Genomic DNA, 288,358 nt, shown 5'->3' on the forward strand with positions numbered 1-288,358 from the left:
AGGCGTGCGCCACCACCGCCCGGCTATACACTGTGCATTTTATAAAGGATTAAATAAGGTACAGAAATGATATAAGTAACTCTCTCAGTATACCTATTGAGAATATTCATATATTACACTGTGCATTTTATAAAGGATTAAATAAGGTACAGAAATGATATAAGTAACTCTCTCAGTATACCTATTGAGTATATTCATATACCTATTAAGTATCATAACTGACAATGCTTCCTAGCTACAAAGTCTACTGATGTTAACAGAAACACTTAACTATCTGTTGTTAATGAAAAACACAGACACTGTGCTAGACTTTAAATGTAATTTAAAATGGGTATAAAGCAATTTTTTGTATTAGGATCATCCTGAAGTAGAAAGGAAAGAATGAAACATATTGAACTATTGCAGCCTGTTTTTAAAAATGGCAAGGAGATGCCTACAGTGTGCAAAAGCAGCCCAGTGTGGTTGATACATGACTGTATGACACTTAGTTAGACTAGAAGCATATTTCTTGGTTAGTGAGGCTTGATCTCAGTCATAAGACAAACCCTGGTGTTATCCAATTGTATGCATATTTTATGGTCAAAAATATCAGAGGCATCTAGTGCAAATGTGCCCAGTATACTCAAATAGTGCCCTTTTGTGAATTAAACCCAGTTCATCAAACAAGTTTCATGACACTGTAACTACAAATAGCCCAAAAAAATTAATGCCTCATGTGCCCATAGCTATGGTCCAACTAGGCATTTCACTAGATGGATTGTCAATCTCCTGTCATAATCCTTGTAAATTGCAAATGGTATCAATTTTCCCCACCATTGAGGGATAGATGGAGGCTACTATCACAAGTGTAGATTTAGATTGTGGAGAAGATGACTGAGCTCTGAATATGAATCTGAAACACATATATTGGTCATGAAAAGCTACTACTACTACTACAACTTTTCTGTAGAATTTACTGAAACTTTGTAACTACATGCAGGCTAGAGTTTTGTAAATTTCACTGCTATCCATCACATAGACTTTGCCAAAATATTGCCACAGTAAGTAACACAAAGTATGTTAAAGAACTTTGAATAAGTTGAATTTTCTTCATTATTAAGGATGAGAAATGCACTTCCTATTGCCCTCCTCTAACTTTCTATAGTAAAAGGATAAGGCTGTTGAGCAGGAGGTAAATGAGAACAACAAAACCAGGCTGATGTAACCACCTCAGTGTCTGCTTCACTCTTCAATATCTTGTTGACATTGACAACAAGGTCCATAGCCACCCCAATGAGAGATTCGTTCCATTCTGAAAACCTTGCATGCTTGTAGATAGAGGACACTCATCTTTGGGATGCTGCTTTATAACTTTGTTTGGAGACTTTGGAAAAGTATCTACGGCTTGTGCTGGAGTAGTAAATGACCATCTGAAATGATGTCAATAGTTAAGAACACTTCAGCTATTCCAGAGTACCATGACCTGATCCTCAGCACTGACATAGCATCTAACATTTGTCTGTAACTCCAGTTTCATGAGATATGACAACTTTTCCGGGCCTTCTTGAGCCAAGCTTATAGATATACATGCAAAGAAACACATGCACACATATCAAATGAATAATAATAATTCATTTAAGATAAAAATAGTTTGAGTTCATTCTCTTTCATCAAGGTACTTTGGCTCATCCTAACTATTACTTGTGCAGGGTGTGCCTGCTCTAAATAAAACTGACTCTTATGAATCTTCACCTTAGAAAGTCAACAGTGCCTAACTCAAACCTAGGTAGAGTACAGACAGGACTGCAAACAAGAATCATGAAAGTCATGAATTTCAGACACAAAATAAATGTACGATTTTATATGTTGCCATGTTTGGTCACTTGTCATATTCTAAATTCTATAGCGTCTTTCAAATGTCTGTAGGACACACACAACATAATCTATCTTTTTTTATTTTACAATACTATTCAGTTCTACATAACAGCCACAGATTCCCTTGTTCTCTCCCTTCCTGCCCCCTCCCCTTACCCCCAGCCAACCCCCCATTCCCACCACCTCCAGAGCAAGGCCTCCCCCGAGGACTGGGATCCACCTGATAGACTCAGTCCAGGCAGGTCCAGTCCCCTCCTCCCAGATTGAGTCAAGCGTCCCTGCATAAGCCCCAGGTTTCAAACAGCTAACTCATGCAATGAGCCCAGGACCTGGTACCACTGCCTAGATGCCTCCCAAACAGATCAAGCCAATCAACTGTCTCACCTATTCAGAGGGCCTGATCCAGTTGGGGGGCCCTCAGCCTTTGGTTCATAGTTCATATGTTTCCATTCATTTGGCTATTTGTCCCTGTGCTTTATCCAACCTTGGTTTCAACAATTCTCGCTCATATAAACCCTCCTCTTTCTCACTAATTAGACTCGCAGCGCTCCACTCGGGGCCTAGCTGTGGCTGTCTGCCTCCAGATTCCTCAGTCCTTGGATGGGGTTTCTGGCACAACTATTAGGGTGTTTGGCCATCCCATCACCAGAGTAGGTCAGTCCCAGCTGTCTCTCAGACATTGCCAGCAGTCTTTTGTGGGGGTATCTTTGTGGATTTCTGTGGGCCTCTTTAGCACTTTGTTTCTTCCTTTTCTCATATGGTCTTCATTTACCATGGTCTCCTATTCCTTGCTCTCCCTCTCTGTTCTTGATCCAGCTGGGATCTCCCGCTCTCTTTCCCTCGACCCTCGCCATTCATTGCTCCCAATCATGTCCAGGCTGTTCATGTAGATCTCATCCATTTTTCCGTCATTGGGTGATCTCCGTGTCTTTCTTGGGGTCCTGTTTTCCTAGTAGCCTCCCTGGTGATGTGAGTAGCAGTCCAGTCATCCTTGTTCCACATCTAGTATCCTCCGATAAGTGAGTACATACCGTATTTGTCTTTCTGAGTTAGGGTTACTTCACTCAGGATGATTTTTTCTAGATCGATCCATTTGCCTGCAAACATCATGATGTCATTGTTTTTCTCTGCTGAGTAGTATTCCATTGTGTATATGTGCCACAACTTATTTATCCATTTTTCAGTTGAAGGGCATCTGGGTTTTTTCTAGGTTTTGGTTATTACAAACAATGCTGATATAAACATAGCTGAGCAAGTGCTCTTGTGGTATGATTGAGTATTTCTTGGGTATATGCCCAAGAGTGGTATAGCTGGATCTTGGGGGAGATTGATTCCCAATTTTCTAAGAAAGCGCCATATTGATTTCCAAAGTGGTTGTACAAGCTTGCATTCCCACCAGCAGTGGAGGAGAGTTCCCCTAGTTCCACATCCTCTCCAACATAAAGTGTCATCAGTGTTTTTGATCTTAGCCATTCTGACTGGCGTAAGGTGGTATCTCAGAGTTGTTTTGATTTGCATTTCCCTGATGATTAGGGATGTTGAGCAATTCCTTAAATGTCTTTCAGCCATTTGAGTTTCCTCTGTTGAAAATTCTCTGTTGAGTTCTATAGCCCATTTCTCAATTGGACTCTTGGTCGTTTTGATGTCTAATTTCTTGAGTTCCTTATATATTCTGGATATCAGTCCTCTGTCACATGTGGGGTTGGTGAAGATGTTTTCCCATTCTGTAGGCTGTTGCTTTGCCTTGTTGACCATGTCCTTTGCTCTACAAAAGCTTCTCAGTTTCAAGAGGTCCCATTGATTGATTGTTTCTCTCAGTGTCTGTGCTACTGGTGTTATATTTAGGAAGTGATCTCCTATGCCAATGCATTCAAGACTACTTTCTACTTTCTCTTCTAGCAGGTTCAGAGTAGCTGGATTTGTGTTGTGGTCTTTGATCCACTTGGACTTAGGTTTTGTGCACAGTGACAGATATGGATCTATTTGCAGCCTTCTAAACGTTGACATCCAGTTTTGCCTGCACCATTTGTTGAAAATGCTTTCTTTTTTCCATTGTACACTTTTGGCTTCTTTGTCAAAAAATTATATGTTCATATGTGTGTGGATTAATGTCAGGGTCTTCAATTCGATTCCATTGGTCCACATGTCGGTTTTTATGTCAGTACCAAGCTGTTTTTATTACTGTAGCTCTATAGTAGAGCTTGAGGTCAGGGATTGTGATGCCTCCAGAGGTTGTTTTATTGTACAGAAATCTTTTGGCTATCCTGAGCTTTTTGTTTTTCCATATGAAGTTGAATATTATTCTTTCCAGGTCTGTGAAGAATTGTGTTGGTATTTTGATGGGGATTGCATTGAATCTGTAGATTGCTTTTGGTAAGATTGCCATTTTTACTATGTTAATCCTGCCTATCCATGAGCATGGGAGATCTTTCCATTTTCTGACATCTTCTTCAATTTCTTTTTTCAGGGACTTAAAGTTCTTGTCATATAGGTCCTTCACTTGCTTATTTAGAGTTACCCCCAAGGTATTTTGTATCATTTGTGGCTATTGTAAAGGGTGGTGTATCTCTGATTTCCTTCTCAGCCTATTTGTCAATTTTATATAGAAGGGCTACTGATTTTTTTGAGTTAATCTTGTATCCTGCTATGTTGCTGAAGGTGTTTAAAAGCTGTATCAGTTCCTTGGTTGAATCTTTGGGGTCACTCAAGTATACTATCATGTCATCTGCAAATAGGGAAAGCTTAACTTCTTCCTTTCCAATTTGTATCCCCATAATCTCCTTATGTTGTCTTATTGCTCTGGCTAGAACTTCAAGTACTATATTGAATAAGTATGGGGAGAGCGGACAGCCTTGCCTCATTCCTGATTTTAGTGGAATCACTTTGAGTTTCTCTCCATTTAATTTGATGTTGGCTGTTGGCTTGCTGTAAATTGCCTTTATTATGTGTAGGTATGTTCCCTGTATTCCTGATCACTCCAAGACCTATATCATGAAGGGGTGTTGGATTTTGTCAAATGCCTTTTCTACATCTAGTGAGATGATCATGTGGTTTTTTTTCTTTGAGTTTGTTTATATAGTGTATTACATTGACGGACTTTCCTATGTTGAACCACCCTTGCAACCCTAGTATGAAGCCTACTTGATCATGGTGGATAATTGTTCTGATGAGTTCTTGGAGTCTGTTTGCCAGGATTTTATTGAGTATTTTTGCATCAGTGTTCATGAGGGAGATCGGTCTGTAATTCTCTTTCTTTGTTGTTTCCTTGTTTGGCTTAGGAACCAGGGTAAATGTAGCCTCATAAAAGAAGTTTGGTAATGATCCTTTTGTTTCTATTGTGTGGAACAATTGTTTTTCATTCCCAAATAAGATTTATTGTTCAATTTCCCTTATTTTCCATTATATTTTAATGAAAACATGTTTACTACCCCCAAAACAATATTTTAAAAATTTAATGTTTCAACTAATCTGATCTGAGCACCAATGAGACAGCTCTGTTATTATTGTCTGTGTTGTGCAAAGCTTTGACCTTATTGGGATCACCATATGAAGATGGACAAAAGTAGACCCCATAAAGTTGTCCTCTATTCTATACAGTTGTGACTGGCCTAAATCACACACACACACACACACACACACACACACACACACACACACACACAGACACACCAAGAAAAATTATAAAGTAAATCTCACTATTACTACATTATGTGGCATCACTGGATAATTCATTTAGATGTTGCTGTGCCAAATGGATAACAGATGAGGACATGAAGTTAAACTACAAATATATATAGTATCAAATTATATTGTGAAATATATAGTTGATTACTGACTAACTTAAATTAATATCTTTTTCAGATTGATGAAAAGGTTTCTTTCAATACATACATGAAATATTTAATGTTTCTTATATTCTGTATTAAGTATTTTACCATTAACATATTTAAAATATTTTGTCAAAACAATAATATTTGGGAGCACATCATCTACCCTTTAATCCCAGGGTTATGGGTTCGAGCCTCACAGTGAGCTCGAACATTGTATTTTTCCGGGTCCCACCTAGCCCCTACAGTCCTGCAGCTCACTTATAAAATAATCACTCAGATGTTTATATTACTTATAAACTGTATGGCCATGGCAGGCTCCTTGTTATCCATTTCTTATATATTAAATTAACCCATTTTGATTAATCTGTAAGTCACCACATGTTCCATGGCTTCACTTGTTGCCTTTACATGCTATTCCCTGTATGGCAGGCTGGCATCTCTCTCTCAGCCTTCCTCTTCCCAGAATTTTCCTCTCTCTTTATCCTGTCTATTCTTGCTACCTGGACATTGTCCAATCAGCACTTTATTTATTAACCAATCTGAGCGACACATTCAGAGCATAAAGAACATTTCACAGCGCTACTTAGAGTTGTACTCAGGAGACTGACACACAAGAATTGTCACAATTTCTAATGTATTCATGACAAAATACTGACATTCAAGCCAGGCTGGATAACAAACATTTCAAGGGAATTTGTGAAAAATTATGAAAAATAAAACCAGGAATTAAAATCTGCCATCCTTTCCCAGACACCCTTACTTGAAAAGTATTATCACATACTGTGTGACATTTAAAGAAAAATGGAACACTTAGGTGATAGCCATCCTAGTCTATACATTGCAGCAGGTAATTCTCACTAACTGAAGGCAAAACAAATGAACAAAAGCCATAGAAGGAATATAAGGTACACAAAATCAATGTCATTAATTGGATTGTCACACATATCCCACACCTCAATATCTACCTCAAATGTGGCAAAATAGAAGATACAATGTGGTCTTCATGTCAGTCTTTAGTGAATTTGGTTAATAATTTACTTACTTCAAGGCTACAATTAAAAGGACTTGAAATATTTTTTTCCTTGAAACTGAAAACAACTGTTATGTCTAAAGTCTTAATCAAGATGATATGAAAGAGCTTTATAATATTGACAGGGATAGAGACATGGCAAAGCCTCTAATACAAGTTCATTCCCTGGACCAAGGTCTGGTGGTCCAGGTGACTTCCAGTAATTACTGCTACAAAAGCTCCAAGGGTGTTACCTTCTTGGAAACCAGAATGCACCTACACATACACACACAAAGACACACAGACATTGCATAATTAAAATGAAAACAAATCTTTAAACTCATATTCATTCATGAATGTTTTACTATGTAATTCCTGTCACAAGAGTGTTCATGCATCTAAAAAGTTACAGAGATTTTCTCCATCATGAATTGGTTCATGTAACAAAAAGCAAGCATTGAAGTCAGAGAAATCAATCCTTTTCAGTCTATGATACCATTTTGGAAGATTTAGGAAATGCTTCCTTGCTGGATGAAATATGCCACTGGGGTTGGCCTGAGAATCTTCATCTGCACAGCATTTCCAATTTACACTTTCTTCTTATGTTGAAGGTAAAAGATGTGAATTCTTAGCCTCCAACTTTAGCTGCCATGTCTGATACTTGTTTCCATACCACTTTCACAGGGTTCATGTATTGCTCTGGAACCAAGAGCCAAATTAAACTCTTTTTTTAGTTCACGTAGACATGATGTTTCATCAAAGCAGCAGACAAGGCAATGGTACACATCTATGAACTGGATTTTGTATCTGGATTCATTATCTCATGTAATTGAAGAGATGCATAAAATCAAAGAGGGTTACCTTATCATTTAAATTCATAAGCCTTTTGTCCATTTAATTGTCCAGGTGTAAACAAAATAAAGGACATCATAATTATTGATACCATAAATCTTGAACAGATTATTGACATGTGTCAATTTTTGTCTCCAGAATAAATAACCTTTTTAGATAAATTCCCAAAGGTCTTATTAATAAAGACAAACCCAGAGCCAGGTATTGGGGTGAATGTTGAAAGATCAGAGAAACAAAACAAGCCACATCCAACATCACATTGTCAACTTCTCAGCTGATCTTGTTTCCTCCAAATGGAAGCCTCTGAGTCCTTACTCAAATGGATCTCAGCTGAACTGGTTGCTCAAAAGCCTATAAGCTTAAAAACATTCTAGTTCCTGGTGTGTATGCCTTATATGCTATTCAGCTTTTTGACATCACTTCCTGAGATTAACCTATTTAAAACAAGTATTTCCTTTTTAAAAGTATATTTAATAAACTTTTTATTATATAGTATCCATATTCTTTCTTTTTCTTTTTTGAGTAGATTCAAAAATCAACCTTTTATCTTATGATTTCTATATCTTCACTTTTTTTCTTTTCAGAGTAGATTCAACAATCTACCCTTTTCTCTATCCTTTGTTCTTTTTCTTTAATTTTTTTTAAAAACAAGAACCCTGTATCTAATCTCCTTTTTTAACTTTTTGTTTTGACAATTAATGGATCAACATCTTGTAACCAATCATCACAGAAAATGACCATACCCATAAGTCTTTAATTGACCAAAAAACCACCCACCCCACTTCTTGGGAATGTGGGTGTTGTATTCTTAAAAATACTTCCTGCTGTCTAGTGGTGAAGATATCTTTACAGATTTCTGAAATGAAAATATTTGGGTTAATTGTCAAGTCCTGTATTATTTTTCCAGTCTCTGCATAATGGGAATTTGAGAAGTCTGTGAAGCTGAATCATCTCAACTAGCCATCTCAAAATTGTACTGAGAAGTTTGTAGTCCAAAGCATATCATTAGGTGGTGTTAATCAGCTTATTGGCTTTATTATATTCCATTTGTAATCATCATTGTGGGATTCTGTCATCCTTTTGAAGATTTCAAAGTTGCTTTTAGGCATGGTCATGGATCCCTGCAGAATTTTTTTTTGCCTCCTCTGTGGTTTGGAGCAATCATAGTCTGATAAATGTCTGTCTCTCAGAACCACAAATGTTTTTCCTTAGAAGAGAATATCTTCACAGCAATTTCTCCCCTCGACTTGTCTCACCAAATTTCTCCAAACTGACCTTTGTTAATGCTTTCTTGTAACAAGATGGTTGTGGCGATTGTTCTCTGAACAAGCAGCAGTAAAGACTTTGTCTCCAGTAGCAGTGTTGCCATCACCACCAACATGATGAGAAGCAGCTGGCAAATTGAAGCAGAAGCCACCACCTCCATGGTCCCACCAGTACCATTTGTAGCCTGGCCCAGCCACAGCTTCTCCACAACAAGCCTCACTGGCTGGCCTTGAACTTGAGATTTTCCTGCTTCTGCCTCTGTCAGCAAATCCTACCAGCATGCACCACCACAACCAGCCCCATGCACCTCAGGCTTTCACTAGGGCCTGCAAGGCCACAGGAAAGTAGCATTTACTTGAATTTGTACATGATAAGTTGGGCACCAGATATAGACAAATTTCAAAATGTCTTATTAATAAAAACAAACACGGCACCAGTATTTGGAGTAAACACTGAAAGATTATAGAAACAGAACAAGCCACATCCAACCTCAAACCTTATGTTGACTAAAGATCATACCAATTCATATATATTTAGATTTGTTTTACTATGAGATCTTTCAGATCTCCTAAGTCTACTGTTATATTCAAAGGCATTAAAAGACCAATTACACACTAGACATTGTACAGTTATAAGGTTACCATGTATTGTGACTAGTCTTTAAGACATTAATCACATTCATAGGATTTCTTTCTAGTAGGTGTTCTTTTATGTACTTGAAGAGTATGCTCTGTTATACAAAGGTTTCGCCACATTGTTACATTCATAGGGTTTTTCTCCAGTATGACTTCTTTTATGTACTTGAACACTACTATGACATGCAAAGGGTTTGCTACACTATTTACATTCATAAGTTTTCTCTCTAGTATGTGTTCTTTTATGTCCTTGAAGATAACTGTGTTGTACAAAGGCTTTACCACACTAAATACATTCATATGGTTTTTCTCCAGCATGTGTTCTTTTATGTCTTTGAAGAGCAATGTGACATACCAAGGCTTTACCACAATGATTACATTCATAGAGTTTCTTTCCAGTATATATTCTTTTATGCATTTGAAAAGCATTGTGACAAGCAAATGCTTTACCACATTGATTACATTAATAGGGTTTCTTGCCAGTGTGTGTTCTTTTATGCCATTGAAAACTACTATGATATGCAAAGGTTCTACAACACTGATTCCATTCATAGGGTTTCTTTCCAGTATATGTTCGTTTATGCACTTGAAGAGCACCCTGTTGTGCAAAGGCTTTACCACATTGATTACATTCATAGGATTTCTCTCTAGTATGTGTTCTTTTATGAACTTGAAGATTACTGTGATAATGAAAGGCTTTACCACATTCATTACATTCATGAGGTTTCTCTACAGTATGTGTTCTTTTATGTAATTGAAGAGCACAGTGATGTTCCTGTAGGTCTCCAGCATCACATCTTTGCAGAGATTCTTCTGTGAAGGATCCAGCAAAGTCGACTCTTCCCAAGTGAAACCAATATGCACATCATCATAGGTCACTTTAATCCCAGGACTTGAGAACCAGAGATAGGGGAATGTCTGCGTTAGTGGTCAGCCTGGTGTACAGATGTCCTTTCAGGACTACCAAGGTTACACAGAGAAACCTTGTCGAGTCAAGTTTTCCCAGCTTGTCCATGCCCTCGCTCACTGAAGCAGGAGTCACAGCACACCACACAAGTCTGCTGGAACCAGCTCTTCTTCAAAACCAAGTCTCATGTGGAACAATTTAAAGAGTATTGGTATTAACTCTTCTTTGAAGATCTGGTAGAATTCTGTGCTGAAAGCATCTGGTCCTGGGCTTATTTTGGTTGGGAGACTCTTAATGACTGATTCTATTTTCTTAGGGGTTATTGGACTATTTAAATAGTTTATCTGGTCTTAATTTAACTTAGGTATGTGGTACCTATCCAGAAATTATCCATTTCTTTTAGATTTTCCAGTTTTGAGGATTAGAGGTTTTTGAACTATGACCTGATGATTCTCTGGATTTCCTCATTGTCTGTTGTTATATCCCCCTTTTCATTTCTGATTTTGTTCATTTGGATGCTCTCTCTCTGTCTTTTGGTTAGTTTGGATAAGGGCTTGTCTATCTTGTTGATTTTCTCAAGGAACCAAGTCTTTGTTTCATTAATTTTTTGTATTGTTCTCTTTGTTTCTATTTTATTAATTTCAGCTCTCACTTTGATAATTTTCTGGCATCTATTCTTCCTGGGAGACTTTGCTTCTTCGTGTTCTAGAGCTTTCAGGTTTTCTGTTAAGTCACTAGTGTGAGATTTCTCCAACTTCTTTATGTGGGCATTTAGTGCTATGAATTTTCCTCTTAGCACTGCTTTCATAGTGTCCCATAAGTTTGGGTATGTGGTGTCTTCATTTTCATTGATCTCTAGGAAGTCTTTAATTTCTCTCTTTATATCTTCCTTAACCCATTGGTGATTCAGCTGCGCATTATTCAGTTTCCATGAGATTGTAGGTTTTCTGTAGTTTTTGTTGTTGTTGAAATCTAACTTTAAACCATGGTGGTCTGATAGAACACAGGAGGTTATTCCAATTGTTTTGTATCTGTTGAGATTTGCTTGTGGCCAAACAAGTATGTGGTCAACTTTAGAGAAGGTTCCATTGGGTGCTGAGAAGAAGTTATATTCTATTTTGTTAGGATGGAATGTTCTGTAGATATCGATTAAGTCCATTTGAGTCATAACATCAGTTATGTCCTTTATTTCTCTGTTAAGTTTCAATTTGGGAAATCTGTCCAGTGGTGAAAGTGAGGTGTTGAAGTCTCCCACCATTAATGTGTGAGGTTTTATATGTGGTTTAAGCTTTAGTAATGTTTCTTTTACATATGTGGGTGCCCTTGTGTTTGGGTCATAAATGTTGAGAATTGACACTTCATCTTGGTGAATCTTTCCTATGATGAGTATGTAATGTCCTTCTTGATCTCTTTTTATTGATTTTAGTTTGAAGTCTATTTTGCTGGATATCAGGATGGCTACCCCTGCTTGTTTCTTAAGACCATTTGATTGGAAAGTCTTTTCCCAGCCTTTTATTCTTAAGTAGTGTCTATCTTTGAATTCGAGGTGTGTTTCTTGCATGCAGCAGAAAGATGGATCTTGCTTTTGTATCCATTCTGTAAGCCTGTGTCTTTTTATAGGTGAATTAAGTCCATTGATATTAAGGGATATTAATGACCAGTGATTGTTCATTCTTGTTTTATTTTGGTGGTAGTGTGTGTGTACTTCTCTTCTTTGGGGTTTACTGCTGTGGCTTTATCTATTGTCTGTGTTTTCTAGGGTGCATCTGACTTCTTTAGGTTGGAATCACTAGAAGTGATTTCTTTAGGGCTGGGTTTGTGGATAAGTATTGCTTAAATCTGGTTTGTCTTGGAATTCTTGTTCACTCTGCCTATGATGATTGAAAGTTTTGCTGGGTATATTTGTCTAGGTTGGCATCTATGGTCTCTTAGATGCATTACATCTGTCCAGATCCTTCTGGCTTTAAAGTCTCCATTGAGAAATTGGGTGTTATTCTGATGGTTTTGCCGTTATAAGTCACCTGGCTTTTGGCCTTTGCTGCTCTTAATATTCTTTCTTTATTCTGTAGGTTTAGTTGTTTAATTATTATGTGGCAATGGGACTTTTTTGAGGGGTCTAGTCTGTTTGGTGTTCTATAGGCTTCTTGTATCTTCATAGGCATTTCCTTCTTTAAGTTAGGGAAGTTTTCTTCTATGATCTTGTTGGTAATATTTTCTGTGCCTTTAATTTGGTATTCTTCTCCTTCCTCTATCCCTATTATTCTTAGGTTTGGTCTTTTCATGGTGTCCAAAATTTCTTAGACATTTTAGGTCATGACTTTGTTGGCTTTAGTGTTTTCTTTGACTGATGAATCTATTTCTTCTACCATATCTTCAACTCCAGAGATCCTCTCTTCCATCTCTTGCACTCTGTTGGTTATACTTGCATCAGAAGTTCCCGTTTGTTTACTCAGATTTTCTATTTCCAGCATTCCCTCTGTTTGTGTCTTCTTCATTTGTTACTATTTCCCCTTTCAGGTCATGGACTGTTTCCTTCATCTGTTTCATTGCTTTTTCATAATTTTCTTTCAGGGCTTTATTGTTTTCTTCCAGGGCTTTATTGTTTTCTTCTACTTTATTTGTCCTTTCCTCTAGTTTTTTATAGTGTTCTTCCCATTTTTTGTTTGCCTTTTCCTCTATATAAGCCTCTACCTTCTTCATTAGGTTATTCATAAGGCTGTTTCCTTCTGCTTCTTCTAATTTTTGATGTTCAGGTCTAGATTTTGGAGGAGGGCTATGTTCTGGTGATGCTGTATTGCTCATTTTGTTGTATGTACTTCTGCCTTGACGTCTGCCCATCTCCTTGTGGTCCTGACAGAGCTGACAGATTCAGGAAGTCTCTCTGTCTTGTCTAGATGGGAGCTCTCTTGTCTAGATGGGAAGTCCGGGGCAGGATGGGATGTCTTGTCCAGACCGGAAGTCCAGGGCAGGATGGGATCTCTTGTCCTTTTGTCCAAAAGGGAAGTCCGGGGCAGGATGGGAGCTGGGGGCTGGTCTCTAAGTCTCAGGAAGTGGCTGGGGTCTTGGACAGGTGGGAGTGGGGACAGGGCGTAAAGATTGCAGGGTCTGCTGGGTGTCATGGAGAAGGGGAGCCTTCCCAGTGGAGGTAGAAGGGATCCTGCCTGATGGCCAGAACCTGGGGCCAAGTTGGGCAGGTCTTCCCTGGAGTGGCTGGTGCCCAAGGATGGGATCTAGGCTGAGCCCAGGCACTCACCTCTTGTCCAGAAGGGAAGTCCGGAGCAGGATGGGCCAGTGTTACTTTAGAGACTTAAATTTTATCATGTATGTCTCTACTTCAAATAAAATGAAAAGAATAGCCAGGCAGTGGTGGTGCACACCTTTAATCTCAGCACTTGGGAGGCAGAGCCAGGCAGATCTCTGAGAGTTCGAGGCCAGCCTGGTCTACAAAGCGAGTTCTAGGAAAGGCACAAAGCTACACAGAGAAACCCTGTCTCGAAAAACAAATAAACAAACAAATAAAAATAAAAAATACATCAACTTACTTTAATCAACATATACATTCTTTTGGTCATGATGACTATAAAAATAAGTGTAACCCTCTTTCTACATTGTTTTCTGAAAGTACAAAACTAATAATATGGTCATGATATGAATATTGATAAAATAAAAATAGTTAGATTTGAACCTTAGTACCATTTGACTATGGCCAAGGCTCTGAGTTTAATCTGCATCATGACAGTAAGCAATAAGATGTGACAATGTCCAGTGTATGTCAAGAATCCTTTTACAGATTCTATGCTTCACACTCATAAACACAACCTTCATGTGCAGAAGCAAGTAGATCTTTGTTTTGAAGCCTGTTGTATAATACACTGCAATGTTCTCTAAAATATTGATGTTTGATTAAAATTGCATATCTCTTTGTATTATTATTTAAGGTGTTTGAATGTCTTTGCTTCTCAGATATATGCAATTTCACAAATCATGGAGCCATCCAGTCTTGGGTTTCATTCAGGATGTGCCCTGAGCCTATCAGGGTAAAAGTGGGTAAGTTGAGGCATCATCAAGTGGTTGATCCCTTAGAGTCACAACTCTAGCTTTGTGTTACAGGAATCAAATGATTCTGAATTGTCATTTTCTTTAAATCAGTAAGTAAGTAGAATATCTCTGCAGAAGCTGTGATATAGACAATCAAAATTGATGATTTCTCCAGATTTTTCTATCAGCAGCGGAAATCCCATTCTCTTTCTCTGAAGCTACAGCTTATATAACTTAAGTTCTGCCTGGGAAAGCCAAGCGTATGTGGAGGTCACTTTATGGACACAAATGTAGCCAAAAGTCGTACATATATTTCTCTTCTAATTTTTAGCTCCATTATGTGGTGGTATTGTGTTCCCCAAAATATTGAGTACCCTAATAAACTTATCAGGGGTCAGAGAACAGAAAAGTCACTAGATATTTAGAATAGGCAGTGGTAGCACATGCCTTTAATCCTAGCATTACAGAGGCAGAAATCCATCTGTTCAAGGATACCGCCAAGCTTGGTGACTCATGCCTTTAGTCCCAGAAAGGGAGCCTTTAATCCAAGGGAGTGATGGTAGACAGCAGAAAGGTATATAAGGCATGAGGACCAGAAACTAGAAGCATTTGGCCTGGTTAAGCATTTGGCTGGTTAAGCTTTTAGGTTTTGAGCAGCACAGTTCAGCTGAGAACCACTTGGATATGAGGACACTGAGGCTTCCAGTCTGAGGAAACAAGATCAGCTGAGAAGTTGGCCATGTGAGGTTAGCTGTGGCTTGGTCTGTATCTCTGACCATCCAGCATTTCACCACAATAACTGGCCCCAGGTTTGATTTTATTAATAAGAACTTTTAAGATTCATGCTACACCATTACTCAAAGGAACTCTTCCATTTCATCATACTCACCCTGGCCTGTCAAGAGAGCAAAACTTTTTTCCCAGTCCTCCAATTCTGTGCCAGGGCTTTTATACTACAATGGAAAACCAGGTCTACTTTGGTTGTTTTGCATACAGAATGAGATTTCATCTGATGGAAGTAGCATGCTCACACCTAGTATAAAAAAAAATCTGCCGTTATATGGTTGTTTTCTTCAGAATATACTTCAGTTTTCAGTGAGGTTCAACAAGATTCACATGAGAGAGATTCTGCACCTCTAAACAAGGTTCACGCAATGCTGCAACACCCACAGTTGTTCCTTGTGCTGGACTGTATTTAATCCCATGTTCTATGTTATATCAGACATACAATATTGATCACTAAATTCCTGAATGGATTCTAATGACAAAAATACATATTTTGATTTGAAAGTCAGGATGGTTAGATACAATTAATTTTTTAAATATTTTATGCATGGACTTCTCTTCTGATTGCCCCCTCAGGGAAGCACAATCATAGTGCTTTACATTTGTGGAAACCTGCCACTTCCTGAGGCTCTTTACAGATTGTGAGATATCCGTTCAGGACTTCAAGTGAGCACCTGCTCTCATTGGAATTGGGAGTAGATGCAGTGACAATAATTCTGGATCAGAGCACTGTGTGACAGTGCCCACTGAGGAACAGAAGAATGCCTTCTAGCATTTCTTGGAATCACTGCCAGAAGAACACCAATTGTCTTAGTTAGAGTTCCTATTGCTTTGATGAAATACCATGACCAAAGCAACTTAAGGACATAAGGGATTGGTTTATATTTTGATATTATTATTCATTGTCAAAGGAAGCAGGACAGGAAATCAAATGGGGCCAAGAACCTGGAACTAGGTGCTGATGCAGAGGCCATGGAAGGATGCTTACTCCTCATGCCTTGCTCAGTCTGCTTTTTTGTAGAAACTAGAATCACCAGCAGCACAGGGATGACTACACCCATATTCAGAGAGGCCCTCCCTCATCAATCATTAATTAAGAAAATGCTCTATGGTTCTGCCTATAGCCAAAACTTATATAGGCATTTTCTTATTTGAGGTTCCCTGCTCTCAGATGATTTCAGCTTGTGTAAATCAGATAAAAACTTAACCAGAAAATTTGATCCCTTATCATCTTGACAACAAATTCATTAACACTAAGCCACAATTTTCCTTTCTCATTTACCCCCAAGAACTCACATTATAAACATAAATAACTTTAAAATTCCCACAGTATTTGAAACTTTTAACACATTGAAAGTTCAATCCCTATAAAATATACAAACTCTTGTTTAAAACCTTGAAATTTCTGGATTGTGGGCCCTTGAAAAATATCAAAATTTAGCTAAACATTTTCTTACTTCAAGGGGGAATAACCAGGGCACAGTCATGTGGTGGTATTGTGTTCCCCAAAATATTATGCACCCTAATAAACTTATCTGAGGTCAGAGACAGAACAGCCACTAGATACAAAGCCTAAAAAATGGTGGCACTCACACCTTTAATCCTAGCACTCCAGAGGTAGAAATCCCTCTGGATCTCTGTGAGTTCAAGGCCACATTGGAAACGGCCAGGCGTGGTGACACATGCCTTTAATCCCAGAAAGCAAGCCTTCAATCCCAGGGAGTGAGGCAGAAAGCAGAAAGATATATAAGGTGTGAGGACCAGAAACTAGAAGCATTTGCCAGTTGCTGGAGGGCTTCTCTCCAGGTTCCCCAAGCCCCACAGTCCCACAATCCACTTATAAAATAATCACTCAGACACTTATATCACTTATAAACTGTATGGCCGTGGCAGGCTTCTTGCTAACTGTTTTTTTTATCTTAAATTAACCCATTTTTATAAATCTATACCTTGCCACGTGGCTGGTGGCTTACCAGAGTCTTTACATGCTGCTTGTCCTGGCGGTGGCTGCAGTATCTCTCTCCTCAGCCTTCTGCTTCCCAGAATTCTCCTCTCTCCTTGTCCCACCTACTTCCTGCCTGGCAACCTACTTCCTGCCTGGTCACTGGCCATCAGTGTTTTATTTATATAGAGTGATATCCACAGCACTTCCCCTTTTTTTCTTTTTTTAAAAAGGAAGGTTTTAACTTTAACATGGTAAAATTACATATAACAAAACAATTACCAAGCAAGAATTATAGTTACAATATTAAAGAAGATGTCCTATCTATCTTATATTTGTGAGTTTAAGGTTTTATATCTAACTTATCTTTTATCATAACTGAGGAAATTATAACTATCTAGTCTTTAACCACATCAAAGACCTGAGAAGGAACATAACGGTACCTGAGAAATGGTAGATGGATGCAAGGAACTTTCGGGAATCTTGCAAAAATAGACCAAGACAGCTGGCAGCCTGGACAGTCACCTAATGTTTCTCAACATTGTTGGTGCATTTCAATTGGCTGTAGGCCTAGAGTATCTGACAGACCATTTTTAGAAGCAGGAATTCTGAGAGACCATCTTACCCTGTCTTGGCAGAGTACAGTGGTCGCTTTCCTTGTGTCCCACTTGTCCAGAAAGGACAGCATTATATTTGTACTGTCAGCCATCAAGGCAAGGGCAGTTCTTTGCCCAGTAGGCCATTTTGTGCCAAAAAGACAAACTTCCAAATGGAAATGTCTTAGAAGCCCAACATTTTCTCGGGATCAATTGGTGCAGCCAGGAGCAATTGTGTCTCACGTCAACAGAATTCTAAGTTATTTAAATGCCATATTCTCTAGGTCTATGAAGTGTTTGAAGATTACCTATCTATCTGAAATATATCTATGTATACCTAGAAGACTTAACTAACATGGCTACAGATAAGATTATCATAGATGACTAATTATTTATCTATTTTTTAATTATCCATTACAATTTTAAATGAGTTACATAAACATAATACCTCAAACAAGAATAGAAATATATATACAGTATAATGAAATTAACTTCAAGTTTGTATCAATAAGCTAACATTTATACCAATGTAAAACATTTTAAACATAAACTAAAATCTATACCAATGTAAAACATTTTAAACAAGTTGTTCTTTAAAAGTAGGTTCATTAATCTACCCTTTTATCTTACCATCTCCATATTCTCCTATATATCTGTATCATATCCCCTTTTCTTTTTTAGAAAGAGATCACATTTATAATCAACCTGTTTTAAATAAAAATATTGGTTTTTCTCTCCCACACCAGAGGGCTCTTCTGATTTGGGACATAAGAATCTCTTAACCATTTTTTTTAAAAGCAATATGTCTGGGTTTAGAGGGGGAGTGAGCCAATTCCACCTCTAAAGCCAGCTTGGTATATTTGGGAATTTGGGCGTAGCATCTCTTACTACTTCCTGCTGGAGGGGGGCGCTGTATCTTATGGGGACGCAAAGAAAATTTTAGGCCTATGGGGTAGTCCTTGAGGCTGTATTGTGTGAACCAGTTGCCTCGAAACTGTTCTGGATGTTGGGTCATCTGGGCCATGGTGTCATCGGAGACCTTTCAGGGGGTCTTGGCTGGTCAAACCTGATGTATCATAATCTGGAACAAATCCATAGCCTCTGGCTTTCTGTGGAAACAAAAGCAGAACCTCTTTTCCAAAGCAACATATCCTTATATCCAAATTTTGAAGTCAAGGTACCTTTAAAATATACATTTTGGCATAACTGAACAACTTTTACAATCAAATGTTTTTCTTTAGTTACGAATATCAAAGACAACATAATCCAGATTTTATGTGTGATAGCCATCTTTACGTGGCTTATTACCTTCACTGTTTTTTTTAAACACTTTATTTTTAGATACTATTTGTTTATATAACGGTATATATTTTTTCTTTTAAGCCTACGTACATTTTTACATGCATTATAAACTATTTCGTCTGAATCAGTCTTATTGCGAACTTATTGCTTTAAACTGTAGCCTTTTAAGCCTGAAATGGCGCTGTGGCTGCTGGCTCTGCCCACTTCAGCCTCCCAACATGGCGGTGGTACATTTTCCGCCAGCTCTGGGAGTCATCAAGTCTCAGAAATAGTGGGTCTAAGCTTTTATCCAAGCAGCGTGTAGCCCAGAAACCTCTTTTTTTTTTTTTTAATACTAGTAAAGACTAAATCTACCACACAGCGTAATGTGCCGCTGGCAGACGCCTCATTCCTGCCATACTGCCGGTCAAACGCACACACCAGGAACCCGCCAGTGTTCAAACCTGCGTTTTGCAGCGTCTAGCTGCCCATATGAGACAAGAAGCAGAAACCTGGTTTTGGCTCTGTTTAGAATTGGTTATTAAATATTCTCAGGTTTAAGGTGGAAACTCGAGCCGTTGGGCGCCATTTGTAGCTGGAGGGCTTCTCTCCAGGTTCCCCAAGCCCCACAGTCCCACAATCCACTTATAAAATAATCACTCAGACACTTATATCACTTATAAACTGTATGGCCGTGGCAGGCTTCTTGCTAACTGTTTTTTTATCTTAAATTAACCCATTTTTATAAATCTATACCTTGCCACGTGGCTGGTGGCTTACCAGAGTCTTTACATGCTGCTTGTCCTGGCGGTGGCTGCAGTATCTCTCTCCTCAGCCTTCTGCTTCCCAGAATTCTCCTCTCTCCTTGTCCCACCTACTTCCTGCCTGGCAACCTACTTCCTGCCTGGTCACTGGCCATCAGTGTTTTATTTATATAGAGTGATATCCACAGCATTTGCCTGGTTAAGCTTTTAGGTTTTGAGCAGCACAATTCAGCTGAGAGCCATTTGGATATGAGGACACAGAGGCTTCTAGTCTAAGGAAACAAGATCAGCAGAGAAGTTGGCCAGGTGAGGTTAGCTGTGGCTTGTTCTGTCTCTCTGATCTTCCAGTGTTCACCCGAATACTTGGCTCCACATTTGTTTTATTAGTAAAGACTTTAAGATTCCTGCTACACAGTCACACCCATATTAAAGCAAAACCAATATCCCAACAACATATTACACAGTGTTCAATGCCTGGGATCCAATCACAATTTCCCAAGCTCCTCTAAAATGCTTGTGTCACTTTTTCTGGCTCTGCCCTCTGCAGCACACACAGATTCTCTTGTAGGTTCTGCTCCTTCCTCTCCACTGTTGCTGCTCTTCTTTGTGGTCATCTCATTGCACCAGCATCTCCAAAATACAATTAGATGTCAATCTGGGATTTTTTAAAATTTTAGTCTTTAGGCAAAATTCTCTACATGTCAAATGCCAGAGAGACAGAATAGAGGCTCTGAGGAACTGTTACAGTTAGCCCTCCTATAGTCTTTTCTGTCTGCATGACAGTGGACACTGAAGAAGGAATTTATAAGATTTTGGCACATGGAGTAGGATGAGCATTCAGAGGAAAAATGTGTAACCTAGTGGACACTCTATGACTAAAGGTGTGGTGACTTGAAGATTGTAGGACTGGTAGCTCTGCTTTGCTTGCTGAGGAATATAAGTTCAGTACATTCCACAATTTCCTCTGAAGTTCCTAGCTCCTCTATTACCTGCAGTATAGGCAGCTTGGGAATATCTGTACAGTGGACACTTAGGGAGTGCCTATACTGTGCAGAGGTTGACAGGATCTTTTTTTTTCAAGTATACCCTTGGAAACATCACCTTTTTTTCCATTATCTTATCTCATAGCTCACATACTGAGACTATACCATATTTTCTCTTGATATAAGTTCTTCTCACTGCCCATAATGTCTCAGGCCTCGTGTTGTGGCACAATTTATAAAGGGTCAGTCAGTGACGAGTAACTAACTTGGGCTGTGTGAGTTTTAAGTACATAAGTACATATTGACTTTCTCTGGGCTCCATTTTGTCACCTATAAGAAGAAAATAAGAGTAAACTGTCCTTTATTGCCGATGCACATTTCCTTTGCAAACATCCAAGAGAAGACTTGAAAGTCAGAACCTGTTGTTTCTCTGGAGTTGAGAAAAGACCACCCTATAGGATTATTCATTGCCCTCTTTCTTGTTCTCTTATCCTGCTTATTGTCTTCTTTCTTGCCAGACAACTACTTTGAGATACTAGAACATATGCCTCTTATCTCATGCAAAAATATCACCAAATCATAAGGCATCAAATTTTTTATTAAAAGTTTTCACATCACAGTTACAGGAAACCACAAAAGCATTATTTTAAGAAGAAAAGCCTTATTTAATTATGATGAGTGATTTAGGAATATTTTGGCCCCTCATGGATGAAAAGCCATGATAGTCTTTCTCTGGTTCTCCAATGTTCTGACTAAAACAAATTTGTTTCCAGTTTGTCTTCTCACTTGGTGATCTGACCTACTAGAGACAAAAAGCTTTGAAATTTGGGGGTGGGTCTTATTTGGGTAATTTATAGCTTTTGGTGTTTTTATATAACATTCTATATTCAATAAATAAATAGAGTTTTGTTATGTGCCCCCCCCAAAAGAAAAGGCATGTTAGCAAGTTCTACTCTTTTGTTGGTGATTGAGGTGTGGAATAGACACTTCTCATACTCTACAGTTAAGGAAACTACAAGCTATTACAGAACTGGAGGTAGACAGAGCCTCAAGCACCAATAATAGTGACCTACTCTCATCTTTTCCTACAATTTACAAAGTTCTATTACCTCTGAAAATATTTTTTTCATGTGGGACCAAGAGTTCAATCACAATGGACTGTGGGGTCAGTTCTGATTCACAATGCAACAGGTTATCAAGAAGGAAACATTATGTTGTAAGAAGCAAGACCTCAGATCCAGGCTCTGTCTGCATGAATCACAGCTCTACTTCTGAGTTTAACTTTACAATTTATTTGTTTTGCTTTTGTCTCATTCTTCTAACTATTAAAGGCATAACAAATCCAAATCTACATGTAGCGGCTATTTGAGTATGTATGAAGCTTTTAAATGGTAGTAAGCTAGTAATACAGTAAATATATTTGTGAAAATTCTATCTAATATTCATGTTAAGCATGAGCCAAGGTTTGCTTTATTGTTTTTTAGTAAACAATTGTGAATGAACATAAATCCAGTTACAATGAACTTGATAGAAGAGAAAGTAGGCATAGTCTGGAAGGCATTGGCACAGGAGACCACTTCATAAATATAACACCAGTAGCACAGATACTGAGAGCGGCAATTAATAAATGGGACCACCAATCCACCCTCTGAGACTGCAACTGTTCCCTGAGACAGAGCCTGCAAGCACCCAACTGGACTAGGAGGTGAGTCTTTATCCTCATACCCGAACTCCCCAGCACCTAGGCTTCGGGCCCAGGGGCACAACCCTTTGCCCCTACACCACCACCCTTTGCAGTTCTAGTTTCAGGCCAGTTGGCAGGCATACCTCTTGTACACAGGACAATCACCATCTTCCATCAGACTCTATAACCCAAGTCCTACCTCCCCCAAATCCCACCCACCCACCGAAACTGCAACTGTTCCTTGAGACAGAGCCTGCCAGCACCCAACTGGACTAAGAGGCCAGTTAGCAGGCAGACATCCTGTAGATAGGTCAGACTACCACCATCTACCACATGGTAAGACTGCAACTACTCCTTAAGACAGAGCTCACAAGTGCCAGTTGGACTAAGAGCTGCTCCCTAAGGCAAAAAAATCCATCAGTAACAACTAGACCAAGAGCTCCCACTGGATCAAGAGTATCATTCACACCAAGAGAGACCCCCTCAGACACAGACACCACTTGCACCAAGTGGAGAAAGTCATGGGTGGATGCCAGTGCAAAAATACAGTCAACAACATAAAAACCAACATGACTCCATCAGAACCTACATCAGCAAGACCTGAACATACCAACACAGAAGAAACAGAAGATATCTACCATAAAATGACTTTAAGAAGATATTAGAGATTTTAAAAGAGGAAATGAAAAATTCCCTTAAAGAAATTGAGGAAAAGTCAAACAAAAAAGGGGAAGAAATCAGTAAATCCCTTGAAAGTCAAGAGAAAGCAATGAAACAAGTGAGGGAAACAGTTCAAGATTTCAAAACTGAAATGGAGTCAATAAAGAAGACACAAACTGAGGTAATGTTACAAGCAGAAAATCTGAGTAAACAAACAGGAACTACAGATGCAAGTATAACCAACAGAATGCAAGAGGTGGAAGAGCGGATCTCTGGCATTGAAGATATGGTAGAAGAAATAGATTCATCAGTCAAAGAAAACACTAAAGCCAACAAAGTCATGACCTAAAATGTCCAAGAAATTTTGGATACATGAAAAGACCAAACCTAAGAATAATAGGGATAGAGGAGGGAGAAGAATACCAACTCAAGGACACAGAAAATATATTCAACAAAATCATAGAAGAAAACTTTCCCAACCTAAAGAAGGAAATGCCCATAAAAATACAAGACGGTCACACAACACCAAATAGAATGGATCCAAAAAAAAGTCCCTTTGCCACATAATAATCAAACCACTGAACATACAGAATAAAGAAAAATATTAAAAGCTGCAAAGGAAGAAGACCAAGTAACATATAAAGGCAGACCCATAAGAATAACAGCTGACTTCTCAATGGAGACTCTAAAAGCCAGAAGGTCCTGGACAGATGTTATGCAGATAGTGAGAGACCATGGATGCCAACCCAGACTATTATACCCAGCAAAACTCTCAATCAACATAGACAGAGTAAACAAAATATTCCATGATAAAACCAGATTTAAATAATATCTCTCCACAAATCCAGCCCTATAGAAAGCACTCGAAGAAAAAATCCATCCTAAGGAAGTTAGATACACCCATGAAAACACAGGCAAGAGATAGTTCCATACCAACAAATACCAAAGGGAAACATACAACACTACCACCAAAAAATAACAGGAATTAACAGTAACTGGTCATTAATGTCCATCAATATAAATGATCTCAATTCACCTATAAAAAGACACAGTCTAAGAGAATGGATACGAAAACAAGATCCATCCATTTGCTACATACAAGAAACACACCTCAACTTCAAAGACACCACCTCAGAATAAAAGGCTAGGAAAAGACATTCCAATAAAATGGATTTAAGAAACAAGGTGATGTGGCTATCCTAATATCTAATAAAATAGACTTCAAACTAAAATCAACTGAAAGAGATCAGGAAGAATAGTACATATTTATCACAGGGAAAATCGGACAAGATGAAGTCTCAATTCTGAATATTTATGCCCCAAATACAAGGGCACTGACATTCATAAAAGAAATATTACCAAAGCTTAAATTGCACATCAAATCCCATACACTAGTAGTGGGAGACTTCAACACCTGACTCTCACCAATGGACAGGTCTGCCAGACAGAAACTTAACAGAGAAATAAGGGGCTCTGTTGACTCCCCATGGGAGACCTTGATTTGGGGGATGTGGGGATGTGGGGTGGGAGGAGGGAGGAGGGTTGATGTTTGGGTGATATGTGGAATGAGTAGAAATTTTCTTAATGAAGAAATATGAAAAAAAGAAAAATGAAATGAGTTGTACATTTTATACCATCCATAAATTCAGAACAAACCAATTAAATAATGGGTAAATATTCTTGACTCTAGGACCAGATATCTACTTGCTGCCGCAATATATGTGTGTATAATGAAAGACTGTCTACTGAGAATATGGAAGTGCTACATAAACTTTATTATACACATTGATGCTCAGTATAATATCTCATAGAATAAAGAAAGGATAGTGCCTGGTGGCATGTGCCTTGTTTCTAGAACTAATAAGACTGAGACAGGGTGCTCTGAGAATCCTGTGCACATTTAGATCTAGTGTTTTTTTTTTCCCTTTCTTTTATAACCTCCTCTTTACAGGTAAGAAGTAATTTGCATAGAAAGAATCTTCAATGGCTAAGCATACTTGGTTTACTTCTAGAAAACAAAGCTTTAGTTTCTAGCTCTTATGATGGGAATCTTAAGACCTCATGAAATTACAACATAGGAGGATTTGGTGCACTCTTCTGAGCTATTCAGGTACCTCGCATACATGTGTCATACACACAGATAGACAAGTGGGCAGACAAACACACAGCAGCAGTTTCACCCACATAAAACAGATACACACACATACACACACACACACACACACACACACACACACACACACACACACTCACCAAATACATAATAAGGAAAAAGAAGAAATTAAGTCCCAAACATTATGGATCTAAGCAAAGTTAAGAGGAGCTTAGAAGCAGGGCTTATCTTTCTTTTCTTAATAGCTGTGGCATGCAGTATTGTAGCCATGAGTCATGGGATGCTACTAAGCACTGCATAGATGACTAGTTCAATCAGAGATGTGCTGTATATGGGTAATACATGCCTAATTCTGGATACTTTTGTATCAGTTTACTCATCCTATGTAACAAACACCCTCAATATTTTACCAGCAAGTCTCTATGTTACAGTGTGGACAGAACTTCATAATTCATCATGATTGAAATAAGCCACTCAATAAGGACAAATACCCCAGGATCCCACTTGTAGAAAAATGTTCATGCACCTAGCATTCATGGAAACAATAGATGCTGTTACTGTGGGCAAACACTCTGTTTTACTTCATCCCCTGGATACCAATTTTATCTTATTTACATGATTACACCAATTATGGTTGAGAGCTAGATCTTGTTCACAAATCATCCACAGGCAATTGAGATAATGGAGACATTCATTGACTATTAATCCATGTAACACATTCATTAAGGAATTTTTGTATCAACACTCAACCTCCCTTTGTCCATAATCTAGAGTACTACCTGTTAGAGTCTTTGTCTCTGTTTGAGTGGTAGTCTTATGAATATATTGTCAGTGATGTGAGCTCAGAAACCAGATCTCCCTCTTACTTTATTATTTCAAGAGCCATAGGAAAGGACAAATTCTTTCAACCATATATATATTTTCATATTTTTCATCAAAACAAATTTGTTAATATCTTAGACCTAGACATTCAATACTCCTTGTTTTGTGCCTGTGAAAAGTAATGTAAATCCTGTACTTTCATGCATTGTTTCTCATCCTATTCTGACTATTTTTAAATGTGTTTTGATGGTATTAGTCAATTATATAAAGACTTGCAACTGTAGTTTTTCCTTGTTGCTCCTTATTATTGTGATATACCTTCTTTGTCTATGGTGATATTTTATTTGTGCTGAAATGTGATTTTATTTGTATGTTAATAAATAAAAGTGCCTGGGGTCAGAGCTAATAGCAAGCCATTTAGTAGAAGTCTGGCAGTGGTAGCACACGCCCTTAATCCCGATCACATGACAGGCAGATCTCTGTGTGTTCAAGGATACCACCAGCATGGAGACACACGCCTTTAATCTCAATACCAACCATAGAGACCTGGAGGTCTGTATAGGCAGGCAGTGATGAGGAGGTCATGTGGTTGGGTTTACAACCAATGAGAAGGCAGAACAGAAAGTCAATAAAAATACAGACGCACAGGAAGTAGGTCTCTTTCTCAGGGCAAGGACAGTAGTGGCAGCAAGGGGTAAGAAGGTGGTCTTGGTCTCAGCTCTTAGCTACTGCTCTCTGACCTCTGAGGCTTTTAACTCTGCATTTGGCTCTGTGTTTCTTATTTAATAAAACCATTCAGAATTACATCTACGTTTGTCTATAAGAATGATTCAAGAAATTCCTGTGCTTGTGTGTTTTGTCACAAGATTTCTATAAGTAGTTGATAATGGCCATGTAGTCACAATGTTTTTGTACCTCATATTACTGTATGTCACCACATCCAGTTTGAAAATGATCTGTATCCTAAGATATGAGTACATATCCTGGAGTAACTATAAAAATTATCAAAGTAAAATGGGACCATTCTCTGTGTGAAGGTGTGTTAGGGAAGCAATAGAGAGGTGAATAGTCAAGTACAAGAAATGTAACTGTGAAAATAGCAAAGTGGGATGGAGGACACTAAGCATGTGGGGGTTAGGGGAGAGAATCCCAGAAGAACAAAATAGGAAGGTAAAAGAACAGTAAAGGTTTCTAGCAAAGTCATAAGGAATCATAATATCAATTAACTACCTTAAAATATGTAATGTGTTTTGTTGATTAATAAATGCGTATATATACTTTAAATGATATGTCCCTAATTAGGCTGACCATGGTTCCTGTATGAGCCAAAAAACACCTAACAAAAATGCCAATGGCAAGCATAGATGCCCTCTTCTGAATTGTTGCTCATGTGTGTCCAAGAGACTCCCCCATCATTACAGGCTATTGCAGTTGCTATTGATTGTTCCCAAAGGTATAGGGTACATCCCCATTGATGTAGTCATCATGTACTTCAGACACTGGACCCAGAGGCCCCTGTTCTGTTCCTGATCTGAATGACTCTTCACTCAGCATAGACTTTCATGGTAGCAGAAGGAGCCACTGAAACTGGAGCCCCTAAACCAAAATCTTCCTGAGCTGTGCTGCCTGTGAGCCACAGCAGTATGAGCATTGCACAATAACTCCAATGGTACCTGCATACCTTGACTGTAATCAATAGCTTCCTAATTGGATTTATGTACCACTCAACAAGAGGAATTCCTCTTGTTGACTAGTACTGGAAACATAGCCAACTATCCATAGTTTGTGAAGTCATGAATCTTGGGGGATAACTTACATCAACCACATTATTAAAACAATATTGTACCTAAATTAAATCTAAATATTTTTCATTGTATCTACCTATAAATGTAGTTATCATGCCTCACCAAGTAAACTTTTCTTTGCAAGAAACAGAGACCATTTTTTAAAAAAAATATAAATGAAAATGCAGTTGTAGAACCCAGTCTCAATAGATACATCTATTAAACTACACTGGCACCTAATAATCATGGAAGAAGGGACAAAAAGATTGTAAGAGATGGAGTATCAGGGAGTTTGCTATGAGACTGTCTTCTAGTAATGTCAGAAGATACATCCATAAAGTCTCACCAATGACTGTCTAAACAAGGACAACAGCAATGGACACACTAATGTGGACAGAGTAAAGCACAAGAGGCCTCAACCTTATACTAAGAACTACATGAAACCAAGGAATATGGAACATTTGAGGAAAGACTTCCCTAGATAGGAGCATACTAGTTGGCTATTAAATACCAAATAGTCAGCCCTGAAAATGTACACATATACAAGTAACATTAAGTGCAAGCACCAGAATTTACTTATCAAACCAAGATCTCCTGATATATGGTCACTGGGAAAGAATCAGACTGAATTGGAGGGACATCAGCAAGACTAAGGCTGAGACAAGTTTATCACAAGCAATCAAACTTTTTACACACTTAAAATAGGATATAATGATGTTTTGAAAGCCTGAGAGAATATATAAAATTGTCCAGTATTAAATATTCAACCAAGTTCTGCATGTTTCAAGAATCTTTAAGGAAGAGAAACACACAGGTGGTCTGTATGCTTCACTCCCCGAAGGAGTGTCTTGGGTTCTCAGGAACTGAAAGGCACATGAAGTGCCCCAGAAGCCATAAGCTCAAACTCAAAAACACCATGATGTATGACCCTCAATGCAGCTAGATCAGGCCAACTTCATGATCCCCTGTAGTTCTCTTTTTATTTTATTTTATTTTCTTAATTTCAGATCATGCAAGGCAAACTTCAAAGTAGGCATGGAGTATCAAATTTATCTTAAGGCTATTATGCTTCCTAGTTAACAAAATGAATTATGTAGCTAGAGTTTTTTTCTCCGGGTCCCGCCAAGCCCCAGCAGTCCCGTAGCCCTTATAGTATAAACATACAGATGCTTATATTATTTAAACTGCTTGGCCATTAGCTCAGGCCTACCATTGTGTAGCTCTTACTCTTACATTCAGCCCATTTCTGTTAATCTATATGTCTCCATGTGTTCCATGGCTTTACCTGCTGCCTTTACATGATGCTCCCTGGATGGCAGGCTGGTGTCTCTTCCAGACTTCCACCTCCCAGTTTCTCCTCTCTGTTTGTCCTGCCTATCCTATACTTCCTGCCTGGCTCCTGGCCAATCAGTGTTTTATTTATTTACAACATACAGGACATCCCACAGCAGAATTATAAGAGTGTCAGGTACATAAGCTTGATATGTCTCAGCAGTAATAGAGTCATTGAACAGGGACAACATAGCAAGAAACAGCAATTCTGCTGTTATATACTTCACCTGAGATTTCACCAATTATTTTTACTTCAATAACAATGACTTCATCCGAGTCATTGTTGGTAGATGGGAAAGGGGTGTGGATGGGAGGAGAGGTGGAGGGGAAACTGCTTGATATGTAAAATAAATGAAAAATAAATAAATGAAAAAACTGTTATTTAAATTAAAAAACAAAAAAGAAAGCAGAGTGAACAATCCATGAAGATCAAGCAAGTAAACAGCTCTCCTCCATGACCTCTGATTTAGTTCCTGCCTCCATGTCTCTGCCTTGAATTCTTTTGATGATGAACTGCTGTGTGGAAGTGTAAGATAAATAAGCCCAGTCCTCTCCAAGTTGCTTTTGTTCATGGTGTTTTATCACAACAATAGAAATCCTAAAACATGGATCTTGTGGGCCTCCAAAATTGTCCTTTAGCCATCATCCTGTAACAGATAAAGAGAAATTGCTCATCAGACACTAAGTTTAACCTGTAGCTCCAAACTGACTCTGAGAATACACTCAGCTGACAAGAATGCATAGAACTGAAGCATTTATCTAATTATTCTTTTAATAATAAAAACTCAGGAGTCAGATATTGAGGTAAAAACTTGATTCATCTTAGAAGAGGTGGAGAAGTGATCAGTGACCTTTTCTCTCTCTTTCCTGGATCCAAAATGTCCGAATCCTTCTAAGCCCTCCCTACTACTTCCTGTGCCTCTCTATATGTCCTCAGTTCTCCAAAACCTCTATGAATAATTTTGGTCAGCTAGTAGCAGCTCCACCCTCTGGTTCAAAGTAAACATTATTTTCAGTCTTGACAGTGTCAGAATGTGATCAAAATGCTCCACATTTCCCTGTTTTTGTCTAAGTAAAAATATTTTAACTCAAACAGTAAAACTATATACAACATGAACAAGTATAAGGTAAGAATTGTATTGAAAATATCCAGTCCATTTGCATTTGGCAAATTCAGAGAAAAGACTTCATCATCTATGCTATCTTGGTCAGTTAAAAGTTGTGTCCCTAATTTACTTTCCATCCTAATTTGTACTACCAACCCACAACTACCTTTTTAGACCTCAAAACATTTTCTTAGATAAACAATTAAAGCTTATCTCTCAACCTTATACATTTTCATCTCTTTTGTAAATTTTATTTTTTAATTTGGTAACAAAGAAACCTGTAACTATCTAGTCTTCAAACCATCAGAGACCCAAGAGGGTTATAATACTACCTGAGTAAGTAGGAAGAACACAGTAAACAACTTCCAAAACTATAGAAATTACAAAGAAAGCTGGCTCCCTGGACAGTCACCCAAGGTTCATCTGTAATATAGGAACATCCATCTTTAGCCTACAGGCCTAGAATGTCTGACTGACTGTAGCATGAATCTTAAAAGGTCTTAATAAAAACAAATTTGGCTAGGGAAGGCACAAAGCTACACAGAGAAACCCTGTCTCGAAAAACCAAAAAAAAAAAAAAAAAAAAAAAAAAATTGGGGTGAATGCTGAAAGGTCAGAGAAACAGAACAAGCCACAACTTCCTCACCTCGCCAATTTCTCAGTTGATCCTGTTTCCTCAGACTAAAAGTCTCTGAGTCATCATGAAGAATGAATCTCAGCTGAACTGCTGCTAAAAGCCTAAAAGCTTAATCAGCTCTAGTTCCTGGTTTTTATGCCTTATATACCTTTCTGTTTTCTGACATCACTTCCTATTATTAAAGTCTTGAGTCACCATGCCTGGCTGTTTCCAGTGTGGCTTTGAACTCACAGAGATCCAGATGGATCTCTACTTTAGGAATGTTAGGATTAAAGTTGTGTGTGCCAACATTTTCTGGCTTCTGTATCTAGTGGCTGTTCTGTTCTCTGACCCCAGAAAAGTTTATTAGGGTGCACAATATTTTGGGGAACACAATAAGCCACAGACTGACATTCCTGTGAAGCAAGAATTTTGAAGGACTGCCTACCTTGTCTTGGCAAAGTTCAGCAGTCACCTCCTTTGTGTCCTGTTTGTCCAATTTAGACAGTATACTGTCAGCAGTTGAGGCAAGGGAAGTTTCTTTGCCCAGTGTCTAACTTTGCTACAAATAAAACAAACTCCATATGAATTTTCTTCAATGCCTATCATCTTATCTGAAGTAATTGGTATTTCCAGGAACAGATAGGTCTCACTGTCATGAAAAGCCTTATGTTGTTAAAACATATTAAATGTCTTATTTTGTAGATCTCTGAAATGTTTGAAGATCATTTATATAAAATATCTCTGATCTTGAAAACATACCTAACATGACTAAAGTTTGATTGTTATACATGACTAACTGCTAACCTACATTTTTAATTATCCTAAGCAGTTTTTAAGGACTAAACTTCACATTGCATTTTAAAATGAGCTGTATAAATACAATACCTTAAACAAGAGTAGAAACATACATACAGCAAGTTTAAAACAACCTTAAATTTGTATCAATTTATGAAAATATTTTAAGCAAGTGTAGAAATAACCTTAAATTTGTACTGATATACAAAAAATTATACCAATGCAAAATATTTGAGATTAGTAGTTACTTTTTTTAGGTTGAGAGTAGATTCAACAATTTACACTTTTATCTTATCATTTCTACATCCCACACATTTTCTTTTCAGAAAGAAGTACCTGAACCTAACATCCTTTGCTTAGTTTTTTTCTCCTGACCATGACCAGTAACAACTAACAACCAATCCCCTAAATGACAATCAACATCTATAATCCACTGAATAACCAAAAAGCACCAACCCCACCTCTTAGAAATGTGGGCATCATGTTTTCTAGATGAGTTCCTGCTGTCTAGGAGAGATGACATCATTAGGTGACACTGACAAAATTGGGACAATGGTCAAGTCCTTGGAGAATGGGTTCTATTATTTTTTTGTTTAGTCTCTATGTTATGGGAAAGTGTAGAGATTATCTGAAGTCCAGGCTGGAGTAGTCTGTGAGGCTGAACCATCTCAGCTAATCATCTTGAAATTGTCCTGAGCAGTTTGTAGTCCAAAGCTGATCTTTGGATAGTATTTGTCAGCTTAGTGGCATTATTGCAATACAGGTGGATTTGTCATTGTGGGACCCCATCATCTTCTTGGAGACTTCAAAGGTCATTTACAGTAATGGTCACAGGCCACTGCAGAAAACTGAAACAGCTTAAATGTCATATGCAGCATATCTCTTAGAGGTTAAAGGACCACAATTTGTTAAGTGCATCTGGGTTACACAAACTTAATCCCTATTTACCTGCTTCAGACTCAAGCCCAAAACATGTACAGGTAGCTAGATGAAACCTATTTCTAGAATCAGTTACTGCTCTATATGACTATCAATATCATGAGAAAAAGTTTAAATTTATATATAGTATATATTTAATATTTATTAAATATGTAAATATTTAATATAATACATACTAATTTGATAATTTTGTGATAATATTTACACCTTAAGAAATGTTTCCAACAGTCGAAATAAAACCAAAGGATGATATTAGTGGCAATAGGATAGTCCCCTACTTTCAGTTTTTCTTCTGTCCCATACCAGGTGGCTCTTCCTACATTAGACAGATTTTGCATTTTCTTTTAACAAGCATGCTTGAGTTTAGAGAGGGAGAGAGCCATAATCCAATTCCAAAGCCAGTTTTAAATTTTAATTGAATTTGAACTACAAAAAGACAATTTTCTAGTATGTTTGTAGAGAAGAGCAGAAAAAAATTGGGAAGCTTTATGAAATTTTATCTGGTCGGAAATGTGCCATACCATCAGCCAATTAGCTCTATTTTTCCTGAGACATTGTCTCTTGTTGATTCTTCCTTCTTCATATGTCTCGTTTGTCTAGTTGTTTCTGAATTCCTTAGTTGGATGCTTTCATTCTCCTGGAAAACAAAAACAAAACTCTGCTCCAACTCTAAATTTTGAGAGTTCTTTTGGCAAGTTATATATATGTTAAAACAAGATGCTTTTGGCAATAGAAAACTCATCTTTTAATAATAAAAGTTAATTTTTTCACAAGGAAACATGCTCAATGATACATTCATAGCAGCATTCATAGCAGCATTATTTGTAATAGCCAGAACCTGGAAACAACCTAGATGCCCCTCAACTGAAGAATGAATAAAGAAAATGTGATACATATACACAATGGAGTACTACTCAGCAGAGAAAAACAATGACATCATGAGGTTTGCAAGCAAATGGAGGGAACTAGAAAATATCATCCTGAGTGAGGTAATCCAGACTCAGAAAGACAAACATGGTATGTCCTTACTCATAAGTGGATACTAGATGTAATGCAAAGGATAACCAGACTGCAACCCACAGCTGCAGAGAGGCTAAATAGTAAGGAGGACCCTAGAAAGGAAGCATGGATCACCCAGCAATGGAGAAATGGCTGAGATTCATGAACAAAGTGGGGGTGAGGGGGAGTAATGGAGGGCAAGGGATGGGGGATGAGAGCTTAGGGGAGCTGGAGGTTCGAGCTGGAATGGGAACAGAGTGGGAGAGGAAGGAAAGAGATACCATTATAAATGAAGACACCATGGGAATGGGAGAAGCAGAGTGCTAGGAGGTTCCCAGGAATCCACAAGGATGACTCCACCATAGACTGCTTGCAATAGTTGAGGGTGCCTGAGCTGACCTACTCTGGTTTTCCAATTGCTGAATTCCCTAGCTGTCACGATAGAACCCTCATCTAATGACTGATGAAAGCAGATGCAGAGATCCATGGCCGGGTCCCAGGCAGAGCTCCAGGAGTCCAAGCAATGAGAGAGAGGAGGGATTCTAAGAGCCAGAGATATCGAGACTACGATTGGAAAAATTACAGAGACAACTAGCCAAACTAATGGAAACATATGAACTGTGGACCAATAGCTGAGGAGCCCCCACGGTACTGGATCAGGCCCTCTGGATAAGCAAGACAGTTGTTTAGCTTGAACTATTTAGGGGAGCCCCAGGCAGTGGGATCAAGACCTGTTCCTAGTGCATGAGCCGACTTTTTGGAGCCTAGTGCCTATTCTGAGACACTTTGCACAGCCTTGGCACAGGGAGGAGGGGTTTTGATCTGCCTCAATCGAATGTACCAGGCTTTGCTGACTCCCCATGGGAGACCTTGCCTTGGAGGAGGTGGGGATGGGGGGTGGGTTGTGGGGGAAGGTAAGGGGGTGGAAGGAGGGAATGGGGGAATCTGTAGTTGTTAAGTAAAATGAATAGAAAATCTCTTAATTAAAAAAAAAAAACTAGTGTTGGTTGCAACCTTCTGTCCCTTCATACATTGGCTTGATTGGTCATCTGGCATTTACTTGTCAAATAAATGACTTTGTGTGGTTTGGCATATTTTGTTGGTATAGGCTTTACCATGTTTACCCTCTTGGGATGCATTTCTTTCTGTCTTTATTTATTATTATAAATGGCATTTATATTTTTTATCTTAAAACTATTTCATTTATTAACTTTTTTTTTTTTTTTTGGTTTTTCGAGACAGGGTTTCTCTTGTGTAGCTTTGCGCCTTTCCTGGAACTTACTTGGTAGCCCAGGTTGGCCTCGAACTCACAGAGATCCGCCTGTCTCTGCCTCCCGAGTGCTGGGATTAAAGGCATGCGCCACCACTGCCCGGCTCATTTATTAACTTTTTATTAAGAAATTTTCTATTCATTTTACATACCAACCACAGATCCCCCTGTACTCCCTCCTCTTACCCCCAATCCTTTCTCCCCAATCCACCCCCCATTCCTACCCCCTTTAAGGCAAAGTCTCCCATAGGGATTCAGCAGAACCTGGTACATTCCATTGAGGCAGGTCAAATTCCCTCCTCCCTGCACCAAGGCTGCACAAAGTGTCCTACCATAGGCACTGGGCTCCAAAAAGCTGGCTCAGACAACAGGGATGGATCCTCATCCCACTGCCTGGGGGCCCCCTAAACAGTTCAAGCTGAACAACTGTCTTGCCTATCCAGAGGGCCTAGTCCAGTACCATGTGGGCTCCAGAGATATTGGTCAACAGTTCGTGCATTTCTACTAGTTTGCTTGGCAGTCTTTGTATGTTTTTCCATCAGGATCTTTATGTCCCTTGCTTATAGAATCCCTCTTCTCTCTCTCATTGATTGGACTGGAGCTCGGCCTGGCGCCTGGCCATGGATCTCTGCATCTGCTTTCATCAGTCACTGGATGAAGGCTCTGTGATGACAGTTAGGGTATTCACCCATCTGATCTCAGGAGTAGGCCAGTTCAGATGCCCTCTCAACTATTACCAGTAGCCTAAGGTGGGGTCATCCTTGTGGATTCCTGGGAACTTCCCTAGCACTCTGTTTCTCCCTATTCCCATGATGTCTTAATTTATCATGGTATCTCTTTCTTTGCTCTCCCACTATGTCCCTGTTGCAGCTTGAACTTCCTGTTCCCCTCTGTTCTCATCCCCCATTTGGGATGCATTTTTAACAGACATATCCATAATCTTACTTAATGTTATTCAAGCAGTATCAACATACAATTCTGAAATTACTTTTGTATCACAGTGCTGTGGATATCACTCTATATAAATAAAACACTGATGGCCAGTGACCAGGCAGGAAGTATAGGCGGGACAAGGAGAGAGGAGAATTGGGGAAACAGGAAGAAGGAGGGAGAGAGACTACAGCCACCGCCAGGACAAACAGCATGTAAAGAAGGCCTGTAAGCCACCAGCCACATGGCAAGGTATAGATTTATAAAAATGGGTTAATTTAAGATAAAAGAACAGTTAGCAAGAAGCCTGCCATGGCCATACAGTTTATAAGTAATATAAGCATCTGAGTGATTATTTTATACATGGATTGTGGGACTGTGGGGCTTGGTGGAACCTGGAGAGAAGCCCTCCAGCAACAAATGGCACCCAACATTAAACCAATATGTATATTTTAAAGGTACCTTGACTTCAAAATTTGGATTTAAGGATATGTTGCTTTGGAAAAGAAGTTCTGCTTTTGTTTCCACAGAAAGCCAGAGGCTGTGGATTTGTTCCAGATTAAGATACATCAGGTTTCACCAGCCAAGACCCCCTGAAAGGTCTCTGATGACACCATGGCCCAGATGATCTAACATCCAGAGCAGTTTCAAGGCAACTGGTTCACACAATACAGCCTCATGGACTACCCCATAGGCCTAAAATTTTCTTTGCGTCCCCATAAGATACAGCACGCCCCTCTAGCAGGAAGTAGTAAGAGATGCTATGCCCAAATTCCCAAATATACCAAGCTGGCTTTAGAGGTGGAATTGGCTCACTCCCCCTCTAAACCCATACATATTGCTTTAAAAAAAATGGTTAAGAGATTCTTGTGTCCCAAATCAGAAGAGCCCTCTGGTGTGGGACAGAGAAAAACCAATATTTTTATTTAAAACAGGTTGATTATAAATGTGATCTCTTTCTAAAAAAGAAAAGGGGATATGATATAGATATATAGGAGGATATAGAGATGATAAGATAAAAGGGTAGATTAATGAACCTACTTTTAAAGAACAACTTGTTTGAAATGTTTTATATTGGCATAGATTTTAGTTTATGTTTAAAATGTTTTACATTGGTATAAATTTTAGTTTATTGATACAAACTTGAAGTTAATTTTGTTATACTGTGTATATATATATATATATATATATATATAATTTCTATTCTTGTTTGAGGTATGTTTATGTAACTCATTTAAAATTGTAATGGATAATTAAAATAGATTAATAATTAGTCATCTATGATAATCATATTTGTAGCCATGTTAGTTAAGTCTTCTAGGTATACATAGATATATTTCAGATAGATAGGTAATCTTCAAACACTTCATAGACCTAGAGAAGGTGGCATTTAAATAACTTAGAATTCTGTTGATGTGAGACACAATTGCTCCTGGCTGCACCAATTTGATCCGGAGAGAATGTTGGGCTTCTAAGACATTTCCATTTGGAAGTTTGTCTTCTTGGCACAAAATGGCCTACTGGGCAAAGAACTGCCCTTGCCTTGACAGCTGACAGTACGAATACAATGCTGTCCTTTCTGGACAAGCAGGACACAAGGAAAGCAACCATTGTACTCTGCCAAGACAGGGTAAGACGGTCTTTCAGAATTCCTGCTTATGAAAATGGTCTGTCATATACTCTAGGCATGTAGCCAATTTGATTGCACCAACAATGTTGAGAAACATTAGGTGACTGTCCAGGCTGCCAGCTGTCTTGGTCTACTCTTGCAAGATTCCCGAAAGTTGCTTGCATCCATCTACCATTTCTCAGGTACCATTATGTTCCTTCTCAGGTCTTTGATGTGGTTAAAGACTAGATAGTTATAATTTCCTCAGTTATGATAAAAGATAAGTTAGATATAAAACCTTAAACTCACAAATATAAGATAGACAGGGCATCTTCTTTAATATTGTAACTGTAATTCATGCTCGATAATTGTTTTGTTATATGTAATTTTACCATGTTAAAGTTAAAACCTTCCTTTTTAAAAAAAGAAGAAAAGGGGAAGTGGTGTGGATATCTCTCTATATAAATAAAACACTGATGGCCAGTGACCAGGCAGGAAGTATAGGCGGGACAAGGAGAGAGGAGAATTGGGGAAACAGGAAGAAGGAGGGAGAGACACTACAGCCACCACCAGGACAAGCAGCATGTAAAGACGCCTGTAAGCCACCAGCCACATGGCAAGGTATAGATTTATAAAAATGGGTTAATTTAAGATAAAAGAACAGTTAGCAAGAAGCCTGCCACGGCCATACAGTTTATAAGTAATATAAGCATCTGAGTGATTATTTTATACATGGATTGTGGGACTGTGGGGCTTGGTGGAACCTGGAGAGAAGCCCTTCAGCAACATCACAGACCTCAAGCTCTCACTAAAATTAAGTCTCCAAACTTTCATACTAGAGTTATAATAAGCCCCCATTTTATTATGGAGACCTGTGATTTTTATTGTTTTGAGAATCTCATATTGATGGACACATAAAGGAGTTGTCATTCCTGTCTTTTTCCTGCTATGTAACAGGAGTTTACTCAAAAAGACTTGGCTTATGTGTATGTCAGCGTGGAAGTATCATAATTTCTGCTATAAATATGTGCCCCCAGAAGAATTGGGAAATGGTTTTGATAGCAGATTTTTAATATCTGTGAGTGTAAGTGAGTTATTTTCTTTGCATTTTCACAATTCATAGGCAACATAATTCATTCTCCACCAGATAAGTTTCTGGATTAAACTAGGGTGCTGAAATCTGAGGTAAAATTATCATATGAGTGAATATACTTGGCTAATATAGAGAATTATTGCATAGAAATATTAAAGAAAATGCATAGTACATTAATGTATAAAGTGTGTTGTGTGTCAACTAAGTGACACTTAAGTTGTGTTCCTAGAACAAACAGAGATAAGCAGTCACAATGAGAAATTATATAGCTCAATCCTACTTCAACAACAATTTTTACAATGTAATATAAAAACAGATTTTTACATTTATTCCTCATTCCAGCTTTAACACCTAATTACAGAATAAATAGCAAATAATAAATGAATAAATGGCCAGTGGAAGGACTTTGAGCAATCGCAGAACAGCAGTAACTTGTGAGCTGCTTTGCATTTTGTTCTTAGTTTTTCTGGGTTTGATGTAGTCCTGGTTCCATAATTCTTAACATGTGTGACTTCATCAGGAAATCAAATACAGTGAGCTGCAAGCCAGACTCCTGATATAAAGTGAAACCTAGGACTTCTAACAGATGACTGTTTCTTCTGTGGAAGTTCAGCTGACCAATAGACTTCTTATATTTGGGATATTTGTCCAGGAGCCAACCACCTTCTGGCCTGCCTCACAGAGTTTCAGGATATCTCTACTGTCCCTAGCTGGCTTCTTATTCTTTTTTGGAAACATGAAGGAGATGTCATAGACTTAGAAGCATATAGTTTAGATAAAAATAACAACTCCTTGTCCCTGTGAGCATATGTCACTTATAATAATCCTAATGAATAGGGGGCATTCATAAAAGATCACTCTAAAAAGGCAACAGCACTAAATATTGTGTTGAGAAAGAAACAGATTTTCTATGGAGAGTAATAAGGAAGCAAGAAATGACTGGTAGGAGGAATCACAAATTAAATGGATTACAGATAAAGCACATGAAATAGGTACACTTCCATCCCTTTTGTATTTTCCAAGGATAGCTCTCAGCCTGAAAAGCCACGAAATGGCACAAATATAAATATATCCATTTCCCTGCCAGAATTTGAATTCTCTAATTACACAGCCCCAAGTGATATGGAGGACCAACGTATCATCTCTTACTTCTTCCTTTTGCAATTGTTGCCTTATCTATGCTCTATAATCAGTGTTCATCACAGCTGATTAGAGCCTCTTTATCTGTTGTTCCTGAAATCCAACATTCCTAGAGTTCAACTGCAAATTCACTTTAAATATTTCTGAGTAATGGGTGCGGAAATGAAAATTCTAATGTTGTATTATTCCCAAATGGTTTTTTGAAATTGTATTGTACTGCTGTGGGCCACAGGAATATATCATAAGAACTCAACTGGTTATGGCAAAGTCACTACCTGGAGGGATCAAGGATTTTCTCCAGAGGAAGCCAAATTCCAAGAGCTTTTAGTGTTATTCATCTTGTTATATATCAGCTGTCTTCTGTTATGAAAATCATGTGTGCCTTCATAGTTTTCCCAATTGACTTTTCCCTAAGGAGGGCTAACAGTGTGGACTGATTACTCTTTGGGCATACACATTCCAGGTATTTGGAGAACAGCATCAGGAAAGGCTTTCTCTGGAATCAGATATCTCCCTTAGCCACTTTCAAGGACTAGCAGTAACAACAGTCCACATGAAAGTCTCCTGATTTAAGGTAAATTCCACAAGGAGACACTGCCTACGTCAGGTGGATGTTAAGTAATATCTTTACACAATTTAGCCCAGATCCTTCTTTCTTACAGCCTTACTAACTTTATAGACCTTTAACTCCTTACCTAACCACTTCTAGGAGTATTTAGATAACTTTCCGTGCTGACAGCTATGCTCAGCCAGATCCCCAGTTCAGGCCTCCCTGTAATTATCATCATTGGCAGCATCCAGCCAGTTCCATCCCCAGATGGAGGAAAGTACCTTATCAGCGATACCTCTGTACTCTCTAGGAACAGACTTAAGCATCCAGGTTACCTGTTTGAGGAGGCCTGACGGATGTGCCAATTAAGCTTTACTTCCTCCTTTCCCAAACCTTACCTCTAGTTCCAGATCTCCCTTTAACTATCACCAGAGGCCTCTAGCTGTACACAGGTTGCTTAGTGACTGAGCACACTTTCCCCCACCCTGCAGAAAAACGGAAGATAGCTTGGACAGATAGGAGCCACGGGAAAAAAAGAAGGTAGTTTTATTTTCTCCCATTGACCTAGCAACTTATAGATTCTTAACATTTTCTACCAATCATGTTTAAGACTATAATTGAGCACATAAGATTCCTCTTCTTAGATATTACCCAAATTCAGATTTTAGTTAATTCATTTCCTCATTGGTCATGGGGTTGCAAATGATAATTAATGGTTATTGCCACTCTGTGTGATTCTTATCGCCCCTCCATTTGACTCTGGAAGCCTGGCTTTGTACAGCCAAAGAATTTACTGCTTATAAGTGTATATATACCAGCACTTCCAGAGCATGAGGGACAGAGAAGAGAAAAGAGAATGGAAGAACTAGATGGGTAAGAACTTGAGGGGAACAAACTGAGATGGGGAAAAACTAGATTGAAGGGCTAGAAGAGAGTACTAGAGGAATGAGATGGAAGATGAGGAAGAGCCAGATGGGGAAGAACAAGATGAGGAAGAACAAGATGAGAGAGAAGGAGATGGGAGAGGAGCTAATATGAGAAAGAACTAGATGGATGAGAACCTAGAAGGGGCAGAACTAGATGAAGGAATTAAGAAAGAACCTGGAGGGGACAACAGATAAATGTAAAGAGAAATTGGGCAAGAAAGGAGCTAAAACTGGGAGCAGAGTATAAGCGTGTAGAGGGAGAACTGACAGAATAATAAAGTGTATGGACTAAGGAATTTAGTGTACATAGATTCATTTCTTTTCTTCAAAGATTAATTATCAGCTGGTTGTAGATTCTTCCTGGACCCTGGGAGGGGACTATCCAGGGGCTGGACCCCCATAGTCCTCGATATTGTGCTATGATGTTCTTCTTTTTATGGAATTTAAATGACTTAGATCAAGAAAGCAAGTCTTACTTAAAACTTTGCAGGGCTGGACTGTGATTCACAGTCCTAAGAGGAGCCACAGTTTTTCTTATTAATGAGGGCACTGTTCCCTGGAACAGATACTCACTGCATTAGAAAGACACTTGGTGTTGAGCTCTCCTTGAGGAAGAATAGAATATTATGAGTTTTATTCATTTTAAATTTCAAAAGTTTTTTTCTGGCTATTTTTATAAATGTCCCCATTTTAAATTCTATGTTGTGATGGTAGGATCACCAGTTAAACCCATGGCTGTTTATCATATGAATGTAATATGAGAATAGCTTAAGATCTGAGGTTTCCAAACTCAGCTAGGTTTCCTCATCTGGCAATCTGGTCTCATGTTCAAAGGTGACCTTGATCTTTGAAACCTTATTAAAGGGGTAAGCCTAAGTGAGAGTCAGGCACTCAGATACTTGATGTGTTCTAACATGTTGCAATTTTGTAATCTAGGCACAAGAAGATATTCTCTTGACAATACTTATCACAAGTGCTCAACTGGGTTTGTATTGGAAACAACCCACATCTTTTGCATTGCACAGATGTTCTCAATTTCCTTATCCATAAGTAAACTGTCTTAACCTATATTGTCACATCCTCTGCCAACTTTCTCCAGCTTCTGGCCAGCTTGACATCTGCAGTAATAACTGCCACTTGTATTATAGCATTGGTATTGACAGTCACCATTATCAAGAGCATATTCTTTTATATTTACAATTATAGTTATATAGAATCAACCTCTTCGAACTAAACACACAGAAACATCCATACCTCTCCCAAGCCAATCCACCATCTCAACACCATTCTTTTCACTTCAGATTTAAAGGAAGAAATAAAGGAGCATTCCTCTTTTATTTTTAGTTTGTGAGTGTGTGTACATTCAAATGTATAAAAGTATGTGTGTGATTGCAAGTGTGTAAATGTCGCAGCATGCAGATGGATCTCAGAGGACAATCATTGGTGCTCACCTTCAACCCTGTATAATACAGGTGCTTTTGTTGTGTGCTATGATAATTGGCCTGTGAACTTATGAGATCTCCTCTTTCTGTCTCCCATCTTGCCTGAGAAGCACTGAGATTAGAGATGTGGACTGCAACTGGATAGTGTGCTTTAGCCCACTAAAGATAAGCATGATTGCCAACTTTCTACCACAAGGACATGCTAAATGGGCCAAAGAAATTGAGTATTGTTTATATTGTTAAGTCCATGAAGAAAGAAAAGTATATCTTTCCACCTCTCCAGATACACACCTCAGAAGTCTCAGAATGCAGACTGACTAGTATAGAACACAAAAGGCCTGGAGTCACATATGGAGATAGCAACACAATGAGTTCTAGGGGTTCTCCAAATGGATGGTGTGTCTATATGCTGAATATCTAATGATGAACTTTCTAGACAGGGTTTAACTTCTGTATAAGGGTTCATTGCACAATTCTGCAATAGAAAAAGATTAGTTATATAAATGTTTCACATGTAGCTGACAGAATGGTAATTAATTATTAGTTAAGCATCTTTTGACTTAGTTGTGCCTACTAAATGAAGTACCTGCAACATATTCAAGAGTGTATGGGATGACTCTGAAGTTTTATGTCTTAATAATCAAAACTCTTTTAATAGCATGAGTTTTATATATGTCCCTCTGATAAAAAGTATAAAATAGAAAGCCTAGAGCTTTTTCAAGGTTCTTCTAGAGTGTTACATATATTCTAAGATATAAATATCCAAAGCAAAAGGGGAAAAAAAGCAAAGTAAGAAAGAACAGTTTATAGTTTATCCAAAAAGAATCAATAATATCTCATTTTTATTAATAATTAATCCTGGTTATTTGTCTTCTTTTGTGCTATTTAAAGTATTAAGCATAGTGGTGATATATTGAACCTTTTAAAAATAAATATCTAACAAAAATTGAAAGTCTGATTTTCCACTTGAAAAAGTACTTAACTGATGATTACTTTTATTTCTCCAAACTCACAGATGACTTCAATTGTCTCTGGTTTGCATCTCTGTGCAGTCTCACATACTGACAAGGATGTTACAGCTAGTGACCAATAAATATTGGGCTGTTCTTTTAATGTAGACCTCCCAGGAACTATGAAAGCCTTAATTCATGGTATGGGTGTAGTCCAACTAATTGGAGTAGGATATAGGAGTTAACATCATATTATGGACATTTCTCACACCTACACATGCTAAAACCATGCCTTTCAAAGCCTCCAAACAAGGTTCAAAACAGGCAATCAGATTGAAATTAAAATCCTACAAAAAGTACCCATGGTGTACCCATTAAAACTACCACAGAGTAGTTTCAGGACAAGACACCACTATGCCAGTTAGCCTTTGTCAACTTGATGCAACCTAGAGTCATCTGTGAAGAGGAAACCTCGAGAAAATGTCTTCATCACATTACCTGTAGGCAACTCTTTGCAATATTTACTTAATTAATGATTAATGAGGAAGGATCAAGGACACTAGAGGAAGTACTTTCCCTGGGGAGGTGTTCTTGAAGAGTATAAGAAAGCAGGCTGGTCAATCTAGGGAGAGAAATCAGGCCAGCAGTGATCCTCCATGGTCTCTGTTTTGGTGTCTGTTTCCATGTTTCTGCCTTGATTTTACTTGATGATTAATTTTCACCTGTGAAGTGAAATATACATTTTCCCCCCCAAATTGTTTTTGGTAATGGTTTTTAACACAGAGAAATAAAGTAGAACACACCATCCAGTGGCACAGCTGGGTGACCTCCACAAAGAACTGATGCCTGAGATACCAAAACCTACCATGGTGGTAATCACCAGACCAGGCTTGCTGCTCTGCATCACTTCCTACTCAAAGATTTCCTCAATGGGATAACAATCTAAGAATATCAGCTCTATCAATCATGATATTTAATTATTTGATTTAATTATTATTTTTATCTAATATTTATTATTTAAATTACTTAATTATTATTTTCTGCCTTACTTCTTCAGCATCCTTGTTGGAATAGGGCCTCCTGATAATTTGCCTATAGCTGAGACTCTAGCGAGGTAGGTTCTCTGAGTGGCCCCAGACATTTTCTGTAGGAGAGTTAGAAATGCTTTTCAGCTAAAATGACAGAATTTAGCTCATCTGAACCTGGAAAGTCAGGATATTTCAAGTTTTGTGTAGACCTACATGAGGGCTAGAGATATTTCCAGTCCATGTCCAGAAAATCAAACTCCTACTGATGCAGGCATTTGATTACTAAGTTAGGTTGGGTCTTCTGGTGAGAGGTGGACAAACATCTGTTTAGCCCAGGTAAGGTTTTAGTGATATAACAAAGAAACGACTCCAGCCTAGTCTAGCAGGGTAGATGAAGAGCTTTAACTAGGATTATTGACTAAGTGTGGTCAACTTGCAAAGGAACTACATCACCAAATAAAAATCTCTCCTTATCCTTAGAAAACATTAAACAGATACATCCTAGGGGAAGAATAGGGTATCTCAACTGGCCTCTGGAATCTTTGTACACTGTCTCATGATTCTGTCCATTGCAGCCTCCTTAATGTACCTACCCCTCCATGAAGAAGTGTTAGACCCAGTATTTTAATCATCTTGTTTGGGTAACCACAACTGTTCTGATTTTCACACAGAAATGGCCATGTTGTGACAGAGAAGAGTTTTTCCAACACTGAGGCAATGAAAGTCTGGAAGTTTCAACAAGGGAGATGACAATAAAACTGATAAAGCCTGCGAGAAGGGAGGGCAATGTCTTGGTGATCCTGATACTTCAAAAAAAGTCAACTTGGAAAATCATTTTTAAAAGGAACCTTTTAAAGCCTCTTAAATCCATTCTCAACATCTTAAACCATGTATCTTCAAGAGAATTTTCAGCTATTCTTTTTAAGATTTATTTATTCAATTATTGTATTCATGTGGGTGTTTTGTCAGCATGTATGTCTGCACACCAGAAAAAGGCATCAGACCCCACTGAAGTACAGTTATACACAGTTCTGAGCTGTCATGTGGGTGCTGGGAATTGAACCCAGGGTCACAGAGCTATCTCTCCAGTTCCTCAGCTGACTATTTCCAAAGAAACAGTAGGAGAGTGCTGTAGTGTTATATGATAGAACTGGAAATCTATTTTCAACGGTTAGTTGTTCCCATAAGTTCATGCAGACTCTTACCTTGGCTTGTCTCCATTTTCATTCTTAACTGCCACATTGTGAGTAGTTAGACTGTATGGGCCAGTATACTGTTCTTTAATGTTCCTAAAATTCTATGCCCTGGAGTGAGGTTCCTTACTGAAGATATAGAGTAGTTCATGAGTACCAGCCCTGGGCTATGTCTGAGTAGAAAAGAGACTTCTTTTCAATCTATCTGTAGTTAACCTCTATAAATTTGCTTTGACTATTGAACTGTAAATATGTAGGCAGCTACTTCTGTGATGTACTCATTCTCCTTAAGGCTAATGCTATCCCTACAACAGGTACAAGGAAACTGTTTAACTCTGTGATCTGTATGGCTTCTAGGAGGATGATAGAATGCCTTTCCCTAAATGTTCTTAAAGATAAAATGTCTCCCAATTTTCTAAGAAAGTGCCATATTGATTTCCAAAGTGGTTGTACAAGCTTGCATTCCCACCAGCAGTGGAGGAGAGTTCCCCTAGTTCCACATCCTCTCCAGCATAAAGTGTCTTCAGTGTTTTTGATCTTAGCCACTCTGACAGGCGTAAGGTGGTATCTCAGAGTTGTTTTGATTTGCATTTCCCTGATGATTAGGGATGTTGAGCAATTCCTTAAATGTCTTTCAGCCATTTGAGTTTCCTCTGTTGAGAATTCTCTGTTTAGTTCTAAAGCCCATTTCTCAATTGGACTGTTGGTCGTTTTGATGTCTAATTTCTTGAGTTCCTTATATATTCTGGATATCAGTCCTCTGTCACATGTGGGGTTGGTGAAGATCTTTTCCCATTCTGTAGGCTGTCGCTTTGCCTTGTTGACCGTATCCTTTGCTCTACAAAAGCTTCTCAGTTTCAAGAGGTCCCATTGATTGATTGTTTGTCTCAGTGTCTGCACTACTGGTGTTATATTTAGGAAGTGATCTCCTATGCCAATGAGTTCAAGACTACTTCCTACTTTCTCTTCTAGCAGGTTCAGATTAGCTGGATTTATGTTGAGGTCTTTGATCCACTTGGACTTAAGTTTTGTGCATGGTGACAGATATGGATCTATTTGCAGCCTTCTACACATTGATATCCAGTTATGCCAGCACCATTTGTTGAAGATGCTTTCTTTTTTCCATTGTACACTTTTGGCTTCTTTGTGAAAAATTATATGTCCATAGGTGTGTGGGTTAATGTCAGGGTCTTCAATTTGATTCCATTGGTCCACGTGTCGGTTTTTATGCCAATACCAAGCTGTTTTTATTACTGTAACTCTATAGTAGAGCTTGAAGTCAGGGATAGTGATGCCTCCAGAAGTTGTTTTATTGTACAGGTTTCTTTTAGCTATCCTGGGTTTTTTGTTTTTCCATATGAAGTTGAGTATTATTCTTTCCAGGTCTCCCCCAAGATCTAGCTATACCACTCCTGGGCATATACCCAAGAAATGCTCAATCATACCACAAGAGCACTTGCTCAGCTATGTTCATATCAGCATTGTTTGTAATAGCCAAAACCTGGAAACAACCTAGATACCCTTCAACTGAAGAATGGATAAATAAATTGTGGCACATATACACAATGGAATACTACTCAGCAGAGAAAAACAATGACATCATGAGGTTTGCAGGCAAATGGATGGATCTAGAAAAAAATCATCCTGAGTGAGGTAACCCAGACTCAGAAAGACAAATATGGTATGGACTCACTCATAGGAAGATGCTAGATGTGGAACAAGGATGACTGGACTGCTACTCACATCACCAGTGAGGCTACCTGGAAAACGGGACCCCAAAAAAGACACGGAGAAATAGATGAGATCTACATGAACAGCCTGGTCATGAGTGGGAGCAATGAAGGGCGACGGTCGAGGGAAAGAGAGTGGGAGATCCTAGCTGGATCAAGAAAAGAAAGGGAGAACAAGGAATAGGAGACCATGGTAAATGAAGACCACATGAGAAGGGGAGGAAGCAGAGAGCTAGGGAGGCCCACGGAGATCCACAAAGATACCCCCGCAAAAGACTGCTGGCAATGGTCGAGAGACAGCAGAAACTGACCTACTCTGGTGATGGGATGGCCAAACACCCTGATAGTTGTGCCATAAACCCCATCCAAGGACTGAGGAATCTGGATGCAGACATCCACGGCTGGGCCCCTGGTGGAGCACTGGGAGTCTAATTAGTGAGAAAGAGGAGGGTTTGTATGAGCGAGAATTGTTGAAGCCAAGGTTGGATAAAGCACCGGAACAAATGACCAAATGAATGGAAGCACATGAACTGTGAACCAAGGGCTGAGGGGCCCCCAACTGGATCAGGCCCTCTGAATGGGTGAGACAGTCATTTGGCTTGATCTGTTTGGGAGGCAGCTGTGCGGTGGTGCCGGGTCCTGGGCTCGTTACATGAGTCGGCTTTTTGAATCCTGGGACTTATGTGGGGACGCTTGGCTCGGTCTGGGAGGGGGGGACTGGACCTGCCTGGACTGAGTCTATCAGGTGGATCCTGGTCCTCGGGGGAGACCTTGATCTGGAGGAGGTGGGAATGGGGGATGGGCTGGGGGGAGGGGGAGGGGCGAGAGGGGGAGAACAGGGGAATCTGTGTGTATTATGTGGAACTGAATGGTGTTGTAAAATAAAAATAAAAATAAAAAAAAAGATAAAAAGTCTCTGAACCTAAATTCTTTTATCACTTTCTTGTCTTCAGGCCAATTAATGCCTTATAGATAGTCAGATTATTTCATGAGTTGGTCGGGATCTTGTCCCAATTCTCAGGAAAGGTACTGATCATGTGAGTGCACAGGCAGGGGTTGATGCCATCCTGATTGAAGGACTTTGGCCTTGCCTGGGCATAGTGTATCAGCTGGTGGCCAGAGCTTGTTACTGAGAATATAGCAAAGAAAGTTGTGCAGTGATTATAGATTTCTTAAGAAACCACAGGTTTCTAAAGAACTTTCCTGGTTGGAGGTCAGAAAGAGGAGAAGATAACATGAGAACATTGGGTATTGAACTTCAGTAAGAAATACTGGGTATTTCTGTGATAAAGATCTCCTTAGACTCACCTGCCCCATTACAAGAGTATCAATTAACTCTAGAAGCCATTGTCTGTTGCTGAAATAAAATGCAGAAGCTGTGAATTGTGACTTTCTTGGTTTCTGTTATGTTAGTAACAATCACGGGTGTTTACTTAGCACATAACTGCAAATCATTATGAGGTAGCTACCGCCTGATGTTTCCCTTGTTTTAATTCACCTGGAAACAAATGCTGAAGGGAAGGTTATGTAAGGCTATTTGGCTCTTGTTACAATGCCCCACCCTCCAAATATGTAAAAGTGAACTCTTGGCAGGAGTTAAAAGCCTCCACGTGGCCTGGAATGTATCATAATGGATCATCTCTGCCTTGGCTAGCTGGTTCTTATGTCCAATTTCACACAGTGTTGTTTCTCAGAATCAGTAAGATAATGGACTCAAGCCTGCTTCTTACAGAGCAGAAAGTACCATGGTGATGCTGCTCCATGTTTTTATTGTTTTTGTTTTATTTTGTTTTTTAAAGTCTCAAGTAGGCCCTATTAGCCTCACTTTAAGTATGTAGCAAGGTTAATATTGAACTCCTGATGCTCTAAGCCCTGAAATGTCAGCATGCCATCAGGCCTGGAGATCATTTACTTTTGAGGCATCAGTCAGATGGTTTTATCTTTGGGCTTTTAAGTTCTTATACAGCAATTTCAACTCATAAAAAGACAATTACTATATTTTGAATTAGAAACACATAGCGTCATGATAAATGTTGGAGTCATCAAGAAATAAGGCAGGAACAATTGACTGGTATGAGCAAAGAATTGATGGCACTTTCTTCTGTCAGCACAAGGAGCTGGCCTCAACACAGCAAGGGATGCTGACCTGGTGTGAGGCATCTGTGGCAGAGCGGCCTTTGTGAATTAATTCATGAGCAATAACTGCTGTGGGATAATGCTTTTGTACACTGGTTAATAAACAATCAGTTTAATAAACACTGATTGGCCAGTAACCAAGCAGGAAGTTTAGGCAGGGCAAGCAGGCGAGGAGAATTCTGGGAAAAGGAAGGCTGAGGAGGAGACACCAACCTGTTGCTCTGGGAGCAGCATGTAATGGCACACAGGTAAAGCCATGGAACATGTGGCAATATATAGATTAACAGAAATGGGCCGAGTTTAAGTATAAGAGCTAGTCAGTAGTTAGCCTGAGCTAATGGCCAAGCAGTTTTAATTAACATAAGCCTCTGTGTGTTTACTTGGGTCTGAGTGGCTGTGGACCGATCAGAACATAGGAAAACTTTCAGCTACAAATAACTTTTCCTTTGTTCCATTTTCAAAAGGTTATCGGGGCTGGAGAGATGGCTCAATAGTTAAGGAGCCAGGTTCAATTTTCAGCATACACATAGAGGTTCATAACCATCTGTAACTCCAGTTCCAGTGTATTTATGCCCTCTTCCATTCTCCTCCTGCCTCAGGCATACAAGTAGCACACAGACAAACATGCAGGCAAAACCTCCATACCCATCAAATAAATGAATAAAATTTAAAATAAATAAATAATAAGGGACCCTCAGCTAGCTCCAAGCCAATTGAGGTAAAAAAAAAAAAAAGATTGAGTCTCTTTTGAAAGTATGCCCTTCCACTCCAATTAATAAGACTATTGAGATTTGGTTAGGGGAGGGAGACTTCATGGCACTGGGAGACTAATCATCAAGAAAGGAATTTTGTTTCCATTCTTTGTCCAAAAAGCAATATTAGGATCTTTGGTTTGTATTTATGGATAAGCAATATTTTTAAAGATTCTGGAAAACTAGAGAAATAATCAGGGGCATGGAGTAAAAATAACTCCTGTCACTGAGTAGGGAGAGCTTGGCCATTTGTGTAGGTGGAGATCTGCCTTCTCACAGCCTGCTTTACACTCTCTGTCCTTTCTTTTATGTCTTTTCAGATTTTCCTTGAGTTTCATTGCTCCATTATGTTCATCTTGACAGTGCCCACAAATATCAAGACTACTTGAGAACTCATTATTGACAGGAAAATAATACTGTATTGGTTTCCATTTATTAGGAGGAAAAAAATCTTCTCAAACATAGGAATCATATTAATAGGCTGCATTAATGGAACAGCTAACAAATTTAAAGATAATTTATATACAGTGAACAGTAAAAGAGGGAAGGAATTATTAATCATTCCCCCCCTTTGTCACTCATACATACTGACTAAGGTCACACTCACTCATTCTTGTAAGTCACTCATCTACTCATTAAAGAATAGAGTCTTTATTTAAACAAAGGTGTGGGTGATTGTGATTTATCCTTTGTATTCAAGTTTATTACCTCCCTTTTCATTACTTTTCCTACTTCTATTCCTCTTCCTTGTCCCAGTTTCTACCCCAAGGTGGCCTTTACTGAGTTCCTCTGCCTCAACATACAACATAATACAACCGGCCACCAGATACTGAGTCTAGAGCATGGTGCTGTCCAGGTGATTGTTTCCTGTAGGCCAGCATCTCTTATAACCACACTTTGTGAATGGCTCCAAAACTCTCCTGCTCACTTAGGACACTATAATCATCCTACTGACTCTTTCTCTTCCTCTTCCTTTGTAAAGGGTCTGTATTTTCTCTCTTCTCATGACTCTTACTTGTGATTCCTGGATTCTACCTTCTTCTCATGACTCTTACTTGTATTCCCTATTACCACTGCTCCAAGAAATTATTATAGTGAAAGATTGTTCAAGGTTCTTTTTTTCCTCTTGAGTTTTAAATTTAGTCTCTGTCTATACCCAGTTCCCTGTACATGGGGATGGTTTAATTGATCCCAACTGTCACATAAAGAGAAGTATTTCTCATATCCTGTCATCAAGACTCCATTCAGTTTACCTTTCTGACCTCACCTCTTATTAGCATCTTAGTATGAATCACACATATTTTTTTGTTCTTTTTGTTCAATAAAACGCTCATCTTTACCTTTTTCTGAGCCCATTTACAGTATGGAATATTTTCCTCCTAAATCCATCATCTATCAACCACTTTAAACATTTAGCTCAAATGCTTCCACCATTCCTTTCCTAATAGTGACAGCTGGAATTGACCACCATCCTTATGTCTGTTTCTCTCATTTTATTAGTATTGTTCAGATAATTCATTGATTGTTTTCATGAACAAGCTGGAGAGTGGAACCAGTAGAAATTTCCAGAAGGATGGATATTCAAATCCTTCCTACCAGTACTCTTCAGTCTTCTTGATTACCTTTTATGAGTGGAAAAGTGGAACAGTTTATTAGCCTGAATTTCAGAATGTGTAAAAGTAATATGCAGGTGTACAAGCCAGTTTTAAGAACTAAGGAAAACATGAAGAATCAGGACCTCAATAAACCACAAAAATAACTATAGAATATTTACATGCATATCTCTTCTTCTGTGGGTCTGAAATATCCTTAAGTTTAGCAAGGATGGCGCCAATGGACACACCAAGGTGGGTGGGGGAAAGCCTACAGCCTCAACCATACACAAAGAATTCTAGGCAACTGAGGAAAGCTAGGAATGGGAGGAATAGTCTTCCCCAGGGAAAATCACACCAAATTTTGTTCAAATGTTCAGCCCTGCAAACCTGCGTACACATAACATCATGTGGGCCCAACAAGTTATATTTAGGAATGTGTATATGTACACATACATATATATGCATGCAATAAAAATTAGTGAAAACAGAAGCCATGAATCTGAAGGAGATGGAAGAGGTATATGGAAGAGTTTGGATAGAGGAAAGAGAAGGGAGAAATGCTACAATTATAATAAATTTTTAAAAATTTTAATAAAGAATGAAAGTAAAGAAGAATAACAGTTAGGAGCCTAGTGCAGCTTGTCAAACATATTGTTCCAAAAGTTGAAAGGTGGATGCAGAACAATGCTCATGATTTCCATGCAGATCTGAGTACCAGACCAGCCAAGAACATATAGATATAACATATCTAATAAAACAACCAACCAAATAAACAAAGTAATCTCTGCACTTGGAATGCTGAGACTCATGAAACTAGAAATGGAACCATAAAGACGGAAATTTTTTTTAAGGAAAGGGGATGTAAATGATAATAAAATGCATGTGACCCAAGGGAGAATACTGAGGGCAGAAGGGTATGAACATGGAGGAGGGGCAGAGAGAAGAAGAAAGGAGCAGGAGAAGAGAATCAAAAGCAAGGAGTGGGCAGTGTGGGGTAGAAGTAAAGAATATATACTTTGAAACTCAAGTCTGAGGTAATGTATGAAAAAACATCTTATACTTCACAGTCAGGAACTGCCTGGGGTAAGCTCTGCTACTACTTTGCTGATGGCTTTAGAAAAGGCATTTAAAATATCAGTAATTACATGAAATATACATGGGCTAAATAATCTAGCTATGAGTCAAAAGTCATCAGTGAAAGTTATCACCAAAGCTAATGTGCCACTATTGAAAATATCTTTCTGGGCCCATCATTATTGTAGCTCGTAAGCCTTACAAAAGAACTATTGATTACTCTTCTCCCTAGGCAGGTTGCATAGCACCCTCCAAATCTACGAGAGACAGACCTCAGGAAGGAGCCTTCCAGGTCAGTTTCAGGTTATTTCCTCCAAATTCTGTGTCCCAAGTTTGTTGTGTCTTAGTAATGGGGTATTACCTTCAAGTTCTGGCAAGCAATTAAAGGTGATGGCAATCAACTATATTTTCAGGTCCATTTGTATTTCCCCAAATAATAACTTGAAGGGATGTTTGCCATGCTTGGCACTGAAGTTTTTGTTACATAGTCCTTGGTTTTTGTAGGAAATAATACTACTCTGTGTTGGGTAATGCCATTAATATACACAGACACACACATGTACACAGTGAGTGAAGTTCTGAGTAAATGTGGATTATTAGACATGGCCACAACCATATCAAAGGCCCCGATACCACAATCCTACGTAAGTGGCAAAGTGTGGTGATATTTTGTTTATGCTCTAACAAATAAAGCTTGCCTGGAGACCAGAGTGCAGAGCTAGCTGCTAGTTAACCATAGAGGCCAGGCAGTGGTGGCACACACCTTTAATCCCAGCACTTGGGATGAGGAAGCAGAAAGATCAGGAGTTCAAGGTAACCCCGGGCTACATGAGATTGATTCAGTCTAAAAGAGAAATAGAGCCAGGTGGTGTAGGCTCACACCTTTGATCTCAGCACTTTGGATCTTATGCCTTTGATCCCAGTACTTGGAAGGCATACACCTTTAATCCCAGCATTAGGGAGGTGGAGACAGGAATATAAGGCAGGAGGAGACAGGAGCTCAGCCCCCTTTCCATCTGAGGATTTGGTATAGGTAAGAAGTATCTCTAGTGGCTGGCTCATTTACTTCTCTGATCTTTCAGCATTTATGCCTATATCCGATTCCAGGTCTTTATTAATAAGACCAATTAACATTAATGCTACATCTGGTTTCCAACTTTGAGGCACAAATTCATGAAAAAGCTTCTTGCCTGTGGCTTTGCAGCCACCTGCACAGGCCAAAGCCACACATGGCTGGAGTCACTACCCCACTGGCTAGGTTTTCCTCTCTTTTTTCCCTAAGCCTCTGAGCAAGTTTGGGATTTTCTTTCTGTTTCAGCCTTTGCAACAAACTCCACAGGTGTAAGAGCTCAATATGTTGCCAATATTAGACCCTCACCTCCAGCCATCTCTGACTTCCACAGTAAATAGAAACCAAATTCAGAAGCTAGACAAATTGTAATTGAATCATTGGCTTTTGAAAATGTTAATGCAAAAGATAAACAAGAAAAACACAGCCATTCATAAGGGGATTCCCAGGGACAGAAACCTTAACTACTTGAAGACCCTGGCACCAGTGGAAGATCAGACCTTGTCAAGTCCTACCCTAGGTATGGACACAAAACTAGTGGTCCCTTCATAATTTCAGGAGGGCCCCAGAGAAAGCCTTGAGTGGTCTGCCTCCCAGAAATGTAAGGTATAGGGTTGGGAATGAGTTCACCAAAACTAAATATAAATGAAGAAACCACTGGTTTGTTTTCCCAATATTAAAAGACAGTTTGATTGACATGTGTGAACAATGCTTATCCCAGAAGGCATGAGTTATTTAATGAAAATCTCAGTACCAGTCATGGGATCCCTTTCTATGAGTTACTGGTCAGGTGCACCAAAGCACCTAAAACATTACAGGCTATTACAATTGCTCTTGGTTTCTCACCATAACTAAATGGTTAGATCCTTTGGCAAAGATACCCACTTTGGTTGTATGGCATCATGAAATCTATCTAAAACTGATCAGGAAACTGTCTCCCTGCTAGCTAGCTCTCATAGTGATGGAAGATACTAATCAGGCTGCTGTAAAGAAAATACATCAGTGGTCCTACCCAGTGCTGGACCCTACATGCTACAATACCAACCTGCCAGGCAAGTTGTGCCCACTGATGCAAAAGAAGCATAATTGTTCTGGTATAACAAACCACTTCCTGACTGAATTTGTGGCCTATACACAATAGGGATTTTATCCCTTGCATTGTAGATCTTATCAGAAACCCATCATTAGGACAATCATAGACACAAGAGGGATCCTACTGGAGTTGTTTCACTAGACATATTGTCAAACAGCCCTAATATTTATGTTGATACACAGATATTTGTGCTAGTTTCAGCCTTGGTCAGATAAATGCAGAGATGCATTAACTGGCAAAGGTGCTGAGGATCAGTGTGACTGTAAGTGCTTAGCTGTAAGTGCTTAGCTGAGACATCTATCTCAACATACCTGCATCCAAGACTCTGAAAACTTTGTGGAAGAGTAGGTAGAAAGAATGTAAGATAGATGTGACATGCTGACTTTTAGATATGATGTGGAATACATCTATTAACAGCAGCAATGGTTGCCTGTACCAGACCTGCAAAAGATCAAGCTAATCAAACTTTCATGTGGATGGAAGGTGTGTGGAGGCCCCACTTTTGGTGGAGGAGCTATCAGTAGCTTATGGCTGCTAACTGACAGAGAGTCACTTTCTTAAGGGCTATGGCTGCTGGGAGGTTGCTCATCTCACAGGACATATTACACTACCTATATGCATAGGATCAGAGCTAATTGTAGACAGAAGCACTAAAATAATAGCAATATTAGGAAAAGAAGACATAAAGGTGCAAGCAGTGTGATATGGATGAGATCAAAATTAATTGTATAGATCTGTGTAATTATCAAATAAAATAAAAGTATTTTTAAAAGAATAAATAAATATGAGTTTGTGTTGAATTATCAAATAACCAAAGGCACTCGTGTTATGACTGCTGATTTTATTTTAGTACATTGTGTAGAATTAAGATGGTCCTAGAAAAGGGCAAAAAAGACTGTTTACAGCTCTGGGAAAAGGTAGCAGATAGTGTTTAAGTCTAGCTCAGCACTGTTGAATGGTCTTGAAGACAGATTAGATTCTTCCTGGCCGTTCTGGACAAGGATTTCACTCAGGAAGCTCCAGATGGTATTCTGTTATTTGCTACTGAGTAGCAACACAGGCTCCAAGTTCTGCCTCCCAACCCCACTCGCTGGAATAGCAGTAACTTTGCAACCTAAAACATATAGCATAATAACAAATAAAAAACATATAGATCCATGAGTTCCTGTGAGGAGGCTGGCTGCTCTTAGACAAGAGAAAAACTGGACATAGAGGTGCTGGAGTGTGGATACAATTAACTCAAGGATCCCTCAGATAAGATCAGAAATTTCAAGCAGTTATTATATCAAGCCTCCTCACCTCACAATTTAAAAAGTCAACTCCCTTTGCTAGATAGTTTTATGCCAACTTGACATAAGCTAAAGTCATTTCAGAGGAGGGAATCTCAATTAAGAAAATGCTTCCACAAGATGGGGCTGTGGGCAAGCCTATTGGGTATATTCTTAATTAGTGATTTATGAGGAATGGCCCAGCTCATTGTGGGTGGTGCCGTTCCTGGGTTTTTGGTCCTAAATTCTATAAGAAAGCATGCAGAGCAAGACATGGGGAGCAAGTCAATAAGAAACATTTCTCCATAGCTTCTGCATCAGCTCCTGCCTCCAGATTCCTGTCCCTCATGAGTTCCTGCCCTAGATTCCATGACAAACAGTAATGTGGAAGTCTAAGTCAAATAAAAACTTCCATCCCCAAGTTGCTTTTAGTCATCACAGCAATAGTGACCCTAAGACATTTCCCATATAAGACATCCAAGAAATACCCACTGACCACTTAGTGTATACAAAACCTTTCTGGAGGATGTGGATATAAGTAATAAACAAATGCACTTTAAGAAAAAACATAGAATTAATATAGGCATTGGTAATTCCCATGAATGATAGATTAGGTTTATGTGATTACTGGCTAGTACTTCCTGTTAAATCTTCCCAAGGTGCTTAGCTGATCTAGAAACAAATAAGAAAAAAAAAAAAACAAAACTAAGTAGTCCTGATTTCTTGTAGAGTAGAAAACTTGTGGCATGGTGATGAGCAGTTGGAGAAAATAGTAGAATATCACTGGGAAAGAGTATGGGAATGTCAAGGCTTCCTCTGAGTTGATGAAGGAATACTTAGATACCCTCATGCTCTTACTGTCACTTACTTGCACTGTGTACTTTGAGTACTTTCTTCAAGGTGGAGGTCAGGGGGAATCTACCTTGATCACAGAAAGAGCCATTAAAGTCATCCATATCAATAGCCCAGATCATGGCACCTCCAAAGCTGTTCTTCTTAAGCCACTGAGCCTGGTTAAGAAAAAAGAACAGCAGGTATCACTTGGTTTCTTGGGACTCAAAGTCAGGACCCAGAGCATCCAAGGGACTGACTTTACCTTGATATGAAAGCTCTTGATATTGTCATAGCCAACCCATTCATTACCATGGTAGGCATAGGGAACTTGTTGAGCAGCGTTCCAGACCTGAGTGGCTCCCTTTTTCAGGAATGTGCAAATCTTAAAGAGTAAGAATTTCAGATCCTTTAAATATTAATTCCATGTAAGTAAAACTGTGTATACATAGTTGATTTCCTTCCTTTTATTATCTCCATAAAGTTTTTCCCAATTCTCTAATTGATTACATTTGTAGTTAAGAAGATTCAGATGTGTTTTATTTTGTGTACTGGATATCACACCCAATGCCTTCCAATGGTAAGTAAGTGCTTTACCATTGATCTATATCTGCAGTCCTTTTTTTTTTTGTTTGAGAGGGGATCATATAGCTTAGACTCACTTCAAAATGGTGATACTCCCACCTCTATTAAACAATGGGTGTGAGGTACCATGCCTGCCAACTATATTAGTAATATATCACTGTACAGTATGAGCCCATTTTTATTACTAGAAATTGTAGCTAGGGCTGTATATGTCCTAGGCAAGAGATGAACAACTGAGATATACCTCCATCTTAAGCTATTTTTCAAATGTTCACAGATGGTCCTTATTTTCAGTCTTTGGTTCTGTAATCCATGGAAATCTGAGATTTTTGGTTGTTTGTGTATTTATTTATGGAAATATACAAATGTACTTAAGAATATGGTATTCAAATTGAAAAGACAGTGTGTTACTAATTGGTTATCATTTCTGGTTACTTACAGATAATGGTATAAAAATTTAAGTCCTTGAAATAATATTATGCTTAGTATAACTAAGAGATAAAATGAAAATTCAGAGTCAGCATTTTTTTCAGTGTAGGGGCATGAAATCCATAGAGCACTTTTAGCCACGTACTGACCTCATGGTAGGCCCAGAGTCCAGTTTTCTTTGTGTAGGGTCCTGGATGGCCACCACGATTGCTAGGGGCACCAATTTCAGTTTTAGAGGAGTCACTCAGGATAAAGGTATGTCCATATGCTGGGAATCCAACAATGAGCTTCTCAGGTGCTGCCCCTTTTTTCTTCCAATTTTCCATGATGTATTTCTGCAGGGACAAAAGTTAGCTACAGGGCCACTGACAACCTATGATTAACTATTCTGGCTCTTCATTCTATCAGTTCAAATTTCTCTGTGTTAACTTAAAGGGGATGAGGTCATTTCTTCTAAAACATTTTGATGAATGTGAATATATGCTGAATTAGACATGATTGGTGACTTAAGGAGATGATGTTTGCATTAATTGTGTTGATTTTGTACCTAAATCTCCATATGATTTGTCTCTTCACTTGTCTGTGCAGTATCTTACTATGTTGTAGAAGGCCTTGATGCCAGTTTCAGTTGGAGATTTGTAAAGGGGACTGTTTTCTCCAGTGTAGCCTTCCCAAGATCCATGGAGGTCATAGGTCATGAGTTGAATATAGTCCAAGGACCTGGGTAAGGGGAAAAAGTTCTTATAATCATTTCTTATGGCTATTCCCCATACTTACAGCAGAAAAACACCCTTTAAAAACCTCTGAGCAAAGTCTTTGGGCAGTAAGACATTCCAAATTAGAGAAAACTCTACTCACATTCTAGTAGTAAAATGTGCATCACTTACTGTGACAGTTGGGGGATCTCATAGCCGGATTTGATTGTGGGGACAACACCAGCAACTGAGGCAGTGACCAACAGCCTAGGCCTTTTATTCTTACTCCCCTCCTTCTCAAATGCTTTCCGTATTTCCTACAGAGTAACAAGGTATAAGATGATATTACTGGAATTAGTTTATCCCCTTAAATACATGTTGAAGTGCTTTTACATATTTTACCTTATTTTAGAATGTGAACATCTCAATAAAGTCATTGGGGTAGATGATGTTAATAAACTTTACAAATGTCTAATATTCACAGATAATAGAGATTTCACACAAAGTCACACAGAAAGTTAGTAGTCATTCAAAACCAAGATAAAGGTCTTAAATATCTATCAATGCATCCCCTGCATCATCATGCTCTGGAACTACACTTGCTTTTATACCCTAGATCCAGCTTTCAGTTGTGAAGACAACTGGTTCAAATTATTCAACAGGAGACCTATTTCATGAGACTTATAGTCCCTCCAAAGTAACGGAGAAGGGAAAACAGCTGGAAGACAGATCACTTTCACTACCAGATGATAATTCCTTGGTATGTTCTGTGATTCAAATCCTATTTAGACTATTAGGTTTTACACTTACTACAACATTATTTTAGAGTATCAGAAATTATTTTAATAGAAGGGCTCAGAATATTGTCATGGAGATAGTAGTTAAAGTGACTAGCACATTCAACTGGGAGAAGCATTAAAAGCATGGTGCTTTAGTATCTTCAAATATTGAACCCGTACATTTCAGAATGCATTGTTTTATTCTCCATTGTGTCAATGGGGAAAAAATAGAACCGATGTCTGGAAATTATAAATATGACTGGAGTCCTCTTTTTTTTTTTTTTTTTTTTTTCGAGGCAGGGTTTCTCTGTGTAGCTTTGCGCCTTTCCTGGGACTCACTTGGTAGTCCAGGCTGGCTTTGAACTCACAGAGATCCGCCTGACTCTGCCTCCCGAGTGCTGGGATTAAAGGCGTGCACCACCACCGCCCGGCGACTGGAGTCCTCTTATAGCTAAGAGTCCAGATATTGTTTTTGATAATTAAAACTGTTCCATAAATTTTAAATTGCTACTTTAGAACCTTCTTAAAATATATGCATGCACACATATAAAAATAGTTAAAATGGACTCACCCTATAAGGGAGCAATAATTCTCCTACTAGATACCACAAGATAACAAATTAAAAGCAAAATGTCAGGAATAAGTTATCTCTTTGGGGGTTGTTGGCTAGTGAGTTCCAACAGATTGGCTGCCCTCCCAACATTTTTGGCAAGACCTCATTCCAGAACACACTACATAATTATGTCATGTGGAGAAATCAAGAACATGGAGAAATCAAGCTAGTAAGCTTCATCCCTGCTAGATAGTTTTGTGACACTAGAAGGTGTTATCAATATACTAAAGTGAAAAAATAATTACCACTCTTACCCAGCTGTGAACTCTGAGACTTACAGTAATGACAAAATGGATAAGGCATGCCTGACATGCCCACTGGTACACTTTCTAATTGGATTTAGGGCCCGTTCCATAAGAAAAAAAAAAAAACCTCACACTCACCATCATTAAGACAAAAACAAAACAACAACAAAAAACTTGTAGATAGACAGGTCATAGACCCTTGAGAAGAATCTACCATTATTCCGCTAAATAAACATGGTACTAAACCAACTCTGAATAACCTATTGTTAGACCCATAGTTAATACATCTCCCAACCCTCATCAGAGAAGCTACTATTTACAGTAGATGGTTTAACACAGAGAACCACACTAGACCAAAGTGCAAAGAAGAAACTGTGGAATGCTTAACCTTAACTGGGTCATAACAGCCCCTCCCCCAACAGTTCAGAGACCTTTCCAGAAGTAGGGTCAGAAAGAATCTGTGAACTTGAGATGGTGGATGACCATAAGGAAACATTGTTTTCTGCACAAGAAGGGCAAATACACATATTTCACAGAGATTGTGACAACATGCATAGGACCTATATAAGCACAAGTTAGACAAAATGCCAGCATAGAGAGGAGCTAGACACAAAGTCAAAACCCTAGCTAAGGTTCTATTGGCAGATGATAGCCACCGGGATGAGGATAGTCAGTTTTCTTTAAGAATGTAGATCCTAGTACATTGATCATGCTCCAACGAAAGGTCACACATCCAAGAATATATAGGCAGAACCAATTGGACTGAGTGGAATTTTTTAAAATTAGGATGTAAAGTTAGTTGGGTAGGAATGGAGGGTAGATCTTAAAGGAGTTATAAGATAGCCAAATATGATTAAAACATACTATATGGAATTCTCAGGGAACTAATAAAAACAAGAAGAGCCAGTGGGGAAAGAAAGAGTAAGCTGGCTTTTCCCATGGTGCCTGATTACCATGTAACATATTCAGAATTTGGCTGATGACCTTGGGTTTGGACTAATATAAAAATGTGAATCTGTCTTCAAAGAGTAACCATAAAATCTACATGGCTACCTTTACTTTTATTGTCCCATTTATTTTTTCTTTTTGGTGATAACCTACCTTAGCTGATGACTTCAGTACAATGTATCTAGTCAAATACTTTATCATGAACTACAGGTGGGTATTCATCCTATGCCTTTAGACTATTCCAGATACATAATACTCATGTTCAGAGATAGTTCTTATTTACAATCCACTTCTCTTTCTCCATTTATCATGTTACTTAGCAACATCCAATTTATTCCTCAATGCTAGAAACTTGAGACTCCTCCACAGTTTAGATTTCAAAATAATTGATCATTCTTGATAATTTTTATTCTGTTTATATTTCTGTTCATATTCTGCCTTCAGTGTTAAGAGCCATTGTTGGGGCGCTGATCACCTCTTGTTTGATTTCATCTAAAACCTCCCTATAATTTATTTACCTCTTCAGCTCTAATTTTCTTCCCTGCTTGAATGTCAGACCATTCTTGCAAGAAGAAATTTTCATCATATTTATATACTGTGCCAAGTCCTAAAATTCCTCCATTGTCTTGAGGATAAATTTCAGATTTCTTGGCCTAATATCCAAGTTTCCACATGATTTTATTATTTTCACCTCTTCAGTCTCACATGCTTGAGTCTCACATGTTCTCACAGATTCATCCATACACGTACATGCAATCCCCATGTATTATTAATTTAATGACATCAGGCTATTTCCATCACTGAGATAAACTATTGTATGTAGTATAGTGGCATAGTCTTAGGCATTTGAACAGGTCCCTAGTCAGTGATCTGTTTGGAGATGTTAAGATGGTACAGCCTTGATGGAAGAAAGTCATCAGGCTGGACTTTCAGATTAAAAGCCATGTCTACTTCAAATTTTCACCCCCTGCTCCATGCTATGGTTCAAGATGTGAGCTCTCATAACACTCTGCCTGCCACCATGCCTGCTGCCTACTGCCATGCTGTCCACACCTTATGGACTCTAACTCTGAATCTGTAAGGAATAAAAAACCTTTGTCATGGTATTTTACCATTTTATTACAGCAACAGAAAATAAATAGTACCTAGGAAAGCCCTTTTTAATCTTTCCATGAACATTTAGGTAACTGTGTAGTATGTTATTTATTGTGCCTTATATTTCTTTATCATGACATTTATCAAAATATTCTGCAATTATTATTTTTTAATAATTTTTATTGATTCCTTGAGAATTTCATGCAATATCTTTTAAACATATTAATTCAACCCTCTCCACTTCTCCCAGACCCTCATACACCTTCATGTTTGTCCATATTCATGTTCTCTTTCACACTACACAAAACAAAGCATAGAGTCCAGTTTGTATGGCCTAACTACTCTTGCACACAGAGCCTGCTTTGGAATGTGGTTGATATACCCAGTGTTAAATTAAGGAAAATTGACTTTCTGTCTTCTAGAACCTGTGAATTGTATATGGCTCCTTAGCTAGGAATGTGATTTTATGCCCACTTCATGTCTTCTCTGCTAGAATTTTGTCTGGATTGAGCTTTTGCAGTTCTTGGACATGCTGTCACAGTCTCTGAAAGTTCTATGTATATTAGCCTTGTGTCCATAAAACTGTTTCCTCAAAATCATCCACCACCTATGGCTTTTAGAATAAATATGCCTCCTTCAATTTTGGGTTTCTATGTTAATTACCATTTACTCCAAATAGAAGCTTTCCTTATGAGGGTTAAGTGATGCACTCTCTATGGATATAGCAGTGTGTCGTTAGGAATCACTTTGTTACTATGTTCATTTAGTGACGTAATTGTAGTCGGTCATTCCACAGGGGCCATGACCTATTTACTCAGGTTTTTGGCCTCTTTGACATTGTCTGATGTGGGCTCTTTCTCATGAATCAGGTCTTAAATTCAATCAAAAATTGGTTCGTTATTCACATAACATTCATGTCACTATTGAATCAGTGGGGATATCTTGAGGACAGGTTATTACTGTCGCTTGCATGGGAGATTAATGATTAATTATTTCCTCTGAGGGTTTGTATAGCACGTTCAAGAACTATGAATACTAGCCAGCAGGAATAAATGTCCCATCTGAGTACCACCTAGATTTCTCTATGCTATATGACTCAAGATTGTGGTAGCTTCAACAACAGGGTTTTTACCATAAAGTTGTCAAGTGTAACCAATAGTATTGGCAATAGACTGCAATGTTTGGGAAGTTTGTGGGAACCACTGAGCAACAACTCAAAAAGATGTTTCTCATTTCTGGTATTGGAGGCTTGTATTTGGTAGCATATGATCTTAGGTGAGTTATTGTATTGTACACCTCCATTATATGGTAACCCCACTTCATGTGTGTGGTGGGGTTCTCTCTCTCTCTCTCTCTCTCTCTCTCTCTCTCTCTCTCTCTCTGTTTCTCTGTGTGTGTGTGTAATACTTGTGTTAACCGAATGAAAAAATGTTAAGATAAAATCAGTTACTGGTCTTAAACATACGTGGTCAGGGGCTGAAGGGATAGCTAATCAGTTAAGAGCACTGGCTGCTCTTCCAGAGGTCATGAGTTCAATTCCAGCTTCTACATGGTGGCTTTCAACTGTCTACAACTGTAGTCAGTGGGATCCAGTGCCCTCTTCTAGTGTACAGAAGTACATTCAGACAACACACACACACACACACACACACACACACACACACACACACACACACACACTTCTTGTGTTTTAAAAATGCATGTGGTGAAAATGACTATCACATAGCTTTTTGAATGAAGTAATGATAAATAAGGATCTTTCCAATACTAAGACGCTATAAATCTAAATTTATGTCTAGTTTTGTTGAAAAAGACTGTTTCCTCAAAATCATCCACCACTTACGGTGTTTAAAATAAACCTGCCTCCTTCAGTTTTTGGTTTCTGTGTTAATTACCATTTACTCCAAATAGAAGCTTCCCTTATGAAGGTTAAGTGATGCACACTCTGTGGCTATAGCAGTGTGTTGTTAGGAGTCACTTCGTTACTATGCTTGCTTAGTAAAATGATTGTAGTCAGTTGTCCCTTAAGGGCCATGACTTATTTACTCAGGCCCTTAGCCTCATTGACATAGGCAGGTGTGAGTTCTTTGGAAAGAGATAGCTTTGAATTTTCTAAAAATGAAAAAAGTTATTCCTGCTTTACTTACCTGTATAAGGACAGTAAAGAGATGCTTGTTCCTAGGAGGGCTTCCATGACAGCCAGGGTACTGCCAAGATAAGTTCAGTCCATCAAATCCATACTTTCGCAGGAATTTGATAACTGAAGTAATGAAAGACTGACGGCTCTCAGGAGTAGAGACCATGGTGATAAAACTAAGGAAGACCCAGAGTAATCATAATAAGGCATCAGGAATCTGAACACACTAGAATACAAATGTTTGATTGATAAATATCTGCCTCTGAGAACTTCACCATGACCTTCCTGCAGATTAAATCAATTCTCTGGGTTTCTCTTGGCATCCTGGTATAATCCCTGCTTTTGGAAGACTTTCAATTTATTTTATTATTACCGATTCTAAATTTCTTTGGAATTTGGAGCTGAAGTTTTCCTGGTCCTGCCTGGCCCACAGTCAGGACAAATCTCTCCCACTTCCACTGTGTGTCCCCCAAGTAAACACACAGAGATGCTTATATTATTTGTAAACTGTATGGCTGTGGCAGGCTGCTTGCTATCTGTTCTTATGTCTTAAATTAACCAATTTCTATAAATCTATACTTGCCACATGGCTTATGGTTTACCGGTATCTTACATCATGCTTCTCCTTGTCTCCCTGCCTCAGCCTTCCACCTCCCAGGTTTCTCCCCCCTCTTTGTCCTGTCTATACTTCCTGCCTGGCTACTGGCCAATCAGCATTTTATTTATCAATCAATCATCCACAGCACTTCCCCTTTCTTTTTTTCAAAAAGGAAGGTTTTAACTTTAACATAGTAAAATTACATATAACAAAACAATTATCAATGATCTTATTGTCTTGAAAGCAGCTAACAAAGCTCAGCGTGTTTGGCCTTTAAATAGTTCCCAAGTTCATGTGCTCTCAAAAAAGCCTTATTATTTGTGCATCCTCATTTCTTTTTACTTCTTTTGGAAATAAAGAGCAAAAGCATTCCAGTTGCTCCTCTGGCTTTGTATTCTAAGGAATTTTAAGAAGGAGGTTTGTGAGCACTCAAGTGACTAAAGCTTAGGGGATGGAGTACCAGAATATCCATTCAAATTTAAATGTGAAATACACACTACTCTTTCCAATGTCTTTTAGTTAGTATTGAGGTTCCAGTATAAAAATTTATCTAGTTAACATATTCATTTAGTAGACACCCTTAGTACTCTATGTAATATTGGAAAGTGTAAGGAGACAGAGAGCATGCAGTACTAGCTTGTCTTCAACAGTAAATAAATGAGAATCTCTCTGCAGAGGACTTACGGGGCAGCTCTAAAGTTCCAGCATCCAATGGACAGAAGTGTTTTCAGCTGGTTGTTCCTTTAAAACAACAGAAAAGAGAAAATTCAAATTCCATGGGTCCTACGATTTAAAACGGCACTGTTTGTAATATTGGACCTGTTCATCTTACTCATTCTTGTCATGGTATGATAAAATAAACTTGCAAACCATTTTTCCCACTACTGGAACTTTTGTTACAAAACTTTTTGCATTGCCATTATCCTAAATAGCACCAATGTCACCTGCACAAATCTAACCTAAGGTACAGGGTTTTGTAAGTTAATACTTTTATTTTTGAGATTATAATATAAATATGTTCCCTCCTTCTCTTTCCTCTTTCCAAATCCTCCCATATACACCTCCCTATTCTCCTTGAAATTCATGTCCTCCTTTTCACTAATTGCTATTGTATACACATATATGTATGTGTGTGTGTATATATATATATATATATGTATGTATATCTAAATAGTTTTTTTAAGAATGTCATACATGAGCACTGTGTCTACATCTCTCCCATCTGTTCCTCTCCCTACTCCAATTCCTTCTATGCTTGTCCTCCACAATTCATGCAAAGAAAGGACTGGAAAATATTTCTACTGCTTACAACTTAACAGCACAATTAGCTCAAATCCTGTTCAATGAAATAAAATGGTAGATCTCATTTGAGATATATGTTTATGTTTTCAGTATCAATGACAATTAATTCAAATTCAGTGGGTGGGAAATACACACATTCTTGGGAATAGTGGTTCTAAAATATCAATTTCCAAACTGCAAGTTTCATGAGAAGACAACACTAAAGTTTTAGGTGCATTGCATCTTCCTCCTCAGGATTCTGAGTCTGTTGTGCTGGAATAAGGACTCACATATTATGGGGTAATCTGTGATGCAAGAAATCTAAAAGAGGTTATCCCATTATAAATAATAGCTTAAATTCTAGCTGTATCCATGTATGTAAAATTCTAGCTGTATGCATGATAATGCCATTAATCATGGTAGTAGTTGCCTGTCTTCCTTGTCTTATGTGAATCATGTGAATATACTGAACAGATCTGTAAATTCCAAGATACCAGGAATTGTTTCATTTTTCATAAAAGATGATTCTATTAAAATCCAGAAAACTCTTCTGATTGTCGAGTTATTTCATGTTTAATTTATAGTCTGTTCAACCTCTTCCTTTCTGATGTAATTAACTAAGATCATGGAGTTTTTGACTCATTAAAAACACCAAGAAAGGAATAAAATAGCTAATTTTTAAAATACTAAGCAGAGTAGGTGATACACATTATGCACATATTTATCTGCAGGTAGAATTATGAAATTGGGGGTCTGGAGAGATGGCTCAGAGGTTAAGAGCACTGACTGTTCTTCCAGAGGTCCTGAGTTCAATTCCCAGCAGCCACATGATGGTTTGCAACCATCGGTAATAAAATCTGGTGCCCTCTTCCGGCCTGCAGGGATGCAGGCAGAACACTATATGCATAATAAATAAATTAAATTAAAAAAAATAAAGAATTATGAAATTGGACTACTACCTCGCATCATATGTAAATATTAAGCCAAAATAGATTAAAGACACAAACATAAGTTGTGAAACTATCACACTACCCAAAAGGGGGTAAATCTGCACAACTGTGGCCACAACAGTGACTTTTTAGAAAGATCCCCAGGACACCAGCAAGAGAAGGAAAGATGTTCATTGGGGCTATATCATACTGCATCTTCTCACAGCAAAGGAGACACAATCAACAGACCAAGGAGACAGACTAGAGCACAAGAGAAAATATTTGGAAACCATTTATCTGGTAAATGGTTAATATTCAGGAATATCAGGAATCAAAGCCTCTGAGAATAAACAACCTGAGTGAAAAATGGGTTAAAATCGTGACTGGACGTTTTTTAAAACAAAACAAAACAAAACACTGATAAGTGTATGGAAAAAGTAACTTAAGACCATACAAATCAGAGATAATTTGATTAAAACCATATTGAAATGTTGCCTTTACCTTGTAGCAGGAATCTTAAAAGTACTTATTAATAAAATCAAACCTGAGGCCAGTTATTGGGGTCCATGCTGGTAGATCAGAGAGACAGAATAAGCCACATCTAGCCACATCTATCTCACCTCGACGGATCCTCAGCTGGTCTTTTCTTCTCAGACTGGAGGCCTCTGAGTCCTCATCCGGAATGAATCTCAGCTGAACTGAACCAGCCAAATACTTAACCAGTCAAAAGCTCCTAGTTTCTGGTCCTCACGCCTTATATATCTTTTTGCTTTCTACCACCACTCCCTGGGATTAAAGGCTGGCTTTCTGGGATTAAAGGCGTGTGTCACCATGCTTGGCTATTTCCAATGTGGCCTTGAACTCACAGAGATCCAGAGGGATTTCTATCTCTGGAATGCTAGGATTAAAGGTGTGAGTGCCACCATTTTCTAGCCTTTGTATCTAGTGGCTGTCTGTTCTCTGACCCCAGATAAATTTATTAGAGTACACAATATTTTGGGGAATACAATACCACCACATTACCTGCTAGAATAACCATAATAAAAATATAAAACATAACTATATTGTCAAAGAAATCTAAAAAGAAAACACTTAGTTGCTATTGGTACAGATTTAATGTAGCCAATAGGGAAATAATATAAATAATCCTTTAAAGGTTACTAATAGAATTGTCATTAAATCCAGAAAGTTGACAAGTTGGGTCCTTTCCAAAGGATATGAAATAAGTATGTTGAAGAGATGGTGCTGATACTGTAAAATTCACAATATCTAAGGTATGAAGTTACCTATTGTGTCCTCTGGTGAATAAGTAGACAGAAAATACATGCTACATATAAGCATTGAAATTTAACCATAAAAAGAATGAAATATGTCATTTATAACAGCAAGTGTAAACACGGTGGACATGCTGGTGCACAAAATAGGTGACACACAGAAAGACAAGCAGTGCATGAGTGAACTCTTGAATATTTAAACTCAAACGTAGAACAGATTGGTACTTATCATGGCCTGGTTAGGGGAAAGAGGATTACATTAGGAATATGTGCAAGAAGTACAAAATCTCATTGATTTAGGAAATATAAATTCAATATGCCACATTTATACCACATGGTGCTTATAGTATATAATAATAAACGGCATTTTGGAAACTTTAAACATATTTGAATATTAAAAATAGAAGTGTTCAAGGGCAGGCAAGATGTCTCAGTGGGTAAATGTGCTTGCCATCAAGTCTGATGACCTCAGTTCAATTCCCAGTGCCTACATGTGAAAGGAGAGAGCTGACTCCTGCCAGTTGTCCACTGACCTCCACATATGTGCTGTGGCATGCCTGTGAACATTCATTCATATCTACAGACACAATAAATAAATGTAATAAAATTTTATACATGTGTTCAAGATAATATATACATTAATTACCTCAAGAACAATTTCATAATATATAAATGTTTCAAAATACTATGGTTTTAGTCATAATATGTGTCATTTTGTGGAAATGAAAGGCATCAACTGAGCAACTGAGACTCTATTTCAAATTCATCAACTCTGTACTATTAAAGAGCATTGATGTGACAACTATTGACCCCAAAGACACCAAATTACATACCTTCTCTTTCTCTTACCTTTTTTTCAAGTCATTAAAGTCTTTGTAGTCATCCAAGGCTTTCGATTGGGTCGTGGTGATATTGTTTTTCCACATCCCAGCAAAGGAATAGATTAGGTGAGTACATAGGCAGGGGTCAATGTCATTGGGTTTAATACCTTCCACATCTGACTGATAGTGAGCCCAGGTGTTGAAGTAACACATCAGCTGGTAGGCAGAGCCTGTGAGAGGTGAGGAATAAGGATAACAGCCTTTTGTTAATGCTGATAACCTCTGTTCATAGTTTTCCCTTGCTTCCTTCCTTTCCTGTAACTCAGATGCCTGATCTCTGGGTAGAAGTGATTGTGAAAACTCTCACAGACTAACCCATAACTCCAATTTAAGAACAGTAACTGATTTAAAGTAGCTTATGTTCAATTTGGGAAAACTCACTGGGGGGTTGGTTTTCTTAGACTTGTAATAGCAGGGGTCCAGTTGTCATGTGGAGCTATGTGGTGACTGATTTATAGCTCTCTGGTGGCCATGCTGTACATGATGGCAGAGACAATGAAACTGAAACAGTACACTCTCTGCTAAGTAAACCCATTTCATTTCCTAGTATATGTTATTTCTTGGTAAGGTGTTTTTCAAAAATAAATATTAGAATGTAATTTAATAATCACCTATATTAAGAATAATATTGGATTATAAGTAATTTATGGAGATCTGAGGCTTTGTTAATAATAAAATATACAGTCAATGACTTACCCAGCTGGACATTCAGTAGGAGGACATTGAGACCTAGAAACACAGAACACATTTACCTGCTATTCACTAGGATCTAACTCAGAAGCTTGTGGGCTGCTCTGCTTATTATAGATTGTTACATCCTCGGCAATGGTTTTGAGCTGTACCAAGTGGTGATCCTTTTTGCAAATACACCCTCCAACCTGTTCTTTCGCTACTCAGAACTAGCCATAAACCTGTATTCCATCTTCCATGTAATACTTTTTGTTGAATATAAGGGCTCTAGAAGATGGATTGGCTGAAAATACAGTTAAAAAAAGAAGCATGAAATATATTTATATGACAATTAGTGAGTACTTAGCCAGAAAGCAAGATGACCGTTTCAAGAAAAGAAACCATCTCAATATTTAGACAGAAGTATGCCCTTGGCCTTCAGAAAAACACCTAAAATGCATGTGACGGTTCCTCTTTTGCTCTGTTCTGCATTATTATTTGCTAAATCAGTTTTAGCTGTAGACTTTACACAGTACATTTAAATTCTTCTTTGGGCCCCCTCTAAAATTCTTTCAGAATTTCACCCATGTGGTAGTTTGAATGTAATTGGTCCCCATAATCTCAGAGGGAATAGCATTATGACTTTGTTGGAGTGGGTATGGCCTTGTTGGAGGAAGTGTGTCACTGTGAGGGTTGGCTTTCAGGTTTCCTAGGCTTAGCATGCCACCTAGTGTCTCAGGTCACTTCCTGTTGCCTACAAGATGTAGCACACTCATCTCCAGCACCACATCTGCCTGCATACCACCATGTTCTCCACAGTGATGATAATGGACTGAACCTCTGAATCTGTAAGCAAGCTACCCCAATTAAAAGTCTTACTTTATGAGAGTTGCAGTGATCATAGTGTCTTCTCACAGCAATAAAAACCCTAAATAATACAACCCATAACTCTTTAACAATTCTCTAACCTGTCTTGAGACTTCTGCTAGAAAATTATTATTATGTTTATTACTTCAATCTGAGAATATTTTACCAAACTGCTTACTGGGCCTAGTGCTAAATTAGCCTTCAATGTCTCCTTCTCTCCCCATGATGTTCTAGATTAATGCATTATTTAAAGTGTAAATATAACCATGTTTCTTCACTAAAAGTCATTAAGTGGGTTTTCATAAACATTGAAATAATTTTTTAAAAGAAAAGAAAATACAAATTCACTCTACTCAGGGACCACATGTTCAAATCTGCCTCTCATTCCAAAGATTGGATGAGTTTAGCCTTCCAACATACAAAGCATCATCTAAAGCAGAGGATTAGATTTCTCCTGGAGTTTTGAGATGTTTCATATGAAGGCTCTTGCAAAACCCTCTGGAATGATGCCAGAGTAGCTATGATATAAGACTCAAGATGCTGCTACTCAGCTTTAACATAATACATTTTCTTTTGACAGGCTCTCACTTTAGAACTTAGGCTGGCTGTGTCCTAGAGTTTTTTCTGCCTCAGGATCTTGAGTCCTGGAATTATAGTCTTGGACCATCATCAAGCTGAGAAGACCACTATTACTCTGACTATTTTACAGACTAAGGTTGATGTTTCATTTTTTTGAAAGTTCTGAATTTCAGCAAAGTTTAGAAACTACAGATTTAGTGCAGCTAATACATTTTGGAAGTACCTAAAATATCTATAAAATCATGCTGTATAAATGTTTAAATTTCTAAGAGTTACACTTTATGTCATCACTGACTCACGAAGACTATACAGGATAATTAAGGAATAATTCTGTGTGACTGTGTACACAGTTTGGCAACAGTACTTCTGATCTTCATCTTAGACAAAACTATTCTATAGACATAATCAAGTAAATAAATATAAAACTAGAAAGAAAGAAACCCAGTTCAATCAACAGAGGGAAACCATGCCTGGAAACATGGCCAGCTACTCAGGGCTAGTGAAATCCTGGACCTTGGAGGAAAGCATCCAGCTTCCACTTTACTAAACCAGCATGTTTTCTAAATACATTATATTATCCTTCTACCCACAGTTAAGTGTGGTTCTTACCTCTCATTAAATAAACATTTCCTTGCAGCAAAATGAGACCATTACAGAAAATCACAACTGGTAATTGATCAAAATGCAGAGAACAATTGACCATATGGTGCCCAGCCCTAACTGATGCATCTATAATATAACTCTTGTATTCAGGTCTCAAGGATTATAGTAGAAGATGGGGTAGAAAGATTGTAAAAGCCAGAGGATCAGAAAGATTTCTGTGATATTTCCTCTTCTAGAAATGTCAGATTATCTATACCCATATGGATGCCTGAGAAAGAGCACCTATATAAATGCTAACATAAAAGGGGGTAATTTTACCTGGTCTCAACCCTACACAAAGAACTACAGCCAACCAACAAATGCTGAGAGTAAGAGAAAATTGTCTTCCCAGGGGAAATTGTTAATCCAATAACAAGCAGTCAGCACAAACATCATATACATATCAATATCATTTAAAAATAATAATGAAGAAACCAGGTAAGAAGTCTCTACATATGATTACATACTCACCAATGATGAGAATGAGTTTGGACATGGTTGCCCTCAGTACTGATCCAGCACAGTCTTTATTAGTTTTATATAGCATTTTTATCCCTAGTAATCACAAAAATTTTCAAATAAAAAATGTTTACTAGACTACATATGTGGTTAATTGGTAAATCAACAGCTCTCAGCTACTGATTCTGCTTTTAATACCATGCCTCCTAGCAGGAGGTAGAGTCTACATTTACACAAAGTACTCCCATGTCTAATAACCTTTTCTCTACATCCCAAGGCTGGTAAACATCTCTTAAGATACAGCAATCAGGTTTTAGTTCACAGAATTTTCATACCTGGCATCAAAGAATGTTTCTATTGGCAGATAAACAACAAAAACCTTTGGAAGTTATTAGCTCTGCTTAAACTGTGTTTGTCCCAGGAATTATTCACATGTAATTTATATGGTCATGCCTAAAAACTTTCCCTTTCCCTATTGAGGGTTCACTTTCTCAACATTCTGTCCACAATTCTTTGGAATAGGCAAGATTTGAAGGATTTAAGATTTCAAAGAATAATAGCTACAGCTACTGGGAAAATTGATACGAAGGGCCAAGGGGGAAAGGGAAGACCTCAGAATGTGGCATGAGATGTCAAATTTCAGATACTTACCTGACACTTGGGCATACAAATTTGAACTGGAGAAGAGAAGTATGAGTTAGAAATAGAAACTTAGAAGTCATCAGAATAAAAATTTCATTTAAAAATATTTAAGGATGACTTTGTAAACAAGCAAAGCCAGGATGAAAACAAAATAATTATCCAAGATAAAAACAAAATAATTGTCTAGACTGAGCCCAGGAGCTATGCCATGTTTAAATATCAGAAAGATGAGAAATCAGACTAAAGAACTGGTGAACATTCAAGAAATAGAAAAGGACAAACAAAGTGATGGCCTTAATCTGTGAAAGAAGTTTCCCAAAAAATGAGGTAATCACACCTATAACCCCAGCAATGGGAAAGTTAGGCAGGAGGATTTCTATGAGTTTGAGTCAAATATCAACTACATAGTGAGTTCCAGGGTAACTTAGACTACAGTAATAACTTGTCTCCAAAATGAAGAAAGAAGAAAGGAGTGAAGGATAGAAGGGAGGGAAGGAGGGAGGGAGAGAAAAGAGAAAAAGAGAGAGAGAAGCTGGTATGCCCATAATGTCAAATGTTGCCGGTTGTATACTATTTCTATGTCAGTACAAGATCCTTGAGGCTAGAATCAATATCTGATTCATATAATTTCTGAATACTTCACATGAAGAAGACAGCTTGTGAATACTGAATGAACAACTGAAAAAGAAGAGTTGTGGTCACTCACAGAACATCATCATACTCTCTGTTACTTCTTTACCCACAAACAAGATGGGTATCCCAGGAAAAACTGAAGGAGCAATAACAACTTCTATAGTTCTCATATTGGCAGAATAGTCATACTAAGGAGTATGGCTTCATCTATCTAATGCCACCCTGGTACACTCCCAGGAAGAAGAATTTCAAAGTTTAGGAAGTTGAGGCAAAAATTTAGGGAAGCTCCTTGTTAAGAAAAAAAATGAGATCAGAAATTGTTTCTTTGAAAAGACTGAAAACACATATGAACCCTGAGGCAGATACACAAAGAAATAGAGAGTGGTGAATTACTGGAATAAAAATAAAATATATTCATTACAACCCATTCTATAGAAATAAAATTACTATAAGAATATACTATAACAATTGCACAAAAAGATACTTATAGTCTAAATATAATAAACAGATTCCACAAGAAATTGGCATGTGTACCTAGCTCCAGCCGGTCTTCAAATGGTCTCCCTCTGATGCATAAACACTAAGTAATTTCACAAGACCATCACTGGGAGCTATTGTACAAAGGCCAAAAACAAGTTCAACATTTGTCCAATGTCCGTTCAACATAGAGCCTGTGTGACCAGGAAGTAAGAAAATTGCTCCTTCATTCCTTAATCCTCTTTAAAACCTAAGATTCTTCACTGATAGATAATATTGACAGACACTTAGTCATATAATTCATTGTAATATGCTAGAAGTATAGAAACATAAGGCAGGAGAGAGGTCACTTGGAGTTCTTGAATTATATCCAATATTGAATTATTTTCAATTCTCAATAATGATACATAATCCCAAGAAGATTAATTAAAGGACCTGTATTGTCTGAGTTAGTTAAGAAACTAGGATAATCTGAATAATAATTTTCCTGTGTAGGTGGTGCAAATATAAGATAGTGAGAATTTTCTTTCCTTGGTTTCAGACAGTACCTTCTGCCTAGCAAGGAACTTTTGATTCTTCCACAAGTGTCCATGGCATTTTTCTCATATATGAGTCAATCCCCTAGGTAAGACATCTCACAAACAGCTTTCTATTTACAAGATCATAGAATAGTTGGAGGATTTAATTTGTACTACCCAGGATGCATAATGATATTCAGAACATGATAGAACTTTGATTCCATGCAACAGAAAATCCAATAGGCACAGTGACAGTACTGGGTACCTGAATTACTGTGCACAACTAGCTGCCATACTATGTTCAATCTTGGTTTCTAAAAGACTGGCTGTTCCTTGGAATGACTTTATTCACGGCATTAATAATGTTGGGCAAGCAATCTAGTTATATTGCCAGTTGGAAGCAAATACCAGACTTAAGCAACTTGTATTTAAGACAATTGCATCAGCATTCTCTTGCTCCTCCATGTGTAATGTAATACATAATGTGGTCATGGTATCACATTGGATATATAAATAATATAAATATGTAAGTAATATATGCTTTATAAATAATGATATAATAGAATTAGCAACTTAAATGCTTTACAAATGTGAAGGTTATATCCAAATGGAAAGTGAATTTACCTAATTTATCAAGTCAAGAGATTCTAATACTGGATGATAGCAGACATCCATTTCTACCCCACTAGTTTACCTACTATCTCAAAGAAACTGGATAAAATGTTGAGAACATCATCATCTTGAAACAAGAAGTCCCCTAATCTTCTGTGATCAGCTTCATTATCTGCCTTCCTTTGTCGTTTACTGGGTGATTCTTTAATCAACACACAATATACATGATATTGTTACTTGTTTTCTTAACCAAAAATGAAGTCATCATTAATTTAATCATTTTAGAGCCAATGACTAAAGTCATTATAAGAAAATTTCAAACATTACAGGCATGCTCCTGGGCTACTACTATATATATATATATATATATATATATATATATATATATATAAACAATTTTTAATTATTTGGTAATCAATAAAACCTCTCAAAGCATAATAAAAGTAAAACTTCTCAAAGCATGGTAAAAATTCATGATCATTGATGAATAGTCTCATTGACAGCAGTCACACTCCAAGATATAATAGGCTCAGGTGTCTTTACAGTAGAAATGGGTAGCTTTGCCTCTTTTTATAAAAGGAATGCTGTGTCTATGTAAAGTAGTTCACTCTCTTAAAATACACAGTGAAAAACAAGTTTACCATGCCTCTAGCATCAAACAACTGTCATCAGAGCAAGACAAATGGTTCCAGAATTCCTCATGAATCCCCTGGGTCATACCTGTCATCATGTATATTGTGTATTAACCATTTTGATTCTTATTGCATGTTCTATAGTCCATCTGTTAAAGCAGTTCATCCAACATATCAGTTGATCTCAAGTATAACATCCTTTTGTTATCTGAATACAGACAGCAGCCCCTAACTCAGGGATTACCAACTGACTAACTGGCACAGTGATAACCTTAGCCTTCCATGATGCCGCACCTCAGTAATGAATAGCCAGAACTGAATCAGTGTCCAAAAATTCCTCATGTTCTACCTCCTAAACTCCATTCCATAAAGTTGACTCTTTTTTATATACAAGCAAAAAGTGTGGAATGTTCGTTCTCAGATGCTGCCACATTACAGGAGAGTAGTTATGCTCTTCTGTGGTTCTTTCCCATGCCCAAGGCAATCTGAGTTACAGCCTTATATCCTGTCTGGTACCTTCACATGGAAGCTCCTTACACTAAGGACTTATCTCTTGTCAGAGACTTCTCACTTTAAAAGACTATAGAAATAAGGCATTTCCTTTGTTTTGTGGGCTGCTGTGAGACCTGGTATTACAGATTCCCACATTGTGGATCCCCAGCATTACTGAAGGATATTTCACCTGGGAAAAAAAGGCATAAGAATTTGAAATGGTGTTAACAAGTTATGCCTACACTTAGAGAGTTTTGAGGAACAGGAACTGTGGTTCCAGGGTATTCTATCCTGCCAAACATAACACAATTGAAGTATAATTTTCTGTTCGGTGAGAACAAGTGGGCATTCTCAAATGTGAAAAGACTTGAAGATATTAGCAAACACAGAGAAATTTGAGAACACATGTAATTAAAAAAACTAGATATCCCTCCAAAAAGAAAAAGAAAAATGCAAAAGAACTTGTTCTATATTCAATGCCAAAATTACAAGGAGTAATATTTACAACAAAATTAGGGGAAGAGTGAACTGAAAATTGTATGTACAAAATGATCAGCTGTTTGTGAAGTGTTTTCACAAATGCAAGAAAAGAAGAGAAGACTTCAGGTGTTAGTTGACAAACCAAAGCAAGTAAGAAATTCAATTCAGGGAAGAAATACATTAGAGGAGTTGAATACATAGAGAAGTTATAAAAATTCAGATCAGTTATAAAAAGAGACAATATAACTTATCAAATGAAAATAAGATGCAAATCAGGAGGCAAAGGATCTCAAATAAGTGTTGAATTTTCATTACTGAAATCTCTTGTAAGAAAATATGAGTTAAAACCCAAATCCACACTGTAATTTCCACAATGTTTCTTCTTTTATTGTTCTATTTTGTTATTCTTGTTACTAGAGGTTGACCCTAGTTCCCACACGTGCTGAACAAATTCTTTCCCAGGCTGGGGTCATCCTTGGGGACTCCTGGCAACTTCCCTAACACTGGGTTTCTCTCTATCCCCATGATGTCTCTCTCTATCATGGTATCTCTTTCATTGCTTTCCCCCTCCCTCCCTGTTCCAACTCAACCATCCCATTCCCTTATGTTCTCATGCCCTATCCCCTACCCTCCATTGCCCACCCCTCATCCCCAGTTTACTCATGGAAATCTCATCTATTTCCCCTTCCCTTCAGGTTGTTGCCTGATTACCCTTTGCTTTGTATCTAGTATCCACTTATGAGTGGGTACATAACATGTTTGTCCTTCTGAGTCTGGATTACCTCACTCAGAATGATATTTTCTAGTTCCATCCATTTGCCTGCAAATTTCATGATGTCATTGTTTTTCTCTGCTGAGTAGTACTCCATTGTGTATATGTACCACATTTTCTTAATTCATTCTTCAGTTGAGAGGCATCTAGGTTGTTTCCAAGTTCTGGCTATAACAAATAATGCTGCTATGAACATAGTTGAGCATGTGTCCTTGTGGTATGGTTGAGTATTCCTTGGGTATATGACCAAGAGTGGCTAGGTAGTGGAGAGGGTGCCTGAACTGAACAAACTTGCCCCAAAGATAAGATTGGCAAATACCCTAACTGTTATTACAGAACTTTTCTCCAATGACTTATGGAAGCAGATGCAGAGATCCACAGCCAGTCACTAGACAGAGCTCCAGGAGTCCAGTCAAAAAGAGAGAAGAGGGATTCTATGAGCAAGGGCATCAAGATTATGATGGGGAAACATGCAGGGATGATCAAACCAAACTAGAGGAAACTCATGAAAGTTGTATCAATGCCTACATGAGACTGAACTAGGCTCTTTGCATGATGAGACCATTGTGTAGCTTGATCTATTTGGGAGGTCCCATTGTGGTAGAATCAGAATCTATCTCTGGGGCATGAGCAGGCTTTGTGGAGCCCACTACCTATGATGGGACACCCTTGAGGCAGGGAAAGGGCTTGGACTTATCTCTACGGGATGTGCCTCCCCATGGAAGGCCTTGCCTTCTTGTGGGTGGGAGTGGGGCATGGGTTGAGAGGGGAGGAGGGAAGAGGGGGATCTTTGGTGAGTAAAATGAATGGAAATTCTGAGGACAAAGGTCCACATGCCTTTATGTCAACTGAAGCCACTGAGGCACTTCAAGCAAGGCCTAGAAGGCAGAGTCACGCTGCATAGGGAGAATGGCATTTTATTGTGGAGAGAATATACCAAAAGGGGGCAAGTAAAGGAACACTCCTAGCCACACCCCCTATCCTAAGCAGGGGTGAGATGAGGCCAGGCCTGCTGAGAGCTTGGGAGAAGCTAACAGGGCTCCTTGTGGCATCGGGGACAGGACAGACAGGCCTAGGAGTGAGTGGGACTTTGTTCTGTTAGCACCAGGAACTTCACGAAGCTAGACCTGGGGACAGGATATAGTGTGTTACTTCTTCCCCTCAGAGTAGTCTGAGGGGCTGACAGCAGATGACTTCCTGAAGCTGATCGCCTGAATGTGATTTCAATGCATACCTCACCCCCACCCTAGCCCCTGTAAACATGAAAACAGGCTTGTGCCCTCTAAGCCCCTTCAGGACAGAATGAGCATCCTAGATGAGCGGCTGGGCTTTAAGCAGCCCAGGAGCTGCCGGGTTTTCTCTTGCATGAAGAGCTGGTCTTTGGTACATTCACAGGCCACCATCTTCCAGGCGCTGGTCATAGGGGCAGGGTCTGGAATGTGGCTCCGGGCCTTCTGGGTGGCCACCACCTTCTCAGGTTTGGCCTGCAGGAAGCCCTGGTTGAGCAGGCTTTTGTCCTCTTTGATATCTGGCAGAGTGAAGCTAGAGGAACTGGATGGGGCACTTGTTGGCAAGGACAGAGCTTTGGGCAGTGTAGACATCAGCTTCCCATCTTCATCCACAATGTCAAGAGCCAGAGACTTTTGGACTTTCTTGATATGGCTTCGTCACAGCCCAAGCTTTCTTTTCTGCTTCTCAGGCCTCACATCATCCTCAATGATGAGCTCCATGCCACCCTCCGAACATAGCACTTCCTTCAAGTCTTCTTCCAGGTAAGGGGTCTGGGGCAGGGGCTTCAGTGGTCCGTACTTCTCCAGGGCATTCTTGAACGGGGTTGGTGTGTGGGGAGTGTTGTCCACGGAGTACTTCCGATCTGGGGTTACAAAGGATGGATACTTCTGGTGCAGGGGCATCTTATCCCTGTGCAAGGGTGTGGTGACCACCACCTTTTGGCTGCACACCGGAGTGGATGTCATTGAGGGCTCCAGCTCCAGGGTATCCTGTTTGTTCCAGAAGTTCAGAAACTGGGAAGGACAGAAGGGAAGGGTTTTGACAGGTGTGCTCTTGGGGGTAAGACTGTTACAGGAGTCCAGGAAGGACAGGCTAGCACTGTTTTCTGTGACAGGCGACAGGGCCGCACGCCGTTCCTTTTGTCGCTTGAGTACTGAGGGTGGTGTGCCAATGCCTGAGCCCCCAACCTCAGTGCTGGGGGAAATGGGGATCAGTTCCCCGCGGCTGCCCCGGCTCAGGTCTGAAATAGTGTGGCCATCGAGCCGATACTCAGTCATGCTGGGCCCTGGTGTGGCGGTCTGTCGGGAGAAGAGTGCCTGTTGCTGCTGCTGTGATATCTGGAGCTGCACTGGGCTGCTGTTGCCCTCGGCTTCTTCAGTAAGATCAAATTTACTTAGGTCACACCAAGCATCAGGGTCTGACTCTATCAAGTCCAGGGCTTCAAAGAGGCTGGACCCAGCAGGGATGAGGAGGTTTGCTACCTCTACCACCCACTTGTAGGGCAGGCTGGTTTCTGGCGAGGAGTCCTCCTGATATTCACGCTTGAGGGATCCCAGGGGCTCTGGGGTGTGTACTTCTCCCAGATCAGGGGACACTGGCTCATGTTCCTGCTCTCTAGCAGTAGCAGCAGCTGCTGCAGCCTCCTCCTCACTGCTCTCCTCTTCCTTCACAGTAGAGGGCGCCAGGGGCCAGCCGGTCATAAGACTTCCCTGGCCTTCCATGGGCTGGGCACTCTGGTGGTGGTCCTTGTCCTCAAGCTCCAAAAGCAGGTAGACAGGCTTGCAGTCCTGGACTCGTTTGGGAAGCCTCCTGAGTCTACTTTCCTCTTGATGGTAGAGTTCCAGTGATTCTTCACAGCATTGTCCATCCTCCCAGGCAGCATCTTGGCGATCTCAGCCCAGTGGTTGCCCAGCACTTTATGGGCCTCACAGATGATGCCATCTTTGCCCAGTAGGTGTCTCCGCAAAGCTCCCAAGAACTCATGGTGTGGGTGGATGGAGGCTGATTCGGAGAGGCTGTTGCAGTGGTGCATTCAGCTTTGTCTTAATGCCTCACGGCTGTACGGTACTTGGCTAGGGCCATGGGTGGCTCTGGGCCTCCAAGGAGATGCTGCTGCTTTAAGCTGAGCCAGCCATTAGGTGAGACCATTAATAAGGAGGGGGCTGGCAGAACCTCCCAACTCTGGCCAGTGTTGAGAAGGCTGCTTAGCCCTAGGGCCATATATCTGAGGTTGTGGCATCAATTGCCCAGGCTGTTGCTTCCCTTGGTTAGGTTCAGTGGGTAGAGCATGGCCCGTAACTGGTGATCAGTCATGAGCTTGAAGAGGGAAATGCTGAACCTAATGTCTAGATCAGGAAGTGTTGAGTAGCTTGCATGAGTGTCCTTGGGTTGGAGGTTGGAGGTTTGATGAACTTGTGGGAGGCTAATAGTCACAACCTCTCCAGTAGGGCAAGAAATAACATCTGGGCTGGGCAGTGGAGGCGCACGCCTTTAATCCTAGCACTCGGGAGGCAGAGGCAGGCAGATCTCTGTGAGTTCGAGGCCAGCCTGGTCTCCAAAGCGAGTTCCAGGAAAGGCCCAAAGCTACACAGAGAAACCCTGTCTCGAAAAAACAAAAAACAAAAAAATCTGAAGACATGACTGAGCACACCACAGTTCAGACACTTCCCTGCTCTTATGCAGGGAATCTTGGGGACAGGCCCTGCTCTTCCCCACTCTACCTCCTACAGTCTATGTCTGAGCCCCATGCTCAGGTGGGTTCTCACTGAGCTGCACCTGCCTCACCCCTGGGCTTGTTTGTACTTTTCTCACTCCTAGAACCAAGAAGTGATTTACAGGGCAAAGGGGCTATGTTGGCTCCTGGTCTGTGCTAGAGAAGGTGTGGTAGAAATGAGGCCATCAGGAGGCAGAGGATGAAGGCTGCTAGTGCTTACCAGGCTTTTCATTCAGTCTGGGCTCTCCAAGGGGTTGTGCCACCTGTATTTACAGTGGGTCTTCCCTTTTAAACCCCTGGAATTTCCTCAGACACCCAAATGTGTGTTCCTAAATGTCAACCAAGTTAACAATGAAGAGTAGCCATTATAGTGTTTTTACCTTTCTGCCTTTTTCTCTGCTGTCTATGTAGGTGGAGTTTTCCTATCCCACCAGTCCACTCCCAAATCACCACACAGAGACTTAATATATGACTAACTAGATCTTACAACTTAACCCATTTCTATTAATCTATGTGTTGCCCCAAGACTCGGGGCATTTGCCTCTCCAGCTAGTGGGCAACTCTGACTCCACCCTTCTTCCCAGTCTCCTCTGTGTCTGGCTGTCCTGTCTATACTTCCTGTCTAGCCAACAGCCAGTCAGCTTTTTATTAAACCAATCTAAGTGACAAAAGATTATTCCACAGCATGTCTGCTTCCTTGGGGAGGAGGCCTGGTCTGCCTTGTTTCCAAAGGTTTCCACCAAGACTAGAGTATCCTGGCTGCCTAGAGATATAGATTATTGTGTCCAAAGACCTTAGAGGAGCCCAGGCCTCTCCAAGTCTCTGGTTATGCTGAGGAGCTGGCCTAAGAGACCCCAGGCTCTCCACCCAGTACCCTTTCTCACTTCTGGTCTTACTTTCAGCAACTATACAAAGGGAGAGCCTGCCTTGAATAGGAGGACCTAGTGCCACTTACTTGTGCCAGGGAGCCAGCTGGGGGTGAGTTTGGAGGGACCTCAGCTGTGGAGAGGCCTTGCAGCCTTCATCAGTTGGATCGACCCAGGGTTGGTTGGTGCTTCCAGAATGTGAGTATAGGAGTAGGAACAGTCTAGAAGTTGGGCAGGGGTGAGCCAACAAGATCGAAATGGTGGTCTGTATATAAAAAGGCCCCAAGGTAAAGACAACAGGCTATGCTTAGATGCAAGGAAGGGTCCCCTGGGACTCTGGGAAAAATCCACAAAAGGAAGTGGAGGATTCCTGCTATCACTGAGAGTCTAGGCATGGTAGTGTAAAACCATCCACAAAACTCCAGACTTCATTTGGATTTCACCTGTTTCTGTGTTCAAGCCAGGATACCACTTTGCATTTAGCATATGCATTTAAATTTCATTTTGGAAGACTTCAGGTTGATATAAAAGTAGGCTAAAGGTGTAACAAGTGGTGGTGTGTGTGTGTGTGTGCAAAGTCCTGGGTCCCTAGTAACAAGTAAATGTACACAAAAGAAAAAGACACTAGAATCCATTCATGTGAAAGATGATAGTAAGATCTGTTATTTATGACCAATTTACTCATAATCCACACCAGTCTTCCTGGCCTTCTACAACTGTCCCCCACTGCTTCCCCTGGCTTCCCATTAGCAGTTCTCTACTTAGTGTACTTAAATTCTTATTAAATTTTATTATTTGGGGCTGGCGAACACTTGTTCTTCTAGAGAATCCACGTTCAGGTCCCAGTATCAATGTTAGGCAGCTCACAACTCCCTATAACTCCAGCTCCAGGGCACCTGCTGAAACATGGCATACACTTCACATACACACAAGAAATAAAAATAAATCTAAAATTTAAAAAAAATGAATGAAAATTTTTCTTAATTAAAAAAAGATATAAAAATGCTTTCCCACTTAGCTGTGTTGTAAATCCTTTTACTATTGCTATTGAGGCAGGGTCTCATTAATTTCCCAAATAGTCCTTGAACTTGTCATCCTCTTGCTGCAGCAGGGTGGGGGGTCTGCGATCACAGCACTAAAACACCAGATCTAGATCATTATTTTTGCTGTTGTTTTTAAAGTTTGTATTTGATCCTCCCCATTTTATTCAGAATAGAAACTTCAGGGTCACTTCAAGAGATTCCCTAATTCCATAATTTTCAAGAACTGCATATTCTGAAATATATAGTTGTCAGAAACAGAGATAGTCCCAGTAATCAATAAAATATTTGGAGTGACTATTAAAACAATGAATTCTTACACTAAGCATTTGAGTAAAGTATTTATCTGTATGGCTTCTACTCTACAGAACTCTGTGAGTCCCAGAGAGAAGAAGCAATTTGCTCAGTCATAGAGCCATTGAGAGCTGAAACAAGGACTCAAACGTACACAGTTTGCTTGTCTCTAGAGTGTATATGTTCAAACATTACATAAATTTCAAGGTATAATACAAGACCAAAAAATTATGCATTCTAAAACCTAACTCCAAATTAAAGTGTTTTAATCACATGTATTTGAATTGTTTTAGTCAATATAAACAACACTAAATAACTGCTTGGATTAGTTATTCAGTTTTTGAAGCCAGATTAATTTGCTTTTAAAATAGTGAATCCATCAATAAGAAATTATCGTAAAGCAAAAATAATTGCTAAATATTGAACCTTCAATTGAAATTTTCCTCTTAAAAATAATTGGACATGTTATTTTCTAATAACATCAATCATTTAAAAATATGAACAAGTACTTTCAATGTCCAACTATTTTAGTTATAAACACTAATTCTAGTGTCTTTTAAAACAAAAAAAAATGAGGTCAGACATTAAACTCGGTGGTAGAGTAAATCATTAGCAAGTTTGAGGCCCTGGATTAGATCCCCACAATGGAAAAATCCAAGTGGTAGGAAACCCTACAAAGTTGGAATTCACAAAAACTTAGCCAGATAGTGTAGTTACTTCCTTCTCTCATTGTAACCAAATACCTGAGAAAAAGTAGTTCAAAGAAGAAGCTTTATTTGGCTCATGACTTTGGCAGGGATAAGAAGATCCATTAGGATGGGGAAGGAATAGTGGCAGTAGCATAAGGCAGCAGAATACCTAGAATTATGTCAGGAAGCAAAGCAGACATGAAGCAGAGTCAGGCTATAAACCTCAAAGCCTGATCCAGTGGCAAACACCTTCCACTCAAGTTCTACCAACTAAAGTTTCCGCAATCCACAAAAGAGCACCACCAGATTGAGACCAAGTGTTCAAATACATTTCAAATACATATTTCCCATTCAAATCACAGCATTCTGACTGGTTATCACAGGTCATGGTCATCTTGCCAGATAGAAAATTTTCAAGGTCTATAGACTTTCCTTTCTTGCATTGTCCCAATATTTCCTTGTTATGCTCCAACTCTTTCCTTTTAAAATGGGAAGTCACACTCTGTACCATTATGTATGGGCAGTATAAAATTTTGATATTGATTTTGGTTTTATTGGGGCTCACAGTTAAGAAATTTTCTTGAATCTCAGAAACAATTATGACTTTTGAACTGTGCTTAAAATCTATGGGAGATTTTTGGAGTTAAATGAATGTACTTTGTATTATATGATGACCATAAGGGAATTTCAAGGCAGCAGAGCTATAATACATAAGTATAAAAAGTTTTAGGGGAATTTTGGAAGAAAAAGAGATAAATTGTGATTGGGAAGAAGGGGCAGAATAGAAAAGTGAAACACAGGGATAAATACCACCAAAGACTTTTCACATATAATTCTTTATGAGTACATAAGGAACTTTCTCCCCTTAGGGGCCTCTTCCTAAACATTTTGTACACACTTTGTCTAGAATGATATTAAACTGTGATTATAAGATAATTTCACCTATGAATCACCAAATATTTCCTCTAGTACTCTCTGAAACTCTTGTTTCATAGTGTTCTCTGGCATCTAGGAGACCCTAAGATAGATTTCCAATTGTCAAAATGTAAAGACAATAGTGAAATAGAAGTATCTTTCTTCCTATAAAAAATGCTACTTGGCCATTTCTAGAATTCTGTGTGTAAAATCTATTCGTATCTGCTCCTTCCAACCCATCTAGTACCATTACTTCATATTTCTACTTCAGTAAAAATGGCCTATTTTCTGTCCCTAAACATTCTGCATCTCTCTGTTCAAAATGTTATGTCACTCTTCCATTCCTACTCTCTTTTCCAATTTTAGCAATTCTTAAGAGTCCATATCAGGTCTTCTCTTTGCCTTCACACAATCGTCTATTCTTCTTAATTCCTTTAGGTATTCTAAAACATATGATCTGTACTGCTTATACAGTATTAAACTATGAAGATAACCAGACTCAATAGATGGATGTACAAGTGCCCATTATGAGATGTTGTCATCTTATTAGAGTTATGAGTGTAGTAGGCAGGTCTTTCCACTTATTACATTTATAAATTAAAGCATTCATTCTATGATAATTAGGTATTGAGTGTTTGGTTCCTATTCACAGAATCTGACAATACACACTAGAAATGCTTTCATGAAACAATACAATTAAAAAATTGCATCACCAAATACTGTAAGCACCTACTACATACCATAGATTACATATAAACAGATTTAGAAGACATGGGGAAGTTCATATGATCAAAGGTATCAGCATAGAGCTTGCCTCTGATATAACAGAAGTCATGTGTTTTTTGGTGAAGGAGCACAGAAAACAATTGAATAAAAAAACTCCAATTCCATTTTCCACCCATTAATAGGTACACACAATAATCAATATCCCAGGGAAGTAACGTTGTTGGGTAACACCACAAACTTGTTAATGGAAGTATGGGGCATGTGTATTTACATTTCTGACAAGACTGATAATAAAACAAAATTCTTTTTTTTTTAATTAAGTAAATTTATTTTACAACATCATTTAGTTCAACATAATAGCCACAGATTCCCCTGTTCTCCCACTCTCACCCCCCCTCCCCCTCCCCCCACCCACCCCCCATTCCCACCTCCTCCAGATCAAGGTCTCCCCCGAGGACCGGGATCGACCTGGTAGACTCAGTCCAGCCAGGACCAGTCCTCCCCTCCCAGACCAAGCCAAGTGTCCCTGCATAGGTCCCAGGATTCAAACAGCCAACTCATGCAGCAAGCCCAGGACCCGGCACCAACACACAGCTGCCTCCCAAACAGATCAAGCCAAATGACTGTCTCACCCGTTCAGGGGCCTGATCCAGTTGGGGGTCCCTCAGCCTTTGGTTCATAGATCTTGTGCTTCCATTCATTTGGTTATTTGTCCCTGTGCTTTATCCAACCCTGGCTTCAACAATTCTCGCTCATATAAACCCTCTTCTTTCTCACTAATTAGACTCCCAGTGCTCCACCAGGGGCCCAGCCGTGGATGTCTGCATCCAGATTCCTCAGACCTTCCTTGGATGGGGTTTATGGCACAACTAACAGGGTGTCTGGCCATCCCATCACCGGAGTAGGTCAGTTCCTGCTGTCTCTCGACCATTGCCAGCAGTCTTTTGTGGGGGTATCTTTGTGGGTCTCCGTGGGCCTCCCTAGCTCTCTGCTTCCTCCCCTTCTCGTGTGGTCTTCATTTACCATGGTCTCCTATTCGTTGTTCTCCCTCTCTTTTCTTGATCCAGCTTGGATCTCCCACTCTCTTTCCCTCGATCGTCGCTCTTCATTGTTCCCACTCATGACCAGGCTGTTCATGTAGATCTCAGCCATTTCTCCGTGTCTTTTTTGGGGTCCCGTTTTCCAGGTAGCCTCACTGGTGATGTGAGTAGCAGTCCAGTCATCTTTGTTCCACATCTAGCATCTTCCTATGAGTGAGTACATACCATATTTGTCTTTCTGAGTCTGGGTCACCTCACTCAGGATGATTTTTTCTAGATCGATCCATTTGTCTGCAAACCGTATGATGTCATTGTTTTTCTCTGCTGAGTAGTATTCCATTGTGTATATGTGCCACAATTTATTTATCCATTCTTCAGTTGAAGGGCATCTAGGTTGTTTCCAGGATTTGGCTATTACAAACAATGCTGATATGAACATAGCTGAGCAAGTGCTCTTGTGGTATGATTGAGCATTTCTTGGGTATATGCCCAAAAGTGGTATAGCTGGATCTTGGGGGAGATTGATTCCCAATTTTCTAAGAAAGTGCCATATTGATTTCCAAAGTGGTTGTACAAGCTTGCATTCCCACCAGCAGTGGAGGAGAGTTCCTCTAGTTCCACAACCTCTCCAGCATAAAGTGTCTTCAGTGTTTTTGATCTTAGCCATTCTGACAGGCGTAAGGTGGTATCTCAGAGTTGTTTTGATTTGCATTTCCCTGATAATTAGGGATGTTGAGCAATTCCTTAAATGTCTTTCAGCCATTTGGTTTTCCTCTGTTGAGAATTCTCTATTTAATTCTAATGCCCATTTCTCAATTGGACTGTTGGTCGTTTTGATGTCTAATTTCTTGAGTTCCTTATATATTCTGGATATCAGTCCTCTGTCACCTGTGGGGTTGGTGAAGATCTTTTCCCATTCTGTAGGCTGTCGCTTTGCCTTGTTGACCGTATCCTTTGCTCTACAAAAGCTTCTCAGTTTCAGGAGGTCCCATTGATTGATTGAATAAAACAAAATTCTAATAGAATGGAAAATGAAAGCAGAGTGAATAAGAAAAAAACAGAATGCTCATCAGCAAGCTCTACTTAACTATTTATTTTATCCAATAAAGACCATTGCTACTAACACACAAAGTTTGCAGATAAGCAAGTTAGTCTACCAGCTATTGAGCAGAAAATCCAGGATATAAGACCCAATCTAGCTGCCTCCATCATGAAAATCTTCTAAAATCCATGATTCATTGCCACCTTTGTTTAAAGGGCAGGTTTGTAGTTGAGGTAAAATTGACAGAGGCATTTCCTCCTGTTGTATAAAGCAAGTATTGTTGGCACAAACAGCCAGAATTGTATCAACTGAAATTCACATTTTTGTACAAATAAGTAAGCCATTATATTTGTGATTTTATGTCAATAGAGCTATCAGTTTTAGCTACTTTTATGCTTAATGAAGTACTTCCTATTGAATTGGAAACTCTGGACCCAAGTACATATCAGACATAAAGATTAAAACATCTCTTCTCAGGCTGGTGGTGGTGGTGCACACCTTTAATCCCACCACTCGGGAGGCAGAGCCAGGTGGATCTCTGTGAGTCTGAGGCCAGCCTGGTCTACAGACCAAGATCCAGAGCTACACGGAGAAACCCTGTATTGAAAAACTGAAAAAAAAAAATATCTTCTCAAAGGCATCTCCTCTTTCTTTTGGGTTCTCCCTCTCTGTTCTTGATCCAGCTGGGATCTCCCACTCTCTTTCCCTCGCCCCTCGCCCTTCATTGCTCCCACTCATGTCCAGGTTGTTCATGTAGATCTCAGTCATTTCTCTGTCATTGGGCAATCCTCGTGTCTTTCTTCAGGTCCTGTTTTCCAGGTAGCCTCCCTGGTGATGTGAGTAGCAGTCTAGTCATCCTTGTTCCACATCTAGTATCCTCCTATGAGTGAGTACATACCATATTTGTCTTTCTGAGTCTGGGTAACCTCACTCTGGATGATTTTTTCTAGATCCATCCATTTGCCTGCAAACCTCATGATGTCATTGTTTTTCTCTGCTGAGTAGTATTCCATTGTGTATATGTGCCACAATTTATTTATCCAATCTTCAGTTGAAGGGCATCTAGGTTGCTTCCAGGATTTGGCTATTACAAACAATGCTGATATGAACATAGCTGAGCAAGTGCTCTTGTGGTATGACTGAGCATTTCTTGGGTATATGCCCAAGAGTGGTATAGCTGGATCTTGGGGGAGATTGATTCCCAATTTTCTAAGAAAGTGCCATATTGATTTCCAAAGTGGTTGTACAAGCTTGCATTCCCACCAGCAGTGGAGGATGAAACTACATTTTGAGAATTTGTATGTGATTTTTGTGTGGTCTAATCAAAGCACAACCAAATAAATGGGGCGAGGGAAAGAGAGTGGGAGATCCCAGCTGGATCAAGAACAGAGAGGGAGAACAAGGAATAGGAGACCATGGTAAATGAAGACCACATGAGAAAAGGAAGAAACAAACTGCTAAGAGGCCCACAGAAATCCACAAAGATACCTCCACAAAAGACTGCTGGCAATGGCCGAGAGACAGCCGGAACTGACCTACTCTGGTGATGGGATGGCCAAACACCCTAATAGTTGTGCCAGAAACTCCATCCAAGGACTGAGGAATCTGGATGCAGACATCCACGGCTAGGCCCCTGGGTGGAGTGCCGGGAGTCTAATTAGCAAGAAAGAGGAGGGTTTATATGAGCGAGAATTGTTGAAACCAAGGTTGGATAAAGCACAGGGACAAATAGCCAAATGAATGGAAACACATGAGCTATGAACCAAAGGCTGAGGGGCCCCCAACTGGATATGGCCCTCTGAATAGCTGAGACAGTTGATTGGCTTGATCTGTTTGGGAGGCATCTAGGCAGTGTTACCAGGTCCTGTGCTCATTGCATGAGTTGGCTGTTTGAAACCTGGGGCTTATGCAGGGATGCTTGGCTCAATCTGGGAGGAGGGGACTGGACCTGCCTGGACTGAGTCTCCCAGGTCGATCTCAGTCCTCGGGGGAGGCTTTGCCCTGGAGGATGTGGGAATGGGGGTTTGCTGGGGGGAAGGGGATGGGGGCAGGAAGGGGGAGAACAAGGGAATCTGTGGCTGTTATGTGGAACTGAATGGTCTTGTAAAATAAAATAAAAATGAAAACAAACAAAAACAAAAACAAAAACAAATTCTGACCCTGATGCAACCAACATGCTTCTTCTGAGGAAAAGCTTGCAGACTAATTAGAACAATCATGAAACCTTAGGTGAGATGATCATAACCAAAGAAACTCCTTCATTATCCTGGACCATAAGGAACTTAAGGATTAGCTCTAATGACCATCATTACTAACCTTTGAAAGTGACAAATTTCATTAACAAAGGAAGAGTTTTCTAATTCTGACTCCTTTGGCTCAGTTTAAGAAAACTGTACTATGTGACCACATGTTTGACACCAATTCCCTTAACTATCTGTCAAACAGTTAAAGATAAAGATCCTGTCCTTCTTTGAATCAGTGTTTCTTTGAGGTGTATACACTAAAAAAATACCCTATGAGTGACCCTATGAGTGATACTCAACCCACAACACTCTAGTAGAAAGCATATCTAACAGAGAGAAACCATTGTCCTGAATATCGGGACTTTTAAGTTTCTTGATTAGTAAAGACAGAACACATCCTCAGTGAAACAAGGAAATGGGACTTAATAGCAATATTGTACATCACATTCTTAACTTTAAGCCTTGTTTACTACCTCAGCCTCTACTACTTTCTGGATAATGCCATCACCTTTGGAGAAATGAAGATATTCCAAAGAGTTACAAATCTCACTGCTGAGTATGAGACTATTGAAAAAAATAGCCCAAGGAATTAATATTTCCACAGGAATTTCATACTGAGGGTATGAAAAGGCTGAAGCGTTATGTCAGCCAAGAAAGGGATTTGTGCACCAGGAAGATTTTTCACACAGTTCTGATAACTTATCCATTCATGAGTAAGTGGAGCAGAGACAATGGTGGGTTAATAATAGTCTAGGCCAAACCTTGACTAGGACTGCTTACTTATGATTACTCTTTTGTCCTTCTGTTTAAATTTAAACCTCATGTGATAACCTAGAATATGTACTTAGGCCATCACTGAACCTCTTTATTTTTTCCTCTTTGTAGTATAGATACATTAAACAAATTCCCTGTCTTTACTTTCAAGTGTACTAGTGTCTTTAATTGAATTGCTAGGGTCTAGTGCCTGCACCCACCTTGTTAGAGCCCCAAGAGTTCATACTTGATCATAAAAACTCTTACAAAAAACACTTGACTTTTTATACTGTTGTTATCCAACAATTGTGATGTAAGTAATAACACTAGGGAAAATCTTGATGGAGATTTTGATCTACCATATCAACTTTTTACCAAAAGAGATGGCATTAGGCCTTGGGCTACACAATAAAGCTGGTTCTAGAGATAATACTCTTGAGACTGAAAATGTGGCTTAGTAGTATAGTTCTTACCAGAGATATGAATCAACTTCCTCTCCAGGAAGCCAGATTGTAGGGCATCAGAAGTAAGCCCCCCTGAAGATACAGCTCAGTTGCAGAATGCCCATCGACAGCACACAAGGAACTGAATTTAAATCTAGTTTGCAACAAAGTAATGGTAATGGTGGTGGTGGTGGTGGTGGTGGTGGTGGTGGTGGTGGTGGTGGTGGTGGTGATGATGGTAATCCTTACCTCTCAACTACCACTTTCTTAACTTAAGCAATTGAGGCAAGGGCAGTTTCTTTGCCCAGTGGCTAACTTTGCCACAAAGAAAGCAAACTCCATATGGAGGTTCTTTGATGCCAGTTATCTTTTGTAATAAATTGTTACTACCAGAAGCAGACATGTCTTACTGTCATGAAAAGTCTTATGTTGCTAACATGGCAGATGCTGTATTCTGTACATCTATGAAGTGTTTGAAGACTACCTATTTAAAATATGTCTCTGTTTGACCTTGAAAACATATCTAACATGACTATAAGTTTAATATAGATGACTAACTACAAACCTGTATTTCTTTGTTATCCCAAATAGCTTTCAAGGACTAGAACTTTACATTACATTTTTAAATGAACTACATAGGTACAATACCTTAAAAAAGAAATAGAAGCACATAATACAATATAACAAAAATAACCTTAAATTTATATCAATATATAAAATCCATACCAATGTAAAATATTTGAGACTAGTAGTTGCTTTTTTAGTTTGAAAGTAGATTTCATAGTATACCTTTTATCCTATCATTTTTATATCACCCCTTTTTCTTTTCAGAGTTTGGTTATACAAAGAACAAGTAGGACATTTTCTTATAATTTCCTTGGCTTGTTGACAAGGGATAGAGAAATCTGTCTTCAATCTTTACTATTATTATGGTGTTTCTTATGAAATTCTGAGGCTTCTAGCAAATTTCTTACCAATAGCTGATCAATTTTGTCACTACCTTGTGCTAGAGGGTCTGGTAGGCCTGTATGTGGTCTGATATGTGTTATATATAAAGAATGATATCTATTTCTGATTATGTTTTGTAATTGAGCAAATAACAAAGTTAATTCTGAATTATCTGGAATAAGTTCAGTGGTTTCAATGTGGAAAACAATTCCTTCTGCACTTTGAGATTCAGTAAGATGTTCTGAAAAAATCTAATAACACCATGAGAAATGCATATAATTCTGATTTTTGAACTGAATAATAAGGGCTTTAAGCCACTTTACTTATTTTTCCTGACTTATAGCCTGCCTTTCCTGTTTTATTTGCATCAGTATAGAATTTATGGGCTCCAGAAATTGGTGTTTCCCATATAATATAAGGAAGGATCCAATTATGAAGAAGTTCTCTTCATAAAGTGAAGTCTCTTACTTTGGGGATATTTGCTGCTAGTCTCTCCCTATCCCCCAAAAAATTTACTGCAAGCTCTTTGCCAATGTTCATTTTCTGCTCACAAGGAAACAATTTCAGCATTAGTAAAAGGTACCACAATTTCTGCCGGGACTATTCCTGTTAATTGACCTTTCAACTTTCTTTTCAGAAACCTTTTCTACACAGGTTTTTAAAGTTTTTCTCTGTTTGTTGAGGTTAAAATATCCATTCTAAGATATTATCTTCTATCTGCATAAAAATTCCTACAGGAGAATGTGTGGAAGGTAGTATGATTAGGGTGCAATCAAGCTCTAGATCCACATGTGCATCCTATAATTTCTCTTCTACTAAAGCTAAGTATCTCTTAGCCTCAGCTGATAATTTTCTTGAACTATTTAAGTCCATATCACCTTATAATGTTGAAATTAATTACTAAATTCTTGAATTGTTAATCCAATTGTGGTCCATAGCAAGTTAATATCTCCTAGCATTTTTTGAAAATCACTAAGAGATCATAATTGATCTCTCCTGATTTGTACTTTCTATGATTGAATTTTTTTTTACACCTATCTTACATCCTAGGTAATTAATAGAATCTCCTCTTTGTATTTTTTCAGGAGCAATTTATATTCCCCTGCAAGGCAAAATTTTCTTTTCCTCTTCAAACACTTTTCTAAGGTAACCAAGTCTGAATCAACTAGTAAGATATCGGCCATATAATGGTAAATTATAGATTGAGAAAACTGTTTACAAATTATTTCCAATGGCTGTTGTACAAAATATTGGCACAAATTAGGACTGCTTAACATCCCTTGTGGAAGAATTTTCCACTGATATATTTAACAGGCTGAGATTTATTACAATTATGCACTGTGAGGGTTAATTTTTCTCTATCCTGTTCTTGTACTAGTATAGTAAAAAGGCAGTCTTTTAAATTAATCATGTAATAGATTGTTGTGAAATATTACTTCAACTGTGTAACAGTTTGGTTTTTTTTATGTTGCATTTGTTTAACAATGTAAAGATATGTTGCTTTTCTTGCCTAAGGCACTAGTAAACATTTGTTAAGACCCTGCAGTCAGATTTCTTTTCATGGTTCTCCTGGTATCAAAGCACATTGTTATGTTCAGATAAACAATAGAAACCATGGGAAATTAATATCTGTTTTTGATCCCCTTTCTTCCTGGTATTGCCCACATGTAATTTTTATGTCAGTGTCTATGGAACATGTGCTATTTAGGGGCCACTTTTCTCAACCTCCTGTTCACATTTGTTCTTTGGAATTACTTTAAGTTATCATTTGTCATAGGATAATTTACCGATTGAACATTTCTGGAACTCTGGTTTTAAAGTTAATTACAAGTTACTCTTTCAATATTTCATTTATCTTTAACTCCCCTTACCAGACAAAGCAGTCTAATCATTTTCCCCAGACATACTTTATATGTCTGTGGCTAAGCTGTCACTCCATCCTCTCCTTGCTGTTTACCCCAGTTTTGACAATTTTTCAAAGTCCAGATTGGATGTTTTCTTCACATTTTGATGATGTTTTTTTCTTCCTCTTGATTCCTTTATGTGCTCTACCTGGCATATATGTTCTGTTTTGCTTATGGGATTTTACTTGTGAAGATACCAAAAACTGAGTGCTGGGCACACAGGTAGGTGTTAATCATGAAATACTGGCGCCTACTAGAGTTATTATGAACCCAGATTGGTGCCTCCATGTATTTTTAAAATTTTTATACATTCTCTATTAATATATAATGACATCACTTTTCTTCTTCCCTTATATCCTGTGTGTATAAGAAAAAGGTTTAAAATGTAGTTAGGAATGATGTTGGCATAGCAAAGTGGCAGTAGTAGATTGTCTTCTAAGATCCCTGAAATCACTATTCCAAGGAAGTTGGTTAGATTTCTAGTACCAGGCATAATTTCTCTCCCAATGACTGGACCTTAAGCCCAATTAAACAGCTTTTGGTTACTATCAGCATATGAGTGACACTTACTCATCTTTAGAGATATCTTGGTATGCTGCTCATTGTTGTGGCTCATAGGTGTTGCAGCTGGGTAGGACTAAAAATTGCTTTCCTCCCTTGGCAGCTTGCACAGAACTTTCTGGTAACATGGAAGCAAGACTGCAAGAAAGAGGTTTTTCAAGTTAGCTTTACCTTGCACCTCTTTGGGCAAAGCAGTAGTCTATATTGTTTTGGTGGTCATTTGACCAACCATTCTAAAGGATATTTCTAGTGCTTGGTACTGGGAGTGTTGTTTAGTCTATCATTCCTGTGAGGAACAGTCAGACCAAGTGACATAACTTCCTTTAATCAAATATATTTTATTATATATATAATGTATACTTCACACACTTAGATGCTTTGTGTATAATTTTAGGTAAATATAGAACAATAATGTTCCTTGGGGCTTTAAAAAACTATCTTGGTGTTATTTGTCCCTTCTCCCTCCTCTATGTATTGACCTCCCTCCTTAATCCCCAGTTGAAATACCCTTCCCATTTTTCTATTTCCTACTTCCATCACCTTTACCCTGCTATTCTCTTTTCAACACCACCCCATGATCCCGTTGCACTTTCCTGGTTTCTGTTATCACTCCATTTTATATACTCACATATGAAGACTTGGAGCTAGAAACTGTAAATGATAAAGAACGTCTTTCTGGGTTTAATTACCTCAGTCAATATCATCTTTTCTCATTCCAGTTATTTACATGTACATTTCATGATTTTATTTTTCTTTATTCAAACATAGTATTCCAGTGTTTATAAGCACCACATTTTCATTTTCCATTCATCTGTTCAAGGATATTTATGTTTACATTTTCTGACTATCATGAATAGGGCAACAATTAACACTGCTAAGAGAGCATCTGTGGAGTAGGTTACTAAGTCCTTTGGGCATATGCCAAGGAGTCGTATAATTGGGTCACATGGTAGATTTATTTGTATTTTTTGCTGATGCTCCATATTGATTTCCAGAATGGGTGTACCAATTTCAATTCTCACCAACAGTGAGGTCATAGGGTTTTGCACTTCCCCACAACCTCACCAACATTACACCAGTCGTTTTGTTCTTAGGCATACTGACAAGGGGTGAGATGAACCCTCAGAGTTGTTTCAATTTGCATTTCTCTACCTGTTAAACATTATAACACTTTTTGAGGTATTTCTTAGTCATTTTTATTGCTCCTTTAGTGAACTCTCTGTTTAGATCCCTTGCCCTATTTTATAATTGGATCATTTATTTCCCTGACTCTTTCTTTTTTCAGTTCTTTGTATATTCTGAATATTTTTCCTTCATCAGATTACAGCTGGCTAAGATTCACCTACATTCTGTATTTCCTTTAGCTTTAATCAAGTGACTGTTTCCTTAGCTGTACAGAAACATTTTAGTTTTATGATATCCCACTTGTCTTTTATTGACCTTAATGCCTTGTTGGCAGAGGGAATCCAATTCAAAAAGTCCTTCCCGCCTGCCCCGGAGCTCCCATCTGGACAAGAGGTGAGTGCCTGGGGTCATACCCAGAGAGGCCTGCCCCTAGGTCCCATCACTGGGCACCAGCCAGTCCGGGGAAGACCAGCCCAAATTCACCCCAGGTTCTGGCCATCAGGCAGGACCTCCCCTCTGAAGGTTCCCCTCCTCCAAGACCCCCCTGGCAGACCCTGCAATATCTACACACTGCCACCGGAGCCCCCAGTCACTTCCTGAGACATAGAGACCAGCCCCCAGCTCACATCCTGCCCAGAGTCCCCATCTGGATCAGAGCCCTGAACTCCAATCTGGACCACAGAGCTTCCAGCTGGACCAGAGAGAGGCTTCCTGAATCTGTCAGCTCTGTCTGGACCAAGAGTGCTGATAAGATCAAGATGGGCAAACATCAAGGCAGAAGTACATACAACAAAATAAAGAGCACAGCATCACCAGAACCTAGCCCTCCTTCAACAGCTAGACCTGAACATTACAAAATGGAAGAAGCAGAAGAAAACAGTCTTATGAATAACATCATGAAGATGCTAGAGGCTTATAAAGAAGAAATCAAAACAAAATGGAGGAACAGACAAACAAAAAATGGGAAGAATGCGATAAAAAACTAGAAAAAAGGACAAATAAAGCAGAAGAAAACGAAAAATCCCTTAAAGAAAACAATGAAATAACAATGAAAGAGATAAGGGAAACAGTCAAAGACCTGAAAAGAGAAATAGAAAAAAAGAAGAAGAGACAAACAAAGGGAATGCTGGAAATAGAAAATCTGAGTAAATGAACAGGAACTTCAGATGAAAGTATAACCAACATGCAAGAGATGGAAGTGAGGACCTCTGGCGTTGAAGATACGGTAGAAGAAATAGATTCATCAGTCAAAGAAAACACTAAAGCCAACAAAGTCATGACCCAAAATGTCCAAGAAATTTGGGACACCATGAAAAGACCAAACCTAAGAATAATAAGGATAGAGGAAGGAGTATACCAACTCAAAGGCACAGAAAATATATTTAACAAGATCATAGAAGAAAACTTACCCAACTTAAAGAAGGAAATGCCTGTGAAGATACAAGAAGCCTATAGAACACCAAACAGACTAGACCCCCCCTCAAAAGTCCCCTCGCCACATAATAATTAAACAACTAAATGTACAGAATAAAGAAAATATATGAGGAGCAGCAAAGGAAAAAAGCCAAGTGACTTATAAAGGCAAACCCATCAGAATAACACTTGATTTCTCAATGGAGACTTTGAAAGCCAGAAGGATATAGACAGATATAAGGCAGACACTAAGAGACCATGGATGCCAGAAAGAAGAGAAGTACACACACACTACCATGAAAAAAAATAACAGGAAAGAACAATCACTGGTCATTAACATCCCTTAATATCAATGGACTTAATTCAACTATAAAAAGATACAGGCTTACAGAATGAATACAAAAAAAACAGGACCCATCTTTCTTCCGCATACAAGAAACACACCTCAAATTCAAAGATAGATACTACCTAAGAATAAAAGGCTGGGAAAAGACTTTCCAATCAAATGGTCTTAAGAAACAAGCAGGGGTAGCCATACTGATATCCAACAAAATAGACTTCAAACTAAAATCAATCAAAAGAGATAAAGAAGGACATTACATATTCATCACAGGAAAGATCCACCAAGATGAAGTTTCAATTCTGAACATTTATGCCCCAAACACAAGGGCACCCACAAATGTAAAAGAAACATCACTAAAGCTTAAATCACATATAAAACCCCACACATTAATAGTGGGAGACTTCAACACCCCACTTTTACCACTGGACAGACCTCCCAAAATGAAACTTAACGGAGAAATTAAAGACTTAACTGATATTAAGACTCAAATGGACTTAATCAATATCTACAGAACATTCCATCCTAACAAAAAAGAATATACCTTCTTCTAAGCACCTCATGGAACCTTCTGTAAAGTCGACCACATACTTGGCCACAAAGCAAATCTCAACAGATACAAAACAATTGGAATAACTGCCTGCATTCTATCAGACCACCATGGTTTAAAGTTAGATTTCAACAACAACAAAAACTACAGAAAACCTACAATCTCATGGAAACTGAATAATGCTCAATTGAATCACCAATGGGTTAAGGAAGATATAAAGAAAGAAATTAAAGACTTCCTAGAGATCAATGAAAATGAATACACCACATACCCAAACTTATGGAACACTATGAAAGCAGTGTTAAGAGGGAAGTTCATAGCACTAACAGCCCACATAAAGAAGTTGGAGAAATCTCACACTAGCGACTTAACAGCACACCTGAAAGCTCTAGAACAAGAAGAAGCAAAGTCTCCCAGGAAGAATAGACGCCAGAAAATTATCAAAGTGAGAGCTGAAATCAATAAATAGAAACAAAGAGAACAATACAAAAAATTAATGAAACAAAGAGGTGGTTCTTTGATAAAATCAAGAAGATAGACAAGCCCTTATCCAAACTAACCAAACAACAGAGAAAGAGAGCATCCAAATTAACAAAATCAGAAATGAAAAGGGGGACATAACAACAGACAATGAGGAAATCCAGAGAATCATCAGGTCATACTTCAAAAACCTCTACTCCACAAAACTGGAAAATCTAAAAGAAATGAATAATTTTCTGGATAGGTACCACATACCTAAGTTAAATCAAGACCAGCTAAACTATTTAAATAGTCCAATAACCCCAAAGGAAATAGAATCAGTCATTAAAAATCTCCCAATCAAAAAAAGCCCAGGACAAGATAGCTTCAGCACAAAATTCTACCAGATCTTCAAAGAAGAGTTAATACCAATACTCTCTAAATTGTTCCACACAATAGAAACAGAAGGATCATTACCAAACTCCTTCTTTGAGGCTACAATTATCCTGATTCCTAAACCAAACTAAGATGCAACAAAGAAAGAGAACTACAGACCGATCTCCCTCATGAACATTGATGCAAAAATAATAAAATACTGGCAAACAGACTCCAAGGACACATCAAAACAATTATCCACCATGATCAAGTAGGCTTCATCCTAGGGATGCAAGGGTGGTTCAACATATGAAAATCCATTAGTGTAATACACCATATAAACAAACAAAAAGACAAAACTACATAATCATCTCACAAGATGTAGAAAAGGCATTTGACAAAATCCAACACCCTTTCATGATAAATATCTTGGAGCGATAAGGAATACAGGGAACATACCTAAATATAATAAAGGCAATTTACAGCAAGCCAAGAGCCATCATCAAAATAAATGGAGAGAAACACAAAGCGATTCCACTAAAATCAGGAAAAAGGCAAGGCTGTCCACTCTCCCCAAACTTATAGAATATATTACTTGAAGTTCTAGCCAGAGCAATAAGACAACATAAGGAGATCAAGGGGATACAAATTGGAAAGAAAGAAGTCAAGCTTTCCCTATTTGCAGATGACATGATAGTATACTTGAATGACCCCAAAGATTCCAACCGGGAACTGATAAAGCTTATAAACACCTTCAGCAACATAGCAGGATACAAGTTCAACTCAAAAAAATCAGTAGCCCTCCTATATACAATGGACAAACAGGCTGAGAGGGAAATCAGAGATACATCACCCTTTACAATACCCACAAATGATACAAAATACCTTGGGGGTAACTCTAACTAAGCAAGTGAAGGACCTATATGATAAGAACTTTAAGTCCCTGAAAAAAGAAATTGAAGATGTCAGAAAATGGAAAGCTCTCCCATGCTCATGGATAGGCAGGATTAACATAGTAAAAAATGGCAATCTTACCAAAAGCAATCTACAGATTCAATGCAATCCCCATCAAAATGCCAACACAATTCTTCACAGACCTGGAAAGAGTAATACTCAACTTCATATGGAAAAACAAAAAACCCAGGATAGCCAAAAGATTTCTGTACAATAAAACAGTCTCTAGAGGCATCACAATCCCTGACCTCAAGTTCTACTATAGAGCTACAGTAATAAAAACAGCTTGGTACTGGCATAAAAACTGACATGTGGACCAATGGAATCGAATTGAAGACCCTGACATTAATCTGAACACCTATGAACATATAATTTTTGACAAAGAAGCCAAAAGTGTGCAATGGAAAGAAGAAAGCATCTTCAACAAATGGTGCTGGCATAACTGGATGTCACCGTTTAGAAGGCTACAAATAGATCCATATCTGTCACCGTGCACAAACCTTAAGTCCAAGTGGATCAAAGACCTCATTATAAATCCAGATACTCTGAACCTGATATAAGAGAAAGTAGGAAGTAGTGTTGAACACATTGGCATAGAAGATCACTTCCTAAGTATAACACCAATCGCGCAGACACTGAGAGAAACAATCAATCAATGGGACCTCTTGAAACTGAGAAGCTTTTGTAGAGCAAAGGACATGGTCAACAAGGCAAAGCAACAGCCTACAGAATGGGAAAAGATCTTCACCAACCCCACATCTGACAGAGGGCTGATATCCAGAATATATAAGGAACTCAAGAAATTAGACATCAAAATGACCAACATTCCAATTAAGAAATGGCCTATAGAACTAAACAGAGAATTTTCAACAGAGGAAACTCAAATGGCTGAAAGACATTTAAGGAATTGCTCAACATCCCTAATCATCAGGGAAATGCAAATCAAAACAACTCTGAGATACCACCTTACACCTGTCAGAATGGCTAAGATCAAAGACACTGAAGACACTTTATGCTGGAGAGGATGTGGAACTCGGGGAAATTTCCTCCACTGCTGGTGGGAATGCAAGCTTGTACAACCACTTTGGAAGTCAATATGGCGCTTTCTTAGAAAATTGGGAATCAATCTCCGCCAAGATCCAGCTATACCACTCTTGGGCATATACCCAAGAAATGCTCAGTCATACCACAAGAGCACTTGCTCAGCTATGTTCATATCAGCATTGTTTGTAATAGCCAAAACCTGGAAACAACCTAGATGCCCTTCGACTGAAGAATGGATAAATAAATTGCAGCACATATACACAATGGAATACTACTCAGCAGAGAAAAACAATGACATCATGAGGTTTGCAGGCAAATGGATGGATCTAGAAAAAAATCATCCAGAGTGAGGTATCCCAGACTCAGAAAGACAAATATGGTACTCACTCATAGGAGGATACTAGATGTGGTACAAGGATGACTAAACTGCTACTCACATCACCAGGGAGGCTACCTGGAAAACAGGACCCCAAGAAAGACAGGAGGAACGCCCAATGACGAGAAATGACTGAGATCTACATGAACAACCTGGACATGAGTGGGAGCAATGAAGGTCGAGGGTCGAGGGAAAGACAGCCTATGGGATCGGGAGATCCCAGCTGGATCAAGAACAGAGAGGGAGAACAAGGAATAAGAGACCATGCTAAATGAAGACCACATGAGAAAAGGAAGAAACAAACTGCTAGAGAGGCCCACAGAAATCCACAAAGATACCCCCACAATAGACTGCTGGCAATGGTCGAGAGACAGCCGGGACTGACCTACTCTGGTGATGGGATGGCCAAACACCCTAATAGTCATGCCAGAAACCCCATCCAAGGACTGAGGAATCTGGATGCAGACATTCACAGCTAGGCCCCGGGTGGAGCTCCAGGAGTCTAATTAGCGAGAAAGAGGAGTGGTTATATGAGTGAGAATTGTTGAAATCAAGGTTGGATAAAGCACAGGGACAAATAGCCAAATGAGTGGAAACACATGAACTATGAACCAATGGCTGAGGGGCCCCCAACTGGATCAGGCCCTCTGAATAGGTGAGAAAGTTGATTGACTTGATCTTTTTGGGAGGCATCTAGGCAGTGGTACCGGGTCCTGTGCTCATTGCATGAGTTGGCTCTTTGAAACCTGGGGTTTATGCAGGGACGTTTGGCTCAGTCTGGGAGGAGGGGACTGGACCTGCCTGGACTGAGTCTCCCAGGTTGATCTCAGTCCTCGGGGGAGGCTTTGCCCTGGAGGAGGTGGGGATAGGGGGTTTGCTGGGGTGAAGGGGAGGGGGCAGGAGGGGAGAGAACAAGGAAATCCGTGGCTGATATGTAGAACTGAATGGTATTGTAAAATAAAATAAAAGGGAAAAAAGAGAGAATTCTCAACAGAGGAAGCTCAAATGGCTGAAAGACATTTACGGAATTGTTCATCATCCCTAATCAGCAGGGAAATGCAAATCAAAATGACTCTGAGATACCACCTTACACCTGTCAGAATGGCTAAGATCAAAAACACTGAGGACAGCTTATGTTGGAGAGAATGTGGAGGAGGGGAGCTCTTCCCCACTGTTAGTGGGAGTGCAAGCTTGTACAGCCACTTTGGAAATCAATATGGTGCTTTCTTAGAAAATTGGGAATCAATCTCCCCCAAGACCCAGCTATACCCCTCTTGGGCATATACCCAAGGAATGCTCAATCATACCACAAGAGCACTTGCTCAGCTATGTTCATATCAGTATTGTTTGTAACAGCCAGAACCTGGAAACAATCTAGATGCCCTTCAACTTAAAAATGGATAAATAAAATGTGGTACATATACACAATGGAGTACTACTCAGCAGAAAAAAACAATGACATCATGGGGTTTGCAGGCAAATGGAAAGATCTAGAAAAAAATCATCCTGAGTGACGTAACCCAGACTCAGAAAGACAAACATGGTATGTACTCACTCATAGGAGGATACTAGATGTAAAACAAAGATGACTAGACGGCTACTCACAACTCCAGGGAGTTGCCTAGAAAACAGGACCCTAAAAAAGACACAGCAATTGCCCAATAACAGAGAAATGGATTTACATGGACAACCTGGATGTGAGTGGGGGTAATGAAGGGCAAGGTTCAAGGGAAAGAGAGCTTAGGGGAGTGGGAGATCCCAGCTGAATCAAGAACAGAGAGGGAGAACAAGGAATAAGAGCTCATGATAAATGAAAACCACGTGAGAATAGGAAGAAGCAAAGTGCTAGAGAGGTCCACAGAAATCCACAAAGATACCTCCACAACAGACTACTGGCAACGATCAAGAGAAAGCCCGAATTGACCTACTCTGGTGATAGGATGGCCAAACACCCTAACTGTCATGCTAGAAATCTCATCCAATGACTGAGGAAAGTGGATGCAAAGATCCACAGCCAGACCCCAGGTGGAACTCTAGGAGTCCTATTGGCAAGAAAGAGGAGGGATTGTATGAACAAGAATTGTTGAGACCAAGATTGGAAAAATCACAGGGACAAATAACCAAACTAATGGAAACACATGAACTATGAACCAATAGCTGAGGAGCCCCCAACTGGATCAGGCCCTCTGGATAAGTGAGACAGTTGATTAGCTTGAACTGTTTGTGAGGCACCCAGGCAGTGGGACCAGGACCTGTCCTTAGTGCATGAACTGGCTATTTGGAACCTGGGGCTTATGCAGGGATACTTTGCTCAGCTCGGGAGGGGACTGGACCTGCCTGGACTGAATCTACCAAGCTGAACTGAATCCCCAGGGGGAATCTTTGCCCTGGAGGAGATAGGAATGGGGGGTGGGCTGGGGGAAAGGCGGGGGTGGGGTGGGAGGGTGGAGGACTGGGTAATCTGTAGCTGATATGTAAAATTCAATTAAATTATAAAATAAAAAAATAATTTTTTTTCAAAATAAAAAGAGGTAAAGAAAAAAAGTCCTTCCATATACCTATACCTTGTAGGGTACCACCCATAAATTTATCTAGTTTTTTTCTATGTAGCTGAAGTTTTCTACAGTCCTTCCCAGTCCCACAGACCCCACAGCTGCTTATAAAATAATCACTCAGAAGCTTATATTAATTAAAACTGCTAGGCCTTTAGCTCAGGCCTACCACTGACTAGCTCTTACATTTAAACTCAGCCCATTTCTGTTAATCTGTATGTTGTCACATGTTCCATGGCTTTACCTGTGTGCCATTATGTGCTGCTCTGTGGATGGTGGGCTGGCATCTACTGACTCAGCCTTCCACTTCCCAGAATTCTCCTTGTCTGTTTATCCTGCCTATACTTCCTGCCTGGCTACTGGCCAATCAGCATTTTATTCATCAACCAATCAGAGCAACACATTCACAGTATACCGAATATCCCACAGCAGTTTCAGGCTTATAATTGGAATCTTTTATCCCCACTTGGAGATAATTTTTGAGGAGGATGATAGAGACAGATCTAATTTTATCTTTTTGGCATGTGGACATACAGTTTGCCCAGCATCATTTATTGAAGATGCTGTCTTTTTTTAGCTGTATGATTTTGGTCACTTTGTCAAATATTAAATGGCAGTAGTTATGTAAACTCATGTCTGGATCTTTGATTTTATTCCATTTGTCTATGTGTTTATTTTGTACCAGTACTGTATTGTTTCTATTACTAGGACTGTATAATAAATCTTCAAGTCTGAAATGGCAATTTCTCAAAATTTTTCTTTTTGTTCAAAATTGCTTTGTGTATCCAGAGTCTTTTCTGATTCCATACAAATTTAGGATTTTTTTTCTATTTCTGTGAAGAATAGTGTGGATTTATCAATTGCCTTTCCAATGAATCTATGAAATGCTAGAATGCTCATTTTCATAATATTAATCCTACTGATCTATAAAGATGGGATGTCTTTCCATTTTCTAATGTCTCTTTTAATATCTTTCTTCAGAGATTTGAGGTTGTCATTGTATAGGTCTTTTCCCTTCTTAGTTAGATTTATTCCAGGATATTTTATTGTCTTTGATAGGATTGTGATTAAGAGTTTCATGTTCTAACTGAGCTATGTGACCATGGTCTTCTTCTCAGTGTGTTTGTTGGTGGTATATAGAAAGGCTGATGGTTTTTCTAAGTTTATTTTGTACTCTGCAACTTGCTGAAACTGTTAGTCATTTCTAGAATTTTTTTGGCAGAATTTGGGGGGTCTTTTATATATAATATCATTTCATCTACAAATAAGGATAGTTTGTATCTTATTGTATCTGAACTGCATTTCTGCCATTACTTAAGTGTTTTTCAGGCCACCAAATGCCTTGCACTGAATCACATTTCTCTGAATGTTCAATATCTTTTTATGTGTCTCTGAAAAGACACTAATAAGGTCGGTGAATAGGAAGGGCTAATGGTATGAACATTGAAGGCATCAAGCCTGGCAATTAATGAGCATATAAGCTGATAAGCAGAGCCTCTAATGTAGAAGGGAGTGATCATCTATTATGGAGAATGTTCTCAGGGACTTATAGATTTATGAAACCACAGATTTCTGAAGAACTTTCCTTGAATGCTGTAAAAGGAAGGAGATTAACTTGAAGACTTTGTGCATTGCAGTGATTGTTGAATGCAATGCATTAAAGTGATATTCAATATGTACTGCACTGATAAATATCCTCTTAGAGATATCTGTAACTCTAGGAGTCAAGTAAAGAACCTCATAATCTATTACTTCTAGGTTAAATCAAGCATAAACCTTTGGGGGTAGGATGGATGAGATAGCTCAGTAGTTAGGAGCACTGGCTGTTCTTCCACAGGACCCAAAATCGATTCCCAGCACTGACATAGCAACAAGTAGCCATCTATGACTCCAATTCCAGGGATCCAATGTCAACTTCTGACCTCCACAGTCACTGCACACATATGGTACACAGACATACCTGTAAGATAAACAAATATATACAATAAAATGAAAATAAAAATATCTTTAAAAAAGCACAAACATAATGCTGGTGAACTCTGATTTCTGTATTGAATCACTGTCCACATTAGTAATAGCACTTACCACTGCTTACTTAGCACATAAATACCAAGTGTTATTCTAGAAATTTTTATTCATCTGCTCTCTAATCCTCACCTGAACAATCCAAGGTAGGTACTATGGTTTTCCTCACTTTTCTCATTTGAAAAGAGACAGAGAATGGATTATGATATAGTTTTATTTAGCAATTGTAGTTAATCTTTCTCCCATTAGGGAAATAAACTTTATATCGAGAGCTAAGAATTCCTGTGACACTTGGGATGGATTGTATGTCTCATCCCTGCCCTGGCTAGCTGGTTGTAAGTTACCTCTTCTGTCATGAATCAAGGAAATGTTTCCCAGGTTCAGAAGGACAACAGATCTGAACATGCATTCACAGTGCACAGGCAAACATGCTTCTCATTTCTTACTGTTAGAATTTGTTGTTGTTGTTTTTTTAAACAGGGTCTTATGTACTCTTAAACTCGGAATGTAGCTGATGATAAACTTGAAGTTCTGGTTCTCCTGCCTCTAATCCAAGCACTGAGATAACAAGCATGTGTCACTACACCTAGATTAACCTTTTATTTGCTTTTCTATCATATATTACATCCCTACTGAGGTTCCCCATCCACCCATTCTTCCCACTTCCTTTCCCCCACCTCTACTCTCCCCAAGATCCACTCTTCCTGTTTCCCTTCAGAAAAGAGCAGGTCTCCCAGGGATCTCAACTGAACATGGCAAAATAAGTTAAAATAAGACTAGGCACACAGCCTCATATCAAGGCTGGAATAGGCAACCCAGTAGGAGGAAAAGGTCCCAAAAGAGGGCAAAAGAGTCAGAGACAGGCCCACTCCCACTGTTAGGAGTGCCACAAGAACACCAAGCTACACAACCACAACATACATTCAGAGGACCTGGCTCAGACCCATACAGGTTCCCAAATGTCACTTCAGTGTCTGTGAGACCCTACAAGTCCTAGCTAGTTGATTGTGCGGGCAATGTTTTTGTGGTTTCCTCAACCCCCCTGGCTCCTACAATCCTTCCTCCCCATATTTCCCATGGTTCTGTTAACTCCACCTACTATTTTGATGTGTTTCTCTATATCTGCTGACATCAGTTGCTGGATGAAGTCTCTCTGATGACTGGACTAGGCTCTAGTTCATGAGTATAGCAAAATATCAGTAGGAATCATTGACTTTTTAAAAAAGACTTGTCAGTTTCTTTCTTTTTATTTATTTGTTTGTATTTGGGTGATAATGACCTCAATCCTCTAAATTGAAAGGATTGCTATTCTAAAAAGGAAGTAATTAATATTCCTTGTTTGAAGTACAAATATATAGATCCATGTTAAGTTTCAAATCATGGATAATTGAAAAAGGAACAATCTGAACATCTGTCTCCAAAATTCACACATTTTCTGCTTCCAATAAAAGAATCAACTACAGGTGGCAAATACACATAAAATTGTGATTTTGATGTAGACGCCTGTGGCAAAAGTAGCATTTGTGACCAGTGATTGACATTGCTTTAGCAATAACCTTGTCTGTGTTCCAGTCCTAGAAACACTTTCTCTTCATGCTCCAAATCTGCTCATGTTAACAAAACCTTGGGGACTCTTCTAGAAGCCTAGTCCACTACAGTCCTATTTACAATTCCATTGAGATTTGGTGAATGAAGCAGACTGCAAGACACTAATATTTATCACGCAGGATGGAATTTTGTCTCCACACTGTGGCCAAAAGCAAATAATGTCAGCCTATTGAGGATGAATTTGAAGGTAAACAAAAGTTTAAATGGGACCAAAAACAAAAACAAAAAAACCAAAACATATGGGTAAGCAATGGTTCACAGGCACAGAGCTGAGTTGATTCTTCACTAGTAAGAAGGAACAGTTTGACCACATGCCTCTTGGAGGGCCTCCCTCCCCAGCATACCTTTCATACCTTTCCCTTCCGATCTTGTCTTGTCAAATTATCCTTAACCAAGCTTATCTCTAAAATATAAAACTTGGCAGTGTTCACAAATGTCATCTGAGAATCCATTATCAGTAGGGAAACAATACTACCTTGATTTCATGTTTACTAAAAGAAAATATTGGACTAGAGCTCAGAAAGCACTATGGAGTGCTTTCTGATATGGAGTAGCCTATATAATTTTAAATGATTTATATACAAGATATATATGTGTGTGTATATATACACACATAGATAAATAGATAGATAGACAGATAGATAGATGATAGATAGATAGATGAGAATTTAGATAGCAAAGCAACAAATTGACCATTTCTTTCCCTCTTTGTCAGTAAAAGTGATGATTAACTGTATTCACTCATTCCTTGGAGTTATTCCATTTACATATTATTAGAACAAAATCCTTTCTTAAACAGCAGTGTAAAGATTAAAGCCTATTGGGTTTTGTCTCCAAAACTGCTATCTCATTTAATTTGATTAATGGACTTATTCCCACTCCTCTTACTTTGTCCCAGCCTACTATTCCTGAAGTGGTCTTTGTTTTGTCCTCTATGTTCAGGAGTTGCTCCCAGACATCCCTTGGTGTAGGTGATCTTAGCATCTTACAAAACATACCTGTCCTACAGACTCTGAAGTTCACTTGTGATGCTGTCCAGGTGGTTCTTTTCTCTAGACATATACCTCTTCCTCATGCTCAGGTCTCTATGAATGGCTCCAAACTTCTCATCACTTCAAATCCCACCACCATCTACTATTTGGTTCATCACCTTCTGTTCTCCACAACTAATTCATCACTGACAGTGACTTCTGCAGTGACCTTTTTCTGCTCCTGGAGTCTCTCTTCTGAAGACCTTCTGTTCCACCACCTATCACTGCTGCTATCAAAGATGACCACTCTGAAATTTGCTCTAACCTTTTTCTGCTTTCTGAATCTATTGTATACATGGCTCAAATTCCAAGGAGCTTGTGATGCAGTTTAATTACTTCCCACTTCCTCATAGAGTTACTTCTCATTGCCCGTTGTCAGGACTGCTGTCGGGACTTGCCTTAACTCATTTATCTGCTCTCACCACTTGCTTGCCCCTTGGTATACATCACACACATAAAATTATTCTATTCTTAATAATCAGAATTGGTCTCTTCTTTTACCTACCTACCATCATCAATTCACATAAACTAACTGAGCTTGGATCACATATTTTCTTAGGAATAGTAGAAGGGAATCTCTTCAAGTGTGGCCCATTGATTTATTGTGTCAAAACTAAGTGATTACTTGATAAAAGTCAATCCATATATCAGTGCAACAGAATAAGAATTTAGGGGAAGAGGCAATGAACATGGAATTTTAGTGTCCTCCCACAGTCTTTACACTTAATTCTTATGGAAACTGTCATCTTGTATGCAAATTACAAATTGTTTCAAGTTTCCTGGATGTGTTGAGAAAGGAAGATGCATAAGTAATATTCTAAATACTAACCAAGATAGGCAATTGACAGGCTTTCTGCATACTTTTGGCTTAATGTGTGGTTCCTGGGCATTTCCAAAAATATCTTGTCACATGAAGAATAATGAAATTGCACCCATTCTGCATACCATATACCAAGTGGGTTAAAAATATCAGGGAAGGAAAACTATGGGTGAAGTCTGTGGAATTTTTTGTATGAAACTAAAAGCACCAGCAACAAATGCAAAAATGGAATGCGAGGTTTAATTCTAACTCAGCCTTCTCCAGAAAAGGATATGGGTCCAGAACTCCAAGCAGGTACTGCAGACCCATCCTACCCATTTGCCTGTCTATCAGCCACTCTACCCACCATACTGAGACCACACCATGTGGAGTTTAACCTGGTACTCCAGAGCCCCTCAGACTCACTCCACCCTCCACCCATCTATAAGTCACCCTACTCACCACACCCTTCTACACCTTTTGGAGTCCAGGCAGGTCCTCTAGGTCCATTCCACCCATCGGCCTGCCTATGCCAATTTACCCACCACAGTGCTACCATACCATATGGAATTCAACTCAGAACTCTAGGTATGGAATCTGAAGAACCAGTCACTGACATTATTTACAAAGATTCCTTCAGACCATAGGATCTTGCACTCTTCACCGGAGATAGAAACTCTAAGTCTAGTCTCTATCCTACCTGCCTTCACCTGGGAATCAGATGCCTCAAATGGTAGAACAGCCTGCATATCAGCCTGGACCTGTCTGTTAAATAGCTTTCTCCTATTCTAGGCTTCACTCGAAACTATCAGCTTTCCAAGTCACTTGGTATGTGAGCTTGAGTAACACACACAAGTAGGAAATTTGCTGCCTCCAAAATCTAAATAAGCATATTAACCATTGGGCTTCTTTCTTGAAGGTGGAGGAATACAGGAACAATTTACCTGTAACATTGAGAAATTTACCTGCATGCCACACATCACTGAACTAGAAATTTTATTGAGTAATGGGGCCCTTTAATTTTAGTTGGATTTGTTTCCCATCCTCTGATGCAAATATATTTTATCAACAAGGTTATAGTGGTTGCTACCTCCTTCTCATTTGGCCCAATCAGCATAATGTCATCAATGTAATGAACAATTGTAATATCCTTATGGAAGAGATAGGAGATAACAGGAACTTGTGCTCTTAAGGTGTGAGAACCAAGAACTAGAGCCTTTTAGCAGCAGTTTAGGTGAGATCCATTGGGGTGAGGAGTCAGAGGCTTTTAATCTGAGGAAACAAGATCAGCTGAGGAGTTGGTAACATGAGGTTGGCTGTAGCTTGTCCTATTCCTCTGATCTCTTAATTTTCACCTCAATATATGCCTCTGGGTTTTTTTTATTAATAAGACTTTTTAAAATTCATATTACAATGTGGGCTCACCTGTCATTGCTAGTCTGTAGTATGACCTCATGAAGGTTACACACTGACAACTACTGAGTTTTTGTGGTGCTCAGTATCTATCCTTAGAATGCCGGTAAGCCTATCTAAGCTCCAAATTTATCTCTCCTATTTAAAAGTAACTAACTCCCAGTCAGTGACAAGTTCCTAAGCTAAAATTTCTGGATTCATCTGCAAGCATGCTCATATCAGTCACCTGTACCAAGAGACCAGACATTGGAGGTACAAGGAGAGAAATAGAATCAGAGTCAAAACTGTAAGCACAGGTCACTGTTTTCTACATCAGACTATCTTTCTTGTTCCTCGGCAATGCATGCTCAACCTACCAACTTAATTGGCCTGATGTAAGAAGCACAGCATGACACCTAATGACATTGACCCCGCCTCTGCACTCACCTAATCTATGTGTATGCTGGAATAGGAAAAAAAAACAGGTCACATGACAGGCAATAAAGACTCAAATAACTACCAACCTTTTAATGACCTTAAAAACAAGTAAAAGAAAGGGAATGTCTAATTTGGTATCTTTTGATTCACTATTTAACATATATCAATACTTCTTAAAATGGAACTCAGCTAATACCTTTCAATTCTATTTGTAATTGACACAGATGCATATATTACCATGCACAATATGTTTTGAGTTATGTATGCCCTAATTTGCAAATTCATTACCTCACATACTTATCTTTTTTTGCAGTGATATCTATTCTGTCACCAAGTTCCAAAATCCTATACACTCTTAATAAACTATGGGCATCACATTGTACAGAGGTGATCTCTTCAATATATTCTTCCTATCTTACTAAAATTTTGTACTTCTTTTGACCAACATATCCACAGACATTGTCTATATTCCAGTCCCTGTTAAACATCTTTCTATCTTCTAATTCCAGGAGTGCAAATATTTGAAATTCTACTTAATGGGCTTACAGACTTACTCACCATACCCATGTTTATGTAGATGGGGAATCCAAACTCAGGTCATCATTCTTGACATGGCAAGTACTTTACCAACTAAAGTATATCTCCATCACCTTTTTGCCCATATGAAACTCAGGTTATTTTTTGCTTATAGGATTGTTTAAGTTCTTAATATATTGTGAATATTAATTGCTTGGCATATGTATGTTTCATAAGTAGTTTCTCCTATTCTCTGGTTTGTGTTTTTACCCTGTTGCCTTTTTTCTTCTTTGCTTTTGAGATGCTTTAGTTCAATGAATCACGCTGCCTAATTTCACTCTTCTTTTCTGTTCTTTGACTTTCATAACTGCCCAAAACACTACCCAGAGACCACTGTCAGGGAGCTTTCCCCATGTTGCTGTCTAGCTGTTTTACAGTCTTAGGTATTATCTTTAGATCTTTAATCCAATTTGATTTGGCTTTTATACATGTTTTGATGTGTGAAATGAGATTTCTTTGATTCCATATGTGGACAAAACTATAGCAAGCTTGGGCCCTGTCAAATAAGCTCCTTTAAAAGGTATTTCTTAAAATGTAACTCACTGGTTTCTTACCTCAAAACTTCATGGATCACTTGATAAATACCAGTCACCATGTAAGTACAACAAAATCCCAGTGGAAGGAGCAATGAGCCTAGAATTTTAATGTTGTCTTCTCAAAATCCCCATACTTAAAGATTACAGAAACCAACATTTCATATATTTTATTCCCAAGAACGTACATATTCTATTTCAAAACATATACTAATTGTCTTAGGAAGTAGAACATATTATTGTCCAAACATGATTTACCATTTTGTCTGATATTGTAATATCTGAAACTGAACTAAAATGTTTTTGAAATAAAGGCAATGAAAATAGCATTAATAAAGTTTTTCTTAAAACAAACTATTCCAAAGAATATAAAATACCTTGGGGAAACTGTAACTAAGCAAGTGAAAGACCAGTATGATAAGAACTTTAAGTCTCTGAAGAAAGAAATCAAAGAAGATATCAGAAAATGGAAAGTTCTCCCATGCTCATGGATAGGTAGAATCAACATAGTAAAAATGGAAATCTTACCAAAAGCAATCTACAGATTCAATGCAATCCCCATCAAAATTCCAACACAATTCTTCACAGACTTGGAAAGAACAATACTTAATTTTATATGGAAAAACAAAAAACCTAGGATAGCTAAAAAAAATCCTGTATAATAAAGCAACCTCTGGAGGCATCATGATCGCTGATCTCAAGCTCTACTATAGAGCTACAGTAATAAAAACAGCTTGGTACTGGCATAAAAACTGACCAGAAGCCAAAAGGGTACCATGGAAAAAAGAAAGCATCTTCAACAAATGGTGCTGGCATAACTGGATGTCAACATGCAGAAGACCATAAATAGATCTATGTCTCTCACCATGCACAAAATTCAAGTCCAAGTGGATCAAAGACCTCAACATAAATCCAGCTCCACTGAACTTGATATAAGAGAAAGTAGGAAGTAGTCTTGAACACATCAGCACAGGAGACCACTTCCTAAATATAACACCAGTAGCACAGACACTGAGAGCGACAATTAATAAATGGGTCCTCCTGAAACTGAGAAGGTTTTGTAGAGCAAAGGATACAGTCAATAAGATAAAATGACAGCCTACAGAATGGGAAAAGATTTTCACCAACCCCACATCTGATAGAGGGCTGATCTCCAAAATATATAAAGAACTCAAAAAGCTAGACTTCAAAATACTGAACAATCCAAATAAAAAATGGTTACAGAGCTTAACAGAGAATTCTCAATAGAAGAATCTCAAATGGCTGAAAAGCATTTAAGGAATTGCTCAACATCCTTAGTCATCAGGGAAATGCAAATCAAAACAACTCTGAGATACCACCTTACACCTGTCAGAATGGCTAAGATCAAAAACACTGAAGACAGCATATGTTGGAGAGGATGTGGAGCAAGGGTAACACTCCTCCACTGTTGGTGGGGATGCAAACTTGTCACTCTGGAAATCAGTATGGTGGTTTCTCAGAAAATTGTGAATAAGTAAGTCTTCCTCAAGACCCAGTTATACCACTCTTGGGCATATGCCCAAGGAATGCTCAATCTTACCACAAGGACACATGCTCAACTATGTTCACATCAGCATTATTTGTAATAGTCAGAACCTGGAAACTATATAGATTCACCTCAACTGAAGAATTGATAAAGAAAATGTGGCACATATACACAATGGAGTACTACTCAGCAGAAAAAAAAAAACCAATGATATTGTGAAATTTGAGGGCAGATGGATGAAACTGGAAAGTATCATCTTGAGTGAGGTGACCCAGACTCAGACGGACAGACATTATGTGCTCACTCATAAGTTGATACTAGATGTGAGGGAAGGGATGGCTAGACTGCAACCTACAACTCCAGAGAAGCTAACAGGGAAAGACCCTAGGAGGGACATATGGATGACACTGTGAAGGAGAAGTGGATGAGATCTACATGAGTGGACTGGGGCAGGGGGTGGCAGAGGGCGAGGAGAGGGGATGAGAATATAGGGAACTGGGAGGGTCAAGCTGGAACAGGGATAGAGTGGGAGGGCAGGGAGGAAGATGCCATGATAGATGCGGACATCATGGGAATAGGAAGAGGCAGGGTGCTGGGGAGTATCTCAGGAATCCACAAGGATGACCCCACCTTGGTCTGGTGGCAGTGGTCCAGAGGGTGCCTGTACTGGTCTACTCTGGTAACCAGCATAGCAAATAACATAGCTGTCATCATGGAGCCTTTGTCTAGTGACAGATGGAGGCAGATGCAGAGATCCACAGCCAGGCACCAGGCTGAGCTCTAGGAATCCAATTGATAAGAGAGAGGAGAGATTCTGCAGGAGAGGGACATCAAGATCATGATGGGAGGATGTGCAGAGATGAAAAGAAAGAGAAAAAACAAAAAGGAAGTCAGAGAACTGCAGGAATACATACCACTATTTTTTAAGAGTCCCGATAAAGAGCTTAGAAGCATAAATTGAGCTGGAGAGCATTTTTATTCCAATGTGTTCAGATTACTAAGGTCTTATCCAACATTCTTTGATCTTCCTCAGTTTCAGAGCCATGGTCTCCACTCCTAGGAACTATCAGACTTTTATTAACTCAGCCATCAGATTTCATGCACCAGTATAACTTGGATGGGCTGAACCTGGACTGGCAGTACCCTGGATCACAGAATAAGTATTTCTTCACTGTCCTGACACAGATGGGGAAGGCAAGAATAGTCTGTGGTCTGAGATTATTCAAATTCCAGTATTTCATTTAAGAATTGAGTGACTACAGAAGAAAATTAAACATGAATGTAGAATTGTATAATCTTGACATTCTGAAGATCCTTGGAAATCTATAATACATTTATTCAACAAGTTATATGCCAGACATTATCTCTTACAGGCTGTACTAAAAACTATAATTTATTTCATCTTCACATTTACTGTATAACATATATATCATACACATTGTAATCCTTATTTTATAGATAAAAAACTAAGATAGTGACTTACACAAGTTCACACAACTAGTGTCATAACAACCCATGATATATATATATATATATATATATATATATATATATATATATATATTTGCCTTCAACAATTTTACAGTATTGTCTGTGGTTACTGATACATGGTCTGTATGAAATATTGACTATATGATACAAATAAAACTTCTCAGCATTAAAGAACAATATGAGGTAGAAGACTGAAATATAGTGAACAATTGCAGCAAATTTTCATAAATACTATCTAAATGTCTACAGAATATATAAGTAACACAATGAAATCCCCCTGTTCTTTGGAAAAATCTGAAAGTACATCCAAGAAAAAGTGATGTTGAGCCTCAAACATGAAAAAAAAATGGTGTTATTCAGTTACATGGGGATGGATATGGCACATGTAGGTTTATGTGAGAAAGGGAATGAGTAATGAGCAGGTGTTTCTCAAGCTCAGCAGACTGAATAGCTGTCAAGAATCAGGTCATGTGGAAATTTGTATATTGCATTAAAGAAATTACAAAATGCCCTCAAGTAAAGGGGAAGTTCTGAGTTACTTACAAAGTGTAAAAACACTTTGAAAAACTGGTATCATATTAATTATGAAAGATGTATTAGAGATGAAAAAGAAAAGACAGAGGAAGAAGAAACTGAACTAAATCAAGGAAGAGGTTATCAGGGCTCCCACTATGGCTCTAACATTGAAAGTAGAACATCCTGTACATCCTTGTACAGAGACAGGAGGATGATAATAAGTAGGAACTGTGGTCAATTTGAAGTAGAAAGAGTAGAGTATCCCCAGTTTTCTTACTTGAGGACTTATTTGGTCATACTTCTATAGGATGGTAAATAGAGAATAAGATATTTTAGTAAGAAGGAGGATGGGATGGTCTATCTCTGACTATGTTGACTGTTGTGAACCTGGAATGGCCAAAAGATATTTGATGAATACCAATCTGGAGTTTATGAAAAGGAACTTGCCATATTGTGCTGACACCATCAGCAAAAGTGGACAGCAACTAAGGGAAACAGAAAGGAATAGTGAAAGTCGAAGACTATTGATAAACTTTAGACTTACTTTCTCCCCAGACAGATTCTTTTCTATATTGATCCATACACCAAATTGGCAGCTAGCCTCAGAATGATTTCAATGTAAAATAACTGGCTAAGTTAATGCTAATTTCTTTTTGGCTGGACAGCCCTAATTATGAGAAACAGTACCCCCATTTATAGGTGAAACATACCTCTAGGGAAATGTCTAACTTCCATACACTGATTGTAATTCTGCCAGTTGAATATGCAGAGAATAAAACAATGCATATTTTAATACAAGTGCTCAGTATTTGAAGACAGATGTTACTCTCTGCTTATAATGTCTCTCTTCATTAGTCATTTCAATCACTTTTGAGCATTTTCCTTGCATGCCTTTTGGAAACCCAAGTAGTTCCACTATAAGAGATAATTTCAATGTTCAAAGAAAATTAGAGCTATAAAAATCACAGGTAAATTAACAGCTGAAACTGAATGGGACCTGTTACCCATCCATTATCTACTCACCAGCTCAACATTTCACTGGACAGGTGTCAGTCAGCACTATGAAATAGTCTATCTACTGATTAAATTATAGCTATTTCCTACAGCAAAAGCTAAATTCAAGGACATTCAGCTTCACAGTGTAGAGATGCAGGTAAACCTAACAGCCATCTGGAATATGGATTCTGATTGTGAGTGGTTGCTATGTGTGGAATTTTGTGAAATGTACTTGTAAGATTTATTGATACTATCCTTACTACTGACATTATTGTGATATTGACAGAACTATAGTAAGACAAAATATATTATAGCACCTTCTATGTAAGTATGTACAACTTAAGGAGCTGAAATCAACTGCAAATATACTCTAACATGAGCTTTTGATCAGGATGCCATCAGGAATAATCTATCCAGCTGATGATCACTGCCAAAGGAGCTGCTCATGTCTCCATCCTCCAATCTAGCTATGAGATCTTCCAGCTGTCACAGTGAGTGATGCACCTTAATATAGAACTCCCAAAGGAATATACTTACTCTTGGCATGTCTTGCTGCTCTATAATTTTGCTTTCAGGCTTTGAGTAGAGTTATTTTGCTTACTTATGTGTGAGACATGTAATCAGAAATGTTTTTGAAGTCCTCCCCACTCCACCAGGACCCTTGACTACATCCAGGTCTTGACCTATAGTATCTGTGACTATTGGAATGGTTGCACTGGAGAAAATGTCCTCTTTTTAAATTCCCAACTGATATCAAGGCCCAACTAAATACACTTATGCTAATGCAAACCAGAGACAACATAAATTGTATAGAAATTCAGGAACAAAAACCTGAGTTTAGCAAATGTAGTCGTAAGTCACTGATTGTATCTCAATTATTACTTCATTTGAATGTTTTGAACAAAACTAAGTGAACCTCGTGTAGTTAACATGATACAGTTTACCTGAGAGAACAGGGAACCAGCAGAACCAAGCACAGAGGATCAGCTGCTGGTACCCATAGCCAATCTGTTGCCACTTTAGGATTACATCATGAATTACTGCAAGGACAATGGGGCTGCAGCTGAGAAACTCATTGTTGGATTCCCAGCTTATGGACAAGCCTTCATCCTGAAGGACCCATTCTCCACTGGAGTCAGGGCCCCTACTATTAGCTGTGGTCCACAGGATATTACATGAATAAATGTGGGATCTGAGCCAACTATGAGGTCAGTAGAATGACTGTACAGTGCTATTTGAATTTCATACACAGAGCTATACAGTGATGTAGGAGTCAAAATATGTTGATTCTTATGTTCATCCTGCCTTCTCCTACATACTCTAAACACAGTGTCACACCAGGTATCTGAAGTGTTTATATAGTGTGAGTCTCTAAGAAAAATGTAGATCACTTAGTAACACTCAATCTCCCTTCAATCAACACTGGGGATTTTGAAGGTCATTTATATTAGAACAGAAAGAAATGAATAAATTTCTCGTTACTGCAGGATTCTAAGTTCAGCACTATAAACATGTATGGTGATATTTTATTTGTACTAACATGTGATTTGTATGTTAATAAATAAAGTTGCCTGGGGGTCAGAGCTATTAGCAAGCCATAGGAAAGCTGGGTGGTGGTGGTGCATGCCTTTAATCCCAACACTTGGTAGACAGAGCTAGGTAGATCTCTGTGTGTCAAGGATACAGCCAGCATTGGAGACACACACCTTTAATCTCAATACCAACCATAGAAGACCTGGAGGTCTGTACAGACAGGCAGTGACTAGGAGGTCATGTGGTTGGGTTTCCAACCAATGAGAAGGCAGAACAGAAACTCTATAAAAAGACAGACACAAGAAGTAGGTCTCTTTTGGAGAGGTAGGACCACCACCATAGTAAGGGTAAGGTTTTTAGCTCTTAGCTCTGACCTCTTAGCTTTCTTCTCTGCATTGGTTCTGTATTTCTTACTTAATAAGATGGTTGGTTACATCTATAAACATGGACATCAAAAAATAACTCACTGGATTCAATATCCAGTATTACAGTTACAAAAATGAGATCATAGTATGCTATGATATGCCATAAATATTATTGACATGAATATTATTGACAGTTCTCACAAGAAAAGAACAAGTGCTGGGGTAGAGTCAAAATGGTAGAAGAACCTATAATGTGCAAGGACCTGAGTTTCATCCCCTATACCACCAAAGCAAATATATTTCGATCTTATTTACTACTAATAAAACCCATTAGAAAACTGATTGAAACCCTCTGAAATGAAAGGAAGAAACTGGAATAGGTAAGTGAGGTTTTGTCTTTCATGTCACTAATATTTAAAAAATCTAAACCTATTGAATATTTAAAGACTTGCAGTCACTCAAAGAATAGAATCCATTACAACAGGGTTAGTTCTCAGGAAGTGCCATATGTCTATCTAGGCAATGAATGGGATGGCTATGACAATGTTAATGAGCTTCCATGTCAAGGTAAGATCACTTCCTTCAATGTGCTGAGGCTCTGGTCATGCATATAAGGGTGAAATTGACTGTTGTCCTCTATCCTTAAACAGGCTCAGTGACTTAAAGAGAATGTCTTAGGAGGTGCTATGGTCTGGGCTATTCATATGGATGCCTTCAGTGGCTATTTCTGTGATGACAATCTTCCTCTAACCTCGACTCTGAAGAAATACCTCTAAGTATACAGTGCAAGTGAGGGACATCAGAGCCATGTCCATGGGACATAAATGTCTATTCATCAACTCAAGGGCAGCTTTGATATGTATATTGCCCAGGGAGACTGTTCTCCCTTCATCCCACTGCCCTTGCCCAAGTGATGGACGATCACTGATCTTCCCCAACAACTCAATTTTGATGCCAGAAATTATATGGTCATTGGAAAAGCAGGCCTACCTGGGGGCAGTTTCTAGGCTACCTGAGTCTTAAAGGTATGTATGACTCTTTCAAAATGATGCTGACCTTCACTGTAGTAATCTACTTTAGAACCTATGAAAGCTTTCTTCAAAGCTACACTAACCCCTCACCTGAAGAGTTACCAAGAAGCCCTCACCAGTGTTCTCTACTCCATCATTCAGGAGATGAACCAATGACTTAAACTTATTATTCCATATTTTCTTAGATTTATTTATTCTCTATATGTAGATCCTACAAAAATATTTTTTACAATACACTGTGTGCCCAGTATGTATAAAGATGTCATGAATGACTTAGGTGGATAAAAGAAACTTTTTATTTAAAGCCAGGGTAGAGGCTGGCATAATATGATAGTGTTTCTTGATCCCATCTTAAAAGATAATGGAGTTATCTTTTGTTTTACATGTGAGACTCTAGAGCATATTGCAGCCCCACTATGGGCCACCACACCTACAGATCTCTTCACCTCTAGAAGTGACCACTGCATCATCAAGCTCACCAGCCTACTCTGTGCTGTGTGTTTCAGGTTGCGTTGCTTCCGCTGTCCAGAGAGAGCCAGGAATGGCTCCTTCAGAGAATGGAAGCAGTCATGAAAGCAGGCTCTCTGGGACAATGGCTCCTTCACCAGTACCCCACTGTAAATCACAGAAATGTCTTCCAGTGCCTTAGTGGAGTCACATATTAGCAGACATGCCAGGCAGAGGGTGTTTGAACACCAGCTTCTAATTGCTGTACCTATACCTGATCTGCCACCTGTCCTCGGGGCTCTCAAAAGTCTGTTACTCCTGGCAAAAGCCATCTTGCTTCTACCTGAAGTTCTGAAATAAAATCTGTAGGCAGGGCATGCGTGTCTTTGGTTTCTGCGATTTTGGTGGAAACCTTTCCCCAGCGTATAAGTAACAGCTGTGCATGAGGGGAGTGTGGTCAAAGAGAGTGTGCTGGGCCAAGAGGTGGGGCCAGCTGTCCTACAGTCCTCTGTAGGGCTGGGTCCATTGTCATGACTGTCAAGACTGTGAACAGGAACTTTCACATATTTGGCACATTGATCAGGTTGAGGGCACTTATAGGACATGTCAGCAGCCGAGACCATTCTCAGGAAGGCACCACATTGACTCCCGAACTGCAGAACACAGGCAGTGCTGATGAAAGTCCCTCAAGAGTCCAAAATGATACATAAAGTGAACCCTAATGAAATGTTCAGTACTAGGCTTAAAGCTGTGGAAATTGTATCTTCACATTCTACCAGAACAATTAGCATGAAAATAGGTCTCAATAATTTTTTTACATTCAGTTATTTGTATGTGAGAAAGATTGTGCATGTGCCATAGCATGAATTGAGGTCAGAGAGCAACTTTCTGATGGCAGCTCCAGCTCAGAGCATCAGGCACAATGTCATAATGTCAAGCGTCTTTACCCAGCAAGCTGTTTTTTCTCAACTCCTGTCTTCTCTAGTAGGACATTGATTCCCTGGATCTGCGGTTCTCCACCTATTTCAAATCCAAAGCCTGCATTCTAAATGCACAGCTAACATAATCTGATTTCACATAATCTCAGATCAATATAATGCTATAACTATAATGTAAAATAGAAAACCATTTTCTAATATTATGTCCTGTGTATCAGTGAGCAAAGGCTGAACTACAACAACTTAAAAAGACAAGGAGTTAGGTTCTCGCCTCATGTGTGGTATACCACTCCACAGCTGCTGCTCATCTTGGTGATCATCTCATGGTACTGGTGTCTCCAAACTGCTGAAGACTTCTGCTACTACAACTGGATGCACTTTCTCCCAATAGCCTCTCATAGGCTATCGTCATGGTGCCAAACTTCAATTTCTCTGCATAACCCCTTTCATCCTGGGCCTTCAACTGTCACTGAAGCTGTCACCAATGGCCTCTCCTGGACTCTCACATTGCCCAGCATCAGCTGCTCTCCATGTCTTCAAAAGCAGTACAACCTAACTGGCTCTGACAGTACCAAGTTCGGCTGCCAGGTACAACCTTGGCCACCTCTGAAACATAGTTTCTGTGTGCTGACTCTGAGGAAACACTTCCCAGAAGATTTCATATTAAAGATGCTAAACATCCTATATCTTGACTTCAACTTGACATTCTTTGTTAGTTTGAACTGAGGTTTTCTTATCTTTGGGTGGGGATTTCCTGCTCTGCTGAAAAAGGTAACTCTAGTGTATCACATGTATCTCTGTGAGTGCATACTTTCAAACACACACTTGATAGTGTGTTTCTGAGGGCATCAATCTTGCTATTTCAGCCAGTTGACCAGGCCCAACCACAGCAAACTAAAAGTCACCAGTGACTTCTCTCCCCTTCCCTATTTTGACATGGTGCCTTACTGGTAGATGAAGACTATGGAAACATCACCATCTGGTGGTCAGTGCTAGGAAGTTCAATGCTGTCTACTCGCCTGGAATCAATTCCCAACTTCTTTCTTAGGAGGGGTTATCTTGGAAAAGCTGGAAAGATAAATAGGGGGAAAGGAGTGTCACAACCTTGAAATGCACCAAAAACAAGTAAGCAGAAAGGAAACACCAACTAAGGTCAAGTCTGTTTTTAATACAGCAAAGTGATATTCTCTAATTTGTGCTAACATGCTCATATTCATGAAGCTATGTATCTCCTGCATTGTCTTCTGAATCCTGGATCAGGCAGGCCTAACCTTAGTGTAAAAGACAGGGACTTTTTAACAGTGTGCTAAGCCAAGGAATAGATGGCCCTGTTAGCATATCCTTACAGGGGTGCTTGGGAACCCTGCTAAGAGGACCACCTACAAAGCAGACACAGGAGTGGGGTTTAGAAGGGGCAGTAGTCCTTAAGGTCAGTGCATGGACAGCAGGGATTGAAGAAGGCATTTGAAGATAGGTGAGACCTGTTAGTTAGCCTGTAATATACCTAGAGACCTGAAAAACCTCAGGCCTTATGAAGAGCCAGGAAGGTAAAGACTGAACTTCAGGGCCTTCTCCCCTGACACTTCAAAAGCAGTTCGTTTGTCCGTGAACTCTTTCTGCATAAGAAGTTACTGCAAAATCTGAACTAAAATCTCTTGTATAGTGTGCATGCCTGAATTGTGATGAGGTTGTCTAATAACAGATTTCAATCTCCTTCCTTCCATTAAGTGGAATGTGAAGCCAAGATTATTTCTTGTTCCTTCATCTTCACTCCAGTATCTTCAGGACATGGGCTTCAAACAAAACGCCAGAGTCTGACATACAGAGTGGGTCAGAGCTGTAGTCCCTGTGCCCAGGAGCAAAGGCAGGAAGATAAAGAGCTCTAGGCTAGTCTAGGCTACCTAAGCAATAGCCTACCAATAAAAGGACTAAAAAGAGGAAAGAAAAGAATGACTCCAATAAGTTGTTCACTTTTCACTGGCTCTATACACAGCAGCTCAGCTGCTGGCAGCGTGCTACTGATGAACAAGTGGGTGATTTTTTTTGGAAGTCCAGGTAGAGTGGTTGGTAATGAGCTGGAGAATGTTCATAAACATTTGCCTGGGTTTACTCACCTGTGGGAACTTTGTTTAAACACAGGATGTGGGCTGAGATCTTCTTCCTTTCTATTTCTTAGGGTGGAGGTTTGGCACTGCATGTGTCTTTGATCTGCTACTGAAGCTTGATCGTGGAGGGGCTGTGAGATCTTCAAAGTTGAGACTTGAAGGAGAAAGTAAAAGAGGAGGATGTAAGCACCAGCCAGTCGTGAGACAAAAGCTCTCTTAGGGACTCATGTTATAGAAGACAGGCTGGACACCGAGGAGATCAGAGATGAGATCATTCTTCATTCACTATGGAGCTGCCCGAACTTCTTTGCAAGACAGAGTATATCAAGGTTTTGATGAATTGAACACAATAAGAGTGCCTATCTGATGGAACTACTTGCAGGGATGAAATGTAACAATATATAAAAAGTACCTAGCATATTGCTAAACTCAAACCACACACTCAATAAGTGTATATTGTTTTCCAATTATTTTCTGGATTCTATTTTCTATCACATTGAAAAGACAGGAAAGTCGGGTGTAGTGGGTCACACCTATAATTCCAGGGTTTTCTAGAAACAGACGCACAAGGATCAGGAGTTCAAGGTCACTCACCCTTAACTACATAGTAAGTTCAATGACAGTCTGGGCTATATGAAATATTGTCTCAAATTTTAAAAAGAAAAGGGAAAATGGTGGAACATGTATTATAAGGAACTGAATCCTGTAGCATTAAGGCTTACCATTTAGGGAGTCACAGTCTCTTGCCTGTCCTTTTCTTTTCTCTAGATTCAAGAAAGCTAAGACTGGTCTGGAGCTGCCACAGCCCAGACAGGAACCATGCCCTGTGACACAGGCTGTGTTCTTCGGAAGCAGATATAGTCAGAGTGTGGGCACCAGCTGTTTATCAGAAATTGTCACTTGTGAAGGAAGCACAGAGACAGGACAGGAGGTTGCTTTCTGATGTAGCCTTGAGAAGTTCAGCCTGCTGGATGGAAGCTTTCCAATGTTTCCTCCCAAGCATAATCTTTCCCTACTTAGAATTGTGGAACCAATGACAAGGCCAATTGAGCAGTGAAGGGCACATTTATTCTTGGCCAGAAATAGAAGTGGGAAAAAAACTCCCAAGTCAACTTCAGCTCTCTTTGTGGGGTGGGAGGTTATCAAATAAAAGCAATGAAGTGGGATGATGTGCTGATAAAGGAAAGGAGTATTCTCTTTTGATGGGGGAGGATGGTAGTGTTGTAGAATATTATCTTAAAATGTGTTACATTTGTTTATGCTCTGGAATATTTGTTTAATGATGCAAAGATGTGTTGCATTTTTTATTTTGCATTAACTCTTTTATTTGCTTAACTCTGTGAAGCTGTGACTCTTTGCCTGTCTAAAATACCTGATGGTCTAATAAAGAGCTGAATGACCAATAGCAAGGAAGGAAAAAGGATAGGCGGAAGGTAGGCAGAGAGAAAAAAGAAAGATCCTTCTGGGCAGTGGTGGCACACACATTTAATCCCAGTACTCAGGACAAAGAGCCAGGTGGATCTCTGTGAGTTCAAAGCTAGCCTGGTCTACAGAGAGGCACCAAAACTACGCAGAGAAACCTTGTCTTGAAAAACCAAAAGAAAAGAAAGGAGAGATAAAAGAAAGATCAAGATCAAGGAGCAAAAAAGGAAAAAACAGTAAGAAAACAATGACAGGAAGATGCTAAAAGCCAGCTACCCAGCCAGCCACTGAGTAAGAGTGAAAGTAAGATTTACAGAAGTAAGGAGAGGAAAAAAGCCCTGAGGCAAAAGGTAGATATGATAATTTAAAGACAAGAAAAACTGGCAAGAAACAAGCCAAGCTAAGGCTAGGCATTTATAAGTAATAATAAGACTCCATGTGAGATATTTTTGGGAACTGAGTGGTGGACCCCCCAAATGAGCAAAAACAAATAACAACATGGTAGAATTGTATAGAACCTCAGGATGGGTTTGAACTGCTGTGTAGCTAAGAATAACCATGACCTCCTGATCCCCTTGCCCTCATTTTCATGGTGCTAGGATTATAGGCATAACCCTCATACTTGGCTGTATTCTTCTCTTTTCTAGGAATGGGTGGATATTTTCTGGGAATTAGATCACATTATCTTTTCATTCTTTTTATGGTTCTTTCCAGACATTATTATGTCAACTGTCTACTGCCGTGACAGTGGGAAGTAGATGTTATGTAGCAGACATGTGGTATTATAATGAAATTAGAAATTACAGTAGCCATTTTAGCAGCCTATTAGAGTCTCTAGTTTGGGTCACCCAACATAAAGAGGGATTTCTGGTCAAGTATGATAACTCACACTCTAGCATTCAAGGGTAAAAGCAAGGGAATCAGGAGTTCAAATAAGCCTCTGGTACATAACTAATTTTGGGCCATCCTGGGCTACATAAGACCTTGTCTTAAAAAAGACAAACAAACCAAATATAGGCATTCTGTCCTCAAAGGCAAATAAGATCATGGCACAAGCTAAAATTGCAGCTAAGTTATCCGAACAACAAAAGATTGGAGCAGGGAAACAGAACAACTGATGGCCACTTGAGTTGTCTTAACTTAGAGAAAGCCTAAGCCTTTATATTCCCCATCACATTCAGTCATTAGAAATGGGTTTCCACGGTGAAGATATGGCCTTGGGCAAAGGTGTTGTCTGCTCCCATGACAGGTCTGAAAACTCTGGCAACAGAGGATGCTGCTGACTACAGCCTTTCTCTTCATAGCAAGTCCCTAAAAAACAACTCCTAAGAAGAGATTGGTTCACATTGGTGAATTTCAGCCTCTTATAAGGATCATACATGCAGAGGCAGATGGTTACTCTTTCTTATGACCTCTGTGGAAGAACACATTCTCAAGTGATGCTGACCACTACTCATGCTTTCACAGACAAGATTCTCTCATTGGCTGTCAGTGAGAGGACCTTAGGGTAATCAGAAACAGACATATAAGTAGAGAGAGTCAGAAAACTCACAACATTGGTACACAGTGGAACAAGTGGTTCTCAGCTCTTCTAAAGTGGTCTATGAACATGGTTCTGAAAGACTTTTCCAAGTTAGCATGACTAGGGTCTGAGGAGGTGCTAGAGGGAGCCTTGTTGGGTCAGAATACCAAGGACTGAACTGAGGACAGGGACTGAAGAGGTGACTGAGAGGATGGGTGTTCACAGCAGCCAAGCTGGAGAAGGGACAGTGTGCTTTGATTGGGAAGAATAGCCTTTGATGTCAAACACCTACAGTCTACTCCCTGCTGTGACAACAGCCTTTAGTTTCCTACCTGAGTTTCACTCCCTCTGCCACAAAAACTGACACCCCCTGCCAAAACTTCACCTGTGTTGAAGATTCTAGACACTGATGAATTGATTAGAATTTATTGTGGAGAACTGGAATGTTATAGGGCCAAAATTATCTTGAGCTACCTTTAGTCCTTTTAATAGCACTTTATCACCCATCTCTGTATCTTACCTAAGACTTCCTATGACTATCAAGAAAAACTTTTGAAACATGCTATCAACAGGAACTAGTACTCACCAACTCGAAAGCTAAGGCTGGCATCAGATAGGATCTAAAGCAATGCAGAGATTCCCTCCACCTTGCTGTAACATGCTTTCCAAACGTCCCTGATGATGTATTTGGTAAGTGCATTGGCTTCTGACTTCTGACTTTTATTTGTTCTGTGATTAGCAAAAGCTCATGTGACTACTTACAGGTTTATTTTTAAAAAAAGAAAGAAAGAAAACTTGATTGAATCTGTGTTTCTGGCCCATGGTCTCTTATATTTGCTCAAAGTAAATACTTTTATTCCCTTTGCAGCAAGAACTGTGTTTTCACTGACAACTTCATGCCAGTGTACTCTGACCCAGGTAACTAGCATAAAGGCTTATGCTAAGCATATCTGATAAGTCTGTTGTTTGTGCAGTTGTAACTAAAGGACCTTTACACTATAAAACTAGGGAACTAGATAGACACATAGCACCATTATTTTCTAGCATTAGATACCATGTAGTACATGACTATAGTCCTTGAGAAGAGCATAAGAAATGAGACAAGACCTACTGCTACCCCAGCTTACTGTTCAGGTCAGTGTCCATAGGTTAGAGCAGCTGTGAAGAATGTAGGTATCCCAGTGAACAGAGGAGACAAGGATTCAAGTTTGAAGAGGCTGAGATGTCTGGAAATGTTAGAATACTAGAGAGGAGGGAACAATACCAAAAGGAAGATTCGAAGGCCTGTATAGGCCTTGGATACTTTTTTTTGAGACCTTTATTGAGACAGGGTGTCATGTAGCCCAGGTTATCCTGAAACTCAGTATGTAGAAAAGGATGACTTTGAACATTTTATCCTTTCTCTTCATCCCAAGTGCTGTGATTACAGGCGTGAGATACAACAAAATTAATAAAGAAGAGAATGCTGCATTATTGTGAGTGAGGGATGTGGTGTCTTAGGCTAGGTTAGTGGCAGTGAGGCAGTGAGTGATGAATAAAATCTGATGTGGTAAAATGGACAGACTATGTTTATGTATTTGTTAAGAGTGCTGCCTATGTCTGTACACAGATCTTTCAGCCACTTCTTGATGCCAAATCTTATGTGTCAGTTAGCACAAAATTTTATATACAGCAAAAAATCCAACTGCAATGATAAAAACAAATGTGGGTTTATCTGATTAGACCACAGCGGGTCAGTTATTCAAGGTCACCATCACCTTAACAGGTTCTTGACTTCTTTCTTTCTGCTAAACTGTACTGTTAGCTTACTTTTCTCATCACTTCAAATAAATATCTCATAAAGATCATCTTCAGGGTGAAGGACTCATTTCATTCATGTTTCACAGAGTGGGTGCACGGCATCTGGGTGCCTTCAGTGATAGTAGGAACTTGCTGCTTGATATGAACATTTCAACAGATGAGGAAAGAAAGACTCAGAGGAAGCAGAACTGTGCTGTAACTTTCTAACCTTGTCCCTGTGGCCCTACATCGGACAGGCCTCTTGCCCAAAAGGTTCCACAACATCCACAAACAGCATCATTATTGGGGACCAAGTAAACACACGAGGTTATGAACATTCAAACCATCTCATGAACTTGCACAAACCATTTCTTTTCCCTTTTTTTTCTTGTGCCTTCTAGTTTCAAGTTTGCTACTGTACTTCCAGATATAATGTCAATATCCCAGGGCAGCAGAAACAACAAAGGGTCAAAAGGAGTCAGGCCAGTTAAATGTGTTCCTTTTTACTCAGAACACAAAAAATTTCCTGGAAACTACAGCCAGTAAAGTCCCCATTACATTACACTGCCAAATTTAGGAGAAAGGCATTAACATGTTCGGTTTAAAAAAAAAAAAGAAAAGAAAAACTACAGTATTCCAATAGAGTGTGGTGGAACACACCTTTAACCCCAGCACTCAGGAAGCAGATGCAGGTGGATCTCTGTGAGCTGAAGGCCAGCCTCCACATAGTGAGTTCTAGGCCAGGCAGGGCTAGATAGTAAGATTCCTGCCTTGAAACAAACAAATAAAATATTAAAATTATAGTATTCCATTTATTCAAACTAAACTACACTAGACCCCAATAATGCAGTCTATAAATAAAAGTGGAATCACTCATAATAAAATTCCAAAGGAAACTGGGATTTTTTTTCCTGACCTTCTAAGAAATCAGTAGAGAAAGGCATGATGCTACAAACATGTTAACTTCCATTTGCACAGTACTGAAGTCCCTCACCTTAATCCTTACACAAAAAGACCACTGACATCACTACTATTAGCACAATCAGTTATTTTGTTTGGTGACCCCATCTTATAAGGAAAGTAACTGAAATGGCCAACTTGGTGGGTTTTGTTGTGTTTCTGCTTTCTTATGCCTCTGAGTATAAAAGAAATCTCTTCTACTCAGCCCTTTATATTTAATAAAATGAATTACTTCCAGATTCTAGAACTTAAAATAAAGCTAATTAAGACCTATCCACATAAAATATCAGCCATACTTTAAAGGAAATAAGACTATTATCCTGAGCCAATATGAGTGACCATGGCCCAGGAATCACCATAAAGGTCAATGTTCTATTGTGAAAGAGATGATATGAATTATTATAATCACAGAACAAAATAAAGTCATGAATTCATTTATTTACAGAAATGTGTCAGAGGAGTCACAAGGTGGATGAGTTACAACTTGCGGGAATCTCTCCTGTCAGATTCAGGCATTTATATCATCCGTAGCTTTGGGGTTCTTGGAAGCTATATGTCTGTCGGGCTTGGCAATGCATTCCTTCCTTTTTCTTTTTATCAATTCTTATCTCATACAATACAACAATACATCTCGACCACATCCTCCACTCCCTCCACTCGTCCCAGTTCCCCTGTGCACACCTCCCTTCTCTCCCAGATCCACTGCTCCTCTGTTCCCTTCAGAAAAGAGCAGGCCTCCCAGGGATCTCAACTGAACATGGCATAACAGGATGCAATAAGACTAGTCATAAACCCTCAAGTCAAGGTTGGATGAGGCAACCCAGTAGGAGGAAAAGGGTCCCAAGAACAGGCAAAAGAGTCAGAGATGCCCCCCCCCACTCCCACTGTTAGGAGTCTCACAAAATTCCCAAGTGAAATAACCACAATGTGTTTGCAGAGGATCTAGCACAGATCCAAGCAGGCCCTGTGATTGTAGGCCAGATATAGTGATCAATAGTTAAATGGCAGTTAAAAGGCACTGAAGCTGTGGTAGGCAAGACTGTAAGAGCCAGAGGCAGTGAACTACAAGGAAATAGTGTTTTCCAGGTACAACAGGGCAGTTTCATATATGAGTTCACAGCAGTTGAGACAGCATGCACAAGACCTTTAAAAATGCAAGATCAAGCAGGTCCTACCATAGCATGGAGAGTAATAAGCAATTTCTACCATTGATCTCCTTTACGAGTCTGTTACAAAGTATGTACTTCTCACCATAGGTTCACAGACATGTTGGCATCTTTGTAACTGTCCTGATACTTTGAATCACATATACCCAAAATGCCACTAAGGGGCGGCATACATCCCAGGACAGCTATGAATGTGGCCCAACACATTTGTAGATTATGATATCACATGGCAATGTAAAAAAGTTAGACATCTCTGTAAAGAGACACTTTTGCCCCTCCCTTTGGCTATCACACTATTAAAACAATAGACCCCAAGGAACTGGAATTTCCCCAGGAACTTTTTTGTTTCAAGAAGGAAAACACTAAAGCCCTGGTGTCAGCAAGAAAAAGAATTTGTTTCCAGGAAAACATTTCACATGTTCTGTATTTTACCAGATTGCCTCATAGGAGAGATTGGAGCTGAGAAACAACGATGGGTCAATAAGGGGTGGGACCAAACTCAAATCGGGTTTGCTTAGCTATGCATGTCTCTGACCTTCTAGCTAAACCCGAAGATGAACGTGGAAGTAGGGAGACAGTCACCAGACTTCTTTGTTCCTTTTCCATGTCCACATTGAATAAATGTTCTTTCTCTACTTTCACTATTACTTCCTGTTCTCTTTGATTCGCCCATTTAGGAAAGGTGGCTGAAGCTAGGTTGTGAGGGCTGCCAGGACCCATGACCATACTCTAAAGTCTCCAATAACACTGTAGGTCTGGAAGACTTCATAAATAAGCTGATAGAAAGACTTTGGGAGGACATGGAGAGGTGCACCATTTCAAGTTATAAAGCCATGGCCTATGAAAAGAACAGTCCACTGCCCCCACTCCTCATTGATCTATGTAGAAGATGGTAGGCCAGTTTGGTTATCCAGGAAACAAGGGAAGTACAAAGTGAATAATGTACAAGAGGAAAAACAGTGTGTATTTTAAAGTTGAAAGCAGAAACCCGTGTGTGTGTGTGTGTGTGTGTGTGTGTGTGTGTGTGTGTGTGTGTGTGTTTGGAAAAACATTTGCATGGTCATTAAATCTGAAATGATCATGTATCAAGATCTGGTCTTGAGAAAAGAAAAAAAAGACAAACACAATCAAAATTTTAAGTTTAGTTTGAAAACAGCAAAGGAGGAAGGATAAAGGGATCCTGGGAACTAGGAAAATGATGGAAATTAAAATGAAAATGTTATGTCACCCTCATAGTCAAGGGACATTATGTGCTTCCCATTTTACAGGGAAGAAGTTTCCTGAGACGCTTTCAAATGGCAGACCAGGATTGAACATCAGGAATTCTCGACCTAATGCTTGGTGCTTTTGCTTCCTTCTGCTGCAGCTTGGCCTCCCCTCCACCCCCAGTCACACACGGTTCGAAGACAACATGGGAGGAGGCAGCTGGTTGTTCATTTACACTCCCTCCCCGCTCCCCATCTCTGTCTTCAGAAAGACTCAAGTGAGAACTTATCTGTCTCACAAACTGTTCCATCAGATGCAGAGACAGGAAGTCTCACAAAGACCCCGAGGAGCCGACAGCTTCCTCTGGTTAGTGTTGTGGTGAACATTCCACCTCCTTCTCTAAAGCAAGCTACTAAACATCCTTGGCCCCACTTGGTGTCCAGCCACCTGCAACAAGTCTCTAGTTTCTTGATAAAAGGAAACTGGTAACTAGGTCCCATAGAAAAAGTAGTAATTTGCATTTGGTTTCCTCTGAGCACAAACCAACACCCACCACATACCCACTCCCCGTGCCTTTCTGTAACAAATACACGTTCACATCCACCCTGGGAACTTGGTGCTCATGTTTTCTCACATTGCCTGCAACTTGATTGCCCCTCAGACCTCACAACCCTCATGTGGTCCATCAGCTGCTGACGACTCTTATATCCTCTCATCACTTGTGAGCTCTATTGTGCAAACTAACATTTGTATTTGGAATATTTGGCAATAATATTAGCTCCAATACTATAATTTAAGCCACATTCTTATCTAAAATTTCCCTTGGTGTTTTAATTTCTAGGAGAGTCATGCTGAATATGAAAACTCCTTGGAGGGCTGAGTTCAGGGGCTTGTGGTTCAGTCCCCAGCACGCAGCAGCACAACACTCAGGAAATAATAGTGATGATGTCTCAGAGTGAGATGTAAAGAACAGAGAGTATGGAGAAGGTTATTCTTAGAAAACGCTGGGCCTGGGGAGCTAGCTCAGTAGGTAAAGGTATTATTTATTATTATTATTATTATTATTATTATTATTATTATTATTATTATTTTACCAAACCTGACATTCTGAGTTCAATCTCCAAGACCTGGTTGGTGGGAGCAAGCAAACAACGCCTACGAATTGTCCTCTGACCTCCACATTGCACCTGGTGCACATATATTCATGCCCACGCCCAAATAGAAAAGGTAATTTTAAAATCCTTTGAAGTTTGTGAGGGAGGCTACAAGAGGAGATTCAACTAACAGAGGGCAGAGCAGATGAGGGAGATGAAGAATCTACTAAAATATACTTTGTTTGAGAGTACTAAAATGACATCTAATACTTTGTATGCTAACAAAATATAAAATTAAAATGTAAAAGACCAAAAAAAGTTCACTTTTTTTAAAGTCTAATAAGAACATCCCTTGAGGCTGAGGCCATCCTTTATACCCTTATCAGTATGTATAATTCCAAGAGTACAGGCTCCCTGAGGATACACAGTTAGAGTGGCCCTAGTTTTTGTTTTTGCATTATATATGTATTTTGTGTGTGTGTGTGTGTGTGTGTGTGTGTGTGTGTGTGTGTGTAGGACAGAGGACATCTTTGGGGAGTCAGTACTTACTTCCATATTGTTGAGGGGCTTTCCAGCTATGCATGCTGCTGCACCCTGTACTCCAGTCTAGCTGGACCTCGTCTCTGCCTCTCATCTTGCCATCCAAGTGCTGCATCTAACATTTTCTGTCTACATTGGTCCCAGGGTTCTCATGTCTGTGAAGCTACCACTTTTTACCCTATTGAGCCATGTCTCTGGCCCGAGAGTTTCATTTGGAGACAGATATTGGTGTCATTGCCAGTGGGCAAAGCAACTAACTCCATATTTGCTAGCTTCGTATCCTGTGGAGAGCTCAGGCTGATCTCAAACTCACTATGTAGAGGAGAGCGGCATTTGAACTCCTGAGTCTCCTGTCTCTACTTACCAAGTGTTGCTTGTGCTACCATACTCAGCTCTTTCTTGTTTATTTTTTACCGACACGTGTTTAGGTGTGTCTGTGTGGGGGTGTGTGTGTGTGCACATAAATGCACTACAAGTGGCTGAAGGATGCCCAGTGTGGGTCCTGTTCAAGAGCAGCAAACTTTCTTAAGTGCTGAGCAATCTCTCCAACTTCTATTTCTTGTTTTTCAAGATAATGTCTCACTTCATAAACCAGGCTACCCTGGAACTCATTATCAAGACCAGGCTAAGCCAGTGGTTGTGCACCTCTTTAATCCCAGCACTTAGAAGGTAGAGGCAGGAAGATCTCTGTGAGTTTGAGGCCAGCCTGGTCTACAGAGAAAGTTCTAGGACAGGACATCCAGGCTACACAGAGAGACCCTGTCTTGAAAACAAACACAAAAGACCAGGTTAATTTCAAAGTAATAGCAATACTTCTATCTAGGCCTCCAAAATGCTGAGATTACAAGTGTGCGCCACCACACCCATCACAGTCTGCTGGCTTGACTTACGTTTACAGGAAAGAACTTCAGAACAAGTCAATATGAAACAAAGTTGTAGTTTATTATGCAAAGAAAAGTGCACATTCCAAGAAATAGAATTGAGTGCAGCTGTTAAGACAGACATGTGCTGCTAGGATTGGTATGGTTTGGTTTATGAACAAAATTTAATATAGGGGAAGATCATGAGTTTGGAAAGGGCAAAGCATAAAACTCCAGACACTGGAGTTGTGATTTTCTCAGAGTAGGGTTTACTCCCCCTTCTGTCCTTACATAGTATTTCCCAGACATATTATACTGTCAGATATGTGACACTATGGCAATTTTGCAGCATTGATGCTCTGGAGATGCCATTATAATTAATCAGGGGATGATTAACAATCCTCTCAGTTAGACATGTTGGTCCCAGACAACTGCTCTGTGTGTTTACTGTTATAGTTGTGGCCCACTGAAACACAACTCAGCCATTGCACCAGACTCCACCCAACATGTAGTTTGCCTCTTGTTTTTCCTCTGCCTATTGAGACCAGTATATTAGTCACTTAGCACATGTAGTTAAATTGAGATAGGGAGAGAGAGAGAGAGAGAGAGAGAGAGAATACTCAGGCCCATCTTTTTAAATTAAAGGAGTTGAAATGAAACAATCCTCTAAGTAGCAGTCAAAAGGGAAGGAAGAGAGAACAGTTTCTGAGGCCCACATGAATGACATAGCTGCAATCCAGTCCTGCCCTAGACCTTCACCCCAGCTACCTGCCCTCAGTGACCTTCCCTCCTTCTTCCTGTGGTTACATTTCAGGGTCTTTCATCATTTCCTTGGCTTCCTCTGCATGCTGTGCTCACTTAGCAGATAGCTTTTGTGTGTGATGCAGTTGTTCATCCAGATACTTCTAGGGCTGGGCAGGGGCAAGAGGGTAAGAAAAGTAAAGTCACAAGGACATGGGTTTAATCTCTTCTTGAGTTTTGTTGGGGCCAGGTGTGAATCAAGTAACATAAGCATACTAATTTCTGTGTTCTACGACCGCATTGAGGCTTCACTATTCAACGTTGTCTAATTGTTCAATATGAAAACGGGGGAGGGAGTAAAAGAGAGCTACCTATCAGTTCCTTTTCTTGTGTTCATGACAAAGGCTTAGAGAGAGAGCTGTGCTGGGCGTGGGTCTTGGCAGCTTCTAACTGGCTATCTATGGAGGAGGCTTCAGCCCAGCAAGAAGGCCAGGTCTGGCAGATTTCTACAAAGATTTTCCCACTCCTGAAACTGTCAATCTGGTCCCCTAAGCAGTGGCAGCATCAGCATGGGGCGTATTCATGACTTTGATACTCTCCCTTCTGATTAAATGTTCTATAATTCCAGACTCTTCCTGTCAATAAAAAGCCAGAGAATGGAGATTAATGAGACACATAAGGTACAGAGGCATAACTAGGATGTGGAAATCAAGTAAGCCATGAAGGGATTTCATTAAAGTTCAGATAAACAGGAAATAATTTTAATTATATTTGTCAATTAAAATTCACACATAAGGGGCCAAAGCAATAAACCAGTGGTCAAGAGTTTGTGCTACTCTTGTAAATGATCCAAGTTCAGTTCCCAGCACCTGTGTCAGATGCCTCACAACCCACTTGTAATTCCAGTTTTGTGGTGATGCAGTTTGATGAAACTATCACTTGCATTCAGAAAGACTAGAACTTTTGTGGGCCTCACATCCAAAGTTAAAAATATGACTAGAGGTCACTTAAGACTTAAGATGGAAACCCTAATGTGTACTCAGCTCATTTGTTTAACCTATCTTTAGCAATGTAGCAACAGACTGTATTTGCCTTGATTTCCCTTGTAATAAGCTTTTACAGTGTAAGCTAATGCTCTGCTTTAATCTTAAATTACCCTTGCTGCTGGCCCAAAGAGCAAAGCCTATATGTATATATACATATGATATGGCAGTCAGTTGTTGAAAGCAACTAATAGCATAAAAAGCAATCTTATAAAACAAGTATTCACCATAAATGCTAAAGGCAGCATTCATATGCTGTGAATTTTATTATCTGGGTCAGTTCAGGTCAACAGAAGTCGTTAAAGTTTCATCCCTTGTAAAACTCTGTTAAATGCTTCTGTAAAGTATCTGCCCTAGTTAGGGTTACTTACTATTCAACTTGGGGAAGAAAAGGTTTATTTGGCTTACACTTTCATATCACTATTCATCACTGAAAAAAGTCAGTACAGAAATTCAAACAGTGCAAGAACCTGGAGGCAGGAGCTGATGTAGAGACCATGGGAGGGTGATGCTTACTGGTTTGCACCACATGGCTTGTTCAGTCTGCTTTCTTGTAGAACCCAGGACCAACCAGCCTGGGGATGCATGCCGGAGTTGGGGTCTGAGATACAACAACAATTAAGGGGAAGGAAGTTAGGAAGGGATGGTTTATGAAATCCACAGGAGATGTGGGCAGGGGTGAGGGAAGGCTGCAGCTGGTGTTCCACTGCAGCACTAGGGAGGAGAGTGCTGATTGGCTATGGCGGGGGAGGGGGCGGGGACAGAGAAACAGGAGAAGTTCTGTGGGCAGCCTGCCTGCTTTTCTGACAGGCATTGAAGCATGTCTTCAATAACAGCACTCAAGAAGGCTGAGGCAGGGAATTGCTGTGACTTCCAGACCAGGTTGTTCTACATAGCAAGACCCTGTCCAAAAATAAAAGAAGGAAGGAAAAATAAAGGAAGGAAAAAGAAAAGAGCTGGATATCTGCATCACTTCTAGAGTGCCCCTTCATCTCTTTCGAGATGTTGTGGCACCCGTCATGAGGAATAAAACAACTTCAACCATTCTGGAAGAATTCCTCGATGTGGAAATAGAAACAGGCAAGCCAATGAGACTTGCCTGCAGCCAGCCACACGGGACGTCTGTATGAGAATAGCATAACAGTGTGCAACCCATGTGAACCCACCAGAGTGCTCCCAGAAACTGGAGATAAGGCTTCTATCTGATCATTATTTTGTCTTTCTTTTCAAAAAAGGGCTTACTCTAAAGTTCAGGCTGGCCCACCATTCAATATATATCACAGACTGGCCTTGAATTCTCAACAATCTTCTTGCCTCAACCTTCTGAGTACTGGGATTACAGGGTTGAGCCATGATGCTCAGACTGGGTGTGAATTTGAAGTTCACTTCACATGCTATACAAAGTTGGGCAAGTTTCTCAACATTTCTGAGAAACTTGTTTATTCCTCTGTGTTGAAAACAATAGCAAATATGTCTCAAAGGATTCTTAGCAACAGTGATTTGAGATAATGTTTGTAAAATACTGGGAGTCATCCTCAGAGCACATGAAGTGATCAACCCTTCATGTGCTATCTCTTCCCAAGTGACTGGTAGAGGAGATCCACTAACTCCCTAAGTGCAATGGAGACAGCAAGACTGTGCTTTAATTCAACAAGTGCACACTGATCATTTGCTACTGTTGTTCTCACAGTCCTGGCTTCACTTGTTTCTTCAACAAATATTTACAATGCAGTCACTTGTAAAGGAACTTGTTTATATCTGCAGATTTCTCAAAATCCTAAATACGTTCTCCATTCCTTTCCTTATGAATTTATTCTGTATCCAGAGAGAATTTTTAAAGATAAATAGATATTCCAGGAGCCAGTCTGGAAATGCTAGATATGATGATTCCAACTCTCTGACAGTTTGGAAAGTCAGACATGGAGACAGTACAAAGACTGGGATAGGGAGGAATGAAGAGCAGGATTGAGGAGGGTTTTAGGGCAGTGAAAATATTCTATATGACACAGTAACCAGGAGCACATTCATCATACATTTGTCAAAATCTGTAGACTCTACTGACAAATAGTTAACCCTCATGTAAGGACTTTAGTAAAATGATAGTATATCAGTATTTCATCCCCTTTAACCAACATACCACACTAAAGCAAGCTCATTGTATGCCAAGTACCTCATTCCCACGGGAATGTCAACTCTACTAGGATAAGACAGTTCCCCCCCCCTTCTTCCTCCTCTTATTCTTTCTTCTTTTCTTCTGCCTCTGCCTTCTTATTATTTTGCATTGGGACAGAGTCTCAGTCTCAAGTGCAGGGTGACCTAGAAATCACAAATTAACCCAGGCTGTCCTAAACTTGTACAAATCCTCCTTCCTCAGCCCTTGTGATTACAGATGTGTGCTACCATGCCTAGTTGCTGTTCCGTTGACTTCTTCAGTATTACTGTAGTCTTCTGTTTATATCTCCCAGTGAGTTTCATATTATGAATGTTCTCAGCCCAATCACAAAGACTAACATCACAAAACAACACCAAACGCTGATAAAGATGTAGAGAAAGAGAAAAATTGATACACAGCTGGCAATAACTTAAATTAGTGCCTCTACTATGGAAATCAAAATCTATTACACGATCCAGTTATGTCACCCTTGGGTATATATCCACAGGGATCTAAGTCAGTGTATCACAGAGGTATTTGCATATTCATGTTTATTGCTACACTGTTCACAATAACCAGGATACGAAGCCAATCTATGTTCAGTCAATAGATGAACAGAAAAGGACAATATGGTAGTACTTTATCAGAATCCCCTCAACATGGACTGTGTTCACACCAAAACTGTGAAAAAAAATGGGCTGGATCATCACTGGGAAGTGCTATGCAGCCTGGGCATGCCTACAAGTGCATGTGTGAAGAGATCATAGTTGTCTTCAGCAAGAAGTTACTCAGTGAGATAGGAGACATGCCACACATCCACAGCAAGATTGCAGGTGTGTTGCACATCCACAGCAAGACACCAGGTATGCCACACATCCTCAGCAAAATAGGAGATGTGCCACACATCCACAGCAAAATAGCAGGTATGTCCCGCATTCACAGCAAGAAACCAGGTGGGGAACACATCTACAGCAAGATAGCAGGTGTGTCACACATCCACAGCAAGATTGCAGGTGTTTCAGGAAGAAAAATAGTTTGGGTCTCTATCGACTCTAATGACAGCTACCAGAACTGGAATTTGGTGCTTCTTGGAGTTTCTGAGAAATGCCCAGAGACAGGAGACTATCATACCTTCTGTCTTTAAACTCACTGAGATTGCAATGCATTGAGGGTTAAAGGAAGAGTTAAGAAAAGAACCTAGATTACAGATACATTCATATGTGTTCTTTCTAATCTTCACAACAGCCCTTGCATGGTGGTTTTATTATCTCAGGAAAATGAGGCTCTGGGCATGCCTAACCCAAGAATGCAGTGTGGGAGGAATGAGTGGGGCTGAAGTCCATGTCTGTGAGTCTCAGATGCCGAAGTTCATTCTGCCATGTCCCATTGTATCCCTTAGTGAAATGTGTGTGTGTGTGTGTGTGTGTGTGTGTGTGTGTGTGTGTTTGCTTGCAATACCCTCCCATTCTCCCCAAAAAGGAAGGCTTTTCTTCCACATAACAGCTAGATTGGAGGTAAGTAGGAGAAGAATAGTGTGATAACTATAAGAGTCAGAGGAAACCTTCATCTAACAGACACTGAGGTTTCACTTCCTTATCTATGGACTTACCATGTTCATATTCATTTCTTTGTCCCCCCTTCAGCTAAATTTCCTTCCTATTAAAGCAAAACTCTAGACTTTGGGGTGAGATGGCTGATTAGAAGCTTCTGTTGTGTGACTTGCACAGACCATATCATGAAGAAAGAGAGATGATAGGGCCTCTGCAGAGATGATAGGGCCTCTGCAAAGCATGGAGAAGCAGAAAGGCTACACAGAGAAGGTAGAAAACATGCTTGCCTATAGCTCTGACTCCCTGGCAAGGGCAATAAGGACTGAATGAGTATTGCATTATGAGATCATCTATTAGCCTCTCAGCATCAGGGACAAAGTGTTATGGTTTGTTTTCTTCACAGCTTCGTGTATTTGAACAGATGGTCCCCCCAACTTTAGGGGGAGAGCTTAGTTAAATAAGAGGGTCAGTGAGGGTGGGCCTTTAAAGATGTGTGGTTCAGGTATGGTGATGGTCTAACTTTTGTTGGTGATTTTGTTTTGTTTTGCTTTGTTTTGTTTTGAGACAGTCCCATGTATCCCAGGCTGGCTTCAACTCCATGTGAAACTGTGACTTTGAAATTCTGGTACTCCTGCCTCTGCATCCCAAGTGCTGAGATTATTACCAGTGTTGATCATCACACCTATCTCATGTAGTTCTCACAAGAAGAAATATAGATGGCCAAAGAATAGATTTTTTTAATGTCCAAATATTCTTAGTCACAAAGGAAATTCAAATCAAAACAATGCTGAGATTACATCCGATTTTAATCAGAGTCATCATCAAGAAGACAAGAGTGGAGGGAAAAGAATGTAGGAGAAAGGAAACCATGTACTTCTGCCAGAAATGTAAACTAGTCCAGCCGCTATGGAAATCACAATATAGGGTCCTCAGGAAATAGACTAGAATCATCACATAATCTTCTTAAACCACTCATGGGTATACCTGAAGGAGTAGAAGTTAACATATAAAAAGATTGTTGCCGGGCAGTGATGGCGCACACCTTTAATCCCAGCACTCAGGAGGCAGAGCCAGGCAGATCTCTGTGAGTTCGAGGCCAGCCTGGGCTACCAAGTGAGTCCCAGGAAAGGTGCAAAGCTACACAGAGAAACCCTGTCTCAAAAAAAGAAAAAAAAAAAGATTGTCAGTGATGGCAGCTCCACATGGTCACCCTCGCCAGCTTGAGGCATTCTCCTAGATTTTTAAGAAACTCAACTCAGGCCAAATTGGGATTCATGGCTGTGACACTGAAGAGAATTTCAAGATTAGCCAGTATAGTGAAGCAAAGTCAAAAATTTGTTCAATGATAATTTTAATGTAGGCTTATGGTTATGAGAATGGGACGTGCTCAGAAGAAATGATGCATGCCCAGGTTGGAGTATGTGCTTCCCAAGAGAGAATAGTGGAATGTAAGATGCACCTGAGTATATGGGTTCCTCAAGGGAGAATGAATAATTGTCTTACACACACACACACACACACACACACACACACACACACACACACACCTCTAGTGACTTTTGAGCTACATCTCAAAATGTTATTAGGACTCCCCTTCCTTTTTTTCTCTTTGACAAAAGAGAAACATGATGTGGCTCCAGAGATGTCTTACATAAAATAAAACCAGAAGTCACTAGGGCTGAAAGAGGGCTTTTGTAACATGTCATTTCCCTGCAAAGGGCTTTCAGGCGAGACTCCTAAAAATCCACAGGATTATGGCTGGAAGGGAGATGGCCTTAGGCAGTTTGGTAATTTTGCTTTGTGACTGGCAAAAGCTTCCACTGAGTTCCCACCTGACAGGTTTCTTCTTTCCCACTTCTAATGACACGAAGCCTTGGGGATACCTATACACCCATGCCCATTGCTTGACTATACAAGATAGCCAAGTTATGGGCTTGGTCTAGGTACCCATTAGAGTATGAATGGATGAAAAGTGTGGCATGTATACACATTGGAGTACTATTCGGCCATGAGGAAGGGTAAAATTAAGACCTTTGCAGGAAAATGAATGAACTGGAGATCACCATATTAAGTAAAATAACTAGGCTTAGAAAGACAAATACCGCAATTTTTTCTCCCATGGTACAATCTAGCTTACAAACAAAACAAGAGACATGAAAGTAGAACCAGGAATATCTGGGGGAAAGTGGAACTGCTATAAGGGAGAGGGAGACAAGAGATAACAAGATTTTATATGTGTTGGGAAATGTCAAAATGAAACTCATTTTATAAAATAATACATAGTCCTAATAAAACATAAGCCCAAATTCCACTAAAGCCTGTCTTACCCACTTTCCTCTCCTCTCAGGCTTCGTTTCTTCCACTCATTCTTTCTTGAGCTCTAAGTGTTTGTTTTTTCCCCTTGCCTATCCCTCTGCCAACAACAAATGCTTTCTTGTCTTTCTCAGAGAACCCACCATGTTAAACACAAATATCCCTTTCAATTCAAGGCCAGTGAACTCTCCACTCTGCTTTTATTCATCCTTCTCAGAAATGTAGATTTTACTTCCTCACACTCCAATAATTTCTAATTTCATTCTTGGCCATTCCCACCTCCATTTCTCTACTGTCATTAATGGCTCTCCTGACGTTAGTCTAAGTTTAAGCCTCAGACACCTATTAAAACTTCTTAAATTGCCAGGAGGTGGTGGTGCACGCCTTTAATCTTAGCATTGAGGAGGCAGAGGCAGGCAGATCTCTGAATTTGGGGCCAGCATGGTCTACAGAGTTCCGGGATAACCAGGGCTACATAGAGAAATCCTATCTCAAAACAACAACAACAACAACAACAAAGGGTTCCTACGTGTTTAGTGCAAAGAATAACCACCTAGTGAATGTCTTTATCATCATGGTAGGAATGGACATGGCCAACTGTCCCCACCCCCTGACCAGAGGTCCTATGGTATTCCCCAGCCATTGTTTCCTCCTTCCTCCCTAAAAGACAGACCGTCCTGACTGCCCATTTATATTTGGGCAAATATAACAAAAACATCATATTTGTACAGTATGGGCATTATATTGCACACAACAGGGGCTTATTTACTTTTATTGCTGCATAATACACAATTGTACACTTTTGCCATGGTTCACCTATTTTCTGTTAATGAACATGTGAGGTTGTTTCCACATTAAGGCTGCTTCAAATAAATTTTCATTATCCTTCTTTTCCTTGTCTTCTTGGTGCACATGTATTCTTATTCATCTGTTTTTCAAGGAAGAAAACACCATTTGGGCCAATTAAGACACAATAACATCAATATGTTGGAGGACAAGGTGTTCATGAGCAGCTCCTTCTCTTGTGAGAGTTGTATAAGCTGTGGGTCTCATAAGAAAAGGAACTTGGGGACAGCCATGTCCTTTCATGTTCTTTCACGTACGGATCCGAGGAATGGGGAACAAAAACAAACTGTATACTCAAGTAGACGTTGCTTGCACCCAGAGTAAAGGCAACTCATAGACCCTCTGCTCCGAGTAGTCAATTTAATGTAAGAGCTGACTGTCCAGTTCCTTCTGAACTATAGAGTTGAGGAATGTGGAGTCACCCGGGGGCAAGACATGGAGAGACTGAAGAGGACTGTGGGTCCCAGACATGTTTTTGTGGGTCTTCCCTTCCTTTTGCCTTTTATTCCTGAAACCAAGGTAAGAAGACCTTGGTAGACACAGAAAGTTCTCACAGACTCTGCCCATCCCTCTCTTACAGATACTTGCCCTGTCCTGGGAGTAAGAGAGGATGCACCATAGAATCTCAGGAGGTGCTTATTACTGTGTCCTGGTTAATAACTGCAGTTTAAAGTCTGGGCCTATTTAGAAGTCAGTGGAGGGGAGGAGAGAAGAAAGGCTGGGCTGCTGGGTAGGGTCGGTACCTTAATCCACCTCTCCAGTCGCTTCTCAGGAGTCTCCAGGAAGAGATGATAAAGGAAAGAGAACTGGAAGTAGCCAGCTCTCCAAAGAGGTACAAGGACAGACATTTAGCTGGAAGGGAGTGAGGTCTGAAAACTCTGCACCTTCTCTGGTTATTCGGAAACAACTGGGAGGTACATCTCCCAGTCCTTGTCCAAGAGGTAAGGGTCTCCTCAGGCACCTATCAGTATGTTTCTGAAAGTGGAGTTTCACAGAGGGTGGCAGTGAGATGGCACCGCCCCGCCCGGACTCGCCGTCTAGCGCCCTCTGTCACCCTAGGCCTTGAGGCGCAAGGGGGTAGGGTGGGGACCCGGGAAGAGCAGCCAGGCCAGGTGCACCAGGGGTTGGGCAGGAGCCCGGAAGGTGCGCTGCCCCGCCCCAAGCCCCCCCTTTCCCGCGCCTCCTGCATGAAAGTGAAAGTTCCAGGGCCCCCGCGAAGGTCAAGGATTGGGGGGGCGGGGCCGGCGCGGACGTGGGAGCCGGCGCCGGGCACTGGAGGGGCCATGGATGGGCTCGGCCGCCGCCTCCGAGCCAGCCTGAGACTGAAGCGCGGCCACGGGGGTTAGTGCGGGCCACAGCGCGCGGGGGAGAGGGCGTGGGGACCTGGGCGCCAGGACTGTAGGCTCAGTGCGGCACTGGGGGCAAGGTCGAGGAGCCGTTTGGGCGGATCTGGGAGAGCTGAGCAGGAGGCAGGTGAGCTCAAGGAAGCAGGTATTGATCAGCAAGTGGACAGACCTGCTGGGTCCGAGAAGAAGCCTGGTGACCAGAAACCTGCAACGGTTGCGGGGCTCTGGGTCGTGGGCCACGTGTCCTTCCATCCAGGAAGCTTGTGGTGCAGCCACTTTATGGCTAAAGAGTTTGGGTTGCCAAGCCGTCCGGGAGGCGCTTCGCTTCCCTACTTAGCTAGCTGCCTAGAACCGGACTGGCGTTTGTTCAGTTCCTCGGAGCCAGCTTGTCCTTGCCGATAACCGCGCCACAAAAACTGGTCTCCCCAATACCTCAGCACTGGCCAAGGCGGGGTTGGGGTTGGGGGGAGCAGGTAGACCAGCCCAGCTGTTTTCTCAATCCTGACCTTGAGTCCTGACCTGTGAGATGGGAATCTTTTCCCTGTTCCGGGTGGATGGTAGGAGTGAAATGAGACGTCTCGTCGTGTTTCCTTTCTTCGTATCTGGAGCACTGGAATTTGGAAGAAAGGCGATTAGGATTTATTAATGTGTCCATTCATTCAACAAACATCTGTTGCTGTTTATGTCTGGCCAGGGCTATGGCTGAGCTGCCACCCCTGAGTCTGCACAGAGCCCATGCTTCTGAAAAGAGGACTGAAAGGTTTTAAGGGTCATCCCAGAGAGCTCAGCCCTTCCAGTATTTGCAAGTGAAGAGGTCAGTGGGCCCCTCTCCTAATAGGCCCCAGAGTTGGAGAGCCCCAGAGTTGAGGTCAGTGCTTCCTTCTCGGAACTACAGTGACTTGTGACTGCTCTGCTCTTAGTCCTTTCTCACTTCTGCCACCCTCCCGCCGCCACGGGCTCCAGCTGGGGTGCTCCAGCTGTGGTTGTCCTTGCATGTGCCCCTTCCATCTGCATGCAAGCGGCGGCGGCGGGGGTGGGGGGTGGGGGTGGGTGGCTGCAATCGCTGGAGCAGTATGTAGGGAGGAGATGTGTCTTGTCTTTTCTTTTTCCTGGCTTAGTTTTAGTTTTCTTGGGCTTCCTAGATCTGGATAATCTGCTGAATGGCTGAAATCTGCTTCCCGGGCCTCAAGAGGACACATTTCTTACCCTTTACAGCAGCATAAAGGTTGCAATGGTATTTGGAGGGGCTTCCTTGTGGCTGAGGAACAGGAAGGCAGGCCCATATGTGCCTGTTCACAAGTTTAGCACCTGTCAGGTCATATGGGTGTGGCTTTTTCATCTTTCTTGCTATCCTCCTGCTTCCTGGGGGATTTCCCCTTCAGGCTCAGGCAAGAGGGTGTGTGTGTGTGTGTGTGTGTGTGTGTGTGTGTGTGTGTGTGTGTGTGTGTGTGTGTGTGTGTGAAAAACACTGGTAGGGAAGGCTGCTGCTGTACTTCTGGGTTGCTAGCACTAGCAGCTCAGCAAAGAACAAACAACAACTTTTCAGATCAAGGTTCCCCAAAGTCCCCTCTTTCCTTCAGGTGCCTGTGGGAGGGGCTTCCTGGTGGAGGAAGGAGTAGAACCAGACTCTTGACTTCCCTAGAAGGGTGGCACCTTCCTCAATTAAAAATGAGGATAAATCCATTCCAGGGCATTAGGGATTAAGTGAGATGCCTTATAGTATGCAGGAATTTGATGCAGATTAGTTCTTCTCAGGCTTTTAGGTGATAACCCCTTTTGAAAGGGGGAGAAGGAGAAGGCACTCTTTTGTTGAATCTCTTGAGCCTCAGCCCGAAAAGTCTAGTTCCTTTGCTTTGGTCTAGGTTTTCTGACTCTGCTGCTCCCTTATTTCTCCTGATAAAGCAGGAGGAAATGGTGTGAAAATGCTGCCCCAAGGATTTAGGAAAAGACTTATTTCCTGAGGTTCTGGAATGATCGGGAAGACGATTCTGGCTCTGCAAGCCATTTGCTTACTGCCCCACCCCCAACACACACACACACACACACACACACACACACACACACACACACACACCATGGGATGTTGACTATGTAATACACCAGAAGGCCTGAGCCTGGATTGAAACCCTTATAATGCCCATCTTCTATAGATCCTGTTCATTTTAAATCACCTGAGTAATTAATGCCTCAGTTTCCACTTCTGTATCAGGCAGGTGCAGATTGTGTAAGGTGTCTATACAGGGTACAAGAAAGACACAAAGACTGCCTGGGGCGTCCTGCTTCATCCCTCTCACTGATCCAGCTCTCATCCTATTTATGATGACTGGCGCTTCCCCAACAAGTCAGCTTTGGACCTCTGAGTCCCCACTTTTACCAGTGCCACAAAGGCCCATTTTTAGCGCTCTTAGGAGCAGAGCGACAGCCTTCCTACCATAGCAACACATTCCCTCCCAGAGGGCTGCTAATTCTTTGCAGGAGTGGCAGACACAGGCACCAGATCTTTTTGCTTCCTCCCTCCCCATTAAGCAACTTCCTGGCAAAGGCTCTTCCCTCTCATCCCATGCATTTCCTTATTCAGGACTTTCTGTGAGAAACCTGAGTTATCAATGACTACTTTCCCGCTCTTCTTCAACCTCCAGACACAGCACTGGGTCTGCAGCTTAGGATGTTGACCTGGCCCAGCCAGGAGAAAGGCTGAGCAGGAGCTGTGGAGGGGTGAAGATGCTCTGTATCCCGACTGATGCTGACGCAACCAGTCCCCTACTCTAGGCTAGGGACAATTTCCTGAGTCAGTGCTTCCTTTAGAAAGAGGGAATCTGCTGGAGCCCTGGAACAGTCCCAGGGAAAGAGTTCTCTGCCTAGGACATGTTTCAGGGGAAGGGCATTGCCTTTATAGTTATTCTATCACTATCAGGAACTCTCAGAGGTGGGCTTTGTTCTTTACTTCACCATCAGGAGAGGATCCATGGGGTCTGTCAAGAGACTCCCTCTCTTACTAGAAGTTATTTAGAGAATCACTGGACAAGTCTACTTATCTGAATCAGGACAAGGCAGTGGCATCTTGCCTCCAGGAAGTGTCCAGTCCTGTGTTCTTGGTTGAGATCCTGAAGTCCTGTGTTTTAGAACTCGTCAGTTGGTCTGGTAGGACTTTGCAGCTTCTGATGAGCAACTTGAGAAGTAAATGGAGGGCAATCAAAGATATGGGATGTAAAATACCTATGCTTAGATCCAGGAGGTGCTGTAGTCCCCGGTCTGATTTCTCCAGTCATCTCTCACTGCCGGAGGTTGTAAATAAACTCACCACATGGTCTGCGGCACTGGAATTCAAAGCCCTTAGTCCAGAAGCAGCTGTGCCTTGAGATGTTTGCTCATGACCTTTTCTCTTACCACACCCTGGGGCTCTTGGGAGGAGCCAAGAGCTGAGCTGTAGTGCCAGGATGCTGCCTCTGTCAGTGCCCATGTTAAGCTGCCTCGTGGGTCCTTTCACATCCTTCTTGCTCAACGACGGAGTACACAGGATGGAAACTGCTCTCTGCCTTTGGGAGACAGCACATGGTTCAGCTTAATAAAGCTGTGATTGGAGAACAAAGCAGAAGGCACTTTCTCAGGCTTCCTGTGGCCAGCCTGCAGGAGAAAGAACATTCATGCCCCCAAAGCCCAGAACGATGGAAGGACAAGGGGTAGGCCGAACCCTCAGGCTGCTCCGAAATCGCTTACCACGACTTGGAGCAGGTCAGAACTGGATTGCCTACTTCCTTTTTGGGGTGATCCTCTCATGGGCTGTTTCCTCCTGGAGTGCTCCTCCTTCTTTTTCCTTTACATGCTGAAATTCACATGGCCCCCATGTGATCAGGCCAGGAGGATTGCCTTATCAGTTGGCAGAGCTAGCTGGTCATGTCTCCTGTGGAGCTCTTGGTATGGTCATAAGAAAATGCCCTATGGGCTCATCTGGCTGTTTAGTACAAATTTACTCCGGGCACATGAAATACGGCTACCGAAGGCAGGCCGTACAGTGTCAGGCATCAGGCCTCCAAGAGCCTACGCAGCCTGGCTCCTCAGTTTCTATATCAGTGCTTTTTTTTTTTCTCCCTGTGTTACTTTGCAGTTTCAAGTTTCCCAGGACAGGTATGGAAACTGCCCACTTGGCTCTCGTCCTGCCCAGTGACTGGTGGTGCCTGGTCAGGCTTGGGTATCAGCACTGGCAATGTGGCCTTGAGGCATGCAAGTTGCCCAGGTTCTCACACACAGTACAGAATGGAGGAATGGAATACTCAAGGGCCCCTTGCATCTCCATTTTAGGACCTTCCCAGAGCACTCGTGGGGAAGCTGTCCCAGAACCAGAAAGGACCCAGGAACATTCCCTGTCTAGCTTTGCTGGAGGCCAGCACTTCTTTGAATACCTCCTTGTTGTTTCTTTAAAGAAAAAGCGTTCAGGGGATGACTATGAACCCACGATCACCTACCAGTTTCCCAAGGTAAGGATGGAGGAGAGGTGGGGCCTGAGGACGGAGGGGGGAGGACAGAGGTGTGCTTAAAAGGTGGTGGAGGAGTTCTACTCCCTACCACCCTGCCAAGTCTTGAGCTCTGAGTGCACTGCTCTCATTTCCTTTCTCGCCCAGCCCTAGCTTTCTGTTATCGCCCAGAGAATCTAGGTCTGACTGCTTTGTGGTGATGGACTAACTGAACCTCTGGAGCAGGGAAACCAGCCTCGTGCTCTTACCCCTTTGGAAACCTTCTAGTTTTTCCAAATTCCACCTCAGACACCTTTTCCTACAGAAAAGCTCAGTTTCTGCCGGAACTCCTAAGAAGGAATGCCCTTCCTGGTTCTGTGGTAGAAAATCAAGCAGACCCAAGATGCAAACACAGGCTGAGATCAGACTCCCAATGTATTAGCGCCCTCCTTGTCTGGTTATGCACTGGGTGAGGTGCAGTGCACCACACTTATCAACCCCTCTTGTTAGCAGCTCAGCGACTGGATAGGTTGCTTCTTTTCTCTGATGTGGCATCTCTCTGATGTCACCCTCTCAGGGTCCAGCTGACCTGTCTAACCTCCTTTTTGAATATGTAAATCCTCAGGATACCGAATTCCAGGCCAGAGTTATGTTGATGTGGCCTAGAACAAATTGTTCTCTCTTTGGGGTCATTCCAGCTAGACCTAGAATGCAGACGATGTGGTACCAGGCAAAGGCACCTTTGTACTCCATGCTAGGAAAGAAGGCTGATAGCCTTCTGAACCCTGCCTCTCTGCCTAAATCCCCTTGCCTTTGCCTTACAGAGGGAGAACCTGCTCCGGGGCCAGCAGGAGGAGGAGGAACGTCTGCTCAAAGCCATTCCTTTGTTCTGCTTCCCTGATGGGAATGAGTGGGCACCACTCACAGATTATCCCAGGTAACCACTCTGCCTGGGGGCAAGGGTATCAGATTTGGATGAAAGGACAAATGGGTGGCCCTTGTGGTCCCCTCACCAGATGAGAATGCTGAGTTTTTGCCAGGAAAATTTTGCCTAGGGCCCTTTATGCCAAAGATCTTAGTGGTGACTTGACCTCTATCCAAAGATGCTTAAGAGTCTCTAACCTGTCCTAGAAGAAGTAGTCACAATTTTTTGACTCTGCCACTGGCAAAAGCTGAACTGGAGAGGAAGTCTTTGGGCTCTAAGAAGACAATATCATAAAAGCTTCTTACATCATGAACACTGGAAATTGTGACTTCAAATTTTAGATAAAAAAAAATACCTTCTGTGAGCCTTACTTACTTCATCTTTAAAGTGCTAATACTAATTGAACTTCCTTCAGAAGGTTATTTTGAGTCTCAGATGAGGTGATGCATTTGGGCTTGGCACCACTGAGTGCTTAATAAGTGACTGTGGTGATTATCCTCATGATTAATCAGCAGCGCCCCTTTGTCCTCCTCTCCACCTCTCTGATGCTGACTTCAGTCTTGTTTTAGAAATCCAGTGAGCAGATGCACATCATCGGTTTGCTCTCTCTTAGGGAGACCTTCTCATTTGTCCTGACCAACGTGGATGGAAGCAGGAAGATTGGATACTGCAGGCGCCTTCTGGTTGGTGCTACTCAGAACCGCCCCTTCCTCTCTGCAGACTGTTCAGCTCCACAGCTGGGCTTGCTGAAGCCTTGGCTACCAAAGCTCAGGCTCGGTGGTGGCAGTGGTGGTTATAGGGAGAGTACAGCCCAGCTCATCCTGCCATGTTAGTGTCCCTTCAGGAATCCCACAAAGGCAAAGATGTACTGTCCTCCCCACCCCCCCACCAGGCTCTGGCCTGTGCTCTCTCAGCTCAAACAATTTTACACACAGTGAGAGGCTCCAACTGAAGCCTCTTGTAGTCTTCTCTACCCAGACCTGCGTGCCTTGTTCCCTGGAGCCTCCCAGACATTCTGAGATTTGAACAAGGTTTAATTCTTGGCTTTCAGGACAAGGATTCTCCAGATACCTTTCCAATGCTTTCCTCTCTAGACATTTCCTCGTGGCTAAGACACACTAGTTTTTGTTCTCACTGACCTTCAACTCATGTTGGTCATGAGTCATTAGTGTTTACCTTTGGGTTTCTGGTCCCCAAAGGCTGCCACTCACACCTTCTTCCTCCTTTTCTTCCTTCTCCTTCTCTTCTCTTATTAGCATATACCCATTGTATAAAAGAATAGAGATTATGGTGTCTTCTTATGTGTAATCCATGTACTTGAGTTATATGTATTTACTATTCCCATCACTCCAGTTCCCTTCCTCCTCCCAAATAGTCACCTTTCTAATTTCATGGTTTTTTTTTTTTCTTTATTTTTACTTATGTGTATGAGTGTTTGACTGCATGCATGTAAGTGCACTGTGTGCATGCCTGCTGCCCATGGAGGACAGAAGAGGGAGCTAGGTCCTCTGGAAGTTACAAATGGTTGTGAGCTACCATGTAGCTGGGAACCAAATCTAGGTCTTCTGCAAGAACAGCAAATGCTCTTAACCCATCTCTTAACCCGCCCCCCCCCCGTCTCTCTTTTTTAAAGACTTTATTTATAATTATATGTGTGATATGTGCATATGCGTGTCTGTGTGGGATATGTGCATATGCATGTGTCTGTGTGTGGGATATGCGCAAATGTGTATGGGTGTCTTATGAGGCCAGAAGAAGGGATATTCCCTGGGCTGGAGTAAAAGGTGGCTGTGAGCCATCCAATGTCAGTGCCGGGCATTGAGTTTAGATCTTCTGGAAGAGCACTGTGTGCTCTTAACCACTGAGACATATCTCTAGCCACTCATGTCTTTTATTTATGTCTTATTTTTCTAAAATCCAAATCTTGCATATTTAATAGAAAACACGTTTGTCAATCTGTGTGTGATTTCTTTTGCTTTAGATAATAATTGCCAGCTATATCCATTTTCCTCAAAATGTCATAATGTCATTTTTCTTGTTAGCTGAATAAGACTCCACTTTGTATTTATATGACACATTATCTTTATCTTTTCATTTGTTGACAGACACTTAGGTTGGTTGCATAATGTGGCTGTTGTAAATAGTAATCATCATCTTTTGACTTTGGTGACTATTTTGACCCTTCTTCTGCCTGTTCCATGAAAAGAACCTCTGGACAGGCCTTTGTCTATCCAGCCGTTGACCCCCATCCACAGCACTCTACCTTTTGCCCCATCAGTCTCATGTGGGGGAAACCCTTGTGGAAGCTGCAGACCTGAAGGAAACTCTTGTCCCTCCCTAGCCTGCCGGTCCTGGCCCTCGCCTTCCCAAGGTATACTGCATCATCAGCTGCATCGGCTGCTTCGGCTTGTTCTCCAAGGTAGGGTTAGGACAAGATTCTTTGGAGCCTGTTAGGCAGGCCTGTTCAGCTTTCTGGCTCTGCCTGGCTGCTTGCCTTGCAACTTGAGCCCTTGGTAGAATGCTTTCCTGATAGCCCAGCCAGCATCAAGGATATTGGGTAAACCTGAGACAGGAGGGATCTGGGTTCAACCCTATTTAAAGGAAATCTAGAAGGCTGTTTCCCCTGCAGAGAGAACTATTGTCCATTCTTTCTATCTTCCTGGTTGGTAAGAGGCGCAGATGAAGCATAACATGAGAAAATTCTTCATAAAAAGGAGAGTACCACACAAGTCTAAAGGCAAATACACAGTGAAGATCCTGAGATTTACCCTGACTTTGATGAGGCTAGAAGAGAAATTGAGGACTTGTGTTGTTAGGGATAGGACCAAGGCAGAGTCCCTAATCTGGACATGGCCTGTCTTGGTGGCCCGAAGGACTCTGAATGTAGGAGAGGAACTCCATGGGCTTCTGCTTGGGTGGATCTTACTTCCATGAATCACAGTGAGGGCTGGTAGCAGCCTCACCCTGGTGAGTCTAGAGGAAATGGGACAGTAATACCCAGAAGGTTAGGCTTCTAGGCTCCTACTCCAGCCAGTGCTAACATGGAAGATGACTTGTTAGGCTTCATAGTTTTATGTCAGTGTTAGGAGAAGGAAGAAATATAAGAGACAATCAAAAGAAATCTTGGAAAGCAGGTTTTGTCCACGAGATGGAAGCCAGTTGGTGAGAGCCTTGGGATGTTCAGTAGAATCCCTCTAAGCCTTGTTTCCTGTGGTCCTTCCCCTGTAGATACTAGATGAAGTAGAGAAGAGACATCAGATCTCCATGGCTGTCATCTACCCATTCATGCAAGGTCTCCGAGAGGCAGCCTTCCCTGCACCTGGAAAGACTGTCACCCTTAAGAGCTTCATCCCTGACTCAGGCACGGAGGTGGGTTAACAAGTGTGTGACTTTCTCCCTGTCTGGAGAGGGTGGGCTTCTGTGGGACCTCTCAACGTTCTTCTTTCATTCATCAGGTTAATGTATAGGGAAGCTGAGCCTGGCATTAGAATTATCAATAGAGCTAGAAAGTCACCCAAATTATGCTGCACCTTCTTAAGCTGATGTTCCCCCAGTACCTACCTACTGTTCAGTCTACTGAATTTTGTCTGTGATCACGTATGGTGCTTAGTTTGTCCCTAGTGTCCAAACTCCCAGTTGCTCTTACACCTTCCCCCTATTCTCTGTGTGTCCTGTATCTCTACCATACAGTCTCCATCTGTTTTACTTCTTATCATTCATCTCCACCCATAAGTCCCCACCCATCTCAAGAGGTACTATTGCTCCAAGTTCCTAAAGAACTAAAGGCAGCAAGTAGAATTCCAGCCAAGATCTCTGGGACTTTGGAAATTCCATGTGCACCTCTGAACCTGGTCATTCCCACAGAAGAATCAGGGAGTCACTAGGAATTTTCAGTTACTGGAAAAATAAGTATTGAAGGAAAAAACAAGTAATGAAATACTCTATGTCTGTCAAGATATGCATTTTCTGAGTAGAGTGGTAAATAAAATGAATCTGGCTCCTGACCTTGGGGAGCTAAACGTTTCATGGAGAAGACACACCAGTAAATGTGTACATTAGTAAACACACCAGAGAACATACAGTTAAAGATTAGGCAATCACACTGAAAGAAAAAGCAGTGTGTAGCATGAGAAAAAGATGAGGAAGTCTTAAGATGACCACGGTGGGCATTTGGGGCTAAGGGATAAGAATGAATTGAGAAGAACAATGTATGGGAGACCCATGCCAGGCTTTAGGCAAGAGAAGAGCTCTGCTCCAGGACATGTACATGGTAAAGCTTGTGGAGACGGGCATGAGTCCCAGGCTGGACCTCATGGGCCATACTGAAGATTCCACCCAGCTGTCCTCAGAGCAGAAGGAAGCCACTGGTGGGTGGGCCGGATCAGATCTGTCCTATGTGAAGAATGGGATAGGCCTGAAGTGGGTCTGTGACTTCGTATTGCTGAAACCTTCCTTTCTGGTTGCCCCACAGTTCATCTCACTGACACGGCCCCTGGACTCCCACCTAGAACATGTGGACTTTAGTGCTCTGTTGCACTGTCTCCATTTTGAGCAGATTATTCAGATCTTTGCCTCTGCAGTACTGGAAAGAAAAATCATCTTCCTGGCAGAAGGTCTCAGGTAAGCTCAGCCACTGGCTAGCCACACTAAGCTGCACCCCCAGATTCAAGGGACGATATTGGGGCTTCTTAAAGGCAGTCTGATTGTTGGGTCTGTGTGTGCACCTTCCAGCTTCGAGTTCCTGGATCTGCATTTTAGGCCTAGAGAAACAAGTAGTGCAACTTGTCTGGCCATCCCCAAACTTGATTGCTGCCTGAATATAATCTAAGAAGGACATGGAGTGTATCTGATATAATACAGGTGGGGCCAGCTAGGGTGAATGCAGACATGATTCTGCCCTTGCATGGCCAGGCTGAGGGAGGGAGGAGGGTGGAGGAGAGGACAGGAAGCTGTGTAATAGCATGGAGGACAAGCTCATCTACACATTTATGAACTCATTCAACAAATATTTATTGCATGTCAGCTGCTTGCCAGATGCCAAGCATCGAGGAGATAGCAAGAAGACTGTTTGCCCTGAAGGAGATGAAGGGTTATGTTTTTTTTTTTTTTTGGTTTTTCGAGACAGGGTTTCTCTATGTAGCTTTGAGCCTTTCCTGGAACTCACTTGGTAGCCCAGGCTGGCCTGTTTTGGTTTTAAGCATAGGTATTGAAACCAGCAGACTGACTTTCAAATCTTATTTTTCCACCTTTAGCTACAGTTCCGCTTAGGTCAGCTTCTTAGCTTCTTCAAGTCAAGATCTCCTTATCTGTAGGATGAAAATGATCGAATTTGCTTTATATGGTTGTGATGAGGATTAAAGGTGATGATGGGCAGTGGTGGACACCCAGGACACCACCAGGTGCAGACTGGTGAGGACTATCTGCTACTCTTGTCAGTTCCCAGTGGAGTTTATATATGTGTGTAGAAGCAGGAAGCTATCATGTGTTGACGGCTACCTTTGAGAGAATTCAGGTCTGGAATGGATGTGGGGACACATGTGACAGGCAGAGAGAAAAAAATGATAAAAAGAGTAGGGGATTGACTATGTAGCCCTGGATGACTTGGAACTCTTAGAGATCTGCCTGCCTCTACCGACTGAGTGCTGGGATGAAAGGTCACCACAGCAAGAAGTAATAATTTTGAGGTGAACCCTGGTACTGTCCTTTGGGGAAGAAGGAAAGGAAGCTGAGGAAACCACAGAGGATCAAAGGAGTGTCATGAGTTCCAGAAGAAAGCAAGCTGGCAGGGATCAGGGGTCTGTGTGTTTAAAAACAGTAATGTCAGCAATAACCCCAGAGGAAAATATCATAGGCTAATTCTTGTGGAAGGGGGCATCATTTTTGTTTCAGAGGAGGCTCTTCTACTCCAGGCCTATGTGGAAGAAGTTTCTGTGGCAGCTGGGGCTCAGGCTCCAACTAGGTTCTTTCTCTTCTGAACAGTGTTTGGAGTGTGAAAGCTGCACATTCACCTATCAAGAATGAACTTTCTCCAGGAAATATCAACACTTCCTACTTTCTTCCCACATGGAATTTTCAGAAAATAGAGGCTGGTGCAAGGAGGGGACTTCCAGACAGCCTCGTTTTGTAGCGAAGCACTCAGAGACTTGGTCTTTCTAACTCAGGAAGTGCTAGCTTGATACCAAGGTTTCCGCATCTGTGTTTTTATTGGCCTTAGATGTGGTGCAATTTGGCTGGAGAAGTGAAAAGCCGTGAGAGCTAGCAGCAAAGAGGGAAACCAGCGTGGGGCTGTGTATGATGGGGGTAAGGAAGGAGGCTGAGTTGTGACTTGGATAATAATGACATGGGGAATCCTTGTAGCAAAGTCTTGAGGCGTCACCTCGGTGGGACTTTCCGGAATGTTTGAGCAGTGGTTCCTGGAACCCAGGAATTTCCCAAACTAACTCAGGCACCAACCTGGTAGCTTTTAGTAACCTCAGATGGCTATAGGAAGTCATAGGGGACATGGCTGTGGATGATGGTTCTGCCTCTTCACCAAAGCCTGGTGTTAGCTGGCTTGTTCTTCACTATGCTGCAAGTTCTTCAAAGAAGGGCCAGTGCTATTCTTCTAGTTATCCCTGTCCATTGCAGAGTAGAGGCTCACTCATATCCTGCTTACATGAAGACATGTCTTCTGAGCCACTCTTATTTTTAGCCAGTAATGACTTGGAAGAACTAGCTGGGAATAGAGATTAAAGGGGGCCCCACCCTGGTTAGTAGGGCCTCGCCTTTCCTGATTTCTACCCTTCTTCTCTTAGCAACAAGTAGCTACAAGCTCTATGATCAGCATGGCTTCTAGACTTGATTTTTTTTATTTACCTAGCATAGGAACATTGCCAGGAGCTTCTGGAGGTGTGGGGCTCTGAGCCAGTGTATAGGAAGAGAAGCCGGGCTGACACATTCTCTGTTCTGTGTTCCAGTACCCTGTCTCAGTGTATTCATGCTGCAGCTGCTCTGCTCTACCCCTTTAGTTGGGCACACACGTATATCCCTGTGGTCCCCGAGAGCCTTCTGGCCACTGTCTGCTGCCCCACTCCTTTCATGGTTGGGGTACAGATGCGCTTTCAGCAGGAGGTTATGGACAGTCCTATGGAAGAGGTAAGCTGCATCAGAGTGTACATGGTTTACAGCCAGGAAGGCTTTGATTTGTATCCTAGCTCTGTGCCAACAGCTGTGTGATTTGGGGCTCATTACTTAATCTCTTTAAATCTGAATTTATCAGTAATATGGGAATAACTGTTTCCAGTTGCTAGAGACTGAGGAAAATGACATGACTATCCTACTAGCCTGGCACTTGATACACAGCCAGTGTTCAGTGAATGTTGGCTCTCTTCTCTTGAATGATTGCTTTTCAGAATTAGGAAGGAAGATGTTGCTTATTCTGAGTTCATGAGACTATCCTATTAGCCCATTATCCCTATCAGGCAGTCACTTAGGTGATCTCTCAGTTCAATGAATGATCACAGCTGGCTTGTGCAACACACACCCCACTGGAATCCAAATTCCTTGGAAACAAGCCCTTTTGTAAACTGTCAAGTCTTGAAAATGAAGAGATCTGCAACAAGTACCATCTTTTTGAGTAGCTCAGAGCTCACTGGGGTAATGAAGATGATATAGATTCAAATCTCCTTTGAATTTGCTGCTTCCTGTTTCTTGGTAATAACTCTGACACAGAAGGGGGTTCAGCTGTGTAACTGGGCACGAATCACATACATCTACCCCCAAAGCTGGACAAACAACTTGAAACATGTGCTCTGATCTAAGGACAGTACATCACTATAGCTGAATACAGGACTGCTCGGGAAGGTCAGCCCTGGCTAATCATTAACTCACTGTACAGAGACAGGGTTACCTATTGAGGCATCATGATGCAAGCACTAAGGAGGCCCAGAGGTAGTTCTAGTGGGAGGATTTCCCCTTTACATAAGAGGGCGGTAAGTTCCAGCAAACCTACTTCGTAGATGAGGCAACAGTGGAACTCAGAGAGAGGCCAAAGCCCTTCTCTAGAAGGTGCTCCAGGGAGGGAGAGGAGTAGGCTGTTTGCTTTTGTTTCCCCAGCTCTCGTGCTGAGTACACATGCCCTGTGAACAACCCTTAGCCTTATGATTAACTGGAGCAGGGTATCAGCCCCACTTTAGCAATAAAACCTCAAATGTCTCAACTCCAGAAGTTATGTAACTTCCCTCCTCTGAAGCTGAGGCTCCCTCCTCCCGACAGTCAGGCAGGAGGACAAATGAAGGCCAGTACAGCTCTGGGTCTTGCTAGTCAAGAGCTTTTGCTTGTTTTATTCCTTTGCAGCTGCTCTGAGAAATGGGCAAAACTAATAAAGGAGGAAGTCCATACGGGGTTCATGCATGGGTGCTCCTTGGGCATAGTGCAAGGTTCTCTGATTCTCCACGTAAGCTCTGTGAAAGAAATTACTCCATACACAGTATGACCAAAATACTGAAAAGACTTCTGGGAACAACCTCAAAAAATATTTATGCATACACTTCTCCTCACTCCCAAATGAACAGCTTTCCTTGCATGAAGCATTTAAACCTATGTATACATGTTGTTTCAGGCCTGGACTAGTTCAGCTTTTCTCCCCTGATGATGGATAATTACAGTGCAGGCTGTGTTTTGGCAAATTTTCCAGTTTCTCTTTCCTTATATTTGAAAGTAGGAAACATGTAGGGATCCTTCATTCTATTGTTGAGACCCAGGTAGGAAACTGAACGTAGGAACCCAAAATAGTCCTTAAATGGCAGCACAGGATTTGGAGACCTATGATTCATTTGGTGACCAAATCTCTGTCAAATGGTAGAGGTTGATACTGTCATTGTTGCTGTTTTTGAATGTTAGTTTAAAAATAGTACCAGTTGGTTGTAGTATCTCTTGCTTATAGGAGGTAAAGTGGGAGCATCAGGATTCAAGACTACCCTGGACTACATAAGATCCAATCTCAAAGCAAAACCAAGGAATAATGTCACAGTTTTCAGACGTCAAAATCTAATCATTTAAAATATTTTAATTTATATATTGGAAGTGGTCCAATAACCTAAGAATACTCCGAGGAACCAGCAGCATGGCTGTTTTGTGTTGTGGGTCTAAATTGCAGGATTCTCAGGCTGTGTCGTGATGGTCTAGGAACTTGGTTCTGTGCTGGTCTCATTTGCAGTCGATACATGCATAGTCCCCCTTGCTTTTTTCCCTTTTCCCTTCCTGTTGACCCTGGGCTCATGTTCTTCCCTTGCTGAATTTCCTACTGGAAGTCTCAAGGCTGTTATTAAGCTATTAATTAATTGAATCCAGGCCAACAGCATGCTAAACATGTTCTTCTACCATTGACCTCCACTTCCAGCCACTCTAAGGAGGGACTTTTAAGAACTCTAGGCATTTGTACATAAGAGTTGTTTCAAGTGCAAAAAGATCAAAACATGGCTACCTCTGTTCAGTTCTCTGTTGAGTGGACCAGAGGACAGATGCTGAAGGAGAGTGGGACAGAAGAGGTATATGATCCCAAAGACCACAATTCAGGCTTGAAAACTGGTCTGCTATTTCTCAGCACCATGACCTCTGGGAACTGTATGCAAGGGGGCACACTAAAGAAACTGCTCCATGGTATGGTTAATGGTTTTATTGTAGATATGAGAGAATTGCCAGAGGCATCTAGAAGACTCCAGAGCAGAGACAGGAAGTAGACTAAACAGAGTCAGCATATTGAACATGGGCAGGGCTAGGGAAGCAGGAGAGAATAGAGGAGAAAGTGAGATGGCAAGAGATGGAGAATAGAACATAGCAAGAGAGACAGACAGATGACACACACACACACATACACACACACACACACACACACACACACACACACACACACACACACGAGCAAGAGCAGAGAATAGCTGTGTTATAAGAAGGATGAATAGCTAGGGGGAGGGAAACCATGACCTTAGGCTAACGGTGAGGCTAGTATGTTAGTGTGCAATTTGAAATGTGTAATAGGTACTTGTGATATGGGCAGCATGGGCTTTTGATATGCTCATAAATGCCACAGATAGCCATAGGTCCCTTCTGCTGGAGGTAAGGGAAATGACTCCTTTTGGCAGATGGAAATGGATTTCACTATTTCCTGAGGAATGCTGGCTTTTATCTAACCACCAGAAATACTCCTGTAGTCTGGGTTGAGCTTGTGTCTGGATATTTGAACTGCCTTTTGGAGTTTGGAGTTCCTTTGGTTCTGACATGAATTTCTCTAGGTTTATCTCATCTACAAAATAAAGTAGTACCCACTTCACAGAACCATTGCTAGAATTAAATAAAATATGCAAAGTGAGTATTGTGTATATGCCATGGGCATGCTCTGCACTAAGGAAGCAGTTTTTATGATTTCTATAGACAGTGTTGTTTTTCTTTTATCCTTTTTTATTATTAATATGATGATGATGAGGATGATGATGATGATGATGATGATACAGGGTCTCTGTGATGATGGCAATGATGAGGACGATGATACAGGGTCTCTCTGTTTAGCCCATTCCAAGCTCGGAACTTAAGGCAATCTTCCTGCTTGTCTGGGATAGCAGAGTGCTAGGATTAAAGGTGTGCACCATCATGCCTGGCATGATCAGTGTCTTGAGTGAATGGCTATGGCTATGGTTTCCCCATATTTACTTCCCTTCTACTGTGACTCTTTCCTCAGCTCCCTTTACACACACACACACACACACACACACACACACACACACACTCCCCATTTCCTACCTGGGGGATTAGATTTCTAGGAAAAAAAAATGAGAATGCCAGGCAGGAAATGAGAATTACAAATGCTGATGTTGCTGCTACATGGGCTTCAAGTATAGTCATCATGAAGAGATAAAGTCATTCTGTGTTTACTTCAGGTCCTGTTGGTGAATCTTTGTGAAGGAACCTTCTTATTGTCGGTAAGTGTCTTCATTGAGGGCACCTGCAGACCTGCCACCAACACAACCTTTTGGGTCTCATCATGCCCCACTGATCTCAATAGACACTTTGAGAAAGAACTTGTGCTATGTCTTCCTCTCATGAGGCCACAGGCCTCATGCCTTGCTGATTGAGGCAGTTAGCAACAGTGTCTTTTGAGCAAGCAATATACACTTGTGGGAATCCCTTGCTCATGCTTGAATTCAAGCTGGGGTAGAAATGATTTCTGTTCCTCTCTGTAGAGCAGAGGTTTGGGGTGGGGTAGGGGAAGAACTCATACATTCCTCACACTCTCCTGGACCCCTTCCTAACCTCCTGACCAGAATGCTTGACCTTGACGTAGCTGTTCTCTTCTAGGTTGGTGATGAAAAAGACATCCTACCACCAAAACTTCAGGGTGACATCTTGAACTCTCTTGGTCAGGGGATAAATGAGCTAAAGAGTAAGTTTTAGGCTTTTATTTTAGGCTTCCCCATGGAATTGGAGGGAATTACTCTGTTTGTTTATTAATAAACTCATTTAGTAGTTTGTGTCAGGGGACTAGATCCTGAATATGAGACTTTGTTTCTTTTCCTAGGGAATGGTAGAGAATCTATACCCAGTTCTTAGACTCCTATTTCTTTTCTTTTGTGAGACATGGTCTCAAATTTGTGGCAGTCCTCCTATCCCAGACTCCTGAAATTTGGTATTATAGCTGTGAGCCACTCAAGTGTCAGGCTTCCATTTCAATCAGTTATTTACTAAGCTGACTCCCCTGGGAACTTCTGGACAACAATGGAAACTATACTTTGAGGTGAATTTGGGCCATTTCATCTTTATATTGCTCTATGATGGGCCTTTCTGTCTTCTGCAGCTTCAGAACAAATCAATGAGCATGTTTCAGGCCCTTTTGTGCAGTTCTTTGTCAAGACTGTGGGCCACTACGCCTCCTATATCAAACGGGAGGCTAGTGGGCAAGGCCACTTCCAAGAACGATCCTTCTGTAAGGCTGTCACTTCCAAAACCAAGCGCCGGTTCGTGAAGAAGTTTGTGAAGACACAACTTTTCTCCCTGTTCATCCAGGAAGCAGAGAAGAGCAGGAATCCTCCTGCAGGTACACACAGCCCCACCAACTTCTCTGCAAGTATCTCCTGTAAGAGGTGTCCTGTCAGTGAGGCTCAATGGAAGTAACCAGAGAAAAAGCTCCAGGGGCTGGTAGAGTTGTCCGTTCATCACTCAGCAGTCTGGGTATTCTGGAGCTAATTACTATTTGTAGGTCCCCTTTGGGTCAGACTAAATGTGGTGTGGGTCCAGAGATCCTGGCAGCTTATGGGTAGGGGAGAATATGGGGCCTTTCTCGATTTTTGAGACAAAAATTCTCATTAATAGCCTCAGCTTGCCAATAACTAGGATTGTAGACATGTAATTCCACACATCAGACGTCAGGCCTTTTTCAAGTACTTATTCCTAAGCTCGTCAGTCTGCCTAACACACACCTGTTTGAACCCACAGGCTATTTCCAAAAGAAAATACTTGAATACGAGGAACAGAAGAAACAAAAGAAATCAAAAGAAAAGACTGTGAAGTAAAAGCCATGGTGAGCAACAGTGTCTACAGCTACAGGCCAATTTGGACTTTGGCCCTTCTGGTGTGACAGGACCAGAGAGCCCCCTCAGTCCTGGAATCCATGGCTTCCTTCCAACTGGTAATCCAGTCCTGCTTCAAAGTGGTGTCTGAGTTTGGGATCCTTGGTGTCAGGGTTTCTCAGAACTTTGAGAACTCTCATCCAAGCTCATAGAACTGTACTCAAAGCTGCAGTTTTAGCAGAATGGACACAGTGATAAACAGTAGTACAGTTGTGGGTGCTTGATTAGAAGATGCCGCCAATGCCATCTCCTGGGAACCACTGTTAGAGAATCCTCAGCAGAGAACACTGTTGTGGCCCAACAACCCATGTACAAAATAGTGGTCTGACATGTGAGGATGAGAATAAAGATGAAAACCTTGTTGTTTGTCAATCTAGGAGGCACTGCATGAGAGAACAAACTGAACTAGACATGGAGGAGGACATGGTCACACAAGGCTGTTTGGAATCACAAAATCAGCATCTCCACTTCTAGTAGGAAGAGTAAGAAATCTTGATCAGAGTGGCTACAGCATAGTAGTCTTTGGTACTAGTTAAGTGTGCTTCCCAGCATCTTGAGCAGAGACTGCTAGGAGGAAGGAGGCAGCTTTGGCCTCAGACAAGTTAATGGAGAAATCCCAGTCAACAGAAGCCCTTGAAGGATACTTCATGACTTCCATAAAGAGGCTAGAGAGGCTAGACTGCCCATAACCAAGCCAAGGATAGTCCTTTACCTTCTATCTTAGGCATTTCACCTCAACTGCTTATTAAGGTTCCAGTACCACTCTCTAGCTAAACATGGAGAGATCCCTGCATTGAAATTTTCCCCCTTTACAATCCAAAGTATTTAGTAGTTATCTAGGCCTTCTTTTTCTATACCTCCCTTCATGATTTGTTTAAACCTATAAGAAAAATATCTTGTCTTCTAGAATTCTATCTTTGAAATGTTTTCCCTCCCTATTTTTTAGTGTCGCCTTTGGAAGTTTCTGAATTCCATACAAAGAATGAAAATCATGTGGGGGGTGTAACAAGAGGCAGAGCTACAAAATGGAAGTTTAAGGGATACACTCTGATTTGGGGAACACAAACATCTACTGCAGGTGTTAGATGTCCACATGCCATGCTTAACTGTAGTTCTGCAGCTTCTAGGAATCATTGTATCTTTTTAGACGGTTTATAGAAGTGGTTGCTAAACCTGGTTAGATCTTGAAAAGTTTCAGACCAAGAACCAGAATGCTGTTAAGGCTGTGAAAATACTGAGGCTCCAATATAAGTCTACCAAACTCCCTATGAATCTGGAGTACATTATAGTGGCATAGCCTATAATCCCAGCATTCAGGAGGCTAAGGGAGGAAAACTGAGAGTTCAAGGCTAGCCTGAGCTACTATGGGACCTTGTCTAGAATCGACCTCCCCCCCCCCTCAGAAAATCCTGGAAATGTTTTCTAAAAGCATCCATATTGTTGAATGATTCTCATACTCTAGTAGGTAACAACCAGGGGCAGCTGAGGCTTTCTACAAAGCAATCACTGGACTAATGATGCTGATGTTATCTAGGACCAAAGGAAGCACACGCATGACTGCTTTTCAGATTCCCTCCATGCTGAGGAAAAAAAAAAACAAAAAACAATAATACATGTACTTATTTCATTTAGCCTTGAGTACCTCTGTTTATAGCTTTGGTATGGTCTAGAAAACACCAGCTAGAATTCAGAAGATAGCCTAGATTCCATCTGGAGTACAGCAATAATGTGTGACAACTGGTATTTCATTTAGCCTCTCCAGGCCTCAACTTCCACTAGGTATAAACAACTGTTAAGTGTCTGCTGAAATAATCAACTAAAACAATAGATGTAACTGTACTAATGGAAGATTACCTGTCCTTTCCCCCTCCTTTTTCTTAGATTATCTTTATATCCCACCACCCTGCCTCCCACCCCTCCACCCCCCGATTTTCTGAGTCTTGTGTAGCTCAGACTCCCCTAAAACTCCATAGTCGAGGATAACTTGAACTTCTGATCCTCCCCCGGCTTCCACCTCTGAGTGCTGGGATTCACTACCCTTTGTACTTCTTTATACTGAAGAAACAGAGTATTTGGATATAATGAAAACAAATGTGATTCACAGAGAGCATTCAAACAGTAGTCTAAATTCCAAAAAGGAGAATGCAAAGTAACCCACCACCACGCCATTCTGGACAATTACTGAAATTCTGGAGCAGTGACTGAAATATAAAGAACCTACAGGAGAGAAAATGGACAAAACATTTTTCCATTTTAAAAGATTTAACAGTTTCTACAGTAGAGTGGTTAAAGGCACACATCATGACAACACAGCTGACCATATCTCCTTAATTGTTAAAGAACAGAAATAAAATTTGTCTCAATTTAAAAAAAATGACATTTAAAATTTAGTTTACTTTTCCCCTGAATAAAACTGAGAAAAAAGGCTGGCTCTGAGATCATATATTTATTTAAAAAAATAAAATGGATTGACAAAGTTACCACATTATCTGCATGCTAGCAAGATTTCCCAAGCCCGTGAGAAACACCATTTCTTGATCAATAATAAAATCACTTCCTCAACAATGAACAGACAGGAAACTTTTCCATCCAAATTTAAGGTCTTTATCACTGCTCTCACCTCACAAGCTAGTAGGATGTATGTCACAAGCTGAGCTCCTTACAAAAGAAAGTCTGAGAAGACAATAAACAAGGTGTTACTAAAAGATGATGATTTGTTAAAATTATAGAGCAACCATCTTTTGGCCTGCAAAAATTTTACAATAGACTCACCACCACTGGGGATGTGCTCCTCTGACCATGTTAGTCTGAATTCAGGATAATCACAAACACATGGCATTTTCCCTGCATGCTTTCTGGAGCCAAACCCTGTTTAACAACTTGTTCAGTTTACAGGATGGGACCTGGAATTCCCATTCTCAACAGGACAGTTAGGGAGTGTTACCAGTGACAAAGAATGAAAGTTATATAACATTGATTATTATAAATTACATTTGTCCTCATTCACTCCCATTCTCCTTAACATGTTTGGATTCTTTCCTGCAGAAAACATGAGCTTAACAGACCCCCAACCACATCATTAGTGATGATTAGTGTGTGCTGCAGAGGCTTTAATTCTGAAGACATGTATGTGCAGGTGAGATGCAATTTGATTGCAGACACTGACACAGTAACGAATCAAATCAAAGAAAGAGAAGACCTGGAAAGAGAAGAGACATTTGGTTAGATTCTCAACATGTGCACAGGCCTCCCTAAACTTCCTAAGTGGACAGGGGGATGGCTTCTGACTGTCTTCTCTTCAAACTCACCTTCAAATTCATACAGCTGAGTAACAGTTGCCTCCTGGTATCCTTTATAACTAAGAGTTAACAAATCTTTCCTTAGAGAGACAGTAAATATATCAAGCTTTTTATTATTTATTTTATTTGAGATAGAGGCTCCCACAGCCTAGGCTAGCCTCAAATTCAGAATGTAGCCAAGGAAAATCTTCAACTTCTGATCCTCTGGCTTCCAGTTCCCAAGTGCTTGGCTCACAGGCATTGCCACCATGCCTGACTTTTTAAATATGGTGCTGGGAATCAAACACATGCATGCTAGGCAAGCACTTGACCACTAAGTTAACTCAACACAATTATTTCAAGCTTTCTGAGTTGCATTCTCTGTCTCAGTTGCTCAACTCTGCCAGTACAGAATGAATGCAGGCACAGACAATTTATAAATGAGTGGCTATGGCTGAATATAGTCTGAACTTCTCTTACACACACACAATCGGAAATTTGGAATTTCTGAGTCTTAATATAGGCAGGAATAGTAAGACTAACACATGCAGGCAAACACTGAAGTCATAAAGAACTCACAACACATTACAAATGTGGGTTTTTGACATGCCTAGTCATTATTATCATTCTATGACCTCTTAGGACTGGCTCACCTAAACAAGAAAATAGGTAGCTTACAAACCATAAAATAAGACAGTATAATACCTACCAGGGCAATCCAAAGTACAATATATTCATCAATGAAGCTGTTAAAATACTGGTCCAGAAACAAAAGTGCTGGACCTATGAATGCTGTGTCATGCAGATGCATTTCACTTTTCGTCATGTGTGCAACCTGAGAGTAGAACAAAATCAATGAGATAGGTACTTTCATTTTAGAACTGTCAGCAACACAGTAAATCAGTATCATGCTCAAATACGAAGTTGCAAAAATGACTTAGCAATAGTCATTGAGTTTGTAAAACTAAAAAAATTCAATGTTAAAACTGTATGAGGAAGGGAATAATCATGCCAACTATTGTGGTGGAAAACACTTTTGTACAAAAGGTTTCAATGTGTGTCTAGGCATATAAACTGACTGACTAAGTTAAAGAGTGGACAAGACAGTAAAGGATAAATACAGCTTCAAAGAACTTCAGGCAAACTTAAATGTAATGTCAGGAGAGTAAAACAGCTCTTCTGTTGGTGTAGAGATTGATATTGCAAACTCTTATACTACTCAGGAAGTCACAGAATGAAATCCAGGTCCAAAGTAAGATGAACATTAAAACATAAAAACTGAGGTGCTTACCACAAGCTTATTAGTGATTTTAGCCGACACAAAACCAAATGTCAGTATATAAAGACATGGATGCTTTTCAAACAGCTGAACTGCTGACTTCTTGTAGATCATAACAGCTAACGTGATCACTGATCCAATATGGAGAAAAGGAGAAAGGACACTTGTTCCCTGTATGGAGCAGAGTTAAGAGCATTTAATGCTATCAGATGCTGCATAGACCTACCACAAATACTTTAACCCAAACTTACTAGAACCTCAAGTGGCTGCCAGCTAACAAGTGCAATGAGTTGGATTCTAGACTAGTGAAACGCAGCTGCATAAACTGGTAAAACATAAACAGGACTGTGCTTGGCAAGTGCAACTTATTTTTACATAGCATGTCATATTTTCCAAAAATGTATGCTGTGCCCATATATATGAACACTTTTCAGCATACAAAAGTATATATAAATATATATTTTAAAGGCTCAATAGAAATTCTAAGTTGACAAATGATTATATGTCTTTTAAATGTAAAACTGAGTATTGGTAAGAACAAGTCTTAGTTTACAAATCTCTGGAAATCTTAAAGTATACTCACTGCTATGGTTGATCCATTTTTGCCAACACCACCTGTGAAGATTACACGGAAGTAATTTGTACAGGAAAATATGGTCCCTGCCACAGTACAAAGTGCAGGAAAAATTTTCATTTGAATATTCAGCACTGGAATCTTTAATGAATAGAGAGAAAGGACAATTAAAATATATACACATTGAAATAAGTAAGTAGTACAGTCAAATATTTATTCATACCCTAAAAACTTTCCATTCCTTATAGTTAATACTAATGTAATAGACATTTCCCTCTCCTCACATTATAAATAATACAATAAGTCTCAAAAGATGAGACTCACTTCTGACATGAAAATCCAGTGTATGGGCTGGAGAGATGGTTCAGTGGTTAAGAGAACTGGCTGTTCTTCCAGAGGTCCTGAGTTCAATTCCCAGCACCTACATGGAGACTCACAACCACCTATTATCACAACCATCTGATGCCTTCTTCTAGCGTCCACACACACACATGCAGATACAGCACTCATATATAAAGTAAAGTAAATCTTAAAGTCCAACAGGAATCATTTTTTAAAAGAAGGAAATACAGGGTTATTAATTTGCATCATAAGCTCAATAAAACTCTGTGAATGCATCTAAAGTTTTTTGTTTTTAAATGAAAGGAGTTGTCTTTACATTTCTTTGCATACTTTCTAAATTCTACCTCAAAATATGTAGTAGCTTCCTAGTTGCTAAAGAGTAGAGAGCATAATTAATAAAGGTATTTGCAAATTAATTCTGAAATCAGCATAGAACATTATGAAAGAGAAAAGTTCTATGTATAAGAATTCCAAACTCTGAACTGTTGGGATACAACAAGCTAGTGAAAGCTGAGGGCAAAGGAAGTGGCATTTATACTTAAAAAAAAAAAAAAAAAAGTCAAGTACATCTAAACTGGTGCAGCTCTACAGCTATACCCCCAACTATAATATATAAAGCTACTTTTCATCTTGCTATATGACTGTACACTAAAAATGTGATTTACCTAAATAAGGTGAGGAGTTGAGTTGAATGGGTTGATAATATGCATTTAATCTTGCACAGCATAATATAAAATGGAAGACATACTAAATGTTTGAGGTCACCAAAGAGTTTTTCTTTTCTTGTATCCATTCTTTTGCTTTTCTGGTTTCAAAATTTGCCCAAAGGTAAGATGAATTGAGATATACTTAAGTAATTATAGAAGCAAGGTTTTAAAAGCCCCCAAGTCTTTGATAGGTAATGAGGTCTTACAATGAAAACATTTAAAACAGGGCCATTTACACTAGTCAAGACTTGTGTGCCTATGTTTTAAAATCAAAATAGGATAGAAGATGTTCCATTTCGTCAAAACTCTCAAAAATTCACTTTGTTTACACAGCTCTACCACCTCTTGCAAAACTGCAGCTCTAATTTGTACGACACCCCAAACTGTTCTCCTCTTTGTCTAATGTCTTACCCTACAGCCCAAGTTCAAGCCTTTCAAGAGAGGAGATAATAAAAAATAATGAGGCTTGAACTACTGTAGATTTTTCCGTTCTGGGATATTACTATCTAAATCTGATGTATCTGGCTAGAACTCAATATTCTGCTCCTTTCCTACTTCCCAGGCTCCTGCCATTCCTTCCACTTCCTCCTCTACAAAGACAGAAATATTACAGTTGACTAATCGAGCATTGCACCATTACAAGGAGTATCCATATTATAACCAGGGTATCAGTTCCCAGAATGAGAAAACTGTATGTAACAGTCACTCATGCCACAACTAAACTGAACAAGCATTGTTACTTGTATTTACAATTTGGGGAAAATGCTTTAATATCATGAAACTTTGCCCTTTGGAAGACAGAATAAACACAAATAACTAAATTAATACAAGGCTTGGATCACAAAGAAAGCCAGCAACTCTGGAGCAGAGTATCCCAAACATCCCAGGGCTCTCATCAGTTCTGTCATGTCAGCTATACCCATGAGAATGCAAGTTCAAGTATAGGGTTTAATTTGATTTTTAAAACTATAAATACTTATTGGGGGGAGGCAGGGGTCACGTGAAATTAAAGGATAACTTGTCGAAGTTGTTTTCTTTCTGTCATGTGGATCCCCACATTTAAAGCGGGTCATCAGGATTCAGTGCCAAGTGTCCCTGCTGTCAGCCCTCTCTCTCACTCCTGAATTGATTCTGTATTCTCTTTGGGGCCCTGGTGACCACAGGTGACCACAGGTGACCACAGGTGACCAGTATGTATTTCTGAATGAAGATTCAGACCCTGTCCCTTTCCCTGTGTGTACCAAATTCCTGTTGTGTGAGAATACACAGAACTATCTTCCTTCCACCTTATGTGGAAAAGGTAGTATGTACAGGAAAGTGTGAGGCCAAGCACAAGGAATTCTCACAGGTGAGCAAATTGGTACCAATGAACTACTTAAAAAAAAAAAAACAAAACCCACATTGTATTTTTACCACTTTTACCCCACACTCAAGATCAAGAAAGGTGTGTACATTCTGTCTTTTCTAAGCCCTTTTCCTACTATAATCTCACTCATTATCAATACTCAGACTGCATTTACTCTATGGAAGTAGCTAAGGTGCTGTCTGAAAACACCTTTATCTCAAACTTGCCTACAATTTCAGCAATCTTCCAAACTTGGGTAGATTAAGAATTTCCTTAAGTTCTGATGTCATTTCTATAGTCAAGGGAAAAAAGGCCTGGCTTTGGAACAAAAAGTATACGTACTCAAATAATATCAATATATTAAAACTGATTTTAAAAAGGTTAGAGTGAAAAAAGTTTTAAATTCTCAGTAATTTTTACCAGACACAATGTATATGTTTTGGTTAGAATTCAAAGATACAAGTAATTTAATAGGTTTTTGTGGAAATAAAAATAAAAATTTAAGGCTAGATATTTTATTGCAAAGAGCATAGAAATACTTGTTTGTAAATCATAGTAAAACTTTTATTTATTTCTTTAATTTAATAATGTGTTTATGTATATTTGTACATGTGAGTTCAGTGCTTGTGGAGGTCAGAAGAGGGTGTCAGATCCCCTGAAGATGGAATTATAGGGAGTTATCAGCCACCTGCTGTGGGTGCTGGGAACTGAATTTGAGTCCTCTACAAGAGCACATGCTCTTAACTAAGCTATTTCTCCAGCCTCATGAAAATTATTTTAAGTGAACTCCATGAAAATACTAAAAATGTTAACATAATTACAGCATCCAAGAAGACTTTATGGAAAATCACCACATCCAAATTATTTAGGTATAAGGGCATTTTCTTTTTAAGTCGTCTAGCTGAATAGTTGGGGATGTAGTTCATGGGTAGAGTGCTTGTCTAGCAAACCTGAAGAACTTATTCCCCAGCACCGGAAAAAAGCCTTTTAGTTCAAGAAAGACATGATACTACATGAAATATTCAGTCCTTCAAATAATCTCAAACAGTTTAGCTGCAGTAGCATTTATCTAGTTGCTTTAGATGAATTCTAAAAGACTTAAGAAATATTTAATCAATGACAGCACTTAAAAGAATCAAATGTAGGCCAAGCATGGTGGTGCATGCCTTCAATCCCAGTACTTGGGAGGCAGAGGCTGATGGATCTCTGTGAGGTCGAGGCTAGCCTCCTCCACAAAGTGAGTTCAGGACTCTGTTACACAGAGAAACATGTCTGGGAAAAACAAAAAACAAAACAAAACGAAACAAAAACAAAGGGAAGAAAAAGAAAAAAAAAGAATCAAATGTAAATAACTACAAGTGAACTGCATGATTAATTTATTTACATATTCACATTCATACTCCCAGTGCTTTCTAAGAGAGTTCCAAAAGCAATACATTTTCGGAAGAAGCAATACACAAAAATGTAATTCTTGTTTCTTGAAATGTATATTAACTTTTGTGAATAAAGTATTCCTTTCCTGTTGTAGAATATTAGTGAAAGACATGTTACATTTGTTTATGCTGTGGAATATTTATTTAATGATGCAAAAATGTGTTGAATTCTTTTATGTTGCATTTGTTTAACTCTGTGAAACTGTGTTACTGTGCCTGTCTAAAACACCTGATGGTCTAATAAAGAGCTGAACAGCCAATATCTAGGCAGGAGAAAGGATAGATGGGGCTGGCAGGCAAAGAGAGAATAAGTAGGAGGAGAAATCTGGGGAGAGAAGGATTGAGGAGCAAGAAAAGAAGGGGCCAGTCACACAGCAAGACAAGGAATCAGAAGGAAAGAAAAGATATACAGAAATAGAGAAAGTAAAAGCCCAGAGGCAAAAGCTATGTGATAATTTAAGTTAAGAAAAGCTGGCCTTAGATTGGCTGGCTAGAAACAAGCCAATCTAAGGCCAGGCATTCATAAGAAGTTTCCATGTATGATTTATTTGGGAGGTGGGTGGCAGGCCCCCTAGAGAGCCAAGAGTAAAGAGTAAAAACAAACAAACAAACAAACAAAAAACAATACTTTCCCAAAAAAATGAAACCCCAGGATATAGCAATAACATCAGCTATAACTTTTAGTAAAACTCATTTCTTTGGGGAAAAATGTGGCAAAGAATGGGTAATCCAAACGTAGTAGCTGTCAATCATTCACCTCCGCAAAATAGCTGATCTTCTGGAATCAAACTTATGAAGACATTTAAAATGTTTATGTTTGTTTTCTTTTATTATAAATGTGATTGCTAAATTTATGGTAAAAGCCTTATAATTTAACAAGGATTTGGAAAATACAGGCAATTTGCCTGAAGCCCTAAATAAACATTTTTTCTCCATTTTGGCATAAATGATAGGACCACTAAATACAGTCAGTTTCTAAAACAACTAAAATTCAACTAAAAAAAAAAAAAAAAAAGGTAAACCTATGAGCCAAGTAAAAAGAAAAATGAGGTGAACACTTCTAATCCTAAAATGGAAATGTTGCAAAATTCAAAACTTAGTTTCTCAAATTCAGATTTTGGAGCATTTCTGATTTCAAATTTCCAGATTAGGAACAAGGATTTGCTGATAAATATTCTGAAATCCAAAACCACCTGCAGTTTGGAACACTCCTTTCTGAACCTGAACTTTTAGGATAAGGGACAATAACCTGCTGAGCTGTTTGAGATCAAACACCTCAAATAATTTCACTAAATCTCCAGTTATTACAAGAAGTCAGGTCTTTCCTTTTAGTTTAATGAACTAAACAATATATAGAAACATCACAATATATAGAAAATAATAGGTCAAAGGCTGGGGATCTGTTTTCCTGACATATTCTAATCACAGTAACCATATTAATTCTGAATTTGGACTGCTAGGTCTAGGAATCAAATTTCAAAATATACTAAGTCGGTTCACAAATAGTTTAGAAAATGTCTTGATAAAGCTAGGCATCATGGTGAGATGATCTAATTCCAGAATTTGGGAGATAGAGGCAAAGTGATCATAAGCCTGGGCTATAGAAATAGTAAGAACTTACCTTAAATAATCAAACAGATAGTAATAAGGAAAGAATAAGAAAAAAGCCACCTTCTGGCATGATAAAAACATGACTATATATAGTTACAAGTAAAGATAGGATCAATATTTGACTTTTTGTTGCTATTATGAGACTGTGCCAAGTAGCCCAGGCTGACAAGGTTCACTGTCTAGCTGAAGATGACTTTCAACTTCTAGTCCACCTGCTTCTACCTCCCAAGGGCAAGGATTATTGTACCTTTTAAAAAGTTACTTAAATAGTTTATTTGTACAAATTCTGAGAGAAGTAAAAGTATACCTGAATCAATTTACTAGCAGGTACCCCCTAAGAAATAAAATAGTGGTATAACACGAATACAAATATTTGAAATCTATGTATATGTAATGTAGTACCATATTTAAGGATTAGTTCTATAAACCAGGTATTGAAATTAATTTTCAAAACATCAAGCCAGAATTCTCATTTTATGGATATTAAAATACTTAAAAAAGAAAAGAACCCTTTATATATGTTTAAGATATTCCAAACAGTATTTTGGAGAGAAATTTTTATGTAAAGCACAAAGTCTGTAAAACTAATAATCTACAGCCATAAGTGAAATTTGGGTAGAATTTAGGTTTTATGATGTAGTTTTAGGAAAACAAATCCATTTTTCCTTCCTGTTAAGGCTAACCTTTATTTTTTTTAAGCCTGAACAAAACCAGCTCATCTATTAAAGGACAAAGGTAATAAAATTATCTCTCTGCTTTAGTCACAAACACCAACAGTGTCCACAGTGACATCTACGGTACACAAATGGTATTGTGTACTGAAAGAATGGATTCAGAGTTTTCCTGGTGGACTGCAAATTATTTTTATTCCTTTTACTCTTCTTTCTTTATATGTCCATCCTCTGAAGAAAATGCATTTAGTTTTGGTAATACTTAGGGAAGTACCTAATCTACGATTAGGAAGTGAATTAAGTAAGGGAAAAGTCGGAGTCAATCAATTTCTCATATTTTGAAATTAATCTGACTTTTAAGAATTATAATCATTTTGGCTTACTAAATTTGTTTTTTGTACAATCACATCAAATAACTACTGAAGGGGTAGTAGTGACCAGCAGCTAACTGGTAACTAGGGAGTACTAACTACCCTGCCCGATCCTGAATAACTGAGCAAACTGTGAAGTGACAGTGCTCCCCATAATGCCAGCACTGGGGAGACTAAGGCACAAGATAATTTCTTTCACAGTAGCCTGATCCCATCTCCCAGAACAAAACAAAGCAAAGCAAAAACAAAGCCCCAAACAGAACAGGAAGCCACCACACAAGGAGTGCCAGCTTTCACCAAGGGCTTCATTATGTGACAGGCCATGCTTACACATAATAACTCGTGTGTGTACGTGATGGGTGCCATCATTACCCCCATTCTGTAGAGGAACAAAGTAAACTGGACAGTTTCCTAAGAGGTAGAAGTTTGAATATATTCCCCCAAGAGGCTCATGGTGGGGATGGGATTGAGGTTTATAGTATAGTTCAGAGCAAAAAGAAAAAGTCACAGTGTTTAAAATAATCCCATAGCACTGACATATTTCAGCAGTACTTATATTGTTTTCTTTTTCTGTGCTAGAGTTAATTTACAATCTCAAATCCTAAATTTGTTACTCAGCATTAAACACATGACAGTAAAGTCATACAGTACAGAAAAAAAAAGTGATTTAATCGTGTTACTACTTAACTTACTTGTCACATTACCTGTTGTTCCCTTGGTACAATGGGTTGACAGTAAGAACTCAGATTTTCAGTGGCCTTCACAACACAATGTACACAGAACTCCAAAGAATACAATTCTCATGCTCTAACAAGAAACTTGCTACTGTTTGCTGTAACTTTCACTCTCAGGAAAAAGTACAATAACTTTAAATATTACCCTTTAACTTGATTATCCTATGTTAAAAACACAAGCAGAAGATGACATGCATTGCATAGGCTACACGATGTGAACAAAATTACCATAGATTGCCAAAAAGGTGGTCCTCCAATCACTGCCAGCAAATGCACGATTATTATGAAGATTTGCACTTCAGTCACATCAATTCTGATTAGGTACAAAAAGCCAAAAAAGCAGAATTACTCAAAACACAATTTCAAGTTAATTTCTTGCAAGCAAAGCAGCATTCCTCTATCATGCACAACAGAAGATAAATTTCAAATATGGAGCAAAGGGGGAAAAGGAGGCATCAAAATTTTGTTATGAACAAAATCACATAAAATCTAGAGCCTTTTAAGTTCAATTTGACAAATTTCAGAGCAATAAAAACCCTCCTCTCCAAAGCAAATTTTCTATAGCTTAGCCTTTCCCACCAAAAAGAAAAAGTATATGTATGTATTAAAATTTGAGTATCAAGCAGAGAATTACATTTGTATAACTACATAGCATGAAATCCTGAAGTAAGCTCTCTGCAATAGTAACTGAAATAGTTAACTTTAACTGAAAGAAAATAAATCACAGAGACCTTGAAAAAAATAAATGTATTGCCTCTTCGACATATTCATTTAATGCCTACTATGCTACAGGTGTGAAAAAGAAAATCAATCAATTCTTAAATAGATTCTCATTTTCACCAGGATAATTACCCTCACATTCTGGAAAGATAATTGAAAGCAGTTGAACATTAGCTTTTTGATTACAGAAAACGACCTCATGGTCAAGAAGAGACAAACAGTGCAAAGGGTGGGAGGGGTTGTGTGCAGAAATCAGAAGCTGAAAGTCTGAGGGGGAAAAAGAACATGGGCAAAAAGATCGAGGAGCAATGCCTACATGGGTGTCCCTTTCCTTCTGCAGACTAGCACTTCACATAAGCTTGAGACCGACATTCTTAGATCATGGAATCCAAACACTCTAAGGGAAAGAAGTTTTTCTATGGGTACACTGTTTTGTTTTGTAAACAGGGTTATTCATTAGATATAACTGATAGGAATTTTTTAAACCCCTTAATGAATTAGTGGTTAAATAAGTTCCATATAATGGAACAGTTTGCAGTTTTTCTAAACTGGCACAGCATTGACCTAAGTATTGAAATGGGGAAGTATCAAATGTTAAGTGAAAATCAAGTTGCAGAATGTATACAGGCTATATTTTGTGGAAAGAATAAGACAAATAATACTTCCCTTTTATTTTTACCAGCAATTGTGCACCACTTCTGGACGTATACATTAGAAACTAAGAAAAGTGTTACCTATTTGGAGAGGACAATGTGGGGACTGTTAGGCATCTGGGAGTAAGGATGAGACTTTTTCACTCTATGCTTTTTTATGGTGTTAGTTTTTCCAACAAGGTAGATAATTTATTAACTATGAAACTAAGAAAAGCCAAGTATCAACAGCAAGGAGGTTCAGTTTCTAGAGCATAAAGCCCTCAATTCTACAACTGATCCTTAAAGCAGGCAATCTGCATGAACTTAGAGGATATGTAAGCTCTAACACCCAGAAGTAATTGGCTTGAAACCAGTCTCTTCAAAATAAAAACTACTGATCTTTATTTGCTGGATAAATTATTTTAAATAAATGCATATTTAGCTGCAAGCAGTAATGTAATCATTTTGATATACACATTTACTGGAAAAACAACTGGACTGAAGTAAGCTAGAAAGACTCTAGAGCTGACCTGGTGAGTGGTGATGCCAAAAGGGGAATTACACTCAGTAGCAGACTCAGGAGACTAAGCAGGTGGGTGTGTCAAAGATGATCGACTCTGTCTTGGGTGGAGGGTAGACATCTTACAACATTTCTGGATATATGAAGTAGCCTTTTGGAAGTGGAAGGGCCAGAAGTATAGAATTACAAAATTAGAATGGAGAAACCTCACACAATTAATCTTTTAACTATGGATGAATTTGAGAGAAACAAGGAAACAGGAAAGATCTTTATAGTCTCAAAGTAGGGTTTCTAAGAAAAGTTCTGTAAGATTTTCCAAACTATTCAGATACTGTCACTGTATGTGGGAGGGCCAAGGAAAACTTACCAGTTGGCAGGTAGTTAGGTATATTTTTCTCTCTTTGCTTATTGGATTTAGAACAATGTCTAAGCTGCCTAACATTACTCCTGGAAGAATTAAAAACATTCCAGTGCAAATCCAAAGGTCTGTGAACTAAAGGAAGCAGGCACCAGAAATGATTAGTAATAAATCGACAGTTAATGATGGTGTTAGGAGACAGCCAGTTACGTGACAGTCTATTATGTCACCTTCCCAGGAAATCTCAGTGTGGGCTCAGCTTACACTGACACTTAATCGGAGGGGACTCATTTTAGTATTTTGATTCTGCAGGAAAGGTCACTCTCTAGAAAAGATATTTGAATAGGTAGCATCAGATGTTTGTAATCACTTTTCTTTTGTTTATAAAGATGTTTTATTTTCATTTATCTCTGCATGATTGGGTAATGTGTGCATGTTTGTGGACAAGTATGTGCAGAGGCCAGAAGAGGACTTCAGATTCAGTTAGATAAGGAATCACAGGCCTTTTTCTGACTTCGCACTATAGGTTGGCAGCTCAGAAAATTTCCTATCAGGGCAGTTATTGCATCAGAGGTAGAAAATGGCCTTTAAAAGTAGTAAGAATGTAAAAACCCCAAGCTATGTAAGTTTGCTAACTCTGAGGAAAGTTCCTGACTTCTCTTACTACAGTGCTGGGGATAAATCCAGGGTCTAATACAGGGAAACAAGTTCTCTACCATTAAGTTACACCTTAGCCTCTGAATATTTTCTAAGGTTCATTTTTATTCTCATCTTTCAGAGAGATAGTAAATGTACAAATGCACTTGGTTTGAGTTCTAATTCAATTTGTAATAAAGGGATCCATGAGAGCTGATAATCATACTCATCATCTTTTCCAAGAACTTAACATGGCTTTCCCCTCTGAGAAAATAATCCATTTTTTTCTTTTACATGTGTCATAAGCACTTGAAAGATAACACCTGCAGCTAATTTGTAAGTTAACTATTTCTATTATTCCATAAATAGTAAATACAATTGTTTTATAACTTGGGCTTACTACAGCATGATTAACATAGAACATGTAGTAGGGATAAATTCACAATAGAAAAACAAAACAAAAAACTTCCCTAGTTTGTATTCTGACTTCGGAGCTTATGTTAAAAACAAAACAAAACAACAAACAAGCTTTTTCCTTAAAATCATCAATTGGAAGGACTCAGCAATCATATTCAATGATGAGGATTATTATTATTAACTACAGATTCATTTGTAAATAGATATGAATGTCAAATGCTATGGGTAAGGTGCAGTGTTAGGAGACTGTAATGAAGATCAGCCAAGATATCTGACTTCCTATCCTTGGTAAGTGGCAAATGGTGCATGACAAGCTAAATAGTGTTAACTATACAGCTCAATGATATCACCAAATATTTTTAATTCAAACACTACATACAGAGAAAACAGGCAAATCTGTTTACTTTTTAAATAAGCTAAATTATTATAAGAATATTACCTACTAAATGAGTATGGAGCCTCAGATTTTCTGAGAAAAATTAAAAGAGAAAGCCCACTGAAACTTTAAGTAGAGACAAATATAGCCAAAGTCCTCTGAAGCAGAGGAACTAGGTACAGATTTAAGTGGCAGCTTTTCAAACAGAAAAACCCAGGGTCTTTTCTGCTCATTTAGCATCAAGTCAGTATGCAGATAAAGAATTGCTGTCTTACTTTTCTTCTCTACAGTTAGTTCTAGAGGAAATCTATGTAGTATTGGTAGCCGCTCAGGCTTTAAAATATGAAGATAAAGAAGATTCACTCTATGCCAAGCATACTGTCACTAGTGCATTATGTGTTTTTAAAAACTTCCCATCTGTACAGCTAGCCTATGAGGTGGAAACACTATTACCATTTTATATATGAAGAACCTCAGAAGTGTTAAGTGACTGACTTTTCCCAAGTTACAGAAAAGATAAGTAGAACCTAGCACAAGTAAGGGGAGTGTTGTTCTTATGCAATTGTAAAACTCTATTTTTTTTAATCCATCAATCAGTTGAGATAACCATTTATCTTAAGTTTTCACTTTTTATTATCATTTCAGGGTAATGTTTCTGTATTGTAATACAATTTTACCAAAAATTACTAGAATATAATAGACAACAGAGGATAATTTAAAGGCTAATAAATTCATTTAGGAAAAAGTTAGTAGGAACAATTTTTTCTAAAGCTTATTCCTCCAACTTTGAAAAAATAAATGAACATAACTGATGGCTTAATTTCAGTTATTAAAATCACTGATCATTGAAAGAATGATCAAATAAGACAAAGCAATACAAGGAGCAAAAGAAACTCTCTATAAGTTAGTATCCAATAAAAGTGAAAACAGTGTATCTGGAGTCAACAGTATATTTTGAAAACAATTATTTTTTATCATATTTAGATGTATTATTTTCCAAAAATATTTTAGCACAGCACAAAGGGCTCCATAAATTTCGGGTACTTTTTTCTTTTTTTAAAATCTTTTTGTTGGTGCTGCAGATCGAAGTCATGAATTTTGGTATGCTGGGCAAACACTCAACCACCGAGTTACAACCTCAACCAAAATGTCTGTTATGTTTATTTTTCATAAACAAACAACATGGCTATATTCTGTTACTTTCAATAATACAGGTAAAGATGTGGTTAGCTCTAAGCAGTAATAACGAACAATGAGCTAGCAAAAACAATGTATCTAGACAATTACATGAGCATAAAGCTACAGGCCTTTGGTGAGAGAAGAATGAAGAAGAGCAGAATGCTGTAAATTCAACTGAAAATGGTTTTTGTTTTGCTACTGGAACCTACTAATGTACTTCTCGGTATTCGCCACACCCCAAGGCTGTTTTGTCTCCAACACTATCCTTACTGTCACTGAGTAACTGGGTTTAGAATGCTGTAATGTGCCTTTCAGAAAGCAGTCTGCTAAAGTGAAAGAAAAGTAATGCAGCCTTGCATAGTCAGAATGATTTGTCAAGTTTTCATATGGACAAATGTCCCCCAACATTTCTTAAACAGTAAAATAAGATGAATGTAAGCTCTACTCCTGCTTGTAAATAAATTTTCCTATTATAGTTTAAAGATTACCTGACTAGGGAAACAGTTCCTAAAAGTTACAAGGTCGAATTACGATTCTAACACTAGAGGGAAAACCCATGTATTAACAGTGAGCACTTCATCAGGGAAACACACACCTACTGGAGGAAAGGAAGGTGGAAAGGAAGGCATTCAAAGGATGGGAGAGTAACAAGAGAGCTAAGGGTAGTTTCAAAAGCACAAGAGAAGAAACTGTTAGAAGAACAGAAACGAGACTAGATGAGATAGCTTCTAGCATAAATTTGTGGAGTTATTGTCTCTTTTGTTTTTCTTAACACCAAGATTATTGTTAATCCAAACAGAACTAGAATAGTTAAAAGACATGCTAAGAAGTTAAGAAAATAAGCAGAATGTTTCCTATATTAATACTGAGTTTTCTCAACTTATGTGAAAAACAAAACTCTGCTTGCTTTGTTTCCAAATATGTGTGTATAAGCAATCAATCAATATATATATATTTCTTTCATGTGTATGAAAGAAAAAGATAAAAATAATGGTGGAAAGGTATTGTAAAATATCACATGGATTGCAAACAATATTAAGTACTTCAGGTAAATGGGAGACAGAATTGTCATCCACATCAAACCAGAAATACTGTTTTTGAAAAGTTTTGTTATATATATATGTATATGTGTATATACACATATACATATATATGGTGGATTTTTATTGCCCTATTATATTTTAAAATAATTATTTTCTAGTAACATTTATCTGTAAAATACCACCAGAAACACTTGAATTTTCATTTCTCCAATTATACTGTGCATGACAAAGGTGCTGTCTTTATTGAATTCACGCCATTGTTCATTAGACTGCATGAATATTCTAGCAGTTACCGTGAAGTTCCAGAACCAGGGCCCCAGGGTTCCTGAGAGAAGCTGGCATAATATAATTATGATCTGGGACTCTGTAACATCGAATCTATGCATAAGGAAACAAACATTTCAAAATAACTTTACTCAGATATTTTTCTAATAAGCCCTATTAAAACAGGCAGTACAAACTAGACTTCGAGGAAGCATTACCTTTATACAGACACCCAGAACAAATGACACAATTCATGTGTTATTCTGCTATCCTTGTGCATTCACAAATATTTCTTATTCAATCACATTAGTAGTTAAAAAGTTGAAATGTAACATATTAAAATGACTTATAAGTAGGCATTTAGAAATATTAGTACTAAAAATATAGTCAATTACCAAAGAGTGGCAAATGTTACTTGCTAAGTAATTTCATTAAATCACAGGTCCCTCCAGTAATGGAAACCATGCAGAGCTTCTTATACTTTCATTTTTATTTCTGAGTTGAGAGAGATACCCAACAAATGCATTTGATTTGAATCTACTACATTATTTAATGAGATATAAAATAATTTAAATAACATTTTGTGATATGAAAGTGACTCATCTTTTCCCAGAATCACTTATTATCCCCAGCACTGGGGATCAAACCAAAGACCCTGTGCATGTTAAGAAGGAGTCTACCATGGAGCTACTAATGCATCTTTGGTCCCTTTGCCTAGAATTTATTTCTTTTAAAACTAGAGTCTATATAGCTCAGGCAAGCCTAGAAATTTCTATGTAACCCAGGCTGGCTTTGCTCCACCTACTTCTGCTTACCCAGTATTATAATTCTAGGCTTGTGGCACCATGAAAAACATTAAAAAAAAAAAAGAATCAGGGTTCCTAGCCCAGCTGGCCTCAAAATCTCCACCTGAGGAAGACCTTAAATTTCTGCTCTTCTTACTTCCACCTCTAGAATGCTCAGATTATAACCATGTCCTGTCAGGTCTGTTCATGAGGTTGCAGACAGAATCCAAGTTTTTGTGCATGCTAGGCAAGCACTATACCAACTGAATTATATCCTACCACACTGGCACCCAATTTTTAAAACATGTCTTTTCCCAGCAAGATCAGAAGATAATCTTTCTTTCTAGTGGCCCCAATGAACATTTTGAAAAATCATAATCTTATAATGATTTTCTTACCTCTTCTATTTAAAGAAAAAATAGGTAGGTACAAGTGGAAATGAGAAGAAAGAAAATAATATAATGAAGACAGTCTTCTCTTTTACTATGGATGGATAAAAAAATGAAACAGGCAAGCTGGATATGAGAAATACTTGGCAGGTATAGACAGAAGTCCCAGGAGTTCAAGGTCAGCTTTGGTTATTCAGTTTGAGGTTACTCTATTGCCTGATAACCTCTAAGTCTTCCTTTTCTCCCAAATTCCACACTAACATCCTAATTCTCAATTACAATAATTTAGCTATTTCTAAAGTAACATCCAGTTCAATTATAAAAGAGGTTTTGAAATATAACTAATCAAAGAAAAGAGTTATATAGACTACCCTTTAAATAAAAACTAAAATTAATCTAAATTAAGAACCGAGGATGCTGATGATAGAAATAAGTTTTTAATTTTACTTGATAATCAAAGAACGCTAACTTTAATTTTATTTTTACACTAATATAAATATTTGTCTTAGAATAATATCTATAACACTAGGGTCCAAATGAATGAGCCTGGCATAATGGTGCATGCCTATAATTCCAGCACTTGTAGGCTGAGGCAGAACTATGAGTTGAAGAACAGCCTAAGTCTAAGGTGAGATTCTGTCACAAGCAAATCATCACCAATGCACAGCTACACAGGCACAAAAAAGAAGATCTCTCACATCAGTGACATATGACAAAATCTTAAGCACATACATAGAGATTGTTAACAGGTATTCAGTTGACAGCTTCCTGATTCTTCAACAGAAAATGGATTAGACATTAACATTAAGAGAGTAGATATAGAACTAGAGAGGTGGCTCAGTGGTTAAGTGAATTGGCTGGTCTTACAATAGACCTAGATTTGGTTTCCAGTACTCACAAGGCAGCTCACAACTCTATAACTCCAGTGCCAAGGGATCTGACACCCTCTTCTGGCCACTGCATGAAAGTGGTGTACAAACATACATATAGGCACTTGCATACACATACAATTATAAAAATAAATCTTTAAAAAGATTTATTTTTACTTTTAAATTTTTTTTTTAGTAGTGTTGAATATCAAGCCTAGGGTCATGCACACATCTGGTAAGCATACTACCATTTAGCCACATTCCCAGTGTCAATAACAATCTTTTATTATAAGTCTTTAATAAATTATTTTTAGAAATTATTACTTGAATAAGAAAATAAACTAGACTTTTCAGACTACAAGTAGAATATATTTAACTATGGGGGTAAAAGGTGTAAATTTATTTAATAGAAATAAGTTTTTATGGTATCATTTGTTGTTAAAACAAATATAAAATCTTAATAGTACAGATTGAAAAATGCAATAAAGATATCGCAGAAGCCAATATTCTACCTAATTATAAGTACACTAGAAATAATGTCATAAAATTAGTACACTCTTAGACTTTGTAAGTATCGAAAAGTTCAGAAATCACCTAATGTTAAACTCACATTAGGGCTGATGATGTAGATCAGGACAAGAACACTTACCTCGCATGAAAAAGCTCTGGGTTCAATCCCTAGCACCCAACAAAATAAGCAAGCAAACACACACATACACACACATACACACACACACACACACACACACACACACACACACACACACACACACAAAACAAAACAAAACAAAAAACCACCAAAAAACAAAAACAAACAAACAAAACAAAAACAAACAAAAAACTCTCAGGAGCACTTGAGTCAAAATATGCTGGCCTGTGTTGGTTAGTTTTATATCAACTTGACACAAGTTAGATTCATCTGAGAAGAGGGAAGGAACCTCAATTGAGAAAATGCCTCTATCAGAATGGTCAGTAGACAAGTCTGTGCAGCATTTTCTTGATTAAGGACTGATGCAGGAGGGCCCAGCCTATAAGGGACAGTACTACTCCTGGAGAGGTAGTCCTGAATTGTATAAGAAAGCAGGCTGAACAAGCCATGGAAAGCAAGTCAATAAGTGGCACTCTCCTATTGCCTCTGCTTCAGTTCCTGCCTCCAGGTTCCTGCCTTACCTTGCCTTCATGATGGACTGAGTCATAAGATGAAATAAGCCCTTTCCTCCACAAGTTGCTTTTAGTTATGGCCTTTATCACAGCAACAGAAAGAAAACCAAGAGATGGCCTGAGTTTAAATTATAACCCTGCCTCTTTTGTTTATTTGTTTCTCTGTCCTCAAACAATAATTCAGCAAATGTTCTGCCAAGTATGGTGCTGCACTCCTGTAATTCTAGCACTTGCGAGGTGGAGGCAAAAGGATGGCCATGAGTTTGAGGCCTACCTGTTTATAGTGAATTCTAGGACAACCTGGGCTAGAGTGATACCCTATTTCAAACAAACAAACAAACAAAAAACCCAATGAGTTCTGCCTTTAGAGTATGGGGGATTTTTTAAGGCCAATGTTTTGCATACATATAGTTTCTATTAAAAGATAAGTAGCTCAAATGATTTATAAGCATATCTCACTAAAAATGATTTTTCTGGGCATGATAGCACACATCTTTAATCCCAGTACTCAGGAAGAAGAACAGGTAGATCTCTGTGATTTTGAGTCCAGCCTGGTCTACATAGTGACTTCCAGGCTAGCCAGTGTAGCCAGGGCCATATGGGAAGAGCCTATCTCAAAAAATATATAAATTTAATTCTATACACACATCTGTAGGGTATCAATCTAAAAACACCTAGATATAGAGGGTTTAAGAATTAGGAGCAGAAATAAGAACTTTCATGTAATCTAAACCATAACCATTTAAAAATGATTACAAATGAGCTTCAATTCACAATACTTCTCTTTTAAAATACAGTTGCTGTGATAAATGGGAAAGGAATACAATATATTTCACAGCACACAATGCTTCTTTGTCTCAGGATACAGAAAGAATTCTATTCACTTCTAGTACTTCTGTAGCATCTGGCACCACCTAACCCCATGTCATTTGCAGGGACTTAGTATTTCTGTTCTTCTATGTCAACTCAACACATTTCTTCTCTCACCAGCCTAGCTTTCCTATTGAGTTCTCTGACTTCGTCTTTTTCGCCAATCCTTCACATCAAGGGCAGTAACAATGTAAAGGCTAAGCTAAGCTTGAATGAGTGTGAGTGAATAGCACCAGCTCAGTCTAAGAGGACTGTGAGACAAGGGTCTGTCTAGATGTTAGAGTTACCACCATTTTCTGTGGAAGGCAGATTTTTGCTGTGACCATGGCAAAGTACTGAAAGATGTAGTTCATAAAATTCAGAAATGTGTCCAAAGCATGTTATTTCCTTACAATGCCAGATTTTAAATGGAAAGTATTTAGTCACAGATGAATTAAAGTCCTTTAAAAATGACTTCTTGGCCGGGCGGTGGTGGCGCACGCCTTTAATCCCAGCACTCGGGAGGCAGAGCCAGGCGGATCTCTGTGAGTTCGAGGCCAGCCTGGACTACCAAGTGAGTTCCAGGAAAAGGCGCAAAGCTACACAGAGAAACCCTGTCTTGAAAAACCAAAAAAAAAAAAAAAAAAAAAAATGACTTCTTATATTCAGAGGCCAGAAGAAGGTGTCAGACCCCATAGAGATGACATAACAGGTGGTTGGTGGCAAGCTGCCAGGCAGGAGTGCTGGGAACCAAAACCTGGTCCTCTGAAAAGAGCAGCACACACTTTTAACCATCAAGCCATCTCTCTATCCCTGATGAACTAAGATTTTTTGCTTATATTTTTTCAAGACACTATGAACTAAAAACTGGAACTAAAAACATTAACATGAAAGAGACTAAGAAGAACAAAAATATCTTTTTATTTTTTGCTTAATTTTTAAAGACAGATTCCCTGTATGTAACCCAGGCTGGCTCTGAGCTTCCCATCTTCTTCCCTCAGCTACTCAAGTCCTAGCATGCATCATCATGTCCATCTCCCCAAACTTACTTGGCAAATATTTTATTTTATAAGGTTACTGAAAGCATAAACATCTAAATTTATTACAAGTAAAAGAGCAATGTTCAGGCTCCCCTTTACCCATGTATAAATGACACTGAAACAACTCAAATGTATTCAAAAATAGTATTTCTCATGTTGAGACTACTTTCATTTTCCCCAAGAAAAAGTAAAAAGAAGCTATATCTAAAAATTTTACTTAAACCACAGCTGAGAACTAACCTTCCCCTTTGTTAAGCAAAAAGAAATTATCTTTCATGTATGCAAAATTGACTGAATTTAATCTAACCTACAATTATTGTATATGGTCATGAGAGAAACGTGTGAATGCCAACAGTACTTTGGGGGGCTTTATGTATTCTATATCCTCTAATGTACTGGTTTTTTGATGAGAAGCTCCTTATATGTAAAGTATTAATGGCATTTTTTCATGAATGCTAAAACTCATTTTTACTTTATAAAGGAAATTCAGTATTACTTCAATGTCATTGTACAATTTCCCTTATGACATTTATTTAATTTAGGCATTATAGCTACATTGTCCTCAATACTACCAGGTATTTACTAAATTAATTTTGGGCAGTATTAGGGAAGTGAACTCAAGACTTCAAGTATTCCAGGCAAACTTTCTACTACTCAGCGATATGTCTATCCTAGAATATTTACAATCTTGTATCTCGAGCTATCTTGCTCTACAAATCATTCTTATTTTCTCTACTCAGTAATTCCAATCTATTTTCTACTGATTTCTTCTGCAAGCTTAATTTGGTATGTATGTGTCCTTTGTCCTCTCTCCTTTCTAGTCATGCATTTCATAAATAACATGGAGAGTGTAACTAGAAGTTAACTTGCTTATCCCACTACAATCTACCCCTACTCGACCACTGCACAGAAACTACTATGGATAGCTCATATTGCCAAACTCAGTATTTACTTTTCTGTCCTCATTTTGAGTCCTGGCAGCACTGAGCTTCATTCTTTCTTGAAATTCATCTATCTCCTGACTGTGCATTCCAACAAGAATCCTCCCACTTTGATTATTTATTTTCATAGCCTTCTTTCAAAGTCCTCTCCCTAAGTTTTCTGTCATTCTTATTCTATTCAGATGTACAGCATCCCTTGCATGCATTTTCTGAGTAGAATTTGTATGTGTCTCTCTCCACTTTCCATACACCCTCCAAAACAAAACTGTGGGGAAGTCACTGTATGTAGTATCTGCCTTTTTATTCATTCCCTTTACACAGTGACAGACTATATCCTACAGTGTCTACCTCTGAAGTCTTTCTCCAACCTACCCCTTTCTCTACAAGAACATTGCTGCCAGGTGGTGGTAGCACATACCGTTCTAGGCCAGCCTGGTCTACAGAGTGAGTTCCAGGACAGCCAGGCTACACAGAGAAACCCTGTTTCCAAAAAAAAAAAAAAAAAAAAGAATATTGCCATTGTGTTAGTGTTGGCTTTACAGCACCTCATATTAATGGTGCTGATCTTACTAGGGGTCTCTTAGGGTGTTTTTGCTTTTGTCACAGTTGACCTTAGTTTACTCTCCCATCACACTGCCAGACTGACCTTTCTAAAGGTACTTTTGTCATTTCCCAGCTTTAGGTTTTGCAAAAGTTCCCTGCAGATCCAGATAAAAGTCACATTTCTTGGCAAAGCAGAAAAGGCAGAAAAGAATTTCTGAATCTTTGCCAGTCTTATCTCTGCTACTCCCTTACAGTCACCTTATGATCCAACCACATGGGACTGCATAAGAGTTTCCCAAATACGTACTTTATCACAGGAAATTCTAAGACTGCAAGATATAAAGCCATGATAGCGAACTCTTCCTAAGACTACTGCCTACATACTTTTTGTTTGTTTGTTTTTACCACTTTCATAATTCTCTCACTCTCCGTTCCATTCCCACACTATAGGACTAGTAGTGCATTACTTGAAAGGGAAAGAGAAAACTGAAAGGGACTGGTTGGTAATAAGGTTAAAGTTAAATCCAACTAAGATTCAGCACACAAATTACTCCTCCCCCCAAATCCAAAGACCACCAAAATCCTGAAACAATTAGCAATGAAAACATTAATGATATGAAAGATAACACCAGTATCACTAAAACTTACAACTGAATTAAGAAAAAAAGTCAAATGATCTTGGAAATTTTAAAAACATTTTGTGGTTTTACCTAAAGCAGTAAAAGTCTATGAAATATTATAAGACAAAGACTCTGAAAACAAAGCAACTGTACACATTCAACTACTGCTTTCTTAAATTAGAATTCATCAATATTTTCTAAGTACAGATCATTTCATAAGTAATTGATAAATGCATATAAAAATTTTCACATTGACATTCATGCCATCTTCAGATAGACCTTGAATATAGTCTCCAAAATCTGTTTCAAAATTACTCAAAGAAATTTCTTCTAAAAAATTAGCACCAAAATGATTAGTAACCATTTATTTTACTATGTTCTACTTAAAAGTTGTATAAGAATTTGCTCTTATTGTGAGTTTGTGCCTTAATCTGTTTAGTCATTTTTAATGGTCTCCATGGTCCCTAAGTTCTATTTGTAAAAATTTAGCAAAAATCGCATGAACTGAGTTTGTGGTGAGCAACTGAAATTGTAAGTAGTCTAGCCTTTTTGATGTCTTTTAAAACTAATCCTACTGGGGATCTAAATAAGAAAGCAAGTAAATAAATAAAACAAACCATTAGGGATTCAGGGACTAGGTTAAAATGTTTTGTAGTCATCAGACTACTTTTATTTTGTATTCATGAATCCAGCTTTTTCTCAAACATTTTTTATTTATCCCAAACCAAAAAGAAATAATAAACAGGATTTATAATTAATCAATTAAAAACCAGATGGTGGGGGCTGGAGAGATAGCTCAGTGGTTAAAAGCACTGACTAGTCTTCCAGAGGACTTGGGATGGATTCCTAGCACCCACAAGGTGTCTTACAACTATCTATAACTACAGTTCCAAGGGATCTGAATGCATGTGGCACACAGATATATATGCAGGCAAAACATCCACACAGATCAAATAAAATAAATAAATCTAACAACAACAAAACACAAAAAACCTAGATGGTGAATGCCATCCTTAACCACATCCCAAGACTAGTTTACTCATTAATCATTATGAAAAAGTACTAATCAACAGGTGGGCACTCTTCATTCAGGTCACAAGACATTCATCTATTCCATTTTTAAATTCTCAGACATTTTGTTAGCAGCAAAAATAAATAAATAAAAATAAAATAGAAACCTAATTAGTGTGCTAACAAATACATTATTTTTGTACATTTGTAAGTAAAAACAGTATAAAATACTGAAAACTAATTAAACTATGACATTAAAAAAAAAACCTGTTGTTTGCTCTCAAAAACTCATCCTTTTCTTCAAAACCTTTTTATTTTTAGTCATGTGACGATGTGTGGATATTTTCCGGAAGAGGGTGTCAGATCTGATGGAGCTGGAGTCAAGGTGGTTTGGCCACCTAACATGGATGGCAGGAACTGAACACAGGTCATCTAGAAGAGCAGTGCATGCTTTAACCACTGCGTCAGCTCTCCAGTTCTGAAACTCTTGAAAACAATTTTTATATGTCAAAATAAAACATGGAATTCAGCAGAAAAAAAAAGAAGGATAAAAAAGTGAATTGGGAAAGAGCCGTGATGTTGAATGCAGAGCTACTGCTTTTCATTCTACTTTAAAAAGGCTGACTGGATGATTCTGGCACTTCTTTCCCAAAGGAATACAGACAGACATATGACAAAAAGAATACGGTTTTAACTAGCTGACTTGATCAATTCTTGACACTTAATATCTATAAGCAACATTCTCCATATTTTAAAGCAAGGACAAAATTACCATTAAGTATTACTTACATTCCAAATCTCAATGTTCCAGAAACGTATGTTTGCCAATGTGCACAATAGAACATGAATGTCCCAGCAAAACAGCAAAAAAACATCCAGTCAGGATTTGTCCCAAGTTGCACTGCAATACAAGTTCCAAGAACCACAAAAACTGCAGAAGAAAAACAAAAACTGAATGGCATCATTAACATCAACTGAGCTGAAAATCATCTTAGGTGAAATAATCTACTTTCATTTAATATCTTTTACACCATAATTTCAATGTCTTTTTTTTCTTTTTTAACTAAATCACTCAGCTGAAGTAAAGTTCTCAAAGAAACTAGAATACTTCAGCGTGTTTTCAAGAATTCCCCATGTTTAGTTACAGTAGTATTAAATGAGTAGTACAACATTTCAGGGTGCTGGATGTGCTACCAAGCACAATCCTATCTCAGCACTAGGGAAGCTAAGACAGGAGGACAGAGTTCAAAGCTGGCCTCAGCGACAAGGAATATACTGTCTCAAAACAATAAAAATCAATAACTGGAGAGAGCTCAATGGTCAAGAGCACACACTGCTCTTGCAGAGGATCTGAATTTGTTTATAACGCTCATTTTGGGTGATTCACAACCTAGCTGGAGGGGTCTGACACCCTCTTCTGGCCTCTGAAGGGAGCTGTAGTGAGTCTCTCACATACATACACATTCCAATTTTAAAAACAACACAAATAAACCCCACAAAAAAGCATAAACTCTTTAAGCACAGAGTCAAAACCAACCCACCAATCCTGAGAGCTTCAACAACCATCAGAGGGATTAGAAAACTGTCTTTTCTTATTTAGCAGCTATCATTATGTGTCATGTTTTGGAAAAAGATTTTCTGTATGCCTGAAACTCAAACTACAATGTAAAATGACATTTCAAATTACAAAAATAAAACTTATGGCATTCCATAGTTTCTTCATTAAATTCTAATAGTCTTTCAAGTTACCCAACCAGTTTTCATTCAGTAGAAAGTTTGAGTTTTCCTTAATCTGACTTATTTAGCTGCTCTTCTTCCTTAAAAAGTAGGCTACCATCTGGACACACAGAAGTAATGATTTTGATACACAAATCTAGACTCAATGTAAGACTATCAAGACTTTAAAAAAAGTATTTTAAACGCCGTGCCAAATGATGGAACTACTGAAGAATTAAAATAACGAGGGAAATACCCCTGTTAGGAAGACTAGCTAGAGACTAATATCACTTTTTTGTTTGTGATTTTGAGAGAGGATCTTGTTATGTAGTCCAGGCTGGCCTAAAGCTTGCTCCACAGTTCATGCCGACCTTATATTACACTCTTCCTGCTCTTCCTCTCAGGTGATGAGACTGTTAGGTGTACACCACAATGCCCACCTCAATTTCATTTCTAAATTTTTTCTCCTAAAAATGCACTCAAGTATTATTTAAAAAACTTGCAACAGACTATAAATACAGACTACAGACATATCACCTATACTTCAACTATGCTAACCCAAACCACTGCCAGCACTTTTCCTTCTAGCCCTTTAAAAAAACTGTATAACAGTGTGTTTTGATATGTGTACACATTGTGAAAGGGTTATTAAAATTAAGAAAATGAATCTAGTCATTACCTTTGTGTTGGAAACACCTAAAATCTACTAGTAAATTATCAATATACAACACAATATTATTAACTGTAATAATCAAGCTATATATTATATCTCTAGTCTTGATCATATCAGTCTTTTGATTCCGGCTCTTATTATATCATTTAATTACAAGGTCATGGACTACCAGTCACCCACTATTTTACTTTTATCCAAAACCATGAGATATGTGAAAATGATAATTATACTCTAATATTTTCAAAAGAAAAGGTCCTCAGCTGGAAATGGTGGTAGAGGGCCTGCCTAGCCTAGCATATGTAAAGCCCTAGGTTTGAAGCCCAAGCACTAGGGAAAAAAACAAAAAAACAAAAAACCCAGCCAAAATCAATACTTAAGAGTTAAAAATGAAAACAAGTAAGTTTAGGTTCTAAATATTCCAATAACACCAACAATGAACAAGCATTAAACAGAACCCCCAAGTCTCAAAAAAAACCACTAAAACTTAATATAAAATCATCTGTTTGGGAACTAACTAAATTTATTCCAATACTTATCACACTGCTTCCATCAGTTAATACTTCTCAGCATTAAAAAGCAACAATACCTGTTGATAGCGAGTCACAGCCATGATCAAAAAGTTCTCCCAAAGGAGAGCTACTATTGGTTCTTCTTGCCTGTTTCCCATCTATAGCATCCAAAGACTGGTAGATGAAAAGGCCACACGCACAAGCAATGTATGCCCAGAGAGGTGCCTATGAAATCAATAGAAACAGAAAAGCAACAACACTCAGATACTCCATTACTTAGGCTTGGTTAACATGTTTCTTTAACAGCAGATAATTAATCTTCATTTCAATCACATTTACTGAGTGAGTGTGTATGTGACATGTGGAGGTCAGAGGTTCTTTCTTTCCACCATGGGAGTTTAGGAATTGAACTCAGGTCTTCAGGCTGAAGCAACTGCTTTTACCCATTAAGCCCATCTTGCCAGCCCAATTTCTCTTCATTTTCTAGAGAAGTACTCCTGGTTGAAAGCTGTGGGAGATGACGCAAGCATTAAATAATAAAGAACTTATTGAAGCTTGAAGTAACGGGGATTGTTAGAATTAAATTCCCTGTTTTTTAAGAGTGCTCAAGAAGGTCTCCGTTAACTACAATACATCTCCTGTGTCTCTGGGTCCTGTAACCAAGGGATTCAACCAGCCAAAGTTCTAAAACATAAAAATCTGCATCTATTTTGTTGTGGAAAGTTTTGGTGAGGATAAGCAGTTCAGAACTGTTTCAAAGCTGAACCCAAGAGAGCAGTCCTTAAATGTGCCAATGAGTCACCAAAACTTTCCACAACAAAATTGAAATCACAGAAAATGACATATAATCAGTTAAATAAATATTGACTATTACTTGATTCATCTGAAAAAAAAATCTGCATCTATATCCATTTGTCATATTTTCTTAAGTAATACCACACATAGGTAGTCTAGAGATTGTTTACAGAATATGAAAGTGTGTGTGTAGATTATATGTGCACTCTACACAATGTTAGTTAGGGAAGGTACTTAAGCAACTGTAGACTGATTTCTGTGTGAAATCCATTCTTTACAATTCCCAAAGGGTAACTGTACTTTGCAGGAATTCTACAGAACTCTCAGGAGGGACTATATTGTCTTCACTAAATTCTTCCTGTTATTTAATCAATATACTAGCCTTGCATGGTAACCTGCCTATGACTGTAGCATTTGGGAGGTAAAAGCAGGAGGATCATGCATTCAAGGTTAACCTTGGCTACACAGTTAGGTGATGGCCAGCCTGGGCTTCTTGAGAACCTGTTTTCATTTTTGTTGTTCTGAAATAGGGAATCATGTAGCCCAGTCTATTCCCAAATTCTCTGTGTAGCCAAGTGTGGCCTTGAATTTCTTCTGATTCTGCCTTCTAAATTCTGGTATTACAGGCCTGTAGTACCATGCCTGACCAAAATTTTTCTTATTTTATAAGGAAGGGTCTGACAGTTCAGGTTGCTGGATTCAAATCTCCAGGTAGCTGTGGCCAGTCTAGAATTCCTGCTGCTACTTCTCTTGCAAAATCTAGGATTACAAGAGTGTGTCACCATACCTGGAAATGCTGCCTAAACAAGCCACAACACCACAACAGAACTAGCACAATATCCCCTCACTTCATCAAGGAAATACTAGGTCCAACAGTACTAAACACATTTCTCACTTCTCAATGCAGGACTTCTTGCTCCCAGTGTGGTGAATGCATACTGAAAAGGTTCGAGAATGGTCAACAATACAAATATTTCTCACATTTTCTTTATCAAGCATTTTGTTTTTAACATGCTTTTATAAAGATTCATAGAACAACACTATGGCAAAGATGCTCTGGCTTACAGAGGCCTTGAACATTATTTTTCATATATTTATAGTCATATTTTTAAAGACTACTTTGTCTTTTTTTAGAAAATGATAGTGATTTAAATGTGCATTTTCTCGTGTCTAGGCCATGAAAAAATTATTATTATTATCACAGTATTTTCATAGATAGTAGATGTCAAGTTACACTGCATTAATACTCAAGAGTTGTAAAATATTTAGTATATTCTATACTGGAAAGGGTTTCTTCTGCTAAAGATCTGTTTACAACTTAGTTATTAAACAATAATGATCTTCTTTTAAACTTTTCCTTGGTGCTCCATACTTTTAGAACATACCTTAGAACACTGAGGCTATTAAAAGGATCACATAGTACTTACCTCTCTGAAACCAGAGGTACAAACCCTAAAGGCAATATATGGTTATGTAAACAGATTGAAACGGCGAAGGAACTCTTTGTGGCTAAGGTTTTGGACTCAGGTCTATTGTTCCTTCTCCCTGAAAGATGAAAGACTCAGCATTCTCTAAGTCCTATTGTCCCAACACAGTAGCCATTAGCCATGTGTAAATATTTTGGTTTAAATTAATTATAATTAGGTAAAAAATTCAGCTTTTTAGTTATACTTTAAAATTCTCAATAGTCAGATGGCTTACTACCATCCTAGCCACACAAAGAATACTGCCACCACCACAGAAATGCTACTGAATAGCTCGGCTTTGGAGAACTAAAAACAGAGGGACTTTTTGCGGCCTACATAGGATTATAATGAGCTAGAGTGTTACTATGAAAACAGAGATGACTTCAACTATTACTATGAACACAATGTCAGGAAACAGCAAATTAACAATTAAATAAAAAAAAGGACAGATTAGTTTTCCTGGTTTTATCTTTTACGTTCTTTCTGTAAATATATGAAAATATCTAATATTTAATTACTTTTTTCTCATTTCCATTATTTTACAGCTCTCGGGTATTTTTATTTTTAAGAAAAGCCTCCTATTCCAGGTGCGGTCTCAAGTAAGCTGAAAGCCAGGTGAAGAAAGGAACACATGTATCAGTCAAGTATCATCAACTGAGATAAGTAGGTTAGGAAGGCGATTTGCAAAATGGGGTAGAAATGCAAGGACAGTAAGGAAAGGTAGGTGTGAAAGTTAATCATCACTGTCAAATGACTGGGTTTAGAATCATCCTGGAAACTCATCCTTGGGTATATCTATGAGACTGTTTCCAAAATGGTTAACTGAGGAGAGCAGACCAGATCCACCCCGGATACGGGTGGCAGATCCCCATGCACTGGGACCCCAGACTAAGAAGAAATGAAGGAAGGTAGCTGGGCAACAAACAGCATTCATGTCTCTCTGCTTCCTGGCTGCAGATGCATGTGACCGGCTGCCTCACGTTCCTGTCCCACCACCATCCGCGAGACATCAGACTTCTCACTCAGACTATGTGCCAAAGTCAGTCCTTCAGTGGCCTTTGCCAGGCACTTTGTCACAGCACTGAGAAAAGTGACTGGCACAGTAAGGGTAAGATTCTCACTTTTCCTTTACATCTTTTTTCTTTGGATTTCTTTATATACTACTTTCTCTTCTCTTTTGAATAGCAATAGAAACTAACTGTGCAGAGATATTGTGAATGTGGTATTTTAGTTTTCTTTTCATTTTTCTATGCTAAAAAGTGAACAAGTTTTTTTAAAGAATTAAATCTAAAGCACAAAACAGCAACAAAAACGAATGAGTAAAAGAAAAACCTCATGGTTATATGACAAAAAAAAAGTATTTAAATTCAACAAAAGTCTTGTTATTGTAACTGAAAAATGTTCTCACTCCACAGCCCAGGATGGACTGGAAATGGAGACCTCTCAAAGGATGGGATTACAAGCACTACCATACTCTATAAATCAGAAATCTGGTTATTATTTATTAGGAATAAATTGCTCTTATAGCAATGCTGGCAACTCAATAAAACTCACTAGTAACAGGACAGCTCAATTTTAATTTTCATGTGTATAAAACAGGTAATACTAACTTCCTTTATCTGTCTTGCATGGCAACAGTAACTTAAGAATAATGTGTCTTAACCACTGAGCAACCTCTCTAGTCCAAAAATGTGAAACTAAAAAACAGCAACAAAAGCCTAGTAAGTATGGTAGTACATGCTTGTAATCATAGTTATAAAGATTCTGTCTCAAAACAACAACAACAACAACAACAACAACAACAAAACCTAAACCCAACAACAAAAGAAACAAAATCTAAGCTACCAAGCTGGTAAAATTTAAATATTTTAGTAACAAACAGGTCAAGGTGATATTTTGGTATTCCATTTATAAAAGAGGTTGCCATATCTACCTGGAGAATTTGAAAAAGATTAACTTATTTTCTTTGCCCATCTACCAGGAGTTTCCTTTTCCTAACAAAAACAAATCCTGCTAAAGCCATTCAAATGAACTTTATTTCTGCTAGAAAGACTAATATCTACATATACGCAGAGGGTTTAGAGGGAAGAAAAGGGAGAAATGATGTAATTTTGTTATAATCTAAAAAAAAAAAGAATTATTTAAAAAAGCTTTAAAAAATCTTGAGCATAAAAATGAATAGAACATTCCTAACACGTGTACACAAAACTTCATCATCACTACTGGCGAAAGACCCAAAAACAACAAAATGAAACTTTTCTGGGTGCTAAATTTACAGAACCTTTGATTTTAAAATATGAATAAAACACACAAATCTCAATAGGGACTTGGACATTTAGTCTACATGATATGTATCATAGAAGAAAACAGAAATGGGAAGGAGTTGTAAGGAAGAAAGTTATATACTTAATCTCTTTGGCCAAACAAAACAATACTTAGGTTTTATCCTATGAGCACTGTATGCTGGACATACTGAATGCTACAAATCAGATTCAGACAGAAAAAGTGTTAGAGACTTTTTGTATCTTACTGACAATCTCAGAGATAATAGACCTATCACAGAATAGCCATGACCTATTTTAATATTTTAGCTAAGTCTAATAAGTATTTCTATTTTGCAGCTTTGAAGGACATTACCCCTCCATGCAAAACACAAAAGGAGTGCTGTAGTCATTTTTCACGTCAAGTCTTCCTCACAATAATTCTGAAAACTTCCCTGTGATCAGAGGATTTCCTATTCTGTACTCAAGAAATCCAAATCACTTAAAACTGTGAAAGAAAAGTATCACAGGCAACCATGGTTACCTAGTACATTCTGTGGTGTTCAACAAATGATGAGTGTTTCAGTCACTCTTAACCTTCTCTTACTCCCTGATCCTCTTTCTCCATCTGGTTTAGAATTATTAGAATCCTTCCATTGCAATCAACAACCTACTTGCTGTTTCTTTTAAGGATTCATAATCTAGACCAAAAACCTTTGGAATCAGAAGTCTAGGCACCTCATATGAAACAGTTCAAAAGACATGTGATGTCATTATATAATTGTATTGGTTTTCGCTCTGTAAATATCCTGACTGAGATACAGCCAGGTATTTGAGAAAAAAAACTAGGTATGGTAGTGTGTGCTTATAATCTCAGCACAGAATAGAAAGTTATGGAGTCTGAAGCCAGCCTGAGTTTTAGAGCAAAATCATGTCTTTAAAAAAAAGGAGAGAAAGGCGGATCTTTGTGAGTTCAAGGCCAGCCTGGTCTAGAGCAAGATCCAGGAAAGGCGCAAAGCTACACAGAGAAACCCTGCCTCGAAAAACCAAAAAAAAAAAAAAAGAGAGAGAGAGAAACTAGAAATATATTCACACACTATGTATGAACCATGTTTGCATAATAAAAGATGAGTTAAAAGAAAAAAAGAGACATATGTGGAACAAATGGCCAGGTCAGGCTTGCCTTAAACCTGCTATGAAGTGACACTTGCTTCCAACTCATGATCTTTCTGTCTCAGCCCAACATGTTTGCAAAGACTTTTGTCAAGCCACCTCAAATACCCTTTTCTTCAAACTTCTGATAAACGACAGTAGCATACAAAGTAGGAAGGACTTACTCAATTAATTAAAGTGTGATAGGATAAATATAGTTAACAAATAGCTATGAGTATATTTTGCCTTTATATAAAATGATCTAAGAATCCCAATTACAATGTTTCCGGACTATAACAAATGTTACTGTTGTTAAGGCATTACTCTTACCTGCTCTGTAGCTGTAGGGCAGTAGAAGACTAACAAAATAGTTGTACAGATATTTATCGATAGTCCAATGATGGTGATGAGATTTGGGGCAATCCATGAGGGTACTCTTCTAACTAGCCATTCCCAGTATCCTTGCATTAAAGGCTCAAGCAGGGACCGTCCAGCACTCTGATACCTGTGTTCTTCTAGTCGTTTTAATTGGTGTCTTGACAGTGGTGGTGTTGGTAACTGAAACAATTTATTTAATATACACCCTGTAGTACTCATATGCCCAAAGCCCACAGGGGACTCTGGGTGAGACTCTCCACATCGTTTCCTTGTTGACCGATGCCCACTCATGGATCTTGGTTTTCTTTTACTTGGAGACAACGATTTATCTTGTTTGGTAGTCTTCTGTGGCTATTTACCTGAGGGACAGAGGAAGATACATTTGTCAGTTGCTACCTATATATATTACCAGTATATTAAAAAAAAAAGTCAGCCTAACACAGCTAACAGCAAACAAGAAGCCTACCTAGGGACCTAATTTATTTCTAGATCTTACTAATAAGTTTATAAACTTGCTTAAGTGAAACTATGGGACTTTAATAGTCATACACTTCCATACCTTACGGTTTTTCTGATTCTGCAGCTCACAGTCCATCTTACACTGCTTCAGTTAACGATGGGATCAGATGTTAGAAACAGTCTAATCACTTTATACACAGAGGTACATACACATACACCTGTGTGTATGGAAAATGAGGTGCTAAACTAGCAAATTAGTATGACTATTAGATGAATAACTTAGCTGAAATGATTTTTCATGTGTGTGTTGTGATGCTGAGGATTAGACAGGGCCTTGCACATGCTAAGCAAGCACTCTACCACTGAGTTACAACACAATCCTCTTAAACTACATTTTTTATTTAAGGATAAATATTTATTAAGCATCTATACCCAAACTAAGAATCCTGTATAAATAAGTTAATTCCATCCTCATAAGAAATCTAGGAGGGTGGGAATGTGTGTGCTAATTATCCTAATTTTTACGGGAAAAAGAAACTAATATACAGAGCTTAATTAACATGTTCACACAGCTGTTATGTGATGGTCAAACAAACACAGGGTTTCCATCAAAGCTAAATCAAAAGATAAAACGTTTCCTGGTGGAAAGGGCTATGGATTGTTTATAGGTGATACTGTAAACAGAAACAAAAGTTTCGAGAACAGCACTGTACACATGTATCAGCAGGGTGCTCTGGGGAAGTAAAATAGCAAAAAAACAAAGGTAAGTGGACTAAGTGACAGCCTCCAGGAACTTCGAGTACTTAGTCCCTGGAGTGCTGCACTTGAATTAGAAAAGACTAGAGATAACATAATTATTATAATTAAGCATATAAGAAAATAATTATAGGAATCGTTTCAAGATTAATAGGATGGTTATATATTAATCATAATGGACAAAACAGAAAGAACAATTAAAAATTAGCAAATTATCTCAATGGTTTTAAGTGATGAGGACTTAAAGTAGGGAGATAAAAATGTTGTACAAATGACAGTCAAATCTACTAGTAATTTCTATGAAGAAGGAACAATCAGCAGAAAGTTCTTAAGGATTCAATATAAGGGGTAGAAGAGAAGAAAAAAAGTCAGTAGCTAGAGATCCCTGTCACTGATGTCTAAAGGGGTACCTGGGAAGTTTCTAACTTGTCATCTCTTGAGACAAGGAGTGAAAGGGGAACTGGGGACATGGGTAGTAAAGGAATACATACACCCTTCCTTTCAAAGTCCTAGGTATTAAACCCAGAGCCTTCTACTTGACAAACAACCCTTCCACTGCTATGGTATATTCCCACCTGTTTTTTAATAGTATCACATTAAGCGGGTGCAACAGTGGCATGAATGTTGTAGGAGTAACCAACCACTCTCTGATTGGATTTAGGATCTCTCCATGGAATTGAGCTTAACGCCTGGCACTGCTAGGGTGGCCAAGAACCTGAGACTAGAGAGGCTATGGGCACGAGGAAAAACCAAGTACTATTTCCTGCTAAAGGAACATATCCATAAAATGATTCCTAATGACAGTGCCTTGTTCAGCCATCGTCAGAGAAGCTTCTTGCAGTAGATGGGAGTTAACACAGAAACTGACAATTGGACAATGTGCAGAGAATCAGAGACTTTGAAGTGATCAGTCCTAAATGGGATGCCTTCATCAAACCCTTCCCCTTAGCTCAGAGATTTATGTGGAAGAGGAAGCAGAAAATTGTAAGAGCCAGAGGATTTCCTTGGGTGACTCCAAGGAAAACAATGTCCTCCAGGTACAACAGAACTGATGCCCATATGAATTCAGTGACTGTGGCAGCACATACAGGGCCTGCACAGGTTCAAGCCAGATGGGGAAGTAGACACGGAGTCCCATGCCTAACCGAGAAGCTATCTGCAAAGGAAAAATTAGTTTTCTCCAATGGAGTTTCACTGCGTATATTAATCAGACTTCAGAGTAGGCCCAGGAATAATTGGCCAACATAAAATGGATGGTATTTTTGTAGACTTTTTAATCTCATTTTGCTTTGTTTAGGCATTTTTTTGTCATACTGGTCTGTTTATATATTTTGGATTCTGTGTTTTTGTGGGTTTTACTTATGTATTTAGTGTGAGTTTCTTGAGTTTTTGCTTTGTAAAGAGAGAAAGAAAGGAGTTGGGTGAGTGTGCAGGATCTGGGAGGAGTCAGGGAGGGGAGGGGAGAGGAAAAGTGTGATCAATATATATTGTATGAAAATAATTTTTTTCAAATAAAAAGATAGTATCTTGTTATGTTTAACTAGATTAGTTGGCCTTGAATATACAAGTTTTCTTGCCTCAGCCTCCAAAGTAGCTGGGACCACAGGTGTATGTCATTATGCCTAGTTGACAAACAAAACGTTTTATATGAGATGTTTTCAGTGAAATCAAGACTGCAGTTCAGGTGAGAGATGTAATTTCACTTAAAGCCAAAGTCTGAAAACTAGAAAACAGAAAGTTCTTGAAGGGATTAAATATGGAGAGAAAAGGAAAAAAAGTAGGAATCTTGTGAAAAACCCATCATTACTGAATAGGAGTAGAACACAAGAAGATTAACAACAAAACAAAGTAAGGATAATCTTGATGGAAGGAAAACAGCAGCAGCAAAAAATCAACCGGACCTACCAAGAGGTATACTGTGATTTTCTGGTTTAAAACTATCCAAGAAGCAATATAAAGTTCCCAGAAACAGAGCACTATGGAAATTCATAATGTGATCTATGGTCTCAAGTATCTCAACAGTGGATCTAGTCAGTTGCCCTCCCCATCCCCCTTCCTTTGGCAGGATCCACTTTATTCTGTCTTGGCTGACAGCAGTAGGGGCTGCCTTATAATGGGTTAGAGAAGAGACTGAGAGGGAAAGGTGGAAAAAGTTGAAGGTGGATAGTAGCATAGACTGGAAAGACACCCTTGCACTGGATACAATGTTACTGTCACATACAGACCAGTGAGTGCCTCTTCTCTAGATACATGGATATATATATATATATATATATATATATATATATATATATATATATATATCTCAAATCCTAGAACTTTAATGTTACTTATGTGTCTAAAACATCTGCCAATCATTCATTAATCATGTATCTTCCATTTTTGACTCAGAAAAAACAGTTAAGCAAATTTCAAAAAAAAAAAAAAAATCTCCTCCAAAAAATAAACAGATTTGGGTTGGGGATTTAGCTCAGTGGTAGAGCGCTTGCCTAGCAAGCACAAGGCCCTGGGTTCGACGTCCTCAGCTCTGAAGAAAAAAGAAAAAAAAAGAATAAACAGATTCAATTTAAGCAACTGAGGTGGTGTACAACAGCAATGTTTAGATAATGTTAAAACAAAACTATGTTATCACTTTAGATTGAAAGACAGATTAACAATCATCAAAACACCTAGCTTTAGAGTAGTTAAATTTATTTCTTTATTCTCTCCTTCCTCCTTCAAATTTTTTTGTTTGTTTGAGACAGGGCTTCTCTGTGGGGTTTTTTTTTTTTGGTTTTTTCGAGACAGGGTTTCTCTGTGTAGCTTTGCACCTTTCCTGGAGCTCACTTGGTAGCCCAGGCTGGCCTCGAACTCACAGAGATCCGCCTGGCTCTGCCTCCCAAGTGCTGGGATTAAAGGTGTGCGCCACCACCGCCGGGCCCCTCCCTTCAAATTTTGAGATGGGTTAGCACTCTGCATGTTCAGGCTGGCCTAGAATTTGCTAGGTAGTCCATGCTGACCTGGAATTTTCAATCTTCCAGTCTCAGCCTCCTGAGTGTTAATATTATAGGCATCTGTCATCATGTTTGGCTATAGTAGCCAACTTTTTTATAGTTAAACTGGATGATACTTTTTTATATTTGGCAATCTACAATCAGCTCTTATGGAATTCCACTTGAAAGAAAAATAAGTTTAGTTGGGTCCATTTTTACTTCATTGGCTCAGTGTGTTTCATTCTCATTTGTCATTTGTTTATTGTCTTTTAAAGGCAGTACACAGAGGCGACTAGCCTATTTTAGCACTGAATAGCTACAAGCAACTGATCCTAATGGTTTTAAGTTTAAGCATTTGGCAGGACTAACTGACAAACTGATAGGACTAGCTGACAAACTGATACTTTCCTTCTGAATTTTCCCCTCATGACCTAATTTCTTTTAACCTTTTATTGTTGATTTAAAAAAATACATTTTTGACAAATTGTTTCTAATTTAGCCATTATGTAAGCCATACATTTGAAAAAGACAATGAGTTTTTGAACATTTCAAGTTGGCAACATTGTCTCTGTAAAGTTACTAGTAACAGCACTCTAAATGTGAATTCAGGCACAAGTAGCCTCTGAGATACTGATGGCTACTTTACTTTCAACTCATGCCAACAGCCAGAGAGGTTGCTGACACTGCTCCAGGTCACCTCCACCTTTCCTTCCGCAATCCCAAGGGCTATTGCCAATGGGAAAATAACAAAGCATGCGTTTCTGAATTAAAAGCTAACGTAGGCCAAAGAATCGGATAGCAGCAAAAGTAAGTTTAGGAGAGGAAGATCAAAGAGCATGATAATGGAAATTGGGAAGACATTACAAATATTAACAAAAGGTATCTGAACTGCTTGAAATTTTTGTGTACAGTCAGGCCTATGTCCAAAAAGGTATGCAGAAAGTATCTTTTCTTACTACATAAGAAACTAAAATCATAACAACAACAAAACTCCAGCAAAGTAAAAGTTACTGTTGGTTAGCCTACAAACATACCAGTCAAAGTAGGATTTACTAGAGAAAAGTTCTCAGTTCCAAACATGTCTACTATGTGAGTATAGTGAAGAAGACACACATGGTCTAAGCTCCCACACCCAGCCGATACTGAAACCTGGTAACCAAGCAGTAACACTACAGAAAATAAAGTGCTGAGGCAGAAAGGAGCTGGACGTATATATTTTAAATAGTGATGGAAGTCAGCAAAGAAGGAGCTGTTATACCCAGCTCCGAAGAAAAGAAGGAACTAGGTATTTTAAGAGCAGGATAAAGAATAGTCCAAGAAATGGAGAACAGGGCAGTAAAGTATACCTTGTTCAGGTACCTGAGAGATCACAAAGGCAGAACAAAAGTATAAATCAGACAGGAAAATGAAGTCTGAAACATCAATGATTGTAGTGGTTCATAAGCTATGGTTAACTATTAAGATCCGACGGAAAATTACCAATGAACTTGTAACAAAACCTCCAATCCAATTTCAGAGTACAGCCTGTTAGCTGAGAACAGGTTTTAATAATTATGAAAGTAATTTTAAACTATAAAAAAAATGGCTGCCTGTGGAAACTCAGTTTATAACATTAACAGCTACAGCAACCTTTCCACTTGTACTCAGTAAACACCCTCCCTCCTATTACAATCTGGCTCTAGTGCCCTGCTTTTATGCAGCCCTTATCTTTCTTTGAAAATTTTTTGTTTGTAGAGCTTTATTTTGTCTTTACCCCCCACAATGCTCTCCAAGTCCCATGACCACGGAATCATTCCTGTCTTAACATTCTTTTGCCCCACAATCTTGTACTGTAGTTGACATTAAAAAGAAAACCAATACTTACTGAATATCATTCTGCTAGTATTTAATGAGCACTTGGTTGTTCTAGACCTAGAAGGAGATGCCATTCTACATTCTCAAGAAGTGCAAAGGCTAGGTGAGTGGGTCTTGTCCTCAACTAAGTTGTATCATGTGCCAGGCAATAACTTTTTGGAAGCATAAAGGGGACATGATCTGACAAAGCCATTTATTTTGTGTAGGCATGGATATATATGTTCAACAAAGAAATGTTACTTAATGAAAACATTTACTAAAATCAACTACTTTTTAAGTTTTCAAGTCTCTCACGTAAAATGTATGTAACAGCATCCCACCCATCTTATCCCTGTCATGGATGAGGGGGGTATCTGATAAATACCACATTTAAAACAACAAAAGCAGAAACAGAAAACTCAACTGCTGAGCAGACCAAAAGGTAAACTTACACAATATCCAACTTGTGTGAAATTCTAGAACTTCTCTTCCTCCCCCCATGTTTAAGGGTGCCAAGTTCTTATCTGCACTGATTCAGCAGTATGTTTACAAGCTTTTCAGGGGATCCAGTAGTAGACAGCTTGCCCACCTTTGCCACTACTAAAGAAAAATACTAATAGCTGAGACTATTAGGGAGGGGACCCTAGAACAAAGGACAAAGGAAAGAGAAAGAAAAACAGGAGCAAGAAAAGAAAATTAATAGGCTCACAAGATTACGCTCAGCATTAACAAATAATATATTTGTTCAGTATCTTTTTTATGTATTTTATGCATCATAAAATTGTTATGTTTAACATTTAACAGATGATACATAAAACAAGTTTGGAGGGAAGCTTTTTCTGTACACTTGGATGCAAACAGTACTGTGTAACACAACTTAGATCTGGTGTTTTGCTGAAGTGAAATCTCGTGTTCCTTAAAAAGGGAAATAACTTTCATGGGGGGCGGGGGGAGGTAAGCCTAGACTCTTACTCATTTTTCTGTTCTCTTAAAAAGAGTGAAGCATGACCCTCAAAATGAATACCAGCACCATTTCTAGACAGTTTAAAGAGCAAAATATGTAGCCTAGAAAAGAAAGTTCTATACAATAAAATATAATTGGTGGTAATGTGAGAGGCAGATTTACTTAATTCGATTTTTACATGGAAGGATTGTAATGACCAGTTGTACAGGGAATATAGTTTCTCAGCATAGAATAAATACACAGCAAAATGATTTTATAACTTCAAATTTCTGGAATTCTACAAAAGCCAATAGTCTTAAATTGGTAATGTTCCAAATGTCGTATAGTTTACCTTGAATTTGAGCCAGTCAATTCGACACACATAGTTGAACACATCACACTGACAGTTCTAAAGTAGGATGGAAATAGTCTAACTACTCACGGATAAATAAATGTTGAAAAGCAACTACAGATTGTTGCCTGATGAGTTAGGAGTTTTAGCAAAACCATATATTCAATAGCAACGACACAACATGGCAAAAACTGGTAACAAAATGCCAAGCACCGAACTGGAAAAAATCAAACTCGGTAAAATATAAGGCTTGAGGTTCAGCCAAGCGTTCCTGGGAACACAGGCAAACCCCGGGAATCTCCTTCTAAGAACGAGACTGAAATAAACTCTAGTTGGCAATCTCTGAGCTTGTCAATATGGGCTGAAATTTCTAGAAAAGTTGCTGAACAAGAAGCGTGGCCCAAGCCAGGAAACATCACCACCGCCTTCCAAAGGCGAGGCAGGCAAAGACGGCACAGGATGCTGCACGGTTCGTGGACTTGGCAGCACCGGGCCAGGAGGGTGTGGACCTGCCGGGCAAGGTCGGTTCCGGGCGGCCAGCGCCCCAGCCCTTGGCTCGCCACGGGCCGCCCTGGGGTGCTGCCTCCCGCGACCCGCGGCTCACACGCCGCGCAGGCGCCCCTCCACCTCCGACTCCGACTCCAGAGCTCTCAGGACAGCCAGAGTCGCCCCCGCCCTCCCCACAACGCCGCGCGCCAGGCCACCCGGCGCCAGCAAGGACGGCGTTTGCCTCAACTAGTCTGTACGCAGCCACCCGGTTACGTCCAGCCCACAGCCTCCTGCCTTCGCTCCCCTCTTCCCGGGAGAAACGCACCCCACCACGTCCGCGACATCCCCGCCGCTTCCCCAGGCCGGGCCCCCGCAGCCTTACCCCGACCCAACAAGCACAAGCCTAGAAATAGCAACTCCGAGCCCAGCCGACTGAGTGACTGATAGGCAGCAGCACGTTCACGACACTTTCACGATTGCCGTAAAGCGGTGGCTGAGAACAAGCCTGCTGCGCGTCTCCGTGCTGCTTGGGAGCGCGCCCCGGGGCTCCGCCCTGACTCCTGCAGCGAGCGGGCTGGGTCTGCATCCTGAGGCCGGAGCTGGCGGGTCCTGGACAGGAAAGGAAGACCCAGAGGTGGGTGGGGGAGAATGGCTGGCCTAGCCCCGAGCGGGGATCGGAAGAGGGGCTCTCAAGGGTTAGGCGAGGGCGCAGCGCGAGTCCCTATCGCCACGTGGGGCGCGCGCCTAACCTGGCTCCGTGAGCTTCGTGGTGCACATGACCCTTGGAGGGCCACCTCCGGGAACCCACGTTTCGCGGTGGATGACAACTAGGCTGAGGCTTCCGCACCCCACTTTTTCTTTCTTTGGTACCTCCACCAACAGCCTGCCCCCAAGTGGTGCTTCGTGCCAAGCTTGTTGTCGCTTATATTTACCTTGTCCCAGGCACAGCGGAGCTCTTGTACTACAAGATTTGGGAGGAAGGCAGTGTGAGAAGGAGAAAAAAAAAGTGTCTTAAACACTCTGCTTTTGTTGAAGCAGCTAACGAAACCTTTGAGTACCTTTTGTCATCCCTGAGCCCTTGTTTCTAGTTGGGGGCTGGGGAAGTTCGAAACTGAAATGAGTGGTGTGACCTTGTGTTTACACAGAGCTCAGTCTACAACCCGTGATTGTGTTTCAGGGAGTGGTCCCTGGTTGAAAGGAAATTACTAGTACTGTGAATCCTAACAGCCTCAAAAACAGTGAAACAGGAATAAGTTCTCCAGATTTTAGTTTATAAAGAAGTACCCAATGCAGCAAATGCGTACTCATTTCTCAGCCCAGTAACTAGATGATTTAGGATTAGCCATTAGGAAATATTACATTTGTCAAGAGTCATTTTTATGCTTTGGGACCTGATGGCCCTGTGTACCTCTGAAAAAAAGCCTGGGACTGCCTGTTTGTTCACTTGGAACATCCAGAGTTTACATTTTTATTATTCTTTAGCTGTCACCACTTAGAAGGGACAACATAACGAAGTTCATCTTATTACCAGTGGCTCTTATATGTTTGTGAAAAAAAATGTAACTGGATTTCTGATTCATGGAACTTCAAAGAAAACAGAGAAGATGGGTGAGAGATACAAAACAATTTGTTAAAATTCTTACTGTTGTCTAAAGTTTTATATTTTCAAGTAATTTTAAAGCTTTCTTTTTGGTACTGGAAATTGAACTTAAGTCCTCTTGTTTGCTTTGCAAACACTCTACCCATGACTTTAAAAGGGTTCTTCGATGTTTTAACTCTTAAAATGGTGAATCGTTAAAATTCTCATGTACTTCATCCAAAATTGGTCTCATACTTTAGCTTTTGGAGGTGAAGGTGCATGGACAATTAGTAGTCTTCCTTACCCATTCTGTGTATTTTAGTTTCAGGCAGACTGTTACAGTATTTTAAGCCCTGCCTTACCTCTAAACTGTCAGTTTAAACAACTAGAATCTTCAAAGCCTGAACATATAAATACATCATACCTCGAAGAAATTCATACACAGCCAAGTATAGGTAGTTATGACTACAAAACTGATAAATCATTATTGTATTTTATACTTATATTTCAAATTAGAATACTGTATCTCAGAAATTAAGTAATTTGTCTGAAATCCAATAACTAGAAAGTCATAATTGTGGGAAAGCCACATTGTGTTTAGGAGTTACTGAAATGTGTCTTCTGTGCCAAACAATAAGAAAATTGACTTCCTACAATTAAAACATTTTCTTAATTATAGCTGGTACATCACTGATATTAAAAATTTCAGGCATCAGCTCTTTAATGAAAAGCGTTTTGCTTATAATACTACATTCTAATGTTCAGGCTACAGATGATGTTTGTTCACTGGCTAAGAATAGTGCTGCTTAAAATCATGTGGTTGAAATAATAACATATTTTCTGTATATATAGATTTCAGGATTTGCAAAAGGAACAAGTTTGGGCACTTCTGAAGATTGAAATTTTGTGAACTCATAAAATAGGTAATTTATCTTTCACATTGTAAAAAGGAGCAAATATTTAATAACTGCTTATAATAGTACCTAACATTTATTATCTCATTTAGTATTTTACTAAACCTCACTGAAACAGCTATTCTTTTAAACTGTTTAACAAATAGTACTGGGGCTTTGGGATGGCTCAGCATGTAACATAATCACCAGCAACTCTGAAGACCTGAGTTCAATCCCTCGGACACACTTAGTAGAAAGAGAAAACTGATTTCTGAAATTTATTCTCTGGCCACATGGCATGTACACCCCTACACACACACACACACACACACACACACACACACACACACACGACCATATAAATAGATGTACTTTTAAAGTATTCAACAATATTAAAAGCTACTACTGGTTATATACCACCAGTGTGTTGAGTTCTTTCCTTGTCATCACAGGAACTTCTGTAATAACTATCTAGCACAGTCTGGTAGAACATTTCCAAGATATGGAAACGTTCTGTACTTTTATTGTCTTGTTGCTAGCCACTAGATTGGCTCTGAGCATTTGAACTGTGATGAATACAACATAGGAACTGAAATTTGGAATTTTATTATATATTCATTTAAATAACTGCATGTCCCTTTCTACTAACTACTGCATGGATGGGCAATCTGTGCTGAAAATATTGCCAATTTTCAAAGGAGAAACTGGCTCAGATGAGTTATGAGGCTTGCCCAATCTCACATAGTTTTGCTTTTAAAAAACTCTTTCATAGGGGAATGGTTAATTTGGAAATGCAGATTTTATGGATGGAGAGGGAAAAAAAGCAGTCTAGCCAGGAATGGAGAATAAACAAGAGTGGCTATACTGTACAATGAGTAGAAGGATAAAAGAAAGGAATAAATGACTTACAGAAATAGAATTGCCATTATTTAGTGATAGCATATGAGGTTTTGGAGAGAGCCTACTCGGCAGGAGTTACTGTGAAGTTCAGGAATCTGAGAAAAATGATAATTCTGCTTATTGAAATAGAAAATACAAGACCGGTTACTAGAGTTAAGATGATTTGGTGTCAGTTCTTTGTTCTGTATTAAGTATTAAGTGATGGTGGGTGAGTCCCTGTGTTTGCAGTTGGGGACGTGGAATCTCTCTCATTCACTTCACATACCTTCATAAATGTTCATACTAGAGAAGTAAAGAGCTAGAGATGTGCAAGTCACTTTTTCTCAGCAAGTGCTTACTTTTTCATGCAAAGAGATTGGCAAAGGTTGTATGTGTAGAAGATAGTATTTCTGCCGTGTGTGTGTGTGTGTGTGTGTGTGTGTGTGTGTGTGTGTGTGTGTTTGTGTTTCTGTATGTGCTGGTGCACATGTATGCAAGCGGTTGTTGAGGACAGAGTACAACCTCAGGTGTCGTCTACCTTTTCAAAGACAGAATGTCTCACTGGCCTGGAATTTGCCATGTAGGCTGGGCTGACTGATGAGCTCCAGTAGCCGTCTCTTCCTCCTCGGCACTAGGATTACAAGCACTCTGCCACGCCTGGCTTTTATTTACATGGGTTCTGGGTTAAGCTGAACTATCTTTCCAGCCCTCTGCTGTGTTTTGAATGTTAAGAAGGATCTAGAAGTTTAAAAAAAAAAAAAAAAAAAAAAGTAAAATGGGGAGGAGGCTATCCTACTAGTAGTGGGATGAGCAAAATGCTTTGAGCATGCCTTTTACCCAAACACCTAAATTCTGAATAGTTCATGTTAGCTTTTTAAATGCCAAACACATTTTCTATGAAAGAAAATGGAACTCCTCAGCCACGCATGGTGGCTCATGCCTGTAATCCCAGAACTTGGAGGTAAGATGGGAGGATTTGAAGTTTGAAGTAACTCAGATAATAGTGTATTCCAGGCCAACCAGAACCTAATGGTAAAACGTTATGTTAACCAACCACATTTCCTAAAACAAGGAAAGGGAAATGTTCCAGACTGAAAAGTCAAACAAGGAAGTGAAGCAGAAGAGATAAACTAGTTGTTATTTTCCTTGTAAGCGTTTGGCTTATAACTTAAAAAGAACAGTGAAGGACAAGGAATACAATTCTGCCTCCTACTGGAACAGGAAGGAAGGATTCATACCTTTATCTCCTGGTTATATGATCTCACAGCATGCTTACGGTTTATGCAAATGGTATTTCAGTGAGTAATATTTTCATAAGATAAAATGCAAACATTTCCTCATAATTGCATAACTCACATCCTCTGAACTACCTTTTAACAAATTTAGTCAGGACCTGTGTCTATACATACTCGGTGAATAGAGGACCAGAAAAATCTCTCCCTCTTGGCAAAGAGAGATCACTGAAATTTCTGTTTTCTCCACATGTCCAGGTGGAAGAATAAAGACACCATCTGAGGGCTGGAAACTATATAAAGCCTACCATCACTGATTCAAAGTTCAAGCTCGAAGTCTACATGGTCTGAAAAGCTAGAAGCCAAGCATTAACACAACGTTGGCCTAGGTTAGTAAGAAGTCCATGTGCTTAGCAAAATCAAATACAGACTCTTCTTGATAATTCATTCTTAATTTTTCTCTCCCTGAAACAATTCATTCTTAATCTCCCCCCACCTCCGTGTGTGTGTGTTTGTACATACATGTTCCTGTTCCAGTATATCCTGGTGCACATGTGCCTGTCAGAGAACAACATATAGGAGTCAGTTCTTTGCTTCTGCCATGTGGATTCTGGGACTCAAACTCACCATTAAGTCTCTTAGAACTGGTCTTTTAAAACTTTTTCACTCATAACTCCTTCTCACCAGAGGAATTTTTACATGATGTTGGGTATATAGATACATGAACTAGGTGAGTAAATCAAACATTCATGATAAAATTATAAGAAATTTATTTTAGAACAGTTCATTGATAAACATATAGTTTTACCATTTATGAAAGATCGTAGCAAATTTGAATGCTAACACGGTGAATAAACTTGTTTAATTGTATATTAACTATTAAATCACTGAATATTTGGCACTCTAGGGCAGTGTTTCTCAACTTGTGGGTCATGCCCCCTGGGGGTCAAACAACGCTTTCACAGGGGTTGCCTAAAACCATTGGAAAACACAGATATTTACATTCTGATTCATAACAGTAGCAAAATTACAGTTATGAAATAGCAGAGAAAATCATTTTACAGTTGGGACTCACCACTAATGAGGAACTGTATTAAAGGGCTACAGCATTAGGAAGTTTGAGAACCACTGCTCTAGGGCAAAGTACATCCTCTGTGTCTTTCAGAGTTGATAGACTTTGTTTTATCCTATTTATGCTCCTTTGCATAAATACGTTGTGCAAGGTGGCAGAAGTCCATTTAGGACCGTTTCATTTGCTAGCAATATTTTCCTAATCCCAAACTGAAATCATTTGATGACTTTGTTTGTTTGTTTGTTTTGGCTCAAATCTGCAAATCTGAAATTTTAAAATCAAATATTTAAACCATTTCAACCAAGATATACTACACACTGAGGAATGACAGGAAAATATGAAAATATTTGTTTTCTGAAATTAAACCATTATGCTTCTTTAAGAACAGAAAACTTTGTGTTTACACTAAAACCTGATTCCTAACACACAGTAGCTTTGAATCTGATTGAGTTGTTTCAGGCAGTGTCCACTGATAGTGAGTACATGGTGCAAAGTGTACCTTGTGAGATCTGAGCCGAGAGTGTGCAGAAATTGTGTAATACAAGCCCAGACAAACACCCTCAGGTATTTCTGGGTTCATCACACTGTTGAATTTGGATTACTGTTCAGAAACCTTTTCCTGTTACCAGATTTTTTTCATGACCCGTAGTTTAAGAAACTAAAGTTTAGAATACTTTCAGATTTAAGATCCCACAAATACAAGCTCATAGTTGGAAGCCATAAAACACATGGAAGAGGTTTGGGAGGGTAGTTCAGTTTGTAGAGCACCTAGCATGCAGAAAACGCTGGGTTAGATTCCTAGTACTGCATAAACTGGATTGTAATGGCACATGCCTATGAAATCATAAGCCTTCTTGACTACATAGGGAGTTCTTAGCCAGTCTAGGATTAAAAAAAGAAATCATGTAGATTTTTCTCATTTTAAAGTTTTATAGTTAATATAGTTTTGTCATTTCATATGGCATTCTATGATTAATTTTGAGTTAATGATTTATAGAAGTATAGTGTATGGCTTATTATTTCATAGATAGGACAAGTTGGTCCAGTACCTTTTGTGTACATGATAGCCTTTGCTTGATTATGTTGCCTTTATTCCTTTGCTAAATAAAGATTAGTTGGCTTTATCTAATTGGAGGGAGGGGAGACAGAGAGAGAGAGAGAGAGAGAGAGAGAGAGAGAGAGAGAGAGAGAGAGAAGAAGAAGAAGAAGAAGAAGAAGAAGAAGAAGAAGAAGAAGAAGAAGAAGAAGAAGAAGAAGAAGAAACTGTTTCATAAAATATTGGAGACAAAATATTGGAGACTGGCACATTACAGGTTTCTAAGAGGTCAAGCTCTAAAAAAAGCACATGTAAGACTTGACAAAACCAAGAAATAATAGAACTGGGTTCCTACATACTTGAGAGAAGAACTATTTGGAAACAGGAATTAAAATAGCATTTAAGAGCTGACTAAGGAAATGTAACTATCAGGATTATTCTCTCAAAAACCTACTCTAGAAAAAGCACCTAGAGAATGTTGGCAAGGAATTTTCAAGAAGAATAAATAGATAAATGAAAATATTGATAGAACATTAAGGACTGGTACGAAAGAGAAAAACCCTAGGAGATTATGACAGTTTAGACAGGAAATTACTTGAATCAAGCGTATACTGGTAGCTTTTTAGAACAAAGGAAAAGAAACTTATTTAGCAATATAAATATGCTTATTTTGCAACTAGTCATATGATTGAAACAGATGACAAGTTGCAAGTGGCTGAGATTTCATCATTGGGAAAGTCAGCCTGAGACAAGGAAGTAGACAAGATTATAGAGCATTATTCAAACTCAAGGAATTTGATTTAGTATTTTCAAAGTTGATGGGAAATTTACTTTTAATTTTAAAGTATTTATATTTTTAACAATTAAATTTCTAAAACTTTAAGTAAATGAAGAGATAATTCACATTCTTGACTTGTTCGTACATAACATCTTCAGTCTAGAGTTTAAGGAGAAAATGGCATGTAGTATTATTTAAGTGACTTTTTTTTAACTCTTCGTATAAGAACTGGAAATATAATAGTTTCTGGCTTCTAAAACAACTGTTTCTTGTTCTTCTAAAACTGAAGTTTAGTAAGAAAGGAAAACCAAACAAGATGTTACTGTTCAGTGTGATCGGTGTCGTTGTTGATGATGTACAGGCTGCTGCTGGAAACAGCGAGGACATTGAGCTAGAGCTAGACTTGAAAAATGTGTAGAGATTATAGGTAGAGAGATGACTAGGCCATTTAGAGCACTGGCTGTTCTTCCAGAGGAGAAGAGGACTTAGGTTTAATTCCCAGCACCCACAGGGTGGCTTACAACCATCTAACTGTAACTCCAGCTCCAGGGGATCCAACACTCTCTTCTGGCCTCTCAAGGCATCAGGGACACATACATAGATATATATGCAGGCAAGCCACTCATACACATGAAATAATTAAAAACAAAAATGTGTAGAGTAGGTGTGGAGGTGATGATAGCCTCAGGTAGGCTGTGTGTTCCTCTGTGGTGTGTCTGCAGGCACTGAACCCATGCTTCTGTATAGTTGTATTCTTCTGACAGTTAGTTTACTGAGCACCTTGGGGCCCAGGTGGCTCAATTTTATACCATCCATGGATATATTGCTCACAGGCAGGTCCAGCAAGTAGTTCTTCTCTCTGTGTAGGGAAATAAAGAAAAGTTTCTTGAAATAGTAGAGCAGCTGCATCTCAGTCATGGGAACTCTGCTGTCATGCAAATATTCCTCTACTTCCCCTTTACCATCAACATAGCCTTTTGCAAGCTTTCTGCCTATCAACTTCCCAGTGTTCTCCAGACTACTGTAGATCACAGTAGAAGCCCTGGTGCTTGGGCAAATTTACTAGCAGCATGCCTTCCTTGTCATCCTGTTCTGGATGCAGTGCTCCCACTCATTGGCCTTGATAAGGAAACCAGAACTGTGATCAGGGGTAGTCCTAGGCTGGTCTTGTCACCCTGGACTTCCTGTAGTTTTGCATTTTGAAGCCCTACTGTCCTTTGCCGTCTTCTCTCTACCATCCATAATCACAAGTCAAACACTGAACCCTATCTCCTTGAGAAGCTGGTATGGCTCAGTTGGTAGATGGCTTATCTGGTATACCCGAACCCCTGGGTTTGGTCCTCAGAACCTGAGCAACCAGGTATGGTGTGTATACGCCTGGAATCCCAACGATTAAGGTGGCCGGCTTGGAATGCTTGAGACCTTGTTTCAGAGAAAGAGTGGCACACTGACACATACATAGCAGGCAGGCTGAGGCTGAGGTGGAGTCACTGACTCTGGGTTTCAAGGTTTTAGGTTCAACTTGGCTGACAAAGGGAAAAAAATGTGTTTGGCTCCAAATACCACATTTCTTGTTTACCATGAGGGCCTGCATGAGAGGGATGATGTCTAAAAAGCTTGACCAGGGAAACTATGGGTCTGCTGTAGAATATAGCACAAATTGACAGTCTCCACCTACCCACTTCAGCTCAAGAGCCCTTCCCCTCATCTAGACGTCTTCTGTGCTGGCATTTATACTGTGGATTATGGGCATCCTCCACCACTTCTTTTGTTCTACTGATTTGTCTTTTTTGGATTTTGAACTGAAACTACATTATAGAGGCATGATTGTATGAAATGTATGAAAAATCCCAATCTTCTCATCATGCCTCAGTCTTTCCTTCTAAGGATGGTTAGGGGCTACACTGCCCAGCCAACTCATCAGTATATAAGACATTTGCCAGTCTAGAGATTACAAAGATTTTAGTAGCTTTCTTTTCCCCAAAAAACAGAAGACCACATTCACTAATTTGACCAATTGTAAGTTGAGAATATTAGGGGGGGAAAAAACTAGCTGTATTGTAGATGTAAGGATATTTTTATTGTCTGAATAATGCATTGTAACAACTGCCTTAATTGATTTACATTATTATAATATAGACATGACCTAAAGTGTATGGATTATATATAGATTATATATATGTAATATATATAGATATATATATTATATATATATGCATTTTGTATGAAGGACTTGAACATTTTTGTATTTTGTTATCATTGAGGTGCTTATGATACAGAAGAGTAGCTTTATACTTAATAGCTTTACAAGGTCCAGTTAGAAAGTTATTCTAATAATCTGGTCAAAGATGATAGCAGTTTATGTAGAGTAGTAGCAATGAAGATGGAGAGAGAAGGTAGACTGCAAAGAAATAATAGGAGAAGAATCAGGATTGGGACTTAGTTATATGTGAAATGATGAGGTAGAAAGCAAGTTTCTGGTTGTGGCCAGTGGGTGAGTCTTAGTTCTGAAAAATGAAGAGGTGCTGGAATGGTATGGTGAGGAGGCTTGTGGGATAAGAGTACATACAGGTGTGGGGATGCTTACACATCAAGAATGCAAGTTTTAGGGAGTGGGTGACTAACAGTGAGTGGGAAAACTTATCCATTACCGTTTCTCATTTGTATTTTCTGCTGTAGACAACCTGTTTGAAATGTGGTGGTTTCAGCAAGGCCTCAGTTTCCTGCCATCAGTACTTGTAATTTGGACATTTGCTACCTTTGTATTCTCATACATCACTGCAATAACACTCCACCATGTTGATCCTGCATTGCCCTATATCAGGTCAGTGAAACATATTGGTCATTTAGAAGTAACCCCCAGCTTCAGGACTGGAATTGAAACACAGGTCCAGGTAAGTACCCTGCCACCAAGCTACTTTCCCAGACCATGGAGAGTCTTTATAACTAGTTCATAGTTTTCATTGAATATGGCCTTTCAATTTCCATTTGAAAATTCAAGTTTTTATGCTGCCATCATAGCAAAGGGAACATAAAATAGAACGTGCATTTGATTGTCTCCATACAATGGAGAAAAATGAAAACAGTGGGATGAGTCATAGATGCTAATCTTTTAGTAACTTGTCTTTTAAATAAGTGCTTGAGCTTGCCTCAGAAATTAGAATTAGAATTACTTTCTGCTTAAAGTTCAAAAAGTTGTAAACAATGGTAATATTAGGAAAATGTAGTAGTACTGGCAAATAGTTATTGATTTATTATGTGACAAGGTAATGTTCTAAGTCCTCTTCATGCCTTGGGTAATTGAGTCCTTAGATCATCCATGTGAGGTAGAGAAATTTATCCCCATTTAAGAAGAAAGGCCCTGTAGTCATCCTCTGTTACTGTAATATAAATCTAAAATAACCAACTAAAGGAGAAAAGGGTTGCTTTGTCTCACAGTTGTAGAGGTATCAGACCATGATTAATCAGTCCTTTTGCTTTGAGCCTGGGGCAAGACAAATGTCAGGGGAATAGTACATAGGGAACAGAGGCACTCACCTCATGACCTGTGAGCCAAAGCAAGCAAGAGGAGGCAAGAGCTTTGTATTTCCCTTCAAATGTGCACGCCCAATGACCTAAAGACCTCTTACTGGGCCTAACATCTTAAAGGGCCCACCAACTACCCATAATGCTTCCCTGTAAACTAAACCTCAAACACCCTCAATAGTTATATCACAGAAGTAAGGTCCTGGAAATGTGTTTTGCTCAATGATACACAACTCATTCAGTGATGGAACCAAGATTTATACCTACAGTTTTACTCTAGGGACTTCGTTCTTACTTTTCATGACCTGCTGGCTAGATATTTCTGACAAAATAGGTATCAATAGTTATTTTTTTGAAATTCCAAAACTACTAACAATTTAATTATGGGTGTTACATGTACTGTGTTTATAACCACTTTTATTATGAGTGTTTATCCTGCAATGTATGTGTACATGCTTGATGCCAGCCAGGTTAGCGCATCAAAGCCCTTGGAACTGGAGTTACAGAGGACTGGAAGCAGCCATGTAAGTGCTAGAAACTGAACCCAGGTCCTTTATAAGAGCAGCGAGTGCTGTTAACTTCTGAGACACCTTTCTAGCTTTGCTCATCCCATCTTTTTAAAATTGAAGCAGCGAGTAATGTAGTTGGAAGGTTTCTCCGTTCTTGCCCCACGTTCCTCTGGTCCCTCCCAGCCCCAATAGTCCCTTAGCCACTTATAAAATAATCATTCAGAGGCTTAATATTATTTACAAACTCTGTGGTCTATGGCAGGAGTCTTACTAAGCTAGCTCTTATATCTTAAATCATCCCATTTCTATTTATTTATAAGTTGCCATGTGGCCATGGCTTATTGGCACTTTCACATCTTGCTTCTCCTGGCGGTGCTGGTGTCTCTCTAGACTCCACTTTTCTCTTTCCTGTCTCTCTCCTTGGATTGTCCGCCTGCCTCTAAGCTGCCTTGCCATAGGCCAAAGCAGTTTATTTATTAACCAATGGGAACAGCACATATCCACAGTGTACAGAAAGACATCCCCCAGCAAAGTAATTATTGCAACAAACTTAACAAGCTGATGCTGCTTATAAACAGGAAGTCAGTGGGGCTGAGCTGTTGCAGAGGACCCATGTGTGGTTCCCAGTGCCCACATAGAGTGGCTCCCAACTACCTGTAATTCCAGTTTCAGGGCACGTGATGCCTGCTTCTGGCCCCCACAGGCACACACACATAACATGAATTCAAAGTGAAAAAAATTTTGAAAAGTCAAGTGAAAGTCCCTTCTTGACTCCTGAAGTTGCTGCCTATGAAGGTGACATGTGGTTGACAGCTTTTCTTTCAGAGTTTGTTTTGTCATCCGTGATTTTAAAGAATTCTTTCTCCCTTTTCTTCTTTCTTACTGTAATATTTTTTTATTCTGTAATTTTCATTTTAAAAATAATAAGATGTTATCTCTCCCTCTGGCTTTTAGAAATAATATGATAATAAAGACCCATCGCACAACTTTACATACTGTGCTGAAATGTATGTATATTTCTCTATGTGGTATTGCTGGATAGACAACATGGTAAAAAGGCTTTGAATTTGACACTGCCAGACATGTTTACATTCACAAAGAGAATATGAGAAAAATAATAATTATGGTTTCTAAGATACTAAAGTTTAAAAACATTTTTAAAAGAAAAAGATGAATTAAATAGGGAGAGAGGAAGAGTTAAAGGAATTAAATAGGGTTAGAGGTGCTGAAAACACCATCATCAAGTACAGCTCAGCAGGCCCTGGTGTTTTCATCCAAATGATTCCACCTGCAATATAGCAGAAGCCTTTGAAACATCTTAGAGACACTGAATGAACTTCTTTTTTTTTTTTTTAACCTTTGTCTAACCTTTGTGTCTGTTGCAATTGTTTCATTTCCTCATTTATTTCTGGTAGATAACCCTTCTAACACAGAAAACATCAACTTTAAAAAAGTGATAAACCAGAAGGTTCAGTTGAGCCATTAAAACAGACGAGTTTCTATGCTTTGGCAATAAGTGGACTTCAGAAGGGCTACCTTATGGCTATGGTTTCTATAATGGCGATAACACACAAAGGTCATACACAAATTGGGTACACTTAGAGATGTTCATTAAAACGACAATTTTTTTTGTGATTTCAGGAGTTTATTTCTAGTAATTTTGACAATTACCCTTTTGTTAGAGAAGCATACAATCAAAGGAGCCAGACGAATTCCTTGTAACTCTGCAAGAAGGTGCATATTTGAATTGATGAGGGCCTGTCAGCAATTTTTATTTCCCCTTCTGAAAACTTATCTTCTTGTATTCAGAGCTTTCTGTAACCTAGGAGCTAATGAGTGTCTTGAGTGTTTCAGTTTTCTGTCAGTCTTGTCTGGGATCTTTCCAAGTTCCCTGGACACTCCTCCCCCCACTCCATTTCCTTCTGCTTTTATTTTTCTGATAAAAAGCTCTGTCTTACTCTTAGCTCTTTCTCTAAACTAAGATATTTAAATTGTACCTATTCTCCACTGAGACTCATTTCTTTGATCTGCACTAAATTAAGCTAAATATTCCGCAGAAGGATTTCCTTTTGGTTTTTGAGTGCTATCCAAACAGTTACAGCCCCAAAGGACATAAGCAAATGCAAAATTCACTTCCAAAGTGAGTTTATAAGTCGTGTGCGTCAGATGGGGTGCCAGCCATTGGGCTGTACGGCAAAGGAAACAGTCAGTCCAGGGAAGGAGTACACACAGTGGGAGCGAATCTTTGCCAGCCCTACATCTGATAGAGGGTTAATATCCAAAATATGCAAAGAACTAAAAAAATAAAGAGCCAAGAAAATGATCTAGTTAAAAATGGGCTATAGATCTGAACAGAATTCAAAAGAAATAAAAATGGCTAAGAAATACCTCAAAAAGTACTTAACATCCTTAGCAATTAGAGAATGCAAATTAAAACTCCTTTGAGATTTCATCATCCAGCAGTCAAAATGGTGCTGTGGGATGTTAATGTATGTCCTGTGGGAGCCCTTCTTGGGTTCCTTGTGGCGTTACCCAGCTGGTCTGCATAGAGGATGATTAGGACCATGGGCCTGAGTGCAGATGTCTGAGATGGTCTGCACTTGGCTGTACTGGGGGATGGTCTGTATGTCAAGTTGCTCTGATTGGTCAATAAATAAAACCTGATTGGTTGTGGCTAGGCAGGAAGTATAGGCGGGACTAACAGAGAGGAGAAATAAAAGAACAGGAAGGCAGGAGTCACTGCCAGCCACTGCCAGGACAAGCAGCATGTGAAGATGCTGGTAAGCCACGAGCCACGTGGCAAGGTATAGATTTGTAGAAATGGGTTACTTTAAGATATAAGAACAGTTAACAAGAAGCCTGCCACGGCCATACAGTTTGTAAGCAATATAAGTCTCTGTGTTTACTTGGTTGGGTCTGAGTGATTGTGGGACTGGGGGGTGACAGAGGTTTGTCCTGACTGTGGGCAAGGCAGGAAAACTCCAGCAGTGACTCCTGCCTTCCTGTTCTTTTATTTCTCCTCTCTGTTAGTCCCGCCTATACTTCCTGCCTAGCCACAACCAATCAGGTTTTATTTATTGACCAATCAGAGCAACTTGACATACAGACCATCCCCCAGTACAGCCAAGTGCAGACCATCTCAGACACCTGCACTCAGGCCCATGGTCCTAATCATCCTCTATGCAGACCTGCTGGGTAACGCCACAAGGAACCCAAGAAGGGCTCCCACAGGACATACATTAACATCCCACAGCACTTCCCCTTTCTTTTTTTTTAAAAGGAAGGTTTTAACTTTTGCACATCCCCCAAAGTCAGCTTGGTATATTTGGGAATTTGGGCGTAGCTTCTCTTACTACTTCCTGCTGAAGGGGGGCGCTGTATCTTATGGGGACACAAAGAAAATTTTAGGATCATGGAGTAGTCCGTGAGACAGTATCGTCTGAGCCAGTTGCCTTGAAACGATTCTGGATGTTGGATCATCTGGGCCATGGTGTCATCGGAGACCTTTCAGGTGGTCTTGGCTGGTCAAACCTGATGTATCTTAATCTGGAACAAATCCATAACCTCTGGCTTTCTGTGGGAACAAAAGCAGAGTCTCCTTTCCAAAGCAAAACATCCTTAGACATAAATTTCAAAATTGAAATACCTTTAAAATATACACATTGATTTAACTGAGCAGTCTTTACAATCAAATATCTTTCTGCAGTTAAAAATCCCAAAGACAATATAATCCAGACTCTCTGTGTGATATCCATCTTTACGTGGCTTATTTTTTATATTACTTTTACTTTCTCTTTAAAGACTTTATTATTTTAAAACTTTCTATTTCTTTATATAACTGTCTATGTTCCTTTTCCTCTCTCTTCCAAGCCTATGTACATTTTTACTCACATTGTAAAGCATTTAAAGTCTTGTTCCATCTGAATCTGTCTTATTGTGAATCTATTGCTTTAAACTGCAGCATTTGTAAGAATAAAACGGTGCTATGGCTGCTGGCTCCGCCCACCTCAGCTTCCCAACATGGCGGTGGTACATTCACCGCCAGCTCTGGGAGCTATTGAGGGTCTATGCTTTTATCCAAGCAGCGTGTAGCCCAGAAACCTTTTTTGTTTTGTACTAGCAAAGGCTAAATCCACCACACAGCTTAATGTGCCACTTGCAGAGGCCTCATTCCCGCCATACTGCAGGTCGAGCACACACACTAGGAACCTGCCAGTAGCTCAAACCGGCAGCTGCCACTCATTTGAGAGACACAATTAGGAAGCTGTTTTTAGCTCCATTTTAGAATCTTTTCTCAGGTTTTAGGTAGAAACTCTTGCCCCACTTTGGGCGCCATTTGTAGCTGGAGTTTTCCTGCCTTGCCCACAGTCAGGACAAACCTCTGTCACCCCCCAGTCCCACAGTCACTCAGACCCAACCAAGTAAACACAGAGACTTATATTGCTTACAAACTGTATGGCCGTGGCAGGCTTCTTGTTAACTGTTCTTATATCTTAAAGTAACCCATTTCTACAAATCTATACCTTGCCATGTGGCTCGTGGCTTACCAGCATCTTCACATGCTGCTTGTCCTGGCATCCTTAGACATAAATTTCAAAATTGAAATACCTTTAAAATATACACATTGATTTAACTGAGCAGTCTTTACAATCAAATATCTTTCTGCAGTTAAAAATCCCAAAGACTGCTGTGGGATGTTAATGTATGTCCTGTGGGAGCCCTTCTTGGGTTCCTTGTGGCGTTACCCAGCAGGTCTGCATAGAGGATGATTAGGACCATGGGCCTGAGTGCAGGTGTCTGAGATGGTCTGCACTTGGCTGTACTGGGGGATGGTCTGTATGTCAAGTTGCTCTGATTGGTCAATAAATAAAACCTGATTGGTTGTGGCTAGGCAGGAAGTATAGGCGGGACTAACAGAGAGGAGAAATAAAAGAACAGGAAGGCAGGAGTCACTGCCAGCCACTGCCAGGACAAGCAGCATGTGAAGATGCTGGTAAGCCACGAGCCACGTGGCAAGGTATAGATTTGTAGAAATGGGTTACTTTAAGATATAAGAACAGTTAACAAGAAGCCTGCCACGGCCATACAGTTTGTAAGCAATATAAGTCTCTGTGTTTACTTGGTTGGGTCTGAGTGACTGTGGGACTGGGGGGTGACAGAGGTTTGTCCTGACTGTGGGCAAGGCAGGAAAACTCCAGCTACAAAATGGCTAAGAACAACTGACAACAAATGCTAGCAAGGATGTAGGGAAAGGCGAACCTTTATTTACTATTTATGAGACTGCAAAAACAATGTATAGAATTCTTACAAAGCTAAAAATAAATCTACTATGTGACCCAGCTGTACCACTCCTTGGCTTATTGCTCAAGGATTTGACATCCTGCTCCTCCGATACTTGCTCAGTCATATTCATTAAGTTTATTCACAGAAGCTAGGAAATGGAAGCAACCTAAATGCCCTTCCATTGATGAATAGATGGATAGTGAAAACGTAGTACAAATACACAATAAAATACTCTTAAGCTGTAATGAAAAATGAAATTATGAAATGTTCAGGTAAATGGATCAAGCCAGAAAAGGCTATATTGAGTTAGGTAATCCTGACCCAGAAAAAAATGCTGCATGTTCTCTCTCATCTGCCATTCCTAGCTCTGAATCTTCAGATGTGAGTATATTCTGGAGCAATTGCAGAAACCAAGAAAGTAAAAAGGGACTATGGATGGAAAGGAAGGAGCTCGAGAGAGGGGAGTAGCAAGATACAGGTCCTGGGAAGCAGGAAAAAGGAAAAAATGGTATGGGAGCAATACAGAGAAGAGAGGGGAGGAAAAATAAATAACTTTGTAGATGTTTGAAAAAGCCATATGGACTCATATTAGTCTATGTTTATCTGAACTTACATATAATATATTAATATATATATATTAATCTGTGTGTGTATACCAATCTGCAGTTTAAATGAAAATTAGCCACATGGAATGATAGAATTCTCCCTGCAATAGCCATAGACTACCTAGCAAAAACCCAAGTATAGAAAGAGCTGACAGATTCAGGAAGTCCCTTCAACTGAAGAATGAATAAATAAATTGTGGCACATTTACACAATGGAATACTACTCAGCAGAGAAAAACAATGACATCATGAGGTTTGCAGACAAATGGATGGATCTAGAAAAAATCATCCTGAGTGAGGTAACCCAGGCTCAGAAAGACAAATATGGTATGTACTCACTCATAGGAAGATGCTAGATGTGGAACAAGGATGACTGGACTGCTACTCACATCACCAGTGAGGCTACCTGAAAAACAGGACCCCAAGAAAGACACGGAGAAATGGATGAGATCTACATGAACAGCCTGGACATGAGTGGGAGCAATGAAAGGTGAGGGTCGAGAGAAAGAGAGCGGGAGATTCCAGCTGGATCAAGAAAAGAGAGGGAGAACAAGGAATAGGAGACCATGGTAAATGAAGACCACATGAGAAAACAAAGAGCTAAAGAGGCCCATAGAAATCCACAAAGATACCCCCACAAAAGACTGCTGGCAATGGTCGAGAGACAGCCGGGACTGACCTACTCTGGTGATGGGATGGCCAAACACCCTAATAATAGTTGTGCCATAAACCCCATCCAAGGACTGAGGAATCTGGATACAGACATCCACGGCTAGGCCCCTGGTGGAGCGCTGGGAGTCTAATTAGTGAGAAAGAGGAGGGTTTATATGAGCGAGAATTGTTGAAACCAAGGTTGGATAAAGCACAGGAACAAATAACCAAATGAATGGACATACATGAACTATGAACCAAAGGCTGAGGGGCCCCCAACTGGATCAGGCCCTCTGAATAGGTGAGACAGTCGATTGGCTTGATCTGTTTGGGAGGCATCTAGGCAGTGCTACCAGGTCCTGGGCTCGTTGCATGAGTTAGCTGTTTGAAACCTGGGACTTATGCAGGGACGCTTGACTCAATCTGGGAGGAGGGGACTGGACCTGCCTGGACTGAGTCTTATCAGGTCGATCCCAGTCCTCGGGGGAGACCTTGATCTGGAGGAGGTGGGAATGGGGGGTGGGCTGGGGGGAGGGGGAGGGGGGCAGGAAGGGAGAAAACAAGGGAATCTATGGCTATTATGTAGAACTGAATAGTATTGTAAAATAAAAAAAAAAAAAAACCAAGTATAGGCATGAGAACCTTCCTTTGTGTTGTTGGTCAGGGGATTCCAAGCAACTCCCCAAAGAGCACAAACTATTGCTGTTGCTCTTGATTGCCTCACAGAATGTGAAGGTGAGTCCCTATTGCTGAAGACCCATGCACTTTAGATACAGAATCTGACCTGGAAGCCTCCTCCTTTCATAGTACTAGAATGTGCTGTGCAAGCTGCAAAAGGAGAAAAGCAATCAATAGTCCTACCCAGTTGTGATGCCTGCAAACTACAACAATGACCAAAATGCAAAGATATCCCTAAAGGTGCAATAATGGCCAATATATCAGGACAGTAATAGTCTGTAATACTTTATTTCAAGACTAACAACTTTGTCTTTTTAATCTTTGTAGTAGTTTTAGAGAAAGGAAAGGCAGTAATACTTATTGGATGTCTCTTCTCTGCTGGACAGTTTACATGCATTACCTCACATTTTATTTCTTCCTTGTGTTGATCCAGCAAAGCTGGGAATGAATGAATAGTTCCAATTAGCAGATGTAAAAATAGTGTTAAGGAGATAAAAGAATGTATTGAAAGATTTACAGTTTTTAAATGGTTTGTTTCTATCTTGGTCTATGCAGTAGTCCACAGTGCCCTAGAGGATAAGAGTGTAAAAAGATCTGTTGAAATGCATTGTAGTAAGTGGTTTTGAGGATCCTGGACAGAGTGTCATCAGTTATGGTTTACTAGAGGACTGGTCAAAGGTTAAAAGTAAGAAGATGCTCAAAATGGGTCCTGAATGTGAGTTCCATGAGGGTAGAGGTTTTGTTAGACTTTTTTATCCTCTCTATTCCTGTCCCAGAAATGATAACTACAGTGGTATAAATGAAAATGGCCCCCATAGGCCCATAGGGAGTGGCACTTCTAGGAGGCGTGGCCTTGTTGATGGAAGTGTGTCAACAGGGGTGGGCTTTGGGGTTTCAGAATCTCAAGCCAGGCCTAGTGTCACTCTCTTCTTCCTGTTGCCTGCTGATCCAGATGTAAAATCCTTGGCTCCTTCTCCAACACCATGTCTGCCTGCATGCTGCCATGCTTCCTGCCATGATGATAATGAACTGAACCTCTGAACCTGTAAGCCAGCTCCAATTAAATGCTTTTCTAAGAGTTGGCCATTGTGTCTCTACACAGCAGTAAAAACCTAACTGTAGGACAATAACTGATGAATGGTGTTTGATAAATATTTTTAATGATCAGTTGATGAACAGGCGTTAATTGAAGTATAGGCAATCAACTACAGGTACAAGGAGACAAGAGCCATGAAAGGGCCAGTGCTGCTTACAGAATATTCTGGTGAGGCTGATGCATTGATATATTTGTGCCTAATTTTGGATAAGTGCAGAATGTGCATTTAACATATTAAGAATGATCCTTTTTTAAATTGGTTTCTGTTGATTTCTGCTATGTGGAAATAAAAAGATCTGAAATAATAGAAAAAGGGTAGACAGATATTTATAAACTCAAATTATTTTCTCCTTATAAATATATGAGTCAAGTTGAGGGGCTTTTAAAAGATAAAGGGTTTTAAATAGCCCTTGTTATGTATGGTAGGATATTTAGTGTAAGAAGCCTACAGACTTTCTTTTTGTCTTCCAGTGACACTGGTACAGTAGCTCCAGAAAGATGCCTCTTTGGAATAATGCTAAATATTGCTGCAGTTTTAGGTAAGTAATAGCAATGAGAATGGTTTTAGCCCTCAAATGAATAGTCAAATTGTTGTTTTCTTCTTTAAAAATTATATCACTGCTTACTTTCTATTTATAGTTGAGAATGTGTTACTACTAAATTATGGATTGTAGTTATGTTCTTAAAAAAAAGAAAGAAAGAAAACTCTTGCTTATATAGTGGTAAGCATTTCTGCCTTCCAAGAAAAAAAAAAAAAAAGGTAGAAATGCCAAACTATAGAAATACACTCTGAAGAACTATCTTTGGTTATTTGACTTCTTATCTAAATGAAGGTTCCAAACACAACCAGACCTTCCTTTGGACCTCTTAGATAGACTTCTTGAACAACCAGTGTGAAATCAAGAACTGTAGGAAAAACTGACAACTACTAAGTTCTCTCATGAAAAACAGTTTAAAAGTAGACATGGAATTATGTTTTCACTTTTGATTAATATTCTAATGCCATGGAATTTACTGTAGTAGATTATATTCAAGCTCTTTTGTGAGCCATATTATTATTAATTTAGCAAAATATTTTATCATCAAATTTGGTCATTTAGAATAATTTCATCTGTCAATTCAGTACATACTATTTTCTTGTGTGAAAAAAGAAATTAGGACTGGTGAGATGGCTCAGGAGGTAAAGGTACTTGCTACTGAGCCTGATGACCTTGAGTTCGATCCCCAGAACCTACCTGGGGGAAGGAGAGAATCAGCTCCCAAAGACTGTCTAGTGGCACACACACACAAAATAAATAAATAAATGTAGCAGAACATTGAAAAATAGAAGAAAAATAATTCATAAAAATATGTTTTCTCTTTACACTCTTCAGAAACATATCCACAAAGCATGTATCTGTCGTATTTATTATACTCCTGAGTTTTTTGGCAATAACTCTGCAATAGAACATTTGATTGGCCCTTTCTTGAAACAAGAGTATGTAAAGCAGCCTCTATCTTTTTGTGTAACTGACTGTTGTGCCTACATGAGCCCGCCTATGGTAACCTGAACTAAAACAGTACAGAAATGAGGAGGGAAGCTTTTTATTTGTTTTATCTATGCATGTCTCATCTGGATTCTACTGTTGATTTTGATGCTGAACCTAAAAATATTATGGGTTTAATAAGAATGTCATAAGAGCTTTTTTCAAAAGACATCAAACTTATTTTCAAAGTTTTATACTAAATAGCTATAGACATGAGGCCCAGGAAAGGCAAATGTCTTGCTCAGGTGTACAGAGATTCAAGTAGTTCTATGGTATGACTATAAAAGAATCTACACTTGTTTTTGTGTTCTCCTTTCAAGTTAATGTTCAAAGGACAAACTGTGTTTCTGGATAGCAGCTGACCTTTGTGACCTCTTCTCTGGAATTTTATTCCCCTGGTTACTTATTACTTCGTTGTTTTTCAAATTCTCTTTTCCCAGGTATTGCTACCATATATGTTCGTTACAAACAAGTTCATGCACTTAATCCTGAAGAGAACCTTATCATCAAATTCAACAAAGCTGGCCTTGTCCTCGGGATACTCAGTTGTTTAGGACTTTCTGTTGTGGCAAATTTCCAGGTTTGTTTTTTTTTTTTTTTTTTTGAGACAGGGTTTCTCTGTGTAGCTTTGCACCTTTCCTGGAACTCACTTGGTAGCCCAGGCTGGCCTCGAACTCACAGAGATCCTCCTGGCTCTGCCTCCCGAGTGCTGGGATTAAAGGCGTGTGCCACCACCGCCCGGCCAGGTTTGTTTTTTAACCAAGCATGGGTATTTTCCTGAAATGCTTGGGTGTCTGTGGTAAAATGAAAAGCCAAGCTGTTCAGTCACATGCTACTCCTGCCTCTTCACCTAACAGAATTAAGATGTATTTGACCATTTTAGAAACAGCTACTTTCACTATTAGAGTAACTCATATTCAGTGATCTGAACAAACATAAATACTTAGAACTATTTGTCAATACAGTCAGGATAGACGGACTTCATTATACTTTGTTGGAGGTTACCTCAAGATCAGACAGAACTGATATACATTATATGTGACACATTGTGAATCTAAACTTTGTGTTTTGTTTTCTGATTCATTCTAATTCACATCACCATACCAGTCCTCTTGGCTTTATCATTTCGGATCAGATCACTCTCTTGATTATACCTCCTCCTTCAACTTTGGACATCTTGAACATTCTGACTTTTACTCATGACTTTCTTTCTGGCCTCTTTGTCCATAGACTTTACCTCGAATCCTAATTGATGTTATTAATAAAAACTCAGAGTCAGATATCAGGGTAAATGCTGAAAGATCAGAGAGACAGTGGAGCAAGCCACAGCCACTTCTTACCTCACCAGCTTCTCAGCCTGAAAGGGTGGGGCTCCTGTCCCTCCCATCTTATATTCCTCTCTCTGCCCAGTCATGTCACTCCTGTCTCCACCTCCCTAGTGCTGGGATTAAAGGTGTGTGCCACCACTGCTTGGCCTCTGTGGTTACCTAGTGGCTAGCTCTGCCCTCTGATCTCCAGCTTTATTTGTTAGAGCACAAACAAAATGTCACCACAGTAGATACTAGCATCACCCAAATATCCACCTGCTCCCCTTCTTCCCTATGTAAGGTCTTGCCACTTAAAGTGGTGAATATTATCACCTATCTTTTATCCTCCTTTATAATGTTTTAGGGGAGGTTCTTGGAGGAGAGTTTAGCACTATTTTGAATATGGTGATGACTTACTGATTTCCCTCATAAATATTTCTTAGATGCTTCTGCTTCTCATTATTTTCATTTCTCCTTCCTTTCCTGCCGATTACTTTTGAAGGAATTGTTCATCTATATTCACTCTTATTTTCCTGTACTCAATTCTCAAAAAAAAAAAAAACAAAAAACAAAAACAAAAACAAAGATTCTCTGTTGTCTTGCTTAAAGCTCCAAAGAATTTATGTTAAGAAAGAATAACTTGATAAACTCAGATATTTAATCTGATTAAAAGTCCTCTCTAATCTGGTTCTCTAGCCTCATTTTTGTATCACTGTGTTCTTAACGTCGCCACTGTGTATAATGCTGGCCTATTTTGTTGTTGTTCCTTAAATAAAGCAGGTTTATTTGACTCCTTTACATAGGTGCTTGAGCATGCTACAAGCCTCAATCCTAAGATCTAGACCTCAGTGTAGACTTCATTTTCCAAGGAAATCTTTTTCCTTAGTTTCTACTGCAATATATTCTGAGGAGGGGAGGGGAGGGGAGGGGAGGGGAGGGGAGGAGAGGAGAGCTCTCCTTTATACTTCTTACTGGGGTCTAGTTATTTCTTTTAATCAGTAGTTTCCATTTTCCTATTTTTTTATTATTATTATTTTTGGTGTATGTCTCACTAATTATAAGTGCAGTGGTTTGCTCACCACTGTAACTCCAGCACCTAGCACACTACTTAGTGCAGGCAAGCTCTCATTAGTTATTTAGGAACTTTTTGAAAAACACTGAAAGTACTGAAAAGGTAGGGGGAAAGATCTCTTATCATATGCTTGCTTATATTCAAGGGGAAGCCCAACAATTATTAGAATGTGGTCCTTGAAAATAATAAATTGAATGCCTTTGAACAGTGTGTATGTAATATTCAGCAAAATGGATAGTGAGTAGTAAGAGGCCTCAGTGTCCACTTACAAGATTGTTTCCCTTTTGGGAGATTTATCCTTCAGGAGGTTTGGAAGAGACTGGTAAACAGGGAGATATGGTTTAGCTTTCTAGGGTTGTCATATGAAATACCATGAATTGGATAGCCTCAAAAAGAAAATCTCTCAAAGTCAAAGTATTAGTAGGGTTGATTCTCTTTCATGCTCTTCTTTTTGTTTTTGTTGTGTTTTTTTTTTGTTGTTGTTGTTATTTTTGTTTTTTGAGACAGGGTTTCTCTGGGTAGTTTTGGTGCCTGTCCTGGATCTCACTCTGTAGACCAGGCTGGCCTCGAACTCACAGAGATCCGCCTGGCTCTGCCTCCCAAGTGCTGGGATTAAAGGCATGCACCACCACCACCCAGTTCTTTCATAGTCTTCTATACAACTGGCTAGTCCAGAGCTTTTTTGTCTCATCCCAACAGTCTTCAGTAACCTTAAGCTCTTTTTCCTTTGTTTCCCAATTTCTAAAATTATGAAACTAGATATAATAAGCTGCAAGTTTGTTTTTTAATATCTAGTTTATTTATACAAATAAGCTGAAAACTTCTCATGTATATTGTTGAACTTTTCAAAATTGAAAATAATTTTCTTTTTATACAATATATTCTAGTCACAATTTCCCCTCCCTCATCTCCTCCCAGATCCTCCCCACCTCTCCACCCATCCAGCTCTCTAACTCCACACCTTCTTTCTTTCTGTAGAAAACAAATAGGCAAAACAAAAAACAAATGAACCAGAATAAAACAAGCAAAGAATCAGAAAAAGTAGGAGAAACACACACACGTACACACAAGTACCATTTGAACACACAAAACTCATTTAAACACAAAATTGGTAACCATAACATAAACAAAAGACCAGTATGGTAAAAAAATGTCCAAACAAAGCATTATGAAACAAAAAAATCTCCAAAATACCATGATGTTTGTTTTGTGTTGGTCATCTACTGCTGAGCATGGGGCCTGCCCTTAAGTGTGCTTTGTATACCTAGCAGAGACTCCACTGAAACTCCATTGGAGAAAATTAATTTTTCTTTTGTAAACAGTTGTTAATTTGAGATAGCTTTCTGGTTAAGGATGGGGGCACAAGTCTACTTCCCCTCTCAGTGCTGGAACCCCATCTGGCTTGGACCTGTGCAGACCCCATGCACATTGCTAGTCTGTGAGTTGCTGTGTGTGTCAGTTCTGTTGTGTCTGGAAAGCACCATTTCCTTGATTTCTTATATCCCCACAGGCTTTAATGTTCTTTCTATCTCCTCGTCTACATAGTTCCCTGACCGGAGGGAAGGGATTTGATGAAGACATTTCATTTGGGACTTAGTGTTCCAAGGTCTCTTACTCTCTGCATATTGTCCAACTATGGGTCTCAATATTCATTCCCATCTCCTGCAGGAGGAAGCTTCTCTGATTGTAGCTGAGTGAAACACTGACCTATGAATATAGCAGAATGTCATAAAGAGTCATTTTTATTGCTATGTCCCTTTAGTAGAGCAGTAGTATTTGGTTTTCCCCTAGGTCCATGACCTACCTATTCTCAGAATCTTGGCCACCCAAGCAGTGTCAAGCATGGGTTCTATCTCATAAAGTGGGCCTTAAATCCAATCAGCTAGTGGTTGATTACTCCTAGAACTTTTGTTCCACTATTGAACCAGTGTATCTTGCAGGCAGGTCACCGTTGTAGAATGAAGAGTTTGCAGCTGGATTAGTATTTATGTCTCTCCTTAGGTAGCATGCAGAATACTATTCAGTAGCATGAACATTAGTCAGTAGGTGTAAAGGCTCTAGTTAGGTAACAGCATGGCTTCTCCATGTTCAGTGAGACTTGTAGGCGTTGTCTTCAGCAATAGGGCCTTACCATCAGTTTGTGGATTGCTTTGGTAATAGCCTGAGTGGTTTGGGGGTTCTCATGGGGCCCCTTTGGCCAACAACTCAATTAGATGTAAACCTTTCCTGGCACTGGAGATTTTACTTGATGGCAAGTGATGTTTTCTTGGGGCTTTGTCTCCCTCTGTTATTTGGTGATTCCATTTAGATTTCTTTCTTATATATATGGGGTTTTTTTTTGTTTTTTTTTTTTTTTTTTTTTTTTTTTTTTTTTGGTTTTTCGAGACAGGGTTTCTCTGTGTAGCTTTGCACCTTTTCCTGGAACTTACTTGGTAGTCCAGGCTGGCCTCGAACTCACAGAGATCCGCCTGGCTCTGCCCCCCCTCCCCCCCAGTGCTGGGATTAAAGGCGTGCGCCACCACCGCCCGGCATATGTATGTATTTTAAGAAGCTTCTACTGTAGAAGGTTTCTGTAAGGCCCCTCAAGTTGCTGTTAGTGTTAGTTGTCCCTCACCTTTCTCTTTCTTCCCTGTTTTCATTTAATTTTATACACCTCCATTTCAGTTTTTAATACAACAAATACTTTCCCTCTTTTCCTTTTTGCCTTTAATTCAAGGATTTTGTTAAGGAACTGTGTACTGACATTGATTGGGCCATGTCTTGTATTTAGCTTTATCAGATACAATAAGTAAAACTTCAAGCAACTAGCTCACTCTCACAGAGAAAAGAAACTGGTACCTTTGAGAAATCAAAATCTCTGATTTCTGTACATTGAGAATCAGTTGTAGCAATCATTTGAGAGATACAAGATCAATTGGATTTGTGGATTATACAGCTGATGTAAAAGAAGGAACCCGAACCCTGCCCTTCCTTTGTTTTCTTAGTGATTATGCTCCCTTGGTGCCAAGTATTGGTTGTGCCTTTTCTACCAAGGGAAGCACAAACACCACCAATTAAAACAAAACAAAAACAATGATTCAACCAAAATTTGATTTAAAAATTTGATTGTAGAAATTTGAGGTTGACAGTTGTCACTTTTAAACAGATGGAACATATGATGTTAGAAATTGAATGTAAATAAATAAGGTGAAAACATTGTAACTTACAATAATCCCTTTGGAATAATCAATACAAACTAATAATAATCCCTATGGCATAATCAATAACAAACTTGAGCCATGAAGGCCTTAAATTACATTTAAATTTAAACTCTCTTCCCCAGATGTGCCTAGCTCTCTGCTCTTTAACCTACTTGCTTTTTTCTATTATTATTGCCATTTTGTACCTTACTATGGGATGTCCTTATTTCTGAAGTTTATTGTTTGTTTTTATGTACCTTTACCAAACTATAAACTGTGAGGGCTATGTGTCTATTTCATTCATTTGCATATGAATGGCTTTAAAAAGTATTTGACACTTAATAGGACCCAATAAAAATGTTAAGTAAGTAAAACAAAACAAAACAAAATACATGGATACTTGTTTCCATTTTTATTGTTGGCAAGTGAAGTCATCTGGTTTCATTATAATCTTCCAGTGCTTTGGAGAAGTAATTTGTGAAATCCACAGAGCTTCCCCACTTGACCCTATTGAATTATGTGGCTTGTGCTTTTAAATGATATGTTGTTGATGTGTTGTGAGTTTCTCTCGTTGACTGACTTCGTTTTTCTGCTTCTCAGAAATCAACACTATTTGTTGCACATGTATGTGGAGGTGTGCTTGCCTTTGGTATGGGTTCATTATACATGTTTGTTCAGACCATACTTTCCTACCAAATGCAACCTAAAATTCACAGCAAACAAGTCTTCTGGGTCAGACTGCTGCTGGTTATCTGGTGTGGAGTAAGTGCACTTAGCAGTATCCTTTGTTGTAAAGTGTGGTTTGCTATTCAAAGAGAATAGAATGACAAGACAAGTGAGTACAACTGGTGCAGTGTAAGTACCAGGTTGTTAATTGTAATATCTTTAGATTATTTTATGTGTGTGGGTTTTTACCTACATGTACGTATGTGCGCCGTGTGTAAACCTAGTAGCAACCAGTATCCAAAGAGGGTGTCAAATACCGTGGAATTGAACTTACGGATGGTTGTGAGACACCATGTGGGTGCTGGGAATCAGAACTCGGTCCTCTGCAAAAGCAGCATGTATGTGTTTTAACTGCTGAGGCATTACTCCGGCACCCCACACCCCTCTAAAGTCACTCTAGGCTAAAGACTTACTCAAGAAATTTAGACGGAAGTTAAGTAATTGAGCCAGGAACAAAAATCATGTTTAGCATAGTCATATTTCAGAGAAATCAAGGAAGAGTTGTTATGCTCACTTGAGAAAATTATTCAGTGGAAATTTATGGTAGAGCTGCTAGTTTTTGATCAAAGCAGGAAGGGTGTGATGGTGTAAATCATTTCCTGGGGGCCCTCTGAATAGATCTTTAGTTTTAATACTGCCATGTGACATTAATTCTTTACAGGAATAGAGTTGCACCATAGCAACAAATGTGTAAGCTAGCCTTTAAAGTGATTTTTTTTTGGGGGGGGGGTTAGGATTTACAAGTTTAAACCTTCAGGTCTCTGAGATTCTTCCTTGACTTTTTTATAGTGCTGACTTGCTCATCAGTTTTGTACAGTAGTGATTTTGGTGCTGATGTAGTACAGAAACTGCACTGGAACCCTGAGGACAAAGTAAGAGCTTAAAGTTTATAAAGTGTGTGTGTGTGTGTGTGTGTGTGTGTGTGTGTGTGTGTGATTTTTTTTTTAAGGATTTATTTTCATTTTAAATTTATCTTTATTTGTGTGTATCTGTATGTCATGTATGCATGGATGCCTACACAGACCAGAAGAGGGCGTTGGATCCCTTTGAGCTATATTTACATGCAAATAGGAACTGCCCAACATGGGAGCTGGGAGCCAAATTTGGTTCCTCTGGAAGAGCAGCAAGCATTCTAACCACTGAGCCATCTCTTCAACCCTGTATCATATGTTATAAGTTAGTATACAATCTCTAAAAATAATCCTTATGGAAGTTTATAGTGAGTATTCTTGAACTTTTCCTAGTGTCATTTTTATGAATTTTATGCAGATACATTCACACTCATGCACTTTGTGTGTGTGTGTGTGTGTGTGTGTGTGTGTGTGTGTGTGTGTGTGTATACTTGCACATGTGTGTACACACCTGAAAGCCAGAGGACAATCTCAGGTGTCATTCCTCAGGTGCTATACAGCTTGTTTTTTGAGACAGAGTATTTCGCTGGCCTAGAGGTCACTGATGTGGCTGTGGTGTCTGGCCACCACCTCCAACAATCTGCCTGGTTCCACCTCCTTGGTTCTAGGGTCTCAGACACATGCCCCATCACACTGGCTTTTTGTGTGATTCTGATGAGAGAGTGAAGGTCCTCACATTTACACAACAAGCACTACCAACTGAGCATCTCCCCAGACCCCCTCCAAATATACTTTTTAAAGACTTACAGTGTTGAGCATCAAACCAAGGGTCTTGTAAAAGCTAGGCACAACTTATTGTTTGGTGGGGGAGCGGGGTGGTATTTAATTCCACTCTGTGGTCTGGTCTAGCTGACATTAAATTTGTGATCTTCCCTCAGCCTCCTAAGTGTAAGGATTACATGTGTTGATTTATGAATCTTATGGCTCAGGGGGAAGAAGTAACTCCTTGGTTGTACAGTGTAGATTCTGTTTTGTTTTGGTTATTTAATGGAAATTATATTTGTTCTAAGTGAAACTCAGACATCTAGTATGGTTTAGGAGGTATATTCCTAACAGCTACTGCAATTCTCAAAACACATTCAAAACTCAAAGGTTGATTTTCAGAGGGAAGATTGGCCTATAAGAATTTGATGTGGCTTAATTTGAAAAATACTATAGATTATTTGAATAATTATGAATAAAACTTCACAGAACTATCCTGTTTTTCCTCCTTGACTCAAGGGTTATGTGCTTCACATGGTCACTACTGCAGCAGAATGGTCTATGTCATTTTCCTTCTTCGGATTTTTCCTGACTTACATTCGTGATTTTCAGGTAAAAAATAGTTTCAATTTTCTTCAGTAAAACTTCATATGGAATAGCAGGATATGTCATTGGCAGATTCCCTGCCCTTTTTGAAAATGAGCAGTTTAAAATCTGGTACCAGAGACAGTGATAGAAGAGTAACTCCTGGTGAAATTATTTCTGGATTTGAGGAAGTAGTGTGTTGCAAGTAAATTTCAGCCTTGATAATGGAATTGCAAAGCATATCTGAAGAAATTATTTGATAGACTTCTATAATCTGGTGCATTCACATAGGCCCAGCCCTAACACATAATTTCACAAAAAACTACAAAAGAAAAACAGGAAACTTAGTGAGGCAATAGGGTAATTTTCCCATTTCATTGGTGCTAGGATGATGCCTGTGGCAGTGACTTCCTCTTCCCCGTTAGCTCAGTTTTTATCTCTGACTGCATAAGGGAGCCTGTGGAGCATAGTGAAGAGATAGTCTCTCATAAGCACCATAAGGGAGCCTGTGGAGCATAGTGAAGAGATAGTCTCTCATAAGCACCAAACTTCTCCGTATGATTTTCTTTTCTGTTCCAGAAAATTACATTACAGGTGGAAGCCAATTTACATGGACTGACCCTCTATGACACTGTTCCTTGCCCTGTTACCAATGAAAGAACACCACTGCTTTCCAGAGACTTTTAATGAAGGGGTAAAATATGCTTCTGTGATAACTATGATTCTCAGGGATTTGAGAAAGATGCACAAACATTGCTTATTATACTCTGAAAATTTGAAATAGTTAATCAAGGCTGACAGTGACATTAATGAAAGATGATAATCAGGAGAAATGTAATAAGCCATCTGATAAGTTTTCTTAAAGGGTGTCATTAAGATTATCTAAAAACATTTATGCCTAGACTTCTTTTTTTTAGTCTCAGAAAATAAAACCAAAGGTTAATACCATTGTAGTGTTTGTTATTTTATTGAAGAAGAAAAACAGACTGAAGTACACCAAACTGGCCTTAAATATTTTGTAAGTCATTTCAAAAACATCTTTTGTTAGGAGCACTTTTATGAGAGACATTTTCCATAACCCATAATAATCAGCATTAGTCAGATCATTTAGAATCAGGGTTTGAAGTTGAAGTTTTACCTTATTAATACATTTCTTATAGTGTTTAAAAATGTGTCATACTGTTGTTGTTGTATAATATCGCCCCCCCCCCCCCCCCCAGTAAATAAGAGCTGGCCTGAGTTCCTGAGTTCATATGAGTTCTTTGATGGCTTCAGTTTTGCACAAAATAAGTCAGTGAGTATTTATTTGATTCTGGACACATGAATACTAACAGATCTATCATATGTGCTTGCAATAATTTCATAGTCTGGTCTCTGAGATTAGATTTTTAATTACCAGTGAAAGAAAGAAGTATTGTTGCAAACACGCCACTATCTTGTTCTTTATAAAAAATAAACATTAATGGCTGGTGACATTGGCAGCCTGACGACCAGAATTCAATACATGGGACCCGAAGAGTGGAAAGGAGGAAATGACTCCTCTGACTGTTATTCTCTGACCTCCATGTGCACATGCACACACAATAAAGAAATGAATGTGATAGTAGATAATACACAAATGATGGTTAATGTTCCTAAATAAGATTGCAAAGTCTGTAAACCAAAGTAGATATGAATAATAACAAATAAAAGTTACTCTACACTCCAGCTAGGAGCTTGTTTTTCATTTATAGAAAATTATAATTACTAGTAAAAGTAGTTTTGAGTAGATATTTAGCCTTTTTACTGGAATTTAATCTTTTTAGAACCTAGATCTGAAGAAGATACTGAAATCCAAAATAAAAACCTACTCTAAGATATAATAGTGTTATATGAATCTTTTTCTCTCGTCATGGAAATTATTGTAAAGTTTTTATTTAGATTTATTTATGTATTGTCTCTGTGTGGATAAAGGATAGTTTCTAGATTCCCACTAAGATTAAAAGGGAGGAAATAGTTGACCTAGAGTCTAACTAGTTTGTAAAAGAATCTTTGATGAATACTCACACAATTTATATATTTTTAGAAGAGATGGGAATGAGACCAGAAGAAAAGATAGTGATAAAAAGTTTTAAATGTATCAAGTAAACTGTCTATATGGTGGAACTGCAGACTTCAATTATAAATTGTTAAATACAAAAATTAGTAACTATTTTTGAAGAAATTTCTTAGACTAATAGAGAAATGGAATATTTACCTGTGCCAAGCAATAGTGGACAAGAGTGACATTTCAGTAAATGTTGATTGACTGTTGCTACTACTAGAACAAATTACATACAAATCATGAAAAGCTATTAATGCTGCTGAAAAACTGAACTGTAACCACACATGGAAAGTATCTTTTCCTGTGGTTTCTCTCTACCAGTAAGTCAAGTTATGAAGTATCCATGATGAGAAGGAAAGTAATAGAGTGAAAATTCATGAAGGTAAATGTGGGGGAGGTAGTTAAGAAAATTCATGAAGGTAAATGTGGGGGAGGTAGTTAAGAGAAAAACATAAGATTTGTTAGAATTACCCCTTCTCACACTATTAAACTTAGAGATATAGTTCATACAATAAAGAAATTGTTCTGCCAGGCATTAGTGGCACACATCTTTAATCCCAGCACTCGGGAAGCAGAGGCAGGCAGATCTCTGTGAGTTCAAGGCTATTCTGGGCTACAGAGTGAGTTCCAGGACAGGCTCCAAAGCTACACAGTGAAACCCTGCCTCAAAAAACAAAAAACAAAACAAAACAAAAGAAAAAAAAGGAGGAGGAGGAGGAACTGTAAACCAAGAGAAATGTATTGTTTCCTAACCTCAGTATACCATCCCTTCCAGTACTGCCAAATACAAGTATGGATTAACAGATCAGAGAGAGGTTTTCCTTTAATCCTCCTTTTGTATGTGTGGGATGTCAAATATTTACTTTTCCAATTAGGAAAGCTTAAAGTAATAAACTTGGCAAGTATTGAAAATGAAAAATCTTATTTCTTTTTTTGTCTTGGATACACAGACTACAGTCTGTAGCTACCTCATGATTTTATGTAGGCACGAGATTGAATTATACAAAGTTTAATGAATGTATTTTATGTTTAGATTTTAAAAAATCAGGAATTCTCTTTCCTAGTGTTTTGTGTCTGTTTGATATGTTGACAACGTTGTAAAAGATGACAGAATCAGAGGGTATAGGTAGCCTAAGATGCTTTACTTTTTTTTCTTTCATTTTTCTTACATCATTTCTCCCTTCCCTTTCCTCTTTCTAGACCATAGCATGTACCTTCCTTCATTACTTTCAAATTCATGGCCTTTTTTTTTCATTAATTGTTGTCACAAGCCTATGTGCATGGATGTGTGTGCATGCATATGTGTGTGTGTGTGTGTGTGTGTGTGTGTGTGTGTGTGTGTAAATCTATAAGTATAACCTGCTCTGTCTGTATGATGTCATTATTATGTATCTGTTCAGAGCTGACCATTTGGTCAGTCAGTGTGCTTTTATCTAGGGAAGACCATTTCTCCCATTCTCAGCAAATTTGCTTCTGATCAAACTTTAGAAAATTAAACTTGAGATTTAATACTATTTAGGACATTAATACTTACAATAAGGTTGTGTTATATATTTCTGGAATGATGTCATAGGTATTTCTTTGATGTATAAATGGCAAGTTTTTTATCTCTTTTACAGGCTTACTGCAAAGTGAAAGGTCAGAAAATATTGGCTTATAAGTAGCCATGGAACTCTCCTCATGTACATGTACCCTCTTTACAGGTTATACTGATTTAGTAGGAAGGAAATAATGCAGAACAGACCTAAAACAAAGGAAAAAAAATCTGAGCCTTTTTGAGACAGAGTCTTGCAGTGTATTCCAGCCTGTTCTTGAACTCATGATGTAGCCCATGCTGGACTCAAACTCAGGATTTCCTTAGTCTCCCAAGTGATAGGACTATTGGCTTGTACTACCATGCTTGTCTGTTAAGGTTCTCTAAGCAGCTGTATCCAACATACAGCTTGTTAATTGACTGAAAAAGAAAAAGAAATAAAATTTCCTGAGATACTTAAAGCCAAAGACACAAATGGAATACAAAGAAAATACCACAGGTATCCCAAATTTTGCAGTAATGATACAGTGCACAGAGAAATGTATTGTTTAGAAAACTGACAGGTAACCTGAAAAACATAAAGATTCTAATACAGTCACACCAGTGCACAAAGGAAGCCCATAGTAATCACATAGTAGTAATAGAAGCCCATAGTTAGTAATCATAGAATAAGGTGAGGCCATCTGTAGCAACACTGACCAACTCCTCTGCACCTGCAGTCAGATTGCTTTTGATCTCCACACATTGAAGCCTGACAATAGAAGGGCATACTGTTCTCTCAAGGTAACAATAGATCTTTTTTATACTTCTGTCATTTGTAGAAAATATCGGAAACAAAGTAAAAAAAAAAATATGCAAGGCATGTAAAAGAGCAGAAAATGATCTAAAAGGAATCTGAGTAGAAGAAAACTCTTAGAAATTAATAACAATGGTAAAAGTATTGATGAAAGTAAGTATGACGACATAAAATTATAGCAGAGACATGAAAACTTAATGCAGTTCTAGAACTAAATATGGTCTCAGACAACACAAGAATGATCAATAAACCTTAAGATAGAAGAGTTGAAAATATATAATGTAATTATCACAAAGGGACAGTAGTGAAAATAAAAATGCAGTATCTGAGATTTGAAGGTCTAATCAAATACCTTACCATCTTTATGGTATAAGAGGAAGAAATGGAAATAATGATGCAGAAAGGTTTTCAATAGCTGTTACCTAGGGACTTTGTTGAAATTGATGGGAATTGATAGATACAATTTTTATGGTTAATACTACATCAGATTCTCCTCATCAGATCCAGTGGTCACTGTCCTTAAAGAAGACAGGCAGATACAAGACATAGAAAAGAAGGTCATATGAAGACGGAGGCAGGAATGGGAACTAGCCAAGGAGTGCCTAGTTGCAGGCAGCCAGATGGTAGGAGGAGAAAGCATATCTTCCTATACTGCTTTCAAAGGAAACCCTGAGAGTTTACCCTCTATAATTTCAAGAAATTTTTATGATTTAAGCCACTTACTTTATGGTACTTTATCATGGGACCCTACTAAGAAAACCCATCAAATTAAAAAAGGAAAACAAATTATTAATATCAGAAATCAAAAGAGGTAGTCTTCCTCAGAACAGAACCTAAAATGTATATAAAACATGTAAAGGTTACTTAAAACCAAGCAATAAGGTCTAGATAGTAAGTAAAACAATGGCCATCTGCATGCTGAAAAATCCATAGTAGGTGCCTTTGAAAGAATGAAAGATTCATGGACACTCATTGGTCTTCAGTCCACATTGGAAGCCCAGAGAAATTGGAGTCTGATGTCCATGAAAGTAAGCTAGCAAGCAGCACTGATTTTTCTTTGGAATTCTTTTTTTTTGGAGGGGTGAGGGGGAGACCTGCCTGCTAAAAGACACTACCCACTCAGATCTCATTAAATTTAACAATCAAGATTAATCTTAGGCACGTGGGAGGCAGAGGCATTCGGATCTCTGAGTTCGAGGCCAGCCTGGGCTACAGAGTGAGTTCCAGGACAGGCAGCAAAGCTACACAGAGAAACCCTGTCCTGAAAAACCAAAAAGAAAAAAGAAAAAGATTGATTAAGAGGATATGGTGGTTTGAAAGAAAATGGACCCAAGGGGAATGGCACTATTAGGAGGTATGGCCTTGTTGGAGTAGGTGTGGTCTTGTTAGGTGTGGAGGCAGGCTTTGGGGTCTCATATATACTCAAGCCATGCCCAATAAAACAATTCACTTACTGTTGTCTGCACAAGATGTAAAACTCTCAGCTACCTCTCCAGCACCATGTCTACCTGCATGCCATGTCCCACGTGGCATCATGATAATGGACTGAATCTCTGAACTGTAAGTCACCCAATTAAATGTTTTTCTTTATAAGAGTTGTTGTGGTCATGTCTTTTCACAGCAATAGAAACCATAAGACAGGAGGATATTACCACGTATTAAAGATAGTAAAGACGTGTAATGAATCTTTATACTGATAGATTGAGTGACTTAGGTGGATTGAACAAATGCCCTTTGAAACACAATTTGTCAGTGCCATGCAGAAGGAAATAGATCTAAAAAGTCTGTATACTTCCTGAAATACTGAATTGGTCTTCATAAACCTGGCCAATAATAAAATTTTCATTGTTGCATGGAGAATTCTTTCAAATATTTAGGTTACAAGTAATATTAAACTGTACATAGACACTTTAAAAAAAAAGCACACAATCAACTGTGGTCTAAATGCATTAAACTAAACATAGCAGAATTCCACAATTGGTAAGTTTTAATTTTTTTACTATTATGAGTCACTTGATGAAATCTTGTACCATCTCACTTGGCAGATAAATCATCCCCCTTGTCCCTGAATCATGTTCTGTATTTTACCTTTAGCAGATGTTCTATTTGTCAAATGCAATCCTTGAGTTTGAGAAACCCTTTTTTTACTAGGTGTGGCTCAAAACCACAAGTGCAGTAGTGCTGGCAATTTAGATATGTTAAAGAAAAGCTATAAATTAAAAAACCTTTATGTAATAACATGAAAGTTCATGACAATGAGAAAAAAAATGATATGCTGAGGTTGGTAGGAACAAGTGTATTGATGATACTGTGAAGAAAAACTCTTGCCAGTTTTAATTTCACTTCAAACTAAAAGTTATAGCTATGGTGCATGTCTTTAAGAAGAAAATACTGTAAATTTGTATATGTAGTAGATAATAAAATATAGTATATATAAGGTTCATTACTGTTTTCAAATATCCAGTGGAGATCTTGGAATGTATTCCTAAAAGATGAGGATCCTCTAGTTACTAATTAAAAGGTGAAGGTAGCTCTTTTACTTCATTTTTTTTTGTGTTTTCTTTTATTTTAAACTTTTCTGTTTTCAAATAATTCTGTATATTGTAGTAAGTTGCCCAGCAGTATGGAATCCCATTTACTTTTCACCTGTTTTTTCCAAGTTGTAATGTGTTTGTGTAGCTATGTCTTCAATGTGGTTTCTATGGCTGTGAAGAGGCATCATGACCACAGCAACTCTATAACGGAAAACATTCAATTTTGGTGGCTCTCTTACAGTTCAGAGGTTCAGTCCATTATCGTCATGGAGGGAAGCAAGGCAGCATGCAGGCAGATTTGGTGCTAGAGAAGGAGTTGAGAGTTCTTACATCTTGACTCACAGACAACAAGAAATGGTCTGAGACTGAGTGCTGGATCACATAACAAGTGCACATTTAGTTTTATTTTAAATTGCCAGTGTTTTCCTGAATGCTATGATGATACAATTTTACATTCCCACAGCTCCCAAGTTTCTCTGTATCTTCAAATGCCTTCGCAGACATTAGCAGTTTTTAAATTTCTGATGTTTTGGATAGTTCTGTAGTGGTATCTACTCTTGGATTTAGCTGGCATTTTCCTCATAGGTAAAAGATATAACTATTTTCCATTTATTGTACTGTTCATGATGGTTTTTTTTTTTTTTGGTTTTGTTTTTTTTTTGGGTTTTTTTTTGCTTTTGGTTGCTTTTTGCCTAGATTGTATTTGTATTTTACTGTTTCTATTGAGATTTGCAATTATCTACAATGACTGGATCTATTTATACTGTCTGTTTCTTTGCTTAATCATCAGCCACATTGTCTTTCTTTGTGTGTCATATAAATTTAATGTTTATATTGGAGATGGTAGACAGATCTCTCTGTGTCACAGGGCAGCCCGGTCTGCATAGCAAGAACCCGTCTTGGAAAAAAAAATCTACAACAACCAACAAAAAAAAATAAATAAATAAAAAGACCTGAGATTTTAGATGTGCCCCCACCATAACTACCTCTATTTGGTTTGGTTTTGTTTTTTGTTGTTGTTATTGTTGTTGTTTTGTTTCCCCCCCACACCCCCCCACCCCGAGACAGGGCTTCTCTGTGTAGCTTTGCACCTTTCCTGGAACTGGCTTTTGTAGACCAAACTGGCCTCAAACTCTCAGAGACCCTCCTGCCTCTGCCTCAAGAGTGCTGGGATTAAAGTCGTGTGCCACCACCGCCCAGCTTTGGTTTCAATTTTTATATTTAATAGTTTTGAGATAGGGTCCTATTCTTTTCATGTTGCCTATGGAGTGTAGCCTATGTTGCCCATTCCTCTTCCAGCACTAGAGTTACAAATATAAATGGCCACGTGCAGCTTTTACATTGGTGCCAAGGATCCTTATGCTTGTACATCAGGCACTTTATATAATAAGCCCCTGAGATGTAAACTTAACATCTTCTCAATTTTTCTAAATTGGTGCCCTCTTATACACACTTTGGGGATTTGCTGACTTTTAAAATGAGACATCACCTCCAACCTCTTTGCTTAGCCAGACCCCTCCCACACTTCCTTCTTCAGGGTTTAGCTCTGTGAGTCTCCCTGACACTCACCACCCATTTCTTCTCCCCAGCCCAACAGATCTAGCCCGGCTGTCCCTATATGTAGTGCCTGGCCTAATCTTGACACAACCTGCCTGCAGCACATCATAACTCTAAGTGGGTATCTATCAGGACCTGCAACACCTGCAATCACCCACAGATCTCTTCTGCCCTGCACCTAGCCTCTCCATTCAGCTAAATTTCTCACATCTATGGCCTAGCCCCATGAGTCTCCTTGACCCTCCCTGACATACCATATCTAACCCAGGTCCCACAGCCAGTATCCTGCCCTAGCCACGCCTGTCCTGCCTCTGCCACAACCTGCCTCTAGTTTCTGGCAGAACCCTCATTACCTATTCCCAAACCTACAGACTTCTCTCATACTACATCTGACCTTTCCACCCAGCCAGATCCACCCCCACACTCCAGGTTTGGACCAGAAGGCACATCCTCAACATGAGCTCAATCCAGGCTGACTACTTAACTCCATTCTACCCAAGCCATTTCCAGCCTCTAGTCCCAACCTGCCCACACAAACAGAAAAGTCAACATTCCCAGATCTCATCACAAAAATAAAAATACCAACAATATGAAAGATCAATCCTGTCCCTTCTCAAAAGCTTACCAATCCTGTAAAAAAATGTTTTCCAATGAGAATTGCCTAGATGAGAGGAAGTTCTCAAAAGAAGAAAAAGAATAGCTAAAACACATCTGAAAAAAATATTCATCATCTTTAGCAATTAGGGAATGTAAATCAAAACACCTTTGACTTGCCTGCCGAGGAATCACCTCTTCCACCACCTCTTTGTCTCAGCTGCCAATTCCCTGGGTACATGCAGGCCACTCCAGCCACAGAATCAGAAAGGCAATCTTTCCTGTCTCCTCTCCCCTCCAATTCCAGTTCCCCAGTCTTACCCACAGCCCCACAGCGTTGTAGTAGACCACATGTGGTCTCTCCTTCCTCACTGCTCTATTCCCAGGGGTCTACAGATTCTGGTGGCACACCCAGATGTTTTCTTTCCTGTCAACCTTCTCAGTCCCCCTCCCTTCTAGCCTATCCCCATTTATTACCATCAGTTCCCAATACCCAGAAACACATTCTACCAGACCCCCAGTGACCACACCTGGCAGGATCTCATGCCCTACCTGGCAAACCATAGCCACCACACTCCTAAGAACCAGAGAATGTGAAAGAAGCCAAGGAACAGAATACCCACCAAAGAAGGGGAGACACCCTACAAGACCAGATATTAGCACCTAGAATTACAATCCTTTCCAACCCAGATGCCTATACACCAGCATAAAAACAATAACAGCTGATGCAACATGTCTCCACTAAAGCCCAACAATCAAACTACAGTAAGCCCTGAGAAATGTAATATAGCTAAAGAACAAGATAAGGACTTGAAAATAGCCTTTATGGATATGTTAGAGGTACTTAAGGAGGATATGAATAAATTCACCAATGAAATCTATGAAAACACAAACAGTGGAATGAAATGAAGAAAATGGTTCAAGGCAAGAAAGTGACAGTTGATTCAATAAAGAAAATGCAAAATGAGGGAAAAGTTGAAATGAAAAATTCAGGAAGTCAAACAGGAACATCAGAGGCAAGCCTCATGAACAGAATACAAGAGATGGACGAGAGAATCTCAGGGACTGAAGACAAGATAGAAGAAACAGATACTTTGGTCAAAAAAAATGTTAAATATAAAAGTAGCCAGGCACTAAACATCCATGAAATCTGGGACACTATTTAAAAAAGACCAGATCAATGAATAGTAGGAATAGAGGAAGGAAAAGAAACCCAGATCAAAGGCAAAGAAAATATTTTCAACAAAACCACAGAAGAAAATTTTCCTAACCTAAAGAAAGTGTCTTAATCGGCTGCACGAAGTGTCTTAATTGGCTACACCAAGTAGGCTGGACCAGAAACAAAAGTCTCCATGGCACATAAATGTATAGAAGAAAGAAGGAATATTAAAAGCTGCAATGGAAGATCAAACAGCATATAAAGGCAGACCTTTTAGAAAAAATCCTCACTTTTCAATGTCGACTCTAAAAGCCATAAGGGACTTGAGAATTGTTCTAAAAAATCTTAAGAGACCAGAGATGCCAGTCCAGACTACTATAGCCAGCAAAACATTCAATCATAATATAAAACATCCCATAATAAAACCAAATTGAAGCAGTGTCTATCTACAAGCTAGCCCTACAAAAAGCACTAGAGGGAAAACTTCAACCAGAAGATATTGATAACATCCAAGAAAATAAGAGGAATAAACAGTAACAAACCAGTAAATTAAATTAGGGAAAAAACAACACAAGAAAATAATGGAAACTAGTGAACACTGCTGATTGGTAACTCTCAACATCAGTGATCTCGATTCCCCAATAAAGAGACACAGACTAATAAATACTTTCAAAAACAGAACCCATCCTGTTGCTGCATCTAAGAAACACCTTAACATCAACAATAGACATCACCTGAGAGTAAAAGTATGGAAAAGTATATTCCAAGGAAATGGACATAAGAAGCAAGCTACTGTAATTATTTTAATATATAACAAAATAGACTTCAAAAAAAACTAATCAGAGAAGAGATAAGATAAGGGCACAACATACTCATCCAAGCAAAAATCCACCATGGGGATTTTGGAAATTTAAACATCTGTGCACTAAGTACAAGGGTATCCACTTCAAAAAAGAAATACCACTACAGGTAAAATCACATATTGGCTCTTACACAGTGATAGTGGGTGACTTAAATACCCCATTCTTAAAATGGACAGAGAAATGCTGGCGATTAATGATATCATAAATCAAATGGACCTAATATATTTACAGAACATTCCACCCAATGACAAAAGAATATACCTTCTCAGCAGCTCATGAACTTTCTTCAAATTTGAGCATATACTTGCACAAAAACAAGTCTCAACAGATAAATTCAGATTGAAACAGTATCCTGTATTGTATCTGACCACCACTGATTGAAGCTGGATATCAACAAGAATAGAAAGCTTAGCCAGGCGATGGTGATATCCAGCTTCAATCAGTGGTGTTTAAAAAACAATGGAAGCACTTAATTCTATGAAGTTGCTTCTTAGGACCATGTTCATTGTGTCCCATAAGTTTGAATATTTTTTTGTTTTGATTTTTATGCAATTCTAAAAACTTTTCATTTCTTAATTTCTGTCTTCATCCATTTTTCATTTCGTAGCAAGTTCTTCAGTTTCCATGAGTTTGTAAGCTTTCTATTAGTTTTGTTTTGTTTTGTTTTGTTTTGTTCTGTTTTGTTTTGTTTTTTCCAAGACAGGGTTTCTCTGTGTAGCTTTGGTGCCTGTCCTGGATCTCGCTCTGTAGACCAGGCTAACCTCGAACTCATGGGATTAAAGATGTGATGTAACAACACACACCAAGCCCATCCAGAGAATCATTAGGGCATATTTTCAAAACCTGTACTTCACCAAGTTGGAAAAATCCAAAAGAAGATGTATAATTTTTTTAAGGTTTACTTGTTTATTTAAAGGTTTTTTTTATTTTACATCTGCCCATTGTTCCCCTCCCTTCCCTTCTCCCGCTCCCCCCACCTTCCCCCATCCCAACCCTACCCACTCCAAAGATGGAGTAAGGCCTCTCCTTGGATATTCAACATAGGCTGGCACACCAAGTTGGGGCAGGCCCAAGACCCTCCCCACAGCATCAAGGTTGAGTAAGGCATGGCAATGTAGGGAATGGGCTCTAAAAGAGCCTGTTCATGTACTTAGGACGAATCCAGATCCACCTGCCAGGGGAATCACAAACAGATCAAGCCACACATCTGTCACCCTCATTCAAGGGGCCTAGTGTGGTCCCATGAAGGCTCCCCAGCTGTCAGTCCAGAGTCCCTGGGCTCCCACTAGCTTGGGTCAGCTGTCTGTGTTTTTCCCATCATGACCTTATCCCCTATTGCTCTTATAGTCCCTCCTCTCTCTCTTCAAATGAACTCCAGGAGCATGACCAAGTGGTTGGCTATGGGTCTCTGACTCTGCTTCCATCAGTTGCTGGATATAGGTTTTATGATGACAATTAGGGTAGTCATCAGAGTGCAAGGGAAGGCTTGTTCAAGCACCCTCTCCACCATTGCTAGGAGTCTTAGCTAGGGACATCGTTGTAGGTTCCTGAGGATTTCCTTAGCACCAGATTTCTCTCTAGCTCCATAATGGCTCATTCTGTCAATATATCTCTTTCATTGTTCTCCTTCTCTATCCCTCTCTGAACACAGCCATCTCAAGCCCTCATGTTCCTACCCCTCATCCTATCCCCTCTACTCTGCCCTCCCAGTTTACCCAGGAGATCTTAACCCTTTGCCATTCCAGGGGTGATCCATGCATGTCCCGCAGGGTCCTCTTCTTTACCTAGCTTCTCTGGGGTTGTGGGTTGTAGCCTGTTTACCTTCACTTTGCATCTAATACTCACTTATGAGTAGGTACGTATCGTGTTTGTCTTTCTGGGTCTGGGTTACCTCACTCAAGATGATTTTTTTCTAATTCCGCCCATTTACTTACAAATTGCATGGTGTCACTGTTTTTTACTTCTGAGTAATACTCCATTGTGTAAATGTAGCACATTTTCTTTATCCATTCTTTGATAGAGAAGCATCTAGGTTGTTTCCAGGTTCTGGCTATTACAAATAGTGCTGCTATGAACATAGTTGAGCAAATGTCCTTATGCTGTGGTTGAGCATCTTTTGGGTATATGCCCAAAAGTAGTATTGCTGGCTTGATTTTCCAGTTTTCTGAGATACCACCATACTGATTTCCAGAGTAGCTGTACAAGATTACACTTCCAACAGCAGTGGAGGAGTGTTCCCATTGCTCCACATCCTCTCCAACATGAGCTGTCATCAGTGTTTTTGATCTTAGCCATTCTCCTATCTCAGAGTCTTTTTGATTTGCATTTCTCTGATGGCTAAGGATGTTGAACACTTCCTTAAATGTCTTTCAGACATTTGAGATTCTTCTGTTGAAAATTCTGTTTATATCAGCACCCCATTTTTTAATTGGATTATTTCATATTTTGATGTCGTTTCTTGAGTTCTTTATATATTTTGGAGATCAGCCCTCTGTCACATGTAGGGTTGGTAAATACCTTTTCCCATTCTGTAGGCTGTCGTTTTGCCTTATTGACCAAGTCCTTTGCCTTACAAAAGCTTCTCAGTTTCAGGAGGTCCCATTTGTTAATTGCTACTCTCAGTGTCTGTGCTACTAATGTTATATTTAGGAAGTGGTGTCCTGTGCCAATGCGTTCAAGACTACTCCCCACTTTCTCTTCTATCATGTTCTATATAACTGGATTTATGTTGAGGTCTTTGATCCACTTGGACTTGAGTTTTGTGCGTGGCAATATATGTGGATCAATTTGTAATCTACATGTTGACATCCAGTTATACCAGCACCATTTGTTGAAGATCTTTTTTTCCATTATACAGTTTTGGCTTCTTTCTCAAAAATCAGGTGTTTGGGTTAATGTCAGTGTCTTCAATTCAATTCCATTGGTCTATGTGTTGGTTTTTATGCCAATCAAGCTGTTTTTATTACTATAGTTCTATAGTAGAGCTTGAGGTCAGGGATGGTGATGCCTCCAGAATTTCCCCTATTATACAGTATTGTTTTGGCTATCCTGGTTGTTTTGTTTTTCTCTATGAAGTTGAGTATTGTTCTTTCAAGGTCTGTGAAGAATTGTGTTGGGATTCTGTTGGGGATTGTATTGATTCTGTAGATTGCTTTTGATAAGATTGCCATTTTTACTGTGTTGATCCTAACTATCCAAGAGCATGGGAGATCTTTCCATTTTCTGATATTTTCTTCAATTTCTTTCTTCAAAGAATTAAAGTTCTGTCATACAGATCTTTTGCTTTTTTTCTTTTTTTTTTTTGGTTTTTCGAGACAGGGTTTCTCTTGTGTAGCTTTGTGCCTTTCCTGGAACTCACTTGGTAGCCCAGGCTGGCCTCGAACTCACAGAGATCCGCCTGGCTCTGCCTCCCAAGTGCTCTTTTGCTTTTTTTTATGTTATTTGTGGCTATTGAAATGGGTAATGTCCAATTTCTTTTTCAGCCCCTTTATCATTTGTATATAGTAGGGTTAATATTTTTTTTTTTTTGGTTAATCTTGCATCCTGCCACATGACTAAAGGTGTTTTTCAGTTGTAGGAATTCCCTGGAAAACTTTTTTGGGTCACATATGTATACTATCATATCATCTGCAAATAGCAAACTTTTGACTTCTTCCTTTCCAATTTGTATCTCCTTGATCTCCTTTTGTTGTCTTATTGCTCTAGCTAGAACGAGTATTATATTGAATAGATATGGAGAGAGTTGACAGTCTTTTTTTGTTCCTGATTTTAGTGGAATCACTTTGAGTTTCTGTCCATTTAGTTTGATGTTCGCTCTTGGTTTGCTTTATATTGCCTTTATTATTTTTAGGTATGTGCCTTGTATTCCTGATCTATCCAAGACCTTTCTCATGAAGGGGTGTTAGGTTTTGTCAAAGGCTTTTTCAGCATCTAATGAGATGACAATATGTTTTTTTTTTCTTTCAGTTTGTTTATATGGTGGATTACATTGACAGATTTTTGTATGTGGAACCATCCCTGAATCTCTGGGATGAAGCCTATTTGTTCTTGAATTCAGTTTGCCAGTATTTTATTATTTTTACATCAGTGTTCATGAGTGAGATTGGCCTGTAGTTTGGTTATCAGGGTAACTGTAGCCTCGTAAAAAGAGTTTGGCAATGTTCCTTCTGTTTCTATTGTTTGGAACAATTTCAGGAATATTGGTATTAGATCTTCTTTGAAATTCTACACTGAAACCATCTGGCCCTGGGCTTTTTTTTTGGTTGGGAGACTTTTAATAACTGATTCTATTTCCTTAGAGGTTATAGGTCTATTTAAATAGTTTATCTGGTCTTGATTTAATTCTGGTATGTGGTACCTATCCAGAAAATTGTCCATTTCTTTTAAATTTTCCAATTTTGTGGAGTATGATCTAATGATTCATTGGATTTCCTCAGTGTCTATTATTATGTCCTGCTTTTCATTGCTGATTTTGTTAATTTGGATATTCTCTCTCTCTGCTTTTTGGTTAATTTGGATAAGGGTTTGTCTATTTTGTTGATTTTCTCAAAGAACCAACTCTTCATTTTGATTTTTTGGATTCTTCCCTTTGTTTCTATTTTATTGATTTTAGTACTCAGTTTGATTATTTCCTGTCATCTGCTCCTCCTGGGTGTTTGCTTCTTTTTGTTCTAGAGCTTTCAGGTGTATTCTTAGGTTCCTAGTGTGAGATTTCTCCCCTTTTTATGTAGTCATTTAATATTATAAACTTTCCTCTTAGCAGTGCTTTCATAGTGTCCCACAAGTTTGGGTATGTTGTGCATTCATTTTCATTGAATTTTAGGAAGTCTTTAATTTCTTTCTTTATTTCTTCCTTACCCATTGATGATTCAGTTGAGCATTGTTCAGTTTCCATGAGCTTGTAGGCTTTCTGCAATTTGTATTGTTGAATTCTAACTTTAAGCCATGGTGATTCCATAAGTTACAGGGAATTATTCCAGTTTTTTAGTATCTGTTGAGATTTACTTTGTTACCAAGTATGTGGTCACTTTTGGAGAAAGTTCTGTGATGTGCTAGGAAGAAGGTATATTCTTTTGTATTTGGGTGAAATGTTCTGTAGATGTCTGTTAGGTCCATTTGAGTCATAACATCTGTTCTCTTATTTCTCTGTTAAGTTTCTGTCTGGTAGACCTGTCTAGTGTTGAGAGTGGGGTGTTGAAGGCTCCCACTGTTAGTATGTGGGATTTGATGTGTGATTTAAACTTTAGTAATGTTTCTTTTACAAATGTATGTGGTTGATATATTGTGCACCCCAATAAACTTATCTGGGGTCAGAGAACAGAACAGCCACTAGGTATAGAAGCCAGAAAATGATGGCACACATGCCTTTAATCCTATCACTTGGAGGCAGAGATCCATCCAGATCTCTGTGAGTTTAAACCCTGACTCACACCTTTAATCCCACGAAGTGAGCCTTTAATCTCAGGAAGTGATGGCAGAAAGCAGAAAGGTGTTTAAGACGTGAGGACCAGGAACTAGAGCTGGTTAAGTTTTCAGGCTTTTGAGCAGCAGTTCAGCTGAGATCCACTTGGATGAGGACACAGATGCTTCCAGTCTGAGGAAACAAGATCAGCTGAGGAATTGGCAAGGTGAGGTGGCTGTAGCTTGTTCTGCTTCTCTGATCTTCCAGCATTCACCCTAATACCTGGCCCTGGGTTTGATTTTGTTAACAAGACCTTCTAATAATTTATGCTACAAATGCAGGTGCCCTTGTGTTTGGGGCATAAATGTTCAGAATTGAGATTTCATCTTGATTGATTTTTCCTGTAATGAATATGAAATGTCCTCTATCTCTTTTGATTAATTTTAGTTTGAAGTCTATTTTGTTAGATATCAGGATATCTACACCAGTTCGTTTTTTATGTCCATTGGATTGGAAAAATTTTTCCCAACCCCTTACTCTGAGGTAATGTCTGTCTTTGAGGTTGAGGTGTGTTTCTTGCATGTAGAGAAGGATGGATCCTGTCTCCATACCCATTCTGTTGGCCTGTTTTTTTTTTTTTTAGGTGTATTGAGTCCATTGATATTAAGAGATATTAATGATCAGTGATTGTTAATTCCTGTTATTTTTTGTTTTGATAGTGCTGGTGTAGTGTGTGTGTGTTTCCCTTCTTTGGGCCTTGCTGGTGTGAGGTTATCTGTTTGTTGCCTGTGTTTTGGTGGTTGCAGCTAACTTCCTTGGAGTTTTCCTTCCAGTACTTTATGTAGGCCTGGATTTGTGGATATATAATTTTTAAATCTGGTTTTGTCATGAAATATCTTGTTTTCTCCATATGTGGTGATTGAAAGCTTTGCTAGGTATAGTTGTCAGGGCTGGCATCCATGGTCTCTTAGTGTTTGCAGAATGTCTGTCCAGGACCTTCTGACTTTCAGAGTTTCCTTTGAGAAGTTGGGTGTAATTCTGGTAGGTCTGCCTTTATGTGCAATTTGATCTTTTTCCTTTGCTGCTCTTAATATTCTTTCTTTATTCTGTATAGTGTTTTGATTATTATGTGGTAACGGGACTTTTTTGGGGGGGGGGCATTCTGTAAGCTTCTTGTACCTTCATAGGTTTGTCTTTCTTTAGGTTGGGAAAGTTTTCTTCTATGATTTTGTTGAATATATTCTCTGTGCCTTTGAGCTGGAATTCATCTCTTTCTTATATCCCTATTGTTCTTAGGTTTGGTCTTTTCATGGTGTCCCAGATTTCCTGGATGTTTTGTGTTAAGCATTTGTTGTATTTAACATTTTCTTTGACTGATGAATCTATTTCCTCTATGGTGTACTCAATGCCTGAGATTCTCTCTTCTATCTCTTGTATTCTGTTGGTTATGTTTGCTTCTGTAGTTCCTGTTTGTTTACTTAGATTTTCCTTCTTCTGAATTATCTTAATTTGTGTTTTCTTTATTACCTCTATTTCAATTTTCAAGTTTTGAACTGTTTCCTTCGCCTGTTTGATTGTTTTTTGGGGGGTTTCTTTAAGGGATTTATTGATTTCTTCCAATTTTTGATTTGTCTTTTCCTCCATTTCTTTAAGGGAATTTTTTTTTCCTCTTTAAGGGTGTCTTTCATCTTCATAAAGTTATTTTTAGGGTTGTTTTCTTCTGGATCATCTGCTTTGGAATATTCAGGTCTTGCTGTTGTAGGGTCACTAAGTTCTGGTGGTACCATATTGCTCTTTATGTTATTGAATGTCTTCTTACACTGCTGTCTACCCATTTCTTCCTTCAATCTGTACAGGTGGAACTCCAGACCCTCTTCTTCCAATTGGTGCAAGTGGGACCTGTGACTGTGGTGGCTGGGGAGAGGGGCATAGAATTTGACCCCAGGGCCTAGAGGCTAGAGACCTGGACTGTCTAGTTGGGAGATGGGGCCTTACCTCTTCTTCCAAACGGGTGCATGGCTCTGGTAGTAGCAGGGGTAAGGGGTTTTAGGGGGTGGGATGATTGGTGAGGGGCCAGGGAGGCTGCTGCCTGGTCTCTGGGGCTGAGGTACCTGGGGGGAGGGGCATGGAATATGCCCCCAGGGCCTAGGCTCTGGAGAACTGGGCTATCCAGTCAGGAGATGGGGCCTTACCTCTTATTACCAATGGGTGCAGGAGGGACGTGTTGTATAATTTTCTTGATAGTACTTACCAAAGGTAAATCAAGATGAGATTAGCATTTTAAACAGGCCTATAGTCCCTAGTGAAATAGAGCACTGCAAGTCTTCCAACCAGAAAATTCCCAAGGCTAGATGGACTTAGCTCAGAATTCTACCAGACTTTCAAAGAATTAACATCTAATATCCTCAAATTATTCCATGAAAATAGAAATAGAAGGGATATTGCCCAGTTCTTTTTACAAGGCCACAGTTACTTGATATCTCAACCACATAATGATCCAACAAAGAAAGAGAATTACAGATCAATTTCCCTTGTTCTGTAATGAGAATGCAACAATTCTCAATAAAATACTTGCAAACTGAATACAAGAACACATCAAATCATCCATTGTCAGAACACAGCCCAGGAATGGAATCATCTGAGAAGAATTACGAATGCTTGTGAGAACACTCCAATCTTGTGACCTAGGTTCCTTCAAAATGCTTAATTTTTCTTAGTTCCTGGACCCTGGCCGCTGGAGGTAGATGGAGCAGAGTTCTCCAGAGAACACCGCTGGACAGTGCCACACCTTTCCCAGACTCTGTAAACTATCCATTCACTTGTAAGTTACCCCACAAAATAAACCTCCCTTTTAACTACGTGGAGTGGCCTTAATAATTTCACCAATACCCTCATTTTTTGGCTTCATTCTCCCAGGTCCCACCACCTGTAGAACAGTGAAAATCCATCACAATTAAGTGGGTTTTATCCCAGAGATGCAGGGATGGTTCAACGTATGTATATGATAAAAGTAACACCTTGTGTAAACAGACTGAAAGACAGAAACCACATGATCAACTCATTTGACAAAAGGCCTTCGACAAAATCCAACACTCCTTCAAGATAAAAGCACTGGAGAGGCTAGGAATACACGGGAAGTACCTCAAAATAAGAGAGGCAGTTTACAGCAAGCCTATAGCCAACATCAACCTAAATGCCAACAATCTCAAAGCATTTCCACTAAAATCAGAAACAAGACAGGGTTGTTCACTATCTCTGAATCTGTTCATCATAGTACTAAATGTCTTTACTAGAGCAATAAGAAAACTTAATGAGATCAAGGGGACACAATAGGAATGGAAGAAGTCAAAGTATCATTATTTGCACATATGATTATATGTGTAAGTGACCCTAAAAATTCCACTAGAAAATTCCTACAGATAATAAACACTTCCAGCAAAGTAGCAGGATATAAAATTAATACACAAAAATCAGTCACACATCTGGGACTATACCTTTCACAATAACCTGTAAGAAATACACTATCTTGGGGTTACTCTTAACAAAGCAAGTGAAAGACTTAAATTTGACAAAAACTTTAAGACACTGAAGAAAGAAATTGAACATATCAGATGATGAAAAGATCTCCCATGCTCATGGATCCATAGGATTACTATAGTGACAATCACTATCCTACGAAAAGCAATCTACATATTCAATGCAGTCCCCATCAAACTTCCAACACATAACTTGAAAGAATAATTTTTAGCTTTGTATGGTGTCTACTTAGGGTTACTGTTGCTATGATGATGATAAACAGCACCACCAAAACCAAGTTGTGGAAGAAAGAGTTTGTTTGGCTTATTTTCCATATCAGCCCATCACTGAAGGAAATCTGGACAGGAACTCAAGCATAGCAGGAACCTGGAGACAGGGCCTGATACAGAGGCTGTGGAGGCATGCTGCCTACTAGCTTGTTCCACATGGTTTGCTCAACCTGCTTTCTTAGAGAACCCATTACCACCAGAGAAAGGGTAGCCCTACCCACAATGGGATGCCCCACCACCATATCTATCATTAAGAAAAGCCCACAGGCTTGCCTATAGCCAATATTATGGAGACATTTTCTCAGTTGAGGCACCCTCTACTCTGATAACTCTACCTTGGGTCAGGTTAACACTAACCAGCATATGTGGAAACACAAAAACAAAATAGTATTTAAAACACTGTAGATGAACAGTCTTATTAAATAAGAAACACAGAGCCAATTGCAGAGTTAAAATCCCAAGAGGTCAGAGCAATAGCTAAGAGCTAAAAACCCTTTCTTACCCTTCACTGCTACTGCTGTCTTCCCCTCAGCAAAGAGGCTTACTTCCTATGTGTCTATCCTTTTATTGACTTTCTATTCTGCCTTCTCATTGGTTGTAACCCCAGCCACATGACCTCCTCATCACTGCCTTTCTATACAGACCTCTAGGTTTTCTAAGGTTGGTATTGTGATTAAAGGTGTGTATCTCCATGATGGCGGTATCCTTGAACACACAGAAATCTGCCTAGCTCTGCCTCCCAAGTACTGAGATGAAAGGCGTGCACCATCACCACCCAGCTTCTATTATGGCTTGCTATTAGCTCTGACCCCCAGGCAACTTTATTTATTAACATACAAATAAAATCACATTTCAGTACAAATAAAATATCTCCATGAAACACTCCTAGTAGTGTTTTAGTACTCCAATAGTAAAAGAACTGTTGGAGATACCACCATCCCAAACCTCAAATTGTACTGCTAATAAAAACAGAATGGTATTGGCACAAAGCAGACATATTTTTCAATGGAATACAATTTGAGACACAAACCTAACTTTACTTACCAATGGATCCCTGATTTTTTTTTTTTTATAAAGAAGCCAGAAATACAATTGAAAAAAAATACATCATCAACAAATGCACTGGTCTACTTGAATGCCTGCAGGTAGAAGAATGCAAATAGATCCATTCTTTTTTTTTTTTGGTTGATAGCTTTTTATTATTATCATTATTATTATTATTATTATTTTATTTTACAATACTATTCAGTTCTACATAACAGCCTCAGATTCCCTTGTTCTCCCACTTCCTGCCCCCTCCACTTCCCCCTAGACCACCCCCCATTCCCATCTCCTCCAGAGCAAAGCCTCCCACAAGGACTGAGATCGACCTGATAGACTCAGTCCAGGCAGGTCCAGACCCCTCCGCCCAGATTGAGCCAAGCATCCCTGCATAAGTCCCAGGTTTCAAACAGCTAAATCATGCAATGAGCCCAGGACCTGGTACCACTGCCTACATGCCTCCCAAACAGATCAAGTCAACTGTCTCACCTATTCAGAGGGCTTGATCCAGTTGGGGGCCCCTCAGCCTTTGGTTCATAGTTCATCTGTTTCCATTCATTTGGCTATTTGTCACTGCTTTATCCAACCTTGGTTTCATCAATTCTCGCTCATATAAAACCTCCTCTCTTTCACTAATTAGACTCTCGGATGGGGTTCCTGGCACAACTATTAGGGTCCAGTCATCCTTGTTCCACATCTAGCATCCTCCTATGAGTGAGTACATACCATACTTGTCTTTCTGAGTCTGGGTTACTTCACTCAGGATGTTTTTTTCTAGATCCATCCATTTGCCTGCAAACCATGATGTCATTGTTTTTCTCTGCTGAGTAGTATTCCATTGTGTATATGTGCCATAATTTATTTATCCATTCTTCAGTTGAAGGGCATCTAGGTTGTTAGCAAGTTTTGGCTATTACAAACAATGCTGATATGAACATAGCTGAGCAAGTGCTCTTGTGGTATGATTGAGCATTTCTTGGGTATATGCCCAAGAGTGGTATAGCTAGATCTTGGGGGAGATTGATTCCCAATTTTCTAAGAAAGCGCCATATTGATTTCCAAAGTGGTTTTACAAGCTTGCATTCCCACCAGCAGTGGAGGAGAGTTCCCCTAGTTCCACATCCTCTCCAACATAAAGTGTCTTCAGTGTTTTTGATCTTAGCCATTCTGACAGGCGTAAGGTGGTATCTCAGAGTTGTTTTGATTTGCATTTCTCTGATGATTAGGGATGTTGAGCAATTCCTTAAATGTCTTTCAGCCATTTGAGTTTCCTCTGTTGAGAATTCTCTGTTTAGTTCTATAGCCCATTTCTTAATTGGACTGTTGGTTGTTTTGATGTCTAATTTCTTGAGTTCCTTATATATTCTGGATATCAGTCCTCTGTCAGATGTGGGGTTGGTGAAGATCATTTCCCATTCTGTAGGCTGTCACTTTGCCTTGTTGACCGTATCCTTTGCTCTACAAAGGCTTCTCAGTTTCAAGAGGTCCCATTGATTGATTGTTTCTCTCAGTGTCTGTGCTACTGGTGTTATATTTAGGAAGTGATCTCCTATGCCAATGCATTCAAGACTACTTCCTACTTTCTCTTCTAGCAGGTTCAGAGTAGCTGGATTTATGTTGAGGTCCTTGATCCACTTGGACTTAAGTTTTGTGCACGGTGACAGATATGGATCTATTTGCAGCCTTCTACACGTTGATATCCAGTTATACCAGCACCATTTGTTGAAGATGCTTTCTTTTTTCCATTGTACACTTTTGGCTTCTTTGTCAAAAATTATATGTTCATAGGTGTGTGGGTTAATGTCAGTGTCTTCAATTTGATTCCATTGATCCACATGTCGGTTTTTATGCCAATACCAAGCTGTTTTTATTACTGTAGCTCTATAGTAGAGCTTGAAGTCAGGGATTGTGATGCCTCCAGAGGTTGTTTTATTGTACAGGATTCTTTTGACTATCCTGGGTTTTTTGTTTTTCCGTATGAAGTTGAGTATTATTCTTTCCAGATCTGTGAAGAATTGTGTTGGTATTTTGATGGGGATTTGTAGTGGGTAGCCATTCCAGCTTAGATCTGGAATTTCCAACCCCCATTGAGACTCTGGCCAGTGTCATGCCTACGAGGCGGGGCCAGGAGAGGTGCCTGGAGACCCAAGAGCTGGATGGGCCAGCGCTCTCTCTGTGCACTCTCTGTGCCGGGACCCTAAGCCATGGAGGTGAACCGAGAAGAGCTCCAGAGAACACCGCTGAACTGCGATACACCTTCCCCAAACCCTGCGACCTACCTATCACTTACTTTGTCAGTTACACCATTAAATAAATAACCTTTTAACTACGTGGAGTGGCCATAATAATTTCACCAATGGGGATTGCATTGAATCTGTAGATTGCTTTTGGTAAAATTGCCATTTTTACTATGTTGGTCCTGCCTATCCATGAGCATGGGAGATCTTTCCATTTTCTGTCATCTTCTTCAATTTCTTTTTTTCAGGGACTAAAAGTTCTTATCATATAGGTTTTTCAACTTGCTTGGTTAGTGTTACCCCAAGGTATTTTATATCATTTGTGGCTATTGTAAAGGGTGATGTATCTCTGATTTTCTTCTCAACTTCTTTGTCCATTGTACATAGGAAGGCTACTGATTTTTTTGAGTTGATCTTGTATCCTGCTAATTTGCTGAAGGTGTTTAAAAGCTGTATCAGTTCCTGGGTGGAATCTTTGGGGTCACTCAAGTATACTATCATGTCATCTGCAAATAGGGAAAGCTTGACTTCTTCCTTTCCAATTTGTATCCCCTTAATCTCCTTATGTTGTCTTATTGCTCTGGCTAGAACTTCAAGTACTATATTGAATAAGTATGGGGAGAGTGGACAGCCTTGCCTCGTTCCTGATTTTAGTGGAATTGCTTTGAGTTTCTCTCCATTTAATTTGATGTTGGCTGTTGGCTTGCTGTAAATTGCCTTTATTATGTTTAGGTATGTTCCCTGTATTCCTGATCGCTCCAAGACTTTTATCATGAAGGGGTGTTGGATTTTGTCAAATGCCTTTTCTGCATCTATGAGATGATCATGTGGTTTTTTTCTTTGAGTTTGTTTATATGGTGTATTACATTGACAGACTTTCGTATGTCGAACCACCCTTGCATCCCTGGGATGAAGCCTACTTGATCATGATGGATAATTGTTCTGATGTGTTCTTGGAGTCTGTTTGCCAGTGTTTTATTGGGTATTTTTGCATCAATGTTCATGAGGGAGATCGGTCTGTAGTTCTCTTTCTTTGTTGTATCCTTGTTTGGTTTAGGAATCAGGGTAATTGTAGCCTCATAGAAGGAGTTTGGTAATGTTCCTTCTGTTTCTCTTATGTGGAACAATTTAGAGAGTATTGGTATTAACTCTTCTTTGAAGATCTGGTAGAATTCTGCACTGAAACCATCTGGTCCTGGGATTTTTTTGGTTGGGAGAATTTTAATGACTGTTTCTATTTGCTTAGGGGTTATTGGATTATTTAAATAGTTTATTTGGTCTTGATTTAACTTAGGTATGTGGTACCTATCCAGAAAATTGTCCATTTCTTTTATGTTTTCCAGTTTTGTAGAGTAGAGGTTTTTGAAATATGACCTGATAATTCTCTGGATTTCCTCAATGTCTGTTGTTATGTCCCCCTTTTCATTTCTGATTTTGTTAATTTGGATTCTCTCTCTCTCTGTCTTTTGGTTAGTTTGGAAAAGGGCATGTCTATCTTGTTGATTTTCTCAAAGAACCAACTCTTTGTTTCATTAATTTTTTGTATTGTTCTCTTAGTTTCTATTTTATTAATTTCACCTCTCACTTGGATAATTTCCTGGCATCTATTCTTCCTGGAAGACTTTGCTTCTTCTTGTTCTAGAGCTTTCAGGTGTGATGTTAAGTCACTAGTGTGAGATTTCTCCAACTTCTTTATGTGGGCATTTAGTGCTATGAATTTCCCTCTTAGCACTGCTTTCATAGTGTCCCATAAGTTTGGGTATGTGGTGTCTTCATTTTCATTGATCTCTAGGAAGTCTTTAATTTCTTTCTTTATTTCTTCCTTAACCCATTGGTGATTCAGTTGGGCATTATTCAGTTTCCATGAGATTGTAGGTTTTCTGTAGTTTTTGTTGTTGTTGAAATCTAACTTTAAACCATGGTGGTCTGATAGAACACAGGAGGTTATTTCAATTGTTTTGTATCTGTTGAGATTTGCTTTGTGGCCAAGTATGTGGTCGATTTTAGAGAAAGTTTCATGGGGTGCTGAGAAGAAGGTATATTCTTTTTTCTTAGGATGGAATGTTCTGTAAATATCTATTAGGTCCATTTGGGTCATGACATCAGTTAAGTCCTTTATTTCTCTGTTATGTTTCGATTTGGGAGATCTGTCCAGTGGTGAGAGTGGGGTGTTGAGATCTCCCACTATTAATGTGTGGGGTTTTCTATGTGGTTTAAGCTTTAGTAATGTTTCTTTTACATATGTGGGTGCCCTTATGTTCGGGGCATAAATGTTCAGAATTGAAACTTCATCTTGGTGGATCTTTCCTGTGATGAATATGTAATGCCCTTCTTGATCTCTTTTGATTGATTTTAGTTTGAAGTCTATTTTGTTGGATATCAGGATGGCTACACCCACTTGTTTCTTAAGACCATTTGATTGGAAAGTCTTTTCCCAGCCTTTTATTCTTAGGTAGTATCTATCTTTGAATTTGAGATGTGTTTCTTGTATGCAGCAGAAATATGGGTTCTGCTTTCATATCCATTCTGTAAGCCTATGTCTTTTTATAGGTGAATTAAGTCCATTGATATTAAGGGATATTAATGACCAGTGATTGTTCATCCCTGTTATTTTTGGTGGTAGTGTGTGTGTACTTCTCTTCTTTGGGGTTTACTGCTGTGGCTTTATCTATTGCCTGTGTTTTCGAGTGTGTATCTGACTTTCTTCGGTTGGAATTCTCCTTCTAGTGCTTTCTGTAGGGCTGGGTTTGTGGATAAGTATTGTTTAAATCTGGCTTTGTCTTGGAATGTCTTGATCATTCCATCTATGATGATTGAAAGTTTTGCTGGGTATATTAGTCTGGGCTGAAATCCATGGTCTCTTAGTGTCTGCATTACATCTGTCCAGGTCCTTCTGGCTTTCAATGTCTCAATTGAGAAATTGGGTGTTATTCTGATGGGTTTGCCTTTATAGGTCACTTGGCCTTTTTTCTTTGCTGCTCTTAATATTCTTTCTTTATTCTGTACATTTAGTTGTTTAATTATTATGTATTGAGGGGACTTTTTTGGGGGGTCTAGTCTGTTTGGTGTTCTATAGGCTTCTTGTATCTTCATAGGCATTTCCTTCTTTAAGTTGGGAAATTTTTCTTCTATAATTTTGTTGAATATATTTTCTGTGCCTTTGAGTTGGTATTCTTCACCTTCTTCTATCCCTATAATTCGTAGGTTTGGTCTTTTCATGGTGTCCCAAATTTCTTGGACATTTTGGTTCATGACTTTGTTGCCTTTAGTGTTTTCTTTCACTGATGAAACTATTTCTTCTACTGTATCTTCAATGCCAGAGATCCTTTTTTCCATCTCTTGCAATCTGTTGGTTATACTTGCATCTGAAGTTCCCGATCTTTTACTCAGATTTTCTATTTCCAGCATTCCTTCTGTTTGTGTCTTCTTCATTTTTTCTATTTCCCTTTTCAGGTCTTGGACTGTTTCCTTTATTTGTTTCATTGCTTTTTCATGATTTTCCTTCAGTACTTTATTGTTTTCTTCCAGGACTTTATTGTTTTCTTCCAGGACTTTATTGTTTTGTTCCAGGACTTTATTGTTTTCTTCTAATTTGTTTGCCCTTTCTTCTAGTTGTTTATAGTGTTCTTTTCATTTTCTTGTCTTTTCCTCTACACAAGCCTCTACCTTCTTCATGATGTTACTCATAAGGCTACTTTCTTCTGCTTCTTCCAATTTTTGATGTTCAGGTCTATATGTTGGAGGCAGGCTAGTTTCTGGTGATGCTGTATTGCTCTTCATTTTGTTGTATGTACTTCTGCCTTGACATCTGCCCATCTCCTTGTGGTTTGTTCTTGGTCTTATCAGCGCACTTGGTTCAGACAGAGCTGACAGATTCAGGAAGTCTCTCTCTCATGTCCAGATGGGAGCTCTCTTTTCCAAATGGGAACTCCAGGGCAGGATTGAAGCTCTTATCTGGACAGGCAGTCTGGGACAGGATGGGAGCTTTTATCCAGACAGGAAGTCCGGGGTAGGTTGGGCAATCTTGTCCAGAAGGGAAGTCCAGGGCAGGATGTGAGCTCTCGTCCAGAAGGGAAGTCCAGGGCAGGATGGGAGCCCTGTCTGGTTCAGATGGGAAGTCCAGGGCAGGATGGGAGCTGGGGGTCAGTCTCTAAGTCCCAGGAAGTGGCTGGGGTGTCCGGCAGATGGCCATGGGGGCAGGGCATGGAGATTGCAGGGGCTGCCTGGGGGGGGGGCTAAAAGAAGGGGATCCTTCCTGGTGAGGCTAGAAGGGGACCTGCCCGGTGGCCAGAACCTGGGGCCAAGTTGGGCAGGTCTTCCCAGGAGTGACTGGTGCCCAGGGATGGGGTCCAGGCTGGGCCGGGATACTCACCTCTGGTCCAGAAGGGAAGTTGGGGACAGGATGGGAGCTGAGGGCTGGTCTCTAAGTCTCAGGAAGTGGCTGGGGTCTCAGGCAGATGGGCATGGGGGCAGGACATGGAGATTTCAGGGGCTGCCAGGGGGGGGGCCTTGGAGATGGGGATCCTTCCTGGTGGGGCTAGAAGGGGACCTGCCCGGTGGCCAGAACCTGGGGCCAAGTTGGACAGATCTTCCCAGGAGTTGTTGGTGCCCAGGGATGGGGTCCAGGTTGGGCCCAGATACTCCGCAAATAGTACATTCTATTACCTTGTATAAAACTCAACTCCAAAGGGGTCATAGCTGTCAACTTAAGACCATTTACACTGGATGTGATAGAAGAGAAAGTAGAGAACAGTCTTCAACTCATTGGCATAGGAAAAGACTTCCTGATAAGAACACCAATAAAACAGGCACAAAAAACAATAAACATGACTTCATGAAACTGAAATGTTCTGTACAGCAAAGTATACCATCATTCAGACAAAGCACAGACTACAGAATGGGAAAAGATTTTTATGAACTACACATTGGATAGAGGGCTAATATCTAATATATATATATATATATATATATATATATATATATATATATATATATACTCAAAAAGCTGAACCTCAAAAAAACAACCCAACTAAAAAATGAGGTACAGACCTAAGCAGAATTTCAAAAAGAAAAAAAAAATGGCTGTGGAAGACTTAAAAATAAAATTTTAACATCCTTAGTCATCAGGCAAATGCAAATCAAAGCTAGCTTGAGATTCCATTTTACACCAGTCAGAATGGCCAAGATCAACAAAATAAATGACAGCTTTTGCTGGTGAAGTTGTGAATTAAGGGCAACACTCATCTATTGCTGGTGGAAGTACAAACTTACACAGCCACTATGGAAATCACTGTTGCAGTTACTCAGGAAGAAGGGGTTCAGTCTACCTCAAGATCCAGCTACACCACTCTTGGGCATATATCCAAAAGGTGTTTCATCCTATCAGAGAGACACTTGCTCAGCCACAGTCTTTGCAGCGCTACTCATAATAGCCAGAAATTAAAAATAGACTAGATGTCCATTGATGGATAAGTGGATAAAGAATATGTGGTATATTTGCATAGTGAAATATTACTGAGCTATTGAAAATTAAATATTAAATTCTCAGGTAAATGGGTAGACTTAGAAAAAAAATCATCCTGAGTAAGACCCAGAAAGACAAGTATGGCATATAGTCTCTTATATGTGGATGTTAGTTATTAAGTCTTCAATAAGCAAGCTACAATCCATGTAACCACAGATATTAGGTACTGAGTAAGGGACTGGGCAAAGGGAGGAATCATCCTCAGATGGAGACAATAATATTTATAGTTGTGGATGGAAGAGGAGCTAGAAAAAGTAATGAGAAGATTAAATGGGAAGAGAGAAGGAAGAGAGGGTGAGAGGAAATAGAGAAAGGGACAACTAAAACTAGGGCCATTTGAAGTGTCACATGGAAATCTAATAAAGCAGAGGCTTTGTAAAATATATACATGTATAAAGACTATCTAAATGATATTGCCAAACAATGGGGGAAACATAGCTCCAAGTGGACATCTCTCATCATCAAATGAAGCTTCTAGTCTGGCAAATGGTTTACATCTCAGTTGGCCAAAGTCACTTACCAAAGGAGTCCCATGGAAACCCCCAAACAACCCAGGCTATTTCCAAGGCTATTGGTTGCTCTGCACAAATTAATAAGGCCCTATTGCTGCAGACAATACCTACACAACTCATTGAACTTGGAAAATTCAAGCTGATGCCTACCTAGATCCTTCACATCTATGGACTAGTTAGTGTTCATGGTACTCTGGATGCTATCAAAGGAGAAAGGTTAACACTATCCCAGCTGCAAACTTTTTGTTCTGCAATAATAATCTTTCTTCCTGCAAGATGTGTTAGTGCAATAGTGACACAATACTTGTGGGAGTAACCAACCAGTACCTGATTAGATTTGAGGCCCACTCCATGAGACGGAACCTATCCCCGACAATGTTTCTGAGGCCTAGAACCTGAGACTAGTTAGTGATCTATGGGAAAACCAAATACTGCTTTTTCTGCTAAAGGAATGTGCCATAAAATGAATCTTAATGACATTTCCACTATACTCATAGTATTTGTTCATTGGAACAAATACAAAAACACAGAGCTGAACAAGGTGCCATGATTAAGACACCTTGGAACATTCAGTTGAAAGTGGGATGTCTCCATCAAATGCTTTCCCTCAGGGCTCAGGGAACCCTGTGAAAGAGGAGTTGGAAAGAATGTAAGAACCAGGGGTTATGGAGGACACCAAGTAAACAAGGTCCTCTAAACACAGCAGGAACAATGCACATGTGAATTCACAGTATGCATAGAGTCTGCATGGGTCTGGGCCAGATGGGGTCCCAGCATTGAGAGGGAAAGAGGATGAAAGTTCCAATCCCTAGCTCAAAAGCTCTCTCCTTATTGATTACTCACAAATGTCAAATTAATTTCCTCCAATATAGTATTACTGAGGAAACAAACTACTCTAAAGGGCAGGCCTAATGGCCAAGGTTAGATGGCCAATAGAAAATGAACTCAATGGCATCTTTGAGGGGGGGTCTTTGTCTCATAACATTTTGTCACAGCCCCCGCCCCTGTTTCTTCTTATAGGTTTTTTGCTAATATATTATGTCTTCTGTTGTTGTTTTTTTTTTAATGGGATTTCTGTGTGTAGAAATGAATGTGTCTCTGTGTCTATATTTGATTCTTGTGTTTTTTATTTTTCTCTTTTTCTTCAGTTGTTTTTTTCCTATTCCAGTATGTTTTTCTTTTATCTTTTTTATTATTATTTTTATATACCTTTTGTTTAGATGTTTCTGTTTGAGACAGAAAGTGTATGGCTTCTGATGGGAGGGAAATGGGGAAGATCCAGAGGAGTTGAGGGAAGGGAAACTAGTTAGAATATATTGTATGAAAAATATCTATTTTCAATAAAAGAATAATAGAAAAAAACCTTTGTGATTTCGTCTTAATCAGAATGGCAAGATCAACAAAACAGTGGACAACAAATGCTGGAGGACATGTAGGGAAAAGCAAACCCTTCTTCACTAATGGAATTGCAAAGTGGTATGGCAACTATGGAAATCAATGTGGGGAATTCTCAAAAAGGTAAAAATAAATACACCATTTGACCCAGCTATACTACACTTGGCATCTGCAAAGCACTTGATATTATACCCCATAGACACTTGCTCAACCATGTTTCTTGCAGTTCTTTTTCAATAGCTAGGAAATGGAAACAACCTAAATGTTCTTCAACCAACAATGGATGAAATGAAAATGTGATACATATACACTATGGAACATTTGACTGTAAAGAAAAATGAAATTATGAACTTTGAAGGTGGGGATTTAGAATTAGAAGATTGTACTGAGTGAGGTAACCTAGACCCAGAAAACAAATGTCTGTGTTCTATCATCCAGTGCTTCTACTCCAGATCTTCACAGGTGAGTCCATACCCTGAAGTAACTACAAAACCCAGTAAATCAAAAAGAGATTATTGTTGGAGTAGGAGACTTGGGGAGCAATAGAGAAGGGATTAATGGTACAAGTGATATAATCTGGGAAGTGAGTAAAAGAGGGGGGGCTTTATACTCTAATTATACATGCAGAGAGTGAAATAACAGTAAGGAAATCTCAAAAAGTCATAAGGAACATACTATTAGTTACAAAAAAGCATGTAATACTCATCTATAATACTCATCATAAGTCTGTGTATAAATATACATATATAGTTGAAGTTTTCTTACCTAGTTTGACAATGCTCTCTACAGGACTCAGAGGCCTCCTGCACAAACACCAGGCATGAGAAGCCCTCATTTTACTTGGCTATGGTTGTTCAAGAAATTCCCTGGACATACAGGTTATTGTTACTCCCTTTAGTTTTCCCAAGAGGTGGACAAAAACATCATGCACTTCTGACGCAGAGGCCAGAGGCCCCAGAGATGGAACTGACCAGAGTGCCTCCTTCCTAAAGAATGCCTTTCATGATACCCGAGGCACCATGAGATCTTGCAAAGAAAGGAGGCAACTAACAGTCCTAATTACCTATGTCACCTATAATCCACAACATCAACCAGTATTGGATGATAACTCTAAGTATGCAGTAGTGGCATTCAAACTTTGGTGATGCCCAATAGCTCTCTAATTACACTTAAGACTTAGTCAACAAGAGGGAAATTGTACCTCATACTGGAAAACTAGCCAACTACCCAGGACTAATAAAGTTGAGGAACTTGGAGGAAAACCTACAACCTCTACTTTATTAAACCAGAATAACTCCTAACTACACTCAAAAAATATCTTCTTATACCCACAAATAAGTGTAGTCCTCACCCCTCATCAAGGAAATTTCTCTTTGGAACAGATGAAGACTACTACAGAAAACCACAACCAAACAAAATGCAGTTATTGTAGAAGTAACAGTCTTATTAAATAAGAAACACAGAGCCAATGCAAAGATGAAAGCCCAAGAGGTCATAGCTAAGAGCCTTACCCTTCACTCCTGCAGCTATCATCTTCAGCCAAGAGACCTACTTCCTGTGTGTTTGTCTTTATTTAAACTTTCTGTTCTGCCTTCTCATTGGTTGTAAACCCAACCACATGACCGCCTCATCACTGCCTGTCTGTACAGACCTCCAGGTCTTCTCTGGTTGGTATTGAGATTAAAGGTGTGTGTCTCCATGCTGGCTGTATCCTTAAACACACAGAAATCTGCCTGGCTCTGCCTCCCAAGAGATGGGATTAACGGCGTGTGGCACCAACGCTGGTCCTGCTATGGCTTGCTATTAGCTCTGACCAACAGGCAACTTTGTTTATTAACATACAAATAAAATCACATTTCAGTACAAATAAAATATCACCATAAGGTCTTGATCTCAGTCCGGATAAATGCATCTGCAAAATAACTGCACCTAAGGCTTAGGGGACATTGTGGAGGAGGGGACAGAAAGACTGTAAGAGACAGAATGAGGGAGTTTGCTGTGAAACTATATCTCCTAGTAATGCCAGAAGCTACACACATGAAGTCTCCCCAACATGACCAAATAAACATGAGCTGAACAAGACAACAATAGACATGCAAAAGTGGATGTGCAAAATGCTATGAGGCCTCAATCTTACACAAAGAACTACAACCAACTAAAAAGTGGTGAGAGTGGGAGAAAGTCTTCCCCAAGAAAGAGTCGCCAATTGGTTATCTAATACCAAATGATCAGCCTTGGAAACATACATACAAGTAACATTATACAGACTGAGCAGTTTATATATTAGGGGTGTGTGTGTGTGTGTGTGTGTGTGTGTGTGTGTGTGTGTGTGTGCGCACGCGCGCGCGCGCGTGCACGTGCAAGCAAGCACATGTAACAACAATGAATGAAAAAATAGGATATGTATTTGAAAGAGCATATGGGGTATATGGGAGGTTTTTTGAGGAAAGAAAGAGAAGGTGGAAATGATATAATCTCAAAAATAAAAATTTGAAAATTAATGGCAATGTCTGTTTCTCAAAAAAAGAAAAACAATGGAACACAGTAATAAATGAAATTTTTTAAGTGCTAGGATTTTGAATGTTCAGGCATTGTGGAGGAAGGGCTTAATCAACAAGATTAAATAACAGTACACCCCTGACACCATTTTTTCACTTTGCCCCTTCATAACTCCTGTGTCATACTATCCCTCCTTCTAGAGTTCCTTCTTGCCATTCCCCTCTTTTTACCATCCTGGATTTTGTGATTAGATCATGTTATATACTCACATCTAAAGATTCACAAATAGAAAACATTCTGTTCATCTTTCCAAGTTCATGTTACCTTGTTCAGTATATTTTCCAGTTTTATCAATTTATCTGCAAATTTCATGATTTCATTTTACTTATAGCTAAATGGAATTCCATTGTGTTTATATACATATATATTATCAATTTCTCATTGGATGGACATCTCAGATGTTTCCATGACCTAGGTATTGGAAGTGGAGTGGAAATCAATACACCTGAGCAAGTGTCTCTTTAGTAGTATATCAAGTGATGTGGTCATGTTCCAGGTGGTGATACAGCTTTGCAATTGTAGATAGGAGTTACATCATGTGTAGAATGATTTTTAACTTTTTGAGACTTCTCCACACTGATTTTCATGGTGGCTGCACCAAGGTTAGAATCCCACCATGAATAAGTGTTTCCCCTTCCAACAGCCTTGCCAATATTTGTTGTGGTTTTTTTTTTTTTATCATAGCCAATATAATTAGGATAGGGTGAAGTCTCAAAGTAGTTTTAAGTTCAATTTCTCTGATGTTGAACCCCATTCTTAGATATTTCTTGGTCATTTTTATTGTGAACTCTGTTTAGAACTATACTCTAAAATTGTTAATTCATTTTTTGATTCTTTTATTTATTCCCTCTTCCTTGTCCTTTTATGTGGGCTGCCATTAGAAGATGCGACCTAGATTTAGACTGAGTCTTCTTACTTCAAAAGAGCCAATCAAGAAACCACCTCACAGTCCAGCTAATTAGGTTTTAGCTGATTTTAGGTGTAGTCTAATTGACAAACAAGATTGGCCATCACAAGTTGACACACAAACATATCCCCTTATGTCATGCTTAATTTCCAAATAAGACAATAACCAGGCCATGATTCTGACTTACATGATGTAACTCCTATCTACAATTGCAAACACATTATATATTTTAGGATAAGTGGCAGGCCCTATGGGAATGCTTAGTCTCTTAGTGTCTTATAAATTAAAACATGATAATAACAACTGATATCATCTTAATCTATGGTATATTACATGATTAAAAAAATAAGAGGAGACAAAACACAAATATCTGTTGAATGTATGTGAATACACACAAACATGTTATTTGTAAAATAGGCCAGGAACATTCATGTCAATCACAATACTCATTTCTGCAACTGATCATGTGTCCTTAGCTGGTATTTATTACTACTGAAGAATAAGGTTTAAAAAAGACCAATTATTAGATATTTAATGATTTATTTAGTGATTACTTGAAGCACTGTTTGTGCTGCCTGTTTGCCAAGCATAATTTCATTTGCTACCTGGAGAAGTAGCTGAAACAATGGTCATTGCCATTAGCAACCTGCTGACTGCCATGGACATATCTATAAAGTTTCCCTTACCGACCCCACCTTGTAGATTTAGTATAAAATGAGTGTGCAAAGGACCTGAGAATGAGGCCTTTCAGAAACTACCCTTGCTTTGATCCACCAGTGATATCTCTCTTTCACTCTCATTAGTGTTGGGGTGCTTATTCCAGAAAGATTCCCACAACATTACCTTCCTCTACTATCCATTCTATATTTCCTCCACGTTTACTAAGTATCTTAGAAGGTCTTGGTTCTTTTTCTGGAGGACTGACTCATACCTGTTGTGGAATATTTGTATGTCGTGTGAAGATATATTATTGTGATTGGTTTAATAAAGAGCTGAATGGTCAATGGGTAGGCAGGAGGTATAGGCAGTATTTCTAGGCAGTGGGAAATAAACCCAGGTGTTCAGGAGACACTAATGAGACATGGAGGGAGTCAGACATACAGAATGAAAGGAAGCTAAAAAGCCTCAAGGTAAAACATAGATTAATATAAATGGGTTAATTTAAGTTATAAGAGCTAGTGGGACAAGCCTAAGTTGAGGCCAACTTTCATAATTAATAAGAAGTCTCCATGTTGTTATTTGTGAGTTGGTGGCCAACAACAAAGCTTGTTGCACATACCTTCATTCCTAGAGAGTCTGGACCCTTTGCCATCCTGCCTTGATTCAGTTGTTATAGTTTCACATTAACTTTAATCACAGTACATGGTAATATCAAGGTAACCCTAAAGGACTTCCTGCACTCCAAACATAACCTTCCATTGTAGAGAAGCAATCCAATTTTGCCTTGGTAGTTCAGATCATTCACACCTTCTAGCACTGTTATTCATTTCTTAGCCTGTTGGTGTAAGGATATCAGAAGCCTAAAATGGTCAAGGGAATGTCTGAGCTTCCATTTCAGTAGGATATTTGTTATGTCTCCTGGCAGGAGGGCTCCCTCCATCTGAGTCCATAATTTCTAGGCCAGCAAACTTAAGGTCATAGACAAAGAAAACAAAAAATTTTCCTAGTGGTTCATTAGGGGTGATAGTGAGTAAACCCATTCCCTTTCCTGCTCCTTGATTCCTGGACCCATGAATCCTGGCTGTGGGAGAAACCACACCATATACTAGATGTTGATTAAAAGAATATACCACCTTCAGGAGAACCCTTTCAGGATAATGGCACCTATTTGTGTTGTATTTTTCAAAAGATCAACTGCTTCATGATGGTGGGAAACATGATAAGATCAGTGAATTCCATGACAGCAGGATCACTGTCACACTTCTCTGTGGGCAGAAGTTTCTCTCCCACCAGCATCTCCCAAATACCCAGCAGCTGCTTCCCAAATAATTGACTCAGTGGCTTAGTATTAATTATAAATGCTCATCCAGCAGCTCAGGTTTATTACTAACTAGATCTTACACTTAAATTAGCCCATAATTCCTATCTAGGTTTAGCCATGTGACTTTATAACTTTTCTTAGTGTGACAAGTGTGGCATTCTCATCTTGTTTCCTTTGTATCTGGCTGGCAACTCCTGACTCCACCCTTCCTCTTCCCAGAATTCTCCTAGTCATCCTGTCTATACTTCCTGCCTGGATACTGGCCAATCAGCATTTTATTAAACCAATTGGAGTGACAAATTGCTGTATAACACATTATCCCACAGTACTCTGTTAAGTGAGGTTCTTTGTCAGAAGCAATGCTATATTAAATGGTATTGATTGTGTATGGAGCATTCTATAAGTCCACAGATGGCCTAGAGACTGTTCTTGTAATATTTTGGTGAAAATGTGGCTGCTTTCTACCCTTGTCTAAAAAATCTGCCTGAGGCTAAATTGGAGAATTATGTATTGACAGCTTCATTAGTGAACGTCTCTAAACAGCCTAGAATTGACTATGTTGTGTGGATATTAGGGTTCACTCTTATTAAGAGCTATAATAAAAGGGAGCGAGCTGAGCAAGGAAAGTTACAAAATGTACAATTTGAGGAGAAAAGTAGTTGTATGATATTTTGTTTGTGTTCTGACAAATAAAGCTTTACTAAAGATCAGTGGGTGGAGCTATCCACTACTTAACCACAGAGGCCAGGCAGTGGGGGCTCATACCTTAATCCCAGCACTTGGGAGGCTCATGCCTTTAATCCCAGCACAATCTGGAGGTAGAAACAGGAATATAAGGTGAGTGGAGACAGGATCTAGCTTACCCCTTTTGGTCTGAGGATTGGGAGAGGTAAGAAGTCTGTGGCTGCTCCTTTGCTTCTCTGATTTTTCAGTTTTTACCCTAATATCTAAATCCTGGCTTTTATTGATGAGACTAATTAGGATCATGCTTCAGATGGTGTTCCAATGTAAGGCAAGAATTTCCACATAAATCCTGAAATGGCTTTAAAAGGATTCTAAACACACAAAAAACAGAGTCAAAACTTGGCTTCTTGGTAAATGCTATTCCTTTAACAGGCTCTGTTTACTAGCAGCAAGCAGAGGCATGGCTCCTTTAAGAAATGGCTTCCTGATTCAGTGCTAGTGGCAAAAACCATGTGACTCTTTTAAGAATCCCTGCTACCAAACACTTAAATGGGATTTATGAGCAGCAGGCAGCATGCTGCTCAATGGCAATGTGGACCCAGGAGCTCACCAGATTTGAAGAGTTGAACATGGCTCTTGTGAATGCCTCTACCATGAAGCTGGGCTCTTAGGAAACAAGGCAGGCAGAGCCAAGCCCCAGGGCTGAGGCAGAAGTCCTAGCCACACCACTTAGCAGTTTAAAGACTCATGTGGTCAGAAAAGCATAGAGATATGCAGTAAAGACAAATTCAGACAAAAAAAAACTTAAAATGGTTTACAGTGTATTTATACATAGGCTCGGGAGAGAAAAGAGAAGGTATAGACAGTTATAAAAAATACATAGTTTTAAAATAATAAAATAAAGCCTTAAAAGGGGAGTAAAGTAATATTTTAAAAAGGCCACATAAAGATAAAAATACAGCGAGGCAGTGGTGGTGTACACCTTTAATTCCAGAATTTGGGAGGCAGAGGCAGGTGGATCTCTGTGAGTTCAAGGCCAGCCTGATCTACAGAGCAAGTCCCAGGCCAGGACAGGCTTCAAAGCTACATAGAGAAACCCTGTCTTGAAAAAACAACAAGAAAAAAGATAAAAAATACAGAGATAGTCTGGATACTGTATGTTATTATATTGTCTATGAAATTTTTGACTAGTGAGGAAGAAGGAACAGCTGCTAAGAGACATTTGATTATAAATGTTGGATTAATTCAACCTATATGTTTTTGAAAATGCCTTGGCTTCAAAATTTAAGTCAAAAGATATGTTACTGTGGGAAAGAGGTTCTGCTTTTACTTCCACAGGAAATGAGAGGCTGTGCATTCATTCTGGGTTAAGAAAAATCAGGTTTGATCAAGGAAGATCCCCTGAAAAAATCTCCATTGGGAGCAGATGGCTCAGATGAACCCATGTTTCAGAGTGCCTCTGTTGCAGTTTCTTCTGAGTTCTACATCCAGAATGGCTTCAAGGCTGCTGGCTGAGATGAGCCAGCCTCACAGAATTCTTCAGACAGAACTGGATCATAATCCTGAATTTTCTCAGGGCCCCACAAAGATTTTATCACTGCCTCCAGTCAAAAAGAAGTAGTCAAGAGAACTATGCTCACATTCTCAAAAGATGGATGATGGATATTTATTATCATTTAAGGGGAGTTGGGTATGAGTTGTTATTGGTAGTGGTCAAGAAAAAAGGTGAATAAAGGCAATTAGATTCAGTGATCTTGTTATAAAAGGAAAGGGGGATATAGAAATGTGGTAATGCAAGTTAGAATAGAAAGTGATTTAGTTACAACTTGGACTCACCAAGATATGATAGATAATGGAGTATTTTTTTCTGAAAATGTCAAATGCTGATGGACTATATATTGTTAATGTAATTATTGCCTATTTACATTTATATATAGTCATTGTACTTACTGTATATAGTTTTTCTATGTTAGTTAAAATCTTTGTTTTTTATTTAGACAAAAAGAGGGAAATTGTATGATATTTTGTGTTTATGACAAAGCTTGCCTGGAGATCAGAGGGCAGAGCTAGCCACCAGTTAACCATAGAGTCAGGTGATGGTGGCTCATGCTTTTAATCCCAGCACTTGGGAGGCTCGTGTCTTTAATCCCAGCACAATATGGAAGTGGAGACAGGAATATAAGGCAGGTGGAGACAGGATCTCAAGCCTCTTCCTTTTGGTCTGAGGATTTGTAGAGGTAAGAAGTGATTTGGCTGCTCATTTGCTTCTCTGATCTTTTAGTTTTTACCCCAATATCTAACTCCTGGTTTTTATGAATAAGACTAATTAGGATCATGCTTTAAAAAGTACAGTGGAGCTGAGTCCTGTGTTCAAGACAATAAATAGATTAAAGAAAATCCTGATGTTGAATGGAATAAAGGGAATGTTGACCTCAGGGCTAGGTTTCCAACAGGTGAAGGAATTAAAAAGGAGCTTATATCTGTGTGTTGTGGTGGATGCCTTTTTATCACAAAATTTCAGAGGAATAGGCAGATGGATCTCTGAGTTTGAGGTCAGCCTGGTCTACAATGTTTGGCTGGAACCTCCAGCTCACTCCTGCTTGACCTGGAAAGTCCCATTTCTCACTCTCCAAACCCCACCCTCCCAGAGAATCTCCAACAACAAAAAAAGGTGCCAAAAAGTCCAGTTCCACATTTTTGGTGGCTGCAGAAGTTCCTCCCCTGTAGTTGCCAGTAGCCCAAGACCCTGCCTGGAGCAGTCAGCTTTTGACCATTCTTGGGCACAAACCTGGCTTGTAGAGAACATGTCATCACCCCTTGCCTACTGGGCATATAAGCTCCCTGCTTTAGTTTGATCATGTGACTTCTCCAGCCTCTGATCTCTGGGGCTAGAGAACTAACTGGGAGTTTCTTTGCTCAAATAAACCTGTTCTTTTACTTTTTCAATTCAGCTTGATCTGGCTTCCTGCATCGTCAGAGAAACCTATTATCAGGCTACAGAAAACCTATTATCTTGGTGCCAAAAACCTGGGAGGTTGAGCCTTTCCACTGGGTGGACCAGGTCCCCCAACCATGTGAGGGGGTCACTCCTCTCCCTTTTTCCTCCTCTCTGCCAGACATGATTGACTTTTCACTTGGAGTAAGTCACCCATTTCTAAACCACTACCTACAGAGGTACCGGGTAACACTTCTGGGTCAAGATTTCTTCTGGGTCAAAGATCCAGAAGATCCCCTGCCAAGCCACAGCCACACCAGAGCAAGCCAAATCCATTTCCATAGAAAAGACAGTCTGTTCTGGAGGACCTTTGTGTTTAGGAGATGTCCTTCCCAAAGGCTACCCCCACCGCCACCACTCGAACCCAGGCTATCACAGGGGACACCTCGCCCTAGTCTTCAGTCTCCAGCACAGGCTTGGAAGTGGACAACACCAGGTCTAAACACAATCCTCAGTTACCTCTATGGTGTCTGCTGCAAAGCTTATCCAAATTGGGCCTGTCTGACTTCATATGTTCAAAATGCCTGGTTTTCTTTTGTTCTATGGCCTGGCCTCAACACACACTTGATAATCAGTCAAGATGACCACCACAGGGAACTCTAAGCCGGGCAGTGGTGGCACATGCCTGTAATCCCAGCACTTGGGAGGCAGAGGCAGGCCGATCTCTGTGAGTTCAAGGCCAGCTTGGGCTACAGAGTGAGTTCCAGGAAAGGTGCAAAGCTACACAGAGAAACCCTGTCTCGAAAAACCAAAAAAAAAAAAAAAAAAAAAAAAAACCAAAAAAACAAACAAACAAACAAAAAAAACAGAAAAAGATGGCCACCACAGGGAACTCTTGACTTTGACTTTAATGTCCTCTGTGATCTTGAGACTCTCTGCCACATAGACAAGTGTTCTGAACTTCCTTACATCCAGGATTTTGGGGTTCTGTATTCATGCCCCTCCCTCTATAGGCAGTGCTAAATGGTCCAGGTTTGTTGGCTAGGGTTGTGGTTCCTCCAGACTCCAATTTATCTGGGGACTTGGACCCTGAGCCCTCCACCCCAACTGAGCTGCCTGAGTCACTGGCATCCCTGCCCCTTCCCCAAACCCTGCCTACCCCTACCCCTCCTACACTGCCACATGCTCTACTTAGTGGCCAACCTTCTTGCTTTTAACCAACCCTTCTCCCTTCTTCCCCTCTGGGACAAAGGCTGAGTGCCAACCTCCTTCTCCTTACCCACTTCCTCTCTCCCTCTCCCTCCTACTGCCCCTCCTTCTTCCCTATCCCCTCCTGATTCTACAATGCCACATCCTGTCCACTAGTCCCCATCTACACACTGACCTACTTCCATTGAATCCTCCCTGATGGCTTCTCATACTCAGTCTTGCCACACCAACTCCAGTGTCGTCCGTGTGACATGAACAATTATGTCAATAATAGTGGGCGGGAGATACGTGTCCCATGGGACTAAGCTCCCTGGAGGTCCCTGGCAGAGTGCCCATGTTATGCCTCCTTCTTGAAGGAGACATGCTTCACAGATCATGAGCTCTCTGAGCTATGGGTTCTGTATAACTGCTTTCCTGATAATGTTCTAATTAATCTATAAAACAAAATTATTGGATGCTTGGGTTGTGAACTATGGAAGAAAGGGGAAGCTGGACATGGACCTTATTTAGATGTAACAGAATGAGCTATTCCTTAAAGACCTCAAGCCACGAGATAATAGAAAGTATAATAGTTCAGGCACTTCTAGGGAATGAACACTCACCCACTAGGAATCCCAACTAAAGTGATTTATGGTAAAAAAAAAAAAAAAACGTTATCTCATAGGAGGCAGATGGTGGGCCCCTCTGTTGAGGAAGTTCAGCATGGAAAACTTAAGGACTACAGCAGAACCCCTTCCCCTTATAGAAGTAAAAGTATAAGAGTCCATATTTCAGCAGGTAAAAAGGTTTTATATTAAAACAGATATGTGATAAAAAGAACTAAAGAAAGACTTAGGGAGGATCTGCAACATCCAAATTGGCTAAATGGGTCATGAGAACCAGAAAAGTAAAAATGAATAATAAATTAGCGAGTGGCTGAGATAAAGATGAAGGACACAGCCACAACCACAAAGAAGCCTTCACAAGTCTTGGAACTGTACTAAGTTTAAAAAACACAGACTGCTCTTTGGGTCATAAAGTTCTTGTGAGTGAAGGGATATGTCTAGCGCTGAATAACTGTGTGCTTGATTTTTTAAAAGATGATGTAATTGAATTATTGCCAAGCTCTTGTTGTTCCTTGTATGACTTGATAGTTTTCTTTTCTGTATATAAATTACTGATTTGCAGAAGTAAAATTGCAGCAGATTCAAACCACTTCTGAGTGTGTTGTCTGTCTGTCAGTTGCCGAATCCTTGCCTTCCTGACTACCCAAGCCCTGATTCTCCTACGGTTGTGGTACTCCCAGTGGGCCAGTTCATGGCACAGTCTCAGCAGACCCCTGACCTCCTCTGCCCTCTTCAAGAGGTGGCCAAAACTGAGGAAATTGTTCAAGTCCACATCCCTTTCACCTCTCACAGATTGAAAAGTGGTTGGGCTACTTTTCTGCTAATCCTTCTGTCTATATCATTGAATTGTGTTATCTTTCCCAAGGCTATGACCTGACCTAGCATGGTGGCCTTTATGTCATCCAGGCCTCCACTCTCACTCCCAAGGGGCAAGGTCAGGTTCAGGTAGCAGCTAGACAGTAAGCAGACCAGACCCACCTAGTGGACAATATGGTCCCTCTGGGAGACATGGCAGTGCTGGCTATGGAACCCAACTGGGACTACCATCCAGGTCAAAATGGCTGCCAGAGAAGGGATAACCTCATGGTCCACTGCCTCCTTCAGGATATGGAGATGGTCTCAAACAAAGCTGTTAATTTTGACAAGCTCCAAGAGATTACACAGTGAGCTGATGAAAATCCAGCCCTTTTTATAAATCTATTACAAGAGACCATTCAATATACCCTGCTTTGATCCAGCCTCCCCAGCAGGAGCCATGGTCCTGGCTACCCATTTAATTCATTACCAGATATTAGAAAGAATTTTAAAAAGGTTGAGGATGGTCCCCAAAGCCCCTTACAGGAATTGGTGAAATAGCCTTTAAGGTTTTTAACACCCAGGAAGAGGCAGCTGAGTCTTCCTGACAGGCTCCACTGCAGCAGCAGAAGGTTATGCTCCAATCTCATACCTTAGCAGCTGCCCTGAGGCCATCAGCATACACACAAAGGGAGCAAGGTAAATCTACGAGGCTACATACCACTGGAGACCAGCCAAAGTCAACTCCACCAGCAGCCTGTTTCAAATGTGGCCAGTAAGGCCATTGGTCCTGATGCTGCCCCAACCCTTGGCTGCTAAGACGGCTATGCCCTTTCTGCCATCAGCCTGGACACTGGAAGTTGGAATGGAATGCCTTCATGTGGGCTCATCTTCTATGCCATGGCATGGAGGTCCAGTACCACCAGCACAGGTGTCTGAAACTCTTCCAGCCTTCACGCTCCTCAGCCTGGTGAATAACTGATGTCATCCAGACTCAAAGACTCTCATAACCCTTACCAAGTCTAGGGTAATGCTCCAGGTAGCAGGTAAGTCCATCACCTTCCACATGGACATGGGGGCTACATTTTCTTTCTTGACCTCTCACTTGGGTCCCACAGTTCCCTTGGCAATTTCCGTCATGGGGTAAATGGGACTCTTTGTTTTCCATCTAAGACCCTGATACTTCCCTGCATTCTTGCAAGATGATTTTTCTCACATCCTTTTCTAGTCATACCCATTTGTCTGGTACCTTTACTTAGCTGTGATATCCTCAGATGCTTTGGGACCATCCTCTCCTTGGCCCCCACATTCTCTCTGACTCCCATATTCTTCTTCCCTTAATTGCCCTACAGGTCCCTACTCCAGACTGCCCTGTCTCTTCCCTCCCAGATCCAGGTGAGCCCCCAAGTATGGGATATCTCTACCCTGGTGGTTGCTATTCACCACCAACCAGTTCTAGTCCACCGTAAGGACCCCTCCTCCTTCTTCCAGACTCCAATTTCCTATTTCTGAAATCCATCACCAAGTCCTCAAACTCATTACTACCCATCTCCTATCTCAGGGACTGTTAACGCCTATGGACTCGCCTTGCCACACTCCCATTCTCCCTGTGCATAAGCCCTCCAGTGCTTACGGCTTAGTTCAGGACCTCTGTCTCATTAACGAGGTAGTTATTCTGACCCACCCAGTGGTTACCAATCCTTACACCCTTCTCTTTAATATTCCACTTACAACTTTCCACTTTACTGTCCTGGATCTAAAAGATACCCTCCTTTTTTTTCTGCCCCTCTACACTCTGATGCATATTTTCTCTTTGCCTTCACCTAGGAGGACCCTAACACATGTTCCACCAGACAGCTCACATGGACTGTTCTTCCTCAGAGTACTTGAGATGGCCCCATTTCTTTGACCAAGCCTTGCCAGGGATCTTTCCACCTTTGACCCCAGTCCTAACATGCTTCTCTAGTATACAGACAACATCCTATTTTGTAGTCTCTCCCTGTCTCTGTCCCAATGGCCACCTCTTTGCTCCTAAACTACCTTGGCCCCTGGGATATTGTGTTTCTCCACCTAAGGCTCAGCTATGCTCTCCCGTTGTTATTTGGGCATGCAATTCAGTCCGGGGTTTAAGGCCCTCACCTCTGGTTGAGTCTGAGCTCTGCAGGACTTAAAGCCCACAACCACAGCTGACAAGATTCTCTCATTTTGGAGCCTGATGGGATTCTTCTATCACTGGATTCCTAACTTTGCCATCATGGCCAAAGCCTTGTACCAGGCAATCAGAGAAACCCCCACAGGGCCCCTCACACACCTGGACACCACTTGCCGCCACTTTTCACTGCAGGATGCCCTCCTAAAAACCTACCTCTCCCACACTCCACCTGACCCTACCACCTCTTTACAGATGAAAAGGTGGGAATGGCCACTGGGGTTCTAGCCCAATCAGTTGGGCCTTCAAATTGGTTTTCTGTCCAAACAACTAGACCCCACCATATATAAATGGCAGCCATGTTTGAGATCCCTAGCAGCAACAGCCAAACTCACCTAGGAGGCCCTCAAGATCACCCTGTTTTAGCTAATTACTGTATACTCTACCTACCACCTCTCAGACCTTTTGTGCCATCCCTCTTTGGGCCCTCATGGATCCTGGTTTTTCATTTAGTGTTTCTAGAAAATTCCCAAATTACTTTGGCCTCCAGCCCTACCTTATGCCCTGCAACCCTCTTGTGGTATTTTATTTGTACTGAAATGTGATTTTCATTGTATGTTAATAAATAAAGTTGCCTGGGGGTCAGAGCTATTAGAGCCATAGCAAGAGCATGGTGGTGGTAGCACACGCCTTTAATCCCAGCACTTGGTAGAAGAGCTAGGTAGACCTCTGTGTGTTCAGGGATACAGCCAACATTGGAGACATACACATTTAAGACCTGGAGGGCGGTACTTACAGGCAGTGATGAGGTAGTCATGTGTTTGGGTTTACAACCAATGAGAAGGCAGAACAGAAAGACTATTTAAAGACAGACACACAGGAAGTAGCTCTCTTTTGGGGAGGTAGGAGTACTGCAGGAGGTAAGATTTTAGCTCTGAGTTCTGACCTCTCGGCTTTCTCTTTTACATTGGTTCTGTGCTTATTATTTTAATAAGATGGTTGGTTACATCTACATCTGGCACCCAACATGACAAGAATCCATTAAAAACTGTTTGGGGCTGGCTCCCTAGTCTGAGCAGCCAGCTCCTTAGCCCCAGCCCAGGTCTGCTTGGCCTCAGGCCGGACTAATCGTGAGCTGCTTGTTTAAAGCTGGTGCTACAAACAACTCAGGCCTGCCCTGCTGAACAGGGCCCCTGCCTGTAAAGCCAATGCACATGGTCGGAGCTTAAAGAAGCCAGAGCCAAGCCTTGACTCGGCTCAAGAGGGAACACATGGCTGGATTTAAGTTTTAGCTGGCTATGCTTTCTCTCTCTCTCTCTCTCTCTCTCTCTCTCTCTCTCTCTCTCTCTCCACACCTAGGTGGCTGTTTTGAAATTCCCTCGGATTGCTACTGTTCTATGCAGATTTGGTAAGTCATAACATATCAGATATTTTAAAGGAAACTATTTAAAAGAGAAATTTTTTCACATTAAAAAAATGGGTTTTATGTGTACATTGGAAGAAAAATGGGTTTTGTTTGAAATTTTAGGCAGTCTGACAATGGAACAACTATATGAGAAGATTAGTATTGTTGGAATTATGCAGTTTATTACTATGCTTATCCTCATTTTACAATTTAAAAAGACAGTCAATTTAAGTGCCAGGATGACAGCTTTAGAAAAACTTGTTAAACCTGTAAAAATTCAGACAGAAGAAATTAACAGTGAAGTTGTTTCAAGTTTGGATCATAAGGTTACAGAAAGAAAGTCTGTTTTCACACAGTCACCCTTAATTTATCCTGTAACCATACGGCAGTTGCCTGATCAAATGACTACACAAAATATTTGGGCTCCAATTGAAATGTGGGAGTTAAAAAGGCTTAAGGAGGCAATAGTATCTTATGGCATGCATTCCCCATATGTAAAGCAAATGTTAAACTCTTGGTCAATATATAATAGGATTGTACCACAGAACTGGCAGGAGATGGCACAAACTGTTCTTGAACCCAGCCAGAGGCTGCAATTTTTAACTTGGTTTAAGGATGAAGCTAAAAACATAGAAAAAACAGTGGAGGAATAAAGGAATACAAGTTTGCCAGGATCAGCTTATTGGAGAAGGCCAATATGCTTCAGTACAAACACAATGTTTATATGATGTCCAAACCCTAATTTTATGTCAAACGGCAGCCTTGAATGCATGGGACAGAGTTGAGGAACCAGGAAAAAAAACCTGAGTCATTTACAAAGGTTATGCAAGGCCCAAAAGAATCTTTCACAGATTTTTTACAAAGACTGGCTTCAGCTGTAAAGAGAATGGTCTCGGATTCAGAAGCTAGTAAGATAATAATTGAATCTTTGGCCTTTGAGAATGCGAATGCAGCATACAAAAGAATAATCAGGTCATTAAAGGCAAGATCTGCACCTTTGGAAGTTTGGATTAGAGACACAGTTAATGTTGAGGCACATGAGCATGATGATATGTGGGTAGGAGAAGCAATTTCAAAAGGTTTGAGGAGAGTTAGATGTTTTGGATGTGGAAAGCAAGGACATTTGAAAAGAGACTGTAAACAGGTCATTCCTAGAAACAATGTTTCTTCAAGGAACAATGGCAACAGAATACCCCTTCCTTCTGGAGTATGCAGAAGGTGTGGTAAGGGAAAACACTGGACCAATGAATGTAGATCAACAAAGGACAGACAGGGTAATCCTTTGCCTCAGTTTTCGGGAAATTCCCAGAGGGGCCTCATGCAGGCCCCCATAGCAAATCCAGTTCAAAACTTTCCTGCAGCCATAGAGGAAACCCCTGCTCAGAGCGATTAAAAAACCAAATTCCTATGGAATAAATCATGCTGGTCAGGATGATGAAACAGAGAGAACAGAAAATTCAGGAGAAAACATAAAGAAAAACTTTTGGCAAACTTCTATTAATGAACAAACACCAAAATTAAGATAAAAAATAAATGGTGTTTTGTTGTCTGGTCTGGTAGACACAGGTGCGGACGTTACCATAATTGCACCAGAATTTTGGCATCCAACTTGGCCTCTTCAGGAGGTAAACGTTCAACTGTTAGGAATTGGGACATTATCTCAGGTGAAACAGAGTGCAAGATGGCTCGAATGTATAGGTCCAGAAGGACAGAGAGGAAAATTAAACCTTATGTGGCTAACATAGCTATGAACCTGTGGGGTGGAGACTTGTTGCAACAATAGAATACTCAGATTAACATCCCTCCAATCTCAGAAACAAATCATAAACTAGCACATGTTTCTGAGAGAAATATTAGAAGACATTATTTTGAGTGGTCACCAGCTATCCACATTATACAAGAACAGGGCACAACAACTGATGATCTTCCAAAAACACCAACAGCTCTTGTTTAAAATGGTTAACAGACAAGCCTGTATGGGTCCAGCAATGGCCTTTAACAACAGAGAAACTCCAGGCTTTAGAAGAGCTGGTAGAAGAACAGTTAAATGCTCAGCATATTGAAGAATCAACCAGCCCTTGGAATTCTCCTGTATTTGTTATTAAAAAGAAATCTCGTAAATGGAGAATGGTAACAGACCTCAGAGCAATTAACAAAGTAATTCAGCCAATGGGCTCTCTACAATCTGGGATGCCTTTGCCTACTCTGTTACCAAAAGGATGGCCTCTCATAGTTATTGATTTAAAAGACTGTTTCTTTTCAATACCTTTACAAGAAAAAGACAGAGAAAGATTTGCTTTCACAGTGCCTACTTATAATAATTCTCAACCGGTTAAAAGATTTCAATGGAGGGTCCTCCCACAGGGAATGTTGAATAGCTCAACTCTGTGCCAATATTTTGTACAACAGCCATTGGAAGTGATACGTAAAAAATTTCCTAAATCTATAATTTATCATTGTATGGATGATATTTTACTAGCTGACTCAAATGCAGATACTTTAGAAAGAATGTTTGAAGAAGTAAAGAAAATTTTGCCTTGCTGGGGATTACAAATTGCTCCTGAAAAGATACAAAGAGGAGATTCTATTAATTATTTAGGATATAAAATAGAGCTACAAAAAATTAGACCCCAAAAGGTGCAAATTAGGAGAGATAGATTACAGGCTCTTAATGACTTTCAAAGATTATTTGGAGATATTTCTCATCTATGAACTATTGTTGGGGTAAAAAATGATGAACTGACTAACTTGTTCAAAACCTTAGAAGGTGACAAGGACTTAAATAGTCCAAGAGAATTATCACCTGAAGCTGAGAAAGAATTGGCCTTGGTAGAAAAGAAAGTACATAAAGGGCACATGGATCATATGGATCCAAAGCCAGATTGCATTTTGGTTATTTTACCTTCTAGGCGTTCTCCTACTGAAATATTAATGCAGAGGGAAGATATTATATTGGAATGGATATTTTTACCAAATAAACCAAATAAAAAATTAAAAACTTATGGGGAAAAAAATCTCTGACTTGATTTGGAAAGGAAAATTGAGACTTTGTCAATTAGCAGGAATAGATCCAGCAGAAATTGCCATACCTTTAACTAAGGAGGATATTGAAAAATTATGGACAGAAAGTGAAACTTGGCAAAGAGCTTGCAGTAATTTCTTGGGAGAAATTAACAGCAAATATCCCAAAAGCAATAGAATTGATCTTATAAAGAGAGCTGATTGGATCTTGCCTCAAATTGTAGGGGAAAAACCCATATCTGGAGTTTGTACATTTTATACAGATGCCAACAAACAAGGAAAGGCAGGTTACAAATCAGAAAATTTAAGTAAAGTGGTTCAAAGTCCTTATAATTCAGTTCAAAAATCAGAATTGTATGCTATTCTGTTGGTATTAATGGATTTTTCAGAACCTCTCAACATAGTAACTGACTCTCAGTATGCTGAAAGAGTAGTATTACATATTGAGACTGCAGAATTTATCCCTGATGCTTCAGAATTAACTTTATTATTTATTCAATTACAAGATACAATCAGAAAAAGGAGTCATCCTTTATATATAACTCACATTCGATCCCATACTGGTCTGCCAGGCCCTCTAGCACAAGGCAATGATGAGATTGATAAATTATTGATAGGAAATGTGCTGGAAGCCTCAGAATTTCATAAAAAACATCATGTCAATAGTAAAAATTTAAAAAAAGGATTTTTCCATAACCTGGCAACAAGCCAAAGAAATAGTAAAGAAATGTCCTATTTGTTCCTTCTACAATCAAACACCATTACCAGCAGGATGTAACCCAAAGGGTACTCAGAGGAATGAAATCTGGCAGATGGACGTGTTTCACTTTGCAGAATTTGAAAAACTGAAATACGTACACCACACCATCGCTACTTATTCAGGATTTCAATGGGCAACTGCTTTGAGTTCTGAAAAAGCTGATTCTGTAATCACACATTTGCTGGAAGTTATGGCCATCATGGGTATACCTGCACAAATCAAAACTGACAATGCTCCATCATATGTCTCTGTTAAAATGAAACAGTTTTTTGCTTATTATAATATAAAGCATATTACAGGTATACCACATAATCCTACAGGTCAAGCAGTTATAGAAAGATTAAACAGAACTCTAAAGGATATGCTAAATAAACAGAAAGGAGTAACAAAAACTCCCAGAAATAGACTGCATAATGCTCTATTAACTTTGAATTTTCTCAATGCCAATGAGAAAGGAACAACAGCTGCAGAGAGACATTGGATAATAGAAAATATTACAGAATTAAATCAGCCTATATACTTTAAGGATGTGCTGACTTCAGAATGGAAACCAGGGTATGTATTATGTTGGGGACAAGGTTTTGCTTTTGTTTCTACAGGAAAAGATAAACTGTGGGTACCGTCAAAATTGATAAAGTTTCGATCTGAACAAGAGAAACCTCTTAATTAGAGGAGGTGATAGTTCATCAACCATCATGAACATCCTATTTAAACTAACTTCTACCAGTAACACATGCCTTTTCATTTAATCCGATATTAACTTGCCAAAAAGAAACATCCCCAAAATTAGTCTTAGGGAAAGGTTTTTGTTTTTGTCTTTTAGGAGAATGAAGATTAAGGAATCTGAAGAACACAAGACAAATGAGACAACTGAAGAAAAGGGACAAATCATCTATCCCAGGAAACAGAGTGAAACGACGTATGTGTATATATTATCTAAAAAATTTTATGTCTTCCGGAATGTTTGTTTCTGCTTTTCTCTAGAGATTTAACACTATTGGTCTTCTAATAGTCCCAGTTCAATTAAAATTTAAAGTTGACTTTGGAGTTGGAGAATGACTCTCTCCTGCTTTAAGCTCAAGCATGTTGTTAAAAGGAAAATGCAAACTCCCTGTATCATGCCAGAATAAAAGAGCCACCTTCTGCTATGGGACAGGACAAAAGCCAAATTAATTAAGGGACTATTCTATTACTAACCTCAACTTTTTTATTCTATTCTGATTCTTTAAACTTTTCTTAAAGTATAAATTTTATATCAAAATTTACAAGAATAATATATATATATATGTATATATACATTTTAAACTTTGTTAAGAGATGAATGGTCATAGAGAGTACTAATTCTAGAAAAAAGGGTTCAATTAGCTGCATATATATGCAGCTCGAGTCTCTTATCAGTTTTCTTCAGGAAATCACAGCCAGGCCTAACATCAACTGAAGTCTCAAAGAAGAAGATGGGGAGAAGAAGGGGATGCTGAGATGAAGCCATATATACACAGCCAAGAAGAATGGACAGCTGAATTAAAAAACCGTCAACAATTTCCAGAATTTAAAATCCTGAATCATGACATGACACTAGTGGAATTCAGGTGTTTCTGGTACATGGACTGCTCTCACCCAATGTGAGGTTGAACTGTTGACCTTGTGTCCATCCTACTTCACAAATGAGTCTGTCAGATACGCTAAGCCTATAGGCTGAAGATGATGCCCCAACACTGAGAAGAAACCTCAGATGACTGTCTAGGCAGCTGGCTGTTTCTGTCAACTCACAAATTTTTTGGAAGTTGCTTGCATGTACTTCCTGTTTTTATTTTTGTTAGCTAATATTATTTCCTTCTTGGGTCTCTGAGAGAGTTGAAGTTTAGTTAGTTATAGTTGAAGATTAATTAGGATAGAAAGTGAATTAGATACATTTTGGACTTACCAAAATAGGATAGATAAGGGAATTATTTTCTCTGATTTGTCAAATACAAATGGACTAGACATCATTTAGGTATTTGTTACTTGTATATATTGTATATAGTTATTATACTTTTGTATATAGTTTTTCTTTTGTTAGTTATAACCTTTTGCCTCTTTTCTTTTTATTAAAATAGAAAAGGGGAAATATGGTGGTATTCTATTTGTACTGAAATGTGATTTTAATTGTATGTTAATAAATCAAGTTGCCCATGGGTCAGAGCTATTAGAGCCATAGCAAGAGCATGGTGGTGGTAGCACATGCCTTTAATCCCAGCACTTGGTAGAAGAGCTAGGTAGATCTCTGTGTGTTCAGGGATACAGCCAGCATTGGAGACATATGTCTTTAAGACCTGGAGGGCGGTACTTACAGGCAGTGATGAGGCAGTCATGTGTTTGGGTTTACAACCAATGAGAAGGCAGAACAGAAAGACTATTTAAAGACAGACACACAGGAAGTAGCTCTCTTTTGGGAAGGTAGGAGCACTGCAGGAGGTAAGATTTTTAGCTCTGAGTTCTGACCTCTCGGCTTTCTTTTTTACATTGGTTCTGTGTTTCTTATTTTAATAAGATGGTTGGTTACATCTATACCCTCTTCCCTGTCCCTTCCTCTTCTC

The 288,358-nt window shown here is 39.4% G+C and overlaps 5 protein-coding genes and 1 pseudogene across 14 annotated transcripts; 3 read left to right on the top strand and 3 right to left on the bottom strand.

The window, feature by feature from the left end:
* Window positions 1-57,304: 57,304 nt before the first annotated feature.
* Window positions 57,305-73,130, bottom strand: LOC114707258 (acidic mammalian chitinase-like). The gene is made up of 10 exons (XM_028889941.2): window positions 72,993-73,130; window positions 70,461-70,493; window positions 69,733-69,934; window positions 66,084-66,140; window positions 64,812-64,977; window positions 59,177-59,301; window positions 58,886-59,009; window positions 58,439-58,624; window positions 57,541-57,660; window positions 57,305-57,454 (listed from the first exon to the last, which is right to left on the bottom strand). The coding sequence occupies exons 1-10, from the start codon at window positions 73,066-73,068 to the stop codon at window positions 57,305-57,307; spliced, it is 1,239 nt and encodes a 412-aa protein (XP_028745774.1). The 5' UTR covers window positions 73,069-73,130.
* A 6,400-nt stretch (window positions 73,131-79,530) lies between these two features.
* On the bottom strand, window positions 79,531-81,281 carry LOC114707244 (myb-related protein B-like). The gene is given in 2 exon segments (XM_037207307.1): window positions 79,531-81,038; window positions 81,041-81,281. Coding segments are annotated over 2 exon segments (1,749 nt in total).
* A 29,047-nt stretch (window positions 81,282-110,328) lies between these two features.
* LOC114707245 lies at window positions 110,329-118,705 on the top strand (annotated as a pseudogene).
* A 24,360-nt stretch (window positions 118,706-143,065) lies between these two features.
* Window positions 143,066-164,045, top strand: Dennd2d (DENN domain containing 2D). Of its 3 annotated transcripts, none has more exons than XM_028889956.2 (12): window positions 143,066-144,480; window positions 148,785-148,960; window positions 149,761-149,873; window positions 150,475-150,544; window positions 152,203-152,280; window positions 153,090-153,230; window positions 154,333-154,481; window positions 156,818-156,995; window positions 160,775-160,816; window positions 161,193-161,277; window positions 161,689-161,928; window positions 162,327-164,045. In XM_028889956.2, the coding sequence occupies exons 1-12, from the start codon at window positions 144,327-144,329 to the stop codon at window positions 162,401-162,403; spliced, it is 1,503 nt and encodes a 500-aa protein (XP_028745789.1). In that variant the 5' UTR covers window positions 143,066-144,326; the 3' UTR covers window positions 162,404-164,045. The 3 variants fall into 3 exon arrangements, with proteins under 3 accessions (XP_028745789.1, XP_037062871.1, XP_028745790.1); XM_028889957.2 differs by lacking the exon at window positions 143,066-144,480 and adding an exon at window positions 148,116-148,217 and having other exon boundaries at window positions 162,327-162,832; XM_037206976.1 differs by lacking the exon at window positions 152,203-152,280 and having other exon boundaries at window positions 143,211-144,480; window positions 162,327-162,832.
* An 842-nt stretch (window positions 164,046-164,887) lies between these two features.
* Window positions 164,888-206,389, bottom strand: Cept1 (choline/ethanolamine phosphotransferase 1). 6 transcript variants are annotated; one of them, XM_028889959.2, is made up of 10 exons: window positions 206,295-206,376; window positions 204,581-204,771; window positions 198,061-198,467; window positions 192,134-192,281; window positions 189,948-190,089; window positions 175,034-175,118; window positions 167,601-167,732; window positions 167,030-167,188; window positions 166,448-166,573; window positions 164,888-165,659 (listed from the first exon to the last, which is right to left on the bottom strand). In XM_028889959.2, the coding sequence occupies exons 3-10, from the start codon at window positions 198,397-198,399 to the stop codon at window positions 165,540-165,542; spliced, it is 1,251 nt and encodes a 416-aa protein (XP_028745792.1). In that variant the 5' UTR covers window positions 198,400-198,467; window positions 204,581-204,771; window positions 206,295-206,376; the 3' UTR covers window positions 164,888-165,539. The 6 variants fall into 6 exon arrangements, with proteins under 6 accessions (XP_028745792.1, XP_028745795.1, XP_028745791.1 ...); XM_028889962.1 differs by lacking the exons at window positions 175,034-175,118; window positions 204,581-204,771 and adding an exon at window positions 180,980-181,064 and having other exon boundaries at window positions 206,295-206,389; XM_028889958.2 differs by lacking the exon at window positions 204,581-204,771 and having other exon boundaries at window positions 206,295-206,388.
* Window positions 206,390-206,443: 54 nt separating this feature from the next.
* On the top strand, window positions 206,444-237,595 carry Dram2 (DNA damage regulated autophagy modulator 2). 3 transcript variants are annotated; one of them, XM_028889963.2, is made up of 11 exons: window positions 206,444-206,546; window positions 207,395-207,520; window positions 208,344-208,414; window positions 210,754-210,884; window positions 216,061-216,205; window positions 226,200-226,267; window positions 227,695-227,834; window positions 233,413-233,590; window positions 234,328-234,410; window positions 235,671-235,763; window positions 236,316-237,595. In XM_028889963.2, the coding sequence occupies exons 5-11, from the start codon at window positions 216,075-216,077 to the stop codon at window positions 236,421-236,423; spliced, it is 801 nt and encodes a 266-aa protein (XP_028745796.1). In that variant the 5' UTR covers window positions 206,444-206,546; window positions 207,395-207,520; window positions 208,344-208,414; window positions 210,754-210,884; window positions 216,061-216,074; the 3' UTR covers window positions 236,424-237,595. The 3 variants fall into 3 exon arrangements, with proteins under 3 accessions (XP_028745796.1, XP_028745797.1, XP_028745798.1); XM_028889964.2 differs by lacking the exon at window positions 207,395-207,520; XM_028889965.2 differs by lacking the exons at window positions 233,413-233,590; window positions 234,328-234,410.
* Window positions 237,596-288,358: the final 50,763 nt, after the last annotated feature.

Source organism: Peromyscus leucopus, chromosome 6 (assembly GCF_004664715.2).
Source record: "Peromyscus leucopus breed LL Stock chromosome 6, UCI_PerLeu_2.1, whole genome shotgun sequence".
NCBI lineage: Eukaryota > Metazoa > Chordata > Mammalia > Rodentia > Cricetidae > Peromyscus > Peromyscus leucopus.

Coding starts and splice junctions, on each gene's coding strand:
- LOC114707258 (XM_028889941.2), bottom strand. CDS start 73,068: ATGCTATATAAAACTAATAAAGACTGTGCTGGATCAGTACTGAGGGCA. Junction 70,494..72,992: donor CAAACTCATTCTCATCATTG/GTGAGTATGTAA, acceptor CTGTGTTTCTAG/GTCTCAATGTCCTCCTACTG. Junction 59,010..59,176: donor GAGATCCCCCAACTGTCACA/GTAAGTGATGCA, acceptor CCCCTTACCCAG/GTCCTTGGACTATATTCAAC.
- Dennd2d (XM_028889956.2), top strand. CDS start 144,327: ATGAAAGTGAAAGTTCCAGGGCCCCCGCGAAGGTCAAGGATTGGGGGG. Junction 149,874..150,474: donor CCACTCACAGATTATCCCAG/GTAACCACTCTG, acceptor GCTCTCTCTTAG/GGAGACCTTCTCATTTGTCC. Junction 161,929..162,326: donor GAGCAGGAATCCTCCTGCAG/GTACACACAGCC, acceptor TTGAACCCACAG/GCTATTTCCAAAAGAAAATA.
- Cept1 (XM_028889962.1), bottom strand. CDS start 198,399: ATGAGTGGGCATCGGTCAACAAGGAAACGATGTGGAGAGTCTCACCCA. Junction 192,282..198,060: donor GCCCTACAGCTACAGAGCAG/GTAAGAGTAATG, acceptor TTGATTTCATAG/GCACCTCTCTGGGCATACAT. Junction 167,733..180,979: donor CCTGGTTCTGGAACTTCACG/GTAACTGCTAGA, acceptor TATTCATTAAAG/ATTCCAGTGCTGAATATTCA.
- Dram2 (XM_028889963.2), top strand. CDS start 216,075: ATGTGGTGGTTTCAGCAAGGCCTCAGTTTCCTGCCATCAGTACTTGTA. Junction 216,206..226,199: donor CCTGCATTGCCCTATATCAG/GTCAGTGAAACA, acceptor TTTGTCTTCCAG/TGACACTGGTACAGTAGCTC. Junction 235,764..236,315: donor CTTACATTCGTGATTTTCAG/GTAAAAAATAGT, acceptor TTTCTGTTCCAG/AAAATTACATTACAGGTGGA.